The sequence below is a fragment of the Paroedura picta genome, chromosome 7 (genome assembly GCF_049243985.1).
Source record: "Paroedura picta isolate Pp20150507F chromosome 7, Ppicta_v3.0, whole genome shotgun sequence".
Taxonomy (NCBI): domain Eukaryota; kingdom Metazoa; phylum Chordata; class Lepidosauria; order Squamata; family Gekkonidae; genus Paroedura; species Paroedura picta.
In genome coordinates this window covers 114241166-114496444 of record NC_135375.1, presented here as the reverse complement: position 1 = coordinate 114496444, position 255279 = coordinate 114241166, and the positions used below count along the sequence as shown (strand labels likewise).

The following is a 255279-nucleotide window of genomic DNA, read 5'->3' as shown; positions in this document are numbered from 1 at the left end:
TCTGTTATGGGGAGAGGGAGAAAAGGCGCTTTTAAACCGCTCAGACGCAACTGAGGCCTGCTGGGTGACTGTGGGCCATTCTACTTCTCACAGACCTCCCAGCCCCACTTCTCTCATAGGGTGTCTGTTATGGGGAGAGGGAGAAAAGGCGCTTTTAAACCGCTCAGAGGCAACTGAGGCCTGCTGGGTGACTGTGGGCCATTCTACTTCTCACAGACCTCCCAGCCCCACTTCTCTCATAGGGTGTCTGTTATGGGGAGAGGGAGAAAAGGCGCTTTTAAACCGCTCAGAGGCAACTGAGGCCTGCTGGGTGACTGTGGACCATTCTACTTCTCACAGACCTCTCAGCCCCACTTCTCTCATAGGGTGTCTGTCATGGGGAGAGGGAGAAAAGGCGCTTTTAAACCGCTCAGAGGCAACTGAGGCCTGCTGGGTGACTGTGGACCATTCTACTTCTCACAGACCTCCCAGCCCCACTTCTCTCATAGGGTGTCTGTTATGGGGAGAGGGAGAAAAGGCGCTTTTAAACCGCTCAGAGGCAACTGAGGCCTGCTGGGTGACTGTGGACCATTCTACTTCTCACAGACCTCCCAGCCCCACTTCTCTCATAGGGTGTCTGTTATGGGGACAGGGAGAAAAGGCGCTTTTAAACTGCTCAGAGACAACTGAGGCCTGCTGGGTGACTGTGGGCCACTCTATTTCTCACAGACCTCCCAGCCCCACTTCTCTCATAGGGTGTCTGTTATGGGGAGAGGGAGAAAAGGCGCTTTTAAACTGCTCAGAGGCAACTGAGGCCTGCTGGGTGACTGTGGGCCATTCTACTTCTCACAGACCTCCCAGCCCCACTTCTCTCATACGGTGTCTGTCATGGGGAGAGGGAGAAAAGGCGCTTTTAAACCGCTCAGAGGCAACTGAGGCCTGCTGGGTGACTGTGGACCATTCTACTTCTCACAGACCTCCCAGCCCCACTTCTCTCATAGGGTGTCTGTCATGGGGAGAGGGAGAAAAGGCGCTTTTAAACCGCTCAGAGGCAACTGAGGCCTGCTGGGTGACTGTGGACCATTCTACTTCTCACAGACCTCCCAGCCCCACTTCTCTCATAGGGTGTCTGTCATGGGGAGAGGGAGAAAAGGCGCTTTTAAACCGCTCAGAGGCAACTGAGGCCTGCTGGGTGACTGTGGACCATTCTACTTCTCACAGACCTCCCAGCCCCACTTCTCTCATAGGGTGTCTGTCATGGGGAGAGGGAGAAAAGGCGCTTTTAAACCGCTCAGAGGCAACTGAGGCCTGCTGGGTGACTGTGGACCATTCTACTTCTCACAGACCTCCCAGCCCCACTTCTCTCATAGGGTGTCTGTTATGGGGAGAGGGAGAAAAGGCGCTTTTAAACCGCTCAGAAGCAACTGAGGCCTGCTGGGTGACTGTGGACCATTCTACTTCTCACAGACCTCCCAGCCCCACTTCTCTCATAGGGTGTCTGTTATGGGGAGAGGGAGAAAAGGCGCTTTTAAACTGCTCAGAGACAACTGAGGCCTGCTGGGTGACTGTGGGCCACTCTATTTCTCACAGACCTCCCAGCCCCACTTCTCTCATAGGGTGTCTGTTATGGGGAGAGGGAGAAAAGGCGCTTTTAAACTGCTCAGAGGCAACTGAGGCCTGCTGGGTGACTGTGGGCCATTCTACTTCTCACAGACCTCCCAGCCCCACTTCTCTCATAGGGTGTCTGTTATGGGGAGAGGGAGAAAAGGCGCTTTTAAACCGCTCAGGGGCAACTGAGGCCTGCTGGGTGACTGTGGGCCATTCTACTTCTCACAGACCTCCCAGCCCCACTTCTCTCATAGGGTGTCTGTTATGGGGAGAGGGAGAAAAGGCGCTTTTAAACCGCTCAGAAGCAACTGAGGCCTGCTGGGTGACTGTGGGCTATTCTACTTCTCACAGACCTCCCAGCCCCACTTCTCTCATAGGGTGTCTGTTATGGGGAGAGGGAGAAAAGGCGCTTTTAAACCGCTCAGGGGCAACTGAGGCCTGCTGGGTGACTGTGGGCCATTCTACTTCTCACAGACCTCTCAGCCCCACTTCTCTCATAGGGTGTCTGTTATGGGGAGAGGGAGAAAAGGCGCTTTTAAACCGCTCTGGGGCAACTGAGGCCTGCTGGGTGACTGTGGGCCATTCTACTTCTCACAGACCTCTCAGCCCCACTTCTCTCATAGGGTGTCTGTTATGGGGAGAGGGAGAAAAGGCGCTTTTAAACCGCTCAGGGGCAACTGAGGCCTGCTGGGTGACTGTGGGCCATTCTACTTCTCACAGACCTCTCAGCCCCACTTCTCTCATAGGGTGTCTGTTATGGGGAGAGGGAGAAAAGGCGCTTTTAAACCGCTCAGGGGCAACTGAGGCCTGCTGGGTGACTGTGGGCCATTCTCACAGACCTCCCAGCCCCACTTCTCTCATAGGGTGTCTGTTATGGGGAGAGGGAGAAAAGGCGCTTTTAAACCGCTCAGGGGCAACTGAGGCCTGCTGGGTGACTGTGGGCCATTCTACTTCTCACAGACCTCCCAGCCCCACTTCTCTCATAGGGTGTCTGTTATGGGGAGAGGGAGAAAAGGCGCTTTTAAACCGCTCAGAAGCAACTGAGGCCTGCTGGGTGACTGTGGGCTATTCTACTTCTCACAGACCTCCCAGCCCCACTTCTCTCATAGGGTGTCTGTTATGGGAAGAGGGAGAAAAGGCGCTTTTAAACCGCTCAGGGGCAACTGAGGCCTGCTGGGTGACTGTGGGCCATTCTACTTCTCACAGACCTCTCAGCCCCACTTCTCTCATAGGGTGTCTGTTATGGGGAGAGGGAGAAAAGGCGCTTTTAAACCGCTCAGGGGCAACTGAGGCCTGCTGGGTGACTGTGGGCCATTCTACTTCTCACAGACCTCCCAGCCCCACTTCTCTCATAGGGTGTCTGTTATGGGGAGAGGAAAAAAGGCGCTTTTAAACTGCTCAGAGGCAACTGAGGCCTGCTGGGTGACTGTGGGCCATTCTACTTCTCACAGACCTCCCAGCCCCACTTCTCTGATAGGTTGTCTGTTATGGGGAGAGGGAGAAAAGGAGCTTTTAAACCGCTCAGAGGCAACTGAGGCCTGCTGGGTGACTGTGGGCCATTCTACTTCTCACAGACCTCCCAGCCCCACTTCTCTCATAGGGTGTCTGTTATGGGGAGAGGGAGAAAAGGCGCTTTTAAACCGCTCAGACGCAACTGAGGCCTGCTGGGTGACTGTGGGCCATTCTACTTCTCACAGACCTCCCAGCCCCACTTCTCTCATAGGGTGTCTGTTATGGGGAGAGGGAGAAAAGGCGCTTTTAAACCGCTCAGAGGCAACTGAGGCCTGCTGGGTGACTGTGGACCATTCTACTTCTCACAGACCTCTCAGCCCCACTTCTCTCATAGGGTGTCTGTCATGGGGAGAGGGAGAAAAGGCGCTTTTAAACCGCTCAGAGGCAACTGAGGCCTGCTGGGTGACTGTGGACCATTCTACTTCTCACAGACCTCCCAGCCCCACTTCTCTCATAGGGTGTCTGTTATGGGGAGAGGGAGAAAAGGCGCTTTTAAACCGCTCAGAGGCAACTGAGGCCTGCTGGGTGACTGTGGACCATTCTACTTCTCACAGACCTCCCAGCCCCACTTCTCTCATAGGGTGTCTGTTATGGGGACAGGGAGAAAAGGCGCTTTTAAACTGCTCAGAGACAACTGAGGCCTGCTGGGTGACTGTGGGCCACTCTATTTCTCACAGACCTCCCAGCCCCACTTCTCTCATAGGGTGTCTGTTATGGGGAGAGGGAGAAAAGGCGCTTTTAAACCGCTCAGAGGCAACTGAGGCCTGCTGGGTGACTGTGGACCATTCTACTTCTCACAGACCTCCCAGCCCCACTTCTCTCATAGGGTGTCTGTTATGGGGACAGGGAGAAAAGGCGCTTTTAAACTGCTCAGAGACAACTGAGGCCTGCTGGGTGACTGTGGGCCACTCTATTTCTCACAGACCTCCCAGCCCCACTTCTCTCATAGGGTGTCTGTTATGGGGAGAGGGAGAAAAGGCGCTTTTAAACTGCTCAGAGGCAACTGAGGCCTGCTGGGTGACTGTGGACCATTCTACTTCTCACAGACCTCCCAGCCCCACTTCTCTCATAGGGTGTCTGTTATGGGGAGAGGGAGAAAAGGCGCTTTTAAACCGCTCAGAGGCAACTGAGGCCTGCTGGGTGACTGTGGGCCATTCTACTTCTCACAGACCTCCCAGCCCCACTTCTCTCATAGGGTGTCTGTTATGGGGAGAGGGAGAAAAGGCGCTTTTAAACCGCTCAGGGGCAACTGAGGCCTGCTGGGTGACTGTGGGCCATTCTACTTCTCACAGACCTCCCAGCCCCACTTCTCTCATAGGGTGTCTGTTATGGGGAGAGGGAGAAAAGGCGCTTTTAAACCGCTCAGAAGCAACTGAGGCCTGCTGGGTGACTGTGGGCTATTCTACTTCTCACAGACCTCCCAGCCCCACTTCTCTCATAGGGTGTCTGTTATGGGGAGAGGGAGAAAAGGCGCTTTTAAACCGCTCAGGGGCAACTGAGGCCTGCTGGGTGACTGTGGGCCATTCTACTTCTCACAGACCTCTCAGCCCCACTTCTCTCATAGGGTGTCTGTTATGGGGAGAGGGAGAAAAGGCGCTTTTAAACCGCTCTGGGGCAACTGAGGCCTGCTGGGTGACTGTGGGCCATTCTACTTCTCACAGACCTCTCAGCCCCACTTCTCTCATAGGGTGTCTGTTATGGGGAGAGGGAGAAAAGGCGCTTTTAAACCGCTCAGGGGCAACTGAGGCCTGCTGGGTGACTGTGGGCCATTCTCACAGACCTCCCAGCCCCACTTCTCTCATAGGGTGTCTGTTATGGGGAGAGGGAGAAAAGGCGCTTTTAAACCGCTCAGGGGCAACTGAGGCCTGCTGGGTGACTGTGGGCCATTCTACTTCTCACAGACCTCTCAGCCCCACTTCTCTCATAGGGTGTCTGTTATGGGAAGAGGGAGAAAAGGCGCTTTTAAACCGCTCAGGGGCAACTGAGGCCTGCTGGGTGACTGTGGGCCATTCTACTTCTCACAGACCTCTCAGCCCCACTTCTCTCATAGGGTGTCTGTTATGGGGAGAGGGAGAAAAGGCGCTTTTAAACCGCTCAGGGGCAACTGAGGCCTGCTGGGTGACTGTGGGCCATTCTACTTCTCACAGACCTCCCAGCCCCACTTCTCTCATAGGGTGTCTGTTATGGGGAGAGGAAAAAAGGCGCTTTTAAACTGCTCAGAGGCAACTGAGGCCTGCTGGGTGACTGTGGGCCATTCTACTTCTCACAGACCTCCCAGCCCCACTTCTCTCATAGGGTGTCTCTTATGCGGAGAGGGAGAAAAGGCGCTTTTAAACCGCTCAGGGGCAACTGAGGCCTGCTGGGTGACTGTGGGCCATTCTACTTCTCACAGACCTCCCAGCCCCACTTCTCTCATAGGGTGTCTGTTATGGGGAGAGGAAAAAAGGCGCTTTTAAACTGCTCAGAGGCAACTGAGGCCTGCTGGGTGACTGTGGGCCATTCTACTTCTCACAGACCTCCCAGCCCCACTTCTCTCATAGGGTGTCTGTTATGCGGAGAGGGAGAAAAGGCGCTTTTAAACCGCTCAGGGGCAACTGAGGCCTGCTGGGTGACTGTGGGCCATTCTACTTCTCACAGACCTCTCAGCCCCACTTCTCTCATAGGGTGTCTGTTATGGGGAGAGGGAGAAAAGGCGCTTTTAAACCGCTCAGGGGCAACTGAGGCCTGCTGGGTGACTGTGGGCCATTCTACTTCTCACAGACCTCCCAGCCCCACTTCTCTCATAGGGTGTCTGTTATGGGGAGAGGAAAAAAGGCGCTTTTAAACTGCTCAGAGGCAACTGAGGCCTGCTGGGTGACTGTGGGCCATTCTACTTCTCACAGACCTCCCAGCCCCACTTCTCTCATAGGGTGTCTGTTATGGGGAGAGGGAGAAAAGGCGCTTTAAACCGCTCAGAGGCAACTGAGGCCTGTTGGGTGACTGTGGGCCACTCTACTTCTCACAGACCTCCCAGCCCCACTTCTCTCATAGGGTGTCTGTTATGGGGAGAGGGAGAAAAGGCGCTTTTAAACTGCTCAGAGGCAACTGAGGCCTGCTGGGTGACTGTGGGCCATTCTACTTCTCACAGACCTCCCAGCCCCACTTCTCTCATAGGGTGTCTGTTATGGGGAGAGGGAGAAAAGGCGCTTTTAAACTGCTCAGAGGCAACTGAGGCCTGCTGGGTGACTGTGGGCCATTCTACTTCTCACAGACCTCCCAGCCCCACTTCTCTCATAGGGTGTCTGTTATGGGGAGAGGGAGAAAAGGCGCTTTTAAACTGCTCAGAGGCAACTGAGGCCTGCTGGGTGACTGTGGGCCATTCTACTTCTCACAGACCTCCCAGCCCCACTTCTCTCATAGGGTGTCTGTTATGGGGAGAGGGAGAAAAGGCGCTTTTAAACTGCTCAGAGGCAACTGAGGCCTGCTGGGTGACTGTGGGCCATTCTACTTCTCACAGACCTCCCAGCCCCACTTCTCTCATAGGGTGTCTGTTATGGGGAGAGGGAGAAAAGGCGCTTTTAAACTGCTCAGAGGCAACTGAGGCCTGCTGGGTGACTGTGGGCCATTCTACTTCTCACAGACCTCCCAGCCCCACTTCTCTCATAGGGTGTCTGTTATGGGGAGAGGGAGAAAAGGCGCTTTTAAACTGCTCAGAGGCAACTGAGGCCTGCTGGGTGACTGTGGGCCATTCTACTTCTCACAGACCTCCCAGCCCCACTTCTCTCATAGGGTGTCTGTTATGGGGAGAGGGAGAAAAGGCGCTTTTAAACTGCTCAGGGGCAACTGAGGCCTGCTGGGTGACTGTGGGCCATTCTACTTCTCACAGACCTCCCAGCCCCACTTCTCTCATAGGGTGTCTGTTATGGGGAGAGGGAGAAAAGGCGCTTTTAAACTGCTCAGAGGCAACTGAGGCCTGCTGGGTGACTGTGGGCCATTCTACTTCTCACAGACCTCCCAGCCCCACTTCTCTCATAGGGTGTCTATTATGGGGAGAGGGAGAAAAGGCGCTTTTAAACTGCTCAGAAGCAACTGAGGCCTGCTGGGTGACTGTGGGCCATTCTACTTTTCACAGACCTCCCAGCCCCACTTCTCTCATAGGCTGTCTGTTATGGGGAGAGGGAGAAAAGGCGCTTTTAAACTGCTCAGAAGCAACTGAGGCCTGCTGGGTGACTGTGGGCCATTCTACTTTTCACAGACCTCCCAGCCCCACTTCTCTCATAGGGTGTCTGTTATGGGGACAGGGAGAAAAGGCGCTTTTAAACTGCTCAGAGACAACTGAGGCCTGCTGGGTGACTGTGGGCCACTCTATTTCTCACAGACCTCCCAGCCCCACTTCTCTCATAAGGTGTCTGTTATGGGGAGAGGGAGAAAAGGCGCTTTTAAACTGCTCAGAGACAACTGAGGCCTGCTGGGTGACTGTGGGCCATTCTCACAGACCTCCCAGCCCCACTTCTCTCATAGGGTGTCTGTTATGGGGAGAGGGAGAAAAGGCGCTTTTAATCCGCTCAGAGGCAACTGAGGCCTGCTGGGTGACTGTGGGCCATTCTACTTCTCACAGACCTCTCAGCCCCACTTCTCTCATAGGGTGTCTGTTATGGGGAGAGGGAGAAAAGGCGCTTTTAATCCGCTCAGAGGCAACTGAGGCCTGCTGGGTGACTGTGGGCCATTCTACTTCTCACAGACCTCTCAGCCCCACTTCTCTCATAGGGTGTCTGTTATGGGGAGAGGGAGAAAAGGCGCTTTTAAACTGATCTGAGACAACTGAGGCCTGCTGGGTGACTGTGGGCCACTCTACTTCTCACAGACCTCCCAGCCCCACTTCTCTCATAGGGTGTCTGTTATGGGGAGAGGGAGAAAAGGCGCTTTTAAACCGCTCAGAGGCAACTGAGGCCTGCTGGGTGACTGTGGGCCATTCTACTTCTCACAGACCTCCCAGCCCCACTTCTCTCATAGGGTGTCTGTTATGAGGAGAGGGAGAAAAGGCGCTTTTAAACCGCTCAGAAGCAACTGAGGCCTGCTGGGTGACTGTGGGCTATTCTCACAGACCTCTCAGCCCCACTTCTCTCATAGGGTGTCTGTTATGGGGAGAGGGAGAAAAGGCGCTTTTAAACCGCTCAGAGGCAACTGAGGCCTGCTTGGTGACTGTGGGCCATTCTACTTCTCACAGACCTCCTAGCCCCACTTCTCTGATAGGTTGTCTGTTATGGGGAGAGGGAGAAAAGGCGCTTTTAAACCGCTGAGAGGCAACTGAGGCCTGCTGGGTGACTATGGGCCATTCTACTTCTCACAGACCTCCCAGCCCCACTTCTCTCATAGGGTGTCTGTTATGGGGAGAGGGAGAAAAGGCGCTTTTAAACCGCTGAGAGGCAACTGAGGCCTGCTGGGTGAGTGTGGGCCATTCTACTTCTCACAGACCTCCCAGCCCCACTTCTCTCATAGGGTGTCTGTTATGGGGAGAGGGAGAAAAGGCGCTTTTCAACTGCACAGAGACAACTGAGGCCTGCTGGGTGACTGTGGGCCATTCTACTTCTCACAGACCTCCCAGCCCCACTTCTCTCATAGGGTGTCTGTTATGGGGAGAGGAAGAAAAGGCGCTTTTCAACTGCACAGAGACAACTGAGGCCTGCTGGGTGACTGTGGGCCATTCTACTTCTCACAGACCTCCCAGCCCCACTTCTCTCATAGGGTGTCTGTTATGGGCAGAGGGAGAAAAGACGCTTTTAAACTGCTCAGAGACAACTGAGGCCTGCTGGGTGACTGTGGGCCATTCTACTTCTCACAGACCTCCCAGCCCCACTTCTCTCATAGGGTGTCTGTTATGGGGAGAGGAAGAAAAGGCGCTTTTCAACTGCACAGAGACAACTGAGGCCTGCTGGGTGACTGTGGGCCATTCTACTTCTCACAGACCTCCCAGCCCCACTTCTCTCATAGGGTGTCTGTTATGGGGAGAGGGAGAAAAGGCGCTTTTCAACTGCTCAGAGGCAACTGAGGCCTGCTGGGTGACTGTGGGCCATTCTACTTCTCACAGACCTCTCAGCCCCACTTCTCTCATAGGGTGTCTGTTATGGGGAGAGGGAGAAAAGGTGCTTTTAAACCGCTCTTGGGCAACTGAGGCCTGCTGGGTGACTGTGGGCCATTCTACTTCTCACAGACCTCCCAGCCCCACTTCTCTCATAGGGTGTCTGTTATGGGGAGAGGGAGAAAAGGCGCTTTTAAACTGCTCAGAGGCAACTGAGGCCTGCTGGGTGACTATGGGCCATTCTACTTCTCACAGACCTCCCAGCCCCACTTCTCTCATAGGGTGTCTGTTATGGGGAGAGGGAGAAAAGGCGCTTTTAAACCGCTCAGGGGCAACTGAGGCCTGCTGGGTGACTGTGGGCCATTCTCACAGACCTCCCAGCCCCACTTCTCTCATAGGGTGTCTGTTATGGGGAGAGGGAGAAAAGGCGCTTTTAAACCGCTCAGGGGCAACTGAGGCCTGCTGGGTGACTGTGGGCCATTCTACTTCTCACAGACCTCCCAGCCCCACTTCTCTCATAGGGTATCTGTTATGGGGAGAGGGAGAAAAGGCGCTTTTAAACCGCTCAGAGGCAACTGAGGCCTGCTTGGTGACTGTGGGCCATTCTACTCACAGACCTCCCAGCCCCACTTCTCTCATAGGGTGTCTGTTATGGGGAGAGGAAAAAAGGCGCTTTTAAACTGCTCAGAGGCAACTGAGGCCTGCTGGGTGACTGTGGGCCATTCTACTTCTCACAGACCTCCCAGCCCCACTTCTCTCATAGGGTGTCTATTATGAGGAGAGGGAGAAAAGGCGCTTTTAAACTGCTCAGAGGCAACTGAGGCCTGCTGGGTGACTGTGGGCCATTCTACTTCTCACAGACCTCCCAGCCCCACTTCTCTCATAGGGTGTCTGTTATGGGGAGAGGGAGAAAAGGCGCTTTTAAACCGCTCAGGGGCAACTGAGGCCTGCTGGGTGACTGTGGGCCATTCTACTTCTCACAGACCTCTCAGCCCCACTTCTCTCATAGGGTGTCTGTTATGGGGAGAGGGAGAAAAGGCGCTTTTAAACCGCTCAGAGGCAACTGAGGCCTGCTGGGTGACTGTGGGCCATTCTACTTCTCACAGACCTCCCAGCCCCACTTCTCTCATAGGGTGTCTGTTATGGGGAGAGGGAGAAAAGGCGCTTTTAAACTGCTCAGAGGCAACTGAGGCCTGCTGGGTGACTGTGGGCCATTCTACTTCTCACAGACCTCTCAGCCCCACTTCTCTCATAGGGTGTCTGTTATGGGGAGAGGGAGAAAAGGCGCTTTTAAACCGCTCAGAAGCAACTGAGGCCTGCTGGGTGACTGTGGGCTATTCTACTTCTCACAGACCTCTCAGCCCCACTTCTCTCATAGGGTGTCTGTTATGGGGAGAGGGAGAAAAGGCGCTTTTAAACCGCTCAGAAGCAACTGAGGCCTGCTGGGTGACTGTGGGCTATTCTACTTCTCACAGACCTCCCAGCCCCACTTCTCTCATAGGGTGTCTGTTATGGGGAGAGGGAGAAAAGGCGCTTTTCAACTGCTCAGAGGCAACTGAGGCCTGCTGGGTGAGTGTGGGCCATTCTACTTCTCACAGACCTCCCAGCCCCACTTCTCTCATAGGGTGTCTGTTATGGGGAGAGGGAGAAAAGGCGCTTTTAAACTGCACAGAGACAACTGAGGCCTGCTGGGTGACTGTGGGCCATTCTACTTCTCACAGACCTCCCAGCCCCACTTCTCTCATAGGGTGTCTGTTATGGGGAGAGGGAGAAAAGGCGCTTTTCAACTGCTCAGAGGCAACTGAGGCCTGCTGGGTGAGTGTGGGCCATTCTACTTCTCACAGACCTCCTAGCCCCACTTCTCTGATAGGTTGTCTGTTATGGGGAGAGGGAGAAAAGGCGCTTTTAAACCGCTGAGAGGCAACTGAGGCCTGCTGGGTGACTATGGGCCATTCTACTTCTCACAGACCTCCCAGCCCCACTTCTCTCATAGGGTGTCTGTTATGGGGAGAGGGAGAAAAGGCGCTTTTAAACCGCTGAGAGGCAACTGAGGCCTGCTGGGTGACTGTGGGCCATTCTACTTCTCACAGACCTCTCAGCCCCACTTCTCTCATAGGGTGTCTGTTATGGGGAGAGGGAGAAAAGGCGCTTTTAAACCGCTCTGGGGCAACTGAGGCCTGCTGGGTGACTGTGGGCCATTCTACTTCTCACAGACCTCCCAGCCCCACTTCTCTCATAGGGTGTCTGTTATGGGGAGAGGGAGAAAAGGCGCTTTTAAACCGCTCAGGGGCAACTGAGGCCTGCTGGGTGAGTGTGGGCCATTCTACTTCTCACAGACCTCTCAGCCCCACTTCTCTCATAGGGTGTCTGTTATGGGGAGAGGGAGAAAAGGCGCTTTTAAACCGCTCTGGGGCAACTGAGGCCTGCTGGGTGACTGTGGGCCATTCTACTTCTCACAGACCTCCCAGCCCCACTTCTCTCATAGGGTGTCTGTTATGGGGAGAGGGAGAAAAGGCGCTTTTAAACTGCACAGAGACAACTGAGGCCTGCTGGGTGACTGTGGGCCATTCTACTTCTCACAGACCTCCCAGCCCCACTTCTCTCATAGGGTGTCTGTTATGGGGAGAGGGAGAAAAGGCGCTTTTAAACTGCTCAGAGGCAACTGAGGCCTGCTGGGTGACTGTGGGCCATTCTACTTCTCACAGACCTCTCAGCCCCACTTCTCTCATAGGGTGTCTGTTATGGGGAGAGGGAGAAAAGGCGCTTTTAAACCGCTCAGGGGCAACTGAGGCCTGCTGGGTGACTGTGGGCCATTCTCACAGACCTCCCAGCCCCACTTCTCTCATAGGGTGTCTGTTATGGGGAGAGGGAGAAAAGGCGCTTTTAAACCGCTCAGGGGCAACTGAGGCCTGCTGGGTGACTGTGGGCCATTCTACTTCTCACAGACCTCCCAGCCCCACTTCTCTCATAGGGTGTCTGTTATGAGGAGAGGGAGAAAAGGCGCTTTTAAACTGCTCAGAGGCAACTGAGGCCTGCTGGGTGACTGTGGGCCATTCTACTTCTCACAGACCTCCCAGCCCCACTTCTCTCATAGGGTGTCTGTTATGGGGAGAAAAGGCGCTTTTAAACCGCTCAGGGGCAACTGAGGCCTGCTGGGTGACTGTGGGCCATTCTACTTCTCACAGACCTCCCAGCCCCACTTCTCTCATAGGGTGTCTGTTATGGGGAGAGGGAGAAAAGGCGCTTTTAAACTGCTCAGAGGCAACTGAGGCCTGCTGGGTGACTGTGGGCCATTCTACTTCTCACAGACCTCTCAGCCCCACTTCTCTCATAGGGTGTCTGTTATGGGGAGAGGGAGAAAAGGCGCTTTTAAACCGCTCAGGGGCAACTGAGGCCTGCTGCGTGACTGTGGGCCATTCTACTTCTCACAGACCTCCCAGCCCCACTTCTCTCATAGGGTATCTGTTATGGGGAGAGGGAAAAAAGGCGCTTTTAAACTGCTCAGAGGCAACTGAGGCCTGCTGGGTGACTGTGGGCCATTCTACTTCTCACAGACCTCCCAGCCCCACTTCTCTCATAGGGTGTCTGTTATGGGGAGAGGGAGAAAAGGCGCTTTTAAACCGCTCAGAGGCAACTGAGGCCTGCTTGGTGACTGTGGGCCACTCTACTTCTCACAGACCTCCCAGCCCCACTTTTCACATAGGTTGTCTGTTATGGGGAGAGGGAGAAAAGGCGCTTTTAAACCGCTCAGAGGCAACTGAGGCCTGCTTGGTGACTGTGGGCCATTCTACTTCTCACAGACCTCCTAGCCCCACTTCTCTGATAGGTTGTCTGTTATGGGGAGAGGGAGAAAAGGCGCTTTTAAACCGCTGAGAGGCAACTGAGGCCTGCTGGGTGACTATGGGCCATTCTACTTCTCACAGACCTCCCAGCCCCACTTCTCTCATAGGGTGTCTGTTATGGGGAGAGGGAGAAAAGGCGCTTTTAAACCGCTGAGAGGCAACTGAGGCCTGCTGGGTGACTGTGGGCCATTCTACTTCTCACAGACCTCCCAGCCCCACTTCTCTCATAGGGTGTCTGTTATGGGCAGAGGGAGAAAAGACGCTTTTAAACTGCTCAGAGACAACTGAGGCCTGCTGGGTGACTGTGGGCCATTCTACTTCTCACAGACCTCCCAGCCCCACTTCTCTCATAGGGTGTCTGTTATGGGGAGAGGGAGAAAAGGCGCTTTTAAACTGCTCAGAGGCAACTGAGGCCTGCTGGGTGACTGTGGGCCATTCTACTTCTCACAGACCTCCCAGCCCCACTTCTCTCATAGGGTATCTGTTATGGGGAGAGGGAGAAAAGGCGCTTTTAAACTGCACAGAGACAACTGAGGCCTGCTGGGTGACTGTGGGCCATTCTACTTCTCACAGACCTCCCAGCCCCACTTCTCTCATAGGGTGTCTGTTATGGGGAGAGGGAGAAAAGGCGCTTTTCAACTGCTCAGAGGCAACTGAGGCCTGCTGGGTGACTGTGGGCCATTCTACTTCTCACAGACCTCTCAGCCCCACTTCTCTCATAGGGTGTCTGTTATGGGGAGAGGGAGAAAAGGCGCTTTTAAACCGCTCTGGGGCAACTGAGGCCTGCTGGGTGACTGTGGGCCATTCTACTTCTCACAGACCTCCCAGCCCCACTTCTCTCATAGGGTGTCTGTTATGGGGAGAGGGAGAAAAGGCGCTTTTAAACTGCACAGAGACAACTGAGGCCTGCTGGGTGATTGTGGGCCATTCTACTTCTCACAGACCTCCCAGCCCCACTTCTCTCATAGGGTGTCTGTTATGGGGAGAGGGAGAAAAGGCGCTTTTAAACTGCTCAGAGGCAACTGAGGCCTGCTGGGTGACTGTGGGCCATTCTACTTCTCACAGACCTCTCAGCCCCACTTCTCTCATAGGGTGTCTGTTATGGGGAGAGGGAGAAAAGGCGCTTTTAAACCGCTCAGGGGCAACTGAGGCCTGCTGGGTGACTGTGGGCCATTCTCACAGACCTCCCAGCCCCACTTCTCTCATAGGGTGTCTGTTATGGGGAGAGGGAGAAAAGGCGCTTTTAAACCGCTCAGGGGCAACTGAGGCCTGCTGGGTGACTGTGGGCCATTCTACTTCTCACAGACCTCCCAGCCCCACTTCTCTCATAGGGTATCTGTTATGGGGAGAGGGAAAAAAGGCGCTTTTAAACTGCTCAGAGGCAACTGAGGCCTGCTGGGTGACTGTGGGCCATTCTACTTCTCACAGACCTCCCAGCCCCACTTCTCTCATAGGGTGTCTGTTATGGGGAGAGGGAGAAAAGGCGCTTTTAAACCGCTCAGAGGCAACTGAGGCCTGTTTGGTGACTGTGGGCCATTCTACTTCTCACAGACCTCCCAGCCCCACTTCTCTCATAGGGTGTCTGTTATGGGGAGAGGGAGAAAAGGCGCTTTTAAACCGCTGAGAGGCAACTGAGGCCTGCTGGGTGACTGTGGGCCATTCTACTTCTCACAGACCTCCCAGCCCCACTTCTCTCATAGGGTGTCTGTTATGGGGAGAGGGAGAAAAGGCGCTTTTAAACTGCTCAGAGGCAACTGAGGCCTGCTGGGTGACTGTGGGCCATTCTACTTCTCACAGACCTCTCAGCCCCACTTCTCTCATAGGGTGTCTGTTATGGGGAAAGGGAGAAAAGGCGCTTTTAAACCGCTCAGAGGCAACTGAGGCCTGCTTGGTGACTGTGGGCCACTCTACTTCTCACAGACCTCCCAGCCCCACTTCTCTCATAGGGTGTCTGTTATGGGGAGAAAAGGCGCTTTTAAACCGCTCAGAGGCAACTGAGGCCTGCTGGGTGACTGTGGGCCATTCTACTTCTCACAGACCTCCCAGCCCCACTTCTCTCATAGGGTGTCTGTTATGGGGAGAGGGAGAAAAGGCGCTTTTAAACCGCTCAGAAGCAACTGAGGCCTGCTGGGTGACTGTGGGCCATTCTACTTCTCACAGACCTCTCAGCCCCACTTCTCTCATAGGGTGTCTGTTATGAGGAGAGGGAGAAAAGGCGCTTTTAAACCGCTCAGAAGCAACTGAGGCCTGCTGGGTGACTGTGGGCCATTCTACTTCTCACAGACCTCCCAGCCCCACTTCTCTCATAGGGTGTCTGTTATGGGGAGAGGGAGAAAAGGCGCTTTTAAACCGCTCAGAGGCAACTGAGGCCTGCTTGGTGACTGTGGGCCATTCTACTTCTCACAGACCTCCCAGCCCCACTTCTCTGATAGGTTGTCTGTTATGGGGAGAGGGAGAAAAGGCGCTTTTAAACCGCTCAGAGGCAACTGAGGCCTGCTGGGTGACTGTGGGCCATTCTACTTCTCACAGACCTCCCAGCCCCACTTCTCTGATAGGTTGTCTGTTATGGGGAGAGGGAGAAAAGGAGCTTTTAAACCGCTCAGAGGCAACTGAGGCCTGCTGGGTGACTGTGGGCCACTCTACTTCTCACAGACCTCCCAGCCCCACTTTTCACATAGGGTATCTGTTATGGGGAGAGTGAGAAAAGGCGCTTTTAAACCGCTCAGAGGCAACTGAGGCCTGTTTGGTGACTGTGGGCCATTCTACTTCTCACAGACCTCCCAGCCCCACTTCTCTGATAGGTTGTCTGTTATGGGGAGAGGGAGAAAAGGAGCTTTTAAACCGCTCAGAGGCAACTGAGGCCTGCTGGGTGACTGTGGGCCATTCTACTTCTCACAGACCTCCCAGCCCCACTTCTCTCATAGGGTGTCTATTATGAGGAGAGGGAGAAAAGGCGCTTTTAAACCGCTCAGAAGCAACTGAGGCCTGCTGGGTGACTGTGGGCCATTCTACTTCTCACAGACCTCCCAGCCCCACTTCTCTCATAGGGTGTCTGTTATGGGGAGAGGGAGAAAAGGCGCTTTTAAACCGCTCAGAAGCAACTGAGGCCTGCTGGGTGACTGTGGGCTATTCTACTTCTCACAGACATCTCAGCCCCACTTCTCTCATAGGGTGTCTGTTATGGGGAGAGGGAGAAAAGGCGCTTTTAAACCGCTCAGAGGCAACTGAGGCCTGTTTGGTGACTGTGAGCCATTCTACTTCTCACAGACCTCCCAGCCCCACTTCTCTGATAGGTTGTCTGTTATGGGGAGAGGGAGAAAAGGAGCTTTTAAACCGCTCAGAGGCAACTGAGGCCTGCTGGGTGACTGTGGGCCACTCTACTTCTCACAGACCTCCCAGCCCCACTTTTCACATAGGGTGTCTGTTATGGGGAGAGGGAGAAAAGGCGCTTTTAAACTGCTCAGAGGCAACTGAGGCCTGCTGGGTGACTGTGGGCCATTCTACTTCTCACAGACCTCTCAGCCCCACTTCTCTCATAGGGTGTCTGTTATGGGGAGAGGGAGAAAAGGCGCTTTTAAACCGCTCAGAGGCAACTGAGGCCTGCTTGGTGACTGTGGGCCATTCTACTTCTCACAGACCTCCCAGCCCCACTTCTCTGATAGGTTGTCTGTTATGGGGAGAGGGAGAAAAGGCGCTTTTAAACCGCTGAGAGGCAACTGAGGCCTGCTGGGTGACTATGGGCCATTCTACTTCTCACAGACCTCCCAGCCCCACTTCTCTCATAGGGTGTCTGTTATGGGGAGAGGGAGAAAAGGCGCTTTTAAACTGCTCAGAGGCAACTGAGGCCTGCTGGGTGACTGTGGGCCATTCTACTTCTCACAGACCTCTCAGCCCCACTTCTCTCATAGGGTGTCTGTTATGGGGAGAGGGAGAAAAGGCGCTTTTAAACCGCTCAGAGGCAACTGAGGCCTGCTTGGTGACTGTGGGCCATTCTACTTCTCACAGACCTCCCAGCCCCACTTCTCTGATAGGTTGTCTGTTATGGGGAGAGGGAGAAAAGGCGCTTTTAAACCGCTCAGAGGCAACTGAGGCCTGCTGGGTGACTGTGGGCCATTCTACTTCTCACAGACCTCCCAGCCCCACTTCTCTGATAGGTTGTCTGTTATGGGGAGAGGGAGAAAAGGAGCTTTTAAACCGCTCAGAGGCAACTGAGGCCTGCTGGGTGACTGTGGGCCACTCTACTTCTCACAGACCTCCCAGCCCCACTTTTCACATAGGGTATCTGTTATGGGGAGAGTGAGAAAAGGCGCTTTTAAACCGCTCAGAGGCAACTGAGGCCTGTTTGGTGACTGTGGGCCATTCTACTTCTCACAGACCTCCCAGCCCCACTTCTCTGATAGGTTGTCTGTTATGGGGAGAGGGAGAAAAGGAGCTTTTAAACCGCTCAGAGGCAACTGAGGCCTGCTGGGTGACTGTGGGCCACTCTACTTCTCACAGACCTCCCAGCCCCACTTTTCACATAGGGTATCTGTTATGGGGAGAGTGAGAAAAGGCGCTTTTAAACCGCTCAGAGGCAACTGAGGCCTGCTTGGTGACTGTGGGCCATTCTACTTCTCACAGACCTCCCAGCCCCACTTTTCACATAGGTTGTCTGTTATGGGGAGAGTGAGAAAAGGCGCTTTTAAACCGCTCAGAGGCAAATGAGGCCTGCTTGGTGACTGTGGGCCACTCTACTTCTCACAGACCTCCCAGCCCCACTTTTCACATAGGTTGTCTGTTATGGGGAGAGGGAGAAAAGGCGCTTTTAAACCGCTTAGAGGCAACTGAGGCCTGCTTGGTGACTGTGGGCCATTCTACTTCTCACAGACCTCCTAGCCCCACTTCTCTGATAGGTTGTCTGTTATGGGGAGAGGGAGAAAAGGCGCTTTTAAACCGCTTAGAGGCAACTGAGGCCTGCTGGGTGACTATGGGCCATTCTACTTCTCACAGACCTCCCAGCCCCACTTCTCTCATAGGGTGTCTGTTATGGGGAGAGGGAGAAAAGGCGCTTTTAAACCGCTGAGAGGCAACTGAGGCCTGCTGGGTGAGTGTGGGCCATTCTACTTCTCACAGACCTCCCAGCCCCACTTCTCTCATAGGGTGTCTGTTATGGGCAGAGGGAGAAAAGACGCTTTTAAACTGCTCAGAGACAACTGAGGCCTGCTGGGTGACTGTGGGCCATTCTACTTCTCACAGACCTCCCAGCCCCACTTCTCTCATAGGGTGTCTGTTATGGGGAGAGGGAGAAAAGGCGCTTTTAAACTGCACAGAGACAACTGAGGCCTGCTGGGTGACTGTGGGCCATTCTACTTCTCACAGACCTCCCAGCCCCACTTCTCTCATAGGGTGTCTGTTATGGGGAGAGGGAGAAAAGGCGCTTTTAAACTGCTCAGAGGCAACTGAGGCCTGCTGGGTGACTGTGGGCCATTCTACTTCTCACAGACCTCCCAGCCCCACTTCTCTCATAGGGTGTCTGTTATGGGGAGAGGGAGAAAAGGCGCTTTTAAACTGCTCAGAGACAACTGAGGCCTGCTGGGTGACTGTGGGCCATTCTACTTCTCACAGACCTCTCAGCCCCACTTCTCTCATAGGGTGTCTGTTATGCGGAGAGGGAGAAAAGGCGCTTTTAAACTGCTCAGAGGCAACTGAGGCCTGCTGGGTGACTGTGGGCCATTCTACTTCTCACAGACCTCTCAGCCCCACTTCTCTCATAGGGTGTCTGTTATGGGGAGAGGGAGAAAAGGCGCTTTTAAACTGCTCAGAGGCAACTGAGGCCTGCTGGGTGACTGTGGGCCATTCTACTTCTCACAGACCTCTCAGCCCCACTTCTCTCATAGGGTGTCTGTTATGCGGAGAGGGAGAAAAGGCGCTTTTAAACTGCTCAGAGGCAACTGAGGCCTGCTGGGTGACTGTGGGCCATTCTACTTCTCACAGACCTCCCAGCCCCACTTCTCTCATAGGGTGTCTGTTATGGGGAGAGGGAGAAAAGGCGCTTTTAAACTGCTCAGAGGCAACTGAGGCCTGCTGGGTGACTGTGGGCCATTCTACTTCTCACAGACCTCCCAGCCCCACTTCTCTCATAGGGTGTCTGTTATGGGGAGAGGGAGAAAAGGCGCTTTTAAACCGCTCAGAGGCAACTGAGGCCTGCTGGGTGACTGTGGGCCATTCTACTTCTCACAGACCTCTCAGCCCCACTTCTCTCATAGGGTGTCTGTTATGGGGAGAGGGAGAAAAGGCGCTTTTAAACCGCTCAGAGGCAACTGAGGCCTGCTGGGTGACTGTGGGCCATTCTACTTCTCACAGACCTCCCAGCCCCACTTCTCTCATAGGGTGTCTGTTATGGGGAGAGGGAGAAAAGGCGCTTTTAAACCGCTCAGGGGCAACTGAGGCCTGCTGGGTGAGTGTGGGCCATTCTACTTCTCACAGACCTCCCAGCCCCACTTCTCTCATAGGGTGTCTGTTATGGGGAGAGGGAGAAAAGGCGCTTTTAAACCGCTCAGAGGCAACTGAGGCCTGCTGGGTGAGTGTGGGCCATTCTACTTCTCACAGACCTCCCAGCCCCACTTCTCTCATAGGGTGTCTGTTATGGGGAGAAAAGGCGCTTTTAAACCGCTCAGAGGCAACTGAGGCCTGCTGGGTGACTGTGGGCCATTCTACTTCTCACAGACCTCCCAGCCCCACTTCTCTCATAGGGTGTCTGTTATGGGGAGAGGGAGAAAAGGCGCTTTTAAACTGCTCAGAGGCAACTGAGGCCTGCTGGGTGACTGTGGGCCATTCTACTTCTCACAGACCTCTCAGCCCCACTTCTCTCATAGGGTGTCTGTTATGGGGAGAGGGAGAAAAGGCGCTTTTAAACCGCTCAGAAGCAACTGAGGCCTGCTGGGTGACTGTGGGCTATTCTACTTCTCACAGACATCTCAGCCCCACTTCTCTCATAGGGTGTCTGTTATGGGGAGAGGGAGAAAAGGCGCTTTTAAACCGCTCAGAGGCAACTGAGGCCTGCTGGGTGACTGTGGGCCATTCTACTTCTCACAGACCTCTCAGCCCCACTTCTCTCATAGGGTGTCTGTTATGGGGAGAGGGAGAAAAGGCGCTTTTAAACCGCTCAGAGGCAACTGAGGCCTGCTGGGTGACTGTGGGCCATTCTACTTCTCACAGACCTCCCAGCCCCACTTCTCTCATAGGGTTTCTGTTATGGGGAGAGGGAGAAAAGGCGCTTTTAAACCGCTCAGAGGCAACTGAGGCCTGCTTGGTGACTGTGGGCCATTCTACTCACAGACCTCCCAGCCCCACTTCTCTGATAGGTTTGTTATGGGGAGAGGGAGAAAAGGCGCTTTTAAACCGCTCAGAGGCAACTGAGGCCTGTTTGGTGACTGTGGGCCATTCTACTTCTCACAGACCTCCCAGCCCCACTTCTCTGATAGGTTGTCTGTTATGGGGAGAGGGAGAAAAGGAGCTTTTAAACCGCTCAGAGGCAACTGAGGCCTGCTTGGTGACTGTGGGCCACTCTACTTCTCACAGACCTCCCAGCCCCACTTTTCACATAGGGTGTCTGTTATGGGGAGAGTGAGAAAAGGCGCTTTTAAACTGCTCAGAGGCAACTGAGGCCTGCTTGGTGACTGTGGGCCACTCTACTTCTCACAGACCTCCCAGCCCCACTTTTCACATAGGCTGTCTGTTATGGGGAGAGTGAGAAAAGGCGCTTTTAAACCGCTCAGAGGCAACTGAGGCCTGCTGGGTGACTGTGTGCCATTCTACTTCTCACAGACTTCTCAGTCCCACTTCTCTCATAGGGTGTCTGTTATGGGGAGAGGGAGAAAAGGCGCTTTTAAACTGATCTGAGACAACTGAGGCCTGCTGGGTGACTGTGGGCCATTCTACTTCTCACAGACCTCCCAGCCCCACTTCTCTCATAGGGTGTCTGTTATGGGGAGAGGGAGAAAAGGCGCTTTTAAACTGATCTGAGACAACTGAGGCCTGCTGGGTGACTGTGGGCCACTCTACTTCTCACAGACCTCCCAGCCCCACTTCTCTCATAGGGTGTCTGTTATGGGGAGAGGGAGAAAAGGCGCTTTTAAACTGCTCAGAGACAACTGAGGCCTGCTGGGTGACTGTGGGCCATTCTATTTCTCACAGACCTCCCAGCCCCACTTCTCTCATAGGGTGTCTGTTATGGGGAGAGGGAGAAAAGGCGCTTTTAAACTGCTCAGAGACAACTGAGGCCTGCTGGGTGACTGTGGGCCATTCTCACAGACCTCCCAGCCCCACTTCTCTCATAAGGTGTCTGTTATGGGGAGAGGGAGAAAAGGCGCTTTTAAACTGCTCAGAGACAACTGAGGCCTGCTGGGTGACTGTGGGCCATTCTCACAGACCTCCCAGCCCCACTTCTCTCATAAGGTGTCTGTTATGGGGAGAGGGAGAAAAGGCGCTTTTAAACCGCTCAGAGGCAACTGAGGCCTGCTGGGTGACTGTGTGCCATTCTACTTCTCACAGACTTCTCAGCCCCACTTCTCTCATAGGGTGTCTGTTATGGGGAGAGGGAGAAAAGGCGCTTTTAAACTGATCTGAGACAACTGAGGCCTGCTGGGTGACTGTGGGCCATTCTACTTCTCACAGACCTCCCAGCCCCACTTCTCTCATAGGGTGTCTGTTATGGGGAGAGGGAGAAAAGGCGCTTTTAAACTGATCTGAGACAACTGAGGCCTGCTGGGTGACTGTGGGCCACTCTACTTCTCACAGACCTCCCAGCCCCACTTCTCTCATAGGGTGTCTGTTATGGGGAGAGGGAGAAAAGGCGCTTTTAAACTGCTCAGAGATAACTGAGGCCTGCTGGGTGACTGTGGACCATTCTACTTCTCACAGACCTCCCAGCCCCACTTCTCTCATAGGGTGTCTGTTATGGGGAGAGGGAGAAAAGGCGCTTTTAAACCGCTGAGAGGCAACTGAGGCCTGCTGGGTGACTGTGGGCCATTCTACTTCTCACAGACCTCCCAGCCCCACTTCTCTCATAGGGTGTCTGTTATGGGGAGAGGGAGAAAAGGCGCTTTTAAACCGCTCAGAGGCAACTGAGGCCTGCTTGGTGACTGTGGGCCATTCTACTTCTCACAGACCTCCCAGCCCCACTTCTCTCATAGGGTTTCTGTTACGGGGAGAGGGAGAAAAGGCTCTTTTATACTGCTGGGAGACAGCTGAAGCCTACTGAGCAGCTGTGGCCTATTCCAGTTTCTCAGACCTCTCAGCCCCACTTCTCTCATAGGGTGTCTGTTATGGGGAGAGGAAGAAAAGACGCTTTTAAACCACTTAGAGACATCTGAGGCCTGCTGTGTGACTGTTGACCTTTCTACCTCCCACATAGCTCCACTTCTCTCATAGGGTATCTGTTATGGGGAAAGAGAGAAAAGGCGCTTTTAAACTGCTCAGAGACAACCTGAGGCCTGCTGGGTGACTGTGGGCCATTCTACTTCTTACAGACCTCTCAGCCCCATTTCTCTCATAGGGTGTCTGTTATGGGGAGAGGGAGAAATGGTGCTTTTAAACTGATCTGAGACAACTGAGGCCTGCTGGGTGACTGTGGGCCATTCTACTTCTCACAGACCTCTCAGCCCCACTTTTCTCATAGGGTGTCTGTTATGGGGAGAGGAAGAAAAGGCATTTTTAAACTCCTTAGACACAACGGAGGCCTACTGAGGAAGTGTGGCCTATTCCAGTTCTCACAGACAGAAAAGTAACCTGTTAGGAACTTTTCCAGATATTTAGGTGGAATATCTTTTGCATTAATTTCATCCCATTGGTTCTGGTCTGTCTCTCTGGGGCAAGAGAGAACAAATCTGCTCCATCGTCTACATGGCAGCCTTTTAAATACTGAAAGATGATGATCAGATCCACTCTGTCGTCTCCTCTCCAGGATAAACAGACCAAGCTCCCCCAACCTTTCTTCATACGTCTCTGTCTGCAAATCCCTCCCCATCTTTCTTGCCTTCCTTCGGACACGTTCCAGTTTGTCTACAACCCTCTTCATCTATCTTGCCCAAAACTGAACAGAACCAGAGCAGAGTCAAGTGGTACCATCACCTCCCATGATCTGGACTCGATACTCCATTTGAGACAGCCCAAAATGCCATTTTCCTTTTTAGCCACTGAGTCACACTGCTCCTTCCTCCTTGGTCTTTCGTAAGTCTGTGAAGTGAAGGGCAACCTGCGCAAACTGCAGGAGGATTTCCCAAAAGAAATTTGTGAATCCTAAAAAACTTTCTGTGGGGCAGAGCCCAGCTAAGTAAGTCACGCACTTTAGCTGGGTCCAGGCTCAACCCTTGAGGGGACAGCTGATATCCCAGGAAGTCCAAGCTTTACTTTTGGAATTCCCATTTGAAAATCTTTGCATAGATGTGGTTGGCTTGAAGTCTCTTCAAAACCTCCCATACCAAGTGTAGGTGCTCATCCCTCATTATTGAATGGCCTAACGAGATATCCAAACTGTCCCAACGGTGTGTTAAAAGCCATGAGGTGTTCATGACTGTAATTCATCCTCACCCTGTCATATGGCTCCCTCAGACTGAATTTAGTAAAGATCCTACCCAGTCCTAACTGTCCCAAGTGATCCTTTACAAGCAGGAGAGAGTAGACATTTGACCCTAGCCATGGTGGCTCTTGCCTTCAAGGCCACGGTCTAGGTTACATGTTCTTCCTCCATTTAACCTGCATATTTCCCCAGAATGCATTGGGCATGTGCCCTGGCTTTCCCTTCCTTTCCCAGGAACAACATTGCCGTAGCCCCCAACAGATAGTCCAGCTGGGCTTTGGATTGCGGCTTCATTTCAACAAACTCCCATCGCTGCAACTTCTCCACTTCAGGGCTGCTGTGTCAACCTGCCTCGGCCCAGTCACCCAGTTCCATGTCCTAGGCTGCAGACACACAGCCCCTTTGATGGTCACTCACGTGTTGCTCACCACACCTGCAGATAGCAGCATCATTTTTGAGTCCTGCCATGCCCCCTGCTTTTGGGAGGCCAAAGCCGACCCTGGCCATCTCCCAGAGTCACTGCTGCCATGTTCCTTGGCCCCTGGGGCAAAGAGAAGAGCCTGAAGACCCTGACCATTGTCAGGATTGTTAGAATCCCTGCCATAAATTAGCCTGAGTTCTTCCATGACAGTTATATTGCTTGGCGCCTGGTTGCTCCAGGTCCTGTAATCACGCTAACAGTAGAAAGTGAAATATATGTTGTTGTAACTCTTATCACTTGTTGGGGCCTCTCGGCTGGGCCTGGTTTCGCTATCAACCGTGCAGTACAGTCAAGGCCATGAGAATGTTTCACTGTTTTTAATTGCTTGTGTCTCTTCTCTCCTTCTCCCCTCCCTTGGGAACTTTCAAGTTTTGGGCGGGAGAATCGTATTGATAAGTGGAAGCAAATCTGTACTCAAGTCAGATTTGACTTCGCCAGTCTTGATGTTTGTAGTACTTCTCAATAAAGCTTTCATATTATTAAGAAGCTAGTTGTGAGTTCTTTCAACGTTTGACAACCATGAGGCCTGCTGGCTCGCCACGGAGCCTGAGTGGCCATGAGCCAAAGGCAGGTTTTCAAAGGTAAATTGGGTTAAAATCCCCAGGGTGCTCATTGAGGGTTGAGGGTGGTACATGGGGAAGCATTGAAAGTGTACTGAAAGTGCCTTCTTCACCAGGCGTGAAACTGCTGGCAACTCCCAACGGGAAGGGGTGGAGAAGCTGCACCTGCCCAGGAGGGCTCCAGGGCCCTTTCCCTCCCTGATCCCTGGAACTTCCTGGATCTGCATCAATGTCCGTTGAGCGTTCCTTAAAACCCCTGCGGATGTTTTGCTCAAGCATGGTCACCCAGATCTCAACTCTCCTAGCTCTATTATTTTACAGCTCCCGCTAGTGGACTCCAGTAAAATGGGGAATAGAGTAATCCCAGAACCACCCCGAGTTGAAAAAAATCATAAAGGACCACCTGGTTGAGCCCCCTCCCCCCCCCTTGGATCTCACAAGCCACATCGTTCTGAAGGGCTCTTAGTTTTTAAAAGAAAGGATGGCAATTACCCCTGATTCCCTCTTCCCACTGCACCCCTCTGAGCCCCCTGAAATGTATTTATTTATTTTTCAAACTTTGTATCTGACTTTATATCCTCACAACGGCCACCAGGGCACCTAAAAACGTAAATAATAACATGATTTATTAAAGCCATTAAAACCAATCAAAAAGACACCATTAAATCAACTAAAAGTACCGCATCTACATCTACATATCTATATAATCTTATTCTATGCTACTAACTACAAACCTTGTCTAAAAAACATATTTACACAGAGTCACATTTGTCCTCAGACACCTCTCAGCACAGGTCTGGGTGTACGCAACCCCGGTGCGTCTGGATCCAGGTCCTAAGCTAACTGCACAGATGCCCCCTTCTCCCTTCTCCTTCGGGCGCTGGGCTACGCTCTTGCCGCAGAACAGAACTACACATGGCGGACCCACTTGAGGAAGCTTTGGATACTCCACCAGCATGTGGAAGGAGCCACTGGGGTGCCCACGTCCTCTTCTGTTGTGCAGACCCTACAGGAATGAGAGATGCCACAGGCTGACCTCAGGCTCATGACAATCCCAGAAAGACAAAAACACTGCAGGAGCTCTAAGAAGCCTATTTGGAGAACTTCAAGAGGAACTAAGAAAGAAAAGGGAAATGTTCAGGAAATGGAGGGAAGGACAGAGCTCTAAAGAAGAGTACCTACAGGTTACTAGGCACTGTAGACCAATCATCAGAAAGGCCAAACCTGAGAGTGAGCTAAGATTGGCCAGGGAAACCCATTGTAACAAGAAAAGATTTTTCAGTTATGTGAGGAGCAAATGTAAAGGAGGCAATAGGCCCACTGTTGGGTGCGGATGGACAAACTCTAAAGGAGGATACAGAGAAAGCAGAAAGGCTCAGCGCCTATTTTACATCTGTTATTTCCCACAGGTCAAAGGGTTTAGGCAATTCTAGAGATGGTAGTAGCCAAGGGATAGCGTCTGGGTGGCAGGTTGACATGGATAGAAAGGTTGTCGAGAGGCATTTAGCTGCACTGGATGAGTTCAAATCCCCTGGGCCGGATGAAATGCACCCGAGAGTGCTCAAAGAACTTTCAGGAGAACTTGCACAACCCTTGTCCATCATCATCGGGACCTCTTTAAGGACTGGAGATGTCCCGGATACTGGAAGAGAGCAAAAGTTATTCCGATCTTCAAAAAAGGGAGGAAGGATGACCCGGGAAACTACAGACCAGTGAGTCTGACTTCTGTTGTGGGGAAGATAATGAAGCAGATATTAAAGGGAGTGATCTGCAAACATCTGGAGGACAATTTGGTGATCCAAGGAAGTCAGCATGGATTTCTCCAACAGGTCTTGTCAGGCCAACCTGGCTTCCTTTTTTGACCAAGTAACAGGTTTGCTGGATCGTGGAAATTCGGTTGATGTCGTTTACTTGGATTTTTATAAAGCTTTAGATAAGGTTCCCCATGATGTTCTGATGGATAAATTGAAGAACTTCAATCTGGATTTTCAGATAGTTAAGTGGATAGGGAATTGATTAGAGCAGTGGTCCCCAACCTGCGGGCCGCGGCCCGGTGCCGGGCCGCGAAGGCCATGGCGCCGGGCCGCGGCTCCCTCTCCCCACCCCCACCCCCGCAGTAAAAAACTTCCCAGGCCGCAAGCTTGCGGCCCGGGAAGCTTCTTACTGCGGCAGGGCGGGGAGAGGGAATCGGGGCCGGGCCGCACCCATGCGGGCGCGGCCCGATGTGCGAGCGCGGCTCGCGGGCGCGGCCCGTGGGCGCGGCCGGTGCATGGGCGTGGCCCGCGCGGCCACAGGCCGCGCCCCAATGCCCTGCCGGTCCCCAACCTCAGAAAGGTTGGGGACCACTGGGTTAGAGAACCAAACTCAAAGAGTTGTTGTCAATGGTGTTTCATCAGACTGAAGGGAGGTGAGTAGCGGGGTACCTCAGGGCTCGGTGCTTGGTCCAGTACTTTTTAACATATTTATTAATTATCTAAATGAGGGGGGGTGGAGGGACTACTCATCAAGTTTGCAGATGACACCTGTGCAGTGGACAATCTCCCCCTCTAGAGCAGGGAGGGAGGGACGGGGAGATGGTTTCAGGGCTGTACTCCAGCCTGCCTCCTGACCCATTGGGCCCATTCAGGGGGGTGGTTATTGCAAGAGGCAAAATTGGCCATGCCTTCCAGGTCCTTCCTGCTAAAAGGCTGTGTCAGCAGAAGATCTAGCTGACTGAATTGGACCAGTTTGTAGAAGAGTGCCAAGTAGGACACTTGCATGCAGGATCTATCTCTGAGTGCCTGGAGTTGGGTGCAAGCAGCCGAAGAGGGCCTGCATCTTTCCCTGACAGATCTGGGGGGCTACTTTCAGAATGCAGGAAAGGGTCAGGGTGATGTGAGTTGGAGGCCCCCTATGGTCATCCCTGTCTTTTGAGTCCCACGTCCCCCTTCTCAAACTTTCCAGAACTTGCCACTTGGCTGAGATGGGGTTAGCAGCACGTACCTCATTGTTTATCTCTTCCCCGCTGGGGGTGGCCTCCAGTCCTCTGTCCCCATTTCCGGCTCCAGCCAGTAGTCTGTCCCCAACCGCAACTCCCACACCTTTCCGGCCAGGGGGCTTGGGAGGGTCCGCAGCCTCGCACAGAGTGCTGATTGTGTTGTAGCAGGGGGAGTAGGCTGTGTAAGACCCGGAGTCCTTGAGGAGGTCTTCGTGCTCCATGAGGTAGGAAATTTCCTGCTCCATTTCGCTGTCTTCAGATGACTCTGGCTGAGGCGTATGGTGGCTGTCAATCTCCTGCTCATCACTATCGAAGCTGTAAACCGAGGGAACGTGGAAGGGAAACATGATTTTAAAACCAGCGAGTGCTTTGGACGATGCCGGGGGAATCTCGGAGTCAAAGTCGTACTCAGGGAAGGTGGGAAACCCGGATCCATTTCCCATTGTCTCTGGTGGAGAAGGTCTCAGGTGTTAGGAGCCAGGGGGGAACGCTGAGCTAGATGGTCTCAGCAGATGTTCAATAGGAAGTAAGGCCCATTTCTCCAGGGTCAGAGGCCACAATCTGCATGCTGAAGGTCCTGGGCTCCCTCTAGAATTAAAGGCTCTCAGGCAGCAGGTGTGGTGAGAGGGCTGTCACTGCCTGCAGAAGTGCTGCCAGTCAGAGCTGGCAATATTATAGCCTGCAGACCAAGAGGCTGACTCTGCCTAAATCAGCTCCAGGGGTTTCTGGAAGGTCCCATCGTCAGTGGTCTGGCACCATGTATTGCACATGCCATGAAGATCCCAAGGGCAGCTGGGGAGTAGCTCCTGCCAGTCAGAGGAGAGGAGACAATCGGGATGGCCAGCTGGAGTCTCATTCGTCAGATTCCCAGGAAGGTGGTGGTGCCCTCTCATTCATCCTATGGACCTGGCATGCTCATGTATTTGGAAGGAATTGTTTTCCTTAGGTGAATTTTGAACATGGTAAATTGTTCCTAATCACTTGGTGGATTTAATGATAGAAATAAGGGTTTTCAAATGTCCAGCAGTGGCTTCTCATCTCACTGCCCTGCCTCCATCCCTGACAGGATCTTGCCTGCCCACTGAATTCTTCTCTTATTCCCCACGGCCCCTGAACCAACCGTCATTTCTGCCTCTCCTTTGAAAACTCACCACTATTATATTGACCTCCAGGGGTGGACCGTGCTTTTCCCCTGGCTGAGACCCGATATCCTTCTGGGAGCCCAGAACTAAAGCTTGATCCGCATCCCCTTCCTCTTTGAAATTTGGACTTTACTGGAATAGCAAGGTGCCCAGAGAAGGTTAAATTTAGGAATCATCTAGGAATCATCACAGTGGGCTTTTCATGAAGAAACGATGTGTATTTCATTGATTTCTTATCTTGTTCATTTGCACGAGTGGGGCAATGTGGTGACTCCAGAGGCCATGCTCTGCATACAGGAGTTTTGACTCTAGCCTCATTGGGATCCCAGGTGCCAGGGTATAACTGATGCTCAAGACCGGGGAGAGTAGACCAGGCTATGGAAACAGGCACTCTGATGCTACATCTGGCAGCTTCATGGGGACTGGCATGTCCTCCTGGCAGCTGTTTTGCTCCCTCATCCATTTTCTGAACGTGGACCTCTAACTGATTTTTCTTTCTTGCCTCCAACTCCTAACCCAGCATATGCTTCTGGTGATCTGCCCAGCTTCTGCCTTTCCTATCAAGACTCACCTGCCTTTCTGCACCATCTTCCATCACATCACTGGACGTATCCTGCTGCACCTCTTCCTCCTCCGGCCTTTCCTGCTGCCGCACCTGCAAGGCCAAAGTGTCCAGAGAAGGTTGACTTTAAGACCCTTCTCAGAAATCCCATTTGCCTTTTTAGCCACTGAGTCACACTGCTGACTCCTGTTCCATGTATGGTCTACCAAGACTCCTAGATCCCTTTTGCACTTACTACTGCCAAGACAAGTCTCCCCCATCCTATACTGGTGTAGGTGGTTTTTTCTACCTAAATGCAGAACTGTACATTTGTCCCTATTGAAGTTCATTTTATTCCATTTAGTCCACTTTTCAAGCCTATTAGTTCTCTTTCCATTGTGGTTCCCAGGTGACCTAATCTGGTGGGAATGAGAATTGAAAAGCAAGGAAAAAGGCCACTTGGAGGGATGGATCCAGACCTGATGCAGAGGGCTGGTGGCCCCTCTCCACTCCTCCCCTCTGTCAGGATCAGTCCCTGCTCTCTGCCATGATTAATGTTCAGTGAACCTGTCTGACTCCATTTTGTATGCTGTGTCTGTGCTGTGTCTTTGCTGGAACGTTCCCATGTAGCCAAAACGTTTCCATGTAACCAAAACCCCTGCTTGTAGTTTTCCTTTGATTCCCCATCACTTTGATCCTTGCATTTTCACACTGCATATTCCCCCTACTGTGAAACAATGTTACCCGGTTCCTGTAAACAGCTTATCAGCTAGCCTGAGGCGCCGGCCTGACCTTGGCAGGAAGCCTGGGATGCCACCTGGGTGAGGGGCTCCCGCCCTCCCTTGGGAACACTCAAGTTTTGGGCGGGAAAAAAGTATTGATAAGTGCCTGCTGTTCTTGTATCGAACAGATTTGACTTTGAACGTTATAGTGATCTGATCTACTACCAATTAAAGCTTTCTTTACATAGAAGTTTTGTTGTGAGTTTTGTCAGCGCTTGATACCCTCCCTTGTGCCTCTCCAGCACCTGGTGTTTTCTTGGGAGAAAGTCTCTGAATTGTTAAAGGAAATTCAGGATAGTAGATGAAAAGCACTCAGAGAGAAGTCCTATTGTGAAGGAAGTCTGGTGATGAAGAAATCGCCATTTGGCTCTTGGTCAGAGTACTGATTACACGTGATGGGCACCAAACTGCCAATTCTTACTGTACAGTTTATTTATAGTGCCATTCCTCATATGATCTACACTAGAAGAGCAGATCAGTAGAACATGACTGCTCTCCAGTGTTGTAATTTGGGGGTCATCAACCCCTGGTCTGCGGCCCGGTAGTAGGCCACGAAGGCCACGGTGCCGGGCCACCGGCAGCCGGGCCTGCCTCCCCCCCCCCCCACAGCGAGAAGCTTGCCAGGCCTGGCTAGCTTCTCACTGCGAGAGGGAAGGGAAGAGGCAGGCGCGGCCACCGGCACACTGGGGATGCAAACGCGCATGCACGCAGTTGCCATGCATGCGTGCAGTTGCCGTGCATGCATGTTTGCGCCCCTGGTGGCAAAAACGCACATGTGCGGCAACTGCGCGCATGCGCGTTAACGCCCCTTGGTGGCGAAAATGTGCAGGCGCGGCAACTGCGCGTACGAGTTTACGCGGCACCCAGGCTGTCGGCTCTCCCCTCACCCCCGAAGGCGGTCCCTGACCTCAGAAAGGTTGGGAACTGCTGTTGTAATTGATGTATAAGACAAGCTCTAATGATGTGAGAATATTTTGACCACTTGAGGCTAAGCCATTAGGGGTCCGGTCCCTTTGGCCAGCTGGACCTCTCCGGCCTTTTCCTCAGCTAGTGGCATCTCTGTGCATGCAGCCCCCTCAGCCTCCGGACAGAAAGTCACCGTCTCTCTTACCGTTTCCTCAGCCATTATCCTGGCAGCTGCTCGAGAGTAATTAGCAACTTGAAATACAGATTTCCTTAGCAGGGAGATGCGAGTCCACATGTCCGCTGATCATTGAGACTGGACCCAACTGACCAGGCCAGCGAGGTTCCGAGCTGACATCATCAAAGGTTCTGGATTTTTCCCCTGGGGAAGATTCCGTTCTGACTGGGACTGCTTTGGTCTCCCACAGAACTGGAAGGAAAGAGATGTCAATGCCTAACGCTTGAGGAGAGCAAACTCTTATTAAAAACCATTTCATGTTTTTGGCAACCCATTAAATCAGGCTTATTCTGAAGAGCCAGTGGCTGATTGTATGCCATGTACCAGCCCAGACACACACACACAGACAGATATCCTGCAGGGCATTATGCCAGGAAGCTCCTCCTCCCAAAGAGCCATTTTCTGGAAATCAGTTGCCACTGGTACAAGTGTTATATGGAGCTCCACTGACAATCACTGCTAATACAATTCGCCTGGAGAAAGTCCAAACCAAATTTTTGAGAAAACGTCTGCAGTTCCCCACGATTTTCTCTAATGCTGCACTACATGTGGAGTCAGGTTTGACCCTGGTCGAGGCAAGCTTATGGTCAGCTGCAATATTGGCTAAGGCTGATCTTCATTCCCAGGGGTCTATCCTACCTAATATTATTTGACTAATTTACTGCTCCATGGGTACAGGCCATTAACAGGAAGTTAGGATTTTATGGTCTATCCCAACAATTTCTGCTCTCTTTGGGTTTTGAACGTGCCAGAGAATTGGTAAAGCAAAGAATACAGAATGTGGAAAGACAGCATGATTTGAATATAATCAATAATCCACTGAATGACCCCTCTCTTCTAAATAGATTGTCTCTTATGCCCTGTCTTTCTAATATTGATAATTCTGAATTTAGAATGGCATTTACATTATTGTGCTATAATGCTCTCCCTTCAGCATGGGTAGAGGGAAAATATAATAAGCTTCCACCCCAGGAATGAACTTGCTTATGCCAGGACGGTAACATTGAGAACACTGAGCATGTGATTTTTGATTGCTGTATTAATACTGACCAACAGGCAAGAGTTGGTGGATGATTCTATTTATAATCAATTGTGTCAGGTATTACTGTTTTCCATCTTTACTGACTTAAGGGCTATTTCAAGACAAGGTAAATTAAAGGAACTCCTTTTGGATAAAAATAAGAATTTATCCCATATTATTGCCAAATATGCAAGACTAGCAATTAAATGTAGAAGTGCCTGGCTAAATATGTATAAGAGTTAAAAGGTAAAGGTATCCCCTATGCAAGCACTGGGTCATGTCTGACCCTTGGGGTGACGCCCTCTAGCGTTTTCATGGCAGACTCAATACGGGGTGGTTTGCCCCTGCCTTCCCCAGTCATTACCATGTAACCCCCAGCAAACTGGGTACTCATTTTACTGACCTCGGAAGGATGGAAGGCTGAGTCCACCTTGAGCTGGCTGCTGGGATTGAACTCCCAGCCTCATGGGCAAAGCTTTCAGACTGCATATCTGCTGCCTTACCACTCTGCGCCACAAGAGGCTCTATAACGGTTAGGACGGATTTATTGAATACATGAAGTATTTTGGAACTTTTAATCAATCTTACATAGTGTTTTACTGTTTTGTATTTTGTACTGGTCGTTGACCGAAATAAATAAATGTATGTATGTATGTATGTATGTATGTATGTATGTATGTATGTATGTATGTATGTATGTATGTATGATAACCACAATGAGGTAGTTATTGACCTGGAGCCAGACATCCTGGAATGTGAAGTCAAATGGGCCTTAGGAGGTCTGAGCAACAATAAAGCTAGTGGTGGTGACAGCATTCCAGTTGAACTATTCAAAATCTTAAAAGACGATGCAGTAAAAGTGCTACACTCAATTTACCAGCAAATTTGGAAAACTCAACAATGGCCACAGGATTGGAAAAGGTCAGTTTACATTCCAGTCCCAAAGAAGGGCCAGAAGAACATTAATTCTGCTTCATTGACTATGCTAAAGCCTTTGATTGTGTGGAGCACAACAAATTGTGGCAAGTTCTTAAAGAGATGGGAATACCAGAGCATCTTATTTGTCTCTTGAGAAACTTATATGCAGGTCAAGAAGCAACAGTGAGAACTGAACATGGAATCACTGATTGGTTCAAAATTGAGGAAGGAGTTCGGCAAGGCAGTATACTGTCACCTTGCCTATTTAACTTGTATGCGGAACACATCATGAGAAAGGCGGGAATAGAGGAGTCACACATTGGTTTCAAGATTGCTGGGAGAAATATCAACAACCTCAGATAGGCAGATGATACCACTCTAATAGAAGAAAGTGAAGAGGAACTAAAGAGCCTGTTGATGCGGGTAAAGGAGGAGAGTGCAAAAGTTGGCTTGAAACTCAACATCAAGAAAACGAAGATCATGGCATCCGGCCCTCTCAATTCCTGGCAAATAGATGGGGAAGAAATGGAGATAGTGACAGATTTTATTTTCCTGGGCTCCAAGATCACTGCAGACGGGGACTGCAGCAAAGAAATTAAAAGACATTTGCTCCTGGGGAGGAAAGCTATGGCAAATCTAGACAGCATCCTAAAAAGCAGCGACATCACCCTGCCAACAAAAGTGCGTTTAGTCAAGGCTTTGGTATTCCCAGTTACAATGTATGGCTGCGAAAGTTGGACCATAAGGAAGGCCAAGCATCAAAGAATTGAGGCTTTTGAACTCTGGTGCTGGAGAAGACTCTTGTGAGTCCCTTAGACTGCAAGATGAACAAACCGGTCAGTCCTAGAGGAGATCAGCCCAGACTGCTCCTTAGAAGGCCAAATCCTGAAGATGAAACTCAAATACTTTGGCCACCTCAAGAGAAGGAAGGACTCCCTGGAGAAAAGCCTAACGCTGGGAGCGATGGAGGGCAAAAGAAGAAGAGGACGACAGAGAATGAGGTGGCTGGCTGGAGTCACTGAAGCAGTAGGTGGACTCCGGGGAATGGTAGAGGACTGGAAGGCCTGGAGGATCATTGTCCATGGGGTCACGATGGGTCGGACACAACTTCGCACCTAACAACAACAAATTTATGTATGTATGAAATCAGTTGTAGTTTGGGGAAATCTCCAGACTAAGAATGCCATTCTCCGGTTGGGGCTTGAGGATCTAGGGATTACTGAGACTAGGAGCCCAAAACTGCTGTTTTAGAGGGTGGACGTGCCCTGCTGAGGTCTCTGTCCTACCTCTCAAACTTCCAGGCCTGCGAGAGAAGAAGGAGGGAGTCCTGAGGGCAAAGAGAACCGGGAAGCCACCAGGGCCTGAGAAGGGCAAAGAACGGAGCGGCTCCAGAAGGAGCCTCTATAGATCTTCAGCCTCCGGGGAACTGCAAGCCTTGAGAGCCCCTAGCCCAGGAGAAGAGGCGGCTGGAGGCCCCTCACCTCCTGCTGTGATGTTCCTGGATACAAAAGGCAAAATGCAAAGAGAAGGATGATGGCAGAGAGAGAAAAGGCAACAGGGGGCTTATGGGGGTGCTTATGGGGGTGAAGAGAAGGAAGCCCAAAGAATCAATCCCTTGAATCAAACTTTTTGGGACTTCAAGGATCCCCTAAACTCAGACTTTGTTGGGAGTGAAAAAGAACAATAGAATCATAGAATCATAGAATTGGAAGGTGCCATACAGTCCATCTAGTCCAACCCCCTGCTCAACGCAGGATCAGCCCTAAGCATCCTAAAGCATCCAAGAAAAGTGTGTATCCAACCTTTGCTTGAAGACTGCCAGTGAGGGGGAGCTCACCACCTCCTTAGGCAGCCTATTCCACTGCTGTGAAATTTTTTCCCCTGATATCTAGCCTATATCGTTGTACTTGAAGTTTAAACCCATTACTGCGTGTCCTCTCCTCTGCAGCTAACAGAAACAGCATCCTGCCCTCCTCCAAGTGACAACCTTTCAAATACTTAAAGAGGGCTATCATGTCCCCTCTCAACCTCCTTTTCTCCAGGCTGAACATTCCCAAGTCCCTCAACCTATCTTCATAGGGCTTGGTCCCTTGGCCCCAGATCATCTTCGTCACTCTCCTCTGTACCCTTTCAATTTTATCTACATCCTTCTTGAAGTGAGGCCTCCAGAACTGCACACAGAACTCCAGGTGTGGCCTGACCAGTGCCGTATACAATGGGACTATGACATCTTGTGATTTTGCTGTGATGCCCCTGTTGATACAGCCCAAAATGGCATTTGCCTTTTTTACCGGTGCATCACACTGCCTGCTCATGTTTAGTTTACAATCTACAAGTACCCCAAGGTCTCGTTCACACACATAGCGTTACCTAGAAGCGTATCCCCCATCCAGTAGGCATGCTTTTCATTTTTCTGACCCAGATGCAGAACTTTACATTTATCTTTATTAAATTGCATCTTGTTCTCGTTTGCCCATTTTTCCATTGTGTTCAGATCTCGTTGAACTCTGTCTCTATCTTCCGGAGTATTTGCCAGTCCTCCCAATTTGGTGTCATCTGCAAACTTGATGAGTAGTCCCTCCACCCCCTCAACAGATGTTAGAGTTGACCAGATGTTAGAGTGCTCAGAACTACTTCCAATTAAAGCTTTCTATTAAACCAGAAGCCTTGTTGTGAGTCTGTCTGCTTTTGACACCAGAGCAGAGTGAAGCGGTACCATCACCTCCCATCATCTGGATTCGATACTCCGTTTGAGACAGCCCAAAATACCATTTTCCTTTTTAGCCACTGAGTCAAACTGCTCCTTCCTCCTTGGTCTTTAGTAAGTCTGTGAGAGGAAGGGCAAACCGCACAAACTGCTGGTGGAAATCACCATAGAAATTTGTGAATCCCAAAAAACTTTGTAGTTGCCACCGGGTGCGGGGCAGACCCCAGCTAAGTAAGTCATGCACTCTGGCTGGATCCATGCTCAACCCTTCAGGGGACACCCGATATCCCAGGATGTCCAGTCTTTCCTGATGGAATTTCCATTTGGAAATCTTTGCATAGATGTGGTTGGCTCGAAGTCTCTCAAACACCTTGGCGAGGGTGGGGCACGGAGGCTGGTGGCGAGGGAGTCCCACTCGCCCCAATGGTCATTGGCAGCGGGGCTAACACCCTCAGCTGCCTCGTGGGCCATACCTCAGCTGATTGGCCGAAGCTGTGAGCGGCCCTTGGACTATCCCTCCCTCTCTCGCCAGGGGGGCTGTCGCCGTCGAATCCCTTTGCTCTCCGCCCACAGTGTCATATCCCTCCGCGGCTCGCGTCATCGTAAAGTGTCAAATCCCTCCACTGGGTTACAAGCTTCTACTTGTAAGAAAGTTTCCCACTGGTATTGAGACAGATGGGGCCAGCAGTAAATAGTAGGGTGTGAGCCGTGGATCACTGGCTTTGAGAGTTTTATTTCTGATATGTCTTTGTGAACTACAAATGGGTTCGAGGGGTCTGATTGGCTGGTTTGGCAGGGAATTCTCATGTGGCTGTGTGTGGAAACTGTAACACAGTTTACTGATGTAACAGGATTAACTTTTGCAAAGGGAGGTTGTGGGCCTGTGGACATCACGTCGCCCCATGCTCTCAACGCTTCTAGTTCGGATGGGGAAGTAGGTTGGGAGATCATCCGCCATGTTATGGGTTTTTGAGTCTTTTAATGGGGATGTTTTAATGGGGTTTTAAGACCATGTTACCCGCCATGAGCCCATTGGGGAGTGGCGGGATACAAATAGAATAAATAAATCAATATATTCCTACTATTATGATGGTCAGTTCTTAGTCTGACGAGTGCTTGCACTCAAAAGCTCATGCCTTGAATAAATCTTTGTTGGCTTTAAAGATTCTCCTGGACTCTGGTTTTATTGTGCTACTTCAGACCAACAGATACTCATTTGAATCTTCTCTTAGTTCTGTGATTTAACAGCTCCCCCTAGTGGCCTCAAATAAAACTAACCATAGAGAGTAATAGGTAATCCCAGAACCACACTGAGCAGAAAGAGGCCATAAACGGCCAATCGGTCTAGCCCCTTCCCCCCCTTTGAATCTCACAAGCCACATCGTTCTGAAGGGCACTTAGCAGGCCCCTTGCTCAGTTTTCCCTGGCCTTTCCCAGAGGCATCGAGATGAGTCTAGCTCTTCCAAGGCTGCCATTCCATCAGCCAAAATCCAGTTGCCACCCCCCGAGATCTCCCTCTGGAGGTGGGAGACCCTCGGCCCCTTCCCTGGTAAACACGGGCTCCAAGCACTGTTTCAGGAGGGAGAAGCGAGTGCTGGAGCGCCTGCTGCACACAACATGGCTCCTGCAGGCTCACCAGCTTGTTTACTAATATAACAGGATTAACTTTTGCGAAGTTAGGTTGTGGGTCTTTCGGACATCACGCCGCCCCATGCTCTCAATGCTTCTAGTTGGGATGGGGAAGTAGGTTGGGAGATCATCCGCCATGTTATGAGTTTTTAAGTCTCTGAATGGGGGTATTTTAATGGGGTTTTAAGACCATGTTACTCACCACGAGCCCATTGGGGAGTGGCGGGAAATTGAATGAATGAATGAATGAATGAATATATATATATATATAACTGTAGGAATATATATATATATATATATATATATATATATATATATATATATATATATATATATATATATATATATATATATATATATATATATATATATATATATATATTCCTACAGTTATGATGGTCAGTTCTTAGTCTGATGAAGAGTGCTGGCATTCAAAAGCTCATGCTTTGAATCAATCTTTGATGGTCTTAAAGATTCTCCTGGACTCTGATTTTATTGTGCTACTTCAGACCAACACGGCTACTCATTTGAATCTTCTCTTAGCTCTTTATTTTACAGCTCCCCCTAGTGGCAAAAACTAGCTACTAGCTAGCAATAGAAAGCAATAGGTAATCCCAGAACCACACTGAGCTGAAAGAGGCCATAAAGGGCCACCGGATCGAGCTCCCCCCCCCCCACCTTTGGATCTAACAAAACACATCGTTCTGAAGGGCACTTAATTTGTAAAAGAAAGGATGGCAATTACCCCTGATTCCCTCTCCCCACTGCACCCCTCTGAGCCCCCTGAAACTTATTTATTTATTTTACAAAATGTATATCTGAATTTATGTCCTCACAAAGGCCACCAGGTCACCGAAAAGCATACATAATAACATCATACATTAAAGACATTACATTTAATCCAATAAAATCAGGGGGGAAATACTTAAAAAGTCATCAAAAGAACATTTAAAACATTGGGCAGGAAAGAGGGATCACAAACAAACTAAAAAGTCTTGACTGATTGTCCTTTGCTTCTACCCTACCACTCTGGTGAGTAGACTCCTTAAACTTGTCCTATCGTATTAACAACAAACCTGTTCTAAACACATTTTCACAACGACACATTTTAACAGAGGCACTTCTCAGGAGGTGTCAGGAGGTGTCTGGGTGTAGTTATCCCCTGTGCTTCCGGATCCAGGAGATCTCAACTGCCCAGATGCCTGCTTCTCCTTTCTCCTTCGGGTGCCTGGCCACTCAATAGTGCCGCCGACCTAGGTGCAGCATTTTAACGAAGCCAAAGTGCCCCGCTGCTTTGGAGTTGTGGCACAACTTTAAAACGTCCTTTCGCGCCGCTGCGAGCGCAAACAGCCGATCCCCCTTGAAAAACAGCCCCTCCTTTTCCAGGAGGTCCGACCGGAGGCGGGCGAAATCCGGGTCAGTTGTGACATTCTTTTGGACCCAACCCCCAGGGGCTGGCTTCCCCGCCGCAGCCTGACCGGACGTCACTACTGCCAATCCCAGTTGGGAGGGGGTGAACACTGTGTCCACCAATCGGTCGCATTTACAGTCATACTGGGGGAGGTGTGAGACCACATCAGCCAGAAAGTTCATTTTGCCCAGCAGATGCTGTAGAGTGAAGTTGAAGCGCGAGAAAAACTCTACCCATCGCATCTGCTTCGCTGACACCGAGCGGGGTTGCTTCAGGGCTTGCAAGTTTTTGATCAGTCTAAACAACAAAAGGGTGTGCAGAGCCCTCTAACCAATGCCGCCAAGTGGCCAAAGCGAGTTTGATGGCAGCTGCCTCTTTTTCCCGAATTGCCCAGTTCTTTTCGGGGCCAGAAAATTTCTTAGAGATGTACGCTAGCGGGTGCAGCTTGCCGTCCTCCCCCTCCTGGAGGATCACGGCCCCCATTGCCACCTCTGAAGAGTCTACTTGTACCATGAACATTTTATTGGAGTCTGCATGGGCCAGCACCAGTTCAGTAGTGAATAGTGCCTTCAACCGCTCAAAAGCTACTTGGCATTGATCTGACCAAGCCAGTGGGGCACTCGGCTTGGTTGCTTGTTTCCCCCCCCCCTTTTTGTTTTTAACAAGTCCGTCAGGGGCAGCACCAGTTTGGCGAAGTTAGGAATGAAGGACCGGTAGAAGTTGGCAAACCCTAGGAAACTTTGCAATTGTTTGTGCGTGCGGGGCGGTTCCCAGGCGAGTAAATCCTGAACCTTCCCCGGGTCCATCTCAATGCCTGCCTGGAACACCCTGTACCCCAAAAAGTCTACACAGTCTCTGTAGAACTCACACTTGGACAGCTTTGCATAAATATGGTTTGCCCGAGGTCTACGCAGCACCTCTCGCACCAACTGGACATGTTCAGAGGGTTTTTCTAAATACAGAAGAATATCATCCAATTAAACCAGGGCTCCCTTGTATAATAAATCATGCATCACTTCGTTAATCACATTCATGAACACGCCTGGAGCGCCGGCTAACCCGAACGGCATGACAGTGTATTCAAACTGCCTGTAGGGGGTGTTGAAAGCAGTCAAATATTCTTGCCCCTCCTTGATTCGTACCCGGTAATAAGCTTCCCTCAAATCCAGCTTGGTAAAAATCCGTGCCTTCCCCCAGATGGCCCAACAAGCCTTTGATCAAAGGCAATGGGTAGGCGTTGGATGTGGAAACGGCATTTAAGGCTCTGTAATCCGTGCATAGCTTAAGAGTGCCATCCTTTTTCGCAAATAATACGGGCGCTGCCATGGGGTAGGTTGCTGGGCGGATAAACCCCCTGGTCAGGTTTTTGTCAAGGAAGGCGCGCAGCTCCTGCATTTCACGCGGACTCATGGAGTACAGCTTAGTGCGCGGGAGGGGCTCCCCAGGCTTGAGCTCAATTGCACAGTCTGTTTTGCGTTGGTGTCAAGCGCTAAAAGAATTCACAACAAAACTTCTGTAATAAGAAAGCTCTAATGGAAGTTTACTCTAGTCACTATAACTCAAGAAGTCAAATCTACCCCACAATAGAATTGCAAGCACTTTTCAATCCAATTCTCCTGCCCAAAACTTGAATGTTCCCAAGGGGAGGGGTGCCCTCTTCCCCAGGTGCCATCCCAGGCATCCTGCCAGAGGTGCTACAATTCGCACGTCCTTGGACTGGCCGGCGCCTAGTGACAAGATACATTGTTGCTGTTACAAAATGCAGAGCGAGCGGGCAGGGATCAAAGCACAAACAATTCAGAGCGGGCACTACAAAGCATGATAACATGGGAACAGAGAGTAGGCTTGGGTTACATGGAAAGCCAGGAAAATAATAGTGAAATACAGACAAAATGGGGTAACCCCTGTTCATAGACAATTCATGGCGGTGAGCAAGCACTGATCCTGACAGTTGGGGGGGAGCTGGTCACACTCTTTTTCTGTAAATACATCCTGCAAGTCCCAATACTCTCGAGTCAGCCCAGCTGGCATGGCCCCAGACAGGGCGGCGACCTCACATTGCCCTTCCATGGCTTGACCCTCTGGCTTTGGGCGGCGGTGGTCCTGGCAGCCTGGATCCAGGAACTGGACCTTCCCCATCCGCCACTGGGTTCAGGTTTGCGCAACCAGTCTAGCCCCAGTACACATGGAAACGCCGAGCTTGGTGCCACCACCGGCTGAATCTTTTCCCAGTGTTCGGCCACGTCTAAGTCTAGTGGGAGGGTACGAGTTACTGCTTCCCCCCCGGGGGCACATTTCCTGTCCATTTGGGTGAACTGGAGCGGTTTTGTCAATGGCTCTTCTCCCACCCCCAAAGTCTTGGCCAGGGGAGGGTTGATCAAAGTTTTCGTACAACCTGATTCTAATATACTTTGCACCCCCCACTTTCTTCCCTGTCTTGGGTACAGTCAAAGTCACTGGAAGGAATATTAAGTTGGGGGGCACTCACTGAATGCTTGCCCCTGCCTGGGATCTGCTGGTGGGGTTTTTTCACAGTAGGTCATCTTCGTTTCCCGATGGCTCTCCCGAGGTGCCTCCCTCATCCGCTCTGCTATTGCTGTTGGAGTTAAGCTCGTAGACCACGGGCTCCAGGAGGGGAGCCAGGAGAGACTTTGCTGTTTTCTTTCCAGTGGTCGTTCCCTTGGTGGAGGGCCCGGGGGGCTTGCCTGCCGCAGGTTTGCTCGTTAGCTTCTCTCCAGAGGGAGATGACAGCTTCTTGGAGGGGCACTGGGCTAAGAAGTGCCCTTGCCCCCCACAGCCCTTCTCCCGGTACCGACTGCTCTCTGCCGCATCTGGCACTGCTGTCTTCGTGGTGGGACCTTTCTTTGGTGTGGAGGTCTTGGTCACCACCTTCAGCTTCTCCCCACCCAGCTGGGTTGCCACCCGCATCCGCTTCTCCACGTCTCCGGCTAGGCGCACCCAGCCCATCACGGTCTCGGGGTCGTACAGGTTCAAGCATTTCTGCACCAAGTCACGGCGCAAGCCTTTTCAGAATGCTCGAACGCACTGCGCTTCTACCCAGTGTGGGATAGTGGCGGCCAACCTCCGGAATTCCTTTGTGTACTGGCTCACCGTCATCGCCCCTTGCTTCAGGCCACGTAGGGTCGCTTCGGCCGTCTCCATCTTGAATGGGTCCTCGAACCTCTCAGCTGGTCAAGACTGATCGATATTGGGAAAGGAAGCAGTTATCAATGCATTTCTCCTGCCCAAATGTCCCCATTTCCCAGGGAGAAATATTCTCGCCCCACCAGGTCCCATCCTGGGTTTCCTGCCAGACCATCCCTGGATCCAGCATCCTTGGTGCAATTGGCGCCTCTCTTTGTAGATAACATAGCTCACAGGAACACGCCTGGAGCGCCGGCTAACCCGAACGGCATGATATTGTATTCAAACTGCCTGTAGGGGGTGTTGAAAGCAGTCAAATATTCTTGCCCCTCCTTGATTCGTACCCAAATCAATGACTATCCCAGAAAGACGAAAACACTGCAGGAGCTCTAAGAAGCCTATTTGGATGAACAGAGAACTTCAAGAGGAACTAAGAAAGAAAAGGAAAATGTTCAGGAAACGGAGGGAAGGACAGAGCTCTAAAGAAGAGTACCTACAGGTTTCTAGGCACTGTAGATCAATCATCAGAAAGGCCAAAGCTGAGAGTGAGCTAAGATTGGCCAGGGAAGCCCATTGTAACAAGAAAAGATTTTTCAGTTATGTGAGGAGCAAACGTAAAGTAAAGGAGGCAATAGGCCCACTGTTGGGTGCGGATGGACAAACTCTAACGGAAGATGCAGAGAAAGCAGAAAGGCTTAGTGCCTATTTTACATCTGTTTTTTCCCACAGGTCAAAGTGTTTAGGCACATCTAGAGATGGCCATAGCCAAAGGACAGTGTCTGGGTGGCAGGTTAACATGGATAGAGAGGTTGTCGAGAGGCATTTAGCTGCACTGGATGAGTTCAAATCCCCTGGTCCAGATGAAATGCACCCGAGAGTACTCAAAGAACTTTCCAGAGAACTTGCACAGCCCTTGTCCATCATCTTCGGAACCTCTTTAAGGACTGGAGATGTCCCGGAGGACTGGAAGAGAGCAAACGTTATTCCGATCTTCAAAAAAGGGAGGAAGGATGACCCGGGAAACTACAGACCAGTGGAGGAGGGCAGGATGCTGTTTCCGTTGGCTGCAGAGGAGAGGACACGCAGTAATGGGTTTAAACTTCAAGTACAACGATATAGGCTAGATATCAGGAAAAAAAATTTCCGTCAGAGTAGTTCAGCAGTGGAATAGGCTGCCTAAGGAGGTGGTGAGCTTCCCCTCACTGGCAGTCTTCAAGCACAGGTTGGATACACACTTTTCTTGGATGCTTTAGGATGCTTTGGGCTGATCCTGCGTAGAGCAGGGGTTTGGACTAGATGGCCTGTATGGCCCTTTCCAACTCTATGATTCTATGATTCTATAAGTAAATAAATAAATTTTGGACAATTAATAGAATCATATGGTAGATTTTGAGTTGTGGGTGTCCTGCATAGTGCAGGGGGTTGGGCTAGATGACTCTGGAGGTCCCTTCCACCTCTATGACTCCATGATTCTATATTTTAAAGCATAATGGTATGGAAAACCAGTTTAGATTAGTTGATTTATGCTGTATAATATTTTATATTGTATTATGCTGTGTAATATTGCATAATATTGTATTACTAGATTCAAAGCCCTTCTTTCCTCACGGTGTCCTGCCGCTTCCACGTGGCTTCCGGGCCTTTGCTGGTGAGGGCCAAGATTGTGCCCTCACCCAGTTGGCTAGAACTGCTGTCTGTCCTGGGGAGGGGCCAATTGGAAGGCTCTTCACTGTATAAAGATGAGTCTGTATAAAGATGTATAAAGCTGTATAAAGATGAGTCTCTATAGTTTGAAACTCTGTTTTGCTTTTTGTCTTTACACGTAGCATGTTCTATTTAATTTACCTAAGCATTAATGTGCAAAGATGAGATGGAAGATGTTTAGACAAAGATCCATATTCTCTCAGTTCCGTTGGTACCCAGAAGGAACCCTTTTGATTTAGAAAATTAACTCAGGGGCTCAAGGGGGGATTGATGGGGGTCCACGAGGTTTTTCGCTCTTGGAAAACATCCTGCCATTGGAAGGAGAGAGTGAACTTTTGAACAGTCTAAGTAAGATATCTATAAGGTGCCTGGGCAGCTTGATTGAGGGACAGGGGAGAGTCCCTGGAAGCTGTACCTGGTCAGCGAAGATACACACACACTTCATAAATTTGGGAGATAAGCAGGCTGCTAAGGAGATAAGCAGGCTGTCTGTTGATTAGATAAATATTTATCTAACTTTGCATAGAGTGGTTAATAAGATAGTAATCCTATTTGGGAGTGTTATGTGGACTCTATACAAATCTGTCCCCAGGGTGTCTCGGGGTTGACCCTGGGGTCCATTCCGCACAAGTTTAATGTAGCAGAAGGGTTGCAAATTGTAATCGCTACTAATATGCAGTTATGCACGACGTCGTACACAATCTGCCTCACTCCTGAAACAGTCCCGCTAGAAGCGCTTTGTTGTAGCGCTTCCAGGGAAATCCCCCAAAGTGGATTCACCCTCTGGAAAGCGCTACACTCTTGCAAACAATCTGCAGCAGTTTCGAAAAAGATCTTTGCATTCCCATTGTTGCGGTTTCAGCAAAGTCCCTCCCCCTGGCTCTCTCCCCTGAACTTCCGGCGAAGCGATTGCCATTTTTTTTTCTCGGAGCGAGCGGAGAGCACCGAACCGGCGAGCCTTCATTCACCCAGCGAGGCTTCTCCGGCTGCAGTCCCTCCACAGAGCTGCTTTAAAGCTCCCCTCAAGTCACCAAGCACAACACAGCCCCGTTTGCAAGTTCCCTTTATTTTCGGCCGAAAATCGCGCCCGTGCACGGGGGGGGGGTTTCACTCGGGGGAGCGTGGCAACGATGAAACGGCAGCTCACACGCCAGCTGCCAGCTAGATGGGTCTCTACGTTAGGAGGAAGCAAGGAATACCTCACATATTCATTGCAACGTGTATTTTTCTTTTTTTTTTAAACCTTAAAGGGAAAGGGGCTTTTCCGGAGCATGGTAACAACCGCCCATTGGCTGCTCGTTTGATTGACAGCCAGGGGTGGGACAAAGCACAGAAAAAATTGCTTCCTTTCTAGCGATTTTTGGCGAGACCGGAAACCTGTGGGAAACAATTGAAACGCAACTGGATTCCACTACAAAGGCAGGTAAGCGTTACGCCAAATTCCACTATTTTAAATTCCGTTTTTTCTTTCCGTAAGCAATTTGCCACATTGATCCTTGTGCGGAATGAGCCTGGATTTTAGACAGGACACACTGCAACCCCCTTTTAATGCTGCAGCTAATTAAATGGTATTTTGAAAGAATTCTCTGGTATTGTGGCTAATTTGGATCTCTCCCCACAAAGAGTTAAAATGAACCTGAACTTCTTAATGGTGGGTGCATCGTGAATGGCATTCATCATGGTAAGGATGATTTAAGGAGCAGGGTTCAGTGATATCATGTGATATCATGGGGGGAGGGAGTGCTGTCCGAATGGTAGCCCTTCCACATGGCCTCACGCCATGTCCAAGAATGTTGGTGATGATCATAGTGCCTATAGGTGAGGGCTGCCATCCGACAAATTGCAATTTTGGAGATTTGGGGATAAGGCTTGGGAAGGATGGGTCTGAGCTAGGAAGGGATATCAGTGAGGTCATCTAGTCAAACTCTAAATGCCCTCCCACAGTGACCCCAATTTCATGCTGTAGTGATCCCCCCCACCAAAAATCTTCAGGATCAAGCTTGGCCTGGAGGGAATTCACCTACCAACCAGTGTCTTTTCTTTCGGAAAGGCAAATGCCCACTTCCACCTGAACAGGAAAAGAAAGGGGCTCTGTTCTCCCCCTCTGTTGTTGTTGAGTTGCGGTCTGAGATGCGGCAATAGCCATGACTATCTCGTGTGCTTGCTGGCATGTAGGAGCAGACAGTTGTGTCTTGATCTCTCTCTATCTCTGTGTGTGTGTTTGTGTATGCGGGTAATTGGCACTCTGAAAAATTAGCATTGTGATAAACTTTTGCAATAACAAAACTTTGTGAACCATAAGCAGGAATGCTTATGAAAATGAAATTGTAAAGCTGAAATATCCAGCCTTTTTCATGTCAGCCTTTCCTGGTCTTTGCTCTGACTTTTGAATTACTTCCTCACATGGGCTCCCTGGGCCTAATCCTAATCCGATTCACTCAGAACAGCTCAATCAGGAGCCTCAAAGACGCTGACATTCACCTTCCCTTTCCTCTCCCCACAACAGACACCCTGAGAGGGAGGGGAGGCTGAGAGAGCCCTGAGATTACTGAAGAAGGAGAGTTGGCTCTTATATGCCACATTTCTGTACCCGAAGGAGGCTCAAAGCGGCTTCCAGTCGCCTTCCCTTTCCTCTCCCCACAACAGACACCCTGAGAGGGAGGGGAGGCTGAGAGAGCCCTGAGATTACTGAAGAAGAAGAAGAGTTGGTTCTTATATGCTGCTTTCCTCTACCCGAAGGAGTCTCAAAGCGGCTTCCAATGGCATTCCCTTCCTGCCCCCACAACAGTAGTAGTAATAGTATTTTATTTTTTGTACCCCCGCCCTTCCCTGCTGGCTCAGAAAGGTGGGGCTGAGAGAGATCGGAGAGAACTATGCCCGGCCAGGATCACCCAGCTGGCTGAACGTGAAGGAGGAATGGGGAATCAAACCTGGTGGCCTCTGGTCTGGAGAGCCAAGGTTAATACCTCACACTTTCTCCCCCTCCCCATGTAGCCAGCTGTGTGACCTTGGTCAGTCATACGTCTCTTAGAGCTCTCTCATCCCCACGTACCTGAGCCATGCTGACTCTCGTTACTCTGTGGCCTGATCAGGGTTGAGAGTGACCGCTTTTTTTTAATCGCCTTAAAATGGTGATGGTATCTCCATGGCAGCCCCCCCCGGCAGCAGCCATAGGGTTGGGCAAGCTGGTTGGGGCTGGCTAAGATGCCCCCCTTAGCCTCCTTGGAGGGGCCCCAGGCCTGTGTGGAAAGACAGGAGGCAGTGGGGGTGGGGAAGAATACCACGTTCAAATCCCCACTCATGCCATGGGTACGGACGGGGTGCCCATGGGCCTGTCAGCTCTCTCAGCCTAGCCTACCTCCCAGGGTTGTTGGGAGAGAGGAGAGGAGAATGAGATGACCCACTTTGGGCCCCCATGGGGAAAGAAGGCAGGCAGGCCAATGAAGCCCATAAAATAAGGAAACAGAAGAGGATGTTGTCCAGCCCATCTCTACAGGGACCTTCCCATCGCCCATGGATGGGCTCTCAGTGGTGGGTGCTCCGGAGCCCAACATGTCTCTGAGGTTATTGGCCCTTGTTTCCTTTTTTATTAGAAGATTTTCAGAGCACCCTACCGGCAGCCCCCAAGCCTCAAAGGCTGCCCCATAACGTGCCTAGAGAAAGAATCCATAAAGTCTTTTCTATAACAAAGTTTATTACTAAGACCTATGAAATGCATAAAATTGCCAGTGAAATGCACAAGCATTTCATGCACAAATATTCTCATGCACAATCTCAACTGGGCCGACAAGGCGCTGGCTCCTTCCAAAGCAGCAAGGAGGCAGCCTTGCCCAAGTTCGGGTGCCCACACTAGGCACGCCTCTCAGGAGGGCTAAGGCTCTTGCAGTTTGACTTTCCTTTAATGTTATTGTTGTTGTTATTGTTATTAGGTTAATGTTATTGTTGTTCTTACAACCTTACTGTTACCAGAATGATGTTACATTTTGTTGTTTCATGTAACCCGCCCTGAGCCTTCACGGAGGGCAATAAACAAACAAACAAACAAACAAACAAATCTGCCTCCTTCTCCCTGATAGCCCATTCACTCTCTTTCAAAGACTTTTGAGCAGCTGGAACTGAGAGCTGTGATTTCTGAGACTCAGCATGGGCCTCACAAGAACAAGTCATGTCAGACCAACCTTATCTCTTTTTTTGAGAAAATGACTAGCTTCCTGGATCAGGGGAATGCTGTCGACATAGTTTTCTGGATTTCAGTAAAGCTTTTGATAAGTTTCCACTTGATATTCTTGTTGACAAGTTGGTAAAATGCGTTATGGATCCTAATTCTGACACGTGGATCGATAACTGGTTGACAGCTCATATACTAAGGGTAATTGTTAATGGTTCAGCATCCTGTTGGAGAAGAATCATAGAATCATAGAGTTGGAAGAAATCTCCTGGGTCATCTAATACAACCCTCTGAACTATGCAGGACACTCACAACCCAATTGCTCATCCACTGCTCATCCCCTGTAACCTGCCACCCCCTTGAACCTTGACAGATTCAGCCTCTCTGTCAGATGGCTATCTAGCCTCTCTTTAAAAATTTCCAAACATGGAGAACCCACCACCTCCCAGGGAAGCCTATTCCACTGAGAATTTCACTGGTTCTGGTCTGTCCCTCTGGGGCAAGAGAGAACAAATCTGCTCCATCCCCCACATAGCCTTGTAAATACTTGAAGATGCTTATCAGATCCCCTCTCAGTCGTCTCCTCTCCAGGATAAAGAGACCAAGCTCCCCCAACCTATCCTCATAGTCTCCAAACCCCTCCCCATCTTGCTTGCCTTCCTTTGGACATGCTCCGGTTTGTCTACATCCCTCTTCAACTGGGGTGCCCAAAACTGAACGTAGTACTCCAAGCAAGGCAGAACCACATGTCAGGATCAACCCCCTGCTCTCTGCCATAGTGGTTTCAGGTTGGTCTGAGAGACTTTGTGTGTGTGTATCCCTTATGCTTTTATGACTTTGTAGTAATTCTTTGAACCTCTGCTCCCCTTTGATGACACTGAGGTTTTTCTCCCCTGCTGTGACACTAGGTTGCAAATCATAGAATCATAGAATCATAGAGTTGGAAGGGGCCATACAGGCCATCTAGTCCAACCCCCTGCTCAATGCAGGATTAGCCCTAATCATCCTAAAGCATCCAAGAAAAGTGTGTATCCAACCTTTGCTTGAAGACTGCCAGTGAGGGGGAGCTCACCACCTCCTTAGGCAGCCTATTCCACTGCTGAACTACTCTGACTGTGAAAAACTTTTTCCTGATATCTAGCCTATATCGTTGTACTTGAAGTTTAAACCCATTACTGTGTGTCCTCTCCTCTGCAGCCAACGGAAACAGCATCCTGCCCTCCTCCAAGTGACAACCTTTCAAATACTTAAAGAGGGCTATCATGTCCCCTCTCAACCTCCTTTTCTCCAGGCTGAACATTCCCAAGTCCCTCAACCTATCTTCATAGGGCTTGGTCCCTTGGCCCCAGATCATCTTCGTCGCTCTCCTCTGTACCCTTTCAATTTTCTCTACGTCGTTCTTGAAGTGAGGCCTCCAGAACTGCACACAGTACTCCAAGTGTGGTCTGACCAGTGCCGTATATAATGAGACTATGACATCTTGTGATTTTGATGTGATGCCCCTGTTGATACAGCCCAAAATGGCATTTGCCTTTTTTACCGGTGCATCACACTGCCTGCTCATGTTTAGGTTACAATCCACAAGTACCCCAAGGTCTCGTTCACACACAGTGTTACCTAGAAGCGTATCCCCCATCCAGTAGGCATGCTTTTCATTTTTCTGACCCAGATGCAGAACTTTACACTTATCTTTATTAAATTGCATCTTGTTCTCATTTGCCCATTTTTCCATTGTGTTCAGATCTCGTTGAACTCTGTCTCTATCTTCCGGAGTATTTGCCAGTCCTCCCAATTTAATGTCATCTGCAAACTTGATGAGTAGTCCCTCCCCCCCTCATCTAGATCATTAATAAATATGTTAAAAAGTACCAGGCCGAGCACCGAGCCCTGAGGTACCCCGCTACTCACCTCTCTCCAGTCTGATGAAACACCATTGACAACAACTCTTTGAGTGCGGTTCTCTAACCAATTCCCTATCCACCTGACTATCTGAAAATCCAGATTGCAGTCCTTCAACTTATCCATCAGAACATCATGGGGAACCTTGTCAAAAGCTTTACTAAAATCCAAGTAAACGACATCAACCGAATTTCCCCGATCCAGCAAACCTGTTACTTGGTCAAAAAAGGAAACCAGGTTGGTCTGGCAGGACCTGTTGGAGACAAATCCATGCTGACTTCCTTGGATCACCAAATTGTCCTCCAGATGTTTGCAGATCGCTCCCTTTAATACCTGCTCCATTATTTTCCCCACAACAGAGGTCAGACTCACTGGTCTGTAGTTTCCCAGGTCATCCTTCCTCCCTTTTTTGAAGATCGGAATAACGTTTGCTCTCTTTCAGTCCTCCGGGACATCTCCAGTCCTTAAAGAGGTCCCGAAGATGATGGACAAGGGTTGTGCAAGTTCTCCAGAAAGTTCTTTGAGCACTCTCGGGTGCATTTCAATCGGCCCAGGGGATTTGAACTCATCCAGTGCAGCTAAATGCCTCTCGACAACCTCTCTATCCGTGTTAACCTGCCATTTAGATTTTTATACTGCCCATGTCTTTGCAGCTCTGGAAATAGATGAAGACATAACAATTGGAATGAATTCTCAGGGATTTCTAGTTACAGCTTAGGCTCCCCAAGGTCACCTGGAAAGCCAGTCCAGTTCCTGCAGCTACTGAAGGCTTCCTTCCAGGAGGAATTTGGACCAATCGAGTAATGAGGAAAAAGCTTCTACTTCATTGTAGGCCTCAGATGGTGAGCCTGCAGGAGCCATGTTGTGTGCAGTAGGCGCTCCAGCACTCACTCCTCCCTTCCTCCTGAAACAGTACTTGGAGCCCGTGTTTGCTAGGGAAGGTGCCAAGGGTCACCCGCCTCCAGACGCTGAAGATCTAGGGAGGATTTTCTGGTGCCATTCCATTCTTTGCCCTTCTCAGACCCAGATGGCTTCCCGATTCCCTTTGCCCTCAGGACTCTTTCTTCCTCTGCAGGCCTAGAGGTGGGAGAGGGAGGACAGAGACCTCAGCAGGGCACAAGTCCACGCTGCAAAGCAGCTGTTTTGGGCTCCTGATCTCGGTAATCTGAAAATGTCCCCAAATTACAACTGATCTCCAGGAAATGGCAGTTTGGGAGGAGGGGCTTCCTGGCATAATGCCCTGCTGGATATCTGTCTGTGTGTGTGTGTGTCTGGGCTGGTACATGGCATACAATCAGCCACTGGCTCTTCAGAATAATGCTGATTTTATGGGTTGCCAAAAACATGAAATGGTTTTTAATAAGAGTTTGCTCTCCTTCAAGCATTAGGCATTGACATCTCTTTCCTTGCAGTTCTGTGGGAGACCAAAGCAGTCCCAGTCGGAACGGAATCTTCCCCAGGGGACAAATCCAAAACCTTTGATGATGTCAGCTCAGAACCTCCGAGTCGAGCCCCCCCCCTTGGTCGAGCCCCCCCCCCTTTCGATCTCACAAGCCACCTCGTTCTGAAGGGCACTTAGTTTTTAAAAGAAAGGATGGCAATTACCCCTGATTCCCTCTCCCCACTGCACCCCTCTGAGCCCCCTGAAACTTATTTATTTATTTTACAAACTTTATATCTGAATTTATGTCCTCACAAAGGCCACCAGGGTATCTAAAAGCATACATAATAACATCACACATTAAAGACATTAAAACCAATCAAAAAGACAACATTTAATCCAATAAAATCAGGGGGAAAGTACTTACAAAGTCATCAAAAGAACATCTAAAACACTGGGCAGGAAAGAGGGATCACAAACAAACCAAAAATTCTTCACTGATTGTCCTTTGCTTCTACCCTAGTACTCTGGTGAGTAGCCTCCTTAAACTCGTCCTATGGTATTAACAACAAACCTGGTCTAAACACATTTTCACAAAGACACATTTTAACAGAGACACTTCTCAGGAGGGGTCTGGGAGCACGTGCTCCCTGTGCTTCCTGTGCTTCCGGATCCAGGAGATAACTCGACTGCCCAGATGCCTGCTTTCCATTTCTTCGGGCGCCTGGCCACGCTCTGGCTGTGGCACAGAAGTACAACGGAAGACATTGCGGACCCTCTTGAGGATGCTTCGGATACTCCATCAGAGCATGGATGGAGCCACTGGGGTGCCGACGTCCTCTTCTTCCACTTCCAGACCCTGCAGGAATGAGAGATGCCACAGGCTGACCTCAGGCTCATGGCCCTGACTGTGGCTCTGGGGCTGCGGCTTCAGGGAGGGATGTGGGCTCTCCCTCCAAGTGGCTTGGGGTCCCAGGCGGGCTGCTCAGGAGGGCCTGGCCTGTGGAGTGTGGAGTGGCCAATCTCCCCCTCTAGAGCAGAGAGGGTGGGAGATGCTTTCAGGGCTATACTCCAGCCAGCCCCCTGACCCATTGGGCCAATTCAGGGGGGTGGTATATGCTGGAGGCAAAATTGGCCATGCCTTCCGGGTCCTTCCTGCTAAAAGGCTGTGTCAGCAGAAGATCTGACCAAATGAATTCGACCACTTTGTGGAAGAGTACCAAGTATGACACTTGCATGCAGGAGCAGTCTATCTCCGAGTGCCTGGAGTTGGGCATAAGCAGCCAAAGAGGGCCTGCATCTTTCCCTGAGAGATCTGGGGGGGCTACTTTCAGAATGCAGGAAAGGGCCAGGGCGATGTGAGCGGGAGGACCCCTATCATCCCTGTCTTTTGAGTCCCACGTCCCCCTTCCTCAAACCTTTAAGAACTTGCCTCTTGGCTGAGATGGGGTTAGCAGCACGTACCTCACTGTTTATTTCTTCCCCACTGGAGGTGGCCTCCAGTCCTCCGCCCCCATTTCCGGCTCCATCCGGTAGTGTGTCCGCAACCTTAACTCCAACATCCTTCCTACCAGGGGTCCTGGGAGGGTCCTCAGCCTCGCAAAGAGTGCTGTCGGTGTTGTAGCAGTAGTAGTACCTTGAGGAAGATCCGGAGTCCGGGAGGAGGTCTTCATGGTCCATCAAGTAGCAACTGTCTTGCTCCAAGTTGCTTTCAAACCCCTCAGGCTGGGGGGCTTGGTGGCTGTCAATCTCCTGCTCCTCAGTATCGAGGCTGTAAACGGAGGGAACGTGGAAGGGAAACATGATTTTAAAACCAGCGAGTGCTTTGGACGATGCCGGTGGAATCTCTGAGTCAAAGTTGTACTCAGGGAAGGGTGGAAGCCCGGATCCTTTTCCCATTATCTCTGGTGGAGAAGGTCTCGGGTGTTAGGAGCCAGGGGGGAACGCAGAGCTGGATGGTCGCAGCAGATGTTCCATAGGAAGTAAGGCCCATTTCTCCAGGGTCAGAGGCCACAATCTGCATGCTGAAGGTCCTGGGATCCCACTAAAATTAAAGGCTCTCAGGCAGCAGGCATGGTGAGAGGGCTGTCACTGCCTGCAGAGCTGCTGCCAGTCAGAGCTGGAAATATTAAAGCCGGCAGACCAAGAGGCTGACTCTGACTCAATCAGCTCCAGGGGTTTCTGGAAGGTCCCATCGCTCAATGGTCAGGCACCATGTATTGCACATGCCATGAAGATCCTGGGGGCAGCTGGGGAGTAGCTCCTGCCAGTCAGAGGAGAGGAGACAACCGGGATGGCCAGCTGGAGTCCCCTTTGGCAGCTTCCCAGGAAGGTGGGGGTGCCCTCTCATTCATCCTATGGACCTGGCACTCTCATGTATTTGGAAGGAATGATTTTCCTTAGCTGAGTTTTGAACATGGTAAATTGTTCCTAATCACTTGGTGCATTTAATGATAGAAATAAGGCTTGTCAAATGTCCAGTGGTGGCTTCTCATCTCATTGCCCTGCCTCCCTCCCTGACAGGATCTTGCCTGCCCACTGAATTCTTCTCTCATTCCCCACGGCCCCTGAACCGACCGGCTTCTCTGCCTCTCCTTTGAAGACTCACCACTATTACATGGACCTTCAGGGGTGGACCGTGTTCTTCTCCTGGATGAGGCCAGATGTCCTCCTGGGAGCCCAGAGCTGAAGCTTCGTCCACATACCCTTCCTCTGTGAAACTTGGATTGTCCTGGGACAGCTGTTCGTCAAGTTCATCCATCTGCAAGACCAAGTGCCCAAAGAAGGTTAAAATTATGGCCCGCCTAGGAATCATCACAGTTGGCTTTTCATGAAGAAACAAGGATGCACATTTCATTCACATATTTCTTATCTCGTTCATTTGCACGAGTGGGGCAATGTGGTGACTCCGGAGGCCATGCTCTGCATACAGGAATTTTAATTCTGGCCTCACGGGGATCCCAGGTGCCAGGGTAGAGCTGATGCTCAAGACCGGGGAGAGGAGACCAGGCTATGGAAACAGGCACTCTGATGCCACATCTGGCAGCTTCATGGGGCGTGTCCTCCTGGCAGCTGGTTTGCTCCCTCATTCATTTTCTGGACATGGACCTCTAACTGATTTTTCCTTCATTCCCCCAACTCCTAAGCCAGCCTGTCCTTCTGCCCAGCTTCTGCCTTTCCTATCAAGACTCACCTGCTTTGCTAGCAACCTCAGGTACACCTTAAGGCACATCCTCTGCAGAGGACCACACTCCTCCGGGCTGTCAGAAGCCAAAGGCCTTTCTGCACCGTCTTCTTTCCCTTCTCTGGACGTATCCTGCCGCACGTCTTCCTCCTCCGGTCTTTCCTGCTGCTGCACCTGCAAAGCCAAAGTGTCCAGAGAAGTTGGACTTTAAGACCCTTCTCAGAAATCCCATTGGCTCTTTTAGGCGCTGAGGCACACTGCTGACTCCTGTTCCATGTATGGTCTACCAAGACTCCTAGATCCCTTTTGCACTTACTACTGCCAAGACAAGTCTCCCCCATCCTATACTGGTGTAGATGGTCTTTTCTACCTAAATGCAGAACTGTACATTTGTTCCTATTGAATTTCAGTTTATTCCATTTAGCCCACCTCGAGCCTATTAGTTTTCTTGCAAGATGGCCTCTGCATCATCAATGGAAATTCAGGACAGTAGATGAAAAGCACTAAGAGAGTCCTATTGTGAAGATCAGTAGAACATGACTGCACTCCAGTGTTGTAATTGCTGTATAAGGCAAGCTTTAAAGATGTGAGAATATTTTGACCACCATCTAAGCCATTTGGGGTCTGGTCCCTTTGGCCATCAGATCTCTCTGGCCTTTCCCTCGGCTAGTGGCATTTCTGTGCATGCAGCCCCCTCAGCCTCCGGACAGAAAGTCACCGTCTCTCTTACCATTCCCTCATCCATTCTTCTGGCAGCTGCTCGAGAGGATCCAGCTCCTTGAAATATAGACTTCCCTAGCAGGGAGATGTGAATCCACAATTCCGCTGACCGTTGAGACTCGACCCAACTGACCGGGCCAGCGAGGTTCCGAGCTGACATCATCAAAGGTTCTGGATTTGTCCCCTGGGGAAGATTCCATTCCGACTGGGACTGCTTTGGTCTCCCACAGAACTGGAAGGAAAGAGATGTCAATGCCTAACGCTTGAAGGAGAGCAAACTCTTATTAAAAACCATTTCATGTTTTTGGCAACCCATAAAATCAGCAGTATTCTAAAGAACCAGCAGGGCATTATACCAGCAAGCCCCTCCTCCCAAAGAGCCATTTTCTGGAGATCAGTTGTAGTTTGGGGAAATCTCCAGATTAAGAATGCCATTCTCCAGTTGGGGTTTGAAGGTCTAGGGATTACAAAGATCATTAGCCCAAAACTGCTGCTTTAGAGGATGGACTTGTGCCCTGCTGAGGTCTCTGTCCTCCCTCTCCAACCTCCAGGCCTGCAGAGGAAGAAGCAGGGAGTCCTGAGGGCCAAAGGAACTGGGAAGCCATCTGGGTCTGAGAAGGGCAAAGAATCGAGCGGATCCAGAAGGATCATAGAATCACAGAATCATAGAATCATAGAGTTGGAAGGGGTCATACAGGCCATCTAGTCCAACCCCCTGTTCAATGTAGGATCAGCCCTAAGCATCCTAAACCATCCAAGAAAAGTGTGTATCCAGCCTTTGCTTGAAGACTGCCAGTGAGGGGGAGCTCACCACCTCCTTAGGCAACCTAGTCCACTGCTGAACTACTCTGATGGTGAAATTTCCCCCCCCTGATATCTAGCCTATATCATTGTACTTGTAGTTTAAACCCATTACTGTGTGTCCTCTCCTCTGCAGCCAACGGAAACAGCATCCTGCCCTCCTCCAAATGACAACCTTTCAAATACTTCCTAGATCTTCAGCCTCTGGCAAACTGCAAGCCTTGAGAGCCCATGGCCCATGAGACGAAGCACCTGGTGTGATGTTCCTGGATACAAAAGCAAAAGGCAAAGAGAAAGATGATGGCAGAGTGAGAAGAGGCACCAGGGGGCTTATAGGGGAGAAGAGAGGGGAGCCCAAAGAAGCTTATTCCTTGAATCAAACTCTGTGGGTCTTAAAGGTGCCCCTGAATTCGGGCTTCGTTGGGAGTGATAAAGGTTTACAAAATAGGTAGCAGGGGAAAACAGCTGGAGAGAACTTTTCTTCTGTTATGTTAAAGGTCAAGGAATCTCAAGGCTTGGGGGGGGGGCAGGGTGGTGCACCTGGGCGGGTGATGGGCCCCTGCTGCCAAGGGAGTGATATCAGGGCTCTCTCAGCCTCACCCACCTCACAGGGTGTCTGTTGTGGGGAGAGGAAAGGGAAGGCGAATGTAAGCCGCTTTGAGCCTCCTTCAGGTAGAGAAAAGCAGAATATAAGAACCAGCTCTTCTTCTTCATCAGTAATATCAGGGCTCTCTCAGCCTCACCCACCTCACAGGATGTCTGTGGTGGGGAGAGGAAAGGGAAGGCGAATGTAAGCCACTTTGAGACTCCTTTGGGTAGAGAAAAGTGGCATATAAGAACCAACTCTTCTCCTTCTCCTTCTCCTTCTCCTTCTCCTTCTCCTTCTCCTTCTATACAGCCTAAAATCCTGTTTGCCTTTTTAGCTACTGAGTCACACTGCTGACTCATGTTCAGTGTCTGGTTTACTTAGACCCCCAGGTCCTTTTTGCACATACTACTGCCAAGACAAGTCTCACCCATCCAATAGTGATGCATTTGATTTTTCCTACCTAAATGAAGAACTTTACATTGACATTGAAATAATTTTTTTTCATTTTAGCCCATTTTTCAGCCTGTCACGATCCTTCTGTATTCCGATTCTGTCTTCTGATGTGTTTGCTACCCCTCCAGTTTAATATCATCTGCTAATTTAATAAGTACCCCCTCTATTCCTTTATCCAAATCATTTATGAATAGGCCCCAAGACAGATCACTGAGGCACTCCACTTGTCACTCTTCTCCAAGAGGATGCTGAACCATTAACAAGCACCCTTTGGGTACGATCAGTCAACCAGTTCTCAGTTGACCTAATTAATAGGATCCATACTGCATTTTACCAACTTGTCAATAAGAATATCATGTAGAACCTTATCAAAAGCCTTACTGAAATCAAGGTAAACTATATCCACAGCATTTCACTGATCTAGCAAGGTATAACTTTCTCATAAAAAGAGATAAGGTTAGTCTGACAAGACCTGTTCTTGAGAAAGCCATGCTGACTCTTCTTATTTACGGCCATCCATTCTAGCTGCTCTAGGACCGACTACTGCTTGATGATTTGTATTAACATCTTGCCAATTATAGACATCAAGCTGATGGATGGGTACCTGGGTCCTCCTTTTCCCCCTTCTTGAAGATAGGGACAACATTTGCCCACCTCCAGTCTTCTGGCACTTCAGCTGTTCTCCAAGTATTGTCAAAAATAATGGACAGAGGATCAGAAATTACATCTGCAATTTGTTTAGTTCCCTTGGATGCAATTCATCTGGCCCAGAAGATTTGGTGAGCCCTCCACCAGGTTGGCAAGACTCTTTGCAAAGACATTTTCCACAACTTTGTGAGGTGCAGACCATCTCCCTATAGAAGAGCCTCCTCATGGTAGCACGTTCCATAGTCTAAAAACCCAAATGTTTCCCAATGACACCAGTGATGCAGCCAGTCATTTATCTGCATTATTTTTCTTTCCCTTTCTAAGCCTCAGCCATTTACAGGAAGAACCAACCGAAACACCACCTGTGCTCCCAAGTCCTTCACTTTCCCCCCAAGGCCACATAGTCTCGCTTCATGTGCTCCACACTTTGCTACAGCTGGGGGCACCCTGAGTAGTGGGAGGATGAACCTGGTGCTTGCTGATGTAAATAACGAACACCTGAGGAAAACATGTCCAAGGGACTCAACCACCCCATAATTACAAGAACAGAGTCTTTCAGTTATTGGAACTTTCTTAAAGCGGCCCTCCAGGATAAAGCTGGAGTATAAAGCTGAACACGTTGCTAGCATCAGTGCCCTGTGTGACCGGAACCAGAAGTAAAAGAAAATCGAGAAAAAGGGAGAGAAAATAATAATAAATTCAAGGTTTATTTGTATCTAGGCAGATCCTGGCCCATAAAGGCTCAATGCCAGGCCAAGTCAGTGTACTGAACTGACAGGTTAAGAAAGGCTGGGGCAGGAGGAGGGAGAGGGACAGCCAGTCAGAGGGGGGCCAGTTTGGAAGGAGATTCGGGTGAATCAGTCAAGTGAGAGATCTTTCAGCAGGAGAGCTTGAGGGGGAAATCTGGGCCCAATGAAGGACAGTCATGCTCTAGATACAGCTCTGGCGAACAAAGAAGGGGCAGGCTGAGAAGGAGTTTGGAGGGAAGAAGCCTTCCCAGCCCCAGTTCGAAGGGAATTGAGCAGCTGGATTCATTCAGGGTGGCTCTAAAAGGAAGTGTGGTACTTAAGAACTGAGGAAATTTGGGCTAAGAAAGAGATGTGTGTTGGTGAGAGGACCATTGAGGAAACTTTATTCATCTGAGGAGATTGCTTCAAGGTTGTGAAGCTTTACGGGGGGGGGGGGGGAGACAACTCTCTCTAGAACAAAGTCTCCTTCACAATAATCTACTGAAACTTCACTTATTTGAAAACATCCTCCTTTTAAATAAAGTTCAGTTTCTTATTGACTTTTTCCATACCAGTAATTTGCCCTGACTCACCACTTGTCCGGTGGCAGGGCAAATTCCTGTTTCTGCATGACAATTACACAATTTCTTAGGCCATCATTCCCAACCCCCCCTGTTGTGATAGGTTTTTACTACTTTGAGCACTATTTTCCTCACTATCTGGAGCGGTGGTTATAATTGAGTAAGGGCAATGTGGGAGGCAGGCCCTGTCCGGGATAAAAACTCGGAGGGCCCAATCAGGAGCCACGAAGCTGGGTGGGTAGTGGGCGGCGGCCTTCTTCTGGCCCTGGGAATAGTCTCGCCATGTGTCTCAGACACGGCCAGGCTGATCCTGCGCCCCCCGCTAGCGCCCGCTGTATTCATCTTACAGCGGGCTTAAATTCTAGTAGGAGAAATATGAGTTGAGCAGTTCAGCCCTCTCTTCATCATATTATAATTTTACTTTCTTGTCCTTGCAGTGGCCCTACAGTGTCCGTACTCTTTCTTACTTGGACTACAACTAAAGAAACCTTTTTATTTGCTGTGTTTAGCACTTTTTGCTAGCCTAACCTCATATTGAGCATTAGGTTTTCTAACACATTAGGTTATTTGTTTATACTCATCCTTAGTAATGAGGCCTTCCTTCCACTTCCTAAGTGACTCTTTTTAAAGTGACAAATCATTTGACAGCTGCTTATGGAGCCACCTTGGTATCCTTAGGCTCCTTCCATCTTTTCTTCTCAAGGGAATTGTTTGTGGTTGAGCCTTCAGTATTTCACTTTTAAGAAACTCCCAGACCTCTTGGATTCCCATCTCTTTCTTTCTGACCACGGGACTCATATCTTTAAGTTTGTTAAATTTACTTTCCTGAAGTCCAGTCTATACATCTGACTACATAACGGTTTTCTCTTTCATGCAATTGTAAATTCCAAAATCACATGGTCACTTCTATCCACTACTTCCACCTCATCTACCAGTTCTTCCCTATTGATGAGAATCAAGTCTAAAATAGCAGACCCTCTGGTTCCCCTCTCTACTTTCTGGGAAATGAAGCTGTCGGCAAGACAAGTTAAGGAAATAATGGAGTTTGTATTTTTATCAGATAAAATAATATAACTGAACCAGAAGAATGTATTGGGGGGGGGGGGCATTTGAAGATGCAGTCCCTCAGGTACACCAGGCCCAGGCTGCAAATGGTCTTAAAACTCAAAAACAGCATCTTGACCCTAACCCAGTCCTCCACTGGGAGCCAATGTATTTGCCTGAGCACAGGGCGTGTATGATGGAGGCATGGTGTTCTTGTGAGGACCCTGGCAGCTGCATTTTGCTGGTGACCATTGCATGGATGACTGTGGCTGCTATCTGGAGCAAGATAGAGTGCTAGTAGCCTAAGTTGGCATAGATGAAAAAACACCAGCTGACCCTACATAGAAAGGGAAGAAACAAAGAGATATACTGTGTGGCAGAAAATGCTAATTACAATAAACATCCAATAACAAACTTGTCACATTTTCTTCCTTCAGTGAAAATATTTAATAGCAAAATTTGCTTGAAGAAAAAAGAACTAAAAATGTTTCGGTCTGTACCTTCAGTTCAGTTCTGGACATCTATTAATGAACATTTCCACAAATTAGCAACTTATACAAAAGGGAAAATTTTACATGAGTATATAAAGCAATGCAAAAAAATCTCTATTCAATTTAAGCAATTTCCTTCAATTTATATGCCACCCTTCCCCAAGGAAACTGAAAAATAAACATTAAACATTAAAACAGTTATATGGTTCTAGGGTTGAGGGGTACAGATTCACCATCAACAGCTGGCTTCCTTATAAACAAACCAACCAAAATAGGATCACAGGGAAATAACATCTTGATGCCACCTACTGACCACTTCACGGCACTTTATTCTCATACCCTAGTGACATGGAAAAGAATTCAACACACTCCTAAGTTCATTTTATTTATGCAGGGATTTCTATACCATTCCAAATTCATAAAAGACCCCACCCCCCGCATCACCACACAAGACATCCCTCCTTCCCTGAATGCCATCTATCCAGGGGGATATTAATGTTCAACGTATTGGAGAAGGGGCTAATATCTTCCTTCCACCCTTCCTCAGCCAAATGCCTAGAGGAAGAACTCTGTCTTACGGGTCCTGCTAAACCACGTTAGTTCTGCCAGGGTCCTTAGCTCTTCTGAGAGCTCATTCCAAAAGGTAGGTGCGGGGCTGAAGAATCCCTGGTCCTGGTCAAGGCCAGCTGAATATCACATGGATCTCCAAGTTATTAGCATTCATAACGTAAACACTAAAACACAGTAATCACGTAAACTGGCCCGAGATGGTATTCCGCGAGAGACGGTATAGAAATCCCAAAGGTTAATTCCAGGGGGTACATGGGACCATTAGGTCTAAATCCTACAAGGGGCAGGATTTTTGCAAATATAGTTGTTTCTGGGAGGAGCTTCCATTTACCCAGCGATGCCTGAGGACCAAGGAAGGACAATGTTCCCTGGGAGAAACCTTGGTTGAGATAGCCTGTGCTAATAGCACAGGAACTAATAGCAGGAACTGAGGGGACCTTGTCAGTTAATTTGATGAAGAGCGCTAGCAGCAGTGACTTCTTTTAACGAGGAAGAATACAGATGCGGTAAGGCTGGGGGCACAGTGTGAGTCCCATCCTGAAGTCAAGGTTTAAGGTCACATTCTCTGGAGCCTGGAAAGTGAATTTCTGCAAAAGGGCAGTGAAGAAAATAAAAAGCTCCATTCTGGCCAGCTGCTCTCCAAGACAAACTCGCTTTCCTGGAAAACAAAGAAAGCACAAAAACTGACACAGGTATTTATTTAAAATTTAATGTATTACTACTAGTATTTTATACATGACTAGAAATTAAGCCCACTGTAGAAGAAATACAGTGGGCGCTAGGAATGGGGAGGCAGAGGTAGGAAATGAAGGAAGAAGAGGAAGAAGAGGAAAGGAGGTATGAGAGGAGGAAAAAAGGGCAAGGGGAGCTGGAAGGGATGGGTAGAAGGGAGAAAGAAAGGAAGTAAAGGAGAAAGACAGGAAACAAGTGAGAAGGAGAGACAGAGACAGGAAGGAGATGGAGAAATAGAGGAAGTCAGGAAGTCAGGAAGTAAGAAGGAAGAAACAAAGGCAGGCAGGCAGTGAGGTAGGTGAAAGGGGAGGGGACAGGGTGTGTGTGAAGGGTGGGGGCGAACCGCGAGGGGGACGAATTGGGAGGGGAAGGTGGCGAGGGAAGAGGGGGGGTAGAGAGGAGTGTGTGTGGGGGGTGGGGGAAGGGGTAGGAGAGTGCAGTGGGTGGGTGGCTGTGTGTTTGTGTGTGTGCGTGTATGTGTGCTCGGGGGGCGGCCAGGGGTTTTGGCTGGTGAGGCTGTGTGTGTGTGTGTGTCTGTGGGCGCGGGGAAGCGGCAGCGGGGTGATGGGGAGGCGGACAGGGGAGTTGTGTGTGTGTGTGTGCGTGTCTGTGGAGGCGGGGAAGTGGTGGTGGGGCGATTGGTGGGTGGCCAGGGGGGTTGTGTATGTGTGTGTGGGCGTGTCTGTGGGCGCGGGGAAGCGGCGGCGGAGCAATGGGGGGACGGCCAGGGGGCTTTGGCTGGTGAGGCTGTGTGTGTGTCTGGGTGCGGGGAAGCGGCGGCGGTTCAATGGCCATTGGGAAGGGACCCCAGTCGGGAAAGGAGCAGGGATGCCGTCTGTGACGCCATGTCCCTGCACCTTTCGCGAAGGTGAGGGGAAGCCAGCGGGAGTACTCACCATTGGAGAAGACTGCTTCTCCTTGTATGCAGTGAGTCCCCGGACAGGCAAGGCGAGGCTGGGCCAAGCAGCCAATGGGGAGGCACGCTTCGCACGGCTCCCCATTGGCTGCTTGGACCTGGATTGACACTCAGATTGGGCCCTCTGAGTTTTAATCCCGGACAGAGCTCGCCCTTTCTCCTCCCCCTTAGGGCTTACTCGTTTATTTATTCCGCTCCGCAGGAGCGGTTAAAGATAATAATGTATAATTATTAATTATTAATTGTTATATAGTGTCATATAGTGTTATATAGTGCATCTAGTTGGCTATGGTCTTCCCAGTTGCAATGTATGGCTGTGAAAGTTGGCCCATAAGGAAGGCCGAGCATCAAAAAATTGAGGCTTTTGAACTCTTGTGCTGGAGAAGACTCCTACGAGTCCCTTGGACTGCAAGGTGAACAAACCAGTCAGTCCTAGAGGAGATCACCCCTGACTGCTCCTTAGAAGATGAAACTCAGATACTTTCTCCACCTCATGAGAAGGAAGGACTCCCTGGAGAAGAGCCTAATGCTGGGAGCGATTGAGGGCAAAAGAAAAAGGGGACGACAGAGAATGAGGTGGATGGATGGAGTCACTGAAGCAGTTAGTGCAAACTTAAATGGACTTCGAGGAATGGTAGAGGACAGGAAAGCCTGGAGGATCATTGTCCATGGGGTCACAATGGGTCGGACATGACTTCGCACTTAACAATAACAACATATAGTATCACTGAAGAAGATTACGAAAATGGGTGACACCACACAACTTCAATAAATTAAATTGACATAGTTGGCTTGAGACTTTTTCCTTTTGGGTCATTTCCCAAAGGCAAACTGGGCCAGACAGTGTTGTGCCCAGGAGCCCCAAAACACCAAACATGGCCCCTACACCTGCCCAGGATCCTGGGGGAGGGGGTGGGAGAAGGGGTCCAATCTCCCCGGAAGCGCCAAGTTGGAGGCCTGTTGGCACAGGAAAGCCCTCCCGCCAGCCCTATAGGGGCCCTTGTGGCTTTCTGTGCTTCTCTGTGCAACCCTCAATTAGGGGGCAAGGGAGGGTTCCTTCATTTCTCCCTCCCTCCCTCCCTCCCTCTTTCTTCCCATGTTTCTGTCTTTATCTCTCTTTTTTTCTTTCCTTCCTCCTCCTTTTCCCTTCCTTCTTTCTTTCCTTCTTCCTTCCACCTGTTTTCCCCAGAGGAACTGGTGCCTGGAGTTCGTTATTCCTGAAGAAGATCTCCAGGCCCCCACCTGGAGGCTGGCAACCCAGCTGCCTGCACATGAGGAGGGAGTAGGGGATCAGACCTGGCCTTTGAGATTAGAGTCTGCTCCTCTTTAACCACTTCACCATGCTGGATCTCAAGTTCAAGCACGGACGAGGCCAGCAACAAGGAAGGACACCATGCAGGCATCCATCCGAGCCCCTGTTGTCTTCCTGGGTGCAACAGTCTTTGCCCCTAGTAAAAGAATGTTTCTCCGTTTACACATCTGGTAACGGAATATTAGTCCTTTATGACTACATATTTGGAACCAAAGTCAGAACTCTGTCTCCCACCCAGGCCTGGAAGTCTCTGCAGGGTGACTTTCCAGCCTCTGATCCATCCCTTACCTGCAGAGAAGGGCAGGAAAGCGTCCCTCTTCCTGAACTTCCCACCTTCCAAGAAGTGGCCAGGATTGAAGGTTTCAGGAGTCTCCCACTCCTCCTTATCAAACAGCACCGACGTCAAGAAGGGGATGAAAATAGTTCCCTGGAAATGAGGAAAAGATACAATAAAGAGAGTGGATCAAATTGTGATGGCTCACTTGGTGCAATAACCCTTAGAACAGGGGTAGTCAACCTGTGGTCCTCCAGATGTCCATGGACTACCATTCCCATGACCCCCTGCCAGCGTTTGCTGGCAGGGGCTCATGGGAATGGTAGTCCATGGACATCTGGAGGACCATAGATTGACTACCCCTGCCTTAGAGGCTACATCACTCTGTATACAAGGATGTTGTTGGGCTGAAATCAAGGTCTCTGTTGATCAACATAGCCATGAAATTGTGCAACCAAAGTATTGGTTCCCTTTCCTAATGTTCCCAAAATGTGCATTTATACATTTGTTATTTAAAACAGTTATACTTCACATTCTCTCCATACTGATGCATTGAAGGTGAGGAGGGTTGGGAAAATGTAATTTCTCAATTGAGTGATACTGAATATCAAAGTCAGGGGTAGGTTTCACACCAGCTGAAATTGTGACCGGATCTCAGTTCCTAAAAGTCAGGCACAAGCCACCGCCATTTGACAGAGCAGATCCAACCTGCGCAAGGGCACAGGAAAAAAATTTGGATTGTTTTGGATTTGACTGGAATTGATTCAGACCCGATCTGAAACACCTGAATCACCCTTCCCTGGATTGGATTTTGGCCAATTGACTTAGCTTAGAGAGCCAGTTTGGTGTAGTGGTTAGGAGTGCGGACTTCTAATCTGGCATGCCGGGTTCGATTCCTCTCTCCCCCACATGCAGCCAGCTGGGTGACCTTGGGCTCGCCACGGCACTGATAAAACTGTTCTGACCGAGCAGTGATATCAGGGCTCTCTCAGCCTCACCCACCCCACAGGGTGTCTGTTGTGGGGAGAGGAAAGGGAAGGTGACTGTAAGCCGCTTTGAGCCTCCTTCTGGTAGGGAAAAGCAGCATATAAGAACCAACTCTTCTTCTTCTTCTTCTTCTAGCTGAATCTGAAGAATTTTGGATCCCCTCCCCCATGCACATGACTCTCTCTCCCCCACCCAGGCAGCGGAAAGGCTGGGGGGGAAGGCCCACCAAGCAGCTCATCATGACCTATCAGCTGTTCGCCATGCTCTCTCCCCACCCACCCCCAGTAACCTTCCTTTAAACTGGCCAAATTGTGGCCAAATTGCCAAATCCCAATTCAGTCACTACTGATTCAGCCTGTTCAATGTGCAGGGATGGGCGATACAGCTCAGATATGTTCAAATAATACCCTAATCAGCATTGATTTCGGGACTTTTCAGCTCACTTCTTGACAGCCCTCTGCGGATTATTATATGGTCCGGTCAGGTGCAGGCCAGTGAATACTTGCAAAAACAATAACTTCCTCTGCAAGCAACGCTCTGTAAGGAAAGGCAAAACCTCCCAGAGATATGAACCACTGGGACCTAGCAAAAGATCACATGGACAGAATCAGGCTGTTTTAGCAGATCCAAATCTCCGTTGGATGCTGACATCCTTCCTGAACCTCTTGCTGCAAAGATTCCCTACCCAAGAAACATGCCTTGCCTGGTTTTTCATGTACCACACTCTGACTGTAGTGGAACCTGCAAAGAGGCTGAACAAGAAATTACCACACTGGTGGCCATTGAAGGGATACGAGGCAACCCAATGCTTATACCTTTCTCTGAAAGGATTCCTTTTTCTTTTTAAAGGAAAGAGAAACCAAGCATCTTATTTACTTTTGGCAGATGAAATCCAGCCAGTATCGTGTCATGACTTGTCATCCGGGGTGCGTTGAGAGGCACAATGTTGCTTTTCCTTTGTATTTCATGAATAACGGCATTGGTATAGGGCATGCGCTCCCGGTCTTCCATGGAGGGCTGGCGGGACTGGCCGATCACAGAGTCTATTTCCTCTTGTACCTTTGCTAGACAAGAAACAATTAATGTCAACAGAAAGAAAAACAATCCCTGAAATCTCAGCGGTCACATTATCTTCCGGCAAACATAGCACCATATCCAGAATGATGAATGTACACATTTTCAAACAATATACAAGCCATGTTCACTGCATCGGGATTAGCCAGTCAACAAATGTATCCTCAATTTGTGGGTTATGGTTGGTTTGGGGTGGCCTGAGACATCGCAGATGCATCTTTAAAATGTTGGAATTCCACTAGAGTGGCTTCCAAAATGTCAGGATTTTTGCCAGAATGTAGCTGCTGGTCTTGGCCTTGTTAGGGATTTGTGTTTCCCGGGCAATGGAATGGAGAAGGGGACAGCTCTCCCATCCACGGGGATCTCATGCAGCTATCAGAAGATCTATCTTTGGCCAATGAGGAGGAGTCATAGAACCTCATGCGGCATGGAGGGCTGTGGATAACCCAGCATGTGGAGGGCTGTGGGTTACCAACCCAGGATAGCCTTATTTGCCTGGGTTCTGGCTGCTTCTGTGGCTTCAGCTGCTACTGGCCTCAGCGACTTGCTCATCCAGCTTCACAGCAGAAAGAACCATGGTATCGTGGTGAAGAGCTGGTTAAGAGCAGTGACCTCTAATCTGGATCTGATTTCCCCCCTTTTCCTCCACAGGCAGCCAGCAGGGTGACCTTGAGCCAGTCCCACTTCTCTCAATGATCTCCCAGCTCCACTGACCTCACAGACTGTCTGCTGTGGGAAGAGGAAATGTAGGTGATTGTAAGCCACTATAAGACTCCTTCTAGAAGTAAAAAGCAGGGTAGGAAAAAAAAAGTACTGCTGCTTCTTCTTCACTCAATAGTCTCAGAGGGCTGACAAGTTTGCAGTGGGACAGATAGATTCGAATTCAGGAGATCCTTAGAGAGAAACAAGATTTCTGAAAGTCAAAGCTCCCTTCCTCAGACATGTTGGAATGGAGATGCCTACGTTCTGATATCCAAGTAGATATCCAAGTAGTAGGTGGAGAGAGATGTAAAGACGGAAGTGAAGATGCAAAAGTCCCAGATCAAATCAAGCCCAAGTTCTACCTAGAAGCTGAAATGACTGAGGTGATGGTGCTTTGATCACTAAACTTGTAATCCGTGGTTCATTCAAGAGCACAAAGAGTTTCTTTTTCTTTGATTTTTGTGAATTCAACATAGGACAAGGACATAGTCAACCATGGCAGGCTGAAGAAAGGGGAATGGAGACTGCTCTCCCACCCACTGGTATCTCATGGAGGGATTGGATAAGAAATTATTACAAGCTTGTTTTGACATGCAGACATACCCAAGCGGACATGCACAAAATTTTACACTTTTTATTAGAATGAATTAGGCAGCCGTGCAAACTAAAACAGCTGTAAATTATCTCTTTTTTTAAAAATTAATGCACATATAAGATCAATGCTCCAGAACACATGTACCTATCAGGGACTTCAGATATGAAAACAGCACAAGACACAACAATAGCATAATGGAAACCAGAAACACAACAATGATCATTCTACCTTGAACTTCTGGATAAAGGACCATGTAGAGGAAAGCCCAGCGCAATGTTGTGGATGTTGTTTCAGTCCCAGCAAAAAAGAGATCTAAAGTGGAATGGATCATGTTTTCTTCATGGAAGCTGGCAGGTGGATCCTCCTTTCAAAGAAAAGTAAAGAACAGAAACTATATCTGTTCAAACTGATGTCCAGCTGACCTCAAGACCTGCATCTCTCTGTACCTAATGCTGCATTAAATAAGAAACCAAACCTGGGCTAGTTCTGCACTTACTTTATTTTTTTCATTGTTAATCCTGCTGAATTCAGGTAGATTTGAACCCTGGTCTTCCTCCTTGCCTTTCCCCAAATCAAAACAGAAAACGTTCTGCACTTGACTGGGGAAGCTCAGAGGGGGGAGGGGGGGTCAGGTGAAGTCCAGCCAGCATTAAAGGAGTGTGCTTTATTTCTTCTCTTTTGACTGCTGGTGTGAAGAAGCCAAGTGCCCCACAAGGCTGCTTGTCTCTTTCTTTTCTTTCCTGAACAAGCGGCAGGGGAGAGAGAAGCCAAGCCAAGCCAGCAGCAGCCTCACAGAATGAGGCAAATCTCTGCTGAGAGGAGTGTGGGATTCTGGAGCGCAGTCACGTTAAAACAGATTCCAAAAGGAGGGCAAAAATAAATCTTGGGAGGAAAGTCTTGCAACAGAGAACCAGGAAGTCTTTGAACTGATGCCCAGCCAATCAGGGGCAGACTGCTTCTCTCCCTCAGCGGGGAGGACATTAATCTGGCAAAATGCAGATCTACACTTTAATACTGGGAGCCCTCAAAGCGTCATGATCAATTACAGCAACTTATATCTGCTCCTGGATATCGCAGGAGAAAGATAAGGTCACCACGGATCAACCATTCATGTTGCAAAGGGAAAATGTAAAGTGCCCAAAATCAAAATGGGAATTGAATACAGTGCAGACGGATTTATTCGATCAGGGAGAGGATAAAAAGCCCCGTGCAGACTCAACCCTGGTGAACAAAAGACCACCTGAAGTGCTGGGACTGTTTTCCGAATTATGTTGAACTATAGTTTATATGACTAGATGTTAAATTTCTGTTTCCTAATCCTATGTTAAACAAAATCTATAACAGAGAAAACAAGAAACCCAGCCAAACCCACACGCAACTGGGTCTTCTCTGCAAAAACAGAGACTGACTGTGGCTTGATCTGCCGGTTACCTTGGCCATTTCATGCAGATAAGCATCTATGAAGTCCCTCGTTTGAGACGGGCTCCAGTCCACTTTGTGCTTTTCAATGATTTCTTTTACAAAGGATTTAATTTGTTCCCATTTTTTAAAAAGTGTCTGATGAGGTCCTGGCAAGTACTTCATTATGCCTGGGAAGGAATTGTACACCTGGAGAAACAAAAAACAAACAAACAAAAATGCCGCAGATTCTGCATGGCAAGTCCGTACACCTTCTTTATTAAATAAAACATGGCAGAAAGGAAGGGCCATTTCTGGCCTACTGAGAGGAAAGGAGGAGATCAGGACAGTGTGGATTGCTGGCACTCAGGCCCAGGAAGCTGCTTAAAACGGCATCTCCAGGCACCTTTCTGCAGCTCTGCTACGTTTTCACTATTTCGGAAATAGACGGTTTTCAAGATGTTTGTGTGAGGCCCTCCCTCCCGCCCCTGGAGTTTGCTGTCGCTGAGAAGAAGGAACTTTGGCGACTCTCCCCTTTATCTTCTTAATGAAAAGGTTTCTTAAACTGTTCAACATAAAGGTTTGGAAATCCATTCATAGATCTTTCACAGGCTGTTACTTTGTATAAGATGTAGAAATCACGGCACGCACCAGACATGACGGTTCAGTTTCAGCTGTCAGTTCCATCTCCCCTTAAGCCCACAAGTAGCCTGTATTGCCTCTGAATCCTGAGGCAGCCACATCCCCGCTGAGACACATGACTTGGTTGGGCCCAAATACTCTTCTATATGCTCTCTCCCTTAGACCTTTTCCAGGCCACTCCCCCTTCTCTCTCAGGAGTGCCCCCTCCCACTAGGGATTCCTGGGTCCTACAGAGCTGCCCTTTGGCTCCTCGCTCTGAGGGTCTGTCACAAGTGCCACAGAAAAGTAGGACATGCATTACACTTGGCACTCCTGAAACCCCTGGCAGCGAATTTTAATTACACACACAAACAAACGTGATGTGTGGAACTACTGACTCTCATGCTGATCATTGTAAGTATGTGTGTGCGTACACATATACACACACACATATTTTAATGAACAGATCCGGAGTCCAAGGGCACCTTTAAGACCAGCCATGTTTGATTCAAGGTATGAGCTTTCGTGTGAAGGCACACTTCCTCAGATAGGGCATCTTGAAATGGAAGTAAGCAATTCAGACATATAGATGGAGTGAGTACTCACTGCTTACTTCCATTGTTGTTGGTAGGTGCAAACTTGTGCCCGACCCATCGCGACCCCATGGTCAATGATCCTCCAGGCCAGGGGTAGTCAAACTGCGGCCCTCCAGATGTCCATGGACTACAATTCCCATGAACCCCTGCCAGCGAATGCTGGCAGGGGCTCATGGGAATTGTAGTCCATGGACATCTGGAGGGCCGCAGTTTGACTATCCCTGCTCCAGGCCTTCCTGTCCTCTACCATTCCCTGGAGTCCATTTAAGTTTGCACCTACTGCTTCAGTGACCTCATCCAGCCACCTCATTCTCTGTCATCCCCTTCTTCTTTTGCCCTCGATCGCTCCCAGCATTAGGCTCTTCTCCAGGGAGTCCTTCCTTCTCATGAGGTGGCCAAAGTATTTGAGTTTCATCTTCAGGATCTGGCCTTCTAAGGAGCAGTCCGGGCTGATCTCCTCTAGGACTGACCGGTTTGTTCACCTTGCAGTCCAAGGGACTCGCAAGAGTCTTCTCCAGCACCAGAGTTCAAAAGCCTCAGTTCTTTGACGCTCGGCCTTCCTTATGGTCCAACTTTCGCAGCCATACATTGCAACTGGGAAGACCATAGCCTTGACGAGATGCACTTTTGTTGGCAGGGTGATGTCTCTGCTTTTTAGGATGCTGTCTAGATTTGCCATAGCTTTCCTCCCTAGGAGCAAGTGTCTTTTAATTTCTTTGCTGCAGTCCCCATCTGCAGTGATCTTGGAGCCCAGGAAAATAAAATCTGTCACTATCTCTATTTCTTCCCCATTTATTTGCCAGGAATTGAGAGGGCCGGATGCCATGAACTTTGTTTTCTTGATGCTGAGTTTCAAGCCAACTTTTGCATTCTCCTCCTTCACCCGCATCAACAGGCTCTTTAGTTCCTCTTCACTTTCTGCCATTAGAGTGTTATCATCTGCATATCTGAGGTTGTTGATATTTCTCCCTGCAATCTTGATCCCAATTTGTGACTCCTCTAATCCCGCCTTTCTCATGATGTGCTCCACATAGAAATGTTAAATAGGCACGGCAACAGTATACAGACTTGCCGAACTCCTTTCTCAATTTTGAACCAATCAGTGATTCCATGTTCAGTTCTCACTGTTGCTTCTTGACCTGCATATAAATTTCTCAAGAGACAAATAAGATGCTCTGGTATTCCCATCTCTTTAAGAACTTGCCACAATTTGTTGTGCTCCACACAATCAAAGGCTTTAGCATAGTCAATGAAGCAGAAGCAGATGTTCTTCTGGAACTCCCTAGCTTTCTCCATGATCCACCGTATGTTGGCAATTTGATCTCTAGTTCCTCTGCCTCTTCGAAATCCTGCCTGTACTTCTGGAAGTTCTCGTTCCACATATTGCTGGAGCCTAGCTTGTAGGATTTTGAGCATAACTTTGCTAGCATGAGAAATGAATGCAATGGTGTGGTAGTTTGAACATTTTTTGGCATTGCCCTTCTTTGGGATTGGAATGTAAACTGACCTTTTCCAATCCTGTGGCCATTGTTGAGTTTCCCAAACTTGCTGGCATATTGAGTGTAGCACTTTTACTGCATCATCTTTTAAGATTTTGAATAGTTCAACTGGAATGCTGTCACCACCAGTAGCTTTATTGTTGCTCAGACTTCCTAAGGCCCATTTGACTTCACATTCCAGGATGTCAGTAACTACCCCATTGTGGTTATCAGGGATGTTAAGCTCACTCTTGTATAGTTCTTCTGTATAATTTTGCCACCTTTTTTAAATCTCTTCTGCTTCTGTGAGGTCCCTACCATTGTTACGAGTTCCCCCAATATGTCAGGAAAAGGAAGTAAAGTCACATTGATTTTCCATTTAAACTAAAGAAGAATAAATATTCTATTCATACTATATACTACAAATATAGTATAAATTTATACTAAATATACGAAAGCATAATGGGATATGATTAGGAAGCCAGGGTGGGAAGTCATGAAGAACCAGAGCAAGGAGAAACAAAGTGAAATGGCAAAGTGGGATCATTGTCAGAAGGACTGATAGAATCATAAAATCATAGAGGTGGAAGGGACCTCCAGGGTCAACAAGTCCAAACCCCTGCACCATGCAGGAATTCACAACAACCTGCCCACCCACAATGACCTCAATTTCATGCCCAAGTGATCAAACCCCCATACCCCCTCACACACCAAAAATCTCCAGAATTCAGCCTTGCCTGTAGGGAATTCACATCAAAATCACAAGATGTCATAGTCCCATTGTATACGGTACTGGTCAGACCACACTTGGAGTACTGTGTGCAGTTCTGGAGGCCTCACTTCAAGAAGGACGTAGATAAAATTGAAAGGGTACAGAGGAGAGCGATGAGGATGATCTGGGGCCAAGGGACCAAGACCTATGAAGATAGGTTGAGGGACTTGGGAATGTTCAGCCTGGAGAAAAGGAGGTTGAGAGGGGACATGATAGCCCTCTTTAAGTAATTGAAAGGTTGTCACTTGGAGGAGGGCAGGATGCTGTTTCTGTTGGCTGCAGAGGAGAGGACACGCAGTAATGGGTTTAAACTTCAAGTACAACGATACAGGCTAGATATCAGGAAAAAATTTTTTACAGTAGAGTAGTTCAACAGTGGAATAGGCTGCCTAAGGAGGTGGTGAACTCCCCCTCACTGGCAGTCTTCAAGCAAAGGCTGGATACACACTTTTCTTGGATGCTTTAGGATGCTTAGGGCTGATCCTGCGATGAGCAGGGGGTTGGACTAGATAGCCTGTATGGCCCCTTCCAACTCTATGATTCTATGAATTCACCTACCATCCCGCAGTGGTGATCAGCAATTCCCTGGGTATGCAAGAAAGGGCCACAAGAGACAAAAACAGGAACATCCTGTCCAGCCCACCCACTCACCATCTGCCTAAGTTCATAAAATCAGCATTTACGTCAGATGACTATCCAGCCTTTGCTTAAAAACATCCAAAGCACGAGAACCCACCCCCTCCTGAGGAAGCCTGTTCCACTGATCTAAATGTCAGGAACCTCCTTCCTGATGTTTAGCCAAAAATTCTTTTGGATTAATTTCAACCCATTGATTCTGGTCCAACCTTTGTGGAATGTCAGAATCCTCAAGGCATGCATGGGCCTGGGGATGCCGGCGTGCTCATCACGCCTATTTAAGGCACGGTGGACATTAGCCCGCCCTCTTTCCCCCTCTCTGCGCCAAGGCAGCGAGTGGTCGGAACCCGCCCACCCACCCTGTTGTGCTTATGTTTGACGTTCTGTTATGTTTTAATACCTTTTTCATTACCTTTGTTGCAGCTTTTACGGGGCGGAAATGGCACGGTGAAGGAGCCTCTTAGAGTAGCCGGATGAGGGCATCAGACTTAAAGAGCAGGGCCTCAAGGGTGAGGCAGCTTGGAGAGAGTTAGGCCAACCCAAAAGGGAAGGCTGGATGCTCGCTGAGCCAGGTGGCCTGTGTGTCAGAGGAGGTCTGCCCCTCTCTCTGGCATATTAGGTTGGAACACTTCCCTTGGTAGGGCTCAGTGTTCTGGGGTGACCTGCCTCCCGGGGCAGGGGGCAGAGGGCATCTATGAATGCTGGACCAGAAGGTTGCGGTTATACCGCTGGGTAAGCTCTTTCAACCATGCCCATTTTGTTGCCAACCTGGCGTATGTTAAATAAAAGCTGTGGCCGTGTTTAAGCCATTTAAGTGTCAGTGTCCTCCTTCTGCCCCACTAGACACACCTGCAAGTCAATTAGATTTAGGCGAGTAAGGTCACTGCTGGCTGCCCAGGTATCTCTACTGGCACAGTTCCCAGACTACGCACCTGGACCCTTAGATAGCATGGCTTGCTTGTGTGAAACTAATGGATTTTGGATGGGCGGGAAACCTGAGGGAATAAGTGTATCGGTTTGGATTCTGGGCACCAGATTTGTCTAAGAACGTCCTGAGAGAACAGCTTGAATAAAACCAGCCCTTGCAACACAGAGGTGTTTATTTATTTACAAGTCTGACATCTTGACAGGAGCAACAGAAAACAACTCTGCTCCATCTTCTCTATGATAGACCCTCAAGTATTTGAAGATAATTATCATATCACCTCTTCGTCGTCTTCTCTCCAGGCTAAACAGGCCAAGCCTCATTCCTTTAGGCTCCCGGATCTCCCGCTAAATTGTGGCACCTTCCTGGCCTGCTGAGAAGTTCCCCTCCTCATCTCCTCTGCATTTCAAAGCCTCCTGCCACGTTCCTTTCCTTATCTCCTCTCACAAGCCTGGCCTCACTGGGAACACAGACTAAATACCAGATGGCCGGATGGGATATTTTAGCACCTTGTAGATCACCTTGCAGATATTTTGGCACCTTGCCTTTTCTGGGTGAATCTACGTTCCGAACAAATGCTGTTCCTGTGCCCCCATGCCCAAGTTAAGGTATATAAGCTATGCAATCCCCTTCCCCAGCGTCTCTGTCAAGATGTGCTGATCTTAGTCCTGATTCTCCAAATAAACACTTTTACTTAAAGCTTCATCCTGAAGCCCGAGAATGAGGTCTGTTGTGCGAATCTGCTGGGTCTCATCCACTTGGTTCCTGACAGTTTGCTACCCCTCTCATTTTAGTGTCATCTGCGAATTTAATAAGGAAACCCTCTATTCCTTCATTTAATAAGGAAACCAAATCATTTATAAATATGTTGAAGAACACAGAGCCCAGGACAAACCCCTGGGGCCCTCCACTCGTCACAACTCTCCAAGATGACGAGTCATTTACAAGCACCCTTTGGGTGCGATCTGTCAACTAGTTCTCAATCCGCTTAACAGTAAAAGAATCCATACCGCATTTTACCAACTTGTCATCATGCAAAACCATATCAAAAGCCTTAGTGAAATCAAGGTCAACAATGTCCACAGCATTACCCTGAATGGTTATTTGTTTATATTCCTCCTTGGTCATAAGGTCCTCTTTCCATATCCCGAATGAGTCTTTTTTTTATTATTCAATTCTTTTGAAAGCTGTTTGTGGAGCCACCCTGGTTTCTTTAGGTTCCTCCCAGTTTTCCTTCTCATGGGAATTGTCAGCAATTGTGCTTTCAGTATTTCACTTTTGAGAAACTCCCAACTGTTTTGGACTTCCATCTCTGTGCTGCCACTATGCAAGATCTCCAGGAAGACTCACCTGACTCCAAAAGTTTGCCTGCAGGTAGAGTGCCTCCTCAAGCAAATGCAGTAACTTCTGGAATTGGCTGTCGTTGTAATCATAGCGATCCCCAAAAGTGATAGAACAAATGATATTCGAAACAGCGTTATTAATCTGAAAATGAGGGTCAAATGGCTGACCTTGCGGGGGAAAAAAGAAGCATTTTTAGATTCCTTACAAGAACATCAGAACAGCTGAGAAGGAACCAGAAGAGGACTCTGTGGGTGGATCAATTCCATCCTTCTACCCATGCTGAGATGCCACGCTCAGGGGGCAGGGCATGGAGGCCTGGGCAAGGTCCCTGCTCATCAGCCCCACCTCAGCAATGAGTCATCCAGCATAGTAGTATTATCAACACCATTATATTTTGAAATGGGCATCTGCTTCATTCTGGCTTATGAAGGGAATAATGGACAGCTGGATGGTTGAAGACACACAGAGAGTTCTGCTTGAGCAGAAAACCCCACATGAATTTCATTGATATCTGGAGCTCTCATTTCACAGCTGCTACATATGAGGATGACTGGGAAATTTCGTTTCTTCCCTAAGGGCCGAGCTCTCCTGTCCAGCACCCCTAGAACCTTTCATTCCTGGTTAGGAGGAGCCTTTATAAGGGAAAACCTGGTGCTTGCCTGCCTTTGTTCACAGATTAGCCCAGATACCCCAGCCGGCAGTCGGTCCTGGCACTTACCTTTTTCCTCCTCAATGGCCTCAATCAGGTATCTGGTCTCCTCTTGTATCCGTTCTTCTAAACTTCTCTTGCCCAGGCCAAAGTTTCTAAGAGTTGATAAAGCAAATCGTCTCTGTTGTTTCCAGCTAAGCCCATTGGAGTTGAGCAGTCCTATGTGGAAAGGATTAAAATGGTATTCTTTTATAGCTTCTGTCAAATTTGTTAGAGATAACACCATGTCATCCCGCATACATTGTGAACAGATCCCTACACATTTCATTCCTCTGATGTCTTGATTTCATCTTTTTATTAGCTAGTGGCTCCCAAACTAAAATAACAGTAATGGAGAAAGCAGGCTTCTTTGTTTGGTACCCCAGTTAACAGTTAAAAACATAGAATCATAGAGTTGGAAGGGACCTCATGGGTCATCTAGTCCAACCTTAGTCTAGCTTAGGGCTAATCCTGCGTTGAGCAGGGGGTTGGACTAGATGGCCTGTATAGCCCCTTCCAACTCTATGATTCTATGATTCTATGATTCTAACCCCCTGCACTATGCAGGACACTCACATCCCAGTTGCTCATCCACTGTAACCTGCCACCCCCTTGAGCCTTCACAGAATCAGCCTCTCCGTCAGATGGCTCTCCAGCCTCTGTTTAAAAAGTATGTTGTTGTTGTTGTTGTTGCTGTTAGGTGCGAAGTCGTGTCCGACCCATCGCGACCCCATGCACAATGATCCTCCAGACTTTCCTGTCTTCTACCATTCCCCAGAGTCCATTTAAGTTTGCACCTACTGCTTACTGAACTGTTATTGAACTGTTTTGAACCGCCGTGAGCTAGCAGAGTTGGGAATGGCAGTAAATCTGTAACAGCGGTCTTGCTGTTATATAATAATTCACTAACGGCTAAATGGACGGAGAGTGGGCATGGCATGTCTGAGGCAGGTCATGCCCACTCAGGACTTTGGCCGAATCAGGGAGAAGATGGGAAGCCAAAATATCTCAAGAGTGTACATAGATGGAATTTCAAAAGTAATTCCCTCTAAACACCCAGAAGAAGTTCCTGACAGTTAGAGCGGTTTCTCAGTGGAACAGGCTTCCTCAGGAGGTGGTGGGTTCTCCATCTTTGGAAACTTTTAAACAGAGGCTGGACGGAGAGGCTGATTCTGTGAAGATTCAAGGGGGTGGCAAGTTACAGTGGATGAGCGAGAGGGTTGTGAGTGTCCTGCATAGTGCAGGGGGTTGAACTAGATGACCCAGGAGGTCCCTTCCAACTCTATGATTTTATGATTCTTTATGATTTATAGAATCTTTAAAGGAGGAAAAATTAACATTAAATCAAATTTCTGGTCTCAGAGTTAATTTCACTAAATTTAATATGTTAATAATGCAATTCAACACCTCCTATATCTTAAATATATCAATAGTGTACAAAGTTTTTAGGTATCTTGGAATATCCATTCCAAAAATTTTTTTAAATGTACCATAACTGTAAATTTCTGTGGAGGCAGATAAAAATAGAGTTGATTAGTTGGGACAAGCAAAAAACTGTGGTGACTACTCAAATTGCCATGATTAAAATTTCAATTCTCTCAGAATTATCTTTTCCATCCTTTGTGCTACCACATCATATTTCAAATACTTCATGAGGCCCCTCAAACTAACCAGAATCCCTGGCCAGGCGGGCATGAAAGACATTCACCTCCTGACCCCCACGTGCTGCTTGGCCTTTCCCTGGGCATGCAAGAAAGGGCCACAAGAGCCAAGCTCAGAAACAGTCCTTTCTTAAACAAACATTTATTTGTTTGTTTAATTATTTCTTTATCAGTCAGATTTCTTACCTGCTGCTCACATCAAACTCGCTCCTGGAGAATTACAAAGAATAAAACCCCACAATCAAACTACCCCCACCTTAAAACCCTAACCCTCCCAAACAGAGAACACTAAACCTCATTCCCTCCCCCTCACTCAACAACCCCCCATCCTGTACCTCATGGGGATGTTAATAGGGAACAGCCTGCTATCCCCGCTAAGGTGAGTGGGGGCCCCTGACCTTAACCGCCCTGACCACAACCAAATACCTGGTGGAAGAGCTCCATCCTGCAGGCCCTAAGTAACTACAAAACATCCTTCAGGGCCCTTACCTCTTCTGGGAGCTTATTCCACCAGGTTGGGGCCAGGACTGAAAAGGCCCTGGGCCTGGTCAAGGCCAGGCAAACTTATCATGAGCTGGGGATCGCCAACAAATTTGTATCTGCCGAGTGTAAAGCCCTGCAGGGGGCATAAGGTTATAGGCAGTCCCACAGATATGTGGGGCCCAGATTGTGGGATCCAGACCTCCCCCTCCCCCTTGTCATTCTGGGAGCTCTCCTCATCCCACTTGGAGGCTGGTGTCTCCTGGTCTAATGCCAATGCCCCCCCCTCCCAAGCAGCCCTTTTATCTAGGGGAACTGATCTCTGTTGCCTGTAGATGAACAGTCATTGCAAAGCCCCCCCTTAAAACACTGTCATTGCAAAGTCTTCCCTCCAAAACAGTCATTTTTCCCTGGGGAGCTGATCTCAATTGTCTGCAGATAAACTCCAATTCCAAGTGGTTGCCAGGCCACACCTGGAATCTGGTGACTCCTGAATGTTCCTTGAGCCTTGTAGGTGAGTCCAATGGGGGAAGACCACCCACCAACCCCACGGGACCTAGGCTGAATCCGCATGGAGCTTTTAATCCAATCCCAGGTTGATTCAATCCCTGCCGTCTATACTGAATGCGATTTCCATTTTGATTTTGGGTGATTTAAATTTTTCATCTGCAACAAGCATGATTGATCCGAAGTTACCCTACCTTTCTCCCAGGATATCCAGAATTGGATATAACCCTCAATATTTAAAAAATTGGCATCAGTAAGCATGCAGGACCAGCAATCAGGAAGGCCGCAGGGCAGGCATATGTCCTAGTGCCCGTTGTACTCCTGGATACAGGCGACTTTGCCTCTAGTTGATCATAGAATACCAACATAGCAAGTGGATGTGGTTCATAGTTCAGCAGTGGAATAGGCTGCCTAAGGAGGTGGTGAGCTCCCCCTCACTGGCAGTCTTCATGCAAAGGTTGGATACACACTTTTCTTGGATGCTTTAGGATGCTTTGGGCGGATCCTGCGTTGAGCGGGGGTTTAGACTAGATGGCCTGAATGGCCCCTTCCAACTCTATGATCCTATGATTCTAGAGGACATATTCATCCACCAGGAATGTCTGTAGTATAGTCTGACAGTTAGACCCCCCCTGCTGTCACAGGGAATTGCTTCCTGCCTTCTTCCAAGTGACAACCTTTCAAATACTTCAAGAGAGAAATCATATCTCCCCTCAATTTCCTCTTCTCCATGCTGAATATTTCCCTGTCCCTCAGCTGGCCCTCATAAGGCTTGGTCCCCAGGTCCTGGATTATCCTCATCGCTCTCCTCTGTACCCTTTCAATTGAAGTGAGGCCTCCAGAGCTGCACACAGGACTCCAGCTGTGGTCTGACAAATGCAGTATAAAGCCGGACTAGGCAATTTTGATGCCTCTGTTTAATGAGCAGTCCCTGCACCCCCTCATCCAAATCATTTATTAAAATGTTGAAAAGTTCCAGACCCAGTACCGAGCCCTGTGGCACCCCACTGCTCACCTCCCTCCATTCTGATGGAATACCCTTGACGACCTAGCCAGTTCCCCATCCACCTAACCATCAGTGAGATGATATGTAATACAAAGTAATTTTACAATCCTGATTAGTTGATTCCCCAAACCCACAGTACACTAGGACCTTCCTCTTGCTTCACCTGGAGTGGATTTCTCACGGTCAAGTTTTCCTCATGCAGCACAAACCTGTGAGCTCCACACCTCCAGCATGGAGCACCATTCCGCAAAGGGCAGGAAACCCCACGTAAAGAATGCTGAATTGGAGGCAGCATTCATGACAGGAGTTCCACTTTGCCCAAAACAGTTATTCTACCCCTGCAGGTTAACAACGATGACAATAGGATAAACACAGGACGGTCTCAGATAAACCAAGAAAAAAGACCTGTCCTTATGGCATTAAACAGTAATAAAAATGTTTTTAAACCATGTCCTTTCTTAAGTTTACTTTTAGTTTATTTCATTCCAAAGACATTAGCCAGAATGGTTTTCTGGATAAACTCCGTTTTCTATTATCTTTTCCTCAGTGGCAAATCCTCTCTTCTTTTAGGTGCAATAAATCTAAGTAGTGTTTCTTCCACAACCTCAATACCAGTAGTAATATAAATTGGCTGATGGCTCAAAATAGCATGGAGTTCTGGTCCAAAAAGACAAGGTTTAATGCCATAAGAATAGGCCTTTTCTTCTTGGTTTGGGTTCACAACAATGGGTGGCGGTTCCAGAGATGACAGAGCAACACACTCCTGCCTCACAGTCAGTTCTCCGTCGGATGGGATGCCACAGCTCTTTATGATGTCTGTCATTACAGCCAGGAGAACTGTTTTCACAGCTTTATGTGTGACACCCCACCCTGCAAATAAAGACCCCAGACTTATGATCATGCTAAGCTCAGGGCCAAAACATATCTGTAACCACTCCACGGTAAAAAATAAAGGAGTTGTGGGAGGAGTTGGTCCGTGATGAGGAAGCCCGCCGATTGAGGTCTTGCCCCCGAACTGACAAGCGGAGGGCCCAATTGGCTGGCGCAAAGCTTGACAGCCCGCCTCCTCGCCTGCCCACCCTCCATGGGAGCCTGCCTTCAGCTGCCGCCCGCCATTTCGACCCTCACCGCCGCTGAGGAATGTCGCCGCCCGACCGCCCTGCCCTCCCATGTGGCGCGCGGCCCACTGGCCCCGCCGCTCCACAACTTCGCCTGCAGCCCCACAAGCCACTTGCTTGCCCAGACACCTCCCCAACCGCCCACTGCAGCCTGCCTTCGCCTGCCCGCCACGCTTCCACGCCTCTACGCCGCCAACGCACCTCCCAGCCCACCCTCCTCTCCCATGCACCACTGAGACTTCCGCATGCAGAGAGTTCCCCACAGACTACCCCACGAAACCACCGACGTGCTGGGGTAACAAAGGCTTCGCCACCCGCCCGCCACCCGATCCGCCCACCCCCCACCACAGCCCGCCTGCACCTCCAGCCCACCATTGTGAGGCTGCCGGAGGTAGGTAAGAGAGAGCCCTGATATCACTACTCGGTCAGAACAGAAGAAGAGTTGGTTCTTATATGCCGCTTTTCTTAAAGCGACTTACATTTGCCTTCCCTTTCCTCTACCCACAGCAGGCACCTTGTGAGGGAAGTGAGGCTGAGAGAGCCCTGATATTACTGAAGAAGAGTTGGTTCTTATATGCCACTTTTCTCTACCTGAAGGAGTCTCAAAGTGGCTTACAATTGACTTCCCTTTCCTCTCCCCACAACAGACACCCTGTGAGGTAGGTAAGGCTGAAAGAGGCCTAATATTACTGCTCAGTCAGAACAGCTTTATCAGTACTGCAGTACTGTGGCAAGCCCAAGGTTACCCAGCTGGCTGCATGTGGGGGAGGAGCGGGGAATCAAACCTGGCTCACCAGATTAGAAGCCACAGCTCTTAAGCACTACACCAACCTGGCAGGGACATTTTGGCTCAGGAAAAATGTGCAGGGTGGAGCCAGGAGCCCCAACTCCCCCTCTGCGGTAGTTCCAAGCCAAATATGGCTCCCTGTTTCCCAGGGCAGCTGTGTGTCTGCAGTGAAACAGGTGAAGTCTGGGAGTCCAAGCTTGACTTGTTGACAAAGGATCATGCCGTTTGACCAGCCTTTCTCCACTTTTTGACCACTGAGACATCCCTGAAACATTCTTGAGGCTTCAAGAAACCCCAGAGATTGTACTATTGTGCAGAATATGGTTGGGGAGCGCAGCTGTATCCATGCCAATCTGGATCCCCTCTCCTTCCCACCCCCTTCAGGCCCATCAGTGGTCATTTGGGGGGAGGAGGGTGGGTCAACGTAATCATATATAGTCATATCATCTGATTTTTAAAAAAATGAAAACTTGACTCCACCCATTTGAGAAATCCTTTCAGGGCCATCAACGTAATCATATATAGTCATATCATCTGATTTTAAAAAAATATTTGAAAACTTAACTCCACCCATTTGAGAAATCCTTTCAGGGCCATCAAGAAACCGCAGGGCCAAGAAAGGCTGAGTCTGATCCTCAGTCAATGCCTTAAATGAACACCTGACTTCAGCACTGCTCATGAAAGTCTCATCTTCCGAAACAGCTTAAGGATTTTCACATATTTATTTCAGATTTGAGAAATGTAAGGAACACAATAAACGTAGCTCACCAAATTCTCCAAAAATCTTAGCAATTAAAGGAAATCTTGGACGATCTAGAAAGTTTTCTCCTTGATGGACAAGGGCTTCCTTCACCAGAGGCAGTCCGCTCACAACCACAATCCATTTGTGTCCAAACTGCAGGCTAAAGATTTTGCCATATTTTTCTGCAAGCTTTAAAAAAAAGAATGTAAAAGAGCTGGAAATCCCCTATTATTGTTTCTGCCTGTTGCTCCCAGAGTCAAATGGAGAGTAAAGAGTTAACTGGAATCTGGAGGTCAACTCCACCCCCCGAATTTCTTCTCCATCTTTAGTTTCAGTTCCTGTTACTCTGGACTGCCTTGTAATAAAGGAGTTGTATTCTGCAGCACACAGGAGTACATACATTTCTTGCCTCCCCACAATGAGATTACAAAAACTCCTATCCCTGAATGGTGGGGACTCCAGTCAGAGGAAAGTCCAAAGTTACTTGAAATGCTCTCAAACAGACAATGGGAAGTATTCCCCCTGTAGCCTCAACAGTTTTGGGCACATGGGAAACAGATTTATAGCTTTATATTATAGCTTTCTACCCTCTGGCATCAGCTGGCCTCTTTGATCCAATCCAAAATCTTCCTTGGTTGCCCATTCCTGAGGGTGCTGGCATCTGCTCCTAATTCTCCCATCTTGTTGTACAACTGAGCACAGGTCCTGATGATTAACCAACTACCACATTCTTGAGTCTGGCCTAGAAAGAGACGAGAAGGTTCAAATCCTGAACACCTGCAAGCTGGACTAGGGAAATTGGGCTGCTGAGAGCCAGTTTGGTGTAGTGGTTAGGAGTGCGGACTTCTAATCTGGCATGCCAGGTTCAATTCTGCGCTCCCCCACATGCAACCAGCTGGGTGACCTTGGGCTCGCCACGGCACTGATAAAACTGTTCTGATCGGGCAGTGATATCAGGGCTCTCTCAGCCTCACCCACCCCACAGGGTGTCTGTTGTGGGGAGAGGAATGGGAAGGCGACTGTAAGCCGCTTTGAGCCTCCTTCGGGTAGGGAAAAGCGGCATATAAGAACCAACTCTTCTTCTTCTTCTTCTTCTTCTTCTTTGCTTCACACCTACCACAACTTTCTCTGGCCTGTGAGAGACACATCCATCCTAACAGAAAGGAGCTCCTTGAAAGGGGAGCCCCATGACCTGCTGCAGGACTCAGGTCCCTGCCTACTCTCCAAGAGGCTCCTTACCTCACTCTTACCTTTTGCAGAACGATGTGAGTCTTCTTGACATCCACTTGGAGCAAGTTCCCCAGGAAAGGCAGGACCGGAGGCCCAGGAGGAAAAGCCCGTGGCCGTCTGCTTCTCCAGTAATCAGCAATGATCAGAACCAGCGCCAGGAAGGACAGCCATGCGGGCAGAGGGACAGCTTCCCAGACTGCTGAGAGCCCCTGAAGCGGCATTTGTGAAGGCCGGAGAGAGAGAAAGTCGTTGGTGGGGGGAATCTAAGCTGAGGCTTCCAGTCTCCGGCTGAGTGGGAGCGGCTGCGTGTAGATCATGCTCGCCTGAAAGGGAGCGGTTTCATTTCGTAATGGGAAGAACAGTCTCCCCTACCCTCTGCTGACGTTGCTGGGCCAATGTTTATTTTTTACAATGTTCTGTTATAAGAGAGCAGGGCATAAGTCCACAGGCAGGCACGCCACTCCCGGAGAAGCATAATGAAGATTACACAATTAAGTGGAATTGCAAACTAAGAAAGGAGTTAAGGGAAATGACTTAGGCAAAATGCTTGGTTCCTGGACTGCTTTCCTTTCCACTGGGAAAATTTAACCTTCCCACCACTTCAAATGAAGCTCTGCTTTTGGCCTGCTGGTGGGCTTCTCATACCCTCCCCCCCCCCGTCCTCAGAGCAAGAGCCACTGTTGCAGCAGGAGCTGCTGCTGCTGCCAGAACCACCCCCCCTCCTCTGGTTTCCATGTAGCTGCCAGACAGGACAAGGAGATGGGTGGAGTGGTGAGGCTCAGGAGCACAATCAGAGCCCTGGACAAGAGGAACGATTGGGTCCCAGCCAGGTCGACACTCTGCCCTCTTCACCAGCTGTGCACTCAATCGTACCAGCACCCCACCCCAGCCTGGACAGCTTGCCGGAGCGCCGTAGGGGGTTATGGCAAGCAGACTTCACAGAGTGCCATAGGAGTGCTCAGCTCATGGCACTCTGCCAAAGCCAATTGGGCCTAGTTTCAACTCCCATCCCCCTCCTCTTAATCCCAGTGACTTTATCTGATCCAGAGACTGGAATGGGGGTGAGAGTCCAGGGCGTGCTGGTGTCATGAACCCCGATTCATGCCCCCTCCCATCTGTTCTCCTGGACTTCTCCAGGCCGGGTGTAATAAGACTGTAAATCTCTTGGTCGGTTCCTGTCCGCCCTGTGCATACCAAAGCTGCCCTCAGCGGGGCATCCTTATCTATTCCGCTCTAAATGGCCTTGCTTGTCTTGCTAGAGTCTCAACAGGCTGTTAGTTTAGATCAAACACCGGGCCATCTGCTTCACCTGGGAATTTTTGTAACTGTTGCAAATGAACCTTTCCCGCCCCTTTTGTTTCTTTTTTTTAAAGAAAATTTTATTTAATCTGTTTACATATTAATTTCTTAGTGATTAAACTAGATTAAACTTAACATCAACATAATACTAACCTAATGTAAACATAATATATTGTTATTCATTATCAAAATGATCATGCATTTTTCTCCTTGTCCCCACTTTTGTTTCTCATCCCCCTCCCCTGCTTGGCTCCCCCTATAAGTACACCCCAATGTTTAATGTACCCTTGTCTCTGCCAAGACAATTGTTCAATGAGTCTTGGCTTGCGTTGGCTGCTGTAGTATTTCGGTTCAATAAGGACCTTTTGGATCCTAGCTCTGCCTGGACCTTGGAAGTTCCTTTGTCACAGATTCTACCAACTCTGCCTGATTCCTGACAGCTGGACTGTGGGTGCACGCAAGCTATTCTAAACCCCGAAATGATGCTTGCCCTGGGAATAGGGTTGGAACCCTTACAACAGCCCTTACGTTTCACACAAATGGATGTGGAGGGGGGGGACGTTCTTTAAAGATGGTGCAGCCACACAATGGTCCCCCTTAACCTGGACATTGAAGAGCACTGGGAAAGAGTCCAGCTGCTGGTGGCTCCTGGGGCAGCTTTCCCTTTTGTGCTAGGTCTGGACTGGCTCTGGAAACATGATTCCAGTGTAAGATGGAGAGCACGGGTGCTAATGTTTAATGATCTGGTTGTCAAAATTATTGCAAGGCAGCCACCCCCCAACATGAGATTCAGGTAAACTGTGATCATGCAGGGGCCTGCAAAACGGAGCTCTTCTGCCAGGTTTATGGTTGAGCCCAGTGCAGCGAGATCTGGATGGGGCCCCGAGCGCCAAGTGGTGTCATGCTTCGTATCACCTGTGCTCCTTCTTCCCACTTCGTCTTTCAGACGTTATAGGGGGGGGGGGTAGGAGGTTGAATTTTCTGCCGTGTTCTTTGGATTTTGATTTTTGCTGTATAATTTTATGTCCCAGTGTGTTTTAATGGGGTTTTATGGAGTTTTATTGTGGACAAATTATACCCCATCACAAGCTGCTTTCAGGAATGGTGGGTAATAAATCTAGATAGTAATAATAAAAAAATGATTTTCACTAAATTGTGAGCACACCACTCCTGGAAAGTCTAGGGGAAAACCATTGGAGAAAGTAAATTAAACCATTCAGGTCTCAGAGCTACGAGATGGACCACAGCTCTGAGCAACTGAAGGCCCACAAGAAGGCAGACCGTGACCACGATGTAGACGATGTCAACAACCAAGTGGTGAAAACATGGGTGACCATCACAGTGTTGGGGACCATGAGGTCGAATAGTAAGCGAAAACTAAAGCCAGGTTCAAAGAAACACACTCCTTTTTGCATGAGTGGGCGCATATAGGGTTGGATTTTATCAGGGTGATACAAAGGTTGTGCAATTTTGAATGCAGAAAATTAATTAACTCCCACGCATTCGGGAAACCCTTCCAGGGCAGTCACAAAACCCTGGTTGAGAAAGCCTGCTCTAAAAGTATAATATGGGGAAGTGGGTGGGTGATCACTTCCCAGAAGGAAAGGGGAGAGAGGTGTCCCACACCCAGAACCTACAGCCACAATGAGGTGATGTACTCGGGACTCTACAGTGAATTCTGCAGCTCTAGCACACCAGAAGACAGCCTACTGCATAACAAATGCAACAAATGGACCTGGTCCTCAAACACAGTGGTTTGTGTACATTCGGGGTTTGATGCCTCCCAACCCATCAACTCCCACAAACTTCCAGTTTCCAGGTTTGGGCCAACCTCTACTGCTCGGCTGCAGGTTCGATGACAAAGGGGCAGCTCAGCTTTTTCCCATCTTCGGACTGAGCTGCAGCAAAGGCAAACGTGGCCACTGCCTGATTAACTGGACCAGACTCATATCCCTTGATCATCCAAGGCAAGAGGGTGGGGGTGGGGAGATGCTCCCAAACCCAGGTCCTTCTTGAAACGCCTGCCTCCTTCAGGGCAGAGAAGAAATCGCCTGGTACTTGGATAGAGGACCCTCAAGGACGTTGAGTGTTGCTTGGCAGAAGCAGGCGATGACAAACCACCTTGTGAAGACAACCATCATGAGCAGGTGGAAGGCTCCAGGACAGGAGCTATTTTGGAATGATTCTACTCCAAAACCCTACCCCTGCTAGGGTTGTGTGCTTTGGCGGCCGAAGCACACAACCCTAGTCCCTGCAACTGGGAAAACATTGAGCTTTGAAATGTGCATGCTCCTGACTCCGCATGTTTTCATCTAGGACAGTAGATGAGTGATAGGGATGTGAGTGTCCTGCACAGTGCAGGGGGTTGGACTAGATGACCCAGGAGGTCCCTTCCAACTCTTTGATTCTAGGATTCTACAGCATTTGAAAAAAAGAAAGAAAAGAATTTCCCCTTGTGTCCTGAACAAGCCACCACTAAGGAGGCTGGAGAGAAAAGAGGCGGGCAGGTCTGGATGGAGACCTCAGTCATGTGATGTACTTATTTTTAATCGTGACGGAAACTGCTTCAGGATATATTGTGATAATGTTCTCTGTAACTTGTCTACGATGTTCTATGTAAACCGCCCAGAGCCATATGGAAAGGTGGTATAAAACCCCAAATATATAAATAAATAATAAAACTGTTCACTTAAGAACACAAGAGGCTTACGGAAATTATTCGCTTTTCCCACCCCCCCACTTGTAAATCTGGACAAATGCATGACAACATTATGCAAATGTTTTTATTGTACAGGACACTTGTCAATTCAAGTAAAATTCCCCAGCTTCCCTCACACAGCTGGGCTGTCTTGAGATCTGAAATTCTGCAAGACCAGTTGAAAGAATGCACTAACAGCCACGGCTGTGGAAAGAGCAGCCTGCCAGAGCGTCATGACACGTCTGCATGCCCCTCCCAGTGCTGCGGGTGTAGCACCTGCACTAATCGATTTTGAACTGGAGCTAATACACAGAGCAAGGAAAATGTCTTCGACACTCTTTAGACAAGCAGTTCACCAGAAAGGACAGCCGTGCCATCCCAGATCTGGGAACGGCACAACTGCATGTGCCCCTTTATGCCCACACCTCAAGCACATAGATGTCCAGCCCAGGAACAATGTTGCCACCTGAGGACAGCTCCCTCCCTCTAGTTCTTGACAGTTGGCCAATATTTGTTGCACAAACCTCAGGCTGGAGGAGGAGCCACTGTGATGTGCGGCCTGCAGACAAGATGGGGATAATCTCTGCAGACAAGATGGGGATAATCTCTGCAGACAAGATGGGGATAATCTCTGGTGATCTAAGGCCTGCTACTCTTCCTCTTGAGCAGCACCTTACAAAGATCTAAGAACCGCACTTCATTCTATGGTTTGGGGTTTCTGTGGAGGCAAAGGCAACAAGACCTGTGCGTTTTAACATCCGGTCTATGAAAACTACGGAAGTCACCATCTAAATTTCAGGTGGCCACCCATTCTCAAGAGGCACAAACATCAGTCCCCTGATGAAAAAGGGAGCTTCACTTCTGGGTTCTGCAAGTCACTGACTTCTCGGATGGGAGAGGACTACTTTAAGAGCACCCCAAACAAAGACAAGATCAACAGAAACGGACAGCTTGCCTGCCTCTTCACCAAGACTCACAACAGACTTAAATAGCTCCCAAGAGCTGCAGAGGAAAAGGAGAGGCTCCTCAGGCACTCTGTGCCCAGACTGACCCGCAAAAACCTGCACCTGCAAATGAAAGGGCAGCAAATCAGGCCACTTAAAAAAGGACAGAAGGTGGATTTCCTTCTCTGTCAAACGAACACGGACAGATCACAAGCCACTTGCAGAGCATTATCTAAAATATTGTATTTCTTAACGACAAAAATAAAAAACGGTGTTTATCAAATATACTCCCTGCTTTATTAGGAAAGCAAGAACTGACTTCCTTTTAAAATCAAATCCCTAAAATCCCTAAAAGCTGAGGAAAGCCCGTAGGGCACAGGCACAATCAAAGGGTCCTTCCTGGTCTGGCGAAACAGCCGCTGTGCTCCCACGGCCGCTGCGCACGGCCCAGCTCTTGCGGGAAGACGTCCCCGCCCTCCTTGTCGTCTTTCCCCTGGCTCAGGGCTGGGGGAGTCCCCCGACACAGCCGGACTTTAATCACTTTCAAACTTGATGGAGTTTATCTGCGTGGAGATGGTGCCGCCACAATAGCTGCCCCTCTTCTTCTTCGTCTTCTCATGACGGAAGGATTTGCCTTTTGTAAACTTCAGGACATTGTTTGCCTTTTCACCCCAGTCTCCAGCTGCTCCTTTCTGGGAAAGAGGAGACAGACCATGACCACCCCCGCCAGGGAGAGGACAGGTGTCCAGGTGAGGACGGCTTCCAGGCTCACGTCAGCAGTCTCTGGGCAGCCCATCCTACCCCTCTCCTTACCTTGGCATCAAAGGAGTTGTTAGCCACCCGTGCGTCCACTTCCACATCTTCGTCTTTCACTCTGCGGAATGGGCTCGACTGCTGTTGGGAGAAAATGCCCTGGACAGTCAGACCAATGCAGAGCCTGAGCCTCCTGTACATGCCCACCAGGCCAGGAACGGCCGCCAGTCCCCCAACCAGCGACTGCTGCTGTGTCCCCCCTGAGGAGAAAGGCGGAGGGGGCAAGGCGAGCATGCCCTGCCATGAAAGCCGGCTGTGGGACATTGGGCCGGTTGTTGAGGTCTCAACTGCACTGACCTCACAGGGTTATTGTGAGGGTAGAACTGAGCAGAACGATTCTGCTGCTCTGAGTTCCCTGGAAGAAGGGCAAGATAAAAGAGTGACAGGCACTAGCTCCCCCCAAACACTGTAATGGTCCACAGCAGTACCTTATTTAGATAAAGGAGGAGAAGAACATAACATAGAAGCATAGAGCTGGTAGAGACCCCAAGGGCCAAGTGGTCCAACCTACTGCACTATGCCGGAATACGTCCTCCCCTCACCCCCCAGCTCAATGCCAGAGGAAGGCCTGAGAACATAACTGGACGTCCATCCAGTCCAGTCCAGCCTCCTGTCTCACACAGTGGCTAATCAGCTCCCCTGGAGGGCCAACCACAGTGCTCTTGGAGTCAGAGGCTCGCTGCTTCTGAAGGCACAGCCACCCTGGCCAGGAGCCCCTGGGAGACCTAATCTTCATGAATCTGTCTAACCCCACTTAAAAGCTGCTTATTCACTAATACTTATTCTCAATACTTACTCGCTTCATCTTGGGGAACGAGTGGGGCGTCTTTGGTTTGACTTTGCTCTTCTTGAGCTCCGGAGTCTCCAGCATTGGATCGTCTTCCCTTTTCCGCTTCTTGGTGGTCAGGCCTACCCGTTACCCACAGACATAAACAAGCATATTAAGAACTGCAAACGACCCCCCCCCCCGCCCCCATTTACCAAACAGGCCACGTCACAGCTTAAACTGCAATGGGGAGAGGCCTGCTGGAAATGAGGTGCCCCACTGAGATTACAGCTGATGCATCTCTCAGGAATGGACAGTCCCCACACACACGTACTATTATTAGGGTTGTGCGCTTTGGTGCAGTTTGGCCGCCTTGGCCATCACCAAAGCCCGAAGCGGTGTGTAGGAGGCCAGTGCTGAGAGGGCGTGGAGAGGAGGGGCGGCAGCAGCCCGCCACTCAGCAACCGCACATCGGCTACCGCTGCCCCTCCTGTCTGCGCTGCTGGCCACGTTGGGCTTCGGTGATCGCCGAGGCGGCCAAACTCTGCTGAAGCGCACCACCCTAGACTTGTTCCTGGGGACAGATTAAATCCATAGTCTTAACAGCGTGAGCCCCCCACTCCCCAATCCACGCTCTGCATTCTGAACATTCTCCCCTGCAAGCAACCCACCTCCGTTCTCTGCCCCTCCGTCCAAACTGCTCTTGTGGCTCTTTGTGACATTTGCTGTTTTGGAAGACTTCCCAGAAAGACCGTCCTCCACAGGCGTGGATGAGGCCTTGGGCTTCTTCTTAGAGCTGTCACAACTGCTCACTGTTCCCTTTGCTAGTCCGTTTCCTTTCTTCTTAGGCTCCTCCTCATCGCTAGAGCTGTCGGAAGAGCTACTGCTGGCACCCGCTGCCTGCTTCGCTTCGCCCGCTTTGGGGCCTCTGGGTGACCTGCCAGCCACACCCGACACAGGCTTGCTCTGCCCCTCTTCGCCGCTTGAACTCTCGGAGTCTGAACTGCTGGACTCGGCTGCAGGGGCCTTCTGCTTGGAGACGGCTTTGGCTGCGGGGGCTCTTCTGTTCTCACTCTGCCCAGAGCAGTTGCTGGCTTTGCTGGACTTCTTCGGAGCTGGCTTCACCGGGACGTCCTCCTCTGAACTGTCAGAATCTAGGGAGGAACTTTTTAGATTAACCTAATGAAGGCAATTACCTTGAGAAAAGCCTCTGAAACACTAAATCCGTCTAAGCTAAGTTCACTGGCTTTATTTTGAGGGAATCGACATGCAGGCAGAACAACCCTGATTCACAAAGTGGGCAAATGAAGGAGAACTAGAGCTTCCTTCTGAAACATAAAATCAGCATTTCTGTCAGATGACTATCCAGCCTCTGCTTCAAAACTTCTAAAGAAGGAGAACACCCCCGCCCAAGGAAGCCTGTTCCACTGAGGAACCGCTCTAACTGTTAGGAACTTTTCCCGGATGTTCAGCCAAAAATTCTTTTGAGTTAATTTCAACACACTGATTCTGGTCCGACCCTGCGGGACAACAGAAAACAACTCTGCTCCATCTTCTACATTACCGATCCCCAACCTGTGGGCTGTGGACCACATGTGGTCCTTCGACTAATTGGAGGTGGACCCCGAAGGACGCCTTCTCCCCCCCCCCCCCCCCCGGCCCTTTACTTCATTCCCTCCTGGCCCTTTACAACACACTTTGGGTGTCATTGTCTCCCATCACTCCCAGATGGGACTATCTGTTTTCAGAGAAACAAGCTCCCATTGATTTGTCATTGTCATGAGTTAAAATTTCCATGAAAATAAAATGTTCCTTATGTTCATTGTTGTGATGTGTCTGTATCTTATTTTGAAGGGATGTTTAAACATTACCATAGCGATCAGAGAGCGTTAGGGCAGTGGTTGAGAGTAGAGGAGTAAGCTACCCCCCCTCCCTCCCTGGTCTCAGTAAAAGGCATTGAGTTGTCCCCGGCGTTGAGTGGTCCCCGGTGATAAAAAGGTTGGGGACCACTGTTCTACATGACAGCCCTTCAAGTACTTGAAGATGGTTATCATATCACCTCTTAGTCAACTTCTCTCCAGGCTAAACAGGCCAAACTCCCGCAACCATTCCTCATACAACTTGGTTTCCAAACCCCTCACCATCTTCGTAGTCCTCCTCTGGACACTCCCTGGTTTCTCTACATCTTCTCTTCAGTTGTGATGCCCAAAACTGAACACAGTACTCCAAATGAGGGCTAACCAGAACTGAGAAAAGTGGTTACATCACCTGGTGTGATCTGGGCACTATATGTCTTTCTATACAGCCCAAAATCCTGTTTGCCTTTTTAACCACTGAGTCGCACTGCTAACTCATGTTCAGTGCATGGTCTACTAAGACCCCCCAGATCCTTTTCACATGTTCTGCTGCCAAGACAAGTCTCACCCATCTCATAATGATGCATTTGATTTTTCCTACCTAAAATAATAGGATTGTAGAGTTGGAAGAACTAAATGAACATTTTTCACTATTGAAATTCATTTTTCCAGCCTGTCAAGATCATCATGTGTACTGATTCTGACGTCTGGTGTGTTTGCTACCTCTCCCAGTTTAGAGTCATCTCCAAATTTAATAAGCATCCCCTCTATTCCTTCAATTAATTCATTTAAATTTATAACTGTTGATCATCTGCACAGGCTTGCAAAAATATTCACACAGTCCATTTAGGTTTGGCAGTTTTTGTCACATTACAACCTGGAACTAAGCTGGGTTTGGGGAAGGTTAGTACTGTTTCATTCTCACAACATGCCTGCAATTTTCTTTTTCATTATAACATGAACAGTACTCAAGAGAAGAAAAACAGAAAACATGGCATAAAATAGCCCAGTTCCAATAATATAATTCAACTTGAGAAATTACTTCAATACTTTTAATAACAGTTGTTGTTAGTTGTGAATTCGTGCCCGACCCATCATGAACCCATGGACAATGATCCTCCAAGCCTTCCTGTCCTCTACCATTCCCCGGAGTCCATTTAAGTTCGCATTTAATAGTAACTAGTAAAAAAATCAGGCTCCACCCCACCCCCTTATCCATGGGAAAATCAGTTCCCAGATTCAAACCGTTTGATCTGTGTGAAATTAGGAGTTGAGAGCGGTCTAGCCTCAAAGCAAGGAGGAAAAGATCAGGAGTCACATTTTACAGGACTAAGGGAAAGCACCATGGCAATGAAGGGGGGGGGTGGATCAGAGGAACCCACCTCCTGCCCAGGAAAATACAAGGAAGGTTGGCACGGCATGTGACAATGGCAGTACAATACTCCTGTCCTCTCTCTACTGCCTCTTGAACATTCCCAAGTCCCTCAAGCCTTTCCTCAGGCAGCTTTGTCCCCAGGCGTTGCTCTCCTTCATCCTCCTCGCTCTCCTCTTCACCCTTTCCATTTTGTCCACGTCCTTTTTGAAATGAGGCCTCCTGAACTGCACATGGGGACTGACTCCCAGGTGGGGTCTGACTAATATTCACTGGAGGAGGGAGGCATTGCTGCCTTCTTTTCATTTCCAATAGCACCTTTTTCTGAAAAGAAACCATCTCAAGAACTGTTCTTCTGAAAGGCTGGACTTAGAGAGTCCACATTCTAATGTTTAAGCCAGAAGTTTCTCCTTATCTGCTGCTTGAGCTCTGGTGAAAAACTGAATGGCATCTTGAGAAGTGTCCGATGTTAACTGGGCCACTCACTTCATTTTTAGAAGAGGCCTCTTTAGCCTCAATGGGTCTGGTTCTGGATGTTTTGAGAGGTTGTCAACCTGAACGACTATCACCCATGTAAAATTTGAAAGAACAACTGTTGTCCTGATTGCCAAAGATGCTTCGTGTGTCCAAGCAATCCTTTCAGAGATCGCCTCTGCTGTCTGACAACACGGCACCAGCCTGGAGGCAACCAGAGGAGCATCAACTAACAGCACTTGCAAGTCTTCCACCGCCTCTTCTGACTGAGGTGGGTCTGGGCCGTGTTGGTCTGAAGTAGCACAACAAAAAGAGTCCAGGAGCACCTTTAAGACCAACAAAGATTGATTCAAGGTGGGAGTTTTCGAGTGATGGTCATTTAGTCTGAGCAAGAGTGCCTGCACTCGAAAGCTCATGCCTTGAATAAATTTTTGTTGGACTTAAAGGTGCTCCTGGACTCTTTTTGTTGTACTGTCTCTTCTGGTAACACATAAAACTTCTTAGCAATAGTATTTAGGAAACTTCTTTTCTAGCTAGTAGGGGACGCATAAATTGACTGTGGACAACCAAAGTCTGGATTGTTCTTTGCAGCCTTGGGAATAGCCAACCTATAACAGGGCCTGCCACCTTGCAGATGACCAATTACCCGAACTATCGGAAGAGCTGTCTGCTTGCTTCTTCCGTGCTGGTTTAGCCATCCCTTTTGCTGTGGCAGGCTTGGCAGGTTGTTTGATGGGTACCTTCTTGTCTTCCTCCTCAGAGCTGGAATCTGTACCAAGGAAAACATAGAATCCACACATGCATGAGCATATCTGAGCTCCCTTAAGCACCTCACCTCAGAACCAAGTCAAAGGTATGTAATAGATCAGGGGTAGTCAAACTGCGGCCCTCCAGATGTCCATGGACTACAATTCCCAGGAGCCCTTGCCAGCATCCGCTGGCGAATGCTGGCAAGGGCTCCTGGGAATTGTAGTCCATGGACATCTGGAGGGCCGCAGTTTGACTACCCCTGTAATAGATATTTTGAAAATCTATTCCTTGCACTCCTCAGCCAATGCAGGACCTCAAAAAGGCTTACAAAACACAACTAGGTACGAATATATATTTAAATCAGGCAATAATACCTTCCAAAAAGGCTCAAAACACAATTTCCAAATGCTTGACTAAATAAGTCTTCACCCAGCATCAATAGTTCAGCAAGAGCTCTGAGCACACACACAATACTTCAGCTGCTTTTATGATGGGGGAGGGGAGCAAGCTGCTACCTGTCAACAATGAAAACATGGGGCTGGCTCAAATGATACACAAATGGGTGTCCCCCCCACCCCAATTCCACCTGATCCAGGAAGGTGATAGCAAGAATTACCTTCCTGGCCCCGCAGGAATCAGGAGCCTCTGCCCAGCCCAGTCCTGCTTCAGCCCCATGGGGGACAGCAGAAAGGGAGGGAGCAGGCAGCCCCCTTTCTCTGGTGACTACAAACCCCACAAGGCTGTGCAGCCATCACCATGCTGCGTGCCTCAGCCAGGAGGCAGGCTGACCAGGATGATTCAGGGATACAGTTAGTAGCACAACAGCACACAGGCCTCTGTAACATGGCAGAGGAAATAGCCAGGCTTGGGTTGAAAAAATATGGAGTGTGTTAAGAATCATAGAGTTGGGAGGGGCCACACAGGCCATCTAGTACAACCCCCTGCTCTAAGCAGGATCAGCCCTAAGCATCCTAAAGCATCCAAGAAAAGTGTGTATCCAACCTTTGCTTGAAGACTGCCAGTGAGGGGGAGCTCACCACCTCCTTAGGCAGCCTATTCCACTGCTGAACTACTCTAACTGTGAAAAATTTTTTCCTGATATCTAGCCTATATCGTTGTATTTGAAGTTTAAACCCATTACTGCGTGTCCTCTCCTTTGCAGCCAACACAAACAGCCTCCTGCCCTCCTCCAAGTGACAACCTTTCAAATACTTAAAGAGGGCTATCATGTCCCCTCTCAACCTCCTTTTCTCCAAGCTGAACATTCCCAAGTCCCTCAATCTATCTTCATAGGGCTTGGAAGAAGAACATGCCTCAATTCTATCAGATTTAAAGCCTAAAATTCCTCCATAAGCATGAAACAAGAATGTTGTCAATGTATTCTAGCATCTCTGGTTCATTCCATAAAATTAATTCAGCTGACGAGAAAGGCTAATGATTTTCAGAAATAGTTACATTAAATAAGGCAATGGTGCATATTTTCCAGAGCAGGCAATAACAAATAAGAGCAGATTTCTTATTCTTTTTTTGGAAGCATGAAAGTCCACAGCATGTTCTGGAGTACTTGCCAGCTTGCAAGATGGCCTCTCCTTGGCTCCATGCCAAGGATAGACCTATCAAAAGCAAGAAGCGGGCAACCTCTGTCTTCTGTGTCTCTCACTGCCTCTGCATTACATAAGAACAAATACACTTCCAGAAAAAAGTGACCAAGATACTCACCTGAATCACTGTCTGACGAAGACTCTCCTTTTGGGGTGATTGTAGCAGATTTGGGGCGAGAGAGTTGTTTAGCTACAGGCTGTTCGGCTGCAAGAAAAATAAAAAATACTTCCAGTGCACCTTCTTTTCAAGGATATAAAGTGACTGAGTCCCAGGAAAGGTCAAAAGTAGCTTTAAAACTTCTGGTCAAAGGTAGCTTTAAATCATTTGTAAGATAGCTAGGGTAGAGATTATATGTATCCTTTTAAATTTCTAACTTCGTTGCCATATGCTAGTGCTTTTTGTATCATTAGGATCCACGTGTCTTTAACGATTTGAAAATGATCTGACTGCTTTTAAATAAAAATCAGGACAGGAAGGCTTGGAGGATCATTGTCCATGGGGTCGCGATGGGTTGGACACGACTTCGCACCTAACAACAAAATAAAAATCTTAAAAAATAACACTGAGTGGCCTTTGGCTGGGATATGTTTTCACCTGATACCTGGAATAGTCAGAGGACTGATTACCTGTAAGAGACTGGTTCTTGGGGAAAGTAATAATCTCAATACAGTACTCAACACAGTACCGGCTGGTACTCCAAGAACTCGGCTGGCTCCCAGTTGAATTCTGGATTAAGTTTAAGGCACGTCAGACCTCAACAAGGGCCAGGGCCTTTCCAGTTCTGGCCCCCACCTGGTGGAACAAGCTCCCTGAAGAGATCAGGGCCCTGCAGGAACTTCCACAATTCTACAGGGCCTGCAAAAAGGAGCTCTTCCACCAGGCATTTGCTTGAGGCTGACTGGCCCATAAGATCTACAGCAGGGGTAGTCACTGCGGCCCTCCAGATGCCCATGGACTACAATTCCCAGGAGGCCCTGCCAGCATTCGCTACCCCTGATCTACAGGTCCATCCCCCCCTCCAGACTGAGAGGTCGAACCTACCAAGGGTGTGTCAAAGTTATTGTTGTTGAAATACTGTTCTAGTTGGTATAAATAAATAAATAAATAAATAAATAATAAAATACTGTGGTTTAGTGGTTAATTCATTGCTTTGGAGGAAACAATCTTAATTTCCACAGGTTATGGGGACACCATTCAAATGCAGGCAAAGCCTCAAATGCTTATCATGTGAGCAGGAATTTCATTTATTGGTTCTTGACATGGAGAAGGATGTCTTCGGTAGTTGGGACCACACTTTTCTTGAAGAAACCACTTCATGACATGGACATGACCCTGAACTCAGCCTTGGCCTCGATTCACAACAGGCACAGCTGAAGGGGGGGAGGATTCCCATAGGGAAGGCTGTGATTGTTAGGAGTGTGCCATGGCGATTTGGGATCTTGAGGGTTTTCAGCCAGTTGTGAATTTTTAGGGCTTTTGAGAAAAACACATGGTTTTAAATGACTGGCCGGGGGGGGGGGGGGGGTAGAACAAAACTTTCTTTAGAATTATTCAGGTTTTCATCAAGGAAACACCCATGGTTTTAGAGGGTTTTTAACCATTTTCCTGCAAAAAAACCCATGGGTTTTTAGCGGTTGTTAGGGTTTTTTTAATGATAAATTACTGGTTTTAGGGTTAAAGGTTTCTTTGCATCTTGGACAGGAAAACCATTGTTAAAGGCATTTTTAGGATTTGTGAGCAAAAGTTCTTAAAGCTTTCCAGTGGGGGGAAAATATATATAACAACAACTTATATATATATATAGTTGTTGTTAGTTGCAAAGTCATGTCTGACCCACTGAGGCCCCAAGGACGATGATCCTCCAGGCCTTCCTGTCCTCCACCATTCCCCGGAGTCCATTTAAGTTTGCACCGACTGCTTCAGTGACTCCATCCAGCCACCTCATTCTCTGTCATCCCCTTCTTCTTTTGCCCTCGATCGCTCCCAGCATTAGGCTCTTCTCCTGGGAGTCCTTCCTTCTCATGAGGTGGCCAAAGTATTTGAGTTTCATCTTCAGGATCTGGCCTTCTAAGGAGCAGTCAGGGCTGATCTCCTCTAGGACTGAGTGGTTTGTTCGCCTTGCAGTCCAAGGGACTCGCAAGAGTCTTCTCCAGCACCAGAGTTCAAAAGCCTCAATTCTTTGATGCTCGGCCTTCCTTATGGTCCAACTTTCACAGCCATACATTATTATATATATATCTCCCATCTCCAATTCCTTATGGGTCACCCACATGGCCATATACATGATTGTGTGTCTGCTTTCTTTTATGTTTTTATGTTTTCTTTTATCCCAACCTTTCTTTTATGCACTCCTTGTGTATCATGCATTCTTGTCATGCCCTGAGACATACACACCTGCTACCTTCTTCTTTGCCAGCTGCTCCTTCGCACCACTGCTGTCGATCTTCTTGCCTTTCTTTGGCTGTACGGTCAGAGGGGGTGGCACAGCACTGTACTGGCCTGCAAACAAGACAGGAATGCCACCAACGACAGCAATACGAGAATTAGTTGAGCCACTTCGCAAACATCATGGGTTCTTCAGGAGCTCCCGCAAAGAAAAATGTGGAGAGCTTGAGCTGTCAGAAGCTAATGTCATACTTACTAAACAGTGACACTGTCAGTGGAAGCTGAATAGGGGAGAAAGGCCTCCATGAGCCTGCTCTTCCTCTGACAGAGCGCTGGTGGTTTCTACAAACAGTGCCAGCCAAGCCAGATAAGGGGCATGAGAAAGACTGAGAAGAGCCTTGCCGTAGTGATGCTTCCCTTATCTAAGTGTTCCTATTGGCCGAGATGCTTAAGCACCTGGGGATGTGGAACCCCGTGCCCTAGGGTTGGGCGCTTGGGCCTCTGAAGCGGCTGTTCTAGCCTGAAGCAGCCAGTGCCGCAGCACAGGAGGGAGGGGTGGCGCCAGTGCTGGTGCACACAAGCAGGTGCAGCACCTGCATGCATGCACCGACAGCGCCCCTCCCCCTCTGTGCCGCAGCACTGGCCGTTTTGGGCTGGAACGGCCGCTTTGGCGGCCAAAGTGCCCAACCCTACCGTGCATTGCATGAGTCCGTCAGCAGCCCCTTTTCAGAACTGTTTCCACCTCTCTCCTACCATTTCCTTGGAAATCTGTTAAGAAAAACCACTGCAAGACTTTATAGCCAAATCCAGTGCAGAGCCACTGCTCAAAAACCAGGAGAAAAAAAAGCCAAATCCAGTGCAGAGCCACTGCTCAAAAACCACATCCTCCTGCCACGAGATTCTCTATAAGCTCCTCCACGGGCATGTCTCTTTTCAAAGCCCAGGCACACAGCCTACTATGGCAACTTTAGAGTGTGGCCAAACTAAGCCATCACCATAGTTCTCTTGAAGAGCACGCTATAATCCCAAGAGTGAGCTTTCTGCCTGCCGGAAGAAGCAGAGTTCCCCTGGACCACTGGCCCAGAAACGAAGCTGCCCCCAGCCTAAAACATCCTCCTGCCACTTACCAGGCTTGACCTTCGAGGCTGGCTTCTCATCTTCCGAACTGTCGGAAGACTCCTCACTGCTGCGACGGCTACTCTGCTTATTCACGGCCACTGCAGGCTGGGCCAGAGGCACTCTCTTCGGAGCAGGCTAACAGCAGGGGAGAAGTCAATGAAAGAGCGACACTGTAAAAGGCTGATTACAACCCTCATCTACTCTCCTCTATCACCAAGGGACAAAACAGAGACACAGAGGAGCTAATTAATGTTAATATCTTTTAAATATCATTAATCGGTTAATTACGTTTTAATATGCCTTAACAATTTAACATTTATTGGGTGTTCTGACCATACATGGTCAGGTTGGTCCTCCTCCTCCAATGGCCAATGATGGGCCAGGGGGGTGGTAGGGAGGGGACCAGGTGGATGTGGACACGACTATGCTGGTCAACCTTATTCTGCATGATTACGCTATTCCTGGGGTTTCTCGATGGTTAAAACAGTTCAGAAAGGCTGATTTAAGGATTAATCTTTAAACCGCTCCACGGGAGCGGTATAAATAAAACAGTAAGGGCTTTGGGGGTGGGCGCTGTCCGGGATGGTGGTGCCAACAATTGGCCCCTGGCCCCGGATTGACAAGTGGAGGGCCCAATCGGGAGGTGCTTTGCTTTTCTCTCCTGCAAAGATGAACAGTCCAGCAAATCCAGAGGTTTTGGAGGATTAAAGTGTCTTTCATAAAGGTTACAGTGGATGAGCGATAGGGTTGTGAGTGTCCTGCATAGTGCAGAGGGTTGGACTAGATGACCCAGGAGGTCCCCTTCCAACTCTATGATTCTATGATTTCTCAACAGCTTCTGAAGCCACTTGGCAACAGATTCCTTTATGGTTGAAGCAGATTTAAAATAATGCCGCACGATCTGTACAGGGATTGTAAGTATTTTCTAATTTGCTCAAACAATGGAGAAACAACGCATTCTGTGTGTAAGTTCAGCATTGCCAGTTACTATTTTAAAGAAATTCACAGAGAAAAAGGTTATAAAATTGTCCACGGGCCATTGGGGGTTCCAGAAAGAAGTTTTCCAAAAGTGCATGACAAGGGTAATGATCCTGAGGACAAAGAGCTTAATCGGGGGAAGGGACTACGTGGGAGAGACAGACTTGGAAGGAACCAAAGAGCTACTGGAAATGCAAATAACTACTGCAGGTTCCACACAAAGAACTCCTGCTCACCTTCACAGGGGTACCTTTCCCAGTATCAGAATCTTCACTGCTGCTGCTGCTGCTGCTGCTGCTACTGCTGCCCTCTGCAGTGCCATTAGCAATGCCTGCCTTCCCCTTGATAGCTTTTGCTGTCAATTGTGATAAAGCAATGAATAATCTATGTACAGAATACTTATTTGATTTATATATCGCCTGTGGTACACCAACTCTGGACAGTGTACAAAGTATTTATAAGCAGATATAATTTAATAATTCAAAACAGTTAATGGTACAACTTCTAAATGGAGAGTACTCAAAGTTAACTCTCTGCGATTCAGACACAAGGGAAGGTTTACTGCACCATGTAGAATTGTATTTTCAGACAACATAAGCAGGCTAAACTTAATGTACCCCAGAGTTAGCATACACACTCCCATTACAATCCGTTTACTTTGGATAACATTGATACTGTGTGTCTTACAATCAATTTTGTTAACTTTTCTTTTTAAAAACCAGAAAAGCTTCACATGTCCGCCTCCCCAAGCCACTTGAGCAGGGCAAGCTGTCAAATGAAAACTATTTCCAGAATCCCAAGTGTTCTGTACCTTAAAAGAAGAGCTTTGGAGGTGGCAACCAACTGTGACCATAAGGATCTCCAACCCAAAGGGCAGACCTTCCCCCAACTAAGCTGCTAAGGGGCTAAACTTCCCACTCTGCCTTGTAATGTCTAGCCACCCATCCCCTTCAAGAAATACCTTGTCCTTCAGCCCCAAACAGCTCCAGACAGCTGGAAAGGAAGCCAGAAGATGGAGATGCCACACTAAGGATTCCTTTGCACAGCTTTCACCAACCCCTTCCAGTGGCAATCAGAAGGCTGCGATGCTACACTGAATCGGTTTGGAGCAAGGGTAGTCAAACTGCAGCCCTCCAGATGTCCATGGACTACAATTCCCATGAGCCCCTGCCAGCAAACACTGGCAGGGGCTTATGGGAATTGTGGTCCATGGACATCTGGCAGGCTGCAGTTTGACTACCCCTGCTTTGGAGGATGCTACTGGCAGCTGTCAGAGAAGAATTCCAGGGCTCTAACATGAAGTTTTAATACCACAGAGATAGATTTTGCTGCTATTTCTGTAATCCTATCATGGTCCCCTGAAAGGAGATTTAAAATCTATCTGTAATCTGAATAGGTGGCTATGAGAGGAACTACTAGTGTAACTCTGAACTTAGCATGCAGCTCTCAGGGATGAAAATGTGTGCCATTGATTCTAAAAAGTCAGAGTTCCACAGGGACATAACCTTTGTCTTTGAGGATAACTCTAAATCTACTTGTCAACTAAGCTATGATCAAAAGATATTTCTTAATGTTGCTTGGGGTTTCCCAGGTCTGACTGATGGAGATGCCCCTTAAGGTCAAACACACTTATTCAATTTGGAAGTCACCAAATTATGCTGGAGCCCCTCCACATAGGTTTCTTTACAGATGCTCTATGAAGATAGCTGTGTTGCTCTGCTACATTTGAGTCCAGGAGCGCCTGAGAGATCAACAAGATTTCAGGGCAGAAGCTTTCAAGAGTCAAAGCTCCCTTCGTCAGACGTGGACAGAAACGCATTTGAGTCCTATCCTAGACACTTGCTTGTCTCTCAGGTGCTCCTGGACTCCAACCTACCAGCTCTTCCTACTGGAACCATGTGTCCCACAGGCAAGTACCTGGTTTTGAAGCTGGCTTTCCTGCCTTTTTGACAGGCTCTGTTTTTGGTGGCTGCTTCTTTGGCGCTTCATCTTCTGAAGTACTGGAGTCTGAGCTTGAACTCGATGACTTCTCCTGGGGCTTTGCTTTTGAGGGACCTTTCTTCACCTTGAGATTTGTTCCTTTCTAACATCACCCATAAATGACAAAACAAAATGCGTCACGCAAAAGTAAACTGCAGTAAACTGCCATGCTGCCATGGTTGAATACTCTGCTTGGCTGCTGAAACAACCAGCAGCCCAACTCCTCACTCCCGCTTAAATGCTGTATTGTTCCGGGGAAGTGGAATACAGGAACGAGACTTCTACGGCGCAACAGCTGGAAATATGCCTCTCCTCCCTCCAGATCGCTCCCTAGAAGGGCCAAGTGTTTCCCTTCCTGCCCTTTCATGACTCACACAGACCTAATTTCTCACAGCTCATGTATCAATCCCTGGCCACGCTAGACTCCCTGTGAACAGACATCCAAAAGTCTCCAACTCTTTAGGTTTAGTTCCAACAAGAACTTAGATTGGCTCACGCATCAATTAGTTTAAAAACTAAAATCAGAAATGGGGGACTTGAAAAATCTACCCAGAAAACATACCGAGTTTGAAACACTAATTAAAATGCAACCCCCCCCCCCCCCCATTTGTTAGGCTGGATTTATAAATACCTGTTAAAAATGGAAACAGAAAACGAACAAGTAAAAATCTGCATGATTAAGTGGATGTAAAACTTTGCCCAAAATATAACTTTAGTGGAATGGGAACAACTCTGGAGGAGAAACATCAAGATAACAAAGAGTCAATTGTTAAGGGAGTGATGGTTCAAAATATTTTATAGACGGTATATCACCCGTAAAGTGATGGGTAAAATGTCGCCACACGTAGTTAGCAAGAGGTGCCAAAAGACAGTACGATCGTGCCATCATATGTGGTGGTGTGAAATTGTTCAAAAATTTTGGGTGAAGGTATACCGGATGCAAAAAAAAAAAAAAAATGTATGTTTCCAATGAATGCTAAATATATGTTATGTCCCGTCCCCCCCAACCTACGGAAGCAGCTACAAGAAATATTCTTTTATGTAACAGCTTCTGCAAGACTAATTGTAGCGACCAGATGGAGACAACCATCCCTACCAGGACCAGAGAAATGGATAGACAAACTGAATACTTGTATCAATAGCTGACGAGCATTTTAAATGAAGAGGCATCAGAAGAGTTTCAGCAAAGGGAAAAAATCATGAACCTCACCCTGCCTTTCCCCTTCTGTACCTGATATTCTATCCCTGTGCTTTTCTCTACTTTCTTTCCGTATAAAATTAAAACATATATATATATATATTTAAAAGCCTTAAGGCACACTGCTGGTTAGCTCAGACAAGCCAACTTGAAAAATTCTTCTACAATTTTATTGCACTGCCTCCATGGGGCAGGCCTTGGGAGAAGCAAGGGCAAAGCACTGACCTTAGCTGGCTTTTTTCTTTCTTGCTCAGAGTCTGAAGAGCTGCTGGAGTCCTCACTGCTGCTTCCCACTTTGGCAGGGGTTGTTGCCTTTACCTTGGCTTTAGGAGCAGAGGCTGGTTTAGTTCCTAAACCTAGGAAAAAAGAAGATACTAAGACACTGAACAAAGAAACCAGACACAGCCAGTGGCAAAGCTGAGCAGATACCAGGGCTCAGCACAGATCTCCACTAAACACAGTGGGGTGAAGTGCCACTGAGTAGATGACAACTGTTGTGCTTCACCACACTTTGACTGCCTCAATCTACAGAGGCTCACTGTGACTATTTCCAACCCTCTTTCCCCCACGTACTTCATCCACATTTTTTACAGTTGAGAAAGCCCAGAGACATTCTTCACGCTTTGAGAAACCCCAAAAGTGGTGCTATCTTGCAGAGTATGGTTGGGAAACACAGCTGTGTACATGTCCACCCAAAGCTTCTTCCCTTCCCACCCTCACCAGGGCCATCACTGGTTATTTAGGGAGGGAGGGGTCGACACAAACACATATGGTCATATTACCCAATAAATGTTTAACACATTTTTAAAATATGTAAAAAAAAGTTTTACTCCCACCCATTCGGAAAACTCTTCCAGGGCCATCTAAAACCCCAGGGCTTCATGAAACCCTGGTCTAGACTCCCAAATGCTTTGATGTACAAGGAAGTCCACTTTATGCCTCCAATCACGTCTATTTATTTGTTAATTAAATGTATAGGCTGCCACTCCCCGTTTTTCTACTAATGCCTTTTCCTCTCACAGTATTCCTGCAAGCACTCCAGAATCAACTTGATATCCATAATATATTCTTTTAAAAACACATTTTCTCACCACAAACATTTAAGTCGGCCAATAAATAAAAGTAGGTTTTAAAAGTGAGTGTGGAATAAGATCTGCCTGAGGAGGTAAGACAGGTTGTAAGGAAAACAAAAGGAGCAAAGATTTGAAGTTATACAGAACAGGCAAAAAGGTTCAGGAGAAAATCAAAAGGAGAAGTTAAATTAACAAAGGACAGTCAAAGAGATGTTTTTTGGACTAAATGTGCTTGACAATTTGGTTGAGAAAAGAGCTGGGTTTTTGTGTTTTTGTACCCCACTTTTCAAAGCGGCTTACAATCACTTACCCTTTCTCTCCCCACAACAGACTACCTGTGAGGTAGGTGAGGCTGAGAGAGCTTCAAGAGAACTGTCCTGGCTCAAGGTCACCCAGCTGGCTGCCATGTGGAAGAAGACTGGGGAACCCAACTCAGTTCTCCAGATAAGAACTTAACTAAGCTGGCTTTCGTGAGAAGGGCTCATGTGAATGACAAGTTAGCTGAGACGGGCTCTTGATTTGATGCTACAAAACTCTCCCTAAGATTTGGGTGCAGCAATGAGACTATCTTCAAGGGTGCAACAGCAGTGGTCAAGCATCGTCCTGATTAAGGATGAACTCTCTCATCAGTGCCACTAAAAAGGTATCAAAGCTTACCTGGTTTCCTGGCAGGTGGCACCTCATCTTCACTGGAAGACTCAGAACTGGATGAAGACTCTTTCTTGGCTTTCTTTGCAGGTGGGCCATTGGGAAATGCTTTCCGTTTTTTGGCTTCAGGAGACCTGAAGAAAATGATTTAGATGAGTATCCTGAAGTATTCTCCGCCCATGGGAAGCCCATATTCAACCTGCTCTCCAGCAGTTAGCTGCACTGGCTGCCAGTTGAGTTCCGGGATCAGGTTTAAGGCCATCTGCAGTCCAGGTCCAGTGTATCAAAGAGACTGCCTATCTGATTACACCACCACCCCCGGACGACTATTACACTTGCCCAATGCCAACAGGCTGGTGATCCATGGCCCCAAAGAGGTACATCTGACCTTGACCAGGGCTTTTTCTGCCCTGGCCCCAGATTGGTGTAATGAGCTCCCTAGCGAGATCAAGGCCCTGACCAAACTCAAGCAGTTCTGCAGGGCCTGTAAATGAGGCCAGCATACCTGCTGCACGCTATATCATAACGTGCATGATAGGGCTTCCCCCTGTAGGGAGCCCCACACAAACACTCTTTTCAAATAAATTAATAAACTGACAAGACAGGCAAAGAATTTTTAACCCTCCCCTTGTTCTTCCTGACTATCTAGGTAAGGATGATAAAATCAGAGTCCAGTAGCACCTTTAAGACCAATTAAGATTTATTCAAGGCGTGAGCTTTCGAGTGCTTGCTTTATTGTGCTACTTCAGACCAACATGGCTACTCAGTTGAATCTAGATAAGGATGAGTCCCCCACCCACCCAGCGCAGTGGCTAGGAGGAATATGGTGTAACAGTTCAGCTTCCCTTCTTCCTCCCCAACAATTCTCCCCTGACAATACCTGTCTCTTCATTCATGTTAGAAGCTACCAGAGTACTGAGGACAGTGTCTGCCACCCTATAATCTAACTTGTTTTATACAACATATTTCCAAAGCATGATATGGTGAGCACACCACACAGGCAGGCGGACGGCACTTACTTCAGCCAGTAGTTGAAAACATCTAAGAGTGAAGCAGCATTGGGGTCTTGCTCTGTCTAAAATGCAAGCAGAAGAGAGAACTCTGAAGACATTGGCCTGTGATCAATACTCCTCTCCACAAGAAGAGTCAAGACTGTTTACATACAGGTCACAGAAAAGAACTTGGTACCCTGGTCATAGGGTACGACCACTTTTGGAGGGACATCTGGAGGTACTTGGCAAATTGTACTTGTTGAAATTTAAAAAATATATATTACAATACTGTTTTTGTGTTCTATGACACTTTTTGTTGCTCCATATAGACCAAATTTTTAATCAAGAATCCCCCCCCCCCCCGGTCAATGGTGTCCCGCTTCACCAATGTTAAAATCTAATCACCTTATAGTTTAGATATTTGGTTTTGAAAGTTTAAAAGCAATGATATTTACATGCAGTCAAAATAACCAGATATTTCACTGAACTGAATAAATACCACAATTGCATCCATAAGGCAAGTACAGAATTTAGTAAAATAGAGTTAGCTTGATAAAGAGGTTAAGAGCAGCAGTTTCTAATCTGATGGGGGCTGGGTTTGATTCCTTGCTCCTCCACATGCAGCCAGCTGGGTGACCTTGGGATTGTCACAGTCGTGCTAGTGCTGTTCTCACAGAGCAGTCCCGTCAGAGCTTTCTCAGCCCCACCTACCTCACAGGGTGTCTAATGTGGGGAGAAGAAAGGAAGGTGAAGCGGCTTTGAGAATCCTTTGGGTCATGAAAAGAGGGATATAAAAATAAACCTTATCGCTATAGAACCCCTCCACATTCTTTACAAACTGTAGACTAGGTCTCACCCCCCTTCCATGTGCACAAAGATCTGCCTAGAACACACAGCACCTCAAGGTAGCTTTTTAGCATTTTAAAAGCCTCTTAAGCTTTTCTTTTCAGAACTGAATTCATCTCCCCCCTAAATTTCTGCTGCCCATGCCTGCAACTGGAGCCTCTCAGAAAAAGAAGACGAATGTGAGCCACTTTGAGACTCCTTCGGGTAGAGAAAAGTGGCATATAAGAACCAACTCTTCTTCTGTTCTGACTGAGCAGTAATCTCAGGGCTCTCTGAGCCTCGCCCACCTCACAGGGTGTCTGTTGTGGGGAGAGGAAAGGGAAGGCGACTGGAAGCCACTTTGAGACTCCTTCGGGTAGGGAAAAGTGGCAACTCTTCTTCTTCTCCCTTCGACCCCCCCCCCCTCGAACTTTCCTCCAGGAAGCCCAGGGGCAGCATAGGCCATGCTCCCTTCTTCCACTTTATATCACAAAAAAGGAACAGGGGGCCAGAAAGCCACCTCGAGGTACGCGCTTTAGTTGCGAGGCCATTTTGCAAAATGCAATCTCCGTTTGAGAGAGGTTTCCTTATTCCCCCCCCCCCTTACGAGTTGGGGGTCGCCAGAGCGTCAGTCTGTCTCCGGCAGGAGGAAAGAGCCCCGGGGAGAGGGGGGGTCGGGCCCCTTCTGCAGATGCAGCCAGGACGGGGCTCCAGGGCGAGGGGGGGGGGTCGGTCCTGGTCCTGCTCCCTCCCTCCCCCCCCCAGCGCGGCGCCCTCCCCGTGAGCCTGTTGCCGGGCAGCGGCGGGGGTCGGGTCGGGGCCTCACCACTCCGGCCGCCTTCCCGAAGGCGCGCGCCGCCCCCTCGAAGTGGTTCTCCTTGAGGAAGGCGAAAACCAGCGGGAACAGGTCGCTCGGCACCACGCGCGCCGCCGCCGCCGCCGCCGCCATCTTGCTGGCCACCGAGACGGGAGGGCAGGAGCGGCGCGCCCAGGGAGGGAGGGCGGGCGGGCGCCCCCTAGCGCTAGGCAGGGCAGGCTGGCCTGGAAGGAAGGAAGGAAGGCAGGCGGAAAAGCGCCTCCGGGCAGCCAAGCCGGGCGAGTCTGGCCCCGCCCCGGGAGCGCCCCCTGGCGGACGCGGCCTGATCGGTGGGCCCAGGTGGGGGGGGGGGGGCGCCTTGAAGACCAGCAAAAGGATGTTCAAGATGTCAGAGCCAGGGCGGATCTGGAATCTCTGCAGCTCTGTGTTGGTGCCAGAGCATGGTAACCCCAACCCCAGCACAAATGAGACCAAAGGGAGTGCTTGTGGCCACGTGCCATTGGCCAGGTCCCAATGATTGGTTTGAATTGATTGGATCCAAGAGTGCGGATCCTTGGAGCAGGACAGTTAGAACCCATCGGTGACTGATCCCACCTCGCACCATGTGCCAAGACCTCCGTAGGATCCTTAGCCTGAGCACTGACACAACACCTCTGCCCCCCTTATAAAGTCCACTAAGCAGGTGATGCATGAAGTCCTGCAAGGATCAGGGTCCTCATTGACAGACAGCTCAGGAGCCGAAATCGGGGCTTTTGTGGCCAGCTGAGGAGATGCTGCTGTGTAGGGTGCTCGCTCTGGAGCTGTTGGGGTTGACTATGCTGCTGGAGAGATGGTGGAGTCGCATATGCCTCACCCTCTGCGTCTGAGCAAGGCCTCAGGTCTTGGGGCATATTGTCCATGTTGACAGTTCTGGTGTTGCAGTGATGCTCCTGATTCACATGTCTGTGCTGGATGAACCCATTAGGTATCTCGACTTCATAGGAGTTGGACCCCGTCGCTTGGGTGACAATTGCAAGGACCCAAGTGCGGCCAGCCCCATAGTTCTAAACGTATATGGGGTCGTCCAGAACAAAAGGACAGGTGCTGTGGTTGTCTCGTACTGCCTTGCATCCCAGATGTCATCGTGGTCCAGGTGCAGGCGGTCCAGAAGAGTTGAAATCTGTTGTCCCATGAGGAACTCCGCAGGGCTCTTCCCAGTGACAGATGTTGGTGTGATGTGTTGACATGCCAGGAATTGCATGAGCTGCTGCTACCAATCCCGTGACAGTTGACAGAGTGCGTACTTCATGGTATGGACCCTCCATTCTGCTTGTCCATTGGTAGACGGGTGGAACGCCGCTGACATGATGTCTTGGATCAGGCCATTGTCCAGGAAGTCCTTGACCTCTGACGAGGTGAACTGAACCCCCTTCTTGGAGATGACCATGTCCAGCACCCTACCTGCCTTCAGAACACTTGGCCACTGTGATCCATGCAATGGTCATTTCCAGATTAGACTTGTGTAACTTGCTCTACATAGGCCTACCCTTGTCTTTGACCCAGAAATGGCAGCTGGTGTAAAATGCAGCTGCAAAGGTTCTCACTATAACATCTTGAAGGGCCCACATTCAGCAGGTGCTGCGGATGCTGCATTGGTTCCCAGTCTGCTTCCAGATTAAGTTCAAGGTTCTGGTTTTGACCTTCAAGGCTATACGCAGCCTGGGTCCCCCCAACTGAGGGACTGTTTATCTGCTTATGTCCCCCGCAGAGCCCTGCGCTCTCTGGGTATGAACTTGGTGGTAGTCCTGGGCACCCAGGATGTCCGCCTGGCCTCAACCAGGGCCAGGGCCTTTTCAGCCTTAGCACCAACCAGATGGAATGAGCTTCCAGAAAAGCCGAGGACCCTGACGGAGCATGTTTGGTTTCACAGGGCCTGTAAGATAGAGCTCTTCTGCCAGGTGTTTGGTTGAGGCCAGGGTGGTAACTGGAGACGGCATCTGTGGATCCCCCCCCCCATGAGTATGATCTGCCCCTGGATGGACAGGATTATAGGATCATCAGTGCTAGCCTGGATGGAACACTTCGTGGTTAGAGAAAGTATGCCACCACGTCTTTTGGATTCTATTTTTAGCCATTTAAGGTGTTTTTATCGGTTTTATGCTGTATTTTATTGGTAAACCACCCTGAGACAATCTGTCGTGAGGGGAAGTATAGAAATGTGAATATAAATAAACATCACCACAAGATGGCGGCTGGAGCAGTCATGAAATCAGACTGGTCCTGAAACTAAACAGGCCCAGCCCAAAAATAGCCGCCAAAAAGCACCCAAAATTGATCATTCTAAAAAAAAAAAACAAAACGAACCCCACCAATTTAACTACAGATACCTTGAAGAAACGCAAAAGAACGAAATCACAAAACCACTACAAATAGAAGCAAGAACAAGTAAGAAGAATCAAGGAAGGAAAAACAGAAACGGTAAGAAAATCAACCAAAATAAAACAAAGGAAAACAACAACGGATGTCTAACAACAAAGCCCTCCGGGATTGCCCTCGAGGACTGTGCTGGGGCTACCCACTGACCATCTACCAGGCCTAAACTGCCCCACAGCCGGAGGAACCCGGAGCTCGCTGGGAGCAGCCAGAAGTAACCGACCAACAGACCCACCGAAGCAGCCTGTCAGCGTCAGTACGGGAAGCCGCCCGCTGCAAAGGGACCCTTCTGCAGCCGCCCGAGCAGAGCCGGACTTCAGCCACAGCCTGACCGCTGCTACTGCGCCACACCCACCACCAGCACCGCGGCCGCCACCCGATCAAGGCCGGACCCTCTGCGGCAGCTTGTCCCATCGCTGAAAAGTCGCAGCCACCACCCACGCTGCGCAACAGAGTCAGGACCCCATTACCACGCCGTGCCTTCCACTCGCGCCCACAGCCGCCGCCTGATCAGAGCCAGGACCCCGCAGGAACGGAGCCGGGACTTCTACTAAAGCTGCCTCGCCATAGCCACGCTGCGTCCACCACCCGTGCCCCTGACCGCCATCAAACAGAGCCTGACCCTCTGCTGCTGCTGCCTACCCACCATTGCGACGCTGCAGACCCTGCACTACAGCCGAGCGACAAGTAAAAGAAGGAAACGAAAAAGAAAGAAGAAAAGAAAAAGGAATGCTCACCTATATAACAATAAAGAAAGAGAAGTACCAAATCTTAGGGGGGGGGCATCCCTTAAATATCCTATCTGTAAGGGGAGGGAGGAAGGCACAAACGAACTATTTATTCTCAGAATCATAGAATCATAGAGTTGGAAGGGGCCATACAGGCCATCTAGTCCAACCCTCTGCTCAATGCAGGATCAGCCCTAAGCATCCTAAACCATCCAAGAAAAGTGTGTATCCAGCCTTTGCTTGAAGACTGCCAGTGAGGGGGAGCTCACCACCTCCTTAGGCAACCTAGTCCACTGCTGAACTACTCTGATGGTGAAATTTCCCCCCCCTGATATCTAGCCTATATCATTGTACTTGTAGTTTAAACCCATTACTGCGTGTCCTCTCCTCTGCAGCCAGCAGAAACAGCATCCTGCCCTCCTCCAAGTGACAACCTTTCAAATACTTAAAGAGGGCTATCATATCCCCTCTCAACCTCCTTTTCTCCAGGCTGAACATTCCCAAGTCCCTCAACCTATCTTCATAGGGCTTGGTCCCTTGGCCCCAGATCATCTTCGTCGCTCTCCTCTGTACCCTTTCAATTTTATCTACGTCCTTCTTGAAGTGAGGCCTCCAGAACTGCACACAGTACTCCAGGTGTGGTCTGACCAGTGCCGTATACAATGGGACTATGACATCTTGTGATTTTGATGTGATGCCTCTGTTGATACAGCCCAAAATGGCATTTGCCTTTTTTACCGTTGCATCACACTGCCAGCTCATGTTTAGTTTACAATCCACAAGTACCCCAAGGTCTCGTTCACACACAGCGCTACCTAGAAGCGTATCCCCCATCCAGTAGGCATGCTTTTCATTTTTCTGACCCAGATGCAGAACTTTACACTTATCTTTATTAAATTGCATCTTGTTCTCATTTGCCCCTTTTTCCATTGTGTTCAGATCTCGTTGAACTCTGTCTCTATCTTCCGGAGTATTTGCCAGTCCTCCCAATTTGGTGTCATCTGCAAATTTGATGAGTAGTCCCTCCACCCCCTCATCTAGATCATTAATAAATACGTTAAAAAGTACCGGGCCGAGCACCGAACCCTGAGGTACCCCGCTACTCACCTCTCTCCAGTCTGATGAAACACCATTGACAACAACTCTTTGAGTGCGGTTCTCTAACCAATTCCCTATCCACCTAACGATCTGAAAATCCAGATTGCAGTCCTTCAACTTATCCATCAGAACATCATGGGGAACCTTGTCAAAAGCTTTACTAAAATCCAAGTAAATGACATCAACCAAATTTCCCCGATCCAGCAAACCTGTTACTTGGTCAAAAAAGGAAACTAGGTTGGTCTGGCAGGACCTGTTGGAGACAAATCCATGCTGACTTCCTTGGATCACCAAATTGTCCTCCAGAAGTTTGCAGATCGCTCCCTTTAATATCTGCTCCATTATCTTCCCCACAACAGAGGTCAGACTCACTGGTCTGTAGTTTCCTGGGTAATCCTTCCTCCCTTTTTTGAAGATTGGAATAATGTTTGCTCTTTTCCAGTCCTCCGGGACATCTCCAGTCCTTAAAGAGGTTCCGAAGATGATGGACAAGGGCTGTGCAAGTTCTCTGGAAAGTTCTTTGAGTACTCTCGGGTGCATTTCATTTGGACCAGGGGATTTGAACTCATCCAGTGCAGCTAAATGCCTCTCGACAACCTCTCTATCCATGTTAACCTGCCACCCAGACACTATCCTTTGGCTACAGCCATCTCTAGATGTGCCTAAACACTTTGACCTGTGGGAAAAAACAGATGTAAAATAGGCACTAAGCCTTTCTGCTTTCTCTGCATCTTTCGTTAGAGTTTGTCCATCCGCACCCAACAGTGGGCCTATTGCCTCCTTTACTTTACGTTTGCTCCTCACATAACTGAAAAATCTTTTCTTGTTACAATGGGCTTCCCTGGCCAATCTTAGCTCACTCTCAGCTTTGGCCTTTCTGATGATTGATCTACAGTGCCTAGTAACCTGTAGGTACTCTTCTTTAGAGCTCTGTCCTTCCCTCCATTTCCTGAACATTTTCCTTTTCTTTCTTAGTTCCTCTTGAAGTTCTCTGTTCATCCAAATAGGCTTCTTAGAGCTCCTGCAGTGTTTTCGTCTTTCTGGGATAGTCATTGATTGAGCATGCAATAGTTCTTGTTTGAGTAGCACCCACCCTTCACATGCTCCCTTCCCTTCCAGCATTCTCGTCCATGGTATGACACTCATCATGTCTCTGAGTTTATTAAAGAAGGGGGAAGGGAAATCAAACGGACTACTAACAAGCTGAGTAAGATTGATACCTATTCAAGGGGGAGGGAGGAGGGCATTATCAGACATAACTTTATTCCTAGAAGGAAGAAGGGACACCAAACAAACCACTAGAAATTAAGCGGGAATAATTTAGGCGGGAAGAAATCAAGCGGGAAAAAACTGTACACACAGAAACCAGAGGGGAGGGGGAGAGAGAGTGAGGGGAAGAGAGAGAATAAAAAGAAAACTTCAAACGAACTAGGAGAAGAATCAAGTGGAAACATTGTGGTGTGCACAGAAAAAAGGGGAGGGGAAAAAAGAGGGGAGGGGAAGGGAAAGAGCAGAGGGGTGGGGGGAATAGAAAAAAGGAGAAAAATTTTAAAAGATTAGCCCCCAATCTTCAACCCAACGACCAACCCATCTGACCACTGACTGACTCCAAATTAAATTAACACCTTTACCCGTCTACCCATCTACCCATCCGAAACAATTACCATCAACTGATCTACCACAACCCCCACCATCAATTTAACTACCCCAAACCCATCCAAAACAATTAATTCCACCAATTAACCAACTAAATCCTAACAATTGAACTACCCAAACCCACCCCAAAACAATCAATTCTACCAAACAATCAATTATACCAACTAATTTAACTACCCAACTACCGCCTGAACTACCCAAACCCACCCCAAATCAATCAACTCCACCAATAACTGAACTACTCAGCTACCAACTGAACCACCCAAACCCACCCCAAAGTAATCAATTCTAACAACTAATTAATTCAGACTATACCTAACAACTAACCCTCCACTTGCCAAACAATGCTAACTGTCCAACCAAATTCTACTATCTCCTGGCACTTCTCTCAATGGCCTGGTCAGCGACTGGCATGACAGACTGCTGACTGCCATTGATGAGATAGCTCCCCGACGCCCTCTCAAGCGGACCCCCTGGTACACCGAGGAGCTTTGCAATAAGAAACGGGAACTGAGACGGCTAGAGCGAGTTTGGAGGAAGACTCGTGACGAAGCCTCGAGAACATCTTATAGAATGCAGATGAAGGCCTATGAGATGGCGGTGAAGTCAGTAAAACGCAATTTTTACTCGGCTACCATCGCATCTGCAGACTCACGCCCGGCTCAATTGTTTAAGGTAGTTTGGTCTCTCACTGCCCTGGCTGAAGGGCAACAAAACAGTAGCAAATTGGATATCAGCTGTGAGGCATTTGCGAGTCATTTTGCGGATAAAATCTCGACACTCCGCCACGACCTCCCTCCAACCTTAGATACAGAAAGTGAACTAGAGGCCCCTTGGCTGTCTTTGGAGAAAACTATGAGTAACTTCAGACGACTCACGCTGACCAAAGTGGACAGAATACAACAACAGAGAGGCCAACCACATGCCTACTAGACCCTTGCCCATCCTGGCTCTTAAGAGTAGCTGACATAAGGATAAAGTGCCCCCTCCGGGAGATAATCAATCTATCTCTCACAACGGCAGAATTCCCGGAGGGACTGAAAGAGGCTGTGGTACGCCCACTGCTGAAAAAAACATCCTCAGACCCGCGAGAGTCCAACAACTATCGACCCATCTTGCATTTAGCATTTCTGGGGAAGATGATAGAAAGGGCTATCGCAAACCAACTAACAGAGTACCTGGAAGAAGCTTCGGTCCTAGACCCATCCCAGTCAGGCTTCCGGCCTGGCCATGGGGTAGAGACAGCGCTAGTCGCCCTAACGGACGACCTCCGTCGCCAGTTGGACCGAGGCATGTCGGCACTGCTGATATTACTAGACCTCTCAGCAGTGTTCGACACAGTCGATCACGAGCTTCTAGCTTGCCGCCTCATCGATGCCGGAATACAAGAGACAGCCCTCCAATGGCTGATCTCCTTCCTCCGGGATCGTGGACAGAGGGTTGCAATAGGAGAGAAAACATCAGACCGCTGACAACTTACTTGTGGAGTCCCTCTCTCCTATTCAACATCTTTATGCGCCCTCTTGCACAACTGGTACGGAGGTTTGGGCTGGGTTGTCATCAATATGCCGATGACACCCAGCTCTTCCTCCTGATGGATGGCCACCCTGACTCCCCCCCAGAAGCATTAGCCAGCTGCCTGGAAGCAGTGACGAGATGGCTGAAGCAGAGTTGCCTGAAGCTCAAAGCTCAAGGATGCTTAGGGCTAATCCTGCGTTGAGCAAGGGGTTGGACTAGATGGCCTGTATGGCCCCTTCCAACTCTATGATTCTATGATTCAATCCTTCAAAGATGGAGGTCCTGTGACTGGGTAGGAAGGGCCCATGCGAGGAAGCTCACCTGCCTGCCCTGGATGGTGTACAGCTCTCTACGACTGACTCTGCCAGGAACCTAGGTGTGATTCTGGATGCTTCCCTTATAATGGAAGCCCAGATCACAAAGGTAGCACGGCTGGCATTCTACTATCTCCGCCAAGCCAAACTACTAGCACCCTATCTGGCTCCGGAAAACCTAGCCACAGTGATCCATGCGACGGTCACTTCTAGACTGGACTTCTGTAACTCGCTCTATGCAGGCCTGCCCTTAGCCTTGACCTGGAAATTACAGCTGGTCCAAAATGCAGCGGCCAGGATCCTCACAGCAACACTCTGGAGGTCCCACATCCGGCCCATTCTCCACCAACTGCAGTGGCTGCCAGTTGAATTCCGGATCAGACTAAAGGTTCTGGTAATTAACTTCAAGGCCATTCGTGGTCAGGGCCCAGTGTACCAGAGGGACCTCCTCCCTGCCTAATCCCCCAAAAGAGCTCTGCGCTCCACCGCCACCAACCGGCTAATGGTCCCTGGCCCTAAAGAAGTCCGCCTGGTCTCGACCAGGGCCAGAGCATTCTCTGTTCTGGCCCCTACCTGGTGGAATGAGCTGGAGAAGATCAGGGCCCTGACAGAGCTTAAACAGTTTCGCAGGGCCTGCAAAAAAGGAGCTCTTCCGCCAGGCATTTGGTTGAGGCCAGGCACAACCAATAGCGAATGAAGGGCTTCTGCTCCCCCCCCCCAGAACTCCACCAGAGTGCTCTGGACCTGTTGTGCCATTGCACTGTTGCATTGTTGTACTGTTATATTATATTGTTATACTGTTATATTATACTGTTATACTGTTACAACCACTGTTATTATTGTATGATTATTAATGAAGACTGTTTCATGTATTGTTTATAAGTTTAATGTAAACCGCCCTGAGCCTCCGAGGAGGGTGGTATATAAATATAATAAATAAATAAATAAATAAATAAATAAATAAATAAATAAATAAATGGGTTTCAAAGAGATGCTGGAGTGTGCTGATGACCACGACAGAGGTCATGGCTAGGGCTGTGCCCTGTGGCATACTTTGGCCATTTCGGTGATCGCTGAAGCCCGAAGTGGCCAGCACCGCAGTACACAAGGGAGGGGAGTGGAGGGGTGCCGGCTGCTGGCCTGCCAGTGACGCAACCCCTCCCCTCTGCACTGCGGCACTTGCCACTTCAGGCATCAGTGACCACCAAAGCGGCCAGAGCGCACCGGAATGCACAAAAATGAATCTACCTCAACCAGGAATGTGTATCCCTTGAAAGTCCCAGCAAAGACAATGTGCAACCTGGACCAGGGCTTCCTAGCTGATTTCCAGGTCTCTACAGGGGCTTGTGGCATTTCTAGCCGATGCTCCTGGCAAGTTCAGCACCAGTGGACACACCGCTTCTTCTAGCTTGTGGTGCCTTGCCCAATGATATTGGCGCAGTTCTCATCCACCAACTGCCTGATGGGAAAGAAGCTCTCAAAGAAGTGCAAACTTATCTCCTTGCTTCATCAACAGAACAACAGAACACATGACTTCTGGGGGTGTGGCCAGCTGACATAACCTCTGGGGGTCCTCAAAGCCTGAAGAATACTTCAGGGGGTCCTCCATGGTCAAAAGTTCCTTGAGGACTATATGTACATCAATTGTTCTGTGCACCTCTTAGGAGGGAGGGGTGTTGTGTATGTGGACAATCCTTGCCACAGAACCTTATGCAAATAAGGGCTTGAGAACTACACAATCACAGCCAATCAGAATACATATTTGAACTCCCTAAATGGACCAATGAACTGCTTCCACTTAGGACTAATTAGGTTCTTTGGCAGGCACTCCAAAATGTATATAAGTTTGTGTTGTGCTTGTGTTTCTTGTTCAGTGTTTGGAGTTGGAGTTTATAGAACTGTTGTTTTTGAAGAACATCTAATCTGTGTGTACTAACCCCAGATATATTATGCAGGGGGGGGGGGGGGAACGAGGATGAAACCTTGTGAAATATCCAAGTGGGTAGCCATACTGGTCTGAAGCAGCAGGACAGATTTAGAGTCCAGCTCATACCGTGAATAAAACTTTGTTGCTCTTAATTGGACTCTAAATTTGTTCTCGTGAAATTCCCCTTTTCAGTATGAACAGAATCTGCACAAACAGGTTGTCACATGAAAAGTTTTCCAATTTGGCAAGCTGCATGAAACTTTAGGGTTGCAGGTCAGTGATTAAGAACAAAACATTTTCCGAGCCAGTTTTGCATTACACTCCAAGTACAGAATTCCCCTTATGTTTTGATTGTAACCTCTCCATCTTGTTGTTTCTAAGGAGCTCCTGCACTTGAATCTAACTGCACAACTGCATGCCAAGGTGGCTACCTCTGGAACTCTCCAGGCCAGGCTTTCTCAACCAGGGTTTCATGAAATACTTTATTGCACTTTAGTTCATTTCACCCACGGCACCTTCAGACCAACCTGCCAATAGGCCAGTTTTTGAGGTTGAAATGATGCCGATGCAAAGTCTTATGAAAAAGCCTGTGTCTCTTTCAAACAAGATCTGATGACACGCGGCTTGGTCAATTAACCCAGCAAAAGACCGGGCTGATCAAATGGAGAGGGAGGCTTTATTGACATATAAAATACACACACCCACGGAGTACATGACAAGCTCCTTTGAATTTTCAGACCTCTCTCATGAGTTAAAAAACATTATTTTTAGGCATCAGCCTCTGGTAGCTCACGTTCCGGGCTGCCAAACAAAACCTTTACTGGCGTGGCGCAGGGGGAAAAACATTAAGAAGATGATTAGTCCAAGAACAAATCCAAAAACAACTTTACCTATAGGAAATCATCATTGTGGGAAATGTGCAACGTGCAGGTTCATTCAATGGGTTGGTCTGAAGTAGCACAATAAAATCAGAGTCCAGGAGCACCTTTAAGACCAACAAAGATTTATTCAGGGTGTGAGCTTTTGAGTGCAAGCACCCTTCGTCAGACTGACCATCATAACAGTAGGAATATATAAGCAAAAGTTAATCCTGTTTGCTAATGTAACAGGACCATCTAATGTAACTGACCATCATAACAATAGGAATATATAAGCAAAAGTTAATCCTGTTAATGTAACAGGATTAACTTTTGCTTATATATTCCTATTGTTATGATGGTCAGTTTTTTGTTCTGATGAAGAGTGCTTGCACTCAAAGCTCACACCTTGACATCTTTGTTGGTCCTAAAGGTGCTACTGGACTCTGATTTTATTGTGCAGGTCCATATTAGAAACTAAATATACTCACTCTAATCAATTTTCAGTTAACATTAATGATTTTATACCCTGTGGCTCTAAAAATGTCATTTACATGATAAAGTGCAGTTGAGTTTAGGTTACATTGGAATGTCCAGCAATGCATTAAAAACACAAATTATGGAACACCGGTCCTGGATTTGTAACCAGCTCCTGGACGCCCCTATTGTCCAACTCTGGATCAAAGAGAAAGATGGTGTAAACGGTTTTGTCTTTTTCGGCTTGGAAATTATGAAATTGGGTTTATATTTTGAAAGCAGCAAACAAATCTGTTTACAACAAAGGCAATGCTATTTCATTTTCAATCTAGACACCATCTCTCCTAAAGGCTTAAATTCAAATCGGGATTTGAGTTGTTTTTTGAGAAATTATGTCACCACTAGAATTAACGCCATTGTAACTGATACAACGGGTTCTAGAAAGGGGAGGGGGGAAAACAGCAAAGAGAGAGAGAGGCACCCAGCGTCTTCAAGGTCCTGAAGCTGCTGCAGGTGGACAGGAGCCTCTGAGCTTGTGCAGAAGGCCTGGGGGGAAGCAGATCCAAGTGGGGGAAGTCTTAGGGATTTGTGGCTTGGAGCCTGGGGAGGACAGGAGATTGGGGGGGGGGCGATGCCATACAGTCTCTCTCCCCTCTGAAGGAGCCACTTTGTCCAGCAGAACTGCTCTCTGTGGCCTGAGGAGGAGCTGGAATTCCAGGGGCTCTCCAGATCCCACCTGGAGGCTGGCATCTGAGAAAGGAGCCCTATTCTCCCGGCAAAACCAGACAAAAGGATTATGATGATAAGAATAATTTTATGGTTGAGGATCACCACAACATGAGGAACTGTGTTAAAAGGAAAACTGTATTAAAAGGATTTCAGGGGGAAAAATTTCACAGTCAGAGTAGTTCAGCAGTGGAATAGGCTGCCTAAGGAGGTGGTGAGCTCCCCCTCGCTGGCAGTCTTCAAGCAAAGGTTGGACACACACTTTTCTTGGATGCTTTAGGATGCTTAGGGCTAATCCTGCGTTGAGCAGGGGGTTGGACTAGATGGCCTGTATGGCCCCTTCCAACTCTATGATTCTATGTTTTATCTCCTGGCCAGCCCTGGAGACTCTGGCATGGCAAGGAGGTCACTGGGTCAGCACCTCAGCCCCTGTCTATGATTCTATGAAAAGGAAGGTAGAGAAGCACTGCTCTAGATAGATTATAATAATGATCATCTCTGCAGACAAAAATGGTTTTGAAGGTGGACTCAGAGGCATTGTACCATTTTGTACAATGTCCCACCTCCAAACCTCCAGGAATATTTCCAATCCAGGGGTAGCCAACCTCCAGGTGGGGCCTGGAGAGCTCCTGGAATTAAAGCTCATCTGTGTCAAGTCCTAGAAGTGCTAAATACTAAAATTTAACAAAATTGGAGAACTCTTGTAAGAACACAATATGGCAGAGAACAGGCACTGATCCTGACAATCTGCAGACTATAAAGATCAGCCCCCCCAGGCAGAAAGGGCTGCACAGGCCTAACTGTCCCATCCAATAGGTCCGCGCATGCGCATTCGCACAGGGCTGCTGTGCATGCGCAGGGCCCCGCGTCACCCTCTCCCCCCACCCCTTGGCAATGGGCCGCAACCTGAAAAAGGTTGCGGACCGCTGACAAAGTACTGCTCTGGCCAGCCTCACTGCTGGAGGGAAGAAACAGCCAAGCCATGTGAATTTCTTCTTTGTGAGTCTCTGCAGATTTGAGGCCTACTGCACAGGGTTGTTGTACAGATGAAACAGGAGGCAGAAGAGCGTCCACAACAGCATCCAGTTTCATCTGCACAACAACCCTGTGTTGTAGGCCTCAAATCTACAGAGAGTTGCTTGGCTGCCTCCTCCTTCTAGCAGCGAGGCCAGCAAGAGCAGTAAAAATACTGAGAAGGGGCTTTTCTGTGGCCTCCCTGTCAGCCAACTGTTTGGCAGAAGGGGAAAGCTCTCCCCCCCCCCTCCAAAGGAAAGCACAATTACACCCTCAGACTCCCTTGTGTTGCTCTCGCCTCAAGCTCTCAGAGGCTCTTTCCCAGCAGGCCTGAAGGGAGGGGCATGGAGGGAGAGCACTCATCAGCCACCTGCCAGCTCTGTCAGTGGTCTGAGGCAAAGTGAGCAGAGTTGTTGGACGTGACAGCTAGGGGCGGGAGACACAGCCTGATTGGGCAGGAGATGCAGCCTAATTGGGCTGGTTGGACTGTTGGGGGTGGGTGCCAGTGGGGCTGGGCCAATCTGGATGCGCGCAGGACTTGGACAGGGCCCATACAGTCTCCGCCCAGGAGGGCTTTTCACAAATACTGCATGGTGAAAATACTGCATGCTTTAAATACAAGCATTATTGTGTGTTCTTTGGGCATGTCTGAGGGCCGTTCCGCATTCATCCAAAATAGCACAATGGTTACTAATTGAAATCGCTACAGTTTTGCCGTTATGCACAATGTCGTTGACAATCTGCAACACTCCTGAAACCGATCCGCAAAAAGCGCTTCATTGTAGCGCTTTCAGGGAAATCCCCAAAAGTGGATTCACCCTCCGAAAAAGCGCTACACTCCTGCAACCAATCTGCAACACTAGCGGGAAAGTTCTGTACGTTACCATTGTTGCGGTTTCTGCAAAGTCCCTCCACCTGGCTCTCTCCTCTGATCTTCCGGCGAAGCGTTCGCCATTTTTTTTTCTCCGAGCAAGCGGAGATCAATGCACCAGCAAGCCTTCATTTACCCAGTGAGGCTGCAGTCCCTCTGTTTAAAGTCACCAAGCACAAGCATCGCAGAGGCCCGTTTGCTGATTTATTTTCACTTTATTTTTCACACCGTTTTCGGCCAAAAATCACTCCCGTGAGGGGGGGGGTTCACTCAGGGGGGAGCGTGGCAACGATGAAACAACAGCTCAAACATCACCTGCTAGCTGGATGGGTCTCTCCGTTGCAACGAATCAACGCATATTCGTTGCAACGGGTGTGTTCTTTTTTTTAAAAAAAACCTTCCTTAAAGGGAAAGGGGCTGTTTGGAAGCATGATAACGGCTGCCCATTGGCTGCTTGACGGCCAGGGGCGGGACACAGCTCAGCAATAACGCTTCCTTTCTAGCGATTTTTGCCGAGACCGGAACCCTGTGGGAAACGATAGAAATGCAACTGGATTCCACTACAAAGGCAGGTATGCATAACGACGAATTCCACTATTTAAAATGGCGATTTTTCTTTCAGCAAACAATTTGCTACATGGATCCCGGTGCGGAATGGCCCTGAGAATGACCCCATAATAGATGAACATATGCCAATGTGATATCCTATACATTTGATTTTGGAAAAAGCTCTCTCCAGATTAAGGTATGGTTGAGAGAACTGTTCACTTTAATCTGTAAACCGCTCCTGTGGAGCGGTGGAAATAAAAGAGTAAGGACTAAAGGGGAGGAGAAAGGGTGGGCTCTGTCCGGGATAAAAACTCGGAGGGCCCAATCAGGACACGCAAAGCGGCTCCTGATTGGGCCCTCCGAGTGTCAATCCAGGGCCGGTTGGCCCGGCCTCGCCTGGCCCAGCCGGAGACTCGCCACTCCAAGGAAGAACCTTCCATGAAATAAGTGCTCCGCCCGCCTTCCCTGCCTTCTCCTCGCCCTCGCGAAAGGAACAGGGACGCTGCGTCAAAGACGCCTGCTCCTTTTCCGATGCCCACGCACCCGCCTTAGCCTGGGGGGGGGGCTCAAGGAGTCCCGCCACTGCCACCCAGAGCCCACTCCTTCACCCCCCCCCACAAACATGCGGACCCTGCCCGCCCGGTCAGGCACTGGCCTCCACCCGCCCCACCGCCCACCTTCCCCGGGGACTCCGGGGGCCCGCCTGCTCACCCAGGAAAGGCCGCTGCTTTCCTAACTTCGCCGCCCGCCGAGCAGCCTGCCTGCCGCCTGCTCGCCGACGACTTAGCCGTTCCCTTCCCCACGACCTCCCTGGCCACCAAGCCGAAAGCCTGCTCCGTGGCCCAGCCAGCAGTGCTTTGCGCCAATCCAGCCTTCTGCTGCTCCCTCCTGCCCACGCGCTTCTGTGGGGGGGCGCTCACCCTTCTGAGCCCTTCTACCCAACGGACAAAAAACGCTACCCCGGGAGCACCTCCCTGGGGCCTGGGGAGCATTTTTGCTTGGGGGGGGAATTCTCCCCAGGTCCCGGGAACCACGCTCGGCTCCTTGGCGAGCCGCCGATCGTCCTCCCCGGGGTCTGGGGAGCATTTTCGCTTGGGGGGGAGGAAAAACGCTCCCCAGACCCCAGGGACACCTTCCCCCACTTGTGGGGGAAAGGAAAACTATTCCCCAGGCCCCTGGGATAGCCCTCCCTGGCCCTGGGGAGAATTTTCTCTGGGGGGAAAGTTAGGGGGGACCCAGCCCTTCCCACCCGCCCAGGCAGCGCTGCCAATGCGGTTGGGAACGGCTAGCGCCCGCTGTATTTTTTTTACCGCGGGCTTTTTTACTAGTATTTACATAATGTTACAAGCGTGTTATTGAAATACTAGATATTAAGCCCGCTGTGGCCAAAATACAGCGGGCCCTAGCATGGTGGGTGGGTTGAGGGATGGGGCGAAGGAAGGAGGAAAAGGAGAAAGAGAGACAGAAAGACAGAAAGAAAGGGAGGAAGATAGAGACAGAAGAAGAGGGAGAGAAACAGGTAGCCAGAAAGAGGCAAGAAGTGACACTCGGAGGGCCCAATCAGGAGCCCTGAAAAATATTTGAAAAATAAAGTTTGAAAAATAAAGTTTTGGAAAATAACCAATTGGATAATATATGGATTTGGAACCATTTATTCGCAGCTTCAGATTTCCATGAAAAATCCCTCCAGGGTGGAGGACTTGTTATTAGTTGATCTGGTGTTGCACGAGATCCTCCCTAGCATCCTCCCTCAACATCCTAGGGATGGGATCCTAGGTCAGAAGGGCAGTGAGCATTCCCATATCTCCCTGCCCTTCTCTTGCCCAGCCTCCTCCACGCACAACACCTCCCTTGGCCCGTAATCACTGGGATCCCAAGCTCCATTTTGGCCTCTCCACCAAACTCCACCAAACTCCAGCCCCCCTAGAGAGAGAGCAGACATAACCTCAATTACCTGCTGTCTTGTGGGTACTGCTTTATACGGTCTAGGATTGCCAGCTTCCAGGTGGGTTAGAAAGAGGGTTAGAAAACATAATACTGGAATACATAACTGTAAACATAGCTGGAATAGTTAGGGCCTTGAAGGTTGAATGTCTGTGTGAACTAGACAAGTAACAAAAACATGTGAACATTTATTTTGTGCAATTTTTAAAAAATCCGTTGGAAGTTAAAAACACCTACAAAGCCATTGATGGCCATTGTGGAAAAGTTATCCTATGCACTTTACAATCTTCAGTCTTAGACCTTCGTGGGCCTGATGTGTTTCAACCCTCCAGAGGTCTCATCAAGATACACATGCAATGATAAATATGTAAAGCCGCCAGTTAAATAAATGAATACGTTTTAAAAACTTGTAAAAGAAAAGAGAATGGGATAATAGTTATAGGTTCAAACTCAAATCAATAATAAAAGAGACTGTATAATTATCAGGCTCACTTATTTTTTAGGATGACAAAATCAGTGGATTTGATGGGAAATGTCCATTTACCAGTCAATAGTCCCCTGTAAGGAGTGCCTTGTGGCGCAGGGTGGTAAGGCAGCCGACATGCTGTCTGAAGCTCTGATCGTGAGGCTGGAAGTTCAATCCCAGCAGCTGGCTCAAGGTCGGCTCAGCCTTCCATCTTTCCAAGGTCAGTAAAATGAGTACCCAGCTTGCTGGGGGGGGTAAAACGGTAATGACTGGGGAAGAGAGTGGCAAACCACCCCGTGTTGAGTCCGCCATGAAAATGCTAGAGGGTCAGACATGACTCGGTGCTTGCACAGGGGATACCTTTACCTTTAGTCCCCTGTAAGCAATGTAAATGGTGACAGAAAAAAACTAAGGAGGAGAAGGCAAAGAAGTAGAGTGAAAATTACCTTCTTTTGGGCTGCCAAGAAATTCTGTTGTGTACCCATGAAATTAATGCATGTACAAAGGCAGGTAAGGTGGTTAACCGATGGTGGGGGGGAGAGAATTTAATATTATAGGATGCGAAGTGCTGGTGGAAGGGTGGAATTGGCCGATTCAGGACCGATTGGAATCAGACAGGGGGGAGGGAAGAAAAGGAGTGAATAGACTTCTACTTTGGCCACCCCATGAGAAGGAAGGACTCCCTAGAACAGGGGTAGTCAACCTGTGGTTGTCCAGATGTTCATGGACTACAAGGGGCTCGTGGGAATTGTAGTCCTTGAACATTTGGAGGACCACAGGTTGACTACCCCTGCCCTGAAGAAGAGCCTAATGCTGGGAGCGATCGAGGGCAAAAGAAGAAGGGGCCGACAGAGAATGAGGTGGCTGGATAGAGTCACTGAAGCAGTGCAAACTTAAATGGACTTCAGGGAATGGTAGAGGACAGGAAGGCCTGGAGGATCCTTGTCCAGGGGGTCGCGATGGGTCGGACACGACTTCGCACCTAACAAACAAACAAACAAGACTTCTATCTGGGCACCTGCAAAGGCACATCTCTCCGCAGGTGCAATCGCGGTGCAGGAAAATGGAAGAAGCACCGTGTTCCCCCAACCCCCTGACTTAACCCCGCTGGTTCCAAGGTCCAGAGCCGCTCTCCAGACAGCGCCTCTTCCAGCGGCTGCGGAGGTCTTCTCGGCGCCCGAAACGCGAGCGGCTCTGGCGGTCGGCCGCGCCGTCTCCCTTCCGAAGCCCCTCGGATGCTCGAGGCCACCCGGGCCCCTCGGTTGTTTTGACTTCCCACTTCAATGGGGCCGCCATCCCCGGCCGGAGTGAGCCCGCCGCCTCCCGGCCCTCCCCTGCCCTCCCCTGCCCGGCAGGCGCAGCCCTCGACCGCCCAGCGGTCCGCCCCGACGGCCTAAGGCGGGGCAAGGCGGGTCCGCGCCCGGAGGGAGGGAGGCAGGGAGGCAGGGAGAGCGGCCGGCCTGCTCCGCGGTGGCGCCCGCGGGGAGAGCGGAACCAGGAGCGGGAGCCGTCGGGCGGCCATGGCGGCCACAGGTGGGTGCGGGGGGGCCCGACGGGCAGCATCGCCAGGAGGGCGCCGGGCAGGGGCGGGCGGCGCCAAAGAGGAACTCCCGTCGAGCGAGCCCCATCCGCGGAGGCAGGGAAGGAGGCTGGAAAGGGCCACGGCTGAATGGCTGACGACGGCGACAAGGGGCCGCGGGTCGGGCAGGTGCCGGCGGGAGGAGCCTCCACGCTCAGAGGCAGTCTATCTCTCAGTGCCGCTATTAGGAGGCATGGTTTTATTTGATCGGTGTCCTTCCTCACGGAGCACGGCGAACCCCCCCGAATGCCTCCTGCCCCGAAAGGGCGGGTGGGCTGTTGCAATAACGGCAGGCAAGAGGGTCCGGGAGGGGAAGGGTCCAGGGAACATTCAGGGGTAGTCAAACTGCGGCCTCCAGATGTCCATGGACTACAATTCCCAGGAGCCCCCTGCCAGCGAATGCTGGCAGGGGGCTCCTGGGAATTGTAGTCCATGGACATCTGGAGGGCCGCAGTTTGACTACCCCTGGGTTAGATGTTGAGTCTCTTTGGCCCTTGCATCTCCCCGACTCCCTCTCCTCTCCTCACCTCCCTTTTCCCTGCTGGGCTTGGAACTGGTCTGCCAGGGGTCTTTCCGCCAGCGTCCCTGGAGAGCAGGGTAACCTTTGTAGGATATTGAAGTCACTCTTGGATGTTACTCGGTTTACAATAACTTAAATGCACCTACAGGAATATGTGAGGTCCGATAAAATGTGCTTCTAGGTTTGTAAGTCTTGGTTTTCTGGTTGCCATTGGAGTCAGATCCTCTTTATAAAAGGCTGCCATATGGAGGATGGAGCAGAGTTGTTCTCTCTTGCCCCGGAGGGACAGACCAGAACGAATGGGATGAAATTAATTCAAAAGAAATTCCGTCTAAACCTCCGGAAGAAGTTCCTGACAGTCAGAGTGGTTTCTCAGTGAAACGGGCTTCCTGGGGGGGGGGGGGGTCTCCATCTTTGGAAATTTTTAAACAGAGGCCGGATAGCCATCTGACAGAGAGGCTGATTCTGTGAAGGCTCAAGGGGGTGGCAGGTGACAGTGGATGAGCGAGAGGGTTGTGAGTGTCCTGCATAGTGCAGGGGGTTGGAATAGATGACCCATGAGGGCCCTTCCAACTCTATGATTCTATGATTCTAGGTGGCATTGGTGAGCATCACTTGCAAACTTGAAGCTCCCTGCATTTTTGTTACCATACCTGCCCTCACATTGAACAGTGATCAAAGCAAGGGGTGCAATTAACATGTCTTTTTGTGGGACAGGACAATTGGTGCACAAAATAATAAATTGCTTGAAACCTTTTCAACTCTTCACACTCCAATACAGACTTTCACAGAGTTATGTTACGTTTCATTCACTGTGTGCACCTACCTAATATTTAGGATTGTAGTCTTGGCAGCTCTGTATGCTTGTTCAGAGATAAACCCAGCTGTATTTAAAGAAGTTTATTTCTCGATAACATAAAATATTATGGACTGTGCTCCTGGTCCCTCCCTCCCCCTATTAGGTGCTCCAAAGACCAACAGAAATTAGTGCTTCCTGGCTTTACCGTCAGGCCCTGATCAGACCTGGGACCCCCACTTACCACCTGTGGATGCACAAGGGTCAACTGCTCCGTTTGCTTTGTGCTTCCTTGGCTTCCCACCATGTTATTTTCTTTCCATGTGCTGATGGGTGCATGTTTCGAAAGCCACCAAACGTGCCCAAATGTGAGCCAAATTGTATTCCCCCCCCCCTGAATATCCAGGATGGATTTCAATGCTAGCAGGAGAATATGTGGCTCAATTGCGTGTAGCATTAGGTGCACCTAAGCACATTGAAAACCAGTGGACGTAATCCTACCGACCTTTGCTTAGGGTCTCAGGCTAAGAGCAGTTTAGTTTCTCTTCCCTTTTTATGCTTCTCTTTCTTAGCTCAGCATGGTTGGGGGTTGGAAGGACGTGTATGAACTGTCCTCACATGAGGAGCCCACCCACGTTACCCACAAGTGTGAACAGAGGAAATGCAACAAAGAGCTGTGCAAGGCCCCTCCCAGACAGCTATTATTTCCTCATTCATATTTATTAATGTATATCCTGATTTCGGGGTATTGGAAGCCTCAACAGAGCTCAGATGTAAAATAAAATAACCATAAAGCTCTGTCTTCCTGTACAAGTGAAACATCTTATCAGAGCTGTGTGAATGGCACCTGATTCAATCATTGTGCGAATTATCTGCTGGGAACATTATCTGCTGGCACACGCAAACTGAATTTCCCACTTGCATGTTAATTGCTTGGGACCGAAACCTGCAGCAGTCGTCAGATAAACCTGATGGTTTTTAGAGTTCACAGTCCAGAGTACAGTTTGTGACGAAATTAATGGCTCATCTTTTTGTCCAGATCTGTGGTTGGTGTTCATGCCTGTTTGGAGGAGAGAGAGCTTCAACAACCACGATCCTTAGCACGTTTTTTTGGAGGAGGGTGTAAACATGCTCAACAGATAAGATTTGGCTACCAGGGAACAGTAAATGAACTCTTATACGTCACCTGAGGTGCTCAGACTGTCACATCTCAGAGGCTAGGCAGGGTCAGCCTCCTTAGTACTTGGAGGGGAGACCACCCAGGAAGTCCAAGGTAGCTCTGCAGAGACCACCAATGGCCAACCAGCCTTGCAGTCTCTTGCCTCGGAAATCTTACTGGGCATGGCTGGTTTACCCTTGTTGCATTTGTAGCACGTGCTATGGTCCCCGTGCTTCCAGGGGCCACTCACAGTGCCTTCCCTGCCGTCCGTCCGTCCGTCCGTCCGTCCGTCCGTCCGTCCGTCCGTCCGTCCGTCCGTCCGTCCGTCCGTCCGTCCGTCCGTCTGTCTATCTATCTATCTATCTATCTATCTATCTATCTATCTATCTATCTATCTATCTATCTATCTATTTTAGATTTCTATACCGCCCATTTCTTTGCAGCTCTGGGCGGTTTACACAGAACATTATAACTTACATGAAACATTATACAGACTATAACATCAAAACAACTTTCAAAAAACATCAAAAGATTACAAAACCACAATTATAATATAATAACAACTAACAGTAACTTTGGGAGAGTCATGGGCAGGCGTCTGGGGGGACCAGCAGGTGTTCTGTTGGCCTCAAGCAAATGCCTGGTGGAGGAGCTCCCTCTTACAGGCCCTGCGGAACTGTGGAAGTTCGGGCAGGGCTCTGATCTCCTTAGGGAGCTCGTTCCAACAGGTGGGGGCCAGGACTGAGAAGGCTCTGGCCCTTGTTGAGGTCCGACGCGCTTCTCTGGGGCCAGGGATCCACAGCCAGTTGGAGGTGGCAGAGCATAAGACTCTTTTGGGGGTATAGGCAGGGAGGCGGTCTCTCAGAGACACTGGGCCCAAACCGCGTGTGGCCTTAAAGGTGATTACCAGAACCTTAAGCTTAATCCGGAATTCAAATCAAATCAAAAATCAAATCATTTATTTACGGTCATTTAGACCAAAATTTTAGAAGCACTACTATACAATAGTAGTTTGTAAAAGGGAAGGTAATACATTAAAAGTTTAAAAATGCATTAACAATAAAACTTAAAACTTCTCCGCCATAAAAGCCAACATTTAGAAGCATTAACTGCCGTTGACTATTTTACACGGATAAAATGAGCCATAAAAGCAATAAAACTAATAAATTGTTAAAATATAAAACAAAAGACAAGATTAAGAGACGTGCGATATATCTGCTAGCCAAAAAACATACGAAGTTCTGTGGACCTATTATGGCTATACATGAGTGACCCATTCTTTCCTAATTCTTAAAGCTAACCATGCAAATTTTGCTACTTTGCTAGTTAACAAATTATCTGTATCTGATAGCAATATTTGCAGGCGATGCTTTCTCAGATCAAAATTTGTAGAACTGACGGTTAACACAGTTACAAACATATTCGGTCTGATAGCTGAATTAAAAAAAGATATAAGTGCCCTTTCCTTGAAAACTGATCTGTTAATTAAAGAGAAACAGCTGGTACAGGGCAAGGATAGGATGCAAGGTGCATCTAAGTATTTAACTAATCCTCTTGCACAGGGGTAGTCAAACTGCGGCCCTCCAGATGTCCGTGGACTACAATTCCCAGGAGCCCCTGCCAGCGAATGCTGGCAGGGGCTCCTGGGAATTGTAGTCCACGGACATCTGGAGGGCCGCAGTTTGACTACCCCTGATCAGCTGATAACACCGAACAGCCAAGGACACAGCTATCATATGGTGTTTCTTTGCTCCAAAATCTTCAAAAACGAAGTGTTGGCCTGACAGTCTGCCTGTATAGAGGCCACTTACCATCCTGGGGCCCACCTGGAAAGTGACCAAACATTTGAGTGTTATCTTAAATAAACCAATAAACTATTGATAATCCGGAATTCAACTGGGAGCCAGCCAAGTTGTTGGAGTGCTGGCCGGATGTGGGATCTCCATGATGTTTTAGTGAGGATCCTGGCTGCAGCATTCTGCACCAGTTGTAGTTTCCGGATCAAGGATGAGGGTAGGCCTGCGTAGAGCGAGTTGCAGAAGTCCAGCCTAGAGGTGACCGTTGCGTGGATCACTGTGGCTAGGTGCTCTGGGTCCAGGTAGGGCGCTAGTAGCTTGGCTTGGCGGTGGTAGAATGCCAGCCGCGCTACCTTTGTGACCTGGGCTTCCATTGTAAGGGAAGCATCCAGGATCACTCCCAGGTTCCTGATGGAGTGCGTTGGTGAGAGCTGCACACTGTCCAGGGTGAGCAGACGCGCTTCCTCCCATGGTCCCTTCCTACCCAACCATAGGACCTCCGTCTTTGTAGGGTTGAGCTTCAGGCGACTCTGCTTGATCCATTTTGTCACTGCTTCCAGACATCTGGCTAAGGATTCTGGGGGGGAGTCAGGGCGGTCATCCATCAGGAGGAAGAGCTGGGTGTCATCTGCGTATTGGTGGCAACCCAGCCCAAACCCAGCCCACCAGCTGAGCCAGAGGGCACATAAAGATGTCAAATAAGATAGGAGAGAGGACTGCTCCTTGTGGGACTCCACATGTGAGCTGGTGTTGGTTAGATATTCTCTCTCCTATCACTACCCTGTGTCCACAGGCCCAGAGGAAGGAATTCAGCCATTTGAGGGCCGTTCCCCGTATTCCGGTGTCGGCGAGGCAGTGAGCTAGGTGCTCATGGTCTACTGTGTCAAACGCTGCCGATAGGTTTAGTAGTATGAGCAACGCTGACCCGCCCTGGTCTAGCTGGCGTCGGAGGTCGTCCATCAGGGTGACTAGCGCTGTCTCCACCCCATGTCCTGGCCGGAAGCCCGACTGAAATGGGTCAAGGGCTGAAGTTTCCTCCAGGAATGCTGATATTTGGTCCGCAGCGGCCCTTTCAGCCAACTTCCTGAGGACACTTGAATTGACCCCCCTGTTCCCAGTCTAGGGTTGTGCGATTCGGTAGCCGAAGCGGCCGTTCTCGCCGGTAGCAGCCAGCCATGACATAGGGCGTAGCGCTGGCTGCTACCGGTGGGAATGGCTGCTTTGGCTGCTGAATCTCACAACTCTTCTTCCCACTGTGGGCGGCCCCTCTGCCCCCAGGCTGGCTGTCCTGCCGCAGTTGTACTCTTCCAGGGTCCTGCAAATCCTTAAACCACTTCTGCGCCTGGGTGAGCCATGACTTCTGCTCTCTCCACGCCCCTCCCTGCCATACTACACAGGAGAAGGGTTTAAACCAGGGGTAGTCAAACTGCGGCCCTCCAGATGTCCATGGACTACAATTCCCAGGAGCCCCCTGCCAGCATTCGCTGGCAGGGGGCTCCTGGGAATTGTAGTCCATGGACATCTGGAGGGCCGCAGTTTGACTACCCCTGGTTTAAACACACTTTATCTTGCTGACCTGCTTCCCAAATCATGTCCTCCTCCCCAATGGCTGCTTTGGCTTGAAAAGCAAACGAAACCTGGGACACTCAGTCTTGGATTTCCCAGACCCATCTCTCAGGAAGGCTGTAAGCCCTTTCCTAGATTTAGCGAGCTTTTTTGTGGACAAAATCTCTCAAGTATACCGGTACCTTCCTGCCATAAAGTGAACTGGAGGCCTCTTGGCCGTCCTGGGAGGACTGAAGTAGACAACTGAAGCAGACAAGTTGCTAGGCTCACTGAGGGTGACCCCCTGCCCCCTAGACCCCGGCGGTCCTTCCCGGTTACTCAAGCTGTGTGACCGGAGGACAGGAGGCCCTCTCAGGGGGCTTAGCAACCTCTTCCAAGAGGAGCTAAAGGAGGCAGTAGTTTGCCTTTTAAAAAAGAGAACATTGCTTGACCTGTGGGGCTTGACCTCTCGCATTCCTGGGGAAGGTGTTTGGAAGGGCTGTTGCAGTTAGGATTGTGTGCTTTGGCTCAGCTCGGCTCAGCCAGGGATCACTGAAGCCCAAGATGGCTGGCGTGTAGGAGGCCAGCGCCACGGCACAGAGAGGAGTTTGACTTCAGTGGCACCATTAAGACCAACAAAGTTTTGTTCAAGATAGACCTTCAATGGGACTTATTGTTGGAGAATACACCTGTTGGATTGCAACCTGAATTATTTTGCAGTACCAGCTCTGATTCAAACTCTGCAATCGTAAACAAGATTAAACTATTCCAAGGCCTCTGTTTTCAATGGTTTTAAAAGGGCCTAATCCTGTTTAGCCCACACCTGGGTGGCCAGGTTAGCAAAATATCTTCAGATCTTAGAAGCTAAGTGGGGTTGGCCCTGGTCAGAATTTGGGTAACCAGGGTTTCTATGCAGAGGCAGGCAGTGACAGACCTTCTCTGGCCTAGGAAACTGTAAGTTGGCCCCCACTTGCTTAGGATTATTTCATACATTTATTGATTGGTTGTTTATATTTGTAGACCACCCCAATCGGACCTGCTGTGGTTCACTCTTGCCAACAGGCAAGAGTTGGTGGATGTGGTGAAGGAGGTGGGGACTCTAGAGGGAAGTGACCATGTCCTCATAGAATTCCTTTTGAGATGGGGAGCCAAGGAAGCTTGTAGCCAGATGCAAACTGGCAAACTTTAATAAACATGATGAGTGTCATACCATGGACGAGAATGCTGGAAGGGAAGGGAGCATGTGAAGGGTGGGCGCTACTGAAACAAGAGCTATTGCATGCTCAATCAATGACTATCTCAGAAAGATGAAAACACTGCAGGAGCTCTAAGAAGTCTATTTGGATGAACAGAGAACTTTAAGAGGAACTAAGAAAGAAAAGGAAAATGTTCAGGAAATGGAGGGAAGGACAGAGCTCTAAAGAAGAGTACCTACAGGTTACTAGGCACTGTAGATCAATCATCAGAAAGGCCAAAGCTGAGAGTGAGCTAAGATTGGCCAGGGAAATCCATTGTAACAAGAAAAGATTTTTCAGTTATGTGAGGAGCAAAGTAAAGGAGGCAATAGGCCCACTGTTGGGTGCGGATGGACAAACTCTAACGAAGGATGCAGAGAAAGCAGAAAGGCTCAGCGCCTATTTTACATCTGTTTTTTCCCACAGGTCAAAGGGTTTAGGCACATATAGAGATGGCAGGAGCCAAGTGATAGTGTCTGGGTGGCAGGTTGACATGGACAGAGAGGTTGTTGAGAGGCATTTAGCTGCTGGATCGTGGAAATTCGGTTGATGTTGTTTACTTGGATTTTAGTAAAGCTTTTGATAAGGTTCCCCATGATGTTCTGATGGATAAATTGAAGGACTGCAATATGGATTTTCAGATAGTTAGGTGGATAGGAAATTGATTAGAGAACCGCATTCAAAGAGTTGTTAATGGTGTTTCATCAGACTGGAGGGAGGTGAGTAGCGGGGTACCTCAGGGCTCGGTGCTCGGTTCGGTACTTTTTAACATATTTATTAATGATCTAGATGAAGGGGAGGAAGGACTACTCATCAAGTTTGCAGATGACACCAAATTTGGAGGACTGGCAAATACTCCAGAAGATAGAGACAGAGTTCAACGAGATCTGAACACAATGGAAAAATGGGCTTATGAGAACAAGATGCAATTTAATAAAGATCAGTGTAAAGTTCTGCATCTGGGTCAGAAAAATGAAAAGCATGCCTACTGGATGGGGGATACGCTTCTAGGTAACACTGTGTGTGAACGAGACCTTGGGGTACTTGTGGATTGTAAACTAAACATGAACAGGCAGTGTGATGCAGCGGTAAAAAAGGCGAATGCCATTTTGGGCTGTATCAACAGGGGCATCACATCAAAATCACAAGATGTCATAGTCTCATTGTATACGGCACTGGTCAGACTACACCTGGAGTACTGTGTGCAGTTCTGGAGGCCTCACTTTAAGAAGGACGTAGATAAAATTGAAAGGGTATAGAGGAGAGTGACGAGGATGATCTGGGGCCAAGGGACCAAGCCCTATGAAGATAGGTTGAGGGACTTGGGAATGTTCTGCCTGGAGAAAAGGAGGTTGAGAGTGGACATGATAGCCCTCTTTAAGTATTTGAAAGGTTGTCATTTGGAGGCAGGCAGGATGCTGTTCCCATTGGCTGCAGAGGAAAGGACATGCAGTAACGGGTTTAAACTACAAGTACAACGATATAGGCTAGATATCAGGAAAAATTCTTTCACAGTCAGAGTAGATCAGCAGTGGAATAGGCTGCCTAAGGAGGTGGTGAGCTCCCCCTGATCCTGCGTTGAACAGGGGGTTGGACTAGATGGCCTGTATGGCCCCTTCCACCTCTATGATTCTATGATTCTATGGTTCTATGACATCATATAATAAATACAATACAATATGTGACAAGTGGATTACCCCAATGACCTGTCCTGGGGCCAGCGTTGTTCGAGATATATTTATAAATAATTTGGATGAGGGATTAGAGGGGATACTTATTAAATTTGCAGATGGCTGTTTAGCCTGGAGAGAAGACGACTAAGAGGTGATATGATAATTATCTTCAAATACTTGAGGGGCTGTCCTATAGAAGATGGAGCACAGTTGTTTTCTGTTGGCCTTGTCAAGATGTCAGACTTGTAAATAAATAAACACCTCTGTGTTGCAAGGGCTGGTTTTATTCAAGCTGTTCTCTCAGGACGTTCTTAGACAAATCTGGTGCCCAGAATCCAAACCGATACACTTATTCCCTCAGGTTTCCCGCCCATCCAAAATCCATTAGTTTCACACAAGCAAGCCATGCTATCTAAGGGTCCAGGTGCGTAGTCTGGGAACTGTGCCAGTAGAGATACCTGGGCAGCCAGCAGTGACCTTACTCGCCTAAATCTAATTGACTTGCAGGTGTGTCTAGTGGGGCAGAAGGAGGACACTGACACTTAAATGGCTTAAACACGGCCACAGCTTTTATTTAACATACGCCAGGTTGACAACAAAATGGGCACGGTTGAAAGAGCTTACCCAGCGGTATAACCACAACCTTCTGGTCCAGCATTCATAGATGCCCTCTGCCCCCTGCCCCGGGAGGCAGATCACCCCAGAACGCTGAGCCCTACCAAGGGAAGGGTTCCAACCTAATATGCCAGAGAGGGGCACAGACCTCCACTGACACACAGGCCACCTGGCTCAGCGAGCATCCAGCCTTCCCTTTTGGGTTTGCCTAACTCTCTCCAAGCTGCCTCACCCTTGAGGCCCTGCTCTTTAAGTCCGATGCCCTCATCCGACTACTCTAAGAGGCTCCTTCACCGTGCCATTTCCGCCCCATAAAAGCTGCAACAAAGGTAATGAAAAAGGTATTAAAACCAACCTTATCTCTTTTTTCGAGAAAGTGACTACCTTGCTGAATCAGGGGAATGCCGTGGACATAGTTTATCTGGATTTCAGTTAAAGCTTTTGATAAAGTTCCACATGATATTCTTGTTCAAAAGTTGGTAAAATGCAGTATGGATCCTAATTCTGGCAGAGGGTACTTGTTAATGGTTCAGCATCTTCTTGGAAAAGAGTGACAAGTGGAGTTCCCCAGGGATCTGTCCTGGGGCCTGTGTTGTTCAACATATTTATAAATGATTTGGATGAGGGTTTAGAGGGGATACTTATTAAATTTGCAGATGATACTAAACTGGGGGGGGGGGGGTAGCAAACACAACTGAAGACAGCAACAGAATACAGGATGATCTTGATAGGCTCGAGAAGTGGGCTAAACTGAATAAAATGAAGTTCAATAGGGACAAATGTAAAGTTCTGCATTTAGGTAGGAAAAACCAAATACACCAATATAAGATGGGTGGAGATTTGTCTTGGCAGTAGCATGTGCGAAAAGGATCTAGGAGTCTTAATACATTGAACATGAGTGAGCAGTGTGACTCAGTGGCTAAAAAGGCAAATGGGATTTGGGGCTGTATCAAACGGAGTATCGTGTCCAGATCACAGGAGGTGATGGTACCGGTTTACTCTGCTCTCGTTGGGCCTCACTTGGAGTACTGTGTTCAGTTTTGGGCACCCCAGTTGAAGAGGGATGTTGACAAACTGGAACGTGTCCAGAGGAGGGCAACAAAGATGGTGAGTGGTTTGGAGACCAAGACATATGAAGAAAGGTTGGGGGAACTTGGTCTGTTTAGCCTGGAGAGGAGACGACTAAGAGGGGATTGTTCTCTCTTGTCCCAGAGGGACAGACCAGAATGAATGGGATGAAATTAATTCAAAAGAAATTTCATATAAACATAGAATCATAGAATCATAGAGTTGGAAGGGGCCATACAGGCCATCTAATCCAACCCCCTGCTCAACGCAGGATTAGCCCTAAGCATCCTAAAGCATCCAAGAAAAGTGTGTATCCAACCTTTGCTTGAAGACTTCCAGTGAGGGGGAGCTCACCACCTCCTTAGGCAGCCTATTCCACTGCTGAACTACTATGACTGTGAAAAACTTTTTCCTGATATCTAGCCTATATCGTTGTACTTGAAGTTTAAACCCATTACTGCGTGTCCTCTCCTCTGCAGCCAACAGAAACAGCATCCTGCCCTCCTCCAAGTGACAACCTTTCAAATACTTAAAGAGGGCTATCATGTCCCCTCTCAACCTCCTTTTCTCCAGGCTGAACATTCCCAAGTCCCTCAACCTATCTTCATAGGGCTTGGTCCCTTGGCCCCAGATCATCTTCGTTGCTCTCCTCTGTACCCTTTCAATTTTATCGACGTCCTTCTTGAAGTGAGGCCTCCAGAACTGCACACAGTACTCCAGGTGTGGTCTGACCAGTGCCGTATACAATGGGACTATGACATCTTGTGATTTTGATGTGATGCCCCTGTTGATACAGCCCAAAATGGCATTTGCCTTTTTTACCACTGCATCACACTGCCTGTTCATGTTTAGTTTACAATCCACAAGTACCCCAAGGTCTCGTTCACACATAGTGCTACCTAGAAGCGTATCCCCCATCCAGTAGGCATGCTTTTCATTTTTCTGACCCAGATGCAGAACTTTACACTTATCTTTATTAAATTGCATCTTGTTCTCATTTGCCCATTTTTCCATTGTGTTCAGATCTCGTTGAACTCTGTCTCTATCTTCCGGAGTATTTGCCAGTCCTCCCATCCGGAAGAAGTTCCTGACAGAACGGTTTCTCAGTGGAACAGGCTTCCTTGGGAGGTGGTGGGTTCTCCATCTTTGGAAATTTTTAAACAGAGGCTAGTAAGCCATCTGACGGAGAGGCTGATTCTGTGAAGGTAAAGGGGTGGCAGGGGACAGTAGATGAGCGATCGGGATGTGAGTGTCCTGCATAGTGCAGGGGGTTGGACTAGATGACCCATGAGGTTCCTTCCAACTCTATTATTCTATGATTCTTTGATCTATGAATCCAAATTTCAAACCAGTATAAAACATTTTTAAATCATTAACGGTTAAAAACAACCAAGCAGTTGGTAGTATCTTCAATGCTTTGCTTTGCTTAGGATAGACTGTGTGAGCTATCTGATTTGCAATGGAGGTTAAAACCTTGAAGTAAACCCAGAATTCTACAGAAAGACAACGTAGCTGTTGTAGTACCAGTCTTATGTGGGCCCTCCATGGTGTTCTAGTGAGGACCTGCATGGCAGCATTTTAGACCTGTTGTAATTTCTGGATTACAGGGTCAGGGATAGGCCTATATAGAGTGAGTTACAGTAATCCGGTTTTGAGGGGATCACTCCCTATAGTTTGAGTGTCCTTCTAGGGCAGTAGGTGATTGAATTACCCTAAATAATTATGCCAGGCATGAGCTTGTGGATGCAATGGAGGTGGCATAGAATTCTCCTTTAGCCACCTTCACCACCATCTCATACGCTTTCATAAGCATCCTATAAGATGTTCTCGAGGCCTTATTGTGAGTTTTCCTCTAAACTTGCTCTAGCCGTCTCACCTCCTGCTTCCTATGGCGCAGCTCCTCTGTATACCAGGGGGTTGGCTTTGGATGGGATATGTGAGGGCGTTGGGGTGTGATCTCAGCAATGCCAGCCAACATCCGACAATGCCAGTCATTGACCAGCTCATCTCCTGAACTACTGGGAGGCTTTGGGTCCTGCAAAGCATTCAGGAATCCCCCTGGACCCATTAGTCTCTGTGGACAGGCATAAATATCTCCTCTGTCCTTTTGGGGGAGGAGGTGGGAGCTTGAGCTGGGCCTTCAGGTTGGAGTGGTCTGACCATGGCATTGCATTATGGGCTATCAGGTCCATTCCAAACCCCACACCGAAGATCAAGTCCAGGGTGTGGCCTGCTTGGTGAGTTGGGCTGGTAACAAATTGCAAGAGTTCTCATGCTGCCATGTACGGTACCAGGTCTGGGTCTGAACCTGCAGGCAGAAGTTCTGCATGGGTATTGATGGGTCCCCAAAGGCAATAGGTCTCAAATACTGCAGTGCCCAGGTGGCTACTGCCTCAAACAGGCCTGACAGGGCATCTGCTAGTGCAATGGGTGGCTAGTACACCAGCCAGATGGCCATGCTCTCAAGCAACTCAGGCCAACACATTCAATTCCTGGGATCGTTGGTGTGGGGAGCACTCTGAAGGAGAAAGCCTCCTGACCCAGGACAGCCACCCCTCCCCCCCCAGCCTGAGGTGCAGAAATGATGGACTGAGAATCCGGGGGGGGGGATCTTTCAAGGAAGCAGTTCCACCTTCCCTCACCCAGGTCTTGGTCACATACGCCAGGTCGATCCCATGTTCTGCAAAATAAGCTTGCAGAGCTGAGGATTTTTTATTAATTGACCTGGTATTATGCAACATCAATGTTGGAGTCAGGTTATAGCATTGGCCTCCCCCCCCATGTTTCTATTGTCAGATCTCCTCCCACTGCTATACCTTCCCCATCCCCAGATTGTCTGGATCCCCAGCCCCTTTGGGCTTCCCTCCACAATTATCTCAGCTTTGTTATTAATCATCGTGGGGTTGATATCTGCCATCTTTATTTCAGTTGCTAGATACAGCTCCCATCCTGTAATTATACTTCCTATCATCTTCTTATTGCCTTATTTCCCTATATCCTCCCTTATATTTTACATCTCCCATCTCTAACTTCCCCTTAAACTACTAATAGCCTATTACTTCCAATATCTATTTCACTTACCTATCAATAATCAGCTAATCACTGAGCTACATAACATTAATTCATCGTTACTAATTATATCCCATCCCAATAGTTTAGTGTCTAATTCAGTCCTATTGGCTGACTGATCTCCATTTACAATAGAGGCATCTCAGTGGCCACTTAAAACGCCTAATAAGTGGGGTGATTTTTAGTTTTGATGCTTAGGGGTTGTAAGAGCCAATTTCCTCTTTCTCTCGGGGTCCGAATTGTCTGATTTCTTCCTTCTCCTAATTGACAGTATGCAATATCCAACTACGGTTGATGTCAAACTAATAGTATCTTGCTTCAGGGGTTAGCAATGAATGTATTATAGTTGGTGACAAAATAATTCATTGTATGAAAGAATGAGGAAATGAAATAGCTTCCTGCTTTTGCAAGACTGATCTCACCCCTCCTGGTAAAATATTTGCCTTAGCAATTGTCTAATACTTGCAAAAGCAGAGGCTCAGATGTTTTGTTGGAAACTTTGGTTCTTTACAGGATGGTTTCTTGCACCCTCTGGCCCAGCTGGTCCGCAGCTATGGGTTGGGATGTCACCAGTATGTGGATGACACCCAGCTCTATCTCCTCATGGACGGCTGCCCGGACTCCCCCAGCCCGATACATTTGCCAGAAGTTTGGAAGCCGTAGATGGATGGTTGGAGCAAAGTTGCCTGAAACTCAACCCCTCCAAGATAGGGGTCCTGTGGCTGGGTCACAAAGGGGCAGAGCTGGAAGTACATCTGCCCACCCTGACTGGGATGCAGCTCAAGATCTCACCTGCAGCCAGAACTGTGGGGGCGATTCTGAATGCCTCCCTGTCAATGGAGGCCCTGGTCATCAGATTAGCCTGAATGGCGGTTTTCCATCTTGGCCAGGCGAGGCTACTAACATCCTACCTGTCCCCAGACAACTTGGTTACAGTGATCCATGCAACGGTCACCTCTAGATTGGATTTCTGTAACTTGCTCTGCGCGGGTCTACTCTTGTCCTTGACAGAATGCAGCTGCTACGGCCTCACAGGAACACCTTGGACGGCCCATGTCAGAGCTGAGAGCTTAGCTTGTAAAATGGAGCTCTTCCGCCAGGTCTATGGTGTAGGTCAGTGCATTCAGTATCTAGGGCCCCTCCCCACCAGTACATTGGACCCCCCTTGTCATCAACTCCCCGTGGCGCAGGAGTACAGTCTGAGAGTGGAGTTGAGGGGTAGTTCTTATGCCGCTGAAGGAGGTAGTTACTGTAATTTTATGGCTTTATGGAGTTTTATGTTGGGTTTATATTGTATCTCGTCATGAGCTACTTGTGGGAGTGGCAGGATATTTATTTATTTATTTATTATTGTATTCATTTAATATAAATTTAATTTAATATATTGTGTGTGTGTGTGTATGTATGTATATATATATATATATATATATATAAATTAAATCAGAGAAAATAATAGTCACATGGCCTCAATGCTTTTTAAAGTAATTTACTGCAATAATTTGAGCAAACTATGAGTTTTCTATGTATATGAACTTACTACCCGAAGAAGTCACGGCTTATTTTGGCACCACAACTATTCAACTTATATTTACACGATCTCCCAGCTTACCTCGTGGAGATAACAGGCAACCACCTATGCTAGGGGCAAGGCCTACCCCCTTACATGTAGATGCTGCCACGTTACTCTCTAGATTGGCCTTAAATGCTATTAGAAGAGATTCATAGAATACTGTTTGTCAAACCAACTGAAAATTAACTTTGAGAAGACAAAGATAATGTTCTTTACAAAAAGATGTTACAAATACTTTTGGAAAATTGGTGGGAAAAATATCAAACAGGTCTACCAATTTAAATACTTTGGCATTACCCTCAGTTTCAATAATAAATGGATAACACATAAAAAGAAACCTAGAAGCTCTATCAAAGGGCCTCTGACCCTCTACTTCCAAAAAAGTGACCATAATCTTAATGCCACGTTAAGAGGCAACGCTTTTGGGGCATGGCTCCAGGGAGGGGCACGCTGGGTAGCAGCGGGTGGGGAGGAAAGGGTAGTGGACAGCGGAAAGGGAGACTAGGGGTGAGGGATAGGAGACAGGAGGCATAAAGAGGGGACGGGAGAAGAGTATGAGGTGGTGGGTAAAGAAGGAGGAAGGAAGACCAGGGAGGGACAGAACACGGGTGACGAGGAGGAGGGAAGCACGTGAAGAGGGAAATGGAAGGAGAGGTGAAGGAGAGGCCGAAGGGGACAGGAACCACGGCAAGGAAAGAACAAGGGAGCATGTGTGGGGCTGAAACATGGCAGGATTGAAGAGGGAGAAGCCAGGACAAGGAGGAAGGCGAGGGGAGATCCAGCAAGTCATCAGGGGGGTTGGTAGAGAATATGAAGGAGGCAAGCACCCTCTCTGTATCCCTCCCTCCCAGAAGTCCCTGCAATAATCCCCCATTTTGAAGCGGTCAGGAGCCTCTGCCTGCTTATTGACGCACCAGGACGCCACCCCCCTTTTCCCAGCAGGCGGGAGCAGCCGTCCCTCAACCTCCTCACCCTGGGCATGCAGAGGGAGGCCTGACATATTGAATATCAAACTCTGTCCTCTGCTTGTTTTCCACCCAGTTCGCCTCAAGTATGGAATATCTCCCCAGTCTACAAACGTATCCCATCTCATTAGAACAGGGGTAGTCAAACTGTGGCCCTCCAGATGTCCATGGACTACAATTCCCAGGAGCCCCCTGCCAGCGAACGCTGGCAGGGGGCTCCTGGGAATTGTAGTCCATGGACATCTGGAGGGCCGCAGTTTGACTACCCCTGCATTAGAACCTTCTTAGAAAGGAAAGCTTTTGTGCTTGCTCGGCTAAATTCTTTCCCATCAAGTATTCTTCTGGGCAGGTTTAACTGTACTCCCATGGATAAAAGGCTGTGATTTCATGGCTGTAAAGTCCCCGATTTGCTGCCTCACAGCCTTCTGACATGCCCCAAATTTTCTGTATACTGCCCTGTGATTAGGGATATACTTTCCTGTTTTCCACCTAATTGGGTCGAATCAGCAGTCGTTAAGAGATTGTCAGATGGATCTATTCCCTCAACAGCCTCCCGCCCTGCAGCGTTTTTAGGCACCATTTAAAAAGTTAACTCTTATGTTTGTAATGAATGTGTGGAACTCACCGTTCCCATGACAATCCTAATGTGTGTTTTTACTCCGTCTTTGTATTCTGTGTATATGACTTACTCCTTCATTGCAGATCCCAAAAGATTAGCCATGTTTTTGTACTTGGAGGTAAACATTCAGATTGAAAGGAGATAATTCTGAAGGATGGTTTTATTTGTTTACTTACTGTACTTATAGCCGGCCTTTCTCACTGAAGGAGCAATCCTAAACAGGTCTACTCAGAACACACACATTATTCAGTGGGACTTTCTCCCAAGAAAGAAGAAAACAAGAGCTGTTTTTTTACACCCCACTTCTTACTACCCGAAGTGGCTGTCAAGCACATTTCCCTTCTTCTCCCCACCCATGTGAGGTAGGTGGGGCTAAGAGATTTCAGATAGAACTGCTATGCAAGAACAGTAAGATCTGTGACTAGCCCAAGGCCACCTGCTGGCTGCATGTGGAGGAGTGAGGAATCAGCCCCGATTCCCCAGAACAGAGGCTGCCACTCTTAATCCCTTACACCACGTTGACTTTCTGAGAGTTTCTAGGATTGCCATACAGTAAGAGCAGTAAACAGATAATTTGTACCATCATCAAAGTGCACTCTTATTTGCTTTATAAATGTGCCTTTTTCAGCCATTTTATTATAATCTTGGCCATTTATCTTTATAAAAATCTTTTCTCAAACAGTTTTGCAGTATTTTACAACAGCCCTTCCAAGTATTTGAAGATGATTAAAATATCACCTCTTAGTTGTCTTTTCTCCAGGCTAAACAAGCCAAGCTCCCCCAACCTTTCCTCATACAATTTGGTCTCCAAACCCCTCACCATCTTTGTTGCCCTCCTCTGGACACGCTCCAGTTTGTCTACATCCCTCTTCAATTGTGGTGCCCAAAACTGAACACAGTACTCCAAGTGAAGTCTAACCAGAGCGGAGTAAAGTGGTAACATCACCATGCGTGATCTGGACACCAGACTTCTTTTGATACAGCACAAAATTCCATTTACCTTTTTAGCCATTGAATCATACTGCTGACTCATGTTCAGTGTATGGTCTACTAAGACTCCTAGATCCTTTTCACACATACTACTCCTAAGGTAAGCCTCCCCCATAATGATGGATTTGATGTTTCCTGCTTAAAAGCAGAACTTTACATTTTTCACTATTGAAATTATCTCATTCATTTTAGCCCAGTTTTCCAGCCTGTCAGGATCTTCCTGTATCCTGATTCTGTCTTCAAGGTGTGTTTGCTTCCCCCTCTCTGTTTAGTGTCTTCTGCAAATTTAATAAGCACCCCTATATTCCTTCATCCAAATAATTTATTAGTATGTTGAACAACACATGGCCCAGGACAGATCCCTAAGGATGAAACATTAACAAGAATCCTTTGGGTGGGATTGTAACCAGTTATTGATCCATCTAACTGCAATAGGATCTATACCACAGTAATCCATCTACCAGTAATAGGATCCATACCACATTTTACCAACTTTTACTGAAATCAAGATAAATTATATCCAGAGCATTCCCCTTATCCAGCAAAGTAGTAACTTTCTCAAAAAAAGATAAGGTTAGTCTGACATGACTTGTTCTTGAGAAAGCCATGCTTACTCTTAGGAATCATAACTATCTGCACTAGCTGCTCAAGGGCCAACTGTTTGATGATTTGTTGTAAAATTTTGCCAGCTGTACACATCAAGCTGATGGGTCGGTATTTCCCAGATCCTCCTTTTCCCGCTTCTTGAAGGTGGGGACAACATTTGCCCACCTCCAGTCTTCTGGCACTTCACTTGTTCTCCAGGAATTGTCAAAAATAACAGACAGAGGTTCAGAAATTACATCTGCAAGTTCTTTTAGTGCCCTTGGATGCAGGTCATCTGCCTGAGAGGATGTGGTTTAATTTAAAGAAACTAGGTGTTTATGAACTAACTCTATAATGATCCCAGGCCACAACTCGCATCCCTCATCACATGAAATGATTTTGCCACAATTACCACAATGTCCCTTGCAAGAGAATACTGAGGAGAAATAGGAATTGAGCCGTTCAGCCCACTCTTCATTACCTGTTACAATGTCACTTTCTTGTCTCCACAATAGTCCTACCATGTCCTTATTCTTTTTCTTACTTTGAACATAATTACAGAATCCCTTTCTTGTTATTTTTAGCATTTCTCACTAGTCCAAGGTCATACTGAGCTTTAGCTTTTTTAACACTCTCCCTACAAGAATTGGTTATTTGTTTATATTCCTCCTTGGCTATCAGGGTCCTACTTCCATTTCCTAAATGAGCCCTTTTTATTACTCAAATATTGAAAGTTGCTTACGGAGCCACCCTGGTTTCTTTAGGCTCCTCCTATTTTTCCTTCACGGGGGAATTGTCTGTGCTTGTGCCTTCAGTATTTCACTTTTGAGAAACTCCCAATTCTCTTGAACTCCCCTCTTCTTAAGTTTTTCTGACCACTAGGTTCTACCCAGCATAACTTTAAGTTTGTTAAAATTTGCTTTCCCAAAGTCCAGCCAATATGTTTAACTATGTACAGCTTTTTCTGTTCCTCAAGATTGCAAATTCCAAAATCTACTACTAACAGTCAGGAAGGCTTCTGCCATTACCCAAAGTACAGGAAATAATGTTGGCAGTTCAGAATTCTGTTTCTAAAACCCATCTGCCTTTTTCCTTCATTGCAGAAGAGCAGCCCAGCACCCATGATGTGCTGATTCTGTATGGGAAAGATGCTAGTGAATGGTGTCAGTATCTTCAGAACCTCTTCCATTCATGCCAAGACCTCCAGAGTTATCTCGTGGAGAATGGGTCTCCTATTCCCCCTGAGAAAGTGGACATCTTCAAGAGCAGCCGGTGTGTCGTCATTTTGCTGTCCTGTGAGCTGGTGCAAACCTTCCAGACCCCAGAAGTCCTGCAGACCCTACAGGAGGTTCTCCAGCCACCTCATAAAGTTGTAAAACTGTTCTGTGGTGTGGCAGAATGGGAGGATTACCAAATGTTCTTCAAAGATTGGTCCCAGTGGAAACACTTGACATATGACGATGACCCTGAAACCTACATCATGGCTGTCACCAAGGCAATTTTGGAAGGAGGTAAGCTGCTGTATTATTCATCAGCCTATGGCAGCCTCTTTCAGCTTTTTAACCATTGAAAAACCGTGAAACATTCTTCAGACTTCGAGAAACCCCAGAAGTGATGCAATCATGCAGAATGTGGTTGGGACGCACAGTTGTGTACATGCCTGCCTGGGCCTCTTCCCTTCCCACCCCCTCCAGGCCCATCATTGGCCATTTTGAGAGGTTGGTGGGTAGGTCAACATGACCATATATGGTCATCTCACCCAATAAATGTTTAACAAATAAAATATATATATATAAAAACTAATTAACTCCCACTCATTCAGGGTGGTCAAGAAACCCCAGGGTTTCATGAAGCCCTGATTGGGAAACCCTGGTTGAGAAAGCAATACTAAAAGTATTAGTCTTTTAGCAATACTAAAAGTATTGCTGTGTATAAAACTAAGAATGATGCATTGTTGCCATCCCCTATGAACACACAACATCCCTTTTGAGCATAGGACAATGCCTTATACCAGGGGTAGTCAAACTGCGGCCCTCCAGATGTCCATGGACTACAATTCCCAGGAGCCCCCTGCCAGCGAATGCTGGCAAGGGCTCCTGGGAATTGTAGTCCATGGACATCTGGAGGGCCGCAGTGTGACTACCCCTGCCTTATACTGACGCAGGCAGTGTCTTACCTGAATATCTTTTAAGTTGAGGCACTGGGGATTGAACCTGGGGCCACTGACAAACCAAGGAGGCCTTTTACCAGTGATCTTCATTAAATATCTTATGCGTTTCAGAGAGTAAAAAGTGTTATACCAACTATTAGCAAATATTAGGGATAAGGGAAATGAAACTAAATCTGAATTGCTGGCATTGTTATTAAACTCACAGAGCTATTGTCAGTATATCTCATTCTTAATGTGACCAAATCCGTAGATATATTTTGAGTCTGAGGCCACGGAAAGGCAAGAGGGACTTGGGAATGTTCAGCCTGGAGAAAAGGAGGTTGAGAGGGGACATGATAGCCCTCTTTAAGTATTTGAAAGGTTGTCACTTGGAGGAGGGCAGGATGCTGTTTCTGTTGGCTGCAGAGGAGAGGACACGCAGTAATGGGTTTAAACTTCAAGTACAGCGATATAGGCTAGATATCAGGAAAAAGTTTTTCACAGTCAGAGTAGTTCAGCAGTGGAATAGGCTGCCTAAGGAGGTGGTGAGCTCCCCCTCACTGGCAGTCTTCAAGCAAAGGTTGGATACACACTTTTCTTGGATGCTTTAGGATGCTTAGGGCTAATCCTGCGTTGAGCAGGGGTTGGACTAGATGGCCTGTATGGCCCCTTCCAACTCTATGATTCTATGATTCTATGATTCTAAGATGGATGAGAAACCATGAGAAAATCCTCAGTAAAATGTAAAATACATTGGCAGGTTACAACCCTCCTATAAATGATAGAAATCGCATCTGTGCCTTAAGAAATGCATCTGGATCCTTAATTCAGCATTCTGTCCAGTCACTGAATTCTTTGCATAGCCTCCGAACTGAATTTCCAAACGTTGCAGCCAACTTGCACGAAGACCGTTGCCGATCCTTCCTTCCTCTGCACATCTGGCAGCCAAACACCTGCTTATTCCAGAGAGTCCTCAGCTGTATAGAAACCAACTCGCTTACAAATTGACCCCACCCCCACGGCGCCACAAGGAACAATCCTGCTCATTGCCTTTGGGGAGTAATGCGGTGCGGAAGACAGGAGAGCGGTGTGGCCAATCATAGCCCATTTCCAACTTGCATTCTTAACTGACCTTGGTTGCTAGTTAATCAGTGTTCACTGTTAGTAGGGGGAAAAATGCTTACATTGTCAGCTCCGCGGGTCAAAACAGTGTGCTTGCCAGTTTTCAGTTTGCAGCATAACTACGTGGATTTCTAGGATCACATTGTTTGGTTCCTGAGGTAGATCAGTCATCACCGGCAGGTACCTGTAGGTACTTTCTTTCCCAGGGCCCACTTGCTCTTCCCATAAAGCAATGGTCCTCGGCCATGTTGAGCAGGGGTAGTCAAACTGTGGCCCTCCAGATGTCCATGGACTACAATTCCCATGAGCCCCTGCCAGCGAATGCTGGCAGGGGCTCATGGGAATTGTAGTCCATGGACATCTGGAGGGCCACAGTTTGACTACCCCTGATGCTGAGCCTTGAGAGCACTGTTGAATTCTAATACAAATCAATTCTTAATCTCTACAGGAGTAATATTTCTCAATTCTAAAATTGTGGAAAAACAATAAGTTAGCCACCTCAAACAAGTGTAGTCATCAGTCATTTAATATCATGTTATCTAAAGATCCAGCAAGGCATAGCCTGATTAATAGTTTTCTTGAACGTTATTCCATCTCATAGAATCACAGAGTTGAAAGGGGCCCTACGGCCATCTAGTCCAACCCCCTGCTCAACGCAGGATTCGCCCAAAGCACCCTAAAGCATCTCCAACGATCTCTTAAATCCCTTAGCTCAGGGGTAGCCAGCAAACGCTGGCAGGGGCTCATGGGAATTGTAGTCCACGGACATCTATAGGGCCGCAGTTTGACTACCCCTGCCTTAGCTAATAACTCCCAATTTAGAGATTGGATCTTCAGAAATGATGCCCAAATAGATAGATCTCAAATTGTGCAGAGTCAGCATCATGTTGTTTAAGAAGAGTTGGTTCTTATAGGATGCTTTTTCCTACCCAAAGGTAGGTTGACGTGGCGCGGCGGCTGAGGGGGTGTGTGAGCAAGTGAGCGGGGCGGGCACCACTGCCGCTGCTGCCGTGTGCTGCATCTCTGGGTCGTATCGCGGGCCGCTCCCAGCCGTGCGGGCCGGGGGGCGAGGTCTGTAGGAGGCGGCCGCGGCTGGAGGCAGTGCCGGGGCCGGGGCCGCCGCCGCCGTCGGCTTGTCCTGTTGGTGCGGCGAGGCGGCGACCTGGCCTCTTGCTGGCGAGCCAGGTAATGGCGGCTGCCGGGCGGTTGCGGGCGAGCTGGAAGGGGGTCGGGAGGCGCTTTGTGTGGCTCGCAATTGATCCCTTGCAGCCAGACTGACAATTGGGCCCTCCGATTGGGCCCTGCAATTGTCAGTCCGGGGGAAGGGGCCTATCGGCACCCTTCCTTATAACGGACAGGGCCCACGCTCAGGGCCCTTAGCGAATTATTTAATCCGCTCCGCTAGGAGCGGTTAAAGATGCTAAAGATGCTAGCATTTTTGTATTTGCGATGCACAAGCCCCAGAGGATTTACCCCATAACATATTTGACTGTCTGCTTTACGTTCAACCCAGGGCCATATTCCTTGATGAGATCTTATGCAGTTCTAACCTCTACTCTGTCGCTGAAAAGATAATCTGCCTCTTATCCAACTGAGTTGGTAATCTGTTCCACTTAATATTTCTGGTAAGGGCTTGGAGGAGGAGCTGGTCTCATGGCTTAAGTGCCACTCAGCACTTAACATCCACTCAGAGTGGCTGTCTCACCCCTGTGTGCCTCCTCCTCTGACCAGCTTGCCTGTCTGTCCAATGGCCAGCCAGTCGCCTTCCATCCCCCACCCCTGACCATCCCCTCCTCCTTCCAATTCTCTCCGAGGTTTGGAGGCTGCAGATCCCTGCCATGTGAAAGCTGCCCCTGCCGAAGAGTTACCTGCCCGGTTGTCTTCAGCCTGTCACCTTTGCAGGTCCTGGGGTGAGGGGGAGGCCATCCACAGAGTTCTTCCACCCCCCCCCTCCCAATCTAGTGCCGTTGTATTCTTGAATGCAATGGGCTTGGTCTCTAGTGTTACATTATTCACTTGGGCTGCAAGGTTAATAAGGATCAGTGCTGTCATTGATAAGGTAGACTCTTAACTCTCTTGCATTTCTGTATTTTAGTTCTATGGTTTTAAATGTTATGTCTTCTATGGTTTTATTTTTTATTGTTTATAAACTTGTCTCTTATATTTTGTAAAGACCTATGGCTATATACAAATACATTTTTATTCTACTACTACTATGACAAAAGCTGTAAGGTCCTCAGTCCATTACAGGAGAGAAGCATTTATACAGTACAAGTAATTTACCTATGGTAAGGGTGCATAGCAAGAGCCTCTTGTGGCGCAGAGTGGTAAAGCAGTGACATGCTGTCTGAAGCTGTCTGCCCATGAGGTTGGGAGTTCGATCCCAGCAGCCGGCTCAAGGTTGACTCAGCCTTCCATCCTTCCGAGGTTGGTAAAATGAGTACCCAGCTTGCTGGGGGGTAAATGGTAATGACTGGGGAAGGCACTGGCAAACCACCCCGTATTGAGTCTGCCATGAAAACGCTGGAGGGCGTTACCCCAAGGGTCAGACATGACTCGGTGCTTGCACAGGGGATACCTTTACCTTTTAAGGGTGCATAGCACTTGAGTCACACTATTTATTTACTTAAAATGTTTCTTTGTCATCTTTCCACCCAGAAATGGTCTTCAGGGCAGTTAGTTCTTGCTTAGTAACTTTCATAGCTGTACACAGTCAGGCGTTTCTTATCCCAGTTTTGATAGAATCTCTCAACGTTTGTCCAGAAAACATTTATTTCTAATTACTGTCTCTTTCTTTATCAAAAAAGACACATTCAACTTCCCTTTCAAGTTGTGTTCAAGTAGCTAACAAGCTGCTGAGATCACAGAAATAACTATTCTTTGTACCCTCACATAGATTCTGGTTGTGATTCAGCGACTGATGCAGAAGTGGAGGATGTCAGAGATCAGTGTGACTCCTGCAACATGTTGATGAGGCAGCAGCGTGGGACATCAGGAACCAAAAAGGGAAACCTAATTGCAGTACAGCCAGATCGCATACGTTGTGGGGTAAAGTATGTTTCAGCTCCCCAAAAGTGGTCGTGCGATGGTGCCGTGGCAAAGGGTTCTTGGGAAGGCAGCTGACACTTTCCTCTCAGAACTGAAATGTAGATTGAGTGTTCCCAATCTGAGGGCCTGTAATAGCTGGCCAGATGCTAGTATCAGGTTGCCGTGTCCTCCATATGCCAATGAAGCCTTTGTTGTTGTTGTTGTTGTTGTTGTTGTTGTAGTGCCCTTCACCATTCTACTGAATAAACAAAAGCCAAGGATGATTACAAGCTGCAAAATTATCCAGTGTTCCTGCAGTGGGAAGTCTCATGCATGGGATGAAGCTCCTCCACTAGATGGCAGGGTTGTGCATCTCTTTTGGTGACCCCTGTAGGGGAGGGCCTTCTTCCAGAATACTCAGGCTTCTGGGATGAGGTCATAGAGAAGCTTGTGGCCTCAAGGATGGGATGCGCTAATAGGAGTTACAGCCTGATATGTCGGATCCTTTTTTGCAGCAAGGTGGGCCAATGAAGGACAATGAGGCAATGAAGGGCTAAGGTTGGGAGACCTACAGGTTTCCTACAGGAAGGCCTCAGCAAGAAACTTAGCACTGTAACTATGAAAAGGCAGTGATAGCGATATTGGTATTCAGGGGCGCAATGGAGTGGCAATCATAGCTGCAGCACCCTCAGATCAATCAATTCCTGAAGGCTTCTGTCCTGATCAGTCTGCCACAGGCTGACCACAGATTTCCCATGCAGAGCTGTAGCCTAGCCCTTAAGACAGTCACCAGAACACTGTTCTAGCTGATGGCTACCCAATGACTCAAGGAATTCACCTTAGTGGCTTGGTGGATATTTTGGCTTGGTGGATATTACATCTGGAAGGTGGGGTCTAGGCAGTGGCCTACAAACAGTGAGCGATTTAGGTTCTATAGAGGCCCAGTGGTCCAACTCCCAGTTCTGTCCCTCATACCCTGTATTTCAAAGTTGAGCTTTCTGCATGCCTAACTGTGCTTTTAAGTTTCCCTTTCATTCTTTGGATCTTCTGGAATAGATCTCTTGCTTTTCTTCCTTTGTTGTTATCTTCTCTTTCTTTACACAAGTTATTTTAATAGTTCATTTTTTTCTATGTGTCAATCTATGGAATGCCGTATATGGAATTCTTTTGCCATTACCTTTCTTTAGCTATCTGTAAAAACTCCATCAGTTATCCATTTTAATTTCTATTGGCTACAGGAAAATTCTTTGTGCATTCTTCCTTGATAATATCTCCAGTGTCATTCCACTCTGGTTTTGGTTCTCATTCACTTGAACTTAGTAATGAAAATCTGTTCTTTGCATGATCTTTAAACTTTTCAGAAAAGTTATTCCAATTATATTTTGCACTGTGAATGTTTTGATGTTTTGCTACAGCTTTATTTTAATTTTTTATTGTAATACTTGTTTGTTTATTTGCTTATTAATTAGATTTTTATACCACCCTTCCATATGGCTCAGGGTGGCTTCAGGGTCTTGGTCTTGTTTTAGCAGAGAAAACAGAGCTTTTCCATCATCCGCTTATTTGATTTCTGGGGTAGACTTGCTTACTTCCAGGTACTAGCTAGAGATCTCCCACTGTTACAACTGAGCTCCAGGTGGTAGATATCAGTTCACCTGGAGAAAATGCTACTTTGGAAGGTGGACTCTGTGGTATTATACCACATTCAACCCTTCCTCTCTCCCCAACCTCTTCTGGCTCCAACCCCAAAATCTCCATGTATTTTCCAACCCAGAGCTAGCAACCCTATGATCCAGTGATGCCAACATATATGATAGTCTTTTTGATTGCCTGAAACATATTAATCTTATCTTCACTGAATTCTAGGAATCACTCTCCTGCTTCATTTCATATCCTAGCCCAAATTTTCTGACATTATTTGATTCCCTGTTTGTTTCCTACTTTTATGTTCCTGTCATCTATGATTATCAGCGCGTCTTGTTTGATCAATGTCTTCCTGGAATCCTGCATAAAAGCATTTAATTTCTTCCTCTTCAACGTAAGCTTGAAGTGACAACTGGAGTTATTCTGTATCAGCCATGAGTGCAAATAACAAACTTTGCATGATGAAACTAAACAGCAGGAATGTAAAACCAAAATATAAGAGCCCCATTTCTTATAGACCATCTAGTCCAGCATCCTGTCTTACACAGAGGCCAACCAGTTCCCCTGGATAGCCATCAACAGGGTAGAGAGGCTGAGGCCTTCCTAAGAACATCAGAAGAGCCCTGCTGGATCAGACCAGGGGTCCCTCTAGTCTAGCATCCTGTCTAGCACAGTGGTCAGTCAGTTCCTCTGGAGGGCCAACAACAGGGCAGAGAGGTTGAGGTCTTTCCATGATAAGAACCTCAGAATAGTGGTGGTGGCAAGCACTGGCGGGGACTCCGTCCCTCCCTCCACCACCCTGAAAAGGCTCACCAAGACCTCAGCAGGCTTTTTCAGGGCAGCAGTGTGAAACGCTTGGCAAGCCTTCTTGGTGTGGTGGTGGGAAGCGCTGGTGGGGACACCGCTCCTCCCCCTGCCGCCCCAGCCATGTCTGACAATACCAGCAGTGGGCCCATGTACCCCTCTACTTTAACATCCACCCAATGCTGGCTGCACCCTGATAGGCCCTGCCCTTACAGCTCCTGCCCTCCCTCCCTGGACGTTAGCCACGTTCCTCTGAGATGCGCCGGAGACAGAGAGACACACAGAGCCCTGCCAGACCAAACATGAGCCTTCATTCCCTCATATGGCTCGTGCTGCGAGGGAGGCAGAGATAGACACAGAAAGCTGCCCTAAACTACACACCAGCCCTGCTTCCCTCCTAAGAACAAGCCCTAATTACCTGCTATGCCTCCTGCTGGGAGGCACACCAAGAGACACACGCAGGGAGAGGGAGAGAGAGACACACACACACAGAGATCTGCACCTCCCGATGTCTCCCGGGTCCTAGGGCCCATTGCATTCCTGGTTGCAATGGCCTTTCTTGCTAGTACTTTAATATTGTCGATCACTCGAGCACACAACCTTTTATAATGAATGGGGGTTACTGAGGTTTCTGCCCCTGGATATTATTGGGTTTTTCATTAAGTTGCTCTCCTTCTAGGTGAAGACAACAATGTACATCATTCTAAAATGCAAGCTGGAGAACCAAGTGAAAATCGAAGTGGAATTTTCTCCTGCGGATTGTCAGCCTGTGCGAGTCCTTTCCAGGATCGAGAACGAGTATACGGTCTCGGTTTGTACGCCTGGTACGTGCCCAGACTTGCTTCCCATGACTCAAGTGGTGTCTCTGTGACAAAAAACCTTGTTCCTCCTTGCAAAGGAGGCCTGTGCTCGGGTATAAATGGAAGCCGCGACTTCCTCTCGTGCGGGTGTGGAAAGCTAACTTTAAGTCTGCGTAAACCCCAAAATAGACAACTGTTCAAATGCGTAAAGCTAAGGTCATACTTCCTGTTTCGTTTTGCCCTCTTGTGTAATGTGTAGGGGGGGGCAGTCCTTTTCACATCTTGTGGGCTGCCGTATGACCTTCCGATGTGGGGAGAGTAGCCATTCCCGGAGGCAGAAGTTGACTTGCATTTCCTTCTGCCTTCACTTTCGACAGAGCATGAGAAGCTGCTGTTCATTTCCACTCTTTGAAAATGATCTAGGGGGCATTTCTTTGGCACTCAAATGACTTTGATGGACTGAGGACCTGAGTCGGTGTCTAGCAGCTGGTATGTCCAAGGCTGCCTTTCATAGATGCTGCAGTCCCGTTGAAAAAGACAACAGAAGAATATTTGACAAAGCGAGAGATCGTTAGCGATTGTTTGGTTCTAGACATCTGGCCACTCTGGATGAAAAGCTTTCTGATTGGCAAGACGTGTTGGGCTCAGCTGTACTGGAGTTTAAACAAATATCATAAATAATAAATATTTCAAACAATAAACCATCCTGCAGTGTAAACTCTTGCTCCCATTATTCTGTGTCACTTCTCTTAGCACGGTCATTTTCATTTTGGGCCTTGCATGAGGGATCTGAATCTTTCCCCCCTTTCACAGACTTGCTGCCTGGCACAGTGCGTCTGCGGTTGTTTGCTGGGGATTTAATGGTCACGGAAGCAGACGTTAGCTATTACACCGACATGGAAGAAATCAGCAACCTGTTGGCTTCTGCAGCAAATCCTGTGGAATTCATGTGCCAGGTAAAATGTTAAAGTGGGGGGGGGGGGGAAGAGAGCAATTATTGAATCACTGAGCAAACTCTGAAAACCCCCCTGAGCCTTATGGAAGGGTAGCATAAAAATCTAATAAAATAAAAATAAAATGAATAATAAATAAATAAACAGTGAATGGAGTACTAACACAGTTGGGACACTCAGCTTAGCTGCAAGGCTTGTACCAGGTCATTCTTTTGCACTGTCATAGCAACTTGGCAATAGGAAATACTGTTTTGGAGATGATCTCTCAAGAAAGAAAGGCCTTGCTGCAGATATATGTATGAAATCATATGGAAACTGAAGAGTCTAGTTCTGAACCTATCTGTAACTTCGGGAGATATTTTTTTAGAGAGCACCGCCATTTGGCATTCACTCATTCTCTTTGAGAACGACAGTGCAGAAATGGGCTTGCCTATTTTAGTAATAACAACAAAATTATTTATATCCCACTCTTTCCGAAAGACTCAGGAAAGGTAACAACAAAAGCATTACATTACAATAATACAATAACAATAAAACAATAATACTAAAATCCTGAAATGTAAGCTATATATTCAGTGTAAAAACAAATCCATTCCTTTGCGAAAGGGGCAAGAAGTGGCTAGTTAACAGGTGACAGATTTCACTGGTTCGGGAAAGGCGAAATCTAGTAGGATCGGTCCTGTGATGTTTGGGAACGGAATAAGCTTTAGACTTAGAATCATAGAATCTTAGAGTTGGAAGGGACCTCATGGGTCATCTAGTCCAGTGGTCCCCAACCCCCGTTCCGTAGACCGGTCCCGGTCTGTGGATCAGTCGGTACCGGGCCACGGCTCCTCCTACTCCTCCTTGGCTGCTGCCTCAGGGGCTGCCCTGACATTCTGTCGCCGGCTCACCTTTGGTACACTCTGGAGGCCGCCATGGCTGGGCTCCCCCTCGGCATGGCACTGCGCAGCTGCTGCTGGCAGCGTTCCCCAGTAGGTGGCAGGAATTCAGGGGCGCCGGCGGGAAAGCAAGTGGAGCAGGGGCTCAGGCGGTGGTGGCAACGTCCCTCGGCAAAAGACTACCCCCCCCCCCGGGCCTCAGTAAAATTGTCAAGCGTTGACTGGTCCCCGGTGATTAAAAGGTTGGGGACCACGGATCTAGTCCACTTCATTTAGTGGGCGATGTCCAGAGAGATTTTCTTTGGGGGGGGTGGAGTTTGAAGGAAGGTTCTTGAAAGGGCCTGTAGAAATGGATGTGGGGCGGAAGGAAGATTCAGCTTTGGTGAACTGTAGGACCAAGTAGAACAAGGGCCAGATGTTTTGTGGGCTACATCTTTGAAGACGTGTTTGAGTCGGCATGGCTGCATGGCCTTGACCAACAGCGATATCCTGGGTGGCCCCAGGAGCTTTCCACAGTGGAAGTGTGACCGGGTCCTGATAAAAGGCCAGCTGTGCCTAAATGGAGATTGTTCTCCTGAGTTTCCTGAATGGAGATAATAATCTACTCTAGGGTTGTGTGTTTCGGCTGCCGAAATGGCTGTTCCAGCCCAAAGCAGCCAGTGCCACAGCATGGCGGGGGAGGGGTGAAAGTGCCACCCTTCCCCCCTTCCGCACCGTGGCGCTGGCTGCTTCATGCTGGAACGGCCACTTTGGCGGACGAAACCCACATCTACTCATTTGTCCTCTTTGTTCTTATGGGATCACATAGCTGTGGATAACCCTGTCATTAAAACAACAGCCAACACTGCCACAATTTGTACCTGTCTGTGTTTACAAGCTGTGTAACAAAAGCAAGTTATAATTTCTTGGTTTCTAAGGGCTTCTTTCCAAGTCCTGTACTCATAAAACTCACCTCCCTCTGCAGATTACAACCACCAGCCCTACCCATGCAACAGTTTGGTCCCCGTTGCATTGCTCATGTCTAAATCTGTGGTGAGGCCTCGTAATGCATTAAGGAATCCAGTCGTTGGATGCTTTCCTAAGAGTCACACTGGAAAGTTCCACCTTGCCAATGGGTCGGATCGGCAGCTGCCCTTAGAATCATAGAATCACAGAGTTGGAAGGGATCTCCTGTGTCATCTAGTCCAACCCCCTGCACTGTGCAGGACACTCACAACCCTCTCGCTCATCCACTGTCCCCTGCCACCCCCTTGAACCTTCACAGAATCATCTCTGTCAGATGGCTATCCAGCCTCTGTTTACAAATCTCCAAAGAAGGAGAACCCACCACCACTCGAGGAAGTCTGTCCCACTGAGAAACAGCTCTAACTGTCGGGAACTTCTTCTGGATGTTTAGACGGAATTTCTTTTGAATTAATTTCATCCCATTGGTTCTCTGTTGGGGACCCCACCAGCTTGCCTGAATGTGTAAAAGGGAATTGTTTGAGGGGGGGGCATTTTTCTGAAGAAGTTGGTTTTTATGCCCCATGTTTCACTACCCGAAGGTGGCTCAAAGCAGCTTACACTCACCTTCTCTTTCCTCTCCCCACAACAGACACCCTGTGAGGTAGGCAGGGCTGAAAGAGCTCTAAGAGAACTGTTCTGCGAGAACAGCACTATCAAGACTGTGACAATCCCCAGGTCACTCAGCTGGCTGCCTGTGGAGGAGGAGTGGGGAATCAAACCCAACTTGCCAGATTAGAAGCTGCTGCTCTTGACCCCAACTCCAAGCTGGCTGTAGTAAAAGAGGAACTGTTCAGGAGGATGTTTTAATCAACCAATGAGGGCTGTAGCTCATGGCTGTTGTCCTCTCAGAGTCACCACTTATTGTGGGGGAGGGACAAAATAGATTAAAAGAGAATCCGCCATTTCCCAGCTGCAGCATGGTCCACTCCTAGCACACTCTGAGAGAGCGCAGTATAAGCTTTCTCTTAAATCCTGCAGGCACAGCTTCAGTGAGACACAGGAACATTGAGAGAGGTGAAAAGGATAAAGCTTACTTGCTTATATATGCATCAATATAATAAAGTGACCAGATTTTAACATTGGTAAAGTGGGACACCATTGACTGGGGTGGTTCTTGATTAAAAATTTGGTCTATATGGAGCAACAAAATTTTTCATAGAACGCATAGAACGCAAAAATAGTATTGTAACATATATATTTTTACTTGCAACATAAGTACAATTTGCCAGGTGCCCCCAGATGTTCCATCCAAAAGTGGGACAATCTGGTCACCTTACAATATATCATACTCTCTGATCTGGCCTCTTGCTAGATCAGAGCAATACAGTTCTTACATGCTGCTCCTAAAAAATGGAGATCACACAAGCAGTCAGGCTCCATGAGAAGAGACCATGAGAGTTAGAACAAAAGCCATTGCTTCTCTTCCAGTGCAGAGAGGGAGGAGGCGTTCCCACCTGGGACAAGGGCTCTGGTTACTCAGGTTTCTTGGTGGTTCCTGATCTGCAGCAGCCAGGCGCCTCTGCTGAGTACATGACGGGGACCTTGCAGTGTACAACGACCAGCCCTTCAGGGTAGGCTTGTTCCAAATAACTTGCTGACTGTATTCCAGCAGTGGCATATTCTGTGCATTAATTGCAGCAATATGGTATCTGCCTTTCTTTTGTCATGCCTGAAACTCCTTATATTGCGTTGTTTACTCCATGTTTCTTGTATGCCTTATGCTGCTCCTTTTGCATTGCTGAATATCTTGTGTCTCGGTGAGAAAGGTGGACCATAAGGGAAGTAAATAAAATAAATAAAAGTCTGCTTCTTTATATTCAGGCATTTAAAATAGTTCCTTACAACACGGAAGCTCTGGACAAGATCCTGACAGAGTCACTGGCGAAGAACCTTCCTGCGAGTGGCTGGCACCTCTTGGGGATCAACCAGCTGGAAGAAAGCGACATGAGCACAAGTGGGTTTTGGTGGTGATGGGGACATTACTGGGTGTGTATTCTGAAATTGCAGAATCTCATCGGTACAAAAAGACTTCCAAACAGATTATGCATAGTAGAGTTCTAGGAGAGAAAGAGAGGAGGACACCCCCTTTAATAAGCGCCCCTCTATTCCTTATAAAACATTTTGATGAAGGAATAGAGAGGGTGCTTATTAAATTTGCAGACGATACTAAACTGGGAGGGGTAGCAAACACACCAGAAGACAGAATCAGGATACAGGATGATCTGGACTGTCTGAAAAAATGGGCTAAAATGAATTTCAATAGAGATAAATGTAAAGTTCTGCATTTAGTTAGGAAAAACCAAATTGATTATTATAGGATACTGTCTTAGCACTAGTATGTGCAAAAAAGATCTAGGGGTCTTAGTAGGCTATATACTAAACATGAGTCGGTAATATGACTTAGTGACTAAAATGGAAAGTGTGTGCCCTTCATAGTGCAGAGGGTTGGACTAGATGACCCAGGAGGTCCCTTCTAACTCTATGATTCTATGATTCCATGATTCTGGGCTGTATCAAACTGAGTATCGTGTCCAGATAATGCATGGTGATGGTACCGCGTTACTCTGCTCTGGTGAGACTTCAGTTAGAGTATTGTGTTAAGTTTTGGGTGCCACAACTGAAGAAGGATGTAGACAAACTGGAGCACGTCCAGAGGAGGGCAACTAAAATGGTGAGGAGTTTTGAGATCAAGTTATATGAGGAAAAGTTGAGAGAGATTGGTTTGTTTAGAGAAGGCGACTAAGAAGTGATATGATTCCCATTTTCAAGTACTTTAAGGGGTGTCATATAGAGCAGCGGTTCTCAACCTTGTGGTCACCCCCAACCATAAAATTATACAAGTGTTCTTTCACAGAAATTAAACCGAAACTGACCCATGGCAGGAAGATCCATTGTTCATGATTGTATATAAATTAGTTTTTTTCCCCCAGAATTTCTCAGTTCAGTTCTGCCTCTTGTCCCACCATGCCGATCTAGCTCTTTTCTGCTGCTCCAGACAGATAAACGCTCTATCTCGATCTACCCTGCAAGGCTGTTGTGTGGATGGTGCCTCTCCTCTGGTCAAGTTGCTTGAGGTGCCATGACCCCTGTGAAAGGGTCGTTCGACTCCCAGGTTGAGAACCACTGATATAGGGGGTGGAGCAGAGTTGTTTTCTGTTGTCCCAGACTAGAACCAATGGGATGAAATTAATTCAAAAGAATTTTTGGCTAAAGATCCAGACGAAGTTCCTGACAGTTCCTCAGTGGAACAGGCTTCCCCAGGAGGTGATGGGTTCTTAATCAGAGGCTAGCTAGCCATCTGACAGAAATGCTGATTCTGTGCACTTAGGCAGATTGTGAGTGGTGGGTGGGCAGAAGGGACTGTGTCAGTGCTTGTCTCTTGTGGCCCTTTCTTGCATGCCCAGGGAAATGCCAATTGCTACTTAGGGGTTGGGAGGTGAATTGCCTCCAGACCAGACTGGCCAGGGATTCTGTTTTTTTGGGTGGGAGGAGGCATCACCTGGGCATGGAATTGGGGTCACTGTGGGTGGGCAGGTAGTTGTGAGTTTCCAGCATTCTGCAGAGGGTTGGACTAGATCAGTGATTCCCAAAGTGGGCGCTACCGCCCCCTGGTGGGTGCTGCAGCGATCCAGGGGGGCAGTGATGGGCCACAGGTGCATTTGGGGGCAATGAATAACTATTAAAATTTTAAAAAATTAATTTCCAGGGGGCACTGAGTAATATTTTTTCTGGAAAGGGCGGTAGGCCAGATAAGTTTGGGAACCACTGGACTAGATCACTCTGGAGGTCCCTTCCAACTCTATGATTCTAACAAGTGTTTGGCAGTCCTGGTCATCTCAGGCGATATAAGGTGGTCTATCCAAGGGTGAAGCACCAGAGCCCTCAGCTGTAGTGGAAGAAAGGAGACTCTTACCATAGGAAACATTCCAGCACCACCTAGAGCAGGGGTAGTCAAACTGCAGCCCTCCAGATGTCCATGGGCTACAATTCCCAGGAGTCCTTGCCAGCATTCACTGGCGAATGCTGGCAAGGGCTCCTGGGAATTGTAGTCCATGGACATCTGGAGGGCCGCAGTTTGACTCCCCCTGCCCTAGAGGTTGCAAAGCATTCTTCAGGACAGTAATGGGGACACCTTCACTTCCCAAGAGCCAACAGCCCGTGTTCTTCGCACGACCCCCAAGGTCTCCTCCTGCTTCACGGCCCCCACCCCCCCACTTCACAGTTACCATAGTTTATCTCTGGGTCTTAAGCTTCTAGGACTTCTTTAGGCCACCTGTCAGAGGACACAGCCACCTTGCCTCCCTGGTCTCACCTTTGCCAATCCATCTCTCACCTCACTCCTTCCTCTATGGCTCTCCCTTTTCCTCCCACTCATCCTCTCTTTCTCCATCTTATTTAATCTCCCACTTGGTATGGGTTGGGCGTTTCGGCTGCCAAAGCGTCCGTTCGCACCCAAAACAGCCAGTGCTGGCTTCCTGAGCTGGGGGTGGGATGGTGGAGTCTAGCAGCATCGGGACCGCTCTACTTGCAGTGAGTGGGCTCAGGGCTAGTCTCCAGTGGGGGTGGAGGAGTTCAGGCTGCTGTCCAGGCATCCCTGGAGACCCACCAGGCCCAGAAAGTGTTTCCCATGTCTGTGGAACCAATGGCTGGGTTGGAGGGACAGAAGGGCACAACCACTTATTTGTCTGTAGATTTTTCTTGGCAAGCTCAGCTCTGCAGCATCTGTCAGTGGTAGCCTTGCCCAGTGGAGCAGGCAAAATACACTAGGCTGCACTGTCAAGAGGGTTACCAGTGGAGACTACAGAGTTCCCATTTTCAGGGAATGTGGGGAGAGTGGGCAGAGATTTTACGCCTGGAAAGAACTCTTAGGGTCATAGAATTTATAATGTTGGAAGGGGTCTAGAGACTATCCAGTCCAACCCCTGTTCAATCCCTGACAACTTATGCCAGTAAAGGTCTTTGATTGATTGAATCCCTGACAAGTAATCATCAACCTTCCAACTTGTCAACAGCCTTCTTGAACTGTGGCACCCAGAACTGGATACGACATTCCAAGTGAGGTTTAACCAATGCAGAATAGAGTGGCATTATAGCTTCCTTGCTCTAGATCAGGGGCTGGCAGGGGCTCCTGGGAATTGTAGTCCATGGACATCTGGAGGGCCGCAGTTTGACTACCCCTGCTCTAGATTCTCTGCTTCTAGCAATGCGGCCTAATTTTCCATTAGCCATCTTAGTTGCAATTTTCCATTAGCCATCTTAGCTGCACCATTGGCTCATATTCCCTTTATTGTCCACCAGAACTCCTAAGTCCCTTTCACTTACTACTATCAAGGCAGGAATCCCCATCTTATATTTATGCATGGCATTTTTATGACCCAAATGAATACTTTAAACTTCTCCCTAATTCATTCTGTTGTCTATGGCCTAATTTTCCAATCTATCCAGATCTCCTTGAATAGTTGTCCTTTTCTCTGGGGTGTTAGCCACCCTACCCAGTTTAGAATCATCTGCAAATTTGATATATTGCTTAATCCACAACACTAGCAAAACTGTCGCACAGAACCCTGCAGTACACCGCTGGTCACCTCCCTGTTGAGTCCATTCAAATTAACTTCTTGTTGTTGTTGTTAGGTGCGAAGTCGTGTCCGACCCATCGCGACCCCATGGACAATGATCTTCCAGGCCTTCCTGTCCTCTACCATTCCCCGGAGTCCATTAAAGTTTGCACCTACTGCTTCAGTGACTCCATCCAGCCGCCTCATTCTCTGTCGTCCCCTTCTTCTTTTGCCCTCAATTGCTCCCAGCATTAGGTTCTTCTCCAGTGAGTCCTTCCTTCTCATGAGGTGGCCAAAGTATTTGAGTTTCATCTTCAGGATCTGGCCTTCTAAGGAGCAGGCAGGGCTGATCTCCTCTAGGACTGACAGGTTTGTTCGCCTTGCAGTCCAGGGGACTCGCAAGAGTCTTCTCCAGCACCAGAGTTCAAAAGCCTCAATTCTTTGACGCTCAGCCTTCCTTATGGTCCAACTTTCGCAGCCATACATTGCAACTGGGAATACCATAGCCTTGACTAGATGCACTTTTGTTGGCAGGGTGATGTCTCTGCTTTTTAGGATGCTGTCTAGATTTGCCATAGCTTTCCTCCCCAGGAGCAAGCGTCTTTTAATTTCTTTGCTGCAGTCCCCATCTGCAGTGATCTTGGAGCCAGGAAAATAAAATCTGTCACTATCTCCATTTCTTCCCCATCTATTTGCCAGGAATTGAGAAGGCCGGATGCCATGATCTTTGTTTTCTTGATGTTGAGTTTCAAGCCAACTTTTGCACTCTCCTCCTTCACCCGCATCAACAGGCTCTTTAGTTCCTCTTCACTTTCTGCCATTAGAATGGTATCATCTGCATATCTGAGGTTGTTATTTCTCCCTGCAATCTTGACCCCAATTTGTGACTCCTCTAATCCTGCCTTTCTCATGATGTGCTCCGCATATAAGTTAAATAGGCAAGGCGACAGTATACAGCCTTGCCGAACTCCTTTCTCAATTTTGAATCAATCAGTGATTCCATGCTCGGTTCTCACTGTTGCTTCTTGACCTGCATATAGGTTTCTCAAGAGACAAATAAGATGCTCTGGTATTCCCATCTCTTTAGAGCCAGTTTGGTGTAGTGGGTAGGAGTGTGGACTTCTAATCTGGCATGCTGGGTTCGATTCTGCACTCCCCCACATGCAACCAGCTGGGTGACCTTGGGCTCGTCACGGCACTGATAAAACTGTTCTGACCGAGCAGTGATATCAGGGCTCTCTCAGTCTCACCCACCCCACAGGGTGTCTGTTGTGGGGAGAGGAATGGGAAGGCGACTGTAAGCCGCTTTGAGCCTCCTTCGGGTAGGGAAAAGCAGCATATAAGAACCAACTCTTCTTCTTCTTCTTCTTCTTCTTCTTTTTTTTAAGCGCAAAGGAAACTAAAATATCCCATGGTAATGTATTACATTTGACAGAATTGGATCCTGTATTTCTCCTATAAACTATTTCTGGGAAGTCCCCTTTTACTTTAAAAAAATTGTAATATTTTTCTAAGCTTTGTTTCCAGGTCCAAATGTGCACCCAGTTGCTCTTTCATAATTCTTCTGAATCTTAAATTGTTGGTCATTTATTTTATTTCAATATTTTCAATTTCCAGGCTTGCTTCTTGTAGTTCTTTCTTTTGTTGATTCTGAGGGCCATTTCGCACGGCTTAAAAATAGCACAATGGTTGCTAATTGAAAACGCTACTAATTTGGCATTACCCACGACGTCGTAGACAATCTGCAACACTCCTGAAACCGATCAGCAAAAAGCGCTTCGTTTTAGCGCTTTCAGGGGAATCCAGAAAAGTGGATTCACCCTCCGGATAGCGATACACTCCTGCAACCAATCTGCAACACTAGTGCTAAAGACCTGTGCGTTACCATTGTTGCGGGTTCTTCAAAGTCCCTCCTCCTGAGCCTGTCCTCCAAACTTCCGGCGAAGCGATCGCCATTTTTTTTTCTCGGAGCGAGCGGGGATAAACGCACCGGCGAGCCTCTTTCTGTTTAGAGGCTTCCCTGGCTTCAGTCCTTCACCTTTAGTCACTAAGCACAAACCACATAAAAGCCCGTTTGCTGAAATAAAGTCCCTTTATTTTTTACACATTAATTCAGCCCAAAATCGGGGCCGTGAGAGGGGGGCGGGGATTTTTTTTTTATCACTCGAGGCAGCGTGCCAACAATCATACAATCAAACGACAGCTCACATTAGGCAGCTGGATGGGTCTCTCCGTTGCAAGGAATCTACCTAGATTCGTTGCTATGGGTCTGTTTTTTTTTTTTTTAAACCTTTCTTAAAGGGAAAGGGGCTGTTTGGGAGCATGCTAACTGCTGCCCATTGGCTGCTTGACGGCCAGGGGCGGGACGAGCTTGGCAATAGCGCTTCCTTTCTAGCGATTTCTGCCGAGACCGGAAGCCTGTGGGAAACGCTAAAAAACGCAACTGATTCCACTACAAAGCCAGGTGTGCAAAACGACGAATTCCACTATTTTAAATGGCGATTTTTCATTCAGTGACCAATTTGCAACAAAGATCCCCGTGCGAAATGGCCCTGAATCTTCTTGAAGTCTTTTTGTCTTCCCTTGATTTCATGAATTTGCTTAGTTAGGTCCCACAACCCAAGAGTAATTTCATCAATCTTTGTTAGTGCTTGTTTGATTTTGGGTTTTTGGTCTGCCTGGTGGACTTTTAGTAGCTGACTTTGAACACTTGGACTTTCTGTTTAAATTCTGTTGAGAAAGAACTAATTTCTTTAGAGATAATCTTAGAAAGCTTTTCAATCATTATATCAAAGTCATCTTGTGAACCTAATTCTTTATTGGCTAGTCTGATTCCGTTTGCCATCCTTCTGAGTTTGGGCAATCTTTTTCTTCTCTGTACTAGTTTATATAAATAATTCATAAAACTAGCACCAGATTTTAAGAAGTTAAAAAAACAACCTTAGAGCAAACATGAAAAGCAATTTAAACAAGCATACCAACAAACAGTCAATAATTTGCCCTAGAAGCCTGCAGATAGAAAATTAATAAGGCTGACAATGGGGAGGGGGAGTTATCATGTCTCTTTCAACTCCACTGTGGAGTTCCATAGGGGGTGATACTTTCTACCACTTTGTTTAACATCTTTTTGCACCCTCTGGCCCAGCTTGTCAGGAGTTACAGGCTGGGTTGTCAACAATATGACAGTCAGCTCTATCTTTGCATGGATGGCCAGCCGGACTCCCCCCCACCCCCAGATACATTCACCAGATGTTTGAAAGCTGTCGCTGGATGGTTGGAACAGAGTCACCTGAAATTCAACCCCTCCAAGATGCAGGTCCTGTGGCTGGGCAGAAAGGTGGCAGTTTAGGAGGTGCACCTTCCCACTCTGGCAGGGGTGCAATTTAACATCCTGCCCTCGGCCAGGAATTTGGAGGTGATTCTGGATGCCTCCTTATCATTGGTGGGTCAGGTCACAGGGGTAGCACCCTACCTATCCTCAGATTGCTTGGCTACAGTGATTCATGCAACGGTCACCTCCAGACTAGATTTCGGTAACTCGCTGACCCGGATATTGCAACTAGTGCAGAGAGCAGCTGCTAGGGTTCTCAAAGGCACATCTTAGAGGACTATATACAGTGAGTACTGGAGGAACTTCACTGGCTACCGGTTGCAGCCCAGATCAGGTTCAAGGTCTTGGTTTTAACCTTCAGGGCCATATATGGCCTGGGTCTCACATACCTAAGAGACCACTTGCCTCCTTGTGCCCCCGCAGGGCTCAGAAATTACATCTGCAAGTTCTTTTAGTACCCTTGGATGCAGTTCATCTGGCCCAGAGGATTCGGTTTCATTTAAAGAAACTATGGACTACCTCTACAGTGATTCTAAGCCACAACTCCCATCCCTCATCACTTGAAATGCTTTTGCCATGTTGAGCATAATTTCCCTCACAAGAGAAGGCTGAGGAGAAGTAAGATCTGAGCAGTTCAGCCCTCTCTCCATCACCTGTTACAAGGTCACTGTGTGTGTCACCTTTTACGATGTGTGGTTTCTTTTTAAACAGATCAGAGGGATGAAGAGCTGCCTACCCTGTTGCACTTTGCTGCAAAATATGGGCTGAAGAACCTCACAGCCCTGCTACTTACCTGTCCAGGAGCATTGCAAGCCTACAGTGTTGCTAACAAGTATGGTCACTACCCCAACAGCATTGCAGAGAAACAGGGCTTCAGAGATCTCCGGCAGTTCATTGATGAATATGTGGTAAGAGGGACCGTTTGCACTCTGTTTTCCGTCAACTCAGCCCCATTGCGTGAGAGTTGAAAAAGAGCAAAATGCATTCAGAATCCTAATGCTAGGATCATGGTAGGGAACCATGAAGACCAAATGCTAAATATCCTCAACCTTTACATATAGAAAGTGTGTGTGTGTGTGGGGGGTTGTTAATTGCCAGGAAGAGCTGGAATGTGCATGCACAAAAAACTTATACCTTGAATAAAACATTGTTGGCTTTAAGGGGCTTGTCTGGACTCAAACTTTGTTCTCCTGCTTCAGACCAGCATGGCTACAGAACTGAGTGGATTCCCTGTGAAGAAATGTATTTTTTCTTTGGAAGGTGGAATTAAACCTTTACGCTGAGTTTTAAAGACTTTCCACTCTGGGCAGAGAACAGGCAGGAGGAGAAAAGTCATTTCAGCTTCTTTCCATCCCCACTTCAGCCACATTTTAAGAAATTCTAATTAGAGGCAATGGGATGGTCCAGTCCTTGCCTGCCCCCTCCCACCCCGCCCCCAAGCAGGGAATTAAGACTTCTGGAAATACTTCTTTAACTTTACTTGACCTGGTCAGAAGAAACAGAGATGATAAAAGAGCAAGAAGGAAGGGCCCCTTGGGGCAGATTCCATCGAAGCAGGCGGTGAAGGGCAGCCATTGCTGTGAGATGGCCTGCACACCTGAAGGAGAATTGAAGCTAATAGAACTCCTGTAAAATCCTCTACCTTTCCAAGATAAGGAGTCAGGCTGTATATTTAACAACTGATAGGGCATGTCTAGAGCAAGGGAGAGAGGAATTGTGCTTTACCCTTTTCTTTTAAATGTCCGGCTCAATCTGGTGCTGTGCTAAGAGTGGGCTTGTGAATCCTTGCTTTTCAATAGATGCTTTAGAACCTTTGGTCCTGCTAGTGGTTCTCTCTACCACAGACCTCCACTGTCTTGGACATGCTACTTCACGAGGAGCATTGCAGCAGAGAAGAAACCGAGGATGGTTTTGTGATTTAAAAGTTTATTCAAAGCACCGAGTCAAAGCAAGATCTGAGGTAATCACCTTGTTTTCGTATTTTCTTCCTCTGTGACTCAATATGTGTTTTCTGTGTTTAAAAAAAATTCAAGTTACCATCTTGTATACAATACATTGACGTCATTATTATTGCATCTTCATGTAAATATAATAATTAATCATGAATGCAGCCTACGTTGGTTTCCAATAAAGAAATTCTCAGTATAATTCAAGCTTTCAATATTTTCTGTCTGTGGATATAAATAAAATGCATTTTTAAAATATCAAACAACTATTATGTACCTTCTCTTCTAATTTTAAATAAAACTTACCTAATAATATCAACCACACCCAAAAGGTTTTTGTATTTTCACACAGACATTGGGGAGAACCGTGACTATAGTCTATGCCAGGGGTAGTCAAACTGCGGCCCTCCAGATGTCCATGGACTACAATTCCCATGAGCCCCTGCCAGCGAATGCTGGCAGGAGGCTCCTGGGAATTGTAGTCCATGGACATCTGGAGGGCCGCAGTTTGACTACCCCTGGTCTATGCAGTCAGCCTTCAGATTGTTCCGTAATTTAAACCAACCAGCATGATTCAGTCTTTTTCTCACTTCCACCCGTTAAAGAGACAGCGTACCAATCTACCCTCTTAGTCCGTTTATAAAAAACAAGAGTAATCCAGACTGTTAATGAATTATTATATTTACCCGAAGTTGTAATAATAATAATGACATATCAGTGTATTGGATACAAGATGGTAATTTTAATTTTTGCGAACACAGAAAACGCGTTGAGTCCCTGGGGAAGAAAATACGAAAACAAGGTGATCACCTCGGAACCTGCTTTGACTCGATGCTTTGAATAAACTGGTTAATCACATAACCACCCTCAGTTTCCTCTCTGCTGAATTTTAAGAGGAACTCCAGGAGGAAGGGGGGAGCAAGATGATGGGGAGGGCAAGTAACTACTCCTTTACTGGGGCACAAGGCAGCAAGTTGACATTGTGATAACCGTACTGGATAGTGGGAGACAAAGAGGCAAACCTCAGAAGGGAAACTGGGAGGGGGGGACCATTTGGTCATGGAATTAGGGTAATTGTGGGTGGGCAGGAAGTTGTGAATTTTCTGCATTCTGCAGTGGGTTTGACTTGATCACCCTGGAGGCTCCTTCCAACTCTATGATTCTGTGATTGCTAGGTCTCTTGTGCACACAACTATCAGAATGCTGTACTGCCACTTGTTCTGATTCTGTTTGATGAATTGATCAAGAATGTTTATTGCACCTAGCTTTCTTCCCTCCCCTTCCCCTTTCACACCTCTCCTTCCCCCAATCCTATCTCCAGAGTACAGTGCCACAGCCTCAAGCACCATAATCTGTCTTTAAAGCACCTCACTATATCCCTTTAAAGATCTTCCACATTCCTTGGGTTCTCATGGGAGGGGGTGTGAAGTTGTTATATTGGGTTGAAATTAATTCAAAAGAATTTTCAGCTAAACATCCGGAAGAACTTCCCAACAGAGAGGTTCCTCAGTGGAACAGGCTTCTGTGGGAGGTTGGAGGCTCTCCTGCTTTGGAAGATTTACAATACGATACAACAGTACAAAAACTTTTAATGGCATCCACAACTTTGGAAGATTTTAAGCAGAGGCTAGATAGTCATCTGACAGAAATGATGATTTTATGAGCTTAGGCAAATGGTGAGTGGGGGGGCAGAATTGCTGGTCGCCCCTGAGGGATGGTAGGTGAATTTCCTCCAGGCCCTGCTGGATTCTAGAGATTTTTGATGGGCATGAAATTGGGGTCACTGTGGGTGGGCAGGTAATTGTGATTTCCTGCATTCTGCAGAGGGTTGGACTAGATGACCCTGGAGATCCCTTCCAACTCTGATTCTGTGCTGTGCCTGTTCTATTGTAACCCAGTTCTGACAAGGTACTTGTTGGGTTCACTTTCTTGCTCTAGGATAAACACATCTTTTGCACCAAGTCAGCTACTGTGTTTTCTGGGCAACTGAAGAAACCTGACAACAACTCACCTTTTATTAAAAATCCCCTCTCCACAGCACAGTTTTGTCCCCCATGTCAAAATTCCCGCTTCCTCCCTTTCCCTTATCCTCACATGCAGGCTGGACATGGCCTTTCATCTAGGGCTTGTAGCATTACCCTGATGAGGCTAAATTCCGATTGACTGTGCTTTGTGAGTTTTGCCTGGTGCCATGCCGGTTGCTGCTGCCTCATAAAGGATTCTTCTGGCTTTCTTCCCTTCCTAGGAGACAGCAGACATGTTGAAAAGCCACATAAAAGAACAATGGATGGAGGGGACAGAAGACGATTCCATGTATGAGTCCATGGCTCACCGCTCCGCTGACCTGCTGATGAAATGTTCTCTGAATCCTGGCTGCGATGAGGAGCTCTATGAGTCTATGGCGGGCTTGGTCCCTGGAGCCTCAGAAGACTTGTGTAAGTGTAGAGTTCCACTCCGGGATGTGAAGTTTTGTTTTGGCAGCAGCCCCGGCCATGGAAGAAGCTGTGCGAGTAAGCAGGACATCCCTCTGGTAGGCCACCAAGGTGTCAATTACGAAAAACAGCCACATGGCATGTGAAGCTGCCTTTGCAGTCAGTTTATTTTTTTACTTATAACCCACTTTTCTCCCTGATTGAGGATCCAGAGTAGCTTTTCACACCCGTGCCCCCTCCTCCACTTGGTTCTTAAAACAGGTAAGGCCGAGAGAGAGTGATGGGCCCAAGGTCATCTGGCAAGCTCCCTCAATGGAGCAGAAGAGTCAGGCCTGGTCATCCCACGTCCTGCTCAGACACGCTAACCAGCTCTCAAAAAACATTCCCTTGTTTTTTGACTGACATTCCCCACAATACTTTACAGAGCCGGTGGCCTATCTATATATATAAAAATTGCTTGATAAGAGTATAAGGAATCAACCACTGGAGAAAAATTGTGAAAACGGAGTATATCTAGAAACCGTTTTGGTTGGTCCTTAAAAAATTATTGATATATAAAAATTATTGTACCAATTGCCTTGGAAAGGTTCTGTTTTTCTCTGTTTATGTTTTGAACCTTTCTTCCTTTCTCGCATTGAACCTGAAAAAAGGCAAAGAGTCCCCCCCCCAAAAAAACACTCACTATCCATTTTTTGATGGAATGTACAGTATTTGCATAATATTGCTGCATCCCAGTGTTTTCTTGTGCCTTTGTTAGAACTTGTTTTGAGTATAGGGCCAGTTTACTCATTCTGAGCTGGCAAAGCGCTGCTGATATACCTGCTTGGGGGGGGGGGAATGTCTGTTTTTCTGCATTGCTTGGTCCAGGTTGCACTGCTATTGGTTGCACTGCTATTACCATATCCTGCTATGTGGGCATATCCTTCCCACAGCTAGAGTTCTGCCTTTTTTCACATCCCATTTCATTTTTGTACAGATGTTTTAATTTTAAAAATGGGGTCTTCCCCCGAAAAATTGTTGATTCCTGATTCCAGTCAATTAAGATTACTTAGTTTGTTGTATTTCCAAGTAGCTCCTGCTGACCCTTGATTTGTCGCTTCTTCTTTGTAACTTCTGTTGACTCGTTCACTTTTTAGTTCCTGCGATTGCACTTTGAGTACGCGAACAAGCTGGTGGCTGCTGTATAGAGCAGGGGTAGTCAAACTGCGGCCCTCCAGATGTCCATGGACTACAATTCCCAGGAGCCCCCTGCCAGCGAACGCTGGCAGGGGGCTCCTGGGAATTGTAGTCCATGGACATCTGGAGGGCCGCAGTTTGACTACCCCTGGCATAGACTATAGTCACGGTTCTCCCCAGCGAATGCTGGCAAGGGCTCCTGGGAATTGTAGTCCATGGACATCTGGGGGGCCGCAGTTTGACTACCCCTGGTATAGAGGAAATGATTAGTTGTGAGGGAAAGGGACCTTTGATGACTGAAAACAACATTTTCGAAAGAATGCAGAGAATATATTTCAGTTTCAATTTTCCAGATGTAGAAATGTTCCAGTCAGATACCAGCAACCCTCGGGCCACAAAGGACTACATGATGCGCAGGTTCTTGGAAGGTGAGCACAAAAGGGTCTTGATCTGCCTGGTGCAGATATCCTCTCATCTGACCCCAGGCAAAGAGACTAGATATGTAGCAGGTCCCGAGTACCTTTTAGTTGTGCTTTGGCAATGCAGGAGGCTGTTCTAACCTTTGAAGGCCTTGCTTTAGAATTGGGCAAATCAAAGTGTGTGTTTAGTCCAGGAGTCCTTAAGAGGATGCCTTGGTAGCTGAGATGGGATGAAGAAGGTTAATAAGATCTGTTGCTCTTCATGGCAACTAACCTACCCCCCTTCCTACACGAAGGAGCTCAGGAACTTCTGCATCTGAAGACGCGTGCACGCACGTGAAAGCTTCTACCGTGAATAAAACTTTGTCTTAGATGTGCCATCGGACTCAAACTTTGTCTCATCGTAGTTTCACAAGCTGTGGAAGATTTGGATGCTCACTCATTGCCTGCTTATTTTGAAGAGCATTACTCACCTTGGCTAGAACTAATTTAGAGTCCAGTCATGCACCTTTAAGACCAACCAAGTTTTATTCAAGGTATGAGTTTCACGGGCATGCACATTTCATGGGATGGAAGTAATCCGGTCAGTCTTATAGGCAAAGTGTGAGAGTAAATTAACATATGCAGCATAATGAAAATGGTTAAGACGTTCCAGAGATAAATAGGAAAAGACAACAATTTGGATTAGCTTATATTCACTTTGATTGAATTACATGGGAAACATTTTGTGAACAATGAAGATGTCCACATTCAGAGAATAACGGGCAAATCTGTCATCAGTGGCTGACAGCAGTTGTTGTTGTTGTTGTTGTTGTTGTTATTATTATTAAATGTTTAGACCGCCATTCTCCAATTAGCTCTCAGGGTGCTTTACAGCATAAAACAGTTAAAAACACAATAAAATCCCCATAAAACCCCAAATGACAAATTACATCATACAACGTATAACATATATAAGCGGCAACGGTCACAATTCTAATCACAATTACCCAACTTGGAGGAGACCCTCCGGAGAGGCCTCCTTCTTCAGGCAGCTTTTCCCATTTCTCCCCTTCTTCCTAATTCAGCGTGTTGGGATAGTCAGACCAGCAACTGAAAAGACAGTGCCCCCCTTCCCCGGCCCTTTTATTAAAATAAAGTGCACACAGTCGATGGCTCCGCAGGGCTTTCCCTCTACTATTAATTTTCTCCCTAGGTGTAAGTGTGGCTAAGCCAGAATACCAAGGTGCTATCGACCACCTGTGTGAAGATGAAGATGTGTATCACACCGTGGAGGAGGACAACTTTTCTTCTGAGGTGGTCAACAGACCCCCGGTTCCCGTGCCAAGACCTGATCCCACCAAGCCGCAGGACAAAGAATCCTACATTCATAAAGGTGACCGACTGCCTGAGAGTCAAAAGCACAACAGAGGGGCTGGGGTGGAAGCTCTCCCAACTCCTGTCGGAGAGGCTGTAGCTGAGCAGCACAGCAGTGCCTTGGCCTGCAGAGAGTCCCAGGTGCTTTCTCTGGCATCTTCCGTTTAAAAGGACCAGGCAGTAGGTGATGGGGAAGACCTTGCTCTGCCTGAACCCCTGAGGAGTCGCTGCCAGTCGGAGGAGAGACTGGCCTTGATGGACCAGTGGCCTCATTCAGGATAAGATAGTATAAGGCAGGGGTGGCCAAGCTCTGGTTCTCCAGAGGTCCATGGACTACAATCCCCATTGAATTGAATGCGCTGGCAGGAGCTCATGGGAATTGTAGTCCATGGACGGTTGGAGAGCCATAGATTGGCCACCCCTGGTATAAGACAACTTCCAGGCTGCAGCCACATCTGGCCTTGCCTCCTGTCCAGGGACACTCTCATATATTCGTATAAAGAAGCATCTCCAGATGGGGCTTGGATGTCCACGCAAGGATCTCCCTACTCTAGCACACATTTAGCATCATGATGTGATGATCACAGCAGCCATCCTGTGAGTCTCTCTGATGGGGAAGTATTTGCTCATAGGAGCAAGAACCCTGACATGGATCCTTCTCCTGGCCGTAAGCCCAGTAGAGGGCCTCATGCACTTCCAGGGGCTGGCCAGTGCCCAGTCCAACCTCCGACTCACAACCTCCAGGATTTTCTAGTCCAAGCCCCAAAGGCGATTCTGGGAGGAAAAACACCCCATTGTACGCCATGTATCTGGACAAGGGCTGGGGCCACTTTATTATGTCATCCTCCAAATGTCTCAAAATGATCTGCAAACACTGTGTGGAAATCAGTGCCACCCTCTCAGTTATGATTTATAGCTCTGGATTTTGGTGCTTAGGTGGCTGCTTAGCAGTACAGTTCTCCATGCTTCTTCCATTACCTTAACAGTGAATCACCATGGGGGCAGGAAAGAGTTAATGCAATACAGAATAAGTTCATGTAATACAGATTAATCCTTACTCTGTCGTTCTTCTACCACCATTAACTTCACTTGGGGGGTTCTGCCTAGGTCCTAGCCAACAAATGTTTGAAGTTCATACCTCAGTCCTGATGCTGTTGAGTTTGGGCCAATTCATAACTGGAGGTCTTGTTTTCTTGCACGATTTGCTTGATGGGATCCAGGGAAAACGCCAAGCTTCTTTAGACCCCTGAGCTTTTTAGCTGTTCTGCAGTATTTCCACAGGCTACAGTAGTGATCCCAATTTGCCCTAGTCCTGGCTGTCAAGACTCACCTCATACAATGCTGCTTAGCTCATCTTTCATACTCAGCAGTCTGGAGGCTGCACAATGGGGGACTGAGATTCGCCCCTGGTCCACAACAAGACCTTGAGTTGGGCGGGCTTGAAGGCTGCTATGAATATGCAAGGAGGTCTCATGTCTTGAGTAACTTGCCTTTGTCTAGTATTTGCAGGAAAAGACCAAGAAAGGCCTGGGAATCTCTATGTGTCTTCAGAGAACATTAGGACAGGTGAGTCAGAATTAGGGCATTCTGTGCATTGTCCAAAGCACTTGTTTGGAGGGTTTTCTGATTTCCATCCATCATAGTTACTCCAAAAGCAGCCATGTGTGAGGTTCTATTGATCGCCCCAATAACGAATTTTGACTTGATGCAAAGATCAGTTTGTGGAAAGCACATGAATGGACCTAATCAATACGTTGCCAGAACTAAAGCCCAGTAGCCCAGGCGGGCTTGTATCAGTATTGCCCAAGTCTGCCCCTATTAGCTCCAGTTTTCGGCAGGAGAAATTCTTCTGTCATGGTCCCTGCCCTTTGATGGGCCAGATGGGGCAAAGAATGCCCCATTGGGCTTCGTGGTGCTTTGCCACACCGTGGGGCTGACCAGGACATTCATTTTTATTTTGCAGGAAGGTATTGCAGAATAATCCCCCCCCACACACACACACACGGTTCCCCCATGCGGCAGAACTATTCTGCTACTGCTTTGTTTGCCAGCAGGACACAATTCTGTGTTAGCTAAAACATTCTTAGAGACAATTTAGGGTTGGGTGCTTCAGCGCCCAAAGCGGCCGGTCTCTCCCGGCGCAGTCCACGCTCCACTGCAGGGGGGCGGAGGGGAGGCACGGGTGACAGTGTCCACTGGCATGCTGACACCCATGCCTCCCCTCCCCCCCGTGGTGCAGTGCGGGCTGTGCCGGGAGAAATCAGCCGCTTCGGGTGCTGAAGCACCCAGCCCTATAAGCAGGCCAATGTTACTCTTTTCATGATGGGAGGTTTGTCCAAGTTGAGCGCAGATGGCCTATAAAGGCCACCATCAAGTTCATGGCTTGTGCTGGGAGGGGGGTCTGGGACTTCCCACTGCTGCAGTGAACCACAACACCTATGTCAAGGAACAGGCTGTGTTGGATAAGCCATATGCTAGAGCTGCCTTGAGATGTCAGCTGAAGGTGGAAATGCTCAAGTGCTTCTCTTCTTTTCCAGAGTCAGCAGCCAAAGCTCTGCGAGTTCATTCTCAAGCCAGTATATATGATCCATTTGCTGGGATGAAGACTCCTGGGCAAAGGCAGCTGATAACGCTGCAGGAGCAAGTGAAGCTGGGGATGCTCACCGTGGATGAAGCCATCCTGCATTTCAAAGAGTGGCAGCTGAACCAGAAAAAGAGATCGGACTCATTTCGTTTTCAGCAGGTGCATGGCTCAGAAAGTGCTTCTGTGCATAAACTGCAGTTAAGCAGCTGCAGTGTTAAACTGCCCACGTTCATACAGATCTTTGTCTGCCTTTCTTGGTGTCCAAGCTTGGACAGGGAACCATTTGCCAGTTGCCTCCTGGGAAATTGTTTTCAAATAGTGCCGCCGTGTTGCAGCTAAGGCAAGAAACGTTGGAAGGTGCTTTGCCATCGCCTTGCCCCTGCATAGCCCTCTGGGACTTCCTTAGTGGTCTTCCATTCAAGGGCCAACCCTGCTTAGCTTCTGAAATCAGATGATAGATAGATGTAGTAATATGGTCAAAACCCAGCAAAGTACATTCGATTATATGATTCTTAAAATACGCAGATAAAAATGGATACATCGATGACAGAGTATAAAAATACGGCAACAAGGAAATTACCCATTTTGTATAAAGTTATCCATTTTCTAAATGCTAAGAAGCACAATTTTGCACCTGCATTTGAAATCACCTTTGACTTTAAATCCAAAAGTAATTTTAGCAGGCGCCCATCTGCATATTTCACGTAGTTATCCAAGAGCTTGAAGTGAAAAAGGGTGGGTCATTATGAGCTCATTTCTTTCCGCTTCGTATAATGCACAACGGAACAAAATATGAGAGGTTCTCTCCACGACGTCTGCCCAGAAGCAAGATCTCAGATGTAGAGGCTGCTGGTGATACTTCCCAAACTAGACGGCTGTTGGGGAAGCGTCCATCTTTGCCCTGGAGAAAGCCCATCTATGTTTGAAATTTCTGATGTTCATTAGGGAAGGAGCAATGGCGATTCTGAGATCAGATGAGGTCCAGATCAGTGCACAACCAAACTAGGTTCACAAAGGATCACCATATGCCCCTTTTAGTGGCCAAGAACATGAGGGCAAAGTAGTCATAAGGCGTATGCAGAATGGTCCCAATTAGCTACAACAAGTGTTGTGATTGCAAAACTTGATCTCCACTTGGCTATACGGTCAAAACTGGCAGACTTTTGCAGCTGCACAAGCATTTTTTGAGGGGAACGGGTTCCCCTGCAAGCAGGGAACAGGATCTGCATTATTTATTTATTTTTAGATTAGATTTCTATACCGCCCTCCCTTGTGGCTCAGGGTGATTTACAAAGAACATGAATAACAGGTTGCAATATAAGCTGTGCCATCAATCAATAAACGTAGAGGAGACCGTGGGAGAATAGTCATGATGTTCAAGTTACAATTGTTTATGTTGGTCTTATACCAGAGCAATAATAAAACACAAATGTAAAAACAAATAGAATGAAACACAATAGCCATTATGTGTTTTACATGTTTTGTTTAATTGATGCTTTTGATTGATTTGAAGATGTGTATTTTTAATAGTGTAGCTTTAATAGTTTCAATTGTTCACCACTGTAAGGATCTGAGTTATCTAGAATGGCGACATAATAATGCTATAAACTGATTGATTTGAAAATGTAGGAGCAGAAAAAAATGTTTCTAAGTGCAGAAAAACTGCCTTGAGCCAAAAGGAAGGGCTGGGTACGTATTTGTAAATAAATAAAACGCGGACCAAGGGCCATGGAAGACGCAAGAGAGCCTTGTTGCTTTTAACTGGCTAAGTCAAATCTCACTTGACTAGCAGAACAGCTCTTGTCTGAACTTCACTTGATCTTAACTGATTTGGCAAGCACATATGAAGAGATACACACTTTTATCCAAGTTCCTGAAAACACCATTTTGCATTTTCAGGAAAACTTGAAAAGACTACGTGACAGCATCACTCGGCGGCAACTTGAAAAGCAAAAGGCAAGCAAGCATTCAGGTAAAAGACTGTAAGTAGTTGGGAGCATGTGATCCATTAGAAGGCTGTCTGCTATGCGAAAGACCTGGTCAGACTGCCCTCCTGTGGGGAGATGTTCATGGGGACCTCCTTTGCTGGTGCCCACTCCCACGTCCTTGTCGTCAGGACTGTATGAAGAACTGCATGTAGATCTCTGAACTGTGCATGGCTATGCCTTGGGATGGGAAGGGCAACTGAGTCTTTTAAAGCTCGTGGGCACCTTTGGAATTTTGATAGGGGGCAGTGAGCACCACCCCAAAATAGGTGTCACGAAAGCTGGAGCCAGACAGAAGTAGGAAAGCCTGAATCCTAGAATCCTAGAGTTGGAAGGGACCTCCAGGGTCATCTAGTTCAACCCCTGCACAATGCAGGAACTCACAACTACCTGCCCACCTACAGTGACCCCGGGGGCAGGCAGGGCTCAGGGAACCCGAAAAACCTGCTCATGGCTCCTCAACAAGTGAGCCAAATGGCCCTGCAATCGTAGTATCAGCTCCATGCACAAGGAGGACTCACCCCAACCTTTAAAGGTCTATGATCTCAAATGGTTTCATTTATCATATGACTACAAGTCCATAGTCATCCTTGTAAACACTTCTTGAATAATCCTGTTTCTCCCCTAGACTTGGAAATCACTGTGCCTCTGGGACATCTTCAGAAGACCCCCAAGAATCCAGAATGTGGCATATATGAATTTGGCCCTCGGAAAAGTATCTTCCCACCAAGTAGAGAGATACAGCGAGGAGCCTGGAAGACAGAAAGCTCATCTAGCTCTGCAAGTAAGCAGGCAGCCATCCAAGGAAGAGCCGGGATGCTTTGGGAAAGAGAGGGGCATGTAAAACAAGGCTGATTCAATTCAGGAGGGGAATACGGACGATGTCAGTTGTCAGTTCTGCCACTCTCACCCTGGTTCAGGGAAGGTTGTGTATATGCTGCAACTGGATTCTTAAATATTTGCACATACACACACATACACGCATACATACTAGAATTAAAGCCCGTTGTAGCTGATACAACAGGTTCTAACGGTGGGGGGGAATAGCAAAGAGAGAGGGAGGTAGAAAGGAAGAGAGTGATTAAGATAGAGAGAGGCACCCAGTGTCTTTGAGGTCCTGGAGCTGCTGCAGGTGGACAGGGGACTCTGAGCATGTGCAGAGGGCCTGGGGGGAAGGTAGATCCAGGTCGGGGAACTCTTGGGAATTTTGGGGCTTGGAACCTGGGGAGGACAGGGGATTCAATGGGGGGCGATGACATACAGTCTCTCTCCCCTTTGAAGCAGCTGCTTTCTCCAGCAGAACTGCTCTCTGTGGCCTGCAGAGGAGCTGGAATTCCAGGGGATCTCCAGGCCCCACCTGGAGGCTGGCATCCCAAAAAAGCAGCCCTTTTATCCAGGTGAACTGTTCTCTGTGGCCTGCAGAGGAGCTGCAATTCTAGGGAATCCTCAGGCCCCACCTGGAGGCTGGAATTCCGAGAAAGCAGCCCTTTTATCCAGGGGAACTGCTCTCTGGCCTGTGAAGGAGCTGTAATTCTAGGGGATCTCCAGGCCCCTCCTGGAGGCTGGCATCCTGGGAAAGCAGCCCTTTTATCCAGGGAAACTGCTTTCTGTGTCCTGCAGAAGAGCTGTGATTCCCGGAAATCACTAGGCCTTACCTGGAGGCTGGCATCCCGAGAAAGGAGCCCTGTTCTCCAGGCAAAACCAGACAAAAGGATTATGATGATAAGAATAATTTTATGGTTGGGGGTCACCACAACATGAGGAACTGTGTTAAAAGGTCGCGGCATTAGAACCACTGCTCTAGGTTATAATGATCAGCTCTGCAGGCAAAAATGGCTCCTTTGAAAGCCAGACTCTGAGGCATTGTACCATTTTGAAGACCCACTTCCAAACCTCCAGGAATATTTCCTACCCAGGCGTAGCCAACCTCCAGGTGCAGCCTGGAGAGCTCCTGGAATTACAACTCATCTGCAGAGTATAAAGATCAGCTCCCCAGGCAGAAAGGGCTGCACAGGCCTAACTGTCCCATCCAGAAACTTCCCTCACTTTGCCTCAGATAACTGAACTCCCCCCCCCTCCCTTCAGGCCTGCTGTGAAGGAGCCTCTAACATTCCCTGACTAAGGGGAGGGAGGCGTTTCCAAGAGCGATGCAGAGGAGTCCGTGGGGGTACATGTGCTTTCCTTTGGGGGGGGATGACAGAAAAGCCCCTTCTCACTTAAAATACTGCTCTGGCCAGCCTCACTGCTGGAGGGAAGAAACAGCCAAGCCATGTGGGGAGGGCAGTGGCCGCAGCGTTCCTTGTGGACATAGCACAAAATGGTGTCTGTGTCTGCTTTGAATGGGGCCTCTCTTTCTAAGGGAGGCCTAAGAGGAGTGGGAGGGGCAGACATGTGGTCTCTCAAAGGTAAACTGGCTTTGTGCGGAAAATGCTTGACACCCAACCATAGTTGCTGGTCTTCTCTTCCAACCAGGTAGTTCAAGTAACCGATCCAGCACTCGAAGTTTTCTTAGTGTCAGCAGTGGGATGGATGGAGACAATGAGGTAATTTTTTTCTCAACTCATTTTTCTCTTTTAGCAGTATTATTGAGATTGTGAAGCTGATGATGATGTGGAGAAAGTGGTCAGAGAAAACCTTCTCTCTTCTATTCCATTAGAACCTGGGACAATAGATTCATAACTGGTAAAATTAAGTACTCCTTCAGGCAGTGAATGACATCGTGGATATGGTGATACCCACAAAGACAAGAGGCTTTAAAAAGGATTAGACATCCTGGGAGCCAACAGAAACCCCATGAGGCAGGGGAGGCTGAGGGGACTCTGAGAGAATGGGGACTGGCCCAAAGTCATCCAACTGGATACATATGAAGGAGGAGTGGGGAATCAAACCCAGTTCATCTTCATAGTTTCTGTGCTGTCCCAAAATGGAACTGCAATTCAGCAGGCCTGCCAAGCTTTTCTGAATACTTTTCACTCTTTTCAACCCCAAAGTCATGTGATCTGGGAGTTCTCTTCTTGCTGCTGACAAGAGAAGACATCCTCAGTGAACTGATTTCATAGAATCATAGAATCATATTGGAAGGGGCCATACAGGCCATCTAGTCCAACCCCCTGCTCAACGCAGGATCAGCCCTAAGCATCCTAAAGCATCCAAGAAAAGTGTGTATCCTGCCCTCCTCCAAGTGACAACCTTTCAAATACTTAAAGAGGGCTATCATGTCCCCTCTCAACCTCCTTTCCTGCAGGCTGAACATTCCCAAGTCCCTCAACCTATCTTCATAGGGCTTGGTCCCTTGGCCCCAGATCATCCTCGTCGCTCTCCTCTGTACCCTTTCAATTTTATCTCTGTCCTTCTTGATTTCATTGCCTCAGAGTGTCTGAGGGAAAATTGATCTTCAAAAAAAGAAGAGAAATAACAAAATGGCACTCTTTCAAAAGGGCCCTGAAAGGGCTGCCAAGATGGCACAAAATTATGGCCACACAGCATGCTTGTTGTGCCTGGGTGAAGAGCCTGTTACTGGGGCCTGCCCAGCCTGCAGTAAAATGACTCTGAGGACCAGAAACTGCAGGGCGGCAAGATTAAAAGCCACATTGCTTGAGAAGGCCCCATTTGTCTCTAAAATGACTCCTTAAGGACAATAACTCTGGCAAAAAATGCTTCAAAATGCCCTTGATCTCTGCAATGTCTGCGACCATGTAATTTTGGAATGTACAGTCTTGTGGAAGAGAAAAACTGTACATAGGCTGTACATATAGGCTGTACATGTACAACTGTACATATAGGCTGGATTTCAGGAAAGCATATTTTAACAAACTTAAAATTATGGTGGGTAGAATTCAATGGTCTGAAAAACATAAGGAGATGGAAGTTCAAGAGGGATGGGAGTTTCTTAAAAGTAAAATACTGAAGGCACAATCAAAACAATTACCTTGTGAAGAAAAAATGTGAGGAGACTAAAGAAGCCAGGGTGGCTTCATAAACAGTTTTCAAAAGATCTGAGCAATAAAAAAGGACTCATTATTTAGGAAATGGAAGGAGGGCCTTATAACCAAATATGAATATAAACAAATAACCAATGATTGAAGGGAGAGGGTTAGAAGAGCTAAAGCTCAGTATGAGCTAAGGCTAGTGAGAAATGCTAAACACAATCAAAAAGGGTCCTTTAGTTATGTTCAAAGTAAGAAAAAGAGTAAGGACATAGTAGGACCATTGTGGGGCATGTTTTGGGCACCACAATTAAAGAAGGATGTAGACAAACTGAAGTGCATCCAGAGGAGGGCAACGAAAATGGTGAGGGGTTTGGAGACCGAGATGTATGAGGAAAAGTTGAGAGAGCGTGGGCTGTTTAGCCTGGAGAGAAGACGACTAAGAGGTGTTATGATAGCCATCTTCAAATACTTGAAGAGCTGTCACATTGAGGATGGAGAAGAGTTGTTTTCTGTTTCCCCAGAAGATTGGACCAGAACCAATGGGTTGAAATTAATTCAAAAGAATTTTCAGCTAAACATTTGGAAGAAGTTCCTGACAGTTAGAGCGGTTTCTCAGTGGAACAGGCTTCCTTGGGAGGTGGTGAGTTCTCCATCTCTGGAAGTTTTAAGCAGAGTTTTTAATGCTGATTCTGTGAATTTAGGCAGATTGTGAGTGGCTGGGCAAAAGGAATTGTGTCCATGCTTGCCTCTTGTGGCCCTTTCTTGCATATCCAGGGAAATGCTGCTCTCCACTTTGGAGTTAGGAGGCAATTTTTTTCCAGGCCAGAATGGCCATGGATTTTGGCTTTTCTTGGGGGGGGGGGCATTATCTGAGCATGGAATTGGGGTCCTTGAGGAACTTTACTCGTCTCTCCTCTCCAAGATGATGAACCATTTATAAGCACCCTTGGGTAGTGATCTGTAAACCAGTTCTCCATCCACCTAACAGTTATGGATCCATACCACCTTTTACCAATTTGTCAATAAGAATATGATCTGGAACCTCATCAAAAGCTTTACTGAAATCAAGGTAAACAATGTCCATAGCATTCCCCTGATCTAGCATGGTAGTTTCTCAAAAAAAGAGATCAGGTTAATCTGACATGACTTGTTCTTGAGAAAGCCATGCTGAGTCTTAGTAATTACAGCCATCCGTTTAGCTGCTGCTGATTTGTTCTGATTTGTTCTAAAAAGCTATAGTTACCTGGGACCTCCTTTTCCCCTTCCTGAAGATGGGAACAACATTTGCCTGCCTCCAAACTTCTGGCACTTTACCTATTGTCCAAGAATTTACCTATTGTCCAACTGCACCTTGCTTTTACAAAGGGGTGCCTATGGTAAAGGAGGTCATGTAGGGGTGCATACCCGACCCTCCAGCCACCTTTCCCTTGTCTTTTGTGGGTTTCCACCTCATGAAAGCTTTTGTTTCCTCATCCCCAGTGTCTGACATGATGGTGCAAACAATCGGATTTCAGGAACGTATAGGTAGTCGTAGCAATCTGTGAGGTTTTAGCCAATTTCCTTCCGTAAGAAAGAAAAGTTTCTTTATTGCAAAGCACAACGATAGTAGTAGCCCCACTATTCTTGCTAAGACTGACGTGAGGTGGCTTAGGGATCATTGCTGAGGAAGTCAGCATGGATTTGTCTCCAACAGGTCCTGCCAGACCAACCTGGTTTCCTTTTTTGACCAAATGACAGGTTTGCTGGATCGTGGAAATTCGGTTGATGTCGTTTACTTGGATTTTAGTAAAGCTTTTGATAAGGTTCCCCATGATGTTCTGATGGATAAATTGAAGGATTGCAATCTGGATGTTCAGATAGTTAAGTGGATAGGGAATTGGTTAGAGAACCGCACTCAAAGAGTTGTTGTCAATGGTGTTTCATCAGACTCGAGAGGTGAGTAGCGGGGTACCTCAGGGCTCGGTGCTCGGCCCGGTACTTTTTAACATATTTATTAATGATCTAGATAAGGGGGTGGAGGGACTACTCATCAAGTTTGCAGATGACACCAAATTGGGAGGACTGGCAAATACTTCGGAAGATAGAGACAGAGTTCAACGAGATCTGAACACAATGGAAAAATGGGCAAATGAGAACAAGATGCAATTTAATAAAGATAAGTGTAAAGTTCTGCATCTGGGTCAGAAAAATGAAAAGCATGCCTACTGGATGGGGGATACGCTTCTAGGTAACACTGTGTGTGAACGAGACCTTGGGGTACTTGTGGATTGTAAACTAAACATGAACAGGCAGTGTGATGCAGCGGTAAAAAAGGCAAATGCCATTTTGGGCTGTATGAACAGGGGCATCACATCAAAATCACAAGATGTCATAGTCCCATTGTATACGGCACTGGTCAGACCACACCTGGAGTACTGTGTGCAGTTCTGGAGGCCTCACTTCAAGAAGGACATAGATAAAATTGAAAGGGTACAGAGGAGAGCGACGAAGATGATCTGGGGCCAAGGGACCAAGCCCTATGAAGATAGGTTGAGGGACTTGGGAATGTTCAGCCTGGAGAAAAGGAGGTTGAGAGGAGACATGATAGCCCTCTTTAAGTATTTGAATGGTTGTCAGTTGGAGGAGGGCAGGATGCTGTTTCCGTTGGCTGCAGAGGAGAGGACACGCAGTAATGGGTTTAAACTTCAAGTACAACGATATAGGCTAGATATCAGGGGGAAAAAATTCACAGCAGTGGAAGGGGCTGCCTAAGGAGGTGGTGAGCTCCCCCTCACTGGCAGTCTTCAAGCAAAGGTTGGATACACACTTTTTTTGGATGCTTTAGGGTGCTTAGGGCTGATCCTGCGTTGAGCAGGGGGTTGGACTAGATGGCCTGTATGGCCCCTTCCAACTCTAGGATTCTATGATTCTATGATTCTATGAGTGCTGTGTCACAGAAAACCTCCCAGACCAGTATTGCAACTCCCCACCCACCTGAGGTCTGTGACTGGTGAGGAACCGAGTAACTGGGGTGGGAGTGGGAAGCTGTCTCACCCTCCCTCACGCGGGAGGGCGTCTTGTTCACGGGGGCCTAGTCTATATTATATTCTGCAAAATACAATTGCAGAACAGAACTATACTTGTTATGTATAGACCTGGCATTCCAAGACACCAGAGTTGGCCCCTCCCCTTGCATCTCTAAGGATGAGACAAATGTTAGAAAGGGTTCGAGGATATCCATACACCCTGCCATTTCAATACCTTTATCTCACTGCCGTACCTCCCATGTCCCTCATTGACTGGAACCTCTAACCCAGGGGCTAGTCCATGGACTATAATTCCCACGAGAATTGTAGTCCATGGAAATTGTAGTCCATGGACATCTGGAGGGCCACAGTTTGCCCACCCCTGCTCTAACCTCTCCTTGCCCCTCTTTCCTGTCCCCTCCTGTGCATTGCCAGATTAATATTGCCCAATTTATCTGTCATCCCAGCCCTCAATCTATCACCCTGCAAATAATTCCCATATAACTAGCATTAAACCTACTAGTTACAATTAAACCCGCACCCTTTTATTTCAGACCAGCTGATGGGGCTTGCATGGAGGGAGGGATGAACTGCATTTTACCTATTTCTTTTGAATCCCTTCTTCAGTCTGGTACTGTGCTAAAAGTATGCTTGTGAACATTTTCTTTGTCATATTTTGTAAGTTTGGATCCTGGTAGTGGTTCTCTGTGCCACGTAGAATTCCAGTGTCCTGGACACACCATTTTAAGAGGAACAGCAGGAGGAAGGGGAGCGCAGTCAGTGGCTAGGGGCATCTAGAGGGAAGGCAGGTGTGGGGGAAAACCTGGAGGGCAGGGAGGACCAAAGCCTGCAGGCCAGAGCAGAACTGTTTGGCCACAAGACCTTTGACAGCGTCAGATGCAGAGACTTTTCAGGGGGTCACTTATTTTTTAAGCCTAGTCAGTTGTGGTCTCTTGAGAACAGACTGAAGATGGTTCAGTCAGTGGCTGTGGGGCAAAAATTAACTTCCACATTTTTGATGTAGGATAATGAGATGCCAGAAGTGAAGAGAAACTTCAGCCCCATGACGCCGCAAGCGGACAAGCAGCACCTCACGGCATCCGAAAGGACTCCCAGAATACCTCCTCGCGTTGCTAGCAGGTTTTGTATAGTAACACTTACCCTTTGCTCTGTGAGCAGATCAGACCAGGGCCTGATTGACGGGTGAGGCAAGAGCTCTTGGTTCATGCGGTGCTGAACCTCAGCTGGGTCACGTGTCAGACTCACCTGTCAGCCCAGAGTGCAGGTCTTGTTGCTGATGAAACAAGATCATTTTGTACTTCTTTGAGATTGCCAGCCCCCCCCCCCCCCCCAAGAGGGTGGCGTTTATAGCAATGTGTGAAAGTCAAATGTAGGCGGGAGTGGGGTGGGTCTAATAGATATGTCAATTCTGGTGACATCGGAAGAGGCCTGGGAACCCCAATTCCTGTGAGGGGAAAGCACCAGTGTGCATAGCATTACCAATAAAATAAAATGCTTGTTAAAGAAGAAGTTAGTTTCATTTTTGTGTGTGCAATATGCTAAGCAGCAAACCTTTCCTGAGCAAAACACGAAAGTAGTAATCTCAGCCGTCATGAAGCCCCCCATGCAAAGCAGCAATTCTCAGGGTCAGAAATGGCTGCCAGGGCAAAGGGAAACCTGGGAAGAAAGGAATCCTTATGCAGGCTGTGCATAGCCCTTGCACTAGATCCAGTAGCTCTCGGCTAGGGATGCCAGCCTCCAGGTGGGACCTGGGGATCCCCTGGAATTAGTGCTCATCCCCAGATGACAGAGATCGGTTCCCCTGGAGAAAATGGCTGCTTGGGAGGGTGGACGCTGTGGTATTGTACCCCACACAGGGTCAGGGATGCCAGCCTCCAGACGAGACGTCCACTTTCTTCCTTGCTATTGGGGCATTCAACAGGCAAGGGAGCAGGGGGAGGGGCCATGGGCTAGCTTCCTCTGTCTCCCCCCCCAGCCACCCTCCCCACACAAACTCAAAGCTCAGTTTTAGACAGAAAAACAGAAACTCCCAAGACGCTGCAGGAAAGGAACATTCTCCAAGGAGCATAAATACTAACAAGCAGGCTTGACAAGGACTGTGGGTGGGGAAGAGGCAGTAGGCAGTTTAAGCTGGGAATAAGTATGCAGGCTCCACCTCCTCTCAGCCAGGACTGACTAAACCACTCATGTTTGAGGGGAAAGGCGAACAAGGGAAATGGCCAGCTCCCAAGCCTAGCTAAAGCAGCAGGAAAGATGCCAGGGACCCCTTCCAGCCCCTCCCCCATCATGGCCCCCCCCCAGCTGAGAAATCCTGTTTTAGATAAATATGTATGGGGTAATCAGTGTGAACAGAGAGAATTTCTCTCAAAACTCCCAGACATCCAATTAAGTTGATGAGCAATAGATTCAGAATGGACAAAAGAAAATACGTCTTGACTCAACAAGTGATTAAAATGTGGAAATGCACTGCCAGTAGCTAGAGTGAAGGCCACAGGCAGAGGCTTTAGAAGGGGATGAGAGAGATTCATGGGGGAAGGTCTGTCAGTGGCTACGAGCCGTGACGACTAAAGGGAGCTTCCACGTTCAGAGCCTCTGAAGACAACATCAAGGGAAGGCCTAGGCCTCTATCCCTAGGTTGTTTGGCCCTCTGAGTCAACTGACTGGCCATTGTGTAAGACGCTGGACTAGTTGTACCCCTAGTATCATTCAGCAGGGCTCTTTTTCACTTTTTTGCTGGGAAGGTCAATAGAAAGGAGGAAGTGCAGACTAAAGGAGAATCAAGGATTCTGCTAGAGTTGATTCCAACCAGCAGCTGTCTACTAAAGCCTGTCCCAGCTAGGGTTGGGTGCTTCGGCTGCCGAAGCAGTCTTTCGTGCCCAAGGCAGCCAGGCAGGCCACCAGCGCCACCCCTCCTCCCCACGCTGCGGTGCTGGCTGCTTTGGGTGCGAAAGGCTGCTTCAGGAGCCGTAGCACCCAACCATAGTCACAGCATGTTATCCAACAAACTATGGGGTTGTTATGAAAAAATATACAGTGTGGGTAAGTTCAACCACAAAGCAAAGCCATGGTTAGTTTGTGAAGCTTGGATTTGACTTGCAGGTGAAAATTCATACCCTGATTTGCCTCACTGTTATTCTTTCCCTGCAGAACAAATCAGGATTTGTCACTTACGAAAAATTATAGTTAATCTTCCCGTGTGTGATGTCTAAGCTAAGCCTATATTGCATATCATTTTATAAAATATTACTGAAACTATGGAGCTTAAACTTAGTGTAGACTCTGATGTTTTCTAAAGCTATATCTAGGTTTAGATTAACATATGATTATAATAACCAAGCTACATGCATCTACAACTGCAAAATAGCTAAATAATAAATGGAAATTTTAAATTTAAACTATTCTAGGTTATTGAAATGGTCTTTTCCTTGGTATTTTAAACCAACTTTGTAGGGGACATGTTTAATATGTAACATATCAGATCTGAGTTGGTGCAAACAGGAGCTGGGTACTAATCCAAAGCGGTTCTTACATTCTGCTTTTTCTACATTTTTTTGCAGGCCATTGAGTAACGACAGCTTTAACCCACCACCAGTCCCCCCAAGAGGTCGGTGAAATGCTGCATTAAATCCTTGGACCTGTGAAACATGGGAATGCCCGGTCTCTTTCTTAAGATTGCCTTTTTAGCGGTACTGTACTCGGCAGAAGTTTCCTTCTCTTTCCCCCCCATCTCACCATCAGTGGAATCATCTTGGCACAGAGGTTGACTTCAGAAAAGATGTTTGGAGTCCTCACTGTAATGGCTCTTCAGACGTACCTGACTTGAATAGTCCAGGCAAGCCTGATCTTCTCAGATCTTGGAAGCTAAGCAAGACTGGCCCAGACTAGCTCCTTCAATGTGAGGATAGCAATGGCAGACGACCTCTGAACATTTCTTGCCTGGCTGCCAAACAATCTCAGGATCTCCTGGCTACGTTACACACACATGGCATACAAGATAAATAAATAGATTTAAATCAGAAATGTTCACCGAAGGCAAGCAACTCAGGGCTTTTATGGTGAGGATTCTGCAGGGTCATGATGCTGCAGATACTTAAGGAATTCCCTTGAAATCTTCCGTGGTGCTTATGGATTTTGTAATGGCTCAGTGCCTCAGACCTCCAACCGAATGCATGTATTTGTTTGTCAGAGAAAACAGCAATACGGGAAGCTGAGTTATAATTCCTTTTTTAAGTACCAAAAGGAATCTCCATGCAACTCTACATTTGCCTTGCCTGGATATGGTACTTCTATGACAGCCTAAAGGATGCCACTCATCCTAACGTCGTGACCCATCATGAGCAATACAGAAGTGTGGGATAAAAATAAAATTATTGTTCTTATTAAGGCCTACATTCTCAAAATGTGGAGAACTTCTACGGAAGGAGTCCTTGGGTCTTTGAAATGAGGCATCATGAGGCTGATCCTGCCTTGAGCAGAGGGTTGGACTAGATGTCCCCTTCCAACTCCATGATCCTATGATCAAGTTAAAGTGGGAATAAAGGACACTTCAGCTAGCCTGTCAAGTGCAGCAAGAACTCACAAGCTTCTATGAAAAGAAAGCGTTTATTGAAAAGTTACTTCAGACACCTAACCTAGAAAAGTCAATTCTGCCAAACGTTACTTTTGCCTTCCCTTATCAAGGCAACTCTCCCGCCCAAAACTTGAATGTTCCCAAGGGAGGGGGCCAAGAGCACCAGGTGCCATAAAGTAGGGAGTTGTTACTTCTCACACGTCCTTGGGGCACCCCGGCGCCAACTGACAAGATAACTGCATTTGTTACACAGAGCAGGCCCTTTTTCGGCCAGTTCAAAAGACAAACAGTTTGCAATAAATCGTGAGAGCAGGTTAGTTTCGGTTTCAGGCAAATAGTTAACACTACAAAGGGACTAATATATAAGGGCCCCTAAAAGGGAAAAAAGTTTAAATAATAAAACCAAGATGGAGTAGCTCAGTCCAATTCAATTCATGGCAGCGAGCAGGCACTGATCCTGACATTCCTCCATTCCAAAAAGGTCTCCCCCCACCCGATCAACCCGCATCCACCGGTTTAGGACACAGAGGGAAAGCTCGGTGAAAAGCCCGGAGCAGGCGAGGGGCCCGGACGTCGGCGGCCTCTACTCACTCCCTATCCCCCATGGGGAAGTCCTTCCATGCCACCAGGTATTGGAGGCGGCCCCTGTGCACCCTGGAGTCCAGGATTTGGTCGACTTCATAATGGGTGTCCTTGTCGATGAAGACAGGAACGGGCGTAGAGAGCGGAGGGTGCCAAGCGTCCGGCTTCGGGGCACGTTTCAGCAGGCTGGAATGAAAAACGGGATGCACATTCCTATATGTTTTAGGCAAGGCTAACTCCACAGTCACCTCATTAATCAACCTTGATACACAGAAAGGTCCCACAAATTTGGCGCCCAGCTTGCGCGATGATTGCTGACAGCGGAGATTTTTTGTGGACAAATACGCCTGATCCTCCACCGCCCAAGCAGGAGCGGCTGCCCTTTTCTTATCGGCCTGAGTCTTGTACGCACGCTTAGCCTCCTCCAGGCAAGATACAATGGAAGGCCAGGCTGCAGAAATGTCCCTTGCCCACTTATGCACATCAGGAGCCTTGGAGGACTTAAGCTCCCAAGTAGGCGCAGCCAGTAAGTCGGTACCATAGACCACTTTGAAAGGGGAGACCCCGGTAGATGCATGGAACCCATTGTTGTAGGCAAACTCCGCCAGCGGGAGTAGCGCCACCCAGTCATCTTGCTGGTGGTTGATAAAGCAGCGAAGGTATTGTTCCAGGATCTGGTTCACTCTTTCGGTCTGGCCGTTAGATTCGGGGTGGTACCCGGACGTGAGGGCTTGCTCTACACCCAAAAGCTTTAAAAGCTGCTGCCAGAACTTGGCAACGAACTGGGGGCCCCGATCCTAGGGATTCCATGTAGGCGGTATATGTGGGAGATAAACAACGAGGCCAGTTTAGCCGCCGAGGGCACCCCCCCGCAGGGCACAAAATGGGCTTGCTTGGAGAAAGCATCAACCACCACCCAAACCACAGTCTTTCCCTGGCTAGGAGGTCGGTCGGTAATAAAGTCCATCGTCACGTCCGACCATGGGCGAGACGGGGTAGGTAGCGGATGGAGAAGACCCCGCTTCTTTCCCCCCAGAGGCTTGGAAGTTAGACACACGGGGCAACCCTGGACGTAGCTCTCCACGTCAGATCGCAACAAAGGCCACCAATAATGCCGTCGCACTAGGTGCAGCATTTTCACAAAGCCAAAGTGTCCGGCAGACTTGGCGTAGTGGCACATCTTCAAGACATCCCCCCGCACCCCTTTTGGGACGTACAATTGATTGTCTTTCAGAAACAGCCCCCCCTCTCCTCCAGGGAGCAGCGTAGTGTCCCAAATTCATCGTCCAACAGGACATCCTTCTGCGCCCAGCCCCCCGGGACGGGGATTCCGCCCCTTGCTTTACTGCGCGTCATGGCCGCCAACCCCAACTGGGCGGGCGTGAATACCGTGTCCACCAATGGGTCGCACATGCTATTGTACTGGGGGAGGTGCGACAACGCGTCCGCCAGGAAGTTCATTTTGCCTGGGAGTAAAGTCGAACCGAGAGAAAAACTCCGCCCATCGCATCTGCTTGGCGGAGAGGGAGTGAGGCTGCTTGAGGGCTTGTAAGTTTTTGTGATCTGTCCACACCACAAATGGCACCGCCGCTCCTTCCAACCAGCGCCGCAAGGTAGCCAGAAGTAGTTTCACGGCAGCCGCTTCCTTCTCCCAAATCGCCCAATTCCTCTCTGCCCCCGAAAACCTTTTGGATAGATAGGCAATGGGGTGCAATTTGCCATCCCCCCCTTCTTGGAGGATCACGGCCCCCATGGCCACGTCCGAGGAGTCTACTTAGACTGTAAATGGCTTAGTCGGGTCTGCATGAGCTAGGTAAAAAGTAAGCTAGGTAAAAAAGTAAAAAGAGTTTTCAATTGCTCGAAAGCCAATTGGCAGAGGGGGGACCACTTCAGCGGAGCCCCAGGTTGTGAGGCCGCTTTTCCCCCTTCCTTGGTTTTCATTAAGTCCGTCAGGGGCAGCGCTACTTTAGCAAAATTGGGAATGAATGTCCTGTAAAAGTTGGCGAACCCCAAGAAGCTCTGGAGTTGTTTGCGTGTCTTAGGGGGTTCCCATGCCAACAAGTCCTTTACTTTCCCTGGGTCCATCTCAATCCCAGCCCCGGACACCCTGAATCCCAAGAATTCCACTGCTGAGCAGTGAAACTCACACTTTGACAGTTTAGCAAACAACTGGTGCTCGCGGAGCCGCCGCAGCACCTCGCGGACCAACGCCACGTGGCGAGCCCGATCTTCAGAGTACACCAGAATGTCATCCAGGTAAACCAGGACCCCCTGGTACAGTAAATCATGCATAATTTCATTAATCATATTCATGAACACGCCCGGAGCGCCGGCGAGGCCGAACGGCATAACAGTGTACTCAAATTGCCCCAGGGGGGTGTTGAAGGTAGTTAGGTACTCATGCCCTTTCTTGATGCGCACCCGGTAATACGCTTCACGCAAATCCAGCTTGGTGAAGATGGTTGCCCTCCCCAAATGTCCCAGCAGATCCTTAATGAGGGGTAGCGGGTAGGCGTTGCAGGTGGAAACTGCATTCAGTCCCCGGTAGTCAGTGCATAGGCGCAGGGAGCCATCCTTCCTTTTAACGAAAAGGACCGGCGCGGCCAGTGGGGAGGTGGCAGGTCTGATAAAACCCCGAGCCAAATTCTTGTCCAGGAAGTCCCTTAGCTCTTGCATCTCGCGTGGGCTCATGGTATATAGTTTGGCCTTAGGGAGGGGTTCCCCCTTCCTTAGTTCAATAGCACAGTCCGTTTTACGATGGGGGGGGGGGAAGCTGGTTGCATTTAGCTTCAGCGAATACATCCCCAAAGTCCCGATATTCTCGGGGCAACCCCGCACTCCCCACTTCCCCCACAGCCGCGGTGAGAGGGGCCTCGCCCACAGGGTTGGGCCGTCGGTGGCGTTTACACCAGGGTGTTGTGAATTTCACCACTCCTTTACTCCATTTCACTGTGGGGTCGTGTTCTCGTAACCAATCCAACCCCAGCACGCAGGGGAAAGCTGACTGGAGGGCCACTAAAGGTTGGATTCGCTCCCAGTGTTTATCAATGTCCAGTTCAATGGGGAGCGTCTTGGCAGTGGCTTCCCCCCCGGGGCACACTTCCCATCCAACTGGGTGATACATAACGGCCGATCAAGCGGCTTCTGGCCCACCCCCAAAGTCTTGGCCATCAAGGGGCTCACCAGAGTCTTGGTGCAACCTGAGTCCACTATACACTGCACCCCCACCTGCCTCCCTGAATCTGGCTCCATGAGGGTGGCTGGCAATAGTACCAAAGGGGAGTCACTCACCGAACATTTGCCCCTGGCCGGGACCTGCTGGCGGGGCTTCTTTACAGCAGGTCGCCCTCATTTCCCGACTGCTCACTTGCGTTGGATTCACCTCCCGAGCCGCAGTCGCTGGAGTTCAGGTCGGGCGAGGCGGAGCTTGCCGGGGCCAACAGGGACCGCACGGTTTTCTTGGGCGCCGGCTTCTTGGGGCCCGGGGTACTACGGTTGGGGACGCTCCCCTCTGGACGGTCTCCTACCGCTGCCGCTGCCGGCTTCTTCGCGGGGCACTGAGCGAGGAAATGCCCGGCCTGGCCGCAGCCCAGGCACAGCCCCTTTTCGCGCCGGCGCGCCCTCTCAGTGGCATCCGCTTTACCTCTCGCGACCGGCTTCTTTGGAGTGGAGGTCTTCACGGGTGCTTTGCTCTTACCTCCACCGAGGCCCGCCGCCAGCATCATGCGGTGTTCTACATCTCCAGCCAGGCACACCCAGCCCATCACGGTCTTCGGGTCGTCCAGGTGCAAGCACTTACGAGCCAAACTCTCTGACAACCCTTCTCGGAATGCTTGTACTCGCTGAGGCTCGGTCCAGTCCGGAACGGACGCCGACAGCTTCCGGAACTCCCAGGAGTATTCTGCCACCGATTGGGACCCTTGCTTAATCGTTTTGAGCTTCTTCTCGGCCGTCTCCTTCTCGAAGGGGTCCACGTACATCTGCCGCAGGGCTCTAATGAAGCGGTCATAGCTCCTCACCGCCCTGGGGTTGTAGCGTTAGAGATCGATGAACCACTTGGCCGCTTCCTCATCCAGGCAGTTGCCCACAAATCGAATGTGCTCCGCATCGTCGCGGAAGGTGAACCCAACGTCCACCATGTAGGCTTGGAGTTGGACCAGGAATCCCAGGAAGGCGGAGAGATCCCCGCCGAACCGAGTCTTGAACCTGAAGTTCCGGCGGACCTCAGCGCCGTGGAGTTGGGGGGGGCAACTGTCCCGGCGGGGCATTGGCCCAATCCTGAGCTGCGCCCCGCGGCTGTGGCTGTCTAGCTCCCCTGTCCCTTGGGCGTCCTCTGCGCGCCGCTCTGGCTGCAGCTGCCGCTGCTCCATCTCCCGCCGCAGCTGCAGCTGCCGCCCCACCTCCGGCTCCTTGGGCCGCAGCTGCCCCAATTCCGCCGTCGCCGTCGCCTTGCCCTCCGGCCGCTCTTGCCGGTGGCTCCTCGCTGCCCCCAGCTTGTCAAGCGTTGTAAGAACTCACAACAAGCTTCTTTGTAAAGAAAGCGTTTATTGAGAAGTTACTTCATACACCTAAGCTAAAAAAGTCAAATCTGCCTGAGGACAGATTTGCCTTCCCTTATCAAGGCAGTTCTCCCGCTTAAAACTTGAAAGTTCCCAAGGGAGGGGGAAAGGAGTCAACAGGTGCCATAAACCACAGTGTTACAATTCGCACGTCCTTGGTCTTCTCCGAAGATAAGATGTTATGGTTACAAAAGGCAGACCCGGCCAAGAGGTTCAAAAGACAAATAATTCACAGCTCTCTGAGATAACAGGGCGCACAACATAGTTTCAGTTTCAAGCAAGCATGCAAGCATAATATATGGGCCTGGGGCCTAAAGTACAAAGCAAGGAAAAGGTTAAACAAATAATCATGGAGAGACTCATGCTAACTTATGGCAGGATACAACAGCAATCCTGACATTCCTCCGCATTAAAATTAGCCCCCACCCCTCACCCCGCATCAACTGGTCGAGGGCACAGCGGGAAGGCTCGATGGAAAGCACGAAGCAAGCGAGGGGCCTTTACATCATTAGCCTCCACCCACTCCCGTTCCCCCGAGGGGAAATCCTTCCAGTCCACTAGGTATTGAAGCCGCCCTTTATGAATGCGGGAGTCCAAGATTTGGTCAACCTCGTAGTGGGTGTCTTTGTCAATAAAGACTGGAACAGGCTTTGAGTGCGGAGGGTGCCAGGCGTCCGGCAGGGGGGCTCGTCGCAGCAAGCTGGAATGAAAAACGCAGATTTTTTGTAGAGAGGTAGACCTGGTCACCCACAACCCATGCCGGAGCAGGAGCGCGGTGTTTGTCTGCATGGGATTTGTAAGAACGTTTAGCCTCTTCCAGCCTGGAGACAATTGACGGCCAGGCATCACAAATGTCTTTAGCCCATTTGGTCACATCAGGAGCCTGGGGGGAAACTAGCTCCCAGGTGGGAGCCACGAGTAGGTCCGTTCCATAAACCACGTTGAACAGGGACACCCCGGTGGACGCATGAACCCCGTTATTATAGGCAAACTCGGCCAAAGGCAGGAGGGAGGCCCAATCGTTCTGCTGATGGTTAATAAAGCAGCGCAAGTATTGTTCCAGTATTTGATTCACTTGTTCAGTCTGCCCATTGGATTCTGGATGGTAGCCTGAAGTAAGGGCCTGCTCCACCCCCAGCAATCGCAAAAACTCCCGCCAGAACTTGGCAACGAACTGGGGGCCCCGATCCGAGAGCAATCTCCTAGGGATACCATGTAGTCTAAAAACGTGGGTTATGAACATGGAGGCAAGTTTGGACGCTGAAGGCAATCCCACGCAGGGGATGAAGTGAGCCTGTTTCGAAAAAGCATCCACCACGACCCAAGCCACGTTTTTCCCCTGACTTAGGGGCAAATCCGTTATAAAGTCCATTGTTACGTCGGACCAGGGACAGGAGGGGGTGGGCAGGGGCTGCAGTAACCCCCGTTTTCTGCCCCCCAACGGTTTGGAAGCGAGGCAGGTGGGGCACCCTTGCACACATTTCTCTACATCCCCCCTCAGGGATGGCCACCAGTAGTGTCTCCTGGCCAAGTGCAGAGTTTTCACGAAACCAAAGTGCCCTGCGGTCTTTGCATCGTGGCACAACTTCAAAACCTCCCCCCGCGCCGCGGCGGGTACGTAAAGGTGCTCGTCTTTGAAAAACAGGCCCCCCTTGTCGACCAGGGCGGGCTGTAGCGAGGTAAACTCCCTGTCTTGTAGAATCTCCTTCTGGACCCACCCACCAGGTACTGAACTGCCCCCTTTTGTTTGGCTGCGAGTTACGGCAACCAACCCGAATTGAGCGGGCGTGAACACCGTGTCCACCAATGGGTCTCGTTTGCTGTTGTACTGCGGCAAGCGCGAAAGGGCGTCTGCTAAGAAGTTCAGTTTGCCGGGCAGATGCTTGAGGGAGAAGTTGAACCGGGAGAAAAACTCCGCCCACCGCATCTGTTTCGCGGACAAGGAACGGGTTGTTTGAGTGCTTGTAGGTTTTTGTGATCTGTCCAAACCACGAACGGCACCGCAGACCCCTCCAGCCAATGCCTCCAGGTAGCGAGGGCTAGTTTCACCGCCACCGCTTCCTTTTCCCAGATCGCCCAATTGTGTTCGGGACCCGAAAACTTCTTAGATAAATAGGCAAGCGGGTGCAATTTTCCGTCCTCCCCTTCCTGGAGGATCACGGCACCCATGGCTACATCCGAAGAGTCTACTTGTACCGTAAATTGCTTGGCTGGGTCAGCGTGGGCTAGCACCGGTTCAGACGTAAACAGGCGCTTCAGTTTCTCAAACGCCTCCTGGCAGAGCGGAGACCACTGGAGTGGGGCGCTCGGCCAACCCGCCGCTTTTCCCCCCTCCTTGGTCTTTAACAGGTCTGGCAAAGTTGGGGATGAAAGTTCTGTAAAAGTTGGCGAACCCCAAGAAACTCTGGAGTTGTCTCCGAGTCTTGGGCGACTCCCAGGCCAATAGGTCCCTTACTTTCCCCGGGTCCATTTCGATCCCTGCCTTGGAGACTATGAACCCCAGGAACTCCACCACCTCCCGATGGAACTCGCATTTCGACAGCTTGGCAAACAACTGGTGCTTCCGCAACCGACTGAGCACCTCCTGGACTAATTTCACTCAGCAGGCTTGTCTGAATACACCAAAATGTCATCAATGTACACCAACGCCCCCTGGTACAGCAAATCATGCATAATTTCATTTATCATATTCATGAACACGCCCAGAGCGCCGGCAAGGCCGAACGGGTGCCTTTACAGCAGGTCGTCTTCGTTTCCCGACGGCTCCTCGGAGTGCTGTCCTTCCTCCTGGCTGCTGTCTCCGGAGTCTCCTGCAGCAGGCACCCCTCCGGCCGGGGCCAGAAGGGACTTGACAGTCTTCTTAGGAGCCAGTTTCTTGGTGGTCGATCCCCGAGCAGGTGCGCTACTCGCCGACTTGGCCTTGGTCGGACTGGTGCTTCCTGCCTTCGCTGGGCACTTGGCAAGGAAATGGCCCGTCTGGCCGCAGCCCAGGCACAATCCCTTCTCGAAACAGCGGGTACGTTCGCTGGGATCCACTCTGGGTTTAGGCTTGGTCTTCTTGGGGGTTGAGGTCTTTGCTCCCGCCTTTTCCTTGCCTCCGCTGAACTCCACCGCACGGAGCAGCCGGCTTTCCATCTCTCCAGCCAGGTGCACCCACCCCATCATGGTCGCTGGATCGTCTATCAGGAGGCACTTGCTAGCCAGGTTCCCGGAGAGTCCCCCCACAAAGGCGTTCACCCTCTGTGGTTCCGTCCAGTCTGGAAACGCTGCAGACAGCTTCCGGAAATCCCGCGCGTACTCTGCCACCGTCTTCGACCCTTGTTTGAGTGCCTTGAGTTCCTTCTCGGACATTTCTTTCTCGAACAGCTCCACGTACATCAGGTGCATGGTTCTGATGAAATGGTTGTAGTTACGCACTGCTCTCGGGTTGTAACAGTAAAGATCCATGAACCACTTCGCTGCTTCTCCTTCCAGGCATTCACCCACGAACCTGATACGCTCTGCATCATCTTGGAACGTGAAACCCATGTCCATCATATAGGCTTGCAGGTGGACCAAGAATCCGGGGAAGGCCATTGAGTCGCCAGAGAAACAAGCCTTGAATTTGTAAGTACTCCGCATTTCCACTCCGCGGAGGTGCGGGGGTAGACGGCCAGGGCCCCAATCCCCCAGCGCTCTTGCATCTCGGGGACGCGGGCACATCCCGCGCCCGACGCCCACAGCTGCTGCTGCTCCTCCCGCAGCACCCGGCGCCGTGGCTCCACCGGCTGCCACCACTGCTCTGGCCGCCGCCGCTGCTCGTGCCGCTCCAGCTCCCTCTGCTCTCACCGCGGCCTCTCCTCGAGCCTCCACCTAAAGCTCTTCTCTCCTGGCGGCTGCGGCGGCTTCCAAGTCGCTGTCGTCTTCCTCCTCGTCCAGGAGGTGCGCGGCTGCTTCTGCGGCCGCCAGCGCCGCGATTTCGGCCTCGGCCCCGCCGCCCTCAGCCGTCGCCCTGCGTTCTCGCAGGGTTGGAAGTCCCGCCGACCGTAGGCCACTCACCCCTTGAAGCTCCGCCTGCATCTCTCGCAAGAGGCGTCGCGCTTCACGCTGTGATTCCGGCGCCAGTTCTCCCGACACCGCCTGCAACCAGTCGGTCATCCGGCTGATCCGTTGCTGCAGCTCCTGCACCTCCAGGGTCGCCGCCATCCCTCGGTCTGGGACCCCCGCGGGAAGCTTCTCTGGCCACAGCTCGTCCCTGTTCAAGCGATTGTATTTCGACAACCGCCTGCGCTCGGTGATGTGCCTCTCCAGGAAATCTGAAGCCCCCGGGGTTGCTTCACCCAGGGCTCTGGCCATCCCTGAGCCAAAGGAGCCAGATACACCCAGCTCGTCCTGGGAGCAGTCTCCATACAGGTCCTCGTCCTGCTCACCATAAATGTTGCCCTCGTCCTGCATTTGGGCAGGCGAAGGGTGTTGTGAGATTTGATTTAATGTCAAGCGTTGTAAGAACTCACAACAAGCTTCTTTGTAAAGAAAGCGTTTATTGAGAAGTTACTTCATATACCTAAGCTAAAAAAGTCAAATCTGCCTGAGGACAGATTTGCCTTCCCTTATCAAGACAGTTTTCCCGCCTAAAACTTGAAAGTTCCCAAGGGAGGGGGAAAGGAGTCAACAGGTGCCATAAAACACAGTGTTACAATTCGCACGTCCTTGGTCTTCTCCGGAGACAAGATAAGATGTTATGGTTACAAAAGGCAGACCCGGCCAAGAGGTTCAAAAGACAAATAATTCACAGCTCTCTGAGATAACAGGGTGCACAACATAGTTTCAGTTTCAAGCAAGCATGCAAGCATAATATATGGGCCTGGGGCCTAAAGTACAAAGCAAGGAAAAGGTTAAACAAATAATCATGGAGAGACTCATGCTAACTCATGGCAGGATACAACAGCAATCCTGACACAGCTACACCCGCCCCTTGGTCGGCTGCATCCTCTTCTCCCGAGGAGGGGTGGTCTGCCGCTCCCGCGGCGTCTTGGGCTCCGATCCCGGCTGCCGTCCCAGCCGCGATGCCTGCCGCCGTCGCCATGTGGCCTCTGTGGGTCGATTGCGCCCCAGTGGATCTCCGCTGCCCTGGTCGTCTGGCTGATGCCTGCAACTCCCGGAGGAGGCGCCTTGCCTCACGCTGGGAATCCGGGCCCAATTCAGCAGACACCGAGTGCAGCCAATCACCCACTCCGCTCATCTGCGCCTGCAATTCCTGCACGTCTAGTGCCGCAGCCGTTCCCCGGTCGGGCACCCCTGTGGGCAGATTCTCAGGCCACAGCTCATCTCCTGTCAGGCAGTCATACTTGGACAGGCGCCTGCGATCTGTGACGTGCCCGCCCAAGAAGTCTTCGTGTCCCGGGGTGAGGTCGGCCAGGGCCTTCGCCATCCCGGACACACGGCTCGAGGCGAGGGACCCTGATGCGAAATCATCCTGACTGTCACTCGCATACAAGTCTCCCTCATCCTCCTGCCCACTATAAATGGAACCTTCGTCCTGCATGGTTTCAGGCGAAAGGTGTTGTGAGAATTGACTTAATGTCAAGTGCAGCAAGAACTCACAACAAGCTTCTATGAAAAGAAAGCGTTTATTGAAAAGTTACTTCAGACACCTAACCTAGAAAAATCAATTCTGCCAAACATTACTTTTGCCTTCCCTTATCAAGGCAACTCTCCCGCCCAAAACTTGAATGTTCCCAAGGGAGGGGGCCGAGAGCACCAGGTGCCATAAAGCAGGGAGTTGTTACTTCTCACACGTCCTTGGGGCACCCTGGCGCCAACTGACAAGATAACTGCATTTGTTACACAGAGCAGGCCCTTTTTCGGCCAGTTCAAAAGACAAACAGTTTGCAATAAATCGTGAGAGCAGATTAGTTTCGGTTTCAGGCAAATAGTTAACACTACAAAGGGGCTAATATATAAGGGCCCCTAAAAGGGAAAAAAGTTTAAATAATAAAACCAAGATGGAGTAGCTCAGGCCAACTCAATTCATGGCAGCGAGCAGGCACTGATCCTGACATTTCTTCTTTACCCCAGTCGTGATATTTTCTTCAGGGTCTACTGTAACAGCAGTATTCTCAGTTTAGGTGAAAGCAAAGGAACCCCCTCCGAGAAAATTCCTGGAGTAAAATGCACCTGGGATGTCGGCTAACCCCGGCTAGTTGGAGCAGTAGGTGACAGGAGACACTTTAGGAGGAGGTGGGAAGGGCAAGGCTGCAGGCATCGTCATTCAGCACTGCTTTCTTCCCGTTTTGATCCAGCAGAGACTCCGTCCTTTCAGATGAATACCTCACTTCCTCACACAGCAGAGGTGTCATGCTGTACCCAGGCAGAATGTTGATGGTGGGTTAGGATGACCCACAAAAACTTGAGTTGAAAAAGCTCAAGTAAGTCCTCTTGAAGGATGAGGCAGGGCAAGGAGTTGGCAGGATGCTTTTTCAGAATCCATCAGCAGGTTTTCAAGTGTCATTTTCCCTCCTCAGAGAACTCCTGTTGTGCTTCAGATACGATGTGGAGTAAATATCTGTGGGTGTGTATCTAGGGTTGCTGATGTTGACAAGGAAATTCCTGGAGATCTGGGGGTGAGCCCTGGGGAAGGCAGGGGAATTTGGAGAGGGAAAGCACCTGATGGAACCAAGGCAGTTCTCCAAAGCTTTCACTTCCTTCAGGGGAACTGATCTCTGGGATCTGGAGATCAGGTGTAATTTCGGGGCCAGGTAGCTCAAGACAGGGTGGTTTTCAGAGAAACACAGAGCTGGAAAGGGATTTCAAGGATTATTGAGGTTCCCAAACTTTTTCAGGCTGCCCACCCCCTTGGCTTTCATGCCACATCCCTTCTGTCTGCCCCCTCCCCTTCCTGGCATTGGATCTGCTTCAAATTCAAAACACTATATTGCCTCACCTACCTTTTGGTTTTAGACTGGAAAAAGATATGTTCATTTGTAAAAGCCACTTTGAGTCCTCATTGGGGAGAAAGATAGATGGGGAAGAAAGAGGAGCAAGCAATGGGAAATCCCATGTCCAGGAGCAAGCAGGAAAAGGGTTTTCCAGCCTCCCAAAGATGGAGACTTTTGAGGCAGGGTTGCCAACCCTGGGCTAAGAAATTCCTGGAGATCTGGGGTGGAAGGACCTCATCAGGAATAGGATTTATTTCTTTGTTTATTATTGTAGGCTCAGGGCGGTTTACATGAAAGAAGAATGATACAGGTAACTCCATTTGTAATAATAAGGTGGTGATAACAATAACATTAACATAGTAATAACAATAACATTATGGAACGGTGGAATACAGCAAAGAGCATTGAATTCAACTCATACGGAGGCCCAGTGGGTTGGGCGAATTTGTAGTGGTCTTTGTAGGAGGGAAGCTTGGGGGCTCATGGGAAGCGATGGTTCTGGTCGACCTCAGCCAAATGCCTGGCAGAAAAGCTCCCTTTTGCACACCCTGCAGAACTGTTCAAGTTCCATCAGGACTCTGATTGCCTCTGGGAGCTTGTTCCACCAGGTGGGGGCCAGGATGGAGAAGGCTCTGGCCCTGGTTGAGGTCAAGTGGGCTTCTTTGGGGCCAGGGACCACCAGGAGGTTGGATGTAGTAGAGTGCAAAGCTCTTTGAGGGGTGTAGGCAGAGAGGCGATCCCTCAGGTATACTGGGCCCAGACCACGTGTGGCTTTAAAGGTGATAACCAGACCAGAAGCCAGAACAGCTGCTGGAGGATGGGCTGAATTTGGGACCTCCAAGGTGTTGCTGTGAGAATCCTGGCAGCTGCATTCTGGACCAGCTGTAGTTTCCAGATCAAGGATAAGGGTAGGCCAGTGTACAGCGAGTTGCAGGAGTCCAGCCTAGAGGTAACCGTAGTAGTCCCTCTGATCCTGACATTGGCGAGGCAGTGAGGTAAACGCTCATGGTCGACTGTGTAGAAGGCTTCTGAGAGATCTAATAATATAAGCAGTGCTGGCCTGCCCTGGTCCAACTGGCAACAGAGGTAATCCGTCAGGGTGACTAGCACTTTTCTACTCCAAGGCGGGGTCAGAAACCTGACTGGGATGGGTCTAGGACTGAAGCTTCTTCCAAACATGCCGATAGTTGTTCCACGACAGCTTTTTCAAGCATTTCCCCCAGAAACGCTAAGTGTGAGATGGGGCAGTAACTGAATGGCTGTCATGGGTCCAGAGAAGGCTTTTTGAGTAGCGGGTGAACCACTGCCTCTTTTAGATCCCATCCAGCCCACCTTGTGAAGCTGTCATTTTCTTCAGGAAACTAAGCAAGGTTGGCCCTGGTCAGCACTAGGATAGAAGACCAACAAGGAAGCCCAGAGTTGTTCCAGCCATGGCAAATCCTCTTGAAACCTCTCTTGCTAAATTAATGCATTTGCAGCAGGAAGAAGTGTTGCTTCTTATATGCTGCTTTCCTCTACCTGAAGAAGTCTCAAAGTGGTTTACAATTGCCTTCCCTTTCTCTTTCCTCTCCCCACAACAGACACCCAGTAAAATGGGGGAGGCTGAGAGAGCCCTGATATCACTGCTCGGTCAGAACAGCTTTCTCAGTGCTGTGGCGAGCCCAAGGTCACCCAGCTGGCTGCATGTGGAGGAGTGGGGAATCAAACCCATCTCCCCAGATTAGAAGTCGGTACTCCTAACTACTACATCAGATTTCTGACCCCCTACTGCTCCCTAAATCCTTCAACTGCCCCCAGGAAGGGCATAAAGTCTACCTTAAAGGTAAAGGTATCCCCTGTGCAAGCACTGGGTCATGTCTGACCCTTGGGGTGCACCTTGGGAACCTTTAATCTACTTCAATCCCTTGCACCATGTTCCCCCCCCCCCCCCAGATGCTGAAGAAGGCAAAAAACCTCTAGGATCCTTGGATTAATCTAGCCTGGAAGAAAACTTCCTGGTTTGAAAGTGGTAATTTATGAAATGGGCATAAGATATGAGCACTGGCTCATCCTTTCCTGCCCCCTCCATCTCATGATCTGCCTAAATTTACAGAATCAGCATCACTATCAGATAGCCGCCCCGCTTAAAAACATGCAAGGCAGAAGAATCCTCCCAAGGAAGCCAGTTCCAATGAGGAGCCTCTCTGTCAGGAACATTTAGCTGAAAACTCACTTGATTTCAGCCAACCTTCTGGGGCAAGAGAAAACAACTCTGCTCCAACCTCTATACTATAGGACTTGAAGAGCGCTATCAGGTCACCTCTTCAGGCTAAACAGACCAAGCTTCAATTTTTCCTCAAAGGACTTGGTCTCCACACACCTCATCATCTTTGCTGCCCTCCTCCAGACATATTTCATATTATCAACATCCTTCTTAAACTGGTTCAAAACTGAACACGGCACTCCGGGAGGCCTACCTAGAGGACAGCTTTGTGTGATCTGGATACTATATGTCTGCTAACAGAGCCCATTTGCCCTTTTCACTTCTCCATCACATTGCTGCTTCTGTTCAGTGTATGATCATCTAAGATCCTTTTCACAGGGACTACTGCCATGACACATCTCTCCCATCCTGTATTTATGTATTTGGCTTTTCTTCTCTAAATGCAGTAATCCACTTGCTGTACAGAAAGACAGCATAACTTGGAGTTAATTCTGGTCCTTTCCTCAAGTGCTATTTCAGACATTTTCCCCTAGGGTAATGCATTTCCCTTCTTGATGGAATAGTTTAGTACTATAGATCTCTCATGAGAAACCCCCTTAAAATCGGTAGGCCTAAGAAAGCTAATTGAACCCATCTTGTGCTGTGAACATTCCAGGCAGCACCTCCAAAACATACCTGCGCATTCACAAATGTGCCTTGGACTTCAATCTGGCAGCCCCAAACCTGTTCTGGTGACCACAGGCAGCCCCAGCTATTCTGCACAGCTGGCACTTCAAATGATTTCTTCCCAAGGAATGTGATTGGATCATCCGCCCCCTATGCCAGCACTGTCTCCCCTGGACTTTTGCTACTGAGAGAGACATAATGAATAGATAAGTGCAGGTTAGGATGATGACTAGATAAGCACAAGTTAGGAAAACAGCTCTGACTTCTTAGACTGATAAAATCATAGAGTTGGAAGGGACCTCATGGGTCATCTAGTCCAACCCCCTGCACTATGCAGGACACTCACATCCCTATCACTTATCCACTGTAACCTGCCATCCCCTTGAGTCTTCACAGAATCAGCCTCTCCATCAGATGGCTTTCCAGCATCTGTCTAAACATTTCCAAAGATGGAGAACCCACCACCTTCCAAGGAAGCCTGTTCCACTGAGAAAACACTCTGTCAGGAACTTCTTCCGGATGTTTAGACAAAATTTATTCTGAATTAATTTCATCCCATTGGTTCTGGTCTGTCCCTCTGGGGCCAGAGAGAACAACTCTGCTCCATTCTCTACGTGACAGCCTTTTAAATAGTTGAAAATGGTTATCAGATCCCCCTCAGTCGTCTCCTCTCCAGGCTAAACAGACCAAACTCCCCCAGCCTTTCTTCATCCGTCTTGGCCTCCAAACCCCTCACCATCTTTCTTGCCCTCCTCTGGACACGCTCCAGTCTACATCCCTCTTCAACTGGGGTGGCCAACACTGAACACAGGACTCCCAGTGAGGCCGAACCAGAGCATCATATTGATGCCATCATTGGTCTGGAATTGTCCCTAGAACTGCCAGGTGGGTTCCATTTTAAACGCAGCACCCAGTTCCAGGCAGGCCAGCTTCCCGAACTGAAAGAGCCGACCCAGGGCAAGCACATCTGGTGGCTACTGTGCAAGGAGGCTGGGAACAGTGAGGCTGCCCAGCACTGGCTTAGGGGATCACCTCCTGGGATCTTGTCAGCCTTCCAGCCCACTCCATTCCCCCTTCTTCTTGTCGTGCCTGGGCAGTGAGTTCCTTGGCAATGCCGAAGCTCCACGCCCCTCTTCCATGGGCTTGCCTGGCCGCAATGCTGCTCTGGCCCCTGTTGGAGCTGCTGTTTCGTGGCCGAGAGGAAGGGAAGTGGGGGCGGGCTGAGCATCTTCCAGAGCCCGCAGAGCTCGTGTTCCGCCGGATCCCAGCCCAAAGCCACGCTCTGCAGTCCTCTAAGCCAGGGGTAGTCCAACTGCGGCCCTCCAGATGTCCATGGACTACAATTCCCAGGAGCCCCCTGCCAGCGAACGCTGGCAGGGGGCTCCTGGGAATTGTAGTCCATGGACATCTGGAGGGCCGCAGTTGGACTACCCCTCTGCAGTCATTTTCTCCATCGATTCCCTGCTCTCCTGCCCAGTGAGAAACCGACGCAGCCGACATCCTTCTCCTCCTCCCCTCCGTTTCACTCCCCTTGCGAGGAGGTCAGGCCGCAGCTGTCCGCCTCCGGGAAGGCCGCGGGGCGGGCAGAGGGGCCCCAGTGCGGCTGCGCGCCCCCTCCCCTCCCCTCCCCTCCCCTCCCCTCCCCTCCCCTCCCGCCGGCAGCGGCTTGCTCCGCGTTGCGCGGCGTGGGTCCCTCGGCGGGCGCCGTCGTGCGGCGGCGGCGGCGGCGGTTCCGGCGTGCGCCCGGATGACGTGGCGGGGAGGGCGGAAGCGGCGCCTCCTTTTCCTCGTCGGAGGCTGGCGGTGGCGACGGGGATGGCGCCGGCGGCGGGGCTCGTGTGCTGCGTGGCGGCCTTGCTGGTGGCGCGCGCCCGGGCCGACGAGCACGACCACACGGTGAGCCCCTCGCCGCCGAACGGGCCGGGCCGGGCCTGGCCTGGCCTGGCCTGGCGCTCCTGCCCCGGCGGAAGGCTGCCCGCTGCGGCTGGGCCTGCTGGGCTGGCGCTCCCTCTCCCTCCCTCCCTCCCGTGCTTGCGGTTCGTGCCGGGCCGGGTTTCGTCCCTCCCTCGGAGGCTGGCGGGCGGGCGACCGCCCTTGGGCCGGCCTCGCGTGGGGAGGGGGCTGCCCGGGCGCCCCTGCGAAGGACGCCGCGCTGAGCGGCCCAGCCCACCTGCATGGCGGGCGGGGAGGGGGCAGGCCCCGTCAGGAAACTTGGGGGACCCCAGCTGGGCTCCGCCGCTTCCCACCGACGCGATTCATCATCAGGCGGGATAAATGCACTCGGGGAGCCCCTCCTGCGAGTAGTCTGCGGCCCTGGAGGGACAGGCTCCCCCGTGGGGAAATAGGCCACGGTTAGGATCCTTGAGAACTTATTGAGAGATGTCAGAATGCTGAAGACTTTTGTTGTGGTCAAGTCTGGATCCGTGTCTTGTGGTGTTGGATCCACAAAATAAAGTCTCATGCCACGTTAAAGACCAGTGCAGTTTTATTCAAGCATAACTGTGTTTGTCAACACGAGACACTTTTGTGTCGTTTCCTGGGTAGTGAGTTATCTGACAAGGTTGCCCCTAATCCGTGGAAAGTTTATGCTGGAATAAAACTTTGTGGGTCCTACAAATGCTGCATTCCCTTCTGGAAGTGCCACTCTTCATAGTGCAATAAAGCCATACCAGACATTCACTGATGGTATGTGTGAACGGGGTCATGCATCCTAAGTCTTGGCATTCATGTAGAGTGCTTCAGGTAATACTGCAAAAATACAAGTCCTGTAAGAGAGACTTTCTACCTGTAGTACAGAGAAAGGCAGAGGGCATATTGGTTTGTGTAAGGGTGGTGTGTAGAGAATTCAGTTATCTGGACCATGTTCATAGTCTCTGTGTTGTGCAGCTCAAAGGCAGCTCAGTGGACTTTATGGTGAAGCTAAGAAGGATACGGGAAAGCTGCATAGTTGAGCTTTTTCATTCTTTGCCATGCTCCACCAGCTGAGTACACACAGGAATACGTGCTTCGTCAGGTCACTGGTCTGTCAAAATTGTGATTATTTTCTCTGACTGGTAGTGTCTTTCTGTGGTCCCAGGTAGAGATCTTTGATATCATACACTACATGATCCTTTTAACTGGGGATGCTGGTGATTGAACCATTGTCCTTGTGCATGCAAAGCAAATGCTCTGTTTCATTGGCATGAGCCCCAAACTCCAGTGGCCTCAGGACTGATAGCTGAGTATTTGCATAGCCTTAGTATTATATAGGGCTTTGCAGAGTGATATCTGCAAAATAGAGGTACCGGCTCGGAGGAGCTTGCAGTCTAAATTTCTAGAGAAGGTAGTCGGGAAAGAAGAAAGTGGGCAAGAGTGACTGTAAAGGACACGAAGTAATGGGTTTAAACTACAAGTACAACGATATAGGCTAGATATCAGGAAAAAGTTTTTCACAGTCAGAGTAGTTCAGCAGTGGAATAGGCTGCCTAAGGAGGTGGTGAGCTCCCCCTCACTGGCAGTCTTCAAGCAAAGGTTGGATACACACTTTTCTTGGATGCTTTAGGATGCTTAGGGCTGATCCTGCGTTGAGCAGGGGGTTGGACTAGATGGCCTGTATGGCCCCTTCCAACTCTAGGATTCTATGATTCTATGAATTGAAGATGAATATATTCTTATAGGCTCTTGGTCTTTGTTTCTGTTAGGGTGAAGAATTTGGGTTGGGGAGGTAAAAAACCAAAAGCACTTCAAGATCCAGCATGGAACACAAATGTCCAAGTGGTGCTTGTAGCCCATGGTCAGACCATTTTGTTCTCAAGCTGCCTTTCTCAACCTTTTGACCATTGAGAACCCCCTGAAGCATTCTTCAGGCTCCGAGAAACCCAGATGTCCGCAGGCCATCCCTTCCTGCCATGCCCCCAGAAGTCACAACACCCAGACAATTCTACCAGATGTGACATCACCAAGGATTTATTGGGCTGGGGCCCTTCCCCTTCTTACTTCCTCTGGGCCCACTATCAGCCATTTTTTGAGGGCGGGGGGCAAGATTGAAATGACCATATATGGTAATATCATCCAATAATTTTTAAATTAAAACAAATTAATTAATTCTCACCCAATTGGAGAAACCCCTCCAGGGCTGTTAGGAAAAGCCTGCTGTAAAAGCTCCAGTCCCCCCCTGTATAGGCGGACAGCAGATCTATCCTTGACCATGGAGACTAATGGATCCAGTAGGTTTCCAGAATGTTCCATGGATCCAGTTTCCCCCAGTGATTCAGTCAATGGGCAAGGGGAAGATTGACATAGAAGCCTTTCTGAAGCCATCAATGAGTCCTCTCCCTGACACCCTTTCTGTTCCTGGCAAAAGCCAGCTTCTTGGTACATTGAGGAGCTGCACAAAAGGAAAAGGGAACTGAGAAAGCTAGAGTGAGTTTCTGGAAAATTTGTGATAAAGCTTCAAGAAAATCTTGTAAGATGCTTATGAAATGGCAGCAAAGGCCACAAAAAGAGATTACTTGGCAGCCTCTATTGCTTCTACTAGCTCTTGCCTGGCACAATTATTTAAAACAATTAGGTCTTTAACATCCTTGGTCACAGGACCATCAGAAATTTCATAATTGGATATCAGCTGTGAGGCTTTCGTGAGCTTTTGCAGAGAAAATTTTGTCACCCCCCTCCCCCCAAGATTTCCCCACTGACTTTTGTGTAGTTAGCGAACTGGAGACCCCTTGACCATCTCAAAGTCTTATTTTGGACTGCTCCTTGGCTGATGTGGACAGAGCTCTGACAGCCGTTTGGCCTACGATGTGCCCAGGAGATTATCAACTTATCCATAGCTTCAGGGACCTTCCCAGAAAGGCCAAAAGAGGTCATGGTTAAGCCACTTTTGAAAAAAAAAATCAGTGCTGGATTCATACAACCTAGCCAGCTACCGCCTAGCTTTGTACCTGCCATTTTGGGGTAAGCAGGTTGAGCATGTGGTTCTAGAACAATTACTGAATTTCTTGCATGAAATGTAGGGTCTTGATCCATTCCAGTCTGGCTTCAAACCATAGGGTGGTTACCAGATCTGGCCATCAATTTAGTATCATCTTCAAATTTAATAAGCACCCCCTCTATTCCTTCATCCAAATCATTAATGAATACGATGGACAACACAGGGCCCAGGACAGATCCTTGAGGCACTCCTCTCTAAGAAGATGACGAACCGTTTACATGCACCCTTTGGGTGCAATCTGTTAACAAGTTCTCCCTCCACCTAACACTAATAGGATCCATCCCGCATTTTACCAACATGCAAATAAGAATATCATGCGGAACCTTATCAAAAGCCTTACTGAAATCAAGGAAAACTGGGAGGAACCTAAAGAAACCAGAGTAGCTCCATAAACAGCTTTCAAAAGAATTGAGTAATGAAGACTCATTTAGGAAATGGAAGGGAGGACCTTATAACCAAGGAGGGAATATAAACAAGTAACCAGTGCTTGTAGGGAGAGTGTTAGAAAAGCTAAAGCTTCGTAATGTTAAAAACAACAAAAAAGGGTTCTTTGGTTACATTCAAAATAAGAAAAAGAATTGGGGAATGGTAGGACCATTGCAGGGACTAGAAAATGACACTGTAACAGGTGGTGAAGAGAGGGCTGAACAGCCCGATTCCTACTTCTCCTCAGTCTCAACATGAATCGTGCTCGACATGGCAAAATCATTTCACGTGATGATGAGGAATGGAAGTTGTGGCCTAGGATCACTGTAGGAGAAGTCCATAAACACCTAGCTTCTTTCAATGAACCCAAATCCTCTGGGCCAGATGAATTGCACCCAAGGATACTAAAAGAACTTGCAGATGTAATTTCTGAGCCTCTGTCCATTATCTTTGACAATTCTTGGAGAACAGGTGAAGTGCCAGAAGATTGGAGACGGGCAAATGTTGTCCCCATCTTCAAGAAGGGGGAAAAGAAGGATCCGGATAACTGCCGACCCATCAGCTTGACGTCTATAGATGACAAAAATTTAGAACAAAATTAAATGGTCGGTCCCTGAGCAGCTAGCATGGATGGCTTCAGTGACTAAGAGTCAGCATGGCTTTCTCAAGAACAAGTCATGTCAGACTAACCTTTTGTCTTTTTGAGAAAGTTACTACCTTGCTAGATCAAGTGGAATGCTGTGGACATAGTTTACCTTGATTTCAGTAAGGCTTTTTATAAGAGTCCAGGGGCACCTTTAAGACCAACAAAGATTTATTCAAGGTGTGAGCTTTCGAGTGCAAGCACTCTTCGTCAGACTAAGAACTGACCATCATAACAGTAGGAATATATAAGCAAAAGTTAATCTTGTTACATTAGAAAACTGTTCACAGCACCCAAACACAGCCACATGAGAACTCTCTACTAAACCAGCCAATCAAACTCCTCGAACCCATTTGTAGTTTACAAGGACATATATATTAGAAATAAAACTGTCAAAGCCAGTGATCCTCGGCTCACACCCTACTATTTATTGCCGGGCCCCATCTGTCTCCATACCAGTGTGAAACTTTCTTACAAGTAGAAGCTAAGCTGGCAGCTATCTTGTCCTGGGACCAGAAAGTATAATTCAAAATTACATTACATGTTACTAGCAGTCACATAATCCCAATTAAAATAATGGGTACACAAGTTACGTAAGGTTAGCATACATAGTGAGATAAAAAATCTTTGTCCTTTTTATAAGGTTCCAGATGATATTCTTATAGACAAGTTCGTAAAATGCGGGATGGATCCTATTACTGTTAGGTGGATCGAGAACTAGTTGACGGATCGCACCCAGAGGGTGCTTATAAATGGTTTGTCAACTTCTCAGGGAGGAGTGACAAATGGAGTGCCTCAAGGATCTGCCCTGGGTCCTGTGCTGTTAAATTTATTTACAAATGTTTTCTGTGAAGGTATAGAGCGAAAAGCAGTTGTTTTCTGTTGCCCCAGAGTGGTTCGTCAGTGGAACAAGCTTCCTTGGGAGGTGGTGAGTCCTCCTTCTTTGGAAGTTTTTAAGCAGAGGCTAGACAGTCATCTGACAGAAGTGCTGATTTTATGAACTTAGGCAGATGGTGAGTGGGTGGGCAGGAAGGGATGTGCCAGTGTTTGTCTCCTGTGGCCCTTCCTTGCATACCCAGGGAATGGTAGGGCCAGGCTGGATTCTGGAGATTTTTGGATGCCGGGAATCATTTGGGTATGGAATTGGGGTCACCGTGGGTTGGCATGTAGTTGGGAATTCCTGCACTATGCAGGGAGTTGGACTACATGACCCTGGAGTTCCCTTCCAATTCTGTGATTCTGTGATACTTGCATATATTTCACTGGCCCCAAATTTCTGCTCTTCTTTTTTAAAAAAAAACAAAAATTGAGTGTTTTTTGTGGCTTCAGAATTTCTAGAAATCATCAATATTTATATTTGGCCAACCGTAGGAAGTAGGCAAAATTTGTTTGACTTCATGCTTGATGGTGCTTGGCTCCTGGTGGCCTTGTGTACATTTCTTTCAGCTTTGCAGAGGTTTTTGTCCAATACAACTTTATTTTTAATGTCAAGCAACAGCTTCTCAATCATGTTATGTTTGAAGAGCAAATGAAGGAAGAACACAATTCTTACTGGCATCTAAACTTAAGGGTTTTGTATTTACTTAGATATTTATACACTGCTTTGCTTCCCAATAAATATAGCATTTTATTGCTTCCTTCCTCTGTTTTATCTTAATTGCAACTAGAGGTCTTTTAAAAAGAAGATTTCTTCTCCAGGTATATTCAGTAGATTCTGAATTACCCAACTCCCAATCTATGTATTGGGATGTGGGTTCAGCCAGTTTCAGGATTCCTAAATCGATTCGATTCCATTATATCGTATGGAGCCATTAAAGTCAGTGGGAAATCCAACCTGTCTATTCAGTGTTCTGGTGGGGGCAGGAGTTGAGGTAGAGGCAGCAAATTTGCAGCATAGTTACTGGAGTCTCTTCTGAAAAGAATCCCCAAATTTCAAAAAGATTGGATGAGGGTGTCCAATTCATTGGGCACCCTAATCAGATGCCCCCATCCTCCATTCTTATGGGGGGAAATAGCAAGACAAACAAGCCCAGCAGACTGTCCCAGAACATCTGCATGAAAGTAGGGGGGGGGACGTTTTTGCAAGGCCAGCCCAACAGCAGGGGCAGTGCCACTGTGGCATTGTGGCATTGCCAACCCAACAGGACTAAGTTGATATCAGAGTATCTGAAACTGCAGGGGGGGGAATATTTCTCCAGGCACAGCAGAACCACTGCAATCCATGCATATGCTGCCAACAGCAAAACCCAGTGTGTGGCAAATGCCAGCTCAACAAGGCTGCAGCACAGAATCACCATCCTAGTGGGGGGAGAGGACTTGCAAGGACAGCAGTGGACTCAAGCAGAACAGGAACAGAACTTAATGCCAACCAATCAGAGCCGTGCCCAGCAGTAAAGGCCAGCTCAACACAGTGCTGAAACCAAAAGCCAAGCCAAACCAATAAGAAAAAGAGGCATGTGGCCTTTTGGCCTGACCCCCTCGCCATTCCCCACGAACAAGAGGCCCAAATCCAACAGCGAAACTCAGAATAGAGAACAGAACCACAGAAAGAAGGCGGGGAGAAGGCCTTAAGCTCCCCCCCCCCATGATCTGCCCACACCACCTGTCTACTCACTAAACATCAGTTACAATAAAAACATGGGTTTATGAGTCTTCTCCAGCATTGACCTGGAGAACTGGAGGTCCTCACACAGGATCTCTCAGGCTCAGCAACAGCTGGTGTGTTTAATTGCCTTACCTTCCTGTGGAGAGCTGCTTTTGTGTTGTAAATATTGTTGGGATTCACTGATGCACTGTCAGAGCTTTGAAATCTCTAGTTGAAATCTCCAGTTCTCACCTGGAGGTTGCTGAGTCTGGACACTGTCACAAACCATTTGGAATGTCTCATCTTCTCCATCCGCATGCCTATGCGATTTGGTTTATTTATTTATTATTTATTATTTATATATCACCGCATTTCCTAGGAACCCACGGCGGTTCACAGAATAAAACATTATTGCTGTTAGATATGTAGATCAACTCCAGAAAGTTGCTCCAGCCTTTCCTTTCCCCATTCGCACCTTCCCCCGCCCCCTCCATCCTCCCTGCCTTTGGACTGTAGGTTGCGCGCTCCGACACGCTGGCGATTATGGAAGGCCGAGGCGGCCAGTGTCACAGAGGGCACTGGCCGCCTCGGTCTTCCATGATCACCAGCATGCACGCAACCCTACGACCCCGTTTGGGTCACCAAGGCCACTGCTGTAGATGCAGGTAAACCAGCAGTTCTCAACCTTCCCCCTTGGGTTGCCAAGGCTGCTGCTGCCACCATGGTGGCAGTGGCCTCAGCAACCCCCCTGAAAGGGTCAATTGACCCCCTTGAGCAGGGGTAGACAAACTGCGGCCCTCCAGATGTCCATGGACTACAATTCCCAGAAGCCCCTGCCAGCCAATGGACATCTGGAGGGCCGCAGTTTGACTACCCCTGCCCTTGAGGGTCACGATCCCCAGGTTGAGAACCGCTGTATTATACATACCTATGTATTTACACAAGAAGAAGAGTTGGCTCTTATATGCCACTTTTATCTACCCGAAGGAGTCTCAAAGCAACTTACAGTCACCTTCCCTTTCCTCCAAATACACATACTATCGATCATGGTTGGTTTATAGGTCAACATACAGAATTCATACAAAGGCTCTGAACATATTAGAGCAGATCCTTGCAGACAAGGTAGATTGTTTTAAACCAATGATTCCATTAGGTAGTTTGTAAGTAAATAGATACTAATTTGTTTCCGTTGCCATAAAATTGTTTTGCTTTATAGCCAAATTATCTTTAATACTGCCTCATTGGACATACAGTAACTTGAAGCCTGAAAATTTATTTCAGGGGCTCCTCTATAGTCCAAAGGTTAAAGAGGCTGATTTAGACAAAGGTATATCTGCCAAATGGCTCAGCTTCCAGTACTGGGTGCAGTTCTGGAGGCCTCACTTCAAAAAGGATGTGGGCAAAATTGAGAGGGTACAGAGGAGAGCGACGAAGATGATCTGGGGCAGCCTGGGGACCCAGCCCTAGGAGGGAGGCTGAAGGACGTGGGAATGTGCAACCTGGGGGAGGGGGTGAGAGGGGACAGGATGGCTCTCTTTGAGTATGTGAAAGGTGGTCACTTAGAGGAGGGCAGGGAGCAGTTCCTTTTGGCAGCAGAAGAGAGGACCTGCACTAATGGGTTTAAACTGTGTAGAATGATATAAGCTCGATATTGGGGGGGGGATCACAGTCAGAGTAGTTTAGCAGTGGAGTCGACTGCCTAAGGAGGTGAAAAGCTCCCCTTCACTGGCTGTCTTCAAGCAGCAGCTGGACAGGTACTTATCCTGGATAGGTATTGAGGAGAGGGTTGGACTAGGTGGTATGTATGGCCTCTTCCATGGTTCTATGATTCTATTAAATGTTTTTCCTGAACCAATAAATAGCTAGAAACTTAAGGACATCTTTCAGTGTTAGGGGTTGCCAGACCACCATTATTGCAAAGTTGCTGTAATGCTGCAACACTGATTGAATCTTATTTTAATAACAATAGAGATTTTTCCAGGAAGGGAAATGGCCATAATGCTACACTGGTGGCTACACTGATTGCCAGTTGAATTCCAGATCAGGTTTAAGGTTTTGATACTTAACTTTAACGCCATTCGTGGTGTAGGCCCAGCAAACCTAAGGGACCGCCTCTCTGCCTGTGTCCTCCAGAGAGCACTTAATTCAACCAGTTGCTTGGTTTCAGCCGGGCCCAGGATGTTCTCAGTCCTGGCCCCTACTTGGTGGAATGACCACACAGAGAAGACCAAGGCCCTTTCAGAGCTGATACAGTTCTGCATAGCCTGTAAGAGGGAGCTCTTCCACCGAGCTTTTGGTTGGGGCCAATGACCTAGTAACACATATGGGTCTCCCCAACAAAAACACACATCCCCTCTAGTAATATCCAGCCTTGGGTAAACTTATCAGCAGTGATAAAGCTTTCAGCTGATAATATTGTGAGAGACTTCACATTCCAAATAAGTAAACTCTTTGAATTAAAAGTTTCTTTATTAGAAATGCAAGTATCTACTTTAAAGGCATAATCAGAACTGACTCACAAGGCAATATAGGGGCTCCCCCTCCCTTGGGAACTCGAACCAGGCACAGTTCAAAGGAGCTAAAAGTCCAGGCTTCAAGGGATGGGAAGACATGGGAAATAAGGAAACCAAACAGGGAGGGGAACAGAGGGCAATAAGGGATAGAAGGTAAGGAATGTTTGGGGAAGTTGGTATGCATAAAATACAACAGCAGGAAATCAAATTTGGGTTGTCAAACAAGGGCATCTGGGTTACATCAGGCATATAGGTCAGGTTAGCTAAACACACTGAATACAGCAAAATATAATCATGGCAGAAATACATTTTTTTTTGACGTTCTGCCCACCCCCCAGGGCTCCCTTCCAAATCAACGAAACAGGAGGGTCCGATTTCTGTGGATAAGCTTCATGAAACTCGTGCACCAGTTTGCACCTGTTCAGCCCCCACCCACTCTTTGTCCTCCATGGGGAACTCTTTCCAGTCTACAAGGTAATGAAGTCTTCCTCAGTGAACTCCAGAGTCCAGAATTTGATGCACTTCGTAATGGGTGTTTTCGTCCACAAACACACTAGTCTGGTGTTGGAGGCCGCCGTAATAAACTGGAATGGATTCACCACTTTGGATATCTTAAAAGGTCCCACAAATCGCGGACTTAGTTTTTTGGAAGGCTGCTGACAGCCAAATGCTTTGTGGGCAAGTCTATCATGTCCCCCTCCTTCCAAGGGGGCGCCAGACTGCGGTACTGATCAGCATGACGCTTATAGTCCTCTTTGGCTGTCTTTAATGACTTGACAATGTCAGTCCAGGCAGTCTGGATCTGGGCTGCCCACTTCTTCAGATCTGGGGGCTCTTGGGCTTTGGGGTCCAGGTAGGAGCTGTCTACAAGTTAGTACCAGAGACCACTTCAAATGAGGAGACCCCCATGCTGGTTTGGGTCCCATTGCTGTACACAAATTCAGCCAAGGGGAGCAGTGCAACCCAGTCTGTTTGCTGATAGTTTGCTATTCTATTAATACTTTTAATTAATTGGTTTTGTTATTATATCATTAAAGTTAGTGTTTTATTGTTTTAACTGTGTCGGTAACTCTGTATGTACACTGCCCTGAGCTGGTCTCGAAATGTAATTAATAATAATAATAATAATAAACAACCCAGGAGACATTATTTTTGCTCCAGTTGTTCAGTACTTATTCAGTTGAGTGCCCAAGGATTTGATATTATCATGAGGAACCTATAAGTAAAGCTCTGTCTTTTTCATTCCAGCTCCAGGAAAACTGATTTGGAGCCCTCTCCAGATTTAATTCAACATTTCCCCCCTATCTACCTTGACTGTGAATGGCCTGGGTTCTTATCCAGCTGTTCTCTCAAAGGGGTTGAAGCGGAACTGGGTGACCTCTGGAATTTCCAGAGAGGGCTCCGTTTTATGCAGAGCGGTCAGTCTGCATTACTCCGAAGCGCAAGGAGCAGCCAGGCCAAGTGCAAAGTGCTGAGACTGACTGGCTTTGTGGAGATACGAAGAATGGAGTTTTGGGAAGAGGGGGAGGACGTTTTCATATGAGACAGAAACAAATGGAGCCCTTGGCAGCATCAGAAGCACTCAGCATGGGAGACCTTAGGAGAGCTTAGTTTCTCTCCCATTTGTAATTACTGAGTAGGGGAACTCAGGAGAGAACTTGCATGCCCTTGAAATTGCTGCTAGAATTACTAGCAAGAAGGAGGCAGGGTTTTCAGGTCTGAAGATGTAGGTTACGAGAGTGCTTTGTGGGGGACCATGTATGGAAAATGCCGGTAAGAGGAGAGATGCATTTACATTTTGCTTTTGATTCTCCATGAAAGAGCATTGCCAGGTTTGTTCATATTGTGCAGTGATAAGAGACTGAATTATTTCCTCTCTGTCTCTCTGTCTCTCTCTATCACCTACCCAAACACCCATCTACCCATCTACTTTTCTATCTATCTATCTCTATCTCATATGTGGGAAAGTACAATGAACATTCAATATGAAACTTATTTAACAGTGAACAAGTATCAAACAGTGCAATATAATAACAATAACAGCAACAACAAACAGTGTGTGGTATAGCAGTATTCAGTAACAGCAGCAGTGTGGTCAGTCTGCACCATGGGCCGGTTTTCAGTTAGTTATGGGGCTTCTGGTTGGTGGTAGCGGCTTGTTCACTGATCTTGGCCAAACACCTGGTGGAAGAGCTCCTTTTCTCAGGCCCTGCATAATTGCTTTAGCTCTGGTGGGATCCTGATTTTTCTGGGAGTTTGTTTGGGGGGGGGGAGCCCGCTCAAACTGATTAGGTTAGCAGTTGGGATCCTCAGATACTGCTGAAGGTAGAAGGTATTTCAGAGACTTCCCAGGTATTTGCTAGTATTCAACTTATCCTTAATTTGAAACCTGCGGCTCTGTGATTCTTGGGACAAAGACAGGAGAAAGACAGATGGGTCAAAGGGCAACCAGCCTGTGGCTGTTCTGCTCAGCCTTCCCTTTGCTGCCAGTGACAGACAAGTGCAGCACCAAAGGAGGGGTTTGAAGCATTCATTTCACATTTTCTCATGAATACCTGCTTGGCTGTAATGAGTTCCTTATTCCTCTAAATGTGCTTTCTTTTCAGTACCAAGACAAAGAAGAAGTTGTTTTGTGGATGAACACTGTAGGACCATACCACAATCGCCAAGAAACATACAAATATTTCTCTCTCCCTTTCTGTGGAGGGTCAAAAAAGAGCATTGATCATTACCATGAGACGCTGGGAGAAGCTCTTCAAGGGGTTGAATTGGAGTTCAGTGGTTTGGACATCAAGTTCAAAGGTAAAAATCCCTCTGTCTTGCTTTCACCGCTGTTTCCTGAAACGGTCCCCCACCATCCCACTCTTCAAAGCTTGGAAGCATTACAAAAAATTGTAAGCTTCAGAGACTTGTAAGCAAATGTCCTCAAGGATTGTAGAATAAAATCCGTGCTTATTGATGAGAATATAATATTACACCTGTAGCCTGGAACATGTGTGCAGACTTGGTCATAATTAAGAGTTCAGGAGCAGAGGCTGCCTCCTCTCCCCCTCCCTTGTGTGAATTCTGACTGTGGCTCCAATTTGCATCAGCACAAGCTTTAAGTGGGTTTGCTGTAAACCAGTATTGGAAATTGGTGAACACACATCATTGGGGCTGCAGCTGCATTTGGTCTCCCGTGTCCAGGCCCTCATCATACTTAAAAGGGTATGTTGCCAGTGGAGAGGATGGGTGTACTTAGCTTCAAACAACAGTATCCTCCACTTTGCCTACAGTCTGTATAGATCATTTGTTGTTGTTGTTAGGTGCAAAGTCATGTCCGACCCATCCCGACCCCATAGACCATATTATATTGTGTGTTTTCTATTCAGCAGTGGCATTGGCCAGGATTTCAGGGCTGCATTGTTGCTTTGTATGAATAGACAGTATGGCCTTAAATTATTTCATTTAGAAAATGCATGCCACCTGTCCAGAGACCTGTTCAAGGTGGCTTAAGATGAGTGGAACTGAACTGTAAAACACAGGCATGAAAAAAGCTATTAAAATGAGCTAGGGTATAATGGCAGCATAAAATATACACTGAATAGCCTAGAGTGATGTAGATAAATTATTCTCAAACAAAGACAGGCCATAAAAAGTTTTAAAGGTGTTAAAAGCCTGGGTAAAAAAGGAATGACTGACAGACCTCAAATGCCCGATGCCTAAAGCAGTGGTTCTCAACCTTCCTAATCCAGTTCTTCATGTTGTGGTGACCCCCAACCATAAAATTATGCAAGAGTTCTTTCACAGAAATTAAACCAAAACTGACCAATGGCGTGAAGATCCATTGTTCATGATTGTATATATATTGCCCCCTGGGGCAGTTCTCTCTCTACAATTCTATTCAACATCTTTATGTGCTCTCTTGTTCAATTGGTGCAGAGGTTTGGGCTGGGTTGCCACCTATACGCCGATGACACCCAGTTCTTCCTCCTAATGGAGGAAGACTCTCCCCCAGAAACATTAGCCAGCTGACTGGAAGCAGTGATGGGGTGGCTCAAGGAGAGTCATCTGAAGCCCAACCCTTCAAAGACAGAGGTCCTGTGGCTGGGCAGGAAAGGTCCAAACAAGGAAGTGCGCCTACCCAACCTGGATGGAGTGCAGCTATCAATAGCCCACTCCGCCATTGGAAGCTCTGTTTGTCAGTTTCACAACCCAAAAAAGAGGAAGAAAGGATGGTGGTAGCATTAGGAAAACGCTTGAATAAATGGATTGCAGAGGCATACAGGGCCGAGGACAGACCAGGTCCCCAGGGTACAACAGCATATTTGGTGAGGAGTGCAGGCATTAATGCAGCTCTGAGCAGCTTGGCTTCACTGAACCAAATCTGTAGGGTAGCCTACAGGTCCTCTGTTACGATATTCACAAAGCACTATAAATTGAATCTGTACAGTGCTGTGGGTGTGGCCTTTGGGTGGCATGTTTTGCAACAGGTGCAGTATTAATATTTGTCTCTTTCCTTTTGTTCCCTTGGCTAAAACCAGAACATGCTCTGTTTATCTTCTGCCTTGACTGCCATAAATATATTCTCTGTGGACTTGTCATATTTCACCCCTTTTGCCTTGACCCAAAATTTTGCTGCCAAAATATGATCCTCTCCTGTTATGTAGTTCTTAGGCCACCCCTCTTTATATCCTGCTCTTTCTTAAAGCTCATAGCAGATTACAATTGGAGAAAAATTCCGTTTGCACAGGAAAGGTACAGCAGGCTTAAAAATGAATACATCCAATTTCAGTAAAGGAAATAGCAGTACAGTTTTTGCAAGCTAAAGGCGGACCTCAACCAGAGTCCTTCCTGAACTCCCACAATTCTGTAGGGCCTTTAAAAGGGAGCTCCTCCACCAGACATTTGGTTGAGGCAGACTGACCAAACAGTATCCACTGCCCCCCCCCCGACCAACCAAACAACATCTGCTGGTCCCCCAGACATCCCACAACAATATGAATCCAAACTGACCTCCCTATGGGTTTTTGTTAGATGTTAGAAGTTATAAAAATGATCATTGTGTTATAAAATGTTGTAAACCTGCTGTTAACTTGGAGCCCACTGTTATGATTATTTCAAATGGGTTGCCGTGTTGGTCTGAAGTACCACAACAAAAATAGAGTCCAATAGCACCTTTAAGTCCAACAAAGATTGATTCAAGGTGTGAGCTTTCATATGCAGGAACATTTCCTCAGACCCAAAAACTGAGGAAGTGTGCCTGCACATGAAAGCTCGCACCTTGAATCAATCTTTGTTGGTCTTAAAGGTGCCACTAGACTCCATTTTTGTAGTGTTATGATTATTGTTATTATTGTACCATGGCTCAATGTATACCCTCCACGTTTTATGTAAACCTCTTTGAGCCTCATGGGCGGGTGGTATAGAAATATAATAAACAAACAAACATATAAGCAAAATGTCCTACACTGGCTTCTCATTTCCATCCACTCACCTTTCAAGTTTCGCATAATTATGCCGTGTTTCTGCCTTAATATATTGTTCTGTATCTGTGAGTGACATTCCCTTCTGTCTTTCTCACAATGCCTTCATGGTGTCATTTCTTCACACATTCTTACTGTTCCAGGCCACAAAAATGGCCACAGGGAACCTGATGGAACTCAGAGGTTGAGCTGTACAATCAAATAATGTAAAACTTGTTGATTATTTATTATAGTGCACAATTAAAAACAAAATAAAAACTTCATAAAAACTATAGAGAACTAACAGCACATAAGACCAAACGCGTTTCGACCCTACTGGGTCTTCCTCAGTGGTCAGAACTGTGATGATACACTCTATGTAAAATACCTATATTCAACACTTTATGAAGTGTAGCTGAGTGGTTGAATGGGATCCTGGAAGATAAATATTGAAAAATATCAGAATGAGCATGATTAAAAAAGGAGAGTCTAATATGTAAATCATCCAAATATGACTGGTAAATTATGGCTCCAACCCATATATGTAAATGTTATCCTTTTTGGAGACCACCTCCTATGGTATGTGCCTGGGGTGACCACTCTTCGCCATTATATAATTCTGTGCTGAGAATGCATCTCATGTGCATCAGAAGAAAAAGCTTTTTCACATATTCTTCCTCACCACTGAGGAAGACCCTGTAGGGTTTTTATGAAGTTTTTACTTTGTTTTTAATTGTGCACTATAATAAATAATCAACAAGTTTTACATTATTTGATTGCACAGCTCAACTTCCTACCTGTTAAGGTTGGTGGTGTTCTTTTTTTGGCTTTGGTTTTGCAGAGGGAACGTGATGTCAGCCCCCCCCCCCCATTCTAGAGCTGGGATTCCCAACCAGGGCTCCATGGGAGCTTCTCAGAGTCTCCCCAGCCTCCCCCCCCCATATCCTTGGCCACAAGCTATTGCTGGCATTCCCAGGAAAGCAGGAAACTGGACACCTGCACTGGCCTTGGGGGTGGCATTCTCACATGGTTGTCATGTCTGGGAATGGGGGTGAAGCCTGGACACGCACTCCTGCCTCAAACTGCTTCCTTCCTCTCCCCACCCTCAGTCCTCCTCAGGCAGGGCAGGAAGGTGATCACCTGACCACTTCCAGCCTGGTTCCGGGGATCCGCAAAGCCTAAAAAATATTTAAGGGGCTCCTCCACAATCAGAGGGTTGAAAAGGGCTGTTCTAGAGCAAATAGGCTCCTATTCCTGCTCTGACAAGGCAACCTTGTCTACTAACTATAGCAGCAAATGGATATCTATAAGAAACCTGTCGCAGTTTGTCCCCCTTGTACATACAAAGAAGCAAGGCAGTGTGGAACCTAGACTCAGGAAATGGAAGACCTGGAATTTCTCAGTGGCATATGAGATCTTAGATGAGAAATAAATTGGTACATTTCTGTATTTATCTCAGAACTTTTTTGTTAAATGGGGCACGGCCATGGCTTCGCAGTAGAGCATCTGTGTTGCATACCAACAGTCCTGGTCCCATTTCCCTGGCATTTCTGGTCAGAAGGATTAGCTAGGAGGTATTATGAAAGAGAACAACTGTTGGTCTGAGTAGACCATGGTGACCTTGATGGACAAAGGATCTGATTATGGATAAGGCAGCTTATGGAACAGAGAATCTGCCGTCACGGCCCTTGGCACTAGAGGAGACTCCCCTCCCATGTTTCTCTTCCATATTTTTCTGTTCTATATCTGATCAAACGTCTAAGAACTAAGGGGCTGTGTAGTTGTACTGATGGGAGGTTGTGTTGTCATGGTCATTCACAATCAAAACCGAAGTTGTTTAAAACGAAATGAGCTGGAGCTTTTGAGTCCCGTCCATGGATTTTTGAAGTGTTGTTGGTAGAAACAGAGCACCTTCAAAGATCAGCAGGTTTTACACGGAAACAGGCAAGGGCCATATTTCAGTGGTGAATCTCCATACTGCCACGGTCGGATGTGCCTAGTGGGGGTCAGATATGTCTTGTTACGTGAATATTGTGCTAACACACTCTGTTCATTTCCACAGAGGATGTGATGCAGAGCACCTACTGTGAAAAAGAGTTGGATAAACCAACAAGAGATGCATTTGTATATGCCATCAAAAATCACTACTGGTACCAGATGTACATAGATGACTTGCCAATATGGGGTAAGAAATATTTCCTTTATAATCATACAAAACCGGAGCCCATCCTGCTCTGTGGTCTGCTGCACCTTTTCTGCACCTCGCTGCTTCAACTTTCTGCCTTCCCCTGCAGCTGATCTTGCACCCTGCCTCGTGCTTTGCTAACAAAGCAGCCGTGGGAACTTGGCTTGAGCCTCTTGAAGTGTGAAGAGAAAGATACGCAGATGTGTAGGTTGCACCTGGACACGAAAATCAAACAATTCAGGATCAAATGTTATGGTGAAGATTCCATAGCATGTTGCTCCTGCTTTTGGTAGAAGTCTTCTTGATATGTAGCCATTAAATAGTGCAACAAAACAAAATCAGTGTCCAGTGGCGCCTTTAAGACCAACAAAGATTTATTCAAGGCTTGAGCTTTCGAGTGCAAGCACTCGAAAGCTCACGCCTTGAATAAATCTTTGTTGGTCTTAAAGGTGCCACTGGACTCCGATTTTGTTTTATTGTGCTGCTTCAGACCAACACAGCTACCCACTTGAATCTATGGTTAAATAGCAGTTGCTGCGATTCTAAGGTCCACTTGCATTGGTTACTGCTATATTAAGTCAGAGCTGCCGCGCATGCATGTTAGCGCCCTCTGGTGGTGAAAACGCTCATGTGCTGCAGCTCCACGCATGTGCGTTTTTGCCACCAGCGGCGCTAACGCGCATGCACGGTGCCCAGGCCACTGGCTCTTCCCCACCCCAAAGGTTGGGGACCGCTACTCTGTGGGACCCAATGCCTCCCGGCACTTCTCTAGATGGACTGGTCAGCGACTGGCATGACAGAATGCTGGCAGCCATTGATGAGATAGCTCCCAAAAGCCCTCTCCGACCCCGTCTCAAGCGGGCTCCATGGTATAAGGAGGAGCTCTGCCAGATGAAAACGGAACTGAGACGGCTAGAGCGAGTTTGGAGGAAGACTCGTGACGAAGAATCGAGAGCATCTTATAGATGGCGGTGAAGTTAGTGAAACGGAACGTTTACTCGACTAGCGTCGCATCTGCGCACTCACGCACAATTATTTAGGATAGTCCGATCTCTCACCGCCCTTGATGAAGGGCTCCAAAATAATAGCCAATTGGACGTTAGCTGTGAGGCATTTGCGAGTCACTTCACAGACAAAATCTCGAGGCTTTGCTGTGACCCTCCTTCAGCTTTAGACACAGAAAGTGAACTAGAGGCCCCTTGGCCGTCTTTGGAGAGGACAATGAGTCACTTCAGACGACTCTCACAAACTGAAGTGGACAGGATGCAGCAACAAGGCCAACCACTTGCCCACTAGACCCATGCCCATCATGGCTCCTAAAAACAACAGACAGAAGAATCGGAGCCCCTCTCCGGGAAATAATTAACCTCTCCCTCTCAACAGGAGAATTCCCGGAGGGTTTAAAAGAAGCAGCAAAAAACTCAAAAAAAACATCCTTGGCCACACAGGAGCCTGACAACTATCGCCCTGTTTCACACTTAGCGTTTCTGGGGAAGTTAATTGAAAGGGCTGCTGCGGACCAAATATCAGCATTCCTGGAGGAAACTTCAGCCCTTGACCCATTTCAATCGGGCTTCCAGCCTGGCCATGGGGTGGAGACAGCGCTAGTCACCCTGATGGACGACCTCCGACACCAGCTAGACCGGGGCGGGGCAGCGCTGCTCATACTATTGGACATATCAGCAGTGTTTGACATAGTAGATTACGAGCTCCTAGCTCACCGCCTAGCCGACACCGGAATATGGAGAATGGCCCTCAAATGGCTGAATTCCTTCCTCCGGGGCCGCAGACAGAGGATAGTGATAGGAGAGAGAGCATCTAAACAACCTCAGCTCACATGTGGAGTCCCACAAGGAGCAGTCCTCTCTCCTATTTTATTCAACATCTTTATGTGCCCTCTGGCTCAGCTGGTGCAGAGGTTTGGGCTGGGTTGTCACCAATATGTGGATGACACCCAGCTCTTCCTCCTGATGGATGACCGCCCTGACTCTCCCCCAGAACCCTTAGCCAGATGTCTGGAAGTAGTGACAAAATGGATCAAGCAGAGTCGCCTGAAGCTCAGCCCTGTAAAGACGGAGGTCCTATGGTTGGGTAGGAAGGGACCATGGGAGGAAGCGCATCTGCCCACCCTGGACGGTGTACAGCTCTTACGAACGCACTCCGCCAGGAACCTGGGCGTCACCCTGGATGCTTCCCTTACAATGGAGGCCCAGGTCACAAAGGTAGCGTGGTTGGCATTCTACCACCTCCGCCAAGCCAAGCTACTTAGCACCCTACCTGGACCCAGAGCACCTAGCCACAGTGATCCACGCAACGGTCACCTCTAGGCTGGACTTCTGCAACTCACTCTACACAGGCCTACCCTTATCCTTGATCCAAAAACTACAACTGGTGCAGAATGCTGCGGTCAGATTTCTCACTAAAACATCGTGGAGATCCCACATCTGGCCGGTACTCCAACAACTTGGCTGGCTCCCAGTTGAATTCCGGATCAAGCTTAAGGTTCTGGTAATCACCTTTAAGGCCGTACGTGGTTTGGGCCCAGTGTCTCTGAGAGACTGCCTCCCTGCCTATACCCCCAAAAGAGTCCTATGCTCCGCCACGTCCAACTGGCTGCGGATCCCTGGCCCCAGAGAAGCATGTCGGTCCTCAACAAGGGCCAGAGCCTTCTCGGTCCTGGCCCCCACCTGGTGGAACGAGCTCCCTGAGAAGATCAGAGCCCTGCCCAAACTTCGACAGTTCTGCAGGGCCTGTAAGAGGGAGCTCCTCCACCAGGCATTCGCTTGAGGCCGACTGACATAGAACAGCTGCTGAACCCCCAGACTGAAAAAACCAACCCATGACTGAAAGAACCAACCCCCAATGTTACTGTTAATTGTTATTTATATATTAATGTGGTTCTGCAATGTTTTGATGCCTTATTTGAAAGTTGATGTTACATATTGTTGTTACTATATATCATTCCATGTAATTTGTATTATATAATGTTCAGTGTAAACCGCCCAGAGCTGCAAAGAAATGGGCAGTATAGAAATCTAAATAAATAAATAAATAAGCTGATTTATTTAGTTAAGTTATGGGCTGCACTGTCCTTAAGGCAGTATACAAAATTAAACCATAAATCAGTGCACATTTGGTGGCAGTAAAACAATGTAAACAACAATAAAACGGCCGTTTAAAAGCAGGGGATAATTCAGTAAAGCTGATGAAAACCTATAAAACTCCAGTGTATGAGCAAAATAAATACCGCTGTAATGGTAAAGGGAAGAGCCATATACTGAGCATAATGCCTGGGTGAACGGAGAAGCTTTTACCAGGTGCCTGAAAAATGCGGCCTACCCCCGTTAAGTCTTGCCGATCCATTTGCACCATGTAGTCTACATGTAGTATCTGTGAGGTACTCCATATGTAGCATATTAACCAAAACCTGGACAGGAAGGCCTGGAGGATCACTGTCCATGGAGTTGCAATGGGTTGGACATGACTTCGCACCTAACAACAACAAAACCCAAAATCTGATCAGGGCATGATTTACCATGGCCAGATTTCACTTCTGCAGAAATTACTGGAGCTGGCAGACCAACCAAAGACGCATGGCACCATAGGCTGAGCCACTGTCTTGGTGAAACCGTAGATGAGGAATCTGCATCGACCTCTCCGTCGTCAGAAAAATGCTCCACTGTCCCAAACAGTTCTTGTCCTTCCTCAGAATTAGTAGAAAAGGAAGAGTTCTTTTGTAGCGGTTAGGAGCACGGACTTCTAATCTGTCGAGCTAATTCTGCACTTCCTCTCATGCAACCAGCTGAGTGACCTTGGGCTCGCCACACCACTGATAAAGCTGTTCTGACTGAGCAGGAATATCAGGGTGTCTGTTATGGGGAGAAGAAAGGGAAGGCAATTGGAAGCTGCTTTGAGCCTCCTTTGGATAGGGAAAAGCAGCATATAAGAACTAACTCTTCTTCTCTCTCAGCCTCACCTTCCTCACAGGGTGTCTGTTGTGGGGAGAGGAATGGGAAGGCGACTGTAAGCCGCTTTGAGACTCCTTTGGGTAAGGAAAAGCAGCATATAAGAACCAGCTCCTCTTCTTCTTTGAGGCAGTTTTATTTACTGGTTTGCAGTTGTTGCCAACCTAACCTAAGGCACAAAGCCACTGGCCCACATTTGGCTGAGTCTGCAACTGCCCGCTTTGCCATCTCAGGGGCACTGGCTTTTTCATCACAGCCCACTGAGTTGCAGACCATTGCCATCATGACCAGAGGCTCCCCTTACAGCATTGGCCTACCATGGGCTTCCAATATACGGCCCAGCTTGTGATCGGCCACGCTCAGACTGTGGGTGGTTTATTACAGCCGTCAGATTTCTGTCACCCATCCCATCTACTCCATGAAACTACAGGCCTAATAACTATCCCTTGAGAGGCCCTTCAGTAGGAGGGAGATTGGAGGGATGGGCCCTTAATTTAAGGGTGGCCTGTAAATTTAATAATAAATGAAATAAAGTTAACTTAATTTTATATCTTTTGTTTAATTTAATTGTTAATATATTGTTTGGAGGAATTTTTGGTTACAAACTCTCTGAGAGGGGGTAAAATAGGGGAGCAGCCATTGGTCACATACACAGCTAGAAATTTGGGTGTGGTGTTTGACACCTCCCTCTCTACGTCCCTGCGTTTAATGTCATTTCCCTTCTTGTGTGAATTAGGCCACAGACACTGAAATGTCCCCCTGCCCTTATACATGGGGTGTCTACCCTACTCCTTCTGTCTCCTTTTTTTTTACTGTTGATAAAATGTTATGTGCCCACATGCTTCTTTCACTGTTGTCCTTAGAAGAAGAAAAGCTGGATTTTTGTACCCTGCTGTTTACTACCCAAAGGAGTCTCAAAGCAGTTAACAAACACCTTTTCCCTTCCTCTCCCTACAATAGACACTCTGTGAGGGATGTGATGCTGTGAGAGGTCTGAGAGAACTGGGAATGGGCTGCAGTCACCCAGCAGGCCTCAGGGGTCTCAAAGCAGTTTCCAATCGCCTTCCCTTCCTCTCCCCATAACAGACACCCTGTGAGTGAGGTGGAGGAGAGAGAGCAGAACTGCTCTCTGTGGCCTGCAGAGGAGCTGTGATTCCAGGGGATCCCCAGGCCCCACCTGGAGGCTGGCATCTGAGAATAATTTTATGGTTGGGGGTCACCCCAACATGAGGAACTGTATTAAAAGGCGGCAGCATTAGGAAGGTTGAGAACCACTGCTCTAGATTAAAATAATAATGATCAGCTCTGCAGGCAAAAATGGCTACTCTGAAGGCGGACTCTGAGACACTGTACCATTTTGTACAATGTCCCACCCCCAAACCTCCAGGAATATTTCCAACCCAGGGGTAGCCAACCTCCAGGTGGGGCCTGCAGAGCTCCTGGAATTAAAGCTCATCTGCAGAGTATAAAGATCAGCCCCCCAGGCAGGAAGGGCTGCGCAGGCCTGGCCCATCCAACAGCTTCCCTCACTTTGCCTCAGCCAGCTGATGAGTGTCCCCCTCCCCCCTCCCTTCAGGCCTGCTGGGAAGGAGCCTCTGACAGCCCCTGACCAAGGGGAGGGAGGCATTTCCGAGAGCAACGCAGGGGAGTCTGTGGGGGCACTTGTGCTTTCCTTGGGGGGGGGAAGCTGACAGAAAAGCCCCTTCTCACTAAAAATACGGCTCTGGCCGGCCTCACTGCTGGAGGGAAGAACAGCTGAGCCATGTGGATTTCTTCTGTGCGACTCTGCAGACTCATTCAAATCTTCTTTTGAGCTTGAGCTTAATTGCATATAAGTAAACCAATCTGTACCTTCTGGTGACAGTTGTTCCCCATTTTTAATTTTCCCATCTTTAATCATATCTTAGATGCACAATAAATCAATATTTTTATAACTTTTAGTCATTTCAGAGATGATTTATAATCCAAAAATCCAAATAAATAAACAGTGGTGAAATTCTGGGGTTGATCCTTTTACTGTATTTCTTCCATATCTTCATTAAACTGTTTCTCCATACCTGGTATAATCTGGATTCCGATTTATTAGCCCTAGACCGTAACAGGTTATGTAGACATGTCAGTTCAGATTTTTCTAATTTCAAGATTCTTTTCATTGGATGTTTAATCCAATCTTATCCAAGTCAGACCTGCTGTGTGATAATATAGGTTAAAATTTGGGAGGCCTATTTTTTTTTATTTATAGGATTGTTTACCCCCTAGAGCCTTCAGGGAAGCATGGGATATAAATAAAATTTTACTTACTTACTTAGTTGTTGAGAATTTTAATTACTTTAGGGCAGATTTCTGCACCCATGTTTGAAATACAGTGTTATACTTCTAGTTCTGTTCTTACCACAGCTGGGGACATCACTGATCACCTGGATGGCCAGGCTAGGCAACAAATACACTTAAGTTGCACATATTAATTTCTCCCTTTCGATCTTGCCACAAGGTATTGTGGGAGAGGCAGATGAGAACGGAGAAGATTACTATCTCTGGACCTACAAAAAACTTGAAATAGGTTATAATGGAAATAGAATTGTGGATGTGAATCTGACGAGTGAAGGAAAAGTTAAACTGGTCCCTAACACCAAAATCCAAATGTCTTATTCGGTAAGTAATTTAAATTTAAATGTAACTTCAAGTTATTTTGGCAAAAGTGGGCATAAATAAATAAGTGGGCAGCTTCTTCAATGGATTGAGGTTAGTTTCATTCTGTCCTTGTCATTGAGAGCCAGCTGAGTTGTATCTAGAAAAACAAAGAAATAACATTAACAAGACCAAAAAAATTTGGGCACCCCAGGTGCAGAGGGATGTAGACAAACTGGAGCTTGTCCAGAGGAGGGCAACAAAGATGGTGAGGGGTTTGGAGACCAAGATGTATGAAGAAAGGCTGGGGGAGCTTGGTCTGTTTAGCCTGAAGAGGAGACAACTGAGAGGGGATCTGATAACCATCTTCAAGTATTTAAAAGGCTGCCATGTAGAGGATGGAGCAGAGTTGTCCTCTCTTGCCCCAGAGGGACGGACCAGAACCAATGGGATGAAATTAATTCAAAAGAAATTCCATCTAAACATCAGGAAGAAGTTCTTGACATCAGGATGCTTAGGGCTGATCCTGTGTTGAGCAGGGGGTTGGACTAGATGGCCTGTATGGCCCCTTCCAGCTCTATGATTCTATGATTCAGAGCAGGCTTCCTCGGGAGGTGGTGAGTTCTCCATCTTTGGAAATTTTTAAACAGAGGCTAGATAGCCATCTGACAGAGGGGCTGATTCTGTGAAGATTCAAGAGGGTGGCAGGTTACAGTGGATGAGCGATAGGGTTGTGAGTGTCCTGCATAGTTCAGGGTGTTGGACTAGATGACCCAGGAGGTCACTTCCAACTCTGTGATTCTATGAAATATCTCACCAGGCGTGGCTTTTCTTGTAGTATTACCATCACTGGGCAAGTTGCCCCTGGCACAGTTTTTGTCTGGTGTTGATGGCCCAGGGTCCTCTAGATTAGTGATCCCCAACCTGTGGGCTGCGAACCACATGTGGTCCTTCGACTAATTGGAGGTGGGCCCCGAAGGATGCCTTCTCCCCCCTCCCTGGCCCTTTACTTCATCCCCCCCAGCCCTTTACAACACACTTCATTGTTGTGGCGTGTCTGTATCTTATTTTGAAGGGATGTTTAAACATTACCATAGCTATCAGAGAGCGCTAAGGCAATGGTTGAGAGTAGAGGAGTAAAATACCCCCCCCCACACACACACCGGGCCTCAGTAAAAGGCGTTGAGTGGTCCCCGGTGATAAAAAGGTTGGGGACCACTGCTCTAGATTTCTTCCGTTTCATGGTTCTTGGCTGCTTTCTTCCTAAGATGATCATGAAAAAAATAGAGGGAATTCTGCTGGCCAGTCCACGTCTTGTAGCCCTTGGTAATCACTGTCCTTGAGATGGTTGCCTCTCAGAGTTCTAGAGAAAGGGGCCAAAGTCACGAAAAAAATGATGCCTGTTGTATTTCTGTCAGTCATGAAGATTTTTAAAGCACAGGGCTGATGCCACAAAGAGACTGTGGTAGCCCTTGACCTAGATGATGCATATAGAATGAGGCTTGGAGTGTATATATTTTAGACTGGTTTTACTTCTTTGCCTGTTGGATGTTACAGCGGGACCCTGAGGATTTACAACCAAATACTCTAATTTTTAAAGTATAATTCTCTCTCCCCTCCAGGTGAAATGGAAAAAATCAGATGTGAAGTTTGAAGATAGATTTGACAAGTACCTTGACCCATCTTTCTTTCAACACAGGGTATTTTTTTTCTGAATTTAGTTACATTTAAAGTTTACATACATCACTGAAGCTTGAAGATGAGTGTATTATTGATTGCTGGATACTGCATTTTCAGGCTTCAACTAGAGTGAAATGAGAAGAGCTATAGAAAAGATCTGTCCAAATTGGATGGGTGGGTAACAATGTGGCAGATGAAGTCCAAGGTTGGCAAGTCTGCAGTCATGCATATTGGAACAAAAACATCTTAATTTTAAATATAAGTGGGTGAATTCTGAACGGGCTGAGACCAAGATTGAAAGGAATATTGGGGTTATTGTGAATAACTTAATGAAAAAGTTGACAGCGTTGAAAAAAGCCAATTCTTTGTAGTGGGCTATAGAGAAGGAATAGAGAATACAATGGCAAATGTTATAAAGCCCTTGTATGACCTCACTTGGAATACTATGTGCAGTTCTGATCACCATATCTCAAAACAAATATTGCTGAATAGGGAAAAACCAAGAGAGGTGGCAGTGGGAGAAGTGGTGGTGACTGATCACACAGCTGAAGATGAGCTGGGTCTTCAACACCCCCACCTTACCCCGTTTTCCTGCATGCAGAGGACCCTATCATCCACGGAGCAGGAGGGGAATTGAAGGGGTTGGACAAGTGAATCCACACCAACCCAGGGTGGGGGGAAAGGGTCAGAGGTATGCTGTGGGTATGCAACCAGAAAGGTAGTTACCCTCTGGTAGGACCCTCAGGCATGAACTGATCAAGAACCCATTGGCATACAGTAAGCATTTTGAATAGAATAGTTAGTTTGTGACTGAGGATCTGCATATCTGCATATAGATTTTTAAATTGTTTTCAGGTTTGTCATTGTCCTTCTGGGACCCTCCACTGGTGTTTCGGGCATTGCTTTGGCCATTCCCACTGCCGTTAGAACTTGACTTTGCTGTTTTGGATGTTGTTGCCATCCTGGACTTGCAGTTATTGGCTTTGAGAGATTTATATGGTTTAGGGCAGGGGTAGTCAAATTCCGGCCCTCCAGCATTCGCTGGCAGGGGCTCCTGGGAATTGTAGTTCATGGACATCTGGCGGGCCGCAGTTTGACTACCCCTGGTTTAGTGATTTAGCAGATTGTTGATTAGCTGCTGGAATTTTGGCATGGGAAATTTGATCTACTAATTTAGTGCCTGTTTTTCAGTTTTTATTGCTAGATGTGCTTAGTGTCTTAATGTGTTATATTTGTTCCGGTACTTCATGCTGTATCTATGCTACTGTGTTTTGCTATATAGTAATTTAGATTGCCTACTGAGGACACAATTATAGCATGTCAAAAAGAGGGTGAAAATAGGGAGGCACAGAATCAGGTAGGATGGAATTTTCTGTTCAGGTTACTTGAGAGGTTGTCAAACATGTTTTCCAACAGGCACTTAGGTCATTTGAAGAAAAGGCAACTCAAAATCTGTAAGTGTTGAAACAAGAACTTGAAAAGAAGATACGTGCATTAGAAAATATGTTCCAGCTAAGAGACCAAAAGATAGAAAGGACTAGGCAGCATTTTCAAGAGCTAAAGGAGATGAGATACACACAAGAATGAATAAATCATATAAATATTGTAAAACAAATGAAAGAAGTATAAAAATGATGGAAGTGTAAATTATTTGTATGATAAGAATTAGAACACAAAAATAGAAAGTTTAACTTAGACGTTTGCAGAATTCATAAAACGTATGGAATTAATTCATACGTAGCCCAGCAGCTTTATAGTCTTTAGAGAAATTATTGCCACTTTTGCAAATGTTCAGAAATAGGATATTGCATGCCACCAGAAACAAACCTCTACAAATAAATCATGATGAAATTCAAATTTTCCGAGATCTGTCTTTGTTTACCTGGCAAAAATATTGGGACCTAAGATTTGTTCCAGATAGGTTAAGCAATGAAGGAATTATGTATTGTGTAGAAAAAGACAAAATGCTTTATGTTGAATTTATTGCATTTGAAAATGAATGTATCTAACAAAAAAACGGATTAATAACAAACCAATGAGGCATTTAAGGATGATGGTATCAAAGGAGTAGAAGGGGGAATTTGGTTTATGAGCATCTATTGGAGAAAATTAAATCTGTTTTAGAGACAGATATTGTTTCCGCATTAAGAGACTATCTTTTTTTAGCCTTGCTTTGGATTCTGATGGGATGCTGCATGTTGACATTTGCATTCCACACTTGGACTTTCTTCTCCTCATTTCCCAGGCTGAAATTTGGGATAGGTTTCTACACTGAGAGTTGGAAGGAAGCAACCTCCCATGATGTTTTGCTCCCTTCCCCTTTTCCAAAAAGGGTTTTTGTTTTGTTTTTTTACAAAATGGTGCCTGCCTGCACCTTTCTTTTAATTGCACCCCTTCCTTCCAGCATTCTGTGCTCTCAGTTGCCTCCCCCCTTCCCCCACAGAGATACTGAATGGTATTTTTTAAAAAACCTAGATTATCATGTTACAATGCACAAAACATTTTTTTAATACTTAGAAACAGCGAAAGTGGGAAGAGGCTGCTGCTGGGGGCATGAAAGCATGCTCCTGAGTGGATTCAGCCCAATAGATACAACCCCCACACACCAGGAGGCAGGTGCTGAAGGTGGTGAAGGAGGGAGAGTGGTGAGCTTTCCTGTGTCCCTGTGCTATGGGCCGCTGCCAAGGTCCCTGCACCCTGGCAGGGAGAAGGTGGGCGGCAACGGCTCAAAAGGATGGCTGCAGAGGAGAAACCTAAATGTACGCATTTCCACATTGGGCAGCCCCAAATTACACTCTGCCTTGACTGATGAAATTGCTATAACTGGGAATTTCCAAAATGCACGGTCAGTCAGAGGGCAATTCGGGGCTGTGCCTGGAAAGCCAGATTTTAGTGCGGAAACAGATGGAAAAATCAGCCCCTTAAAAATGTGAATCCGGACTTTATTGCTAGTGTGGAAACCGTCTTAGAGAAATGATAAATTGTTGCTTGTTTTGTTACATTTGTTAAATTGATTAAATTATACTTTTGGGAAGAATCAGTGCCATTAAGAGGGCACAGTTTTATCTAGCAAGGCTGACCATGGTACAACACAGTTCACAGTTGTTTGCTTTGGAGTTTAAAATTTGCCTCTAAAAGATTTGAGCCCTTCATTACAATGAAGTCTTCATCTCCTCACAAGAAATCCCAAGAGGTGTGTGCCCATGCAAGAGATATTTAGCCTGCTATGTTTGTCGGCATGTTTTGCTGTTTGAGTGAAAAGCAAACATATTGACAAATTCAATACCATGTTTTAATCCTAGATTCACTGGTTTTCTATCTTCAATTCCTTCATGATGGTGATCTTCCTGGTGGGCTTAGTGTCTATGATTTTAATGAGGACGTTGAGGAAAGATTACGCTCGCTACAGCAAAGAAGAAGAAATGGATGATATGGTAAGGAAAATCTTATCAGCTGATTGTAAAGCATGTGAGACTCTCTACATCAGTGTCCCCAACCCCCGGTTCAGGGACCGGTACCGGTCCATGGACCAGTTGGTACCAGGCCACGGCTCCTCCTCCTCCTCCAGCTCCCCAGCTGCTGCCTCAGGGACTGCCCTGCCACTCTGCTGCCGGCTCATCTTTGGTGCTCTCCAGCGGCTGCCATGGCTGGGGCTCCCCCTTGGTGTGGCACTGTGCAGCTGCTACTTGCAGCGCCCCCCAGCGGGCGGCGGGAAAGCAAGTGGAGCAGGGGCTCAGGCAGCGACGGTGACGTCCCTCGGCAAAAGACTACCCCCCCCCCCCGGGCCTCAGTAAAATTGTCAAGCGTTGACCGGTCCCCGGTGATAAAAAGGTTGGGGACCACTGCTCTACATCATAAACCTGTTTCAGATGTCAATATGATTTCCCCCCCCAACTAGCAGAACAGATTTCTGTTGCTTTTCCATGTCAAAATAGTGTGTGAAGAAACTAAGATGCAAAAAGCTGAATATTCTGATAGTAGTCCTGAGTCTTTTCTCCTTAGTCTGTGTTTTCCTGTCTTCAGTTTGGCGAGTGAGGCTGCGGCCTGCCCTTTTTGCAGTAGTCTGGCTAGGTGTTGGTGTCAGGTTGCAGTGACTTTCACAGTTCTTTCAAATAAACTAAGCTTAGGGAGAAGAAGAGATGCAAACTTGCTCAGTCTGAAGTTCCAGAGATTAGTCAAGCATGATAGTCCAGTCCAATAGGTTAAGGTTTTCAGGATTCAGGCAAGGAAGAGTTGGCATGCTAGCATATAGCTTGCATTTCATAGGTTTCATAGTTAAATACCAGCTGTTCAAACTCAACAGTCACTGCAGTGACTCATAATTTATTTCTGTATGTACGTATGTATGTTCAGAATTGTATGCTGGCTCACAGCACTGTATAAAATACATAATAAATACATACATATAAATACATTTAAAACATTTTGAAATCAGTCCACTTAATTTAGTTAAAAACTATATAATGTCACCACCTTCTCTCTGGCAGGAGACATAACGTGCCTTCTCAGTGTTGAATTGGCAGAGGCCTTAATAATAGTCAAGAGTTGTTAAATGCTTTCAGTAGGGAGGCCAGATACTGTCAGACAATTTTAGGTCCCAGCCATAGGCTTGGTGGAACAGGCCCTGTGGATTTGTTTAATGTCCTGCAGGGCCCTCATCTCACTCAGCAGGTAGCTAACAGCTAGCCAAGAGGCAAGCACTTCTTTTTTTTGCCTACAACTCTGCTCTGAGCCCATGTCTTCATCTTTCTAATGGTGCATGTAATCCTGAAGAGCTGGAAACAGGCACCTGGCTTTCATCTTCTGGATGACATCTGGGAGGTAGAGGTGAATCTGTGCAAGCTCTTGGCTGTATGTCTTGGCCTGCTTGTACCTCCCCCTCTTGAAAGGCAGCTTCTGCTGCCTTTGGCCTGGCTGTGCTGGCCCCTTCCTTCCTCCTCTGAGGAGTCCTCAACATTGCTGAGTCCTAGCTGACCCATAACAATTTTGCTTTCCTTCTGTGGGGTGTGGCCACCACCAGCCTTCTCACCCATGGACACGTACAAGGCCAGCTGAGTTTTTAGAAAAGGTCCTTTTTCTCAAGCAAGATGCCTCCCTAGGAGAAAGCAGAGATGTGCACTTAATCTAACAAGCAGTTTAAAAAATCAATTTGTCTTATAAAGCCATTATAAAGTTCAAGTTGTGTGCAGACAACTCACACCCTACCCGATTGGCCTTCAGGAGTGTCCACTTTCTCATGGAGGAAAAATGGTGGGTCTATCCCACCCCCGGCCTCCTCATCCTCTTCCACCTCCTTCCTGCTGGAAGAAGAGCCAGACCCCTCTGGTGGCCCTCTTCCCAAAGGTAAACTGGGCCAGAGAGTGGAGTGCCTGGCAGGGAGGAAGAGGATCACCCTGCCGTCCAGCCCCAGGACACTGAGCCCGGCCTCTATGCCCACTCAAAATCATGGGGGTGGAAGAAGATCCAGCCTTTTCCCCCAGGCCTCATGGCCTATGCAGTCTCCAGAGTCAGGAAGTTGGGAGACGTAGGAAAGGCCACCCATCAGCCCCACGGGGACCAATGTGGATCTTTGGCATCTTTCCATGCACCCACCCCAAATGTGGGGCCAGAGTTGGAGAAAATGTTGCCTGCCAGCCCCATAGAGTCCAGGGCAGCCTTTGGGCATTGCTCTGTGCATTCCCTCCTCCGATTGTGGGGGGTGCAGGAAAGCCTTCCTTCCCTTTTACTCATTCTCTTTCTCACTCCCTCTTTCCCTCTCTCTTTCTTTTGCTCTCTCTAACTTCCTTCTTTTATCCCCTTTACTTCCTTCCTTCCTTCGTTTTTCTTTCTCCCTCCCTATCTCCTCCTTCCTTCCTTTCTCTCTCCCCCTTTCTCTACTTTCCTTTGTTCCTCCCTCCCTCCCTCCTATGTGGAGCTATGTGGTTGGGTGTGGCCAAGGTTCTGCTTGGGAAAGCATTTGAACCTCCTTGACAGTCATCCATTTCCTTCTTTTTGACAACCATCAGTTTTAATATAAACTAAAGTGCAAACAGTCTGTGTATGCAAATATTATAATTCAAACCATGGTTTTGATTGGAGCTCAGAGACAAAAGTGGCCTCAGTTGCCCCTTTATTTCCAGATTCTTAGGTTAAATGATGTTACCTGCATTATTGTGAAATCAGTGGGTATCGTCTTTGGTCTCTGAGGTCGCATGGGCATAATTTATATGTGGAACAAACAACGACAGCAGTGAAATAAAGAATAAGTGAACATAAATCTAAAATTAGACAGGGCAAAGAGTGTCAATCAAAACCATTGTTTGAATTATACTGTTTGCGTGCGCGTGCTGTTGGTACTTTGGTTTATGTTTTTGATATGGAAATACATCTACTGGTGCGCTCCCTGAAACGGAAATGATTACAGACATGACGTCTGTTTGTCCCGCCCCAGGGAGTGCGCCAGTAGATGGACAGCGGTTGGCCAGGCCCGGCAAAACCCTGCTCGCTACGCTGCCGCCACCCACCTTCCATGGCCAGTCCTGCCATCAGGCGTGTGGGGACTGGCACAAAGGAGGAGGAGGAGGAGGCGGTGGCAAAGCAAGCGGGGCTCAGTGCCAGCCCTGCCCATCTGCCGCCTCTGCTGCCCATCTTCAGTGGCCGGCCCCACACTCCTTCCGGAGTTTCCACATAATTCTTGGAAAATTTTATTGTACATTTCCATGTATCCTCTTGTGATTGTTGTAGCTGTTGATTTTAAACCATTTTCCTTGGGCAGGACAGAGATTTAGGTGACGAATATGGTTGGAAACAAGTCCATGGAGATGTCTTCAGACCATCCAGTCACCCTTTAATATTTTCATCGCTTATTGGGTCTGGCTGCCAAATCTTTGCAGTTTCTTTCATAGTAATCATTGTGGCCATGCTGGAGGATTTATACACCGAGTGAGTATTTCTTTGCTATATTTGTCTTGTATTAAAATATCTTGAACTTTATCCAATAAGCCAGTTTACATGCACACAAAATGGAGTTTTGGAATATGGCTTTTCTTGGGGTACCAAAAGAGGTGGGCAGCTACCACTGCACACACGGATTTTTATATGCTTTCATTGCACAGGGTCCTTGAGCTGTAGTGAAGGTACGCAAGGGAACTGCACAATTCTAGGGCTATGTCAAGTGCTACTAGTAGGAGAACTAAGCACAGAGGCAGCCAATAGTTAGCTGTTACTCACTTGGTTTCAGTCAGGTGTCTCTGTAGTGATGGGACAAGACAAAACTTCCCTGGTTCTTCCCGCCTGTAGCCTGCTGTGACCCCCCCTGCCCCCCACATTGTTCCTCCAGGCCTTCAGAATAGGCATAGGGATAAGGTGGGACCTGCAGGAGTAGGGAGGGGGAATGGGTGAAAAATCTCCCCTCCCTTTCTGCTAACAAACATGCCTTCCACAAGTGGAAAATATGGTCAGCATTTAAGCCAACCTGTGTGAGAAGACCAGGTCATCCTCTTTTGAAAATTGTCTTCTCTGCCCATGCACACACACATGCTGGCTTTCTGGAATATGGTATGGAGGATGGTCTTGTTTTCCTTGACCACCCGTGTCAAAAAACATCTTTGTTACAGTACAGAGTGCAGCTCTAGTTATCTTTCACATTTGCACTTTAAAACACGGGCAAGTAGTTTTTTCTCCCCCTCACTGGCAGTGTTCAAGCAAAGGTTGGATACACACTTTTCTTGGACGCTTTAGGATGCTTTGGGCTGATCCTGCGTTGAGCAGGGGGTTGGACTAGATGGCCTGTATGGCCCCTTCCAACTCTATGATTCTGTGATTCTGTGTTTGACTTGCATCTAATTTGTAACTTTAGGGACTTTTCAGCTTTAGCTTGGGTAGAAGGTGGCCTTTGACAGTTGCCTTCTGGTGAATGTATGTGGAACACAGCATTTTCAGTGTCCTCCTCCTAAGCAAAGTTACACCCTCCTAAGTCCACAGAAGTCAGTGTAGTTAGAAGGGTGTGTTTATGCTGATGGAGGGGGGAGTTGCCTCTGCATGGATCCAAGTGCCTTAGTTCAGCATTTACAAGGAGTGAGAATTGCTTTCAAGTGATCAAGCACTGATACATAACAAAATTTGTGTGTGTGAGTAGACAGGCTTGTAATTTTTGAGGAAACATTTCTTAGCAGAAGGTAGTAAAACACAAACATGCGTTTCCTTCCCAATTAAGAGGGCCTTTTGGCAAACAGCCCTTGAGTGATTGGGGGGGGGGGTTCTTTTGCAATTGGCCAGCAGTTGCACTAAATCACATGTTTGTGCAGTTTTTATTTGTTTGTTTGTTTATTTATTTATCATACTTCTATACCGCCCTCCCCGGAGGCTCAGGGCGGTTTACATTACAACAGAGAACCATACATAGAACAGTCTGTAGAACATGTACATCGATAACCAACAATTGCAACCAAACACAACACAGTATAACAGTAAACAATCGTAATACAAACAGGTCCAGGGCTTGTTGATGGGATTCTGAGGGGGGGTGGGGGGGAGCAGGGGCCCTTGGTCGCTGTAGATTACGCCTGGTCTCGGCCAAATGCCTGGTGGAGGAGCTCCTTTTTGCAGGCCCTGCGGAACTGTTTAAGCTCCGTCAGGGCCCTGATCTCCTCTGGAGATCAAGTCCTTAGTCCATATCAAGTCCTTAGTCCGTATGATATTTTCCTTTGCCTTTTATGACCCTCAATGTAAATTTTACATGAAGAGTTTTTTAGCCAAGCATACTAATACTTCTGACTCAGTTAAACTCCATGGTCTTCTTGTCAAAACGGTGCCTGAAAGACTTGAGAAGACAGCCAATTTTTTACAGAGTGTTCAGTTTACTAATGAAAGTCACAGTTAACGTTTTGTCTGTAATTTTATCAGTTTTATGTATTACTATTAACTGGACTTCTTTTGTATAATGCCAATAAAGGTCTTGTTTATACTAGGGGCCAAGCCCGTTGCATTCAGGAATACAACAGGTGCTAGATTGGGGGGTGGGGTGCAAGAACTCTGTGGACAGCCTCCCCCTCCCCCCAGGACCTGGAAAGGCTGCAGGCAGCTGTTAGGGAACTCACTGGCAGGGGCAGCTCTCATGCAGCAGGGATCTGCAGCCTCCAAGCCTCGGAGGGAAGTGGAAGGACATGGGGGACAGAAGGTGATTGGCTGGCCGCTGGACAGACAGGCAAGCCGATTGGAGGAGGAGGCACTCAGGGATGGGACAGCTGCCCTGAGTGGGTGTAAGGCACTGAGTGGCCCTTAAGCCATGAGACACATTTCTCCTCCAAGGCCTTAACAGAAATATATTATGTGAAACAGATGTGCACTTTGTATGACGTTCTTTAGCAGGTGTAATTCTCCTGCTCCTGTCATACAGCAGTGGAATTCAGCCAAGATTAAGTCTGTGTGAGAGAGGAGGATTGTGCAGCCATGTGTGTGAGGGGTGATTTCCCTGTCCATTCTTGGGTGCTGATGGGTGGGCGTCAGATGCAACAAGCCACCTGTGCCTGATGCGGCAGGTTCATGAAGTGCTGCGGCTACCGTCATGTTGTTCATTGTGCTTGTGGCTTCTTGGTCACAGGCGGTCATGTAGGATGAAGCACCCAGCAATGTTTCCTGGGAGATAAGACCACCCTTCTGAGTCCCAGTGTGTTCCTACTGTGGGATAGAAGGCAGGGTTTCTGAGTCAGGGTTTTGTCTGAAGCTCGATATAAAAAGAGGAGGAGACTGCTGCAAGTTTTCTCCCAGGCAAGATTTTCCCAAGGAGAAGGGCACCCAGTCTCTCAAATATCTCTGTTTGCGCGTCTATGTGTGTGTTTGTGAGATAGAGGGAGAAGGAGAGAGAGAGTGAAGTGCCATCAAGGCACAGCTGACTTATGGCAACTCCAAGCAAAGGGCTTTTGGGGCAAGTGTGAAGCACATGTGGTTTGCCTCTGCAGAGGCTTCCTTGGTGGTCTCCCTGCTTAGATTCTGAGATTGGGCTGTACCGTGTTGCCTTCCCTCCTCCAAACCTATGTAAAGCTCTGCGAATGCTGAGATACAATTCCACCAGATACAAGGGTTCTGGAAGAGGCTATAAGGCAAGAAGTTAATTAAAAGGCTTCTTGATGTTCTTCTGGTCATAGAATCCTAGAGTGGGAAGGGGCCACACAGGCCATCTAGTCCCACCCCCTGCTCAGTGCAGGATCAGCCTCCAGCATCCAGGAGAAGGATCTGTCCAGCCGCTGCTTGAAGACTGTCAGTGAGGGGGAGCTCCCCACCTCCTGAGGCAGCCCATTCCATGGCTGAACTAGACTCCTAGAATCCTAGAGTGGGAAGAGGCCACAGAGGCCATCTAGTCCCATCTCCTGCTCAGTGCAGGATCAGCCTGAAGCATCCAGGAGAAGGACCTGTCCAGCCGCTGCTTGAAGACAGCCAGTGAGGGGGAGCTCACCACCTCCTTAGGCAGCCAACTACTCTTAACTGTGAAAATATTTTTCCTAATATCTAGCTGATAATCAGTCTCCACATAGTTTAAACCCACATAGTTTAAACCCATCCTCTCCTCTGCTGCCAACAGGAACCTTTCCCTGCCCTCCTCTGACAACCTTTAAAACACTTAAAGACTGCAATCCTGTCCCCCCTCAACCTCCTTTTCTCCAGGCTGAACTTTCCCAAGTCTCTCAGCCTTTCCTCACAGGGCTTGGTCAAGTGCTTGCACTCGAAAGCTCACGCCTTGAATAAATCTTTGTTGGTCTTAAAGGTGCCACTGGACTCTGATTGTGTTTTGTCATGTTACATTATGATTGTTATGCCAGGGGTAGTCAAACTGCGGCCCTCCAGATGTCCATGGACTATAATTCCCAGGAGCCCCTGCCAGCAAATGCTGGCAGAGGCTCCTGGGAATTGTAGTCCATGGACATCTGGAGGGCCGCAGTTTGACTACCCCTGTGTTATGCCATGTTATGATTGTTGTTTACTGCATTGTTATAATATTCTGGGTAACTGTTCTACAACGTTTAATGTAAACCGCCCAGAGCCATAGGGAAGGCCGGCATAAAAGGTATCCCCTGTGCAAGCACCGAGTCATGTCTGACCGAGTCATGTCTGGCATAGAAATCGAAATAAATAAATAAGGACCTTCTTTGCCGTGTTTTGCAAACCTAATAAGCCCTGCTGCTCAGGAAGTTTACCACACAGGGAAAACAGCAGCCACTCTTGAGAGATATGAGAGAACCCCTTTAACTGTAAGGTAATTGAGATCTTGGAAATCTGAGTTGTTCAGAGATTGCATTTTAACATTGTAATGTAATTTGATGCTCCTTATTCCAAGTAATGTCCAATTACACCAGTTAATTGTTGCACGCTAGTAGTAGCTGTATCTGATTCTTGAAGCAGTTTCTCTTCGGGACAGATGCTGCACCGTCCCATTTGACAGCAGGTTTTTTTGTTCTTATCTGTTACAAAGCTGTCATTTTCCTTCCCGAGTGGATGCTTGCTGTAATAGGAGGTCATCCTTGTCACCAAAAATACATGTCTTCCGTTTCAGGAGAGGATCAATGCTCAGCACTGCCATTTTTGTTTACGCTGCAACTTCCCCGGTGAACGGCTACTTCGGAGGAAGCCTTTACGCCAGACAAGGAGGTATTTGGTTTGGCTTGTTTAAAATTATTACTGTTTTAACTTTTTAAAGGTAAAGGTCAAGGTATCCCCTGTGCAAGCACCGAGTCTTGTCTGACCCTTGGGGTGACGCCCTCTAGCGTTTTCATGGCAGACTCAATACGGGGTGGTTTTACAGGGCCTTCCCCAGTCATTACCGTTTACCCCCCAGCAAGCTGGGTACTCATTTTACCAACCTCGGAAGGATGGAAGGCTGAGTCAACCTTGAGCCGGCTGCTGGGATTGAACTCCCAGCCTCATGGTCAGAGCTTCAGACAGCATGTTGGCTGCCTTACCACTCTGCGCCACAAGAGGTTCTTCTTAACTCTTTACCTGCGTTGTATTAAAAAGAATTTGGGGAGGACTTTAGGCTTGCTTCCCAAGACTGCCGTGGACTTCTTGGGATTATCTGCACCAGTAAACCTTCCCTCGGGTTTTTAAGAGAGCTTTAGGCCAAGGCAAATATCTGTTAAGTATGTTTCAGATCAAATGAACATGATGGCCAAAGGTTAATGTTACCAGCAGTATTTTCACTAGAGGCTGAGCAGGCTTGGAAAAGAATGGAACGCTACAGACAGTACTACTACTACTACTACTACTACTACTACTACTACTACTACTACTAATAAAGCATCATAGGTAGTATCAGTTGCAGAGTGTCTGTTTCCGGGGGAGAGAGTGAAAACATGCCAACAGGAGGCATGGAGTGGGAGGGAGACAGGTGACCAGGCTGGAAGAGAGACAACCTTGCAACTGAGAGGGCTGACAACACCCAGCCGCCTGCCGCCACTGGGGAAGACACGGAGCCCTCTTGCCCAGCTAGTTTAGAGTTTGGGGTTCGCGTGTCACTAATATGCGGATGATGCCAAGCTCTATCTCCTGACGGACAGTCAGCCAGATGTCCCTCCAACCACATTGGTCCGATGTTCAGAGGCAGTGATGGAGTGGCTTAAAGCAAGTTGTCTCATACTGAACCCTTCAAAGACAGAGGTCCTCTGGTGGGGTGGAAGGGACCAGAACAGGACGGGGTGCATCTCACAACTGCATAGTTGGCCAGGAACCTGGGAGTGGTTTTTGATGCCTCATTAACAATGGAGTCACAAAGGTAGCTCCACAGGCATTTCCCCCCCCATCACACACACACACACACACACACACACACACACACCAAGTTAGGCTACTAGTGACCCATCAGGCCCCAGAGCACCTAGCCACTGATTCATGCAGTGATCACCTGCAGGCTTGATTACTGTAACTTGCTCTGTGTGGGCCTACCCTTGACTCTGCGGCTGTCAGGATTCTTACACGAACTTGCAGATAACAACAATCGAAACAATTGAGTACAGTTGTTGGAATGTGATGCTGCATCCAGGAAGACTCCAGTTCCCATCTGTGCTTGCTGAAAACCTTCCAGGCTAGTCACAGCCTCTCCCTCAGCCTAACTTACCTCACAGGTTGTTGTGGGGATAAAAATGAGGGACAATTTGTTTGTTTTAGGGGTATATTGCTTCCACCTGTTGTGTTGTGGCTACCGCAATATAGTGCAACGCCACATGGGTCAGTAAGGGGACTGTTCGGACCTGGCTATGAAGTCTTGCAAGCCTGGAGTAGCTCCTTTCCATCAGACGCGTACTTTTTCTAACTTGATAGGAAAACCATTCACATAATTAACGTCTAGTCCAGGGGTAGTCAAACTGCGGCCCTCCAGATGTCCATGGACTACAATTCCCAGGGGCCCTTGCCAGCATTCGCTGGCGAATGCTGGCAAGGGCTCCTGGGAATTGTAGTCCGTGGACATCTGGAGGGCCGCAGCTTGACTACCCCTGGTCTAGTCGTTTGCAGTGTTTATCTTTCGAGGTGCTTTTTCTTGCTGTTACAATTGTTAGAAGGCGAGGGACAGGGCTACGTTCACAAGGGATCCTTTGCTTTAATTGTGCGAGAAAAAGCATCTCACCGAGCCAGTCTTCAATCAGAGCCTCGCTAAGAATCCTGCCTGACAGTGCTGAACCGAAAATTGAGCTTGGTGTGCTAATGCCTACAACAACACTTACCTAATTGACAATAAGAATACTAATAATTGTTCAAACTAATTGTAAAGAATGTCATGATGGAGTTGCAGCTATCTTGTACTGAAATCTTTGCAAGTCGTATGGCTCACCATCAGCCAGAAATTCATTTGAACGCAAACCAGATAAGATCACGAGAATGAGGAAACAAAGGTTCTTTGGGTCTTCTGTTTGCAAACAAGTAATCAGCTAGATGCACCTGATGTCACATTGTAGAAAAAAACTGCACATTGCTATCCCGGGATTCCGCAGAATAGAAAAGAAAGAATGGGAGAAGATCACAAAAGACCAAGACCTAGTTAAAATACTCTGGGAGAAGAAGGTGACCATTGAGCCAGTGGTCACTGGAGTCTTGGAGCAGTGCCTAGAAGTCTCCAGAAACACCTGTGTACATTCTGAGCATTGAGCAAATAACACAGCTCCCAAAAACAGTTGTTTGGAACAGCAAGAATCCTGCCAAGATACCTCTTCAGTTCCCAAGAACTTGGCTAGATCTCAGATCAGGGGTAGTCAAATGGCGGCCCTCCAGATGTCCATGGACTACAATTCCCATTCGCTGGCAGGGGCTTCTGGGAATTGTAGTCCATGGACATCTAGAGGGCCGCAGTTTGACTACCCCTGTCCCAGATAATAGAACACCATCTACTTGTCAGATATATAACCGCGGCATCTCATAATTGCAGCCATATCCATGGGGTCCCTTGTGCCCATCTTGTAGCTTCTCAATAATTGCACCCAGCCAGTGGTGTTTGTTGGAGGGGTGGGGGTGGGGGTGGGGGGGTAGTTGCAATGACATAAGAAAGGAGCCAAGTACTTCTGAGTCTCCAATGCATTGGAATGTTTCTTCCTGCAGGAAGGCGGTGGATAAAGCAGATGTTCATTGGGGCATTCCTGATTCCTGCCATGGTTTGTGGCACAGCCTTCTTCATTAACTTCATTGCTATCTATTACCACGCATCCAGGGCCATCCCCTTTGGGACAATGGTGAGTACTTCAACAGAAAGAAAGGAAATAGAAAAAAAACGTAAAAGATTCTTGTAGGGGGAAAATCGTAAATATATATATGAAAACCCCAAAGTGTTTTGTGTCAAGGCCCTGTGTTCTTCAACATATTTATGAAGGAATAGAGGGGGTGCTTATTAAATTTACAGTCGATACTAAACTGGAAGGTGTAGCAAACACAGAAGAAAACAGAATTAGGATACAGGAGAATCTTAACTGGCTGGAAAACAGGGCTAAAATGAATAATGAATTTCAATAGTGAAAAATGTAAAGTTTCAAATGTAGGTAGGAAAAATCAACAGCATCATTATAGGATGGGGGAGACTTCTCTTGGCAGGAGTACGTGTGAAAAGGATCTGGGGGTCTTACTAGACCGGACACTAAACATGTCAGCAGTGTGACTCGGTAGCTAAAAAGGAAAATAGGATTTTGGGCTGTATCAAATGGAGTATCGTGTCCAGATCTTGGGGGGAGATGGTACTCGAATTCGGCCTCCCTTGGCGTACTGTGTTCAGTTTTCGGCACCACAGTTGAAGAGGGATTTAGACAAACTGGAGAATCCAGAGGAGGGTAATGAAGATGGTGAGGGGTTTGAAGACCAAGATGAAGAGAAAAAGTTGAGGGAGCTTGGCCTGTTTAGTCTGGAGAGAAGGCAACTAAGAGGCAATATGATAACCATCTTCAAATGCTTGAAGGGCTGTCATATAGAAAATGGAGCAGAGTTGTTTTCTGGGTGGGCAGGTAGTTGTGAATTTCCTGCATCTGCAGGGGGTTGGACTAGATGGCCTTCAAGGTCCCTTCCAACTCTTATTAAACACAAGTAGGGTTGGTTTCATTTTCTGTTTTGATGCAGTGAGTGTTTCCAAGATCTAAAGGGGATACTGAAACACTCTCTATTGCAGAACCATATTTAGAAACCAACAAAGGTTGAAAATATAAACATTGCCATTCAGCAAAGGGTGACAGTCTGCCAACTGGTCCAAAGTAAAAAGCTCGAATCCTTCCATAGAGAACATATCTTCCCAAATTTTAGTTCTGGATTGGCCCACTAATTTAGTGTGTCAAAATGGATCCAACTGGTATAGTTGCGACGTTATTATTCGTCATTGTTCTCTAGCCGTAGAAATTGCAGGAGGATTAGGATCTGTGTGCATTCCATTTAAAGAAGGGCAACAGGCACAAACCCCCTTAAGATCCCTAGTAAGATTGAGCACTTTGGCTGCTTTGGCTAGCACCGACGCCCGAGGAAGCCAGCACTGCGGAGGGGAGGGGCAGCGGCGGTACGCTAGCCAGCACCCCTCCGCACTTTGGCACTGGCCACCTCGGGCATCAGTGCTCGCTAAAGCATACCGGAGTGCTCAACCTTAACCCCTAGTTGGATAGTTAGAGGAGAAATTCCAAGAGTAAGTACGAATTAACAGATACGCCTGATGATGCCACCTAAGATCAGGTAGTCAAATCTTCCTCCTCTAAAAGGGAACTGCATCTCGAAGACGTCCAAAGTGGTAAGGAACCCTGCGGAAATTTCCAAAACAAAGTATTAATTTTATGAATATAACTAGACTAGAAGGTAAGAATTTGTCTATAATAAAAATATACATAATTGGATCAGGTTAACTTATGTTTGAAATGTTTCAATATGGTTAAAATTAATTTTTCTTATAGACCAGGGGTGGCCAAACTGGCAGAGGCTCATGGTAATTTTAGTCCATGGGTATCCAGAGAGTCACAGTTTCACACACACACACACACACCCCTTAATAGACCAACAAGATTTTCTGAGGATAAGCTTTCAAGAGTTAAGACTACCTTGATGACAGGAGCCTTGACTCTTGAAAGTTTATACCCCCAAAATCTTCTTGTTCTCTAAAGCTCTGCCATGCTTAAAAAAAAAAGTTGTAAAATGTTATAAAAATAGCAAGACCAATGATATAATGGATGTTATTTGCTGAGTTCTGGATGCATTTTATATCCGCTCTTCTCGTGTGACTGTGAGTTTACAGGTGGCCGTATGCTGCATCTGCTTCTTCGTCATTCTCCCCTTGAACCTCGTTGGCACAATACTGGGACGGAATCTCTCTGGCCAGCCCAACTTTCCTTGTCGAGTCAACGCCGTTCCTCGTCCCATCCCAGAGAAAAAATGGTGAGGCCCCTATGTCATTTCAATGTGTTCTTGCATGTAGAAGAGTAAGCAGTTGCCGTGTGATATTCCAGAGAGCTCTGGCCATCGGCTGCAACAAATCATTAAGACACCTCCAAGATGTGCTTCTGAGCCGTCCCAGGAAGCTTTGGGACTAGCAGCAGTGGCCTCGTTCAGTGAGTGTATTTCCCAGTGGACTGGCCTTCAAATCCTGAATACTGATTGCCTGTCAAACATGGCGGCCCTTTGATGAAAATGTACAGGATTCCAAAGAAATTCCCTGGATGCCAAGGATCTGGGCTCCCAGAAGGGTCTAGACCAGGGGTAGTCAAACTGCGGCCCTCCAGATGTCCATGGACTACACTTGCCATGAGCCCCTGCCAGCGAATGCTGGCAGGGGCTCATGGGAAGTGTAGTCCATGGACATCTGGAGGGCCGCAGTTTGACTACCCCTGATCTAGAAGCCTTTCAGAACCTTCTTAAATCAGCTGTGCTCTTCCCTTTGATTTCACTGCATTTCAGAAGAACTCGCTCCATCAGTCCTCTATCAAATGAAGTCAGTCCTGTTTGTTTTTCAGGTTTATGGAACCCGCTGTGATTGTTTGCCTAGGTGGCATTCTCCCGTTTGGATCGATTTTCATTGAAATGTGAGTCTTCTTTTACCTAAAAATAAGCAAACTGTTCACTGCCTGTCTTGGATAATGCTCATCAGCCTAGTTGAGCTAGAGGCCCATCTGTATTATTTTTTTTTCCTTTTAGGTATTTTATCTTCACCTCCTTCTGGGCTTACAAAATCTATTACGTCTATGGTTTCATGATGCTAGTGCTGGTTATCCTCTGCATTGTGACAGTCTGTGTGACAATCGTGTGTACGTACTTCCTACTAAATGCAGAGGACTATAGGTGGTAAGTGTGTATTTTGTGTTTTGGTTTTAATTGGACAGTCTTAACCAGCAAGCAAGTCTTGGTAAAAAATATTGGCCTTTCTAATTGAAGCGTCTCCAGTGTTAGATGTATTTTTGAAAATACCTTGGCCATTTAGATAGGAAAGGGAAAAAACTGGAAAATTCTCGCAGCGATTCTTGTCCTGGAGGGGGGATGCTGCATTGTTGCAGACCTATTTTCTGCCTAATTGAGAGGTCTGGGTTTGTTTCTTTTTCCTTCAGGCAATGGACAAGTTTTCTGTCAGCTGCTTCGACCGCAATCTATGTTTACATGTATTCCTTTTATTACTATTTTTTCAAGACAAAGTAAGTAGCCTTTGACATTGGCATGTTCCATTTTCGATAATGAAATTTTTATTCTGAAAAACTTCTGATTACTAGATTCAAAATTATCTTGATAAATAGTAAAAACCTCATGTTTTATTTCTCTTTCTCTCTCTCTCTCCCCCCCCTTTCCCAGAATGTATGGCTTGTTTCAGACATCATTTTACTTTGGTTATATGGCAGTATTTAGCACAGCCTTGGGAATAATGTGTGGTAAGTTCTGAATCAGTTCAGTGTCCTGAATCAGTTCAAGTGCTTGACTGGATTTCTCAATTCCATGGGTAATCAGAAGCAGTCTTCCTGGATTTCTAATATCTTAGCATGCTTGATCAAAGGGAAGAGGTCTGTGGATTTTAACATTCTTGCCACACAGGAATGTCCCAAAATGTCTGAATGAATGGATATAATGGATAGTTTCTCATGTGGAGCAGAGCCTGGCCCCCGGCATCTCTACTAACCCAGCTGGGAGGCTTGAGCCAATGCTGTGGTGCTGCCAACTGAACGAGATGCCATCGCACCGGGAGCCTGAGTTGGCTGGGAAACAAGGCTGGCTGCAGCTGTTTCTGTGACCAGCTTCCCCGGGAATCCCTGTGTGCAGGATAGACCCTTAGGATGGCCTGGGCTTGTTAGCTCTTCATAACAGAAATGCTTGGTGTGAGGCCAAGATCCTGTGCGAGCTTCCCAGAGGGCAGTGAGGTGGGGACCTTGCTGGAGTCTCTGCAGTCAGCCCAGACTGGCTGCCCATTGTAAGAAAGCGCAGCCCCACCAGCCAGCTGGGTGGCACAGGGGGCATCCTGCCCAGTGGTAGCCGGGCCAGTGCCCATGCAGGGGTGAAGAACTCCTAAGGCAAACGTGGATCCTTGAACCGCATCTCACTTCTTCCAACTAAGAACATTCCTCATGTTCAGTCCCACCTGCAGAGCGAAAATTGCTTACCTGCCTTATTTTTGTTGTTGTTGATTTCCATCCTCAGCCCATTCCTCTCAATAAAGTATTTTTCATGCTGTAAATGCTCTTCCCTTATAGCCCAGGAGCATAGTTAGGGTCAGGGCACGTTCAGGTTCATGTGTGTGGTTTGTGGTCATGCACGTGGACAGGACCCTGCAGGTCCGTGTCTTCAGCCACTTCCTAGAAGCCTTCATGTTGCAAAGCGTGCCTTGTGAAAATGCATAGAAACACTGACTCCGTGCTGAACGGAATCCATGCCAAGCACCGGGAGTCCAGCATGGTCCGTAGGGATCAATAAGTTGGGCACATAATGCCTATTTTGCAGGCCACTTATGAAGTGACACCTCCCCCCCCCCCATGCGTGCACTCTAAATCTGATGGTGCTTCTGTTTCCTGAACCCACAAGTGCTTGCTTAGGTGCCTGGGACTGCGGCTGATCTGGCATTTTGTCTTCTTTCTGCAGGAGCTATCGGCTACATGGGAACAAGTGCCTTTGTTAGAAAAATCTACACTAATGTGAAAATTGACTAAGAAACCTGAACTCTGGAACAGTCAACATTTTGGGGGTGGGGAGGGGAGGGGGCAGAGTCTATAAACTTGCACACCAAAAAGCGCAAGAAGAAACTCGTGTGTAACACTGGGCACTCTGTGGGTCTCTGTTTTGTGGATCATTTAAAGCAACATCTCTGTCATTGATCCTACGTTCTTACTGACATTCTTGAACTATTCTCCGCAAATGCTTGGATTGTATTGAGTAGGCATTACCACAGTACAGGCTAAACTTCCCAAAATGTAGCGCATTAAAGTTGAAATAGACTAGCTCTCTTCAGTGAAGAGGACAAAATTGTATTTAAGCATTTGTTCCATTCAATTAAAACGAAAAGTGAAAAGGCAGTTCTTTAAAACGTAGCTGATCAGTTACTGGTACTCAAAACGCTGTTCTGGAAGGATTCCTTCCCACCGACTTCAATGCTCTTTGACACAGGGTCAAGTAACACTGGGTGCTACCAGGATTAATTAATTGATTAATTAGCGGCGTCATCATAATGCACATGCACACGTTTATTCAGACATGGCAGATAATTAGCATGCAGCATCACTTACCAGTCTAATCGGACCAATTTCCCTTTGATTCATCTTTAAAGGAATATTCAGCTATATCTGAGATCCATCCAAAGAAACTTTGAGTACTAAGGGTGTTCTCTGCACTGTAAGTTGTTTGTACAGTTAGAAAACAAAAATGTTAAAAGAAGATGCAATCTGTTTTTATTAAATACTCGGAGGTCTAGATTAAAACAAATAACTGAATGTCTATAATTTCTCTGTTACTTTTTTTTTCTTTTTTCGGTTAGTTCGTCCCTTCCATCCCCCAAGATTTGGAGTGCTTCTTTGATGATGTAAAAGGGGTAATAAGTGTATAAAACATGAAATAATGTACTTAGATGTAGCTCCCAAATGTATTTGGATGTACAGATTTACTAAAGAATACTTTTTTCTGATGATTCAGTGTACAAATGTGTGGGTTAAGGTGGCTTTTTACATCCTGCCTGCTGTTGCATGAAATATTGGGGGGGGGGGGTCCTCACAGTGTGTGTGTGTCTTGTTTTCTGTCTCAGAAGCAAACACCTGTAATTTATATTGATTTAATTTTGTTTGGTTCTCTCTGGACACTGGTGTAACATCTCGAGCAGTGCTGCTTTTAAGTGTTCAGGAAATGAAAATAAACTTTTCAGACAAATGTTCTGATTGTGGGGGGCAGGGAAGTAGATAAACTTAACTGTTGGTGATATTTCTTTTCAAAAGCACTGCTGCAGAAAATCTATTTCTGTACAATTCTAGTTTACAAAAAGACCGAGGATTTGTCCCAGTTCAGCTGCAGGGTGTGAGATTCTTTGTTCTCTCCAAGAAAAGCCAACCTTCCTTAGAAAAGTGTCTTTATTAGAGCAAAGCAAGTTACTACACTTAAGGCATAGTTAGAACTAACATACAGATTACAGGCCAACACATATAGGGTTCAGGGGAGGTGCCCCCCTTCCTGGGAACATAAAACAGATACCATGTCAAGGACGTCACAACATCTCCGAAACAACTAGGGGTGAGAAAACAATGGAAAGGAGGGAGACCAAACGGATGTGGGAGGGAAAAGGGAGGTGAGGAATGTTAGGGCATCAAGTGCGCTCTGAAAACTACAAAGGGAATTCATCCTTGGGTATCAACTTGGCCTAGGCATGGCAAACTACTAAATCAGGACAGGAATACAAACGACTGAATCATGACAGAAATACATGGGGGGTTCTGACATTCTGCTCCTCCAAGGCCCCTCCCATATCATTCCCACACGGTGCCATGCAGCCAGCTGGGTGGCTTTGGGCTCACCACAGCACTGATAAAGCTGTTCTGACCGAGCAGTGATATCAGGGCTCTCTCAGCCTCACCTACCCCACAGGGTGTCTGTTGTGGGGAGAGGAAAGGGAAGGCGACTGTAAGCCGCTTAGATTCCTTCTGGAAGAGAAAAAGCGGCATATAAGAACCAACTCTTCTTCTAATGAACCAGACCAAAAATTAAATTGATTTTTATTAAGAGAACAATTACCAAATTTGTACACAAATAACAGACACACAAAAGGATGAACGGGGCTGAGATGGTGCATTAGGAGAATATATAAGGAAGACTATAAAGTATAGCTGCCTTGAGGATGTGGAGAAGTCTGTGGTTGGAATGCCCAGCATTTCTGGAAGACGGTGTAGAGCAGGGATTTCCAACCAGAGTTCTGGGGAACACTGTGCTTATGTGGCCGGTGACATCACTGGAGCTCACTTCCCCTGTTGCTCTACAGCAGTGGTTCTCAACCTTGGGGTTGAGACCCCATTTGGGGTCACCTGGCTCCTTCCCCGCGGTGGCGGGCGGCAGAGTGTGGATGCGGTGGGTCTTGGTGGAGCCATGGCAATGGCTGCCTCCACGCCGCCTTGATTGTTGTGCGCAGGTGTGCGCAGATGTGTTTCCAGTGCCCCACTGGCTCCTTCTGCGGCTGCCCAGCCTGCCTGCAGGGTCGCACCTCTGCCTGCTGAGGAATGGGCCGAAACGCTTTGCTCAGCTCTGGCAAGCAAGAGACTCCCTCCCCTCGTGGGTCCAAAGTTGCCCCATCCTGCCCAACTCTGTCTGTGGACACACACACACACACACCGCGGTTAAAGGAAGGAAGTAGAGAAGCAGGGAGCCAAGGGAGCAAGACAAATGCCCAATCCCAGCCCAGAGTAGGACAACAAGCCATGTGAATGCGGTGGTGGTGGCGGCAGCGGTAGCCCCCTCCCCCGGGCAGGGCCCTCAGCCCCCTCCAGTCCCCTCCTGCGGGGGGTCACCATGGGTGGGGTGACTGGTGGAAGTGCCTCCGCAGCATTAGCTGGCAGCTCCTTCGGCTGGGTCCCCGCTGGGCTTCAGCGCCGAAGTTGGGGTCGCAGTGAAGGTTGAGAACTACTCCTGTACAGGCTTAGTCTCCTTCTCCACAATGGAAATGGCAAATGATTGATTGGTTTGCTCCCACATCTTATTTCTGCACCCAGTTCTCTGAAGGGGTAGGTCACCACTTCTGGGGTTCCCCAAAGGCTGGTAGACTGGTTTAGAGCCTACAGAAGCAGATGGTACATGCAGGATATCCAAGGAACACTCACATACACAGACAGGCTGGTCTGGGTGTCCCGTTTTTACAGGAAGTTTCTGTTGTCAGGCTAGGGTTTGGTGACCCGATCTCTAAAAGAATGTACCTTATGAAATTGTGTGTATGTGATACAGAAAACGAGAAAGCTTGTCTAGTGCGGACAAGATATTGGACAGGGTCCAGGAGGTATCCCAGGACAGAGACAATACCTGTGATTGCTCTGGGGGGACCCTGGATGAGCCTCCCAGGAAAAGAGACCAAATATGTCACCTGAATGAGCCAAAAACTGCAAATGGCTTCTTGACAACCCTGGGGTTAGAGGACAGGCGATGGGACTGGGTGAGCTCAGCTGTCAGCCATAACTAATGGGGCTCTATAGGCGAGGTGGGAAGGAAAAGGCACTTGAGGGCTTGTGAGATTAGTAACACACTTTCGTGCGCCACTGTCCTGCCAGCTGACAATGTATCTGGAGTGGGGGAGAAGAAAGTCAGCAGCTGGTCAGCCCCTGTGGGTCCCTAATGATGCCCCTGTGGGAATCCAGGTGTTGAGGCAAACATGGCGGGCATTCACATGCACTTGTACATTTACATTACAGCAACTGTGTAGACACATGAAGGCAAAGTGCAGGTGAGGTTGAGAAAGACTGTTCGCAAGCAAACTTCCCTTCCAAGTTAGAGGGGTCTAGCCGCTAACAGGACCTCCTCCCTTCAGCCCCTTAACCCAGGGGTAGCCAAACTGCGGCCCTCCAGATGTCCATGGACTACAATTCCCAGGAGCCCCCTGCCAGCGAATGCTGGCAGGGGGCTCCTGGGAATTGTAGTCCATGGACATCTGGAGGGCCGCAGTTTGGCTACCCCTGCCTTAACCAAAAGACACATTACAGCAACGGTTATTGAGCGGTTTAGGCAAGAGGGGCAGCAATTTTAATGCTGATTTGTGCACTTGAATTGTTCTGCTCGATTTATGCATTAAGTTTGAAACCGTGCCTTTATCGTTTGAATTTTATTTTGCCACCCACATTGGATTGTTATCTTAATGTCATATGAGTAGAGTTGGGGGAGTAATCATATGGCAGCTCAACGTCTTGCATTTTCTTAGCTCTGCGGAGACAAAAGAAGCAAAGCCGGGCCTAAGTGTAAGATAAGCTTTAAAAGTTCAGTTTGGAATCTAGACACCTCTGAGGATAAAGCCAATTAGGCCTAAACATCCTTTACCTCAGGGGTGAGCAAACTGTGGCCCTCCAGATGTCCATGGACTACAATTCCCATGAGCCCCTGCCAGCATTCGTGAATGCTGGCAGGGGCTCATGGGAATTGTAGTCCATGGACATCTGGACGGGGCCACAGTTTGTCCACCGCTGCTTTACCTAATCTAGTCTCTGCCACAAAGGGCAGCAGAGATGCTGGGGAAAGGGCGAC

At 48.2% G+C, this 255279-nt stretch overlaps 5 protein-coding genes across 8 annotated transcripts; 2 read left to right on the top strand and 3 right to left on the bottom strand.

Moving 5' to 3' along the window:
* Positions 1 to 51569: 51569 nt before the first annotated feature.
* On the bottom strand, positions 51570 to 55693 carry LOC143841896 (uncharacterized). Of its 2 annotated transcripts, XR_013232933.1 has the most exons (5): positions 55078 to 55693; positions 54357 to 54521; positions 53772 to 53924; positions 52800 to 52934; positions 51570 to 52022 (listed from the first exon to the last, which is right to left on the bottom strand). XR_013232933.1 is itself a non-coding variant. In XM_077346459.1 (4 exons), the coding sequence occupies exons 1-4, from the start codon at positions 55228 to 55230 to the stop codon at positions 52923 to 52925; spliced, it is 483 nt and encodes a 160-aa protein (XP_077202574.1). In that variant the 5' UTR covers positions 55231 to 55693; the 3' UTR covers positions 52664 to 52922. The 2 variants fall into 2 exon arrangements, 1 of the variants encoding a protein (XP_077202574.1); XM_077346459.1 differs by lacking the exon at positions 51570 to 52022 and having other exon boundaries at positions 52664 to 52934.
* Positions 55694 to 60322: 4629 nt separating this feature from the next.
* On the bottom strand, positions 60323 to 83943 carry CYP2J2 (cytochrome P450 family 2 subfamily J member 2). The gene is made up of 9 exons (XM_077346053.1): positions 83574 to 83943; positions 82350 to 82512; positions 76053 to 76202; positions 75341 to 75501; positions 68996 to 69172; positions 67793 to 67928; positions 66070 to 66257; positions 64221 to 64359; positions 60323 to 61630 (listed from the first exon to the last, which is right to left on the bottom strand). The coding sequence occupies exons 1-9, from the start codon at positions 83772 to 83774 to the stop codon at positions 61455 to 61457; spliced, it is 1491 nt and encodes a 496-aa protein (XP_077202168.1). The 5' UTR covers positions 83775 to 83943; the 3' UTR covers positions 60323 to 61454.
* A 3678-nt stretch (positions 83944 to 87621) lies between these two features.
* NOLC1 (nucleolar and coiled-body phosphoprotein 1) lies at positions 87622 to 108329 on the bottom strand. Of its 2 annotated transcripts, none has more exons than XM_077346050.1 (14): positions 108152 to 108329; positions 106528 to 106583; positions 105518 to 105642; positions 104013 to 104143; positions 102527 to 102692; positions 100846 to 100964; positions 99640 to 99766; positions 98522 to 98626; positions 96245 to 96331; positions 94422 to 94544; positions 90745 to 91227; positions 90104 to 90216; positions 89308 to 89388; positions 87622 to 89186 (listed from the first exon to the last, which is right to left on the bottom strand). In XM_077346050.1, exons 1-14 carry the CDS (start codon positions 108272 to 108274, stop codon positions 89028 to 89030), a joined length of 1998 nt encoding a protein of 665 aa, XP_077202165.1. In that variant the 5' UTR covers positions 108275 to 108329; the 3' UTR covers positions 87622 to 89027. The 2 variants fall into 2 exon arrangements, with proteins under 2 accessions (XP_077202165.1, XP_077202167.1); XM_077346052.1 differs by having other exon boundaries at positions 102527 to 102674.
* A 17530-nt stretch (positions 108330 to 125859) lies between these two features.
* PIK3AP1 (phosphoinositide-3-kinase adaptor protein 1) lies at positions 125860 to 188990 on the top strand. Of its 2 annotated transcripts, XM_077346048.1 has the most exons (17): positions 125860 to 126232; positions 145587 to 145994; positions 150651 to 150802; positions 153909 to 154053; positions 154843 to 154985; positions 158690 to 158822; positions 166466 to 166662; positions 169946 to 170135; positions 171662 to 171736; positions 172923 to 173102; positions 174584 to 174649; positions 175621 to 175826; positions 177567 to 177639; positions 178281 to 178436; positions 180125 to 180195; positions 185611 to 185726; positions 188165 to 188990. In XM_077346048.1, exons 1-17 carry the CDS (start codon positions 126220 to 126222, stop codon positions 188217 to 188219), a joined length of 2379 nt encoding a protein of 792 aa, XP_077202163.1. In that variant the 5' UTR covers positions 125860 to 126219; the 3' UTR covers positions 188220 to 188990. The 2 variants fall into 2 exon arrangements, with proteins under 2 accessions (XP_077202163.1, XP_077202164.1); XM_077346049.1 differs by lacking the exon at positions 145587 to 145994 and having other exon boundaries at positions 125861 to 126232.
* Positions 188991 to 205839: 16849 nt separating this feature from the next.
* TM9SF3 (transmembrane 9 superfamily member 3) lies at positions 205840 to 251943 on the top strand. Its single transcript, XM_077346047.1, has 15 exons — positions 205840 to 206000; positions 217849 to 218044; positions 222749 to 222871; positions 229328 to 229488; positions 231087 to 231164; positions 234447 to 234578; positions 237899 to 238065; positions 242672 to 242766; positions 245701 to 245831; positions 247853 to 247992; positions 248568 to 248636; positions 248749 to 248895; positions 249156 to 249239; positions 249394 to 249470; positions 250669 to 251943. The coding sequence occupies exons 1-15, from the start codon at positions 205920 to 205922 to the stop codon at positions 250734 to 250736; spliced, it is 1749 nt and encodes a 582-aa protein (XP_077202162.1). The 5' UTR covers positions 205840 to 205919; the 3' UTR covers positions 250737 to 251943.
* The last annotated feature ends 3336 nt before the right edge of the window (positions 251944 to 255279 follow it).

Coding starts and splice junctions, on each gene's coding strand:
- LOC143841896 (XM_077346459.1), bottom strand. CDS start 55,230: ATGATGTCAGCTCGGAACCTCGCTGGCCCGGTCAGTTGGGTCGAGTCT. Junction 54,522..55,077: donor GAAGAATGGATGAGGGAATG/GTAAGAGAGACG, acceptor TTGGCTTTGCAG/GTGCAGCAGCAGGAAAGACC. Junction 53,925..54,356: donor TGAGGTTGCTAGCAAAGCAG/GTGAGTCTTGAT, acceptor TTGGTCTTGCAG/ATGGATGAACTTGACGAACA.
- CYP2J2 (XM_077346053.1), bottom strand. CDS start 83,774: ATGCCGCTTCAGGGGCTCTCAGCAGTCTGGGAAGCTGTCCCTCTGCCC. Junction 82,513..83,573: donor CTCACATCGTTCTGCAAAAG/GTAAGAGTGAGG, acceptor TTTTTTTTAAAG/CTTGCAGAAAAATATGGCAA. Junction 61,631..64,220: donor TTTCCTGCCCTTCTCTGCAG/GTAAGGGATGGA, acceptor TTTGTTTTCCAG/GAAAGCGAGTTTGTCTTGGA.
- NOLC1 (XM_077346050.1), bottom strand. CDS start 108,274: ATGGCGGCGGCGGCGGCGGCGGCGCGCGTGGTGCCGAGCGACCTGTTC. Junction 106,584..108,151: donor TCGGGAAGGCGGCCGGAGTG/GTGAGGCCCCGA, acceptor CTTGCATTTTAG/ACAGAGCAAGACCCCAATGC. Junction 90,217..90,744: donor CGGAGGGGCAGAGAACGGAG/GTGGGTTGCTTG, acceptor GGTAACGGGTAG/GCCTGACCACCAAGAAGCGG.
- PIK3AP1 (XM_077346048.1), top strand. Junction 150,803..153,908: donor CAGATCGCATACGTTGTGGG/GTAAAGTATGTT, acceptor CTCTCCTTCTAG/GTGAAGACAACAATGTACAT. Junction 175,827..177,566: donor ACTCATTTCGTTTTCAGCAG/GTGCATGGCTCA, acceptor TTGCATTTTCAG/GAAAACTTGAAAAGACTACG.
- TM9SF3 (XM_077346047.1), top strand. CDS start 205,920: ATGGCGCCGGCGGCGGGGCTCGTGTGCTGCGTGGCGGCCTTGCTGGTG. Junction 222,872..229,327: donor AGATGACTTGCCAATATGGG/GTAAGAAATATT, acceptor TCTTGCCACAAG/GTATTGTGGGAGAGGCAGAT. Junction 249,240..249,393: donor TACTATTTTTTCAAGACAAA/GTAAGTAGCCTT, acceptor CCCCTTTCCCAG/AATGTATGGCTTGTTTCAGA.